The sequence below is a fragment of the Drosophila mojavensis genome, unplaced genomic scaffold (genome assembly GCF_018153725.1).
Source record: "Drosophila mojavensis isolate 15081-1352.22 unplaced genomic scaffold, ASM1815372v1 contig_81, whole genome shotgun sequence".
NCBI lineage: Eukaryota > Metazoa > Arthropoda > Insecta > Diptera > Drosophilidae > Drosophila > Drosophila mojavensis.
The window spans coordinates 5,330,649-5,574,441 of NW_025318907.1; the positions used below are offsets into that span (position 1 = coordinate 5,330,649).

The 243,793-nt window shown below is 38.9% G+C and overlaps 26 protein-coding genes, 3 long non-coding RNA genes and 1 other non-coding gene across 50 annotated transcripts in view; 19 read left to right on the forward strand and 11 right to left on the reverse strand.

Moving 5' to 3' along the window:
- LOC6580796 (putative inorganic phosphate cotransporter) overlaps positions 1-5,657 on the reverse strand; it is a 16,131-nt gene extending 10,474 nt beyond the window's left edge. Inside the window, exons 1-2 of the mRNA XM_015164416.3 lie at positions 5,512-5,657; positions 304-952 (exon numbers count right to left, since the gene is read on the reverse strand). Of these exons, the coding sequence (XP_015019902.1) occupies positions 304-367 (64 nt within the window). The 5' untranslated portion in view covers positions 368-952; positions 5,512-5,657. The remainder of the gene's footprint in view (positions 1-303; positions 953-5,511) is intronic.
- Positions 5,658-6,092: 435 nt separating this feature from the next.
- On the forward strand, positions 6,093-6,958 carry LOC122757768. The gene is made up of 2 exons (XR_006357916.1): positions 6,093-6,438; positions 6,766-6,958. It is a non-coding gene; the product is annotated as an uncharacterized LOC122757768 (long non-coding RNA).
- A 5,187-nt stretch (positions 6,959-12,145) lies between these two features.
- On the forward strand, positions 12,146-13,426 carry LOC6580797 (cilia- and flagella-associated protein 161). The gene is made up of 4 exons (XM_002006564.4): positions 12,146-12,394; positions 12,449-12,964; positions 13,021-13,125; positions 13,183-13,426. The coding sequence occupies exons 1-4, from the start codon at positions 12,299-12,301 to the stop codon at positions 13,375-13,377; spliced, it is 912 nt and encodes a 303-aa protein (XP_002006600.1). The 5' UTR covers positions 12,146-12,298; the 3' UTR covers positions 13,378-13,426.
- Positions 13,427-15,069: 1,643 nt separating this feature from the next.
- Positions 15,070-15,984, forward strand: LOC6580798 (trypsin-1). The gene has a single exon (XM_002006565.3). It carries the CDS (start codon positions 15,085-15,087, stop codon positions 15,853-15,855), a length of 771 nt encoding a protein of 256 aa, XP_002006601.1. The 5' UTR covers positions 15,070-15,084; the 3' UTR covers positions 15,856-15,984.
- A 516-nt stretch (positions 15,985-16,500) lies between these two features.
- On the reverse strand, positions 16,501-97,223 carry LOC6580799 (putative polypeptide N-acetylgalactosaminyltransferase 9). 3 transcript variants are annotated; one of them, XM_015164418.3, is made up of 12 exons: positions 96,705-97,223; positions 73,017-73,095; positions 59,895-60,895; positions 52,110-52,478; positions 51,881-52,045; positions 49,871-50,064; positions 26,861-27,079; positions 24,454-24,596; positions 23,258-23,348; positions 22,436-22,534; positions 18,316-18,423; positions 16,501-18,251 (listed from the first exon to the last, which is right to left on the reverse strand). In XM_015164418.3, exons 3-12 carry the CDS (start codon positions 60,343-60,345, stop codon positions 18,090-18,092), a joined length of 2,001 nt encoding a protein of 666 aa, XP_015019904.1. In that variant the 5' UTR covers positions 60,346-60,895; positions 73,017-73,095; positions 96,705-97,223; the 3' UTR covers positions 16,501-18,089. The 3 variants fall into 3 exon arrangements, with proteins under 3 accessions (XP_015019904.1, XP_015019905.1, XP_002006602.1); XM_015164419.3 differs by lacking the exon at positions 22,436-22,534 and adding an exon at positions 22,946-23,056; XM_002006566.4 differs by lacking the exons at positions 22,436-22,534; positions 73,017-73,095; positions 96,705-97,223 and adding exons at positions 22,946-23,056; positions 62,497-62,654.
- On the forward strand, positions 42,534-44,811 carry LOC6580800 (imaginal disk growth factor 6). The gene is made up of 3 exons (XM_002006567.4): positions 42,534-42,743; positions 43,435-44,010; positions 44,078-44,811. The coding sequence occupies exons 1-3, from the start codon at positions 42,602-42,604 to the stop codon at positions 44,728-44,730; spliced, it is 1,371 nt and encodes a 456-aa protein (XP_002006603.4). The 5' UTR covers positions 42,534-42,601; the 3' UTR covers positions 44,731-44,811.
- A 21,878-nt stretch (positions 97,224-119,101) lies between the features above and the next one.
- LOC6580802 lies at positions 119,102-119,960 on the reverse strand. Its single transcript, XM_002006569.4, has 2 exons — positions 119,536-119,960; positions 119,102-119,474 (listed from the first exon to the last, which is right to left on the reverse strand). The coding sequence occupies exons 1-2, from the start codon at positions 119,868-119,870 to the stop codon at positions 119,141-119,143; spliced, it is 669 nt and encodes a 222-aa protein (XP_002006605.1). The 5' UTR covers positions 119,871-119,960; the 3' UTR covers positions 119,102-119,140.
- A 2,978-nt stretch (positions 119,961-122,938) lies between these two features.
- LOC6580803 (kinesin-like protein unc-104) lies at positions 122,939-145,921 on the reverse strand. 13 transcript variants are annotated; one of them, XM_044011293.1, is made up of 28 exons: positions 137,339-137,429; positions 135,288-135,570; positions 133,685-133,818; positions 133,535-133,617; positions 133,052-133,476; positions 132,732-132,987; positions 132,642-132,644; positions 132,422-132,585; positions 132,227-132,366; positions 131,999-132,040; positions 131,148-131,264; positions 130,310-131,089; positions 130,085-130,251; positions 129,828-130,018; positions 128,913-129,197; positions 128,227-128,636; positions 127,989-128,166; positions 127,831-127,921; positions 127,467-127,763; positions 127,043-127,405; positions 126,800-126,989; positions 126,303-126,695; positions 126,129-126,240; positions 125,456-125,482; positions 125,195-125,384; positions 124,995-125,131; positions 124,760-124,861; positions 122,939-124,695 (listed from the first exon to the last, which is right to left on the reverse strand). In XM_044011293.1, the coding sequence occupies exons 3-28, from the start codon at positions 133,782-133,784 to the stop codon at positions 124,599-124,601; spliced, it is 5,340 nt and encodes a 1,779-aa protein (XP_043867228.1). In that variant the 5' UTR covers positions 133,785-133,818; positions 135,288-135,570; positions 137,339-137,429; the 3' UTR covers positions 122,939-124,598. The 13 variants fall into 13 exon arrangements, with proteins under 13 accessions (XP_043867228.1, XP_043867229.1, XP_043867230.1 ...); XM_044011294.1 differs by having other exon boundaries at positions 137,127-137,412; XM_044011295.1 differs by lacking the exon at positions 137,339-137,429 and adding an exon at positions 136,789-136,860.
- On the forward strand, positions 125,381-126,958 carry LOC122757807. Its single transcript, XR_006357977.1, has 2 exons — positions 125,381-125,570; positions 125,921-126,958. It is a non-coding gene; the product is annotated as an uncharacterized LOC122757807 (long non-coding RNA).
- Positions 145,922-146,029: 108 nt separating the features above from the next.
- Positions 146,030-147,096, reverse strand: LOC6580804 (superoxide dismutase [Mn], mitochondrial). Its single transcript, XM_002006571.4, has 3 exons — positions 147,043-147,096; positions 146,929-146,986; positions 146,030-146,776 (listed from the first exon to the last, which is right to left on the reverse strand). The coding sequence occupies exons 2-3, from the start codon at positions 146,961-146,963 to the stop codon at positions 146,158-146,160; spliced, it is 654 nt and encodes a 217-aa protein (XP_002006607.1). The 5' UTR covers positions 146,964-146,986; positions 147,043-147,096; the 3' UTR covers positions 146,030-146,157.
- A 365-nt stretch (positions 147,097-147,461) lies between these two features.
- Positions 147,462-148,969, forward strand: LOC6580805 (actin-like protein 53D). Its single transcript, XM_002006572.4, has 2 exons — positions 147,462-147,603; positions 147,683-148,969. Exons 1-2 carry the CDS (start codon positions 147,516-147,518, stop codon positions 148,825-148,827), a joined length of 1,233 nt encoding a protein of 410 aa, XP_002006608.1. The 5' UTR covers positions 147,462-147,515; the 3' UTR covers positions 148,828-148,969.
- Positions 148,970-152,731: 3,762 nt separating this feature from the next.
- Positions 152,732-153,792, forward strand: LOC6580806 (vitamin K epoxide reductase complex subunit 1). Its single transcript, XM_032730540.2, has 3 exons — positions 152,732-153,320; positions 153,374-153,486; positions 153,550-153,792. The coding sequence occupies exons 1-3, from the start codon at positions 152,965-152,967 to the stop codon at positions 153,759-153,761; spliced, it is 681 nt and encodes a 226-aa protein (XP_032586431.1). The 5' UTR covers positions 152,732-152,964; the 3' UTR covers positions 153,762-153,792.
- A 4,343-nt stretch (positions 153,793-158,135) lies between these two features.
- LOC6580807 (pro-resilin) lies at positions 158,136-160,796 on the forward strand. 2 transcript variants are annotated; one of them, XM_032730362.2, is made up of 3 exons: positions 158,136-159,117; positions 159,412-159,546; positions 159,648-160,796. In XM_032730362.2, exons 1-3 carry the CDS (start codon positions 158,236-158,238, stop codon positions 160,398-160,400), a joined length of 1,770 nt encoding a protein of 589 aa, XP_032586253.1. In that variant the 5' UTR covers positions 158,136-158,235; the 3' UTR covers positions 160,401-160,796. The 2 variants fall into 2 exon arrangements, with proteins under 2 accessions (XP_032586253.1, XP_032586254.1); XM_032730363.2 differs by lacking the exon at positions 159,412-159,546.
- A 332-nt stretch (positions 160,797-161,128) lies between these two features.
- On the reverse strand, positions 161,129-165,476 carry LOC6580808 (arylsulfatase I). Its single transcript, XM_002006575.4, has 7 exons — positions 164,989-165,476; positions 163,705-163,831; positions 163,455-163,614; positions 163,306-163,393; positions 162,857-163,248; positions 161,362-162,112; positions 161,129-161,308 (listed from the first exon to the last, which is right to left on the reverse strand). The coding sequence occupies exons 2-7, from the start codon at positions 163,819-163,821 to the stop codon at positions 161,146-161,148; spliced, it is 1,671 nt and encodes a 556-aa protein (XP_002006611.3). The 5' UTR covers positions 163,822-163,831; positions 164,989-165,476; the 3' UTR covers positions 161,129-161,145.
- Positions 163,850-164,977, forward strand: LOC116804064. Its single transcript, XR_006357912.1, has 2 exons — positions 163,850-164,437; positions 164,540-164,977. It is a non-coding gene; the product is annotated as an uncharacterized LOC116804064 (long non-coding RNA).
- An 88-nt stretch (positions 165,477-165,564) lies between the features above and the next one.
- Positions 165,565-168,656, reverse strand: LOC6580809 (zinc transporter 9). Of its 2 annotated transcripts, XR_006357911.1 has the most exons (9): positions 168,335-168,656; positions 167,440-168,267; positions 167,253-167,379; positions 166,784-167,190; positions 166,395-166,723; positions 166,259-166,333; positions 166,087-166,200; positions 165,732-166,019; positions 165,565-165,675 (listed from the first exon to the last, which is right to left on the reverse strand). XR_006357911.1 is itself a non-coding variant. In XM_002006576.4 (8 exons), the coding sequence occupies exons 2-8, from the start codon at positions 168,242-168,244 to the stop codon at positions 165,975-165,977; spliced, it is 1,902 nt and encodes a 633-aa protein (XP_002006612.2). In that variant the 5' UTR covers positions 168,245-168,267; positions 168,335-168,656; the 3' UTR covers positions 165,565-165,974. The 2 variants fall into 2 exon arrangements, 1 of the variants encoding a protein (XP_002006612.2); XM_002006576.4 differs by having other exon boundaries at positions 165,565-166,019.
- A 329-nt stretch (positions 168,657-168,985) lies between these two features.
- Positions 168,986-170,301, forward strand: LOC6580810 (methylglutaconyl-CoA hydratase, mitochondrial). The gene is made up of 2 exons (XM_002006577.4): positions 168,986-169,406; positions 169,572-170,301. The coding sequence occupies exons 1-2, from the start codon at positions 169,079-169,081 to the stop codon at positions 170,147-170,149; spliced, it is 906 nt and encodes a 301-aa protein (XP_002006613.1). The 5' UTR covers positions 168,986-169,078; the 3' UTR covers positions 170,150-170,301.
- On the forward strand, positions 169,429-169,500 carry Trnaa-ugc. Its single transcript has one exon. It is a non-coding gene; the product is annotated as a tRNA-Ala (tRNA).
- Positions 170,302-174,916: 4,615 nt separating the features above from the next.
- On the forward strand, positions 174,917-183,897 carry LOC6580812 (proton-coupled amino acid transporter-like protein CG1139). Of its 2 annotated transcripts, none has more exons than XM_015164429.3 (7): positions 174,917-174,937; positions 179,532-179,674; positions 179,741-179,969; positions 181,727-181,848; positions 182,347-182,827; positions 182,892-183,019; positions 183,079-183,897. In XM_015164429.3, the coding sequence occupies exons 2-7, from the start codon at positions 179,532-179,534 to the stop codon at positions 183,422-183,424; spliced, it is 1,449 nt and encodes a 482-aa protein (XP_015019915.1). In that variant the 5' UTR covers positions 174,917-174,937; the 3' UTR covers positions 183,425-183,897. The 2 variants fall into 2 exon arrangements, with proteins under 2 accessions (XP_015019915.1, XP_002006614.1); XM_002006578.4 differs by lacking the exon at positions 174,917-174,937 and adding an exon at positions 177,916-178,018.
- Positions 183,898-184,533: 636 nt separating this feature from the next.
- LOC6580813 (chromatin-remodeling complex ATPase chain Iswi) lies at positions 184,534-188,500 on the reverse strand. The gene is made up of 6 exons (XM_002006579.4): positions 188,321-188,500; positions 187,990-188,204; positions 187,675-187,929; positions 185,485-187,597; positions 185,242-185,402; positions 184,534-185,173 (listed from the first exon to the last, which is right to left on the reverse strand). Exons 1-6 carry the CDS (start codon positions 188,366-188,368, stop codon positions 184,903-184,905), a joined length of 3,063 nt encoding a protein of 1,020 aa, XP_002006615.1. The 5' UTR covers positions 188,369-188,500; the 3' UTR covers positions 184,534-184,902.
- Positions 188,501-188,614: 114 nt separating this feature from the next.
- On the reverse strand, positions 188,615-191,297 carry LOC6580814 (chromatin-remodeling complex ATPase chain Iswi). Its single transcript, XM_002006580.4, is given in 5 exon segments — positions 188,615-189,073; positions 189,075-190,371; positions 190,433-190,684; positions 190,742-190,950; positions 191,013-191,297. Coding segments are annotated over 5 exon segments (2,037 nt in total). The 5' UTR covers positions 191,037-191,297; the 3' UTR covers positions 188,615-188,818.
- A 92-nt stretch (positions 191,298-191,389) lies between these two features.
- On the reverse strand, positions 191,390-193,259 carry LOC6580815 (protein preli-like). Its single transcript, XM_002006581.4, has 4 exons — positions 192,900-193,259; positions 192,629-192,797; positions 192,350-192,563; positions 191,390-192,277 (listed from the first exon to the last, which is right to left on the reverse strand). Exons 2-4 carry the CDS (start codon positions 192,727-192,729, stop codon positions 191,876-191,878), a joined length of 717 nt encoding a protein of 238 aa, XP_002006617.1. The 5' UTR covers positions 192,730-192,797; positions 192,900-193,259; the 3' UTR covers positions 191,390-191,875.
- Positions 193,260-193,335: 76 nt separating this feature from the next.
- On the forward strand, positions 193,336-194,265 carry LOC6580816 (probable elongation factor 1-beta). The gene is made up of 2 exons (XM_002006582.4): positions 193,336-193,518; positions 193,618-194,265. Exons 1-2 carry the CDS (start codon positions 193,439-193,441, stop codon positions 194,204-194,206), a joined length of 669 nt encoding a protein of 222 aa, XP_002006618.1. The 5' UTR covers positions 193,336-193,438; the 3' UTR covers positions 194,207-194,265.
- A 102-nt stretch (positions 194,266-194,367) lies between these two features.
- LOC122756707 (invertebrate-type lysozyme 3-like) lies at positions 194,368-197,702 on the forward strand. Its single transcript, XM_044011302.1, has 3 exons — positions 194,368-194,633; positions 196,793-196,963; positions 197,334-197,702. The coding sequence occupies exons 1-3, from the start codon at positions 194,552-194,554 to the stop codon at positions 197,564-197,566; spliced, it is 486 nt and encodes a 161-aa protein (XP_043867237.1). The 5' UTR covers positions 194,368-194,551; the 3' UTR covers positions 197,567-197,702.
- A 746-nt stretch (positions 197,703-198,448) lies between these two features.
- Positions 198,449-199,317, forward strand: LOC6580817 (lysozyme). The gene is made up of 2 exons (XM_032730327.2): positions 198,449-198,595; positions 198,656-199,317. Exons 1-2 carry the CDS (start codon positions 198,526-198,528, stop codon positions 199,093-199,095), a joined length of 510 nt encoding a protein of 169 aa, XP_032586218.2. The 5' UTR covers positions 198,449-198,525; the 3' UTR covers positions 199,096-199,317.
- Positions 199,318-199,670: 353 nt separating this feature from the next.
- Positions 199,671-200,377, forward strand: LOC6580818 (lysozyme). Its single transcript, XM_002006584.3, has 2 exons — positions 199,671-199,957; positions 200,015-200,377. The coding sequence occupies exons 1-2, from the start codon at positions 199,711-199,713 to the stop codon at positions 200,242-200,244; spliced, it is 477 nt and encodes a 158-aa protein (XP_002006620.1). The 5' UTR covers positions 199,671-199,710; the 3' UTR covers positions 200,245-200,377.
- A 28-nt stretch (positions 200,378-200,405) lies between these two features.
- LOC6580819 (lysozyme 2) lies at positions 200,406-202,651 on the forward strand. The gene is made up of 3 exons (XM_002006585.4): positions 200,406-200,583; positions 201,544-201,708; positions 201,776-202,651. The coding sequence occupies exons 1-3, from the start codon at positions 200,406-200,408 to the stop codon at positions 202,018-202,020; spliced, it is 588 nt and encodes a 195-aa protein (XP_002006621.2). The 3' UTR covers positions 202,021-202,651.
- A 75-nt stretch (positions 202,652-202,726) lies between these two features.
- On the reverse strand, positions 202,727-234,503 carry LOC6580820 (midnolin homolog). 4 transcript variants are annotated; one of them, XM_032729832.2, is made up of 6 exons: positions 234,404-234,503; positions 232,058-232,542; positions 204,670-205,691; positions 204,200-204,612; positions 204,033-204,124; positions 202,727-203,071 (listed from the first exon to the last, which is right to left on the reverse strand). In XM_032729832.2, exons 2-6 carry the CDS (start codon positions 232,205-232,207, stop codon positions 202,946-202,948), a joined length of 1,803 nt encoding a protein of 600 aa, XP_032585723.1. In that variant the 5' UTR covers positions 232,208-232,542; positions 234,404-234,503; the 3' UTR covers positions 202,727-202,945. The 4 variants fall into 4 exon arrangements, with proteins under 4 accessions (XP_032585723.1, XP_015019919.1, XP_015019917.1 ...); XM_015164433.3 differs by having other exon boundaries at positions 204,197-204,612; XM_015164431.3 differs by lacking the exon at positions 234,404-234,503 and adding an exon at positions 233,947-234,328 and having other exon boundaries at positions 204,197-204,612.
- Positions 209,163-216,535, forward strand: LOC6580821 (phospholipase A1 VesT1.02). The gene is made up of 6 exons (XM_032729833.2): positions 209,163-209,582; positions 214,047-214,146; positions 214,217-214,371; positions 214,442-214,915; positions 215,823-215,976; positions 216,044-216,535. Exons 1-6 carry the CDS (start codon positions 209,531-209,533, stop codon positions 216,297-216,299), a joined length of 1,191 nt encoding a protein of 396 aa, XP_032585724.1. The 5' UTR covers positions 209,163-209,530; the 3' UTR covers positions 216,300-216,535.
- Positions 234,504-238,842: 4,339 nt separating the features above from the next.
- LOC6580822 (protein kinase C, eye isozyme) lies at positions 238,843-242,672 on the forward strand. The gene is made up of 11 exons (XM_002006588.4): positions 238,843-239,211; positions 240,242-240,273; positions 240,333-240,527; positions 240,594-240,722; positions 240,780-240,936; positions 240,991-241,219; positions 241,279-241,676; positions 241,736-241,937; positions 241,997-242,185; positions 242,243-242,383; positions 242,435-242,672. Exons 1-11 carry the CDS (start codon positions 238,928-238,930, stop codon positions 242,585-242,587), a joined length of 2,109 nt encoding a protein of 702 aa, XP_002006624.1. The 5' UTR covers positions 238,843-238,927; the 3' UTR covers positions 242,588-242,672.
- Positions 242,673-243,793: the final 1,121 nt, after the last annotated feature.

The following is a 243,793-nucleotide window of genomic DNA, read 5'->3' on the forward strand; positions in this document are numbered from 1 at the left end:
CTCTAAAATATCAACCCATTAAAGTCACAGCAAATTTCACGTATCAAATCAAAAAAACAACGTAGATTCTCTGAAATTTTAGGAACCAGATCGTAACCAACTGCGAACAGAGAGACATATAAAAAGTCTACATACATTGTTTAGTTCATAAAGCTGAACTGCCGACACTTCATACCAGAAATTAAGAAGACAATAATAATTATATTATCTGTGATTATTATATGTCGGAAACAGTTTCACTTAATGGACGTCGCGATAAGATCTTCTCTTAATAATACACTGATCATATAATGTGAAACTTACCCAGCTGTGGCTTCTCCGGATCCTTTTCGGAACTCGAGCAAATAGCTTCCTTCGATGCAGACATTGTGTGTGTTTGTTTTATATATGTTACTTTATATATTTAAATAATTATGTTAATCTAGTACAGTCTTTTGGCGGATTAGACACGAGTTGCACTAAAAATCTCAGTCGAGAGCGTTACAAAAGTCGAAAAGTTTTGTAATTGTGGTCAAGCACGTCGCTTGGCTTGGTTTTTAAGACATTTTCGTCAAGCACTTAATAATATTATTTTATTATTTTTATTATTGTTTTTATTATTCTCTTCTTATTGTTGTTTTTTGCGGTTAGTTTGGCTGGTTCGTTCACTCGCACAGCTTGAAATGTTCTGAACGATTAACGGCAAGACGCGTTGCCTTTAAATGAGCCGCTGTCAGAGCCGTAGCCGGAGACGGAGACAGAGACAGAGATAGAGAAAGAGTCTCATGTAGAGACGGAGATAGAGAGTGAGATGCTCCGACGTCTGTTTGCACGTTTAATTTTTGTTTTGTGCTGTGCTGTGTTGTGTTGTTTGGTTTGGTTATTGAGCTGTTGACTTAATCTCGAGCGGAAAATCTGCGCATGCGTCTCGTCTTCGCCGACTCGGCCGATCCAGAGATCCAGACACGTTAATCTGTAAGTAGCGTAGATAAGAGCAAACATGGCAAATTAGTTCGATAAATTTAGCAAGATGCGATCCGATTGCAAATCATTGGCATTAATTGCTCAAGTAAACGCGAAAAGCAGCAGCACGATTTCAGATCTCCCTACGCACGTTTCCAATAGATATTTCGATGATCTATTCAAATATATTTATCTCTGACAAATATTTGCAATGAGTTGCCAAAAATGATTGCGTGGGGGCCTTTATCATTAATTATATTGCTTAGATGGATGTATAGGCGGCATTGAATACAACCCAGCTAAAGCTTTCTAGATATTCTGGTACAGTACCGTACAAACGCTTTATAGCTAAGTGTCAACTGTCTCAATATTTGCTCGAGTCCAGCTAACGATCTGTAGTTAATTATAGTAAGCTTATATTACTTGATATATATACATTGTTTCATTTGGTATGCCTTTTTGAGTTGCTATACATATATTCTAATGCTATACATATATATGTTAATTTCTAATAATTATAAGTCATTAGCTCAGCTGTTTTTATTTATATGTTTAACCCACAGCTGATGATGTAATTTGTTGATCGCTCCACACTAATTACAACGGATTTCTCTGCAGTCCCAAAAATAAAATAACAAAACCACACAAATTTTAATGATTTAAATGTATAAACAAACGAAAACTGGTTACGATTTTGCACATATATATTTCATTAGGTAAATCAATTACCATTCGCCTTCAGTATGCGCCCAATTCTACCGAAATATCATTAAGTACTTGTGCATGTACATATGTATAGAACGGAATCTCGATTGGAATTTCAATTAGTGCTTTTTCTTCGCGTGTTATTTCACTCCGAACTTCGGTTTTAGAAAGTATCGCAAGTCTACCGAAGCTGAGTTTGGGCCGAGGTTTGAATTCGGCAACAGAAACCTGAACAGTTGTTTGTTTGTGCGTTTTATTATTTGTTTACCTCTTCGTTGAGCTTATTGTTTTTCAGCAAAAAATTTCCGAGAATATTGATTTAAATACAAAGCATTGTCGAATTCGGCTTGTCAACCGCCGATGCATGTATTATATACATATATATGTAGCTTGAAATCAAAATATAAGCAATTTTATGTAAAAACCCCCGATTTTTATCTATCTTCTGGTACTTCTCTAGCAATTCTCAACCAGCAAATTATTTTCCAATATTTTCATTACTTTTGCTTACTGTGCCAATAGCTAAAAGTACCATATATATAAGTTCCTTTGATAACTATTCAAACTGAAAATGTCCATGATATTCATTCTTGTACATAATTTTTATTACATTTTGTAACTACATTTTTTCATTCATAAATCTATTCTCTCTATGAATATTGTATTACCTAAATATTCAATTATTTCTTCAGAATTTGCCTTTCACCATTAGGTTTTAACTTATAAAGATAGCGCTTTCCTTTATACTTTTTAAAGTAAATTGATTAGGTCATTAAAATAATATCAAAATCATTTTCATGAGCAGTATATTTTATATATTAATTTGGAAGGATCCTCTGCTGTTTAAACAGCCCGAGTCAACAGTGTTTGAATTGTGCCGACTTTGTTGTCAACAGAATAGTTATCGGTTAGTGGAATTAGCGCGTTTTGCAGATGATCTCAAATAAATAAGTCAAAATATGATAAGATGCTGAATGATTATGCATATTTCGAAGCTGTTAAGTGATTGTGATGAATATATCACTCCGGCGGTACATAAGTCTATTTGATGCACTGTTAAACAGAGATTGGTAAATCAATTTATTTTTCGGATAAAACAAGGAACATTTTAAGACAATTTTGTTAACTATTTACATTATTCATATATTGATATGATTTCACACCTGTACAATTTACGAGACAATTATCACTTGGGCTGTGGAGGTCAAGTTTTAAGCTATCCTACAGCCCTACAGCTAATTGCAACTGGTTTCTTGAGAAACGATCCAATTATTATATGTTTGAGCTCATAATTGATTTCGAAATTGGCTCAAAAGCCAAGAGCCGAGACTTGTTAATAAATACACTTGCTTTGTAGTCTAGTGTAATTTAGTGAACAAACAACTTGGGTTTTTTGTTAGATGCATTTATTTAATAGGCAGTTTCTATTTCAAGCATAGACGGGCTTAAATATTAATAAATAGCGATGGATAGAAGTGCACGAGATCCTATAATATACATAAATCAGTCAGAAAAGTGTGCATGCCTTTCCAACAAACACATTAATATACATATGTAAAATACAATGCGGATCGTATATTGGCAGGTAATGAAATAAATTATGACTTTAATAAAACATTGAAAGAAATTGTTTAATTCAATTTACAGCCAATTGAACGAAATTTTCAGAGCTATGGAACGTGTGCCTGATGTATCTGAAGTGTTTTTAATTCGTTTCATTGGTTTTCATATTACTTTTTTTTTATTTCTTATAAATAGGCACCATCATAAACATATTTATGAGTGCTATTTACTGATATTGAGTGATAGCTGACCAGTTGCCAGTTACTGGGAACAAATTGCGAACAGCCTTCTGACGGATTTATAGACGCCTTACAATCTGTTCAATAGCTAAAAAAAAAAAAATGCTAGCCTAATCTTAATATTATTATTAATTAAAGTTGTCAACGCGCAGCGCTGCCCTATCAAGAGGTCGTAAATTAAACTCACTTATCTGATTCCAACTATCGTGCTGGTGCCTATGAATTTAACACTAATATTAGCCAACGGATGTACAAACTCCAGGGTTTTCCACATATTTGCCACTTGACAATCGTATAGCACGTGCAACTTTCCCAGAATTCAATTAAATATGATTTTAGTTAAATTATATATTATTACTGTTAATACATGTATATTTAGGCATATACATATATTAAGAATAAAAATTTTAACTATTTTAATTCTTTTTATAAATTTACAATTTTTTCTTAGATCATTTTTTGGTTTGTGGGCTCATTCTCTAAAGACATATATATATATATTAAAGATTTATCTTTTTCTATGATCATTTTTCTCTTTAATCTGAAAATCAAATCCTTGCTCTAACTGAAATTCCGACTAACTTTTGAATATGATAAAACATTTCCCATATTCGACTCATATAACTCAGTAAAGCACAGTAAATTTTATGATCTCAATTACTGTTGTTTCTTTTCTATTATAAACCCATCTAGATTTATCGCGACGTCATAAACGAGCCCTCCAGTTTTACTTTGTTGTTGTTTATTTTTATAGTATTATAAATTTTTGTGCTGTGTCAAGTCGTCATCTAAATACGTCAGACTGTCAATAACCGTTAATGCTTATGGCCCCTGGTAATACTACTTCAAAATTTTCCACATGAGTTTTTTGATATACAATCAAATAAGAATTTCGCATCAAAATGCGCTTCACGTGCACCAATTTGCTGTACCTGTCTCTCCCTCTCTCTCTCTGCGTCGAGTGCCATTGTCGGCTAGTCTTAAATGTAAATGTGTTAAATTTCTAGTTTATTTGAATTCGCGCAACTTATTCGCACGATAATTGCGCGCACTTTTTTCCTCGCTCGTTTTCCATTTCAATATGTGAGGTTATTTGAGATGGCGCCAGTTTTGAAGTTCAAGTGAGAGAGAGAGAGACATAGAGCGAGACAGACATCACATTCGTCTCGACCGAGTGGCTCTCGATGCGGCCCATTGTGCGATAGGATATTGTGGAGTGTTGATTGTGCGAGTACATTTCTTTTGTTATGTAGCATTTTATTATTATTTTTTCTTAGCACAGTGGGAACTTTTTGACTTTGGAGTGTGCGTATTTGATTAGCTTATCGAGCGGAATCAACTTGTTAACATTTTCTGAGCCAATGCGCTTACATTGAAATTCCAGTGTATTGCACTTGACTAGGTGTGTGGCCTAAAACCAGTTGAATTGTTTTTCACTTCAATGAGGCTTACAAATGGCCAGTAATGAATAAGCTGCCAGGAACTAGACAATTAACTGCATACAATTAACATTAATTATCGATAACCATGCAAAGGACTTGATGAGGTCTTTAACATGCACAACATACGAATGCAAGAGCAAGAGCAAGAGCGAGGCGAATATTCGGCTCGAGTGCAGTTCAATGCCATTTAACATTCGCAAATGTTATTTAACAGTTGTCCGGCTGTTCTTGGCATTACGTCTGCTATCTAAAAGTTACGCTAATTTGCATAATGTACTTAATTAGTTAATTGCAAATAACGTGAATTGGAGCTAACAAACTCGCTCACCTTTTACGATACGCGCCAAACAAATTATTTAAAACAGTTCAGCATCAGCTGTTTAATCGTGTTGTTGTTTTTTTTGCTTTGCGTTTCTCATTTACTTTTCATATATTTCTTACACGCTGCGCAGGCGGCGAATTAATGTTGGCCGCAGCGAACGAGCGGACAAAAACAGAGACCGCACTAAAACTTCGTTAAAAACAATGCAAATAGCTGTTGCTACGTTGCAAAAAACTGCATATGTAAATTATGTAGAGCTTTTATTTTTTTAAGTGAACAATTAAAAAGTGACACTCACGAGTTTTGTTTTTCCAATAGCCGGCACAAATTACTTTTTGCAAAATCTTTTCACTTAGCTTACGTTATAACTTTCTTATTTGCCGGATCCGATTGGAAGTTGCTGTTGTCGTCAGAGACGAAGAGAACCGACTTGGCCGAGCACAAGCGCTGTAATGACTTACTACCTGAGCTAATTGAACGTTTTTATAATTCTGTTTCTGTTTGCCTTTCGGTCGCATTAAAACAGAGACGCAGGTGGGAGGTGACTATCAACAAAAAAGACGACGCTGTTTCAGTTTGATTCATCAGCGCAGCCACCCGAACCTGGCCGAACGGCTAACGAAGCCGCTTCGTGTGCGCGAATAGCGGTTATGGTGATAATGACAGCGTTTATTGGCGGTCGCGATATAAACTATTAAATGATGTTTTTAGTGCCTGCGGCAATTGCTGCAAACAAAGCTTTTATCATCATTCACGCTGTGTGTCGCTCACTCTTTGTCTATCTCTGCCTCTGTCGCACGCTCAGACTCCAGCTCGAGGCGAATTGCACGTGAACTTCGCTAACTTTTGTTTTGCTTTTGTTTCGCTTCGCTCGCAAATGCAAGTGCGAAAGCAAAACAACTGAAGCTGAACCGGTCGAATGTGAGCTTCAACTCACTTTACTCTCTCGCTCTCCCTCGAATTCGCTCGACTTCTCTCAACCTTTGCCGATGTCACGTGCTCACACGAGCACATTCTACAGTCGAGAGCAGTCATTGAACGGCTGTTGGCAGCGGGGCAGACAACGCAGCTGCGTGTGCAGCTCGTGTGATAAGAGATTATGGCTAAGCCTTTTGAATGACATCTTTTACAATATTTACAGTTAACTGTAAACACATTTACATAGTAAATTCGCATATTGACGACCAACGCGACCAGCACGCTTCAATTAAAGGCCATGAACCAGGTAGAGCATTCCATACACGTATGTACAGCTAGCTCCTTCGATATTTACAATTATAAACGACTAGCAAGATAAGCCTTGAGGTCAATAAAAGCCACAGCAGACTGACCGTAGATAGCCATTGCCTCGAATCGTGCACCTATTTAAAGTTAATATAAAACGGATTTAGCACCTTTTGGTGCTATAAAAACGCGAAATTGCCAAATAGTAGCAGAACCGTTATTAATTGAACTGCCGATTGAGACTTAATGAATGGACAAGAATAGAGTCACATGATTTTTTATTGGACAACTAAAACAACAAATATTAAGCTACCACTTCTACTTCCAGGCAAAAGCTTTTTGCCAGGCAACAGCAACAAAAGCTATCGGTGGAGCAGTTCGACAATCTCAAGAACTGTTATACAGAAGATGGGAAATATAGCTAAATATGTACATATTTTGTTTGCTTGACACTTAACTAAAGCAATATGCGCTTATCGCTCGGGATAATCGGAGGAAATAAAGTTTTATTGAGTCTCGTATTTTATAGAAGTATGATCGGCACTTGTTTATGTGAGATGGTATTTACCATGATTGATATTTTAAAAGTAGTATTTACATCATGAGTACATTGGAATTACGATTTAAACTTGGAAATAAATGGCAGATTGTTTATTTTTGGAATAGCTGCTGAAGAAAATGTACAGGATATGACGTGGACATCTAAACCAAAAATGAAATTTAGTACGGTCAAGAAAAAGCATAGAAATATTTAAATTTTATGTGCCTTCGTAGAAGTCAGCAGGAAAACAGCTTTAAATTTAATTGACTCTATGATTGTAATATAAACTACAATAACTTCTGATAATCTGTTGCACTTGGAAAAATTCGGAGATATCCCCTTAGAGTAGCATACCTAACGGTACGCAATTAGTTAAGTTGTTTTCGCGTTTGTCGCTTCTATTGAGGCTCGATGAAAACAGCTTTATAATATTTGTGTCAAATACGATAAGTTTAATTGGACACAAGTCGGGGCTAGGGGCTGGCTCCCTCTTGATGACGGCATTGAATTAAAATGAAATCAAGTTATGGCAACTTGTAATCATCTATTGGGCCTATGATTACGCACGTAGAGCTGCGGCGCACTCTTAGATGGTTATAGATATTTTATTTTTGAATAGTCGTAATGACGATTTAATCATCCAATGCGGCCCGTCGCTTGACGTAATTAATTTTGTAGGTGATTGGGCGTCTGCTTCCTACTGATAAAATAAACATGCTTTTATTATATACACGAAGTTAAGTGAGTATATTGGCTTTGTGCAATGTACTTAAGTTACTTAAATCTTAAGACACTTGCATATTATTGAGATCCTCTATAGATCTAGGATTATATTAGATTATCACACTCACTAGAGGCGGAGATCCTCGTCAGATCAAGGAAATTATTGGCAAATAGGATTAAATTATATTATACCAAATTCTATAGATATTCTATAGTTATTATAATTTGTTTGTATAGACTTGACATCTGTCTATCTTTTTATACAGTTAACTATTTTTCGACCGGTTATCTGAATTGTACAGTCGGTCTCGCCTGATTGCAGCAAACTGACTTATTAATTTTGGTACAAAGTGTGCGTTGTGGATAATTTAATTTTTGAAGAGGTCCAGAACATTATCAGCTGAGATTTATATCTCACATTGATTGAGTCCACTTGAAGTGAAGCCTTCCTATTATCAGCTCAATAGCTTTTGTAGAACACGGGGCGACATCAAATTATTTATTTAAAAATGATTTTCGATTAATAATTATGAAAGGCTCTCGTATCAGTCGAGCATGCTTCACGCGGCACCCTGTTGCCAAGATTATCGGCGTATGGTATTACGAAACGTTACAGCACATTAAGAGCTACAGTAAAGCAGCTAACACGCTTAAGCGTGGCCAATCAGCAAACGATTGTGCAATTATATTGCAGCACAGATTAAAGGCGAAGTATATTCCTTTGATATTCCATGTCGAATGGAATTAGCTATCGCTAAACGCCGTCACAGATGATGAATTGCTATTAAAGCGAGAAGGTCAGAGTACAAATATTGTAAAGCCGCAGATCAACCAGAAGAATGCTCTATTGGCTTTAAAAGCAGGGAAACCAGTTAGAAATGGGTAAAGAGAATAGAGCGGATGTTTCCATTGATATAATAGATATGTACACATAATTCGAAGAAATATATCTCAAGCAGAATGTTATTTTGTTTGCAATTGATAAGATACAATGGTATTCCATACGGTGCTGAAGATACCGACTGCCAAGACTTTAACAGAGAATCGTAGCTGCATATATATATAATCTATAACAAATATATAGACTAGACAGAAAAGAGACTAAGACATGTAAGAATGTTGCAGTCTAGCCCTATCGACTGCAGAATACTCCTTACCGAGTAGTACTCAGTCAGATCTAAATGATTGCATGATGTAGATTTTTCCCATGTGCCACACCACTAGTTCTTATATATACATAATTTTTGGCAAATCAATATCTTGGGTTATCAACACGCGCATGTAGCTCGAGTCTCAGACTCTATCTCTATAGATTGCAGCAGAGCACAGTAGTGCACGACTTCTCACTTTCCAAGTGGACATATTGGCCAATTCTTGACACTATCAGGCGAGTCTACTCACAAGTGTGTAATAGTGGAGAAATGGTTTGCATGCAGAAGTAACGGTTTAAGGTTAAAGTTGTATGATCTAGTAGGAAAAGGACGTAGTCAAGCTTTAAGTACGTCTAAAGCACTGTAAGCTTCATTATTTATTTTTCAATCCGTTTTTATTTTTTCTTTATCGGAAAGCTTTATCACTTCCGACATTGCTTATTGTGAAATATATGCAGATACTCAAAAGCTGTTGTTAAGAGGAAATCATTTCATCAGCTTAACTAGCTTAACAAGTTTACTTTTTACTGCAAAAGGAATTCACTATCGATTGCTGTTAATAGTGCTTTGACACTGATCATGATATGATATGATCATAATACATTTAAGGATTATCAAAGATTTATGGGACTGCTTGGCAAATGCAATAATAACTAAACAAACTGCATTCGCCTCGATAGAGTGGGAATTATGAAAGTGTTAAGCGAGAGGCACAGCAGAGCTGAGCTGGAGCTGATAACCGATAATAATAATAATGGCGAATGGGTCCTAATGTTGATATGATGACTGGGCAAATATGTCGCTCCCATAAAGCTGGCAGAGGCAGCAAAGGGGCCATAAATCTCAGCCAGTCTAATTGAGTGACAGCCCATTGTTTCAGTCTGCCGCCTGATAAGGAACGTGTTGCGGATCGGCCGAGTGACTCCATCACGTTCACGTGAAGTGCACGCCGTGGCTATGCAGATAGCAAGCGGGGCAATAGCTGCGCCAGCCCGCGAAACCCGTGAAACCTGTGCTCTTCACACACCGCGCTTATCTCTTGAATTGCCCCACATCCCTGCACTACTTAGTGCCTGTGATATTTATATTTATTGTTGTTTAAGTTATTGCCTGTTTATTGTTACCTATTTATCGCACGGGCCAATGGATTACACCAGTCTCCAGTCACCAGTCACCAGTCGCCAGACGACGTTGCCAAACAGTTCCATCTAGGCTGTTCGTCAGTCACTCAGTCACTCAGCTCGCTAACGCTATCTGAGTCAAATGCTCTCAAATATTTGCTCAGTAAGTGCAAATAACAAGATTTGCTGCTCATGCAAAAACAATAATAGTTTAATCATTCAATATTTATAGCGCTATCTAATATAAGCGAATTACGCATACGCCATGTTGGCCAACGATTTTATTTATATTGAACGGCTTAAAGTATGCAAAAGTTTTTGTTATATAATTTATTGGAAAATCTATTTTTATGTCTGTCTGTGTGTATATGTAAATAATTGATATATCGTATATATATGTATGTATGTGTTTATCTTATCAAAATGCTCTCATAGCTACTAATCTTAGATGCTCAGATGTATCTATAGAATTATTCTATATATTCTCTTTCATATTCTTCTTCTTCTGTTTTGCTTTTGTCATGCAATTAGTCAGCTACTTATCTCAATTTAAATCTTCTTGAGAATTCGCTCAGTAAGTGGAAAGAAATGCTGTCATCATTAAATATTTATAGCTCTGCCTAAAACAATTCACATTGCGCATACGCCATGTAGAGCAATATGCATATTGAAAGATAACGGCTAAAAGTATACAATAGATTATAAAACTGTAGGAAAATGATGACAGAAACTAAGTATATACATAGATTAAATTAAATTGAATTTCAAGTTGGTTTCAATTCCAAACTCTAATTAAAATATATAGTAACTATAAAATATATCTCGCTCTGGCTCATAAAGTATCGGCAATATAATCTAAATGAGAATATCGAACTTTTGTATGGATGTATGGATTTATAAATAACATCTAAACGGAAATAGAAGTTGAAGTAAATGTACAGTAATCTATGCTACACTCAGCTGAGTGAGCTACGACGATCTATGCTGTACTGTTCGTAGCCGGGAAGAGCGATGCCTTTTATTTGAAATTCTTATCTAATAATTCATGTCTATTGCCAAGATTACCTACGGCGCATAATCGGGCTTGCTCTGTTCTTGACGTATGGTCATAATTCCATGATATACTTATTTAAAAAACATAATAATAAATAGTATTTATGCATTTATTTATTTAGCTTATTTTTTATACCCTGAACCCATTGAAAATGGGAAATCAGGGTATAATGGTTTTGTGAAAAAGTATGTAACGGGCAGAAGGAGGCGTGGCAGACCCCACAAAGTATATATATTCTTGATCAGCGCGACGAGCTGAGTCGATATAGCCCTGTCCGTCTGTCCGTCCGTATGAGTGCGTCGATCTCAGAAGTTATAAGAGCTAGAGAGCTGAAATTTGGCATGCATACTCGTGTGTACCATACGCAGTACGAGTTTGCTTTATTTTTTCGATAAATCGTCCGATAACTGTTTTATCGAGAATAATCGAAAAATTTATTTTGTTTTCTTAGCCTAATTTGAACATTTTTAGACCTGGAGTCTTCAAATTTGGGTTGTATATAAAGTTAATGGATATAAGGATTTTGTAATTTACAGATTTTGGATACCACGCCCCCTTTGCCCCCAATTTGAAAAAAACGCATTTCAAGTACTAGAGACTTGTGCTTTAGAATGTACACACATATTTACCATATAATTACGTTCTGAAAGTTTCATTAAGATCGTATGTCTACAAAAGAAATTATTCAACAAATAAATTCTCATAATATTGCACACACTGCAGCGCAGCCCAAGCGCAGTCGCTGCTTACTGCGCAGTTAGCAGAGCGCAGGCTTATGCATGCGTGTGGATGCATGTGTTTGTATGTGTGCATAAAAATGCAGAATGATTAGAATATCAGCTTAGAGGGTTCAGGGTATCTCCTAGTCGAGCAGTCTCGACTAGAGCCTTCTTACTTGTTATTTAATTAATATGTTGTATTTATCTTAAGTTGTTATTATGTTAGGCGAAATATAAACATTGCATAATCTGGGCTTAATTATTCTTATTCTTATTTATTCTATTCTTATTCATTTGTATTTTCATTTCTTTAGATTCTCCCTGATTAGACGTAATCTGACTTCATCTCAATATTCTCAACTTCTTTGCTTTGCTTCAGCTGTCAAGGGGGCTATTATTTCGCTAGCTCCTCAGCCTATTCGTAATAAACAAATTCTCGCAGCAACAACAGCTATCACAATAATTTCCACAATACGTTAAATCTCTGTTTCACTCAAATATATTTTGTTTCATAAATTTCTTACGTAGTTAATTGTTTCTGACAGACACGCGATGCCTTGCTCAGTGTCCATTTTTGAATCAGGCTCAAATCGCTATCGGCCCAATGTGCGCATTGGCAATTGGTTTGAGGACAACTGCTTGGAGCTGGTGAGCTGCAGATGACTAACAAATAGTTTTCATATAGTAATATATCGATTTCAGGACAAGATGGTCAGCTTTCGCAAGATGCGAGATCGCGGCGAGCTGCTGGTGGAGAAGGCCCGCACGCTGTTCGACAACTTCCAGCGGGAGGTGCAGCTGGCGGCGCCGAAGCACGACATAACAATCGGTGCGACGATCCAGCTGATGCCCATCTACATGAACATACAGGACCTGGACACCTCAGATGTGCATCCAGCCCTGTCGGTGGTCATCAACGAGTACGCCATTCGCACCAGCCAGACCATCAACGAGGACTGCGAGCTCACTGTGGCGCCGTCGGAGCGGCCCTGCGTGCGCAATTCGTTTCGCATTGTGAGCGGGGACGACAAGGATCGGTCGGGCGAGAAGCTGAAGTACGGACAGCGCTTCAGGCTGGAGTGTGTCGAGCCGACGAACGATCCCATCCTGCTGTACAGCGCGCCCAAGCTGAGCAACCTCACGCAGGCGATTAAGACGACTTTCAACTCGAGCAAGCACGGCGAAATCAACTTGCCCTTGGGGCTGGTGCATCGCAGCGTATGTACTGCAAACACCCTCTAAATCCATTGTGTCTATATGCTCACTTCCCGCAGAGGATTTTGTGTCCCGATGGCGACATTCCCACGGCATTTACCAACTGGTACTGCATGCACGTCGATCCATACAAACGCTTCGAGAGCGAAGGCGAGACGGTGCCCGTGAGTAGATAATCTATATTCTACAGAGCATACCCCTCTTTCATGCCCTTCTTCCAGAGCAACGCACCCATGATCATTGTCCACAGTGCCACGAATCGCAATCTGGCCGCCGAGAATGTTGTCACACAGACACTTTTCGGACCCGAGTTTTTGGTTTCTGTTCAGAACTATCGCAATGTTTTCAAGCGCGAAATTTGGAAGAACGTCTGGATGATTAGCAATGGCCATCACACGAGCGCTAAACACGCATAAATTATCCAATAAACGCAGAAGGCCATGGCAACAGCATTTGCTATTTATATTTGTTTTGTTCTTGTTTTTGCTTAGTTTGTTTTGTTTTTATCAATTTGGCACTAGAGGAACTAGGCGATTTCAGGTACGCACTACGATAAGGTAGCTGAATCAAACTTTGTTTTGTCCGTATATAAGAGTTCGTCATCTCAAAGTAACTCTGAGCGAGTTATAAAATAGATTAAAGAGTTTAGATAACTGTATTAAAGTAATACATGTAAGACTCAAGAATAATTAAAAAATATGAAATATCTTGTAAATTTTTCAAGCACTATATATTATAATAGAATATTTAATAAATCTTAAGCAACCAGATCTAGAAATTATTGAATATCTATAAATTATTTAATATTTAATAGACCATAAGCATGTTCTAATGGGGAACTCGCCAAGACACGCTGAAAAACCAAGTTTATTTATCGATTTTTTATCGATAACAATAAAATGGGATGTGTTAAAAATTAAAGACTTGTATTTCTACGTATAGTATTTATGAGTATTCACGAATATTCATCTGTGGTTTACGAGTTTGCTATTTTCATGGGAATGAACGGACAGGCGGACATGGTTTAATCGATTTAGCTTATCGTTCTAATTCAGAATTTTTATATCAAAGACTACAGGGTATACAAATATGTATATGTTGACCACTCGAAGTGAAGGAATCCATTAAAATTATCATTATTAATATTTGGATTGGAATGTATTTAAAATAAAGAATCAATTCCTTCGGCCAACTTTTGCTTTGACTTAGGCTTTCAGACGGTAAAGAAATGAAACGCAAGCTGTCCACATATTATGGCCCACTCTCACTTCCACTCCCACTCTTAAGCGTAACGAGACGAATGTCTGCTTTTCAGATCTCAGATGCCTCACTCGAACAAATTGACTAACAAATTTTTAGTGTTTAAGTTTTTGTTCAGAGCAAACCCAATGTGACTTTTCTGCTTGTTATTACGGTTATAAACTGATTATCAGACACTTCACTAAGACTGGCATCCATCCTTTATAACCTTTTTGCGTTTATTTATTCTTCAGAAATTCTTTGACACACTTGCAAATAATACTTGGAATTATCATTATTTTGAATAGACAGCTGCCAAAAGCAGATGTGATAACGATCTTAATATGGTAACTCATCGCGTGTCCAACCTTATATAAAACACAGCTGTAGGATAAGTATGAGCAATGAAGCTTAAGTCTAAACATTTGTATTATGATAAGAGCTAGATAAAGGCATTCTATGAATCGCTTCCTTTTGGTGTGAAAGCAAATTTTAATTCATGTTTTAAAGAGATTTGTTTGTCTGTGCGTAAACGTAGCTAAGATTAAGTTTGACCAAGAACTATATGGCTAGATAAGCGTACCTATGATGTTTAAGAAGATTTTCTGGTCTCTAGTTACTTAACTCTTAAACAGCATTTTTATTTAATCCCTATCGTTTCGACTTCTTTGCAAAATAACTAAAACTATGCTAAATGACAAGGTTGCGTGACCTTGTTTGGGCTGGGTCGCTGCACGATTTCAAATTCGCACACGGAACTGGAACTGGGTCGGCCAAGCTCCCGCTGCTAGCCTGATAAGGGCAAAAAAGAATCCCACCTAGAGTGCTCCGGCAGGTATAAAACCATCGGCTCAGCCACAGCGCCAACACACTCCACCTCTGCAATGTCTTCAAGCCACAAAGAACTTACTACGCTGCTGCTGCTCCTGGTCGCCATCGCTGGCCATCCAGCCAGGTGCGCGGAGGTGACTCGCATCATTGGCGGCCAGTTCGCGTCGCCGGGCCAGTTTCCGCATCAGGTGTCGCTGCAGCTGAGGGGACGCCACCATTGCGGCGGCTCCTTGATATCCGACACGATGATCGTCACGGCGGCCCACTGCACCATTGGCCAGAGCCCCAGCCAGATGAAGGCGGTGGTGGGCACCACGGACCTGGCCGCTGGCAATGGCCAGACGCTGGACATCGCTCAGCTGATCATCCATCCGCAGTACAATCCGCAGACGCAGGACTTTGACATGTCGCTCATACGCCTCAGCAGCCCCGTCAAGCTGGGCGGCGCTGTTCAGACAATTCAGCTGGCCGACGCCGATGCCAACTACGCGGCGGACACCTTGGCCACCATCAGCGGCTTTGGCGCCATCAACCAGAACCTGCAGCTGCCGAATCGCCTCAAGTTCGCCCAGGTGCAGCTGTGGAGTCGTGACTTCTGCAATGCCCAGAACATTCCAGGACTCACGGATCGCATGGTGTGCGCAGGACATCCCAGCGGACAGGTCAGCTCGTGCCAGGGCGACTCCGGCGGCCCACTGACTGTCGATGGCAAGCTGTTCGGTGTCGTCTCCTGGGGATTCGGCTGCGGCGCCAAGGGTCGCCCGGCCATGTACACATACGTCGGCGCCCTGAGGTCCTGGATCAAGCAAATGGCAAATGTTTAGACCAACTGATACGACGAATAGACCCGATGCGAAAACGAATAAACTATTTACTATTATATATTAGATACATAAGTGACACGAATAAATTATATTAAAAACTTGTTAATAATGAAGTAGAAGTTTAAATGAAACAAAAATTAATTTTTTAATTATGCAAAAACTTAAAATTGTTTGTTTTTGATTAGCCCTAAAAGTAGGCAGCACTTTTTATTGTTGGCGTAGCTTATCCAATACTCAAACCTGCTTACTGCGACTGGTTTGAGTCCAATCAATTCGAAAACAAATTTAGTACATGTCTTATCAAATACTCAAACCTTTTATGGAACAGCATTGTTATAAATTGCATTTACTTCACAGAGTCCCTACTTTTCCATTTCGTCAATTTTAGACCAAGAAACCGCATTCTTTAAATTTATGGAATTATTAATTTTAACTGACGTTTGCAATTATATATATTAATAATTTATTTACCAATGATTTAATATTAACACATTTTTACAATTTTCGACGTTCTTCGGATTATCCATATAAATTTCAGTTTACTTCTGAAAAATACTTTTGAGCTCGGCCAAGTTCAGGCTGCTTCCATAACTCCAATCAACTTTAAACATGATCAATCAATCTTTTTTTTATATAAACACAATGTTTTTCTTTATTTGTAACTTTATTTTGTGTGTCCTTGTACAACTTGTGTAATTGCTTAAGTACTAGACATTCACTACGCGCTTAGGGTATTATTGGATCATTATCAAAAATTTCTTAACCACATTTATGGCTTTTGGTTTGTACGCTAAATGTAAACGTTGAACGTTCCTACGATCGCAAATCAAACACGGCATGACAGTAGCTCGATATATAATGCGTGATTATCAAATGTTCGATTATTTACATTTGCGCTATAAAATTGTACAGTTTTCGTATATATAGATATATAAATTTATATATGCACATGCAGGTATTTACAGTCGGCTCTGTTTGTGACTCCAATGATGACCCACTAGGGCTGGGCGCGCAAACGATTCCACAGTTGCTGTTTAGTAGTAGTAGTATGTCAGTTTAAAGTAGAAGGCACTATTGCATATTTGTCTTAAGATTAAGTACCTAGCTCTATACTTTAGTGATATCGATAAGTCTGTCTGAACTGCTGATGATATAATATTCTACACACGAAATGTAGCTACTCTATAAGCTGGCGTTGTCTAACAAACGGGATATGTAGTCCTTGTTGAGTTCATAACAAAATGCAAATGAATATATAAATATAAACATAATTTGGCATAGGTTTCTCCTTGTCTTCTCTCATATTTGCGAAACAGAAATTGAGCTTAAAAAACAAAATAAATATAAGCAGGATAAGAATCTCCTTCTAGGCAATTGGGAATGATGTGGTAAGAGAGGGGCGAGAGGCGCAGGAGAGGGGCAAAATCACCAAATGCTTTCCAAAAAAATCAACTACAACAACAATAGACTTAAAGCAAGACTTACAGGCTACAACATATTTGGAATTCGACTTTAGAAAAGCCATTTAGATGTCTGGAGAATTTCATAAATAGTACAAGATATCTATATCTTATATTAGATATATATATATCTGTATATATATACTTGTGTGCAAGCACTGCGCTGCACAGCTCAGTTATTGGCTTGTCAATTGCACACACGCACACACACACACACACGCACACAAAGTTTGCCTTGAATAAAAAAATTGTGCTAAAAAGTTTTTAACATGTAAATGCAAAAATTGCGCTACGACTTGCCAGTTGAACTCTATTTAGCCTAAGTTGCTAAATAACTATATTATATATGTATATCTAGATATATTTAGTATTTAATGTGCTATGTGCTATGCCTAGAAGACTTAGATCTACTGTACAACAGTCGTTCTCTTTCTTGCTTGTGCGCTTACAAACTAATTTCACTATGTTTATCGCTTCAATTGAAATCAAGACATACAAAATGAATATTCAGATAAATAATTCGTATCGTGTGTGTGTGTGTGTCTGGGTGTGTGTGTGTGTGTTCATGTCGTTGCTTCAGTTAAAAGCCATGGCAAACACTCTGCTAATGCCTATTGCTCAACTCTCGCGGGCCGTGAACTCTGCTTAAAAACTATGAATACGTCTACTGCTGCTGCGGCTGCTGCTGGTGCTGCTTCTGCTGCTTCTGCTGCTGGTGCTGCTTGTGCTGCTTCTGCTGTCCAGCAATACGGTGCCCTTTGCATAAAAGTAGCCTCACAACTTGCTGCTGTCGTAGTTCTCCAGCATCCAATGCTGGCGCAGATGCGACGCATCGCACTCCTCCATGATGAGCTTGTCCTTGCTCTCGTTTATGGCCAGGCACTTGCCCGAGGAGCCGTGGTGCAGCAGCTTCGTGTTCTCATGATATGTCCAGAACTGAAAGGCCAGAGAATGTTCAGTTAATTGTATATGTACTCAATGCGATAGACCATATACTCACCTGGTTGCCCTTGGAGCCGTGGCAGCCGAAGAGTATCACGTCCTTGCCCGCATAGTCCAGGCAGGCCTGATCACGACGTATTTCGCCCGTTTTGCTAAACATCCAGTACTAGATGGGTGGAAGGAGCACAAGTGAAGTAGAAGAAGAAGAAGAAGATGTGGTATTAAAACAAATTGTGACAGCAAGTGCTAGAAATTGTTGCATAACGTTTAAGCCAAGTAGCCGCATTACTTAGTATTATTTAATATTAAATTAAATGCCAAAAAGCTGCTACCAGTCCACAGTCTGTCTGTGTGTTCTTCTCTGTGTATGTGTGTGTGTGTGTTGGTCTGTGTTTTGTCTGTGGCTTTGCCATGATTTTTTATAATTTGAGCCATGTTGCCAGCAGCTGGCCGGGTCTGGCCTCGCCTGCCATGGCCTTTGTTCTGGTCATGGCCTGCACGGCCGCCATTTTGTTGTGTGTTAGCATTTCCGCTTCCGCCGCCGCTGCCGCTGCCGCTGCCTCTGCTAACCACGCTGATGATGTTGGCCACGTGAATGCCGTTTCGGCCTGTTTATTGTGCCTCGGCTGCACACATTTATAATGTTGCAACATTATTTCGTTGCGCCGACATTTGCTCTTGCCGAGCGCCAAACCAAACCAAATCCAGCCCAAATGGCATTTGCGGAAATTGGTGAAAAGCAAAAGTTGAGGCTGCTGCTTGTGGTAAGGTGCCAGATACCCTAACAAAGCCTAGGGCTAACATTGAAAACTATATTTTATATTTAAAATTGTTATTCTATAACTATTCTAAAAATAACTAAGAATTTAAACAATTTCAGTATGATGCAATCTTTTCTATTCAGCTTTAGTTCTCTTCATACTAAATACTCCTAAATAAATATTTAATGCTTGGGTAAGCTGACAGATACCCTAACAAAGCTTTGCTCCAATGAAAAGCATGGAAAATTATTTTATAAGAAAATTAATCAAGTTCTTTAACTATATTTATCTAAGTTTTTTATTTGCATATGCATTTTCTTCTTTCTTCCTCTTTTTTATAGCACTTTAGCTTCCTGTTAATTCAAAATTTCAACTCAAATACTCAATACTCAAATACTACACAAACTAAAATTGTTAAAGTTTTGCGCTGGCTGTTCGCTTAGCCCCAGGCTTCACTGTATATTTACTTTTCACATTTTTACTCTCGTCTTGCCGCATATGTGCCCACCCCCCGCCTTCCCCATGCCACGCCTCTCTTATCGTCTCTTTGTATTTGCCCTTCATTTGCTCAGCTTAAACATGCATTTCCCTCTTAAAAACCCATTCCAAGGATTTTCTTTTGGTAATACTCTTCCTCCTCGTCATCCTCTCCTTTTTATTTTTATTTTTATTTTTTTCCTGCAGCGTGTTACATTTTTAATTATGTGTGTATCTTTTTCATTCACATTTAAACTCTTCTTCATTTTTTTCTTGCCTCTGCAGTTTGTATTTTTTTTCGGTATTTTTAAAAAATGCATTCGCGAACTTTTAGTATTTTATAAGCGCCTCGTTTCAGCAGAAAACGAAAATTAAAATGGAATTTTTTTTCATTATATAGCGCGGGTTTTGCTTTCGTGTTTGTTGGTGTTGTAGTTGTTGTTGTCGCTGCTGGGAGATCCTTTGACTAGTCAAAAGAATTGTGCAATGGCTGCAGCCACTCCCACAACACCCAGCCGCCCTCTTTTTTCGTTCCTTCTTCCTCTTTTTGCATTGCCAGCGAAATTAAAATTTGCCACGCCCACACATTTTAGTGTGTGTCCTCAACGCTGGCAAATGTTGATTATTTTATTCAGTCGCGGGCCAAGCTGAGTTTCATGCCCCTTAATAGTGCGTGATGTGGGGTATATTGGCTGGACTGGAGCTAATCTGGAGCGATACTTGAATTTGCATGCGTGAATGGCTGCGAGTTCAGTTTACAGGGTATTTGGGCAGTCGATAATCCAGGTGCTGAGCGCCTTTGCTACTTGTTTCGTTTCTTTGCAGCGCTTTGTTGCAATGCCACATAGTGCTGCAGCTTGGCGTGGGGCCGGCCTGGGTGGCGGCTGGGCGGTGGCTGCGCTAGGCGTGGCAAAACAGCCGCCTGGCGATTTCTCGTGCGTTTTTTGTGCGCTGCACGACGGCGTGCAACGAGGTCAACACTTTCCATTTAATGTTGAATAAACAACATAGAACCCACCGCAAAATGTATCTGTGTGTTTGAATGCACATATATATATAAGCGTGTCTTCGTGTGTGTATGTGTGTGTTTAGAGTATTTCGTGCGCCTGTCTGTCTGTCTAGCTGTCTCTGTGTGTGTGTAGATATTTGATTCGTGTGCAGTTTTTGTTGTCGAAATGTTTGTTATTAAATGTTCGTGAAATTGTCACAGTTTTTGCTGTTGCATTTGTTGCTGCTGTTGTTGCTGGTTGTGTAAAGTGCTCACACACACAGACAGACAGACAGACAGAGCCAACGTGAAGCTGGCAAGAGCAAAGCCATGGAAATGATTTATCATTTTTGTCATTTTATTTATGATTGCGATTTAATTAATTTTGCAACGTGGCATAAATCTCAATTCCCATTGCATGTGTGACTTTGTGTGTGTATGTGTGTGTGTGTGTGTGTGTGTGCGTGTGTTTGTGTCATTTCCTGTATGATAGTCAATGCAGTTTGTACGCCCTTTTGGCAACGTTTTCTTCCAATTTGTTGGTAAATACTTTCGCTCTGGCTACGGCTAAAAGGCGAATGCGTTAAGTGCCAAAAACTTGAACAGAAAGTTGAGGCAAAAAAGAAAAACAAAACAAAACAAAATAACATTTGCTTGAACCACAAACTCCGTGAAATTAGTGCTCAAAACCGCAGGACTATCAAAATATCTTGTAAATTAGACGAGTACGGGGAGGTTGATACTTTGAGGGGACACAATTTTGACAAGGTCCCACAATCAAGGTCAGAACGCTTTGGGGAGAACCATTTTCAAAATTCAAACGGGTTTTATACATATATAGAATATAGACAGACAATGAATATCAACCTTAAGAAGACTCTGAAAGTGTTTTTAGTTCTTATATACAATAGAATCAGTAAACTTTAGTTTGAAGAAAACATTTACTTAAAGCTGCCGAAAGATAAGTTTGGCATTCAGAGTCGAGAAAGAAAAGTCAAGAGCCCAAAATTATAAACTATACTTATAAGTAACATATAGAAGTATGCAAATGCTAAAAAACTTTAAAAAATTTTTAGTATATTACTAATTTTGGAAAATATATTAAATAAACATAATTTTATATTAGTCAAATGGAAACACAAAGAAATAAAATAAAATCATAGTAAAATATTATGCAAAACAAACAGCAAATATTATTTACATATAAAAATGGATAAATATAAAATAAAATTTTAATGGTATTTTTTTATATTTATGTTAAGTAAAAAAAATAAATAAAAACAGAAATAAGAACAGAACGTAAAATAATTTGTTTTACAATGCACGTCCGCATTTTACGTTAGCTCTAAATCTTGACTGAGTTGTACGAGAAAAAAACGTTTGCTTTTGATGTGTAATAAATATAGATGTTAAATATTTGAATACGTGATTCACTTGAAAAAGAGTATATCTGCCAAGATCTTTCTCAATTAACAAGTTTTCCTTAACTGGTTTCTTCTTTAACCATCTCCCAATAACAACGTAGGAGGGTCTAACAATACCCAACACTGTAGCATTAAAAGTCAGAGAGCCTAGTACAATATATTGTATTAGAGCTGTTTGTAATCCAAATGTTAGGCATTCAAGTCAATAAATATATGTACAAATACCGGTATCAGTATGGTGTTTAGCTAAGTCCAATGGTTAATCAAGCAAGCGCAGGTCTAGCTACTAGATATAACTATAAGCAGAAGGTGGACAAAGCACTCGAGAGAGAAAGAGAGAGAGCGAGGCCAAAACAGTATATATTTAAGATATACAGCCGAAACCAATGCAATAATAGCATATAGTATATATACATATGTAAATATATATATACATATATATATATAGGTGAGTGATAGATCCCAAGCAAAAATGCGTAACGATGTACGGTGGGGGCGAGAGGCAATGATGGATGTTGAATTGGATACCTGATGTCCTCCTTGGCCATGGCACTCGTAGACACCGACAGGGTCTTCTTCCCCGGTCTTTGGGGTATCGATGCACATGTTCGTATTAATGTTTCTTATCTGCAAATGAAGTTTAATTTGTCATATGTGCGAAGGAGATAACGAGAGAAAGAGAGATAGAGAGACGGATACAATAACATTTGATGGCCGACAAACAATATTAGAAAACGGACAGCAGCTGGGTTATCGTTATCGTTATCGTTATTGCAATCTGGCAACGAGATGTTAGAAAGTATCGACCCTTGTGCCATAAATATACATTTTAGTCAAATTAGTAAAGGTTTTGTCTGGGAGAATTCGAGTTACGCAATCTGTACACGGGCTCGACAGAGAGGGGGAGCTATTAATATATAACACATGGATGTATCTTAACGGTTTTGTGCTTCAACGGAGTTTGTGGCGGTCGCAGTGCTCTGTTGCATTGTGCTGTTGCTGTTGCTGTTGCTGTCGCTGTTTCCATTGGTAACAAACCTGATTGCCGCCTTGCCGATGGCAAGGATACAGACCGACGGGCTTCTTCAGGTAGCGCTTGCCCGAGGGCGAGTCCAAGCAGGTGCGACCGCCATAACCTAAGTTCCTCATCTGCGAAATGGGGAAACATAATATGTATGTGTACGTGTGTTTGTGTGTATCCATAAAATTGGCACATTAATGGGTTAGTCGGAAATAACGAACGGGGTAGGTCTGGGGGCCATATCTCAGTTATACAGCCATTCTCCACATGCCACATGCTGAACAATAGCCGCGTGTTTCCCTTCGCGAATCGTAAACTGTGCAACTTACCTCGCCATTGGCCACCGCATCGCCGGGTATGAAGAGCTCCGGATATACGTTGTCCAAATACCACTTGAAGGACTTGCATTGCAGATCCTCACTGTTGATAAAGTGGGGGCAGATTGAAGTTAATTACAGTGTTGTCAGCTATATAAATGGAGGGTATAATCTGCTATCGCTAGATACGTTTTAAGCTGCTGAAACTATTATTAACTCTGTACATACTAAATTTGAGTTTTGATGTGGACTTTGTACACGTGATTATAGAAAATATATATATGAGTAAGTTAGCTCTAGACTGGGAGCGAGTGACTGGGAGATACTCTGAGCCATGCCCTTTGAATGATTGTTTCAAGGCACAACATTCACAATTAAAAACCTATTGTGAAGCAGTTGTATAGAATTTAAATAATCAAATACAAAATAATACAAAATCTAAATATATATAGACATTATTAATCTGAGTATCGATAATATGTTTAATCGATAACATTATAATTGGAATATTTATCAATTATTTTAAGCAAACTTGTTCTGCGAGCTCTAAAGTAAAGCAAGTCTATAGGTTCTGAGATTGAACAGGGCTAAATAAATCGTCGCATTTATATTCAGGTGTCATTCCTACAAAAAATATATGTAATTTAAAATATATGTATTTAACAAAACCATTATCACATGTATAAATTTCTCGGTCCCACTTACACTTACTCTATTTTTTGTCTCTTTCTCTTATTTGTCACTTACATGTCTATTGAATTTTAACTTCCTTTACCTTCGCTGGCTTATATTCTTTCATTTCATTCACCTATATTGAAGATAAACTCCTACAGAAAATATATTAAATAACAAAATAAACTAAAACTCTCTGTATTTCTGCTTCCCCATTCAATTCACAATTAATTTATATCCCATCCTATCTAATTAAATTTACCTTCCTATATTCATTCTTATTGATATATTTAAAATATAAAATATATTTGAGGTCTCTTAATTTGACTTTAATGAGTCAGTTCCACTCCATCTTGTTTCATTCTCAACTTCCTGTATTCCATTCAATTCACAATTAATTTATCTATCATCACATCTATTTAACTGTACTTCCCCTTGCTGTTCTTGACCTAAGCATTAGCTAAAACTTCCACTGATACCATCAATCGGCTGTACAATCTATTAGGGGTCTTTGTTGCATTTTTCACTCTACTTACCGCAGCTTCTTGCGCTCGCTAACGTCACCAAAGTCACCTTTATCCATGCCAATGCGCTGATAGTAGTACTTGGCGTAATCATCCATCCAGACTTCAGCCAGACGAACCGAATTCTTTTTCAGCACATTCACGCCCGTGCGCCACTGAAAGCGAAAGAGATGCAGAGAGCGGAGATAAGGACAGAGGTATTTACATAGCAACAATTGGGCTGCAACTGACAAACGACAGCAAAAAAAACAACAACAACAACACAGGGCACGGCGCCAAAAGCCACAGAAAATATTTGGCAAACAAACAAGCAGCTCTCGTACAATGGAGTCAAATCTGAATCTGGAGCAGGAGCTGGATCTGGAGCTTATAGCAATACCTCTTATATGTGGGGTGGGCGGTGCCAGGCAGCCTAATTACCTGAATGAGCCCGTTTCACTCATGTGTACCAACTTCTGCTGGTTGTCCACTTGCTACTGCTACCGCTGCTGCTGCTGCTGCTGCCGCTGGCTGTTGCGGTGCGTCTCTGTGGTTATCTGTCTTCACCAACCACAGCTTCGCTCCATCTCACTCTCTCTCTCTCTCTCTCTCTCTCTCTCTCTCTATGTATTGTCTGCCTCCTGGCCTATGTTTGCCATTGTGCTTGTGTATTGTTCTTGTTTATGCGCTCGCTGTCTGCACTCTCTGAGTGTGAGTGAGAAAGTCTCTGTCGTGTGTGTGTGTGGGTGTGTGTGTTGCCCTTGCCTGCTCTGTGAGAGGCTTGCGGTTTATATGAAGTAGCTAAGGCCAGAGGCAACTTAAAGACTCGCTTCAAATAGCAATTCACTCTTTAAGAAATCATCGATTATTGTAAATACAGTGATACATTTGAGACTTAATCGATGTAAATCGTGTGAATATTCGAAGCTCTTCATTTCATTTATTATTATAAATAAATCAGATTATAGTATATTTGATTGTCTATTTAATTATTTGTTATTATTTATAAATCGGACTATAATCTGATGTATTTAGTTTCCTATTTAAGCTACATATTTCGAATTTAGGATATCGATTCGTTATTGATTATGATGATAAGATTTATACAAAAGCTTTACCACCCTAATACTCGTGTTAGATTGCTATCGATTAAAGAAAGTTTGATATTATTAAAAAAAAAAAAAAAAAAAAAAAAAACTATTGCCTAGATGAGGATATACACTGCACACATATACTGTGTTCAGTGGGTAATATTTTATTTGGATCCTGCAGCATTTCAGCAAGTATTTTGAAAGAAATTCGTTGAAAAGGCTTCCAAAAATGATTGCTAAATATTGCTAAATCACTGGGATGCCAAATTCAATCAATTATAGCCAAATAGGTATATGTATAACTTGAGAGTATGTTTTGCGGCATGCAATGCATGCAGTTCAATGTAAAATATTTATGAAATGAAATTCGTATCGATTTATAATGCATTTTCAAGCACAACTTGTAAAAAGTTACAAAATTTAAATAGATTTGATTGTCGATATACGCTAAAAGCATATGAATAACTCTACGAAGTTGGACAGCTAGTTTCCCATCTATTTACACAGTTTAACTGCGGAAGTTGGATGGGAGCCTTTGTAGAAAATGTAAATGGATCTGACTGTCGCTATGTGCTTCAAGCATATGCATAACTGTCAAAGTTCGAGCTCCGTTTGCCATACTTCGATACAGTCAAATTGCTGAAGTTCAATTGGAATTTTGGCCACAAAGTTCGAAAACATGGCGAGATGATGGTGCGCCCCAGTCCTAATGGCCCATTTGCCCACAAGCATTAGCATTATCTGCTTTTATGAGATGCTCAATAGGCTGCAGCCCACCACCCAAATTTGATGTCATTTTCGGCAGCTTATTGGCCGTCTCTATTGCGACTGGCATGTGGCATGTGCCATGTGGCGAGCAGCGTGCAGCGTGCAGCGTGTGGCGTGTGGCAGGTATCTATACAGTTCGTTGCAGCTTAATGCATGCCATACACAACAGTTGCCAAACTTTTGTCAAGCGTAAACCGTTGATAATTGAGGCAGCAGCCAAAGACTACGGCACAGCGGCCGCAGTGGCCGGCCCAGGCATGTCCTTGCTGCTAGTTGCAGTCCCTGTCGAGCTTCTGGTTTGCCGTGTTTATGTCCTGCAGCTGGCACAGCCACTCGCTGCGGCTAGCATGTGCGACATGTGCACAGAGGGAGCCACTGTTGGGCCACTGTTGACCAAACACGGACCTTGGGCCACACACAACACAGAGAACACAGCACACAGCACACACTCACAGCAAACAAACAGCAGACACACACACACTCATCGTGGCTGGTTGTGTGTGCATAAGTTTTTAATTCTCAAATGGTTTGCTTTCGCATTCTGCTGTAGCGTTAATGAGAGGCCCGGTCTGGACACTTACCTTGTAGGGGGAGCGCTTGCGGAATATGTGGCCCACATGGGAGCAGGGCACAATTTCGAGAGTGCCGCCGCACATCCAGGTCTTGAAGGACAGCTCCAGATTCTCGCCGCCCCAGATATCAAAGCCCGAGTCGTAGGTGCCCAGCCGTTCGAAGAACTTGCGGTCTATCGAGAACAGACCTCCGGCCATGGTCGGCGAGTAGACGGGCTCCGATGTGCTCTGCAAATAAATGAGGAGAAAGGGAACAAACATTTCAGTATAAACAATTTGCTGACCAAACTAATGAACAAATATTTAACAAGTCTGTTGGCCCAGTGCACTGGCATAAGCACATTTAATTCCCCTAACTGAAAGCCGGACCAACTGAAGCGTTGGCTCGCTCGGCATCTCAAGTGGCCAACACCTAAGCAAACTTATAAAGCCAGCCTGAGCTCCAGCTGCAGCTCCAGCTCCATTTGCAGCCCTTTCGTTGTGCAGCATCTGTGGAATTCTGTTTTTCCGATACTTTCAGCAGCTTGAAAACTCTTGAGGCTACATTTTATTTCGTACATATTTCCCTAAGTTGTTTCGCACCAGCTACATGACTCATTCTCTATCTCTTTGTCGGCACTCTCTTGTTTTGGATTTCCACAAATTTTGCTTGTAATTGAATATTTTGTGCTTTATATTTACTTTGCTTTCACTGCTGCTTCTCCTGCTACTCCTGCTGGTGCTGGTGCTGGTGCTCTTCTCTGACCAGCTGGCGTACCACTTGCTCTGCTCGAGCACATCTTTTGGCACATTTTGCATTTAATTGGAGAATTGCATTTCGTTTTCATTGCAATTTAATTACAATTTTTGCTTGTTTTGCAGCAACCAACCAGCAACCAGCAGCCAGCAACAAGCAACAGCTGCTTGCAGTTTCATGTCGGTCATGCCGAATAATTAAAAATAAATATCAAATTTTCTCTCTTCGTTTGCCGCACACAAATGAGTGGTAAACAAAAACATTACAAACGTCAATAATTTATGAAGACTGAAAACAATTTTAATAAACATGAGCTAATGGCGATTGTATTTCTCTTTCAGCAAATTATTTGAACAATTTTATAACGATTTCATTATGCATAACAGACAGCAGCCCAGAGCGATGCAAATCACACGCAACATTGCGTATACGTAATGTGATATTCAACTGACAGACAGCTGGCATAAAGGAAATGTGAATCAACAAAGGCAACAAGAGAAACTCTCTTGTCAAACAACCCACAAATTCAAACAATTACAAAGCAAATCGAGCACCGTGACAAGAGGCAGAATTTTTAATATTCCACATAAAGCTTGAAAAAATAATGAAAAGATTTAGTTTCTGTTGAAAAGCTTTTTTCTTTTCTTATTTTCGTAAATGGCAAAGGGTTTCCGCTTGTGAAAGCTTACCTAAAAAAATTCGCCTAAAGGTTTTTTCTTTTTTAATTGGTGCAAGACTAGCCGTTTGTGAAAGAAAGTCTTGCTTAAATTACTTTTTGTTCAATTAATATTGACTTAAAGCTTCAGCAATGTTGAATATATATTTTAAGATCCAACTACAAGCAGAACTAAGTTATACTAAGAACTTGTATATTTACGATATACACTGATCATAGGACTCAAATCATCAAAGCCGAGTGTCCAGCTAACTTAAAGCTCTTTTAAAGAATGAGTAATGCTTAATGTTTAAAAAAAGCTGACTTTATGCAAAAGCTTATAAGTTGAAACTTAACTTGTATCCAAAAATACTTCTTTCGAAGATGTTAGGTAATTAAAAATAGAATTTATTTGGTATAATTCATCAATCAATTAAAATTCTGTGCTACAAAGATAACTTAAAGCTCAGTCAAAACAGTTGAATTTACTTTTGTTAACGTATAGCAAGTTCCTTTGTAATCAAGGTTGAGCTGAGAGCACTCCACATGCGGGCGGCATGTGGACAAAGTAAACAAAATTCTAAAAAGTCGACGAAGTTTGATTTTGCTTTTAGAGAGACGAAGACAGAGAGAAGCGCAAAATAAATGAAATTGTCACCGAGTGACTGCCTGGGGAGTTGTCAGCAGTGCCTCGGCTGCTGCGTGGGCATGGGCGTGGTCGAGCTGCGGGCGTGGATGTGGAGCGTGTCGTATCGCTAAGCAACTAAAAATATGTTACTTAAAGGCAGCGACAATAGAAAATGCAGCAGCAACAAGAGACAAAAGCCTGGCACAAGGCACAAGGCGCAAGGGGCAAGGCACGAAGCACGAGGCACAAACAAGCAAACATCAGGCGAATACTGAGTGAAATCTCCAAACGCGACAAGTGCCATTGTGTGAGTGTGTATATGTGTGTGTGTGCGTCGCGTCATGGCCAGGCCGGAATGCCAGACGGATGTCAGATAGTCAAGGCAAGCGACGAGCTGCAGCTAGGGGAGGATAGCGTAGGGGAGAATGCAGCGGCCAGGAGAGCTGGAGCTGGCTAAAGCTATGCCTTTGGCGGCCGTTGGCAAATTCGCAGTGTGACATTTAATAAACGCTGCTGGCACAAGACAACAATAAAAGAAATAGAGAGAAAGAGAGGGAGGCAGGGAGAACGGGGTTGGTATAGAAAGGGGTAAAATAACAACAAAAAACAACAGTTTTGTAGGCAAATATAAGCAGTCGTGAGAGGAAGAGAGAGAGGGGAAGAGGCTATAAGAGACCAACGGAAGCGGACGGCCATTTTGTTGTTGTTTTTCATTTTATAAATATATATATATATATATATATATATATATATATACATATATACGTATAGATATTTTTTTTTGTTGCTGCCGCCGGAAGTGACAGAACAAATGGCAAAAGTGAAAAACAGCAGCAGCAACAACAACAACAAACACAGCCTTCAGCTGAGTGTGAGTGTGTGTTATGTATGCATGTGTATGTAAAAGGATTTTATTGTTATAGTTGCGTTTCTTTTCAGTTTTGTGTGTGTGTGTGTGTGTGCTCAACATCCTTTCATTTTTTGTGGATATTGGGTTTATTCTAGACAGGGTATGCGGGGCAGCTGATATACTCATTTAATGAATGAATTATGTAAATAGCTATATATGACTCTGTTATCATATAAATATTAACTGCGCTCACGCCAGCATAAATTATATGGAAATCAATTTCTGTGCAACTGCAGGGTATTCAATATTCGTTCACATTGCTCGCGGTTGGCCATTTGGTTTTGTTTCATGCGCACAGGAAATTGAAGTAAAAACGAAAATAAGTTTCTTGCGAAAATAAACTGAAATGAAATAAAATTCAGCGCTGAATAAATAAATAAACACCAAAAAGATGGGGAAAATTGCAGTTGCACTCTCAGCGGCACTCACTCTGCCATTCTGCCACTCTGCCACTCTCTGTGGCATGTGGCCATGTGGCATGCTACTGTTGCGCTGCCAGTTGCAGTTGCCGTTTTATTCTTGCTGTGTAAACAAAGTCGCATAACTTTTCGCTTTTGCCATACGTCGTCAACGTTCGCATATAATGCGGCTTAAATGATTCAACAACGGATAAATATGGCTACTTTTTTCTGACATAAGTGTGTGTGTATGTGGAAGCAACAAACAAATCATATAGAGTGCAGCCAGCGGCATGCGGCATATGAAATGAGCTTGTTTGCGGCTGCAAGAAGTGGATGCCCGTCAGGCTCAAGGGCTCAATGGCTCAAAGGCTCAAAGGATTCACAAGGCCCAAGGCCCGAGACTGCCTTTCAGCACTTGTGTTAAAATTCACTTGATTTATAAAACAATCAATCAATTTTTATATAGATTTTCCCCAAACAAAGACCTCAGTCTTAGCATAGGCAATCAGAAGAGAGCTCTAACTGAAGTAGGCAAGTCAAAGACGTCGTGATTTATATAAAGATACCCTGTTAAGGCAATTGATGTCTTTAGATGAAATATACGAAATATCCTTAGGCCAATTGCAACTAAATTATGGCTCGATCTCGGCTCGATGGAGACATATACTTCAATTTAATCTTATGGAAATTATTCTCTTAAACTGAATTTATATTATGCTATTATACTTGAGCATTTTTTCCCTTATATTGTAGGTTCTCTAAATTTCAATATATCAACTTTATATTTCTCTAATCCATAATTGAATTAATGGCTCTGCAGATAAGCCGATAATTTCTTTTACTGCTCTGACGCCCCTACATAATGCAAATGCTCCAGTGAATTTATGGCCTTTGAGATGTCGCAATTGATTTCTTGTGGCAAATCTTAAGCTGCTGGCCAAACTCAAGGCTACCCGTTGGCTCTGCTGTCTGCTGGGTATGTTAAGTGGTGCACATTTCTCACATGGCTTCAATGCGGTGCGTAGCGACAGCCTATTTAGATATCAAATAAATCTAGCGGCATTTATTATGCCACACAGTGACACAATTTTAGCTGAAAAATGACGGGTCCTTTGGCCGCCAAAGCCATTCGTCAAGAGCAGAACGGACAGCGTAGAAAGAGACAGAGAGATATAGGGAGAGGTGGGGAGACCTTGAGATTGGGGAAGTAGCGAGTGGTTTACTAGAAAATCCTTGCGGAATCCGTCGCCGTAGGCAACCGCAAATTAAGCAGGCGAAAACGAAGAAGTGGCCCAGTTGCGTGTGTGTGTGTGTGGATGTGGGTGTGGATGTGGGTGTGTGTGTGTGATGAACAGGCGCCGCAATGAGTGCTATGGAAATAATGTGCTAACCTGCGGGCTGCCAACAACAACAACCACAACCAACAACAACAACAACAGCAGCAGCTACAGCCACAGCCACATTAATATCAAATAAAACAGTCACGAAAAACAGCAGGAGGCGCCAAAAAAAAATATGCCCAGGAATATCGTAAATGTCAGCCTCGCATTATGCGGCAAAGTGGCAAGGAAGCGGGCGGGGGCACAGCCGAACGCAAATAGCTTGCAGGCCACGCCTCTCTTCGGGCCACCATGGGGCAGGGCAAGAGCAGAGAGTGCCTGCAGGCCGAAGCCTCCCAGCAGCAGCCTGCAGCAACAAAAATGTTAGGGAAAATACGTGAAGAAAAGCTCGCAGGAAGGAAAAATGCTGCTTGACATAATGTGAAGTTGACTTTTGACAAGTGCTCCTAGACACGCCCCCTCCACCACTCCACCACTCCACCACCACTGCAGCTAACACAACACACACGCACTCATACAGTTGTATCTCTGCAGCTTAAAGTGTCGCTCGGCGGGCGGGCGATTGCGGCAGGCGCCTACTTGAGAGTTTTCATGCTCCTTTGCATCGCATTTGCATGAGGTACGACGCACGAGCGCTAAAAAGTCGCCGCGCCCAGAAGAAAGTTAACAGTTGTATAAGTTTTAAGTAGAACTTAAGATCCGCTTGGAAGCGGAGAGAAACCAAGGGAAACAAATTCGGCTAAAGGCTGAAGTGGTGCTGCTGCTGCTTAACCCGCTTAGCTACGCTTAAAGACAGGGCTCTTAAAAAGCTTATTAAAATGTTTAATGTGGCACACACACACACACACACACATACACACACTCAAACACCCACACACACATGGAAACACCCACAATCGTTGACCGGCAGGCGACTGTTACATGAAACGCATCAAATTAGCATAAAAAGTTCAGCGCTGCTTTGGTGATTTTGCTTTGATTACCGGTTCAGTGGACCGTTAGCGAGTGCTTAACGTTCGCCAGCAGCAGCTGAAGCTGGAGTTGGAGCCGTTGGGAAGGCAGCAGAGGCATCCCACACGCCCATAACCCTAGCCCGGCGCAGCACAGTCCAGGCAACGGCATACCGACTGTCTGCCATTCAGCCCGAGGCAGGGGCGTAGTCAGGACAACCAACAAGGGGGAACAGCAAAATTAGATGAATGAAATACGATATGCTAGGCCGCACGACGGAATGGAACGTCTGCCTAATTGGGGAACAGTAGTCAAGCATTTGCGTTTTATAAAATACGACTTATGAAACAAATAATGGAATTAAAAATATATGAATGTGTGCAAATAACATTTGTTTATATAACAGTTTAATTTTCAAAGAAGGAACATTTTCATCATAGAATTATTTTGTTTAGAAAGGATTAAAGTTTGTTCTAGTAGAGTTTCAAGTTGGGGAAAGCATCTAATATATGGACTAGCTTTCATAAAAAATAAGAATACTTCATTCACAGCAACCAAGATTTAAGTTTAGATTTAAGATTTAATCTAAGATTTAATCTAGAGCGCTGCCCTACCTTTTCGTCTCATCGCTCAAGTCTCGCAGTAAACTTTATATTACTTGGTAAAATATAATGAAATTTTTAAGATTATTATCCCTTTTCCCTATGCATTTTTAAAGAAGTTTTAAAGTAAAAGTAAACTAAGTTTAGTAGGGTCCCCCTTTAAGGCGGCGTCTCTGCTAAGCCCATAAAACGCAGCAGAGATTCGAGCGCGTGGAAAACTTTGTTCGTTTTTACACGCAGCGCGTCCTGAAAATGCAATAAAAGTAAAGTGCAACGCTGCGTATTAAGCAGTAAAATGCGCGCACGTGCAAAACGCCAAAACACACAAAACTTGCAGAAACAAACAGAGACGGACAATCGAATGGAGAGAGAGAGAGAGAGAGAAAGAGTGGGGAGAGAGAGAGAGAGAGAGAGAGAGAAAGAGTGAGAGAGAGAGAGAGAGTACATGTAGTAAAATTTATGAAAATTAAAAGCAAGACGCTCTCGACCGACGTCTGCCTGGGACAGCAAATACTAAATAACGTCGTCAAAAATGGCGACAACATCACGTGCCGCAGGGCGGAAGTGCGGAGCGAGCTGCCCCAGACCGGAAATGAGCAGGGTCGTGTCAAGTCGCTTATTTAATTTGCCGCGCAGTTATTCAAAGTTAAAGTAAAACAGCAGTTGGAGCTCACGCTTTAAGTAATATAATTACAATTCACTGAGAGGGGGCAGGGGGAGGCGACGCCTCTGCGCACGTGTGCATGAAACATCGTCCATCTGTGGGTCGGTCTAACAATTCGTAAATTCTGGACCCACTCAGCCACATCTTCTGCAAAATTGCTGAAAATGAAGTTTTTGATTATGCGCAGCGCGCACTAAATTTGCATGCGATGGGAATAGCCGCAGCGAGCGGGTGGGCGGAGAGGGGAGAGGGGGCCACCAAACGCAGTGAAGAGTTACGGAAACTGCCTTTAAGTACGTGACTATTACTAGTTTATGGCGCACATGATGATAAGTGAGCATCATTGAACCAGGCCATAAGCAGCACATTAATTACGCAAGTTTCGCCCGAATCGATAAGGGGCATTACTGAAATAGACGAGGACTTTAGAAGTTTGCCCGAACTTGGCTCAACTGATGCCCAATTTCCGAGCTTTAATTCCGCATTAGCCTCTGCTAATTGGAGAAATTTGTACATTATATATATATAGTGTATATATAAGTAGGTATATATACTATATATAGATACCTGCAGTAATATTAATAGTGGTTTGACTGAGTTCTAAATGTTAGACAAGCTCAATGACAAACTCAATATTTTTTCGAAATATTTTAAAATGAATCTTTAACATAATATATATTATTAAATATATATTTTATCGTTATTAATTTATATATTGATATTGAGCTTATTAATAATTTTCTTTTCCACAACAATTCGTGTTCAGTCGCATTAATATATATATATATATATATATATATATATATATATATATATATATATATATAAATAAAATATTGTATATATATATACATATATACATATAAAATATTTTTTTATTTTTTTATTTTATTTTTTTATAGTTGATTTTTTTTACTGTTTTTATTTCTAGTATTCCAAATTATTGGAACTATCACATCTACGTAGCCATTTATTTTATATAGCTAACGCTATTTTATGTTATTTTATTAAATAGCGGCAGATTTATGTGTAGTCCTGGAAATCCATTTTCCTAATCCTGTAAATGTATTTATTTAAACAAAATATGATTCTACAAATGTATTTATTCTGCAGCTATAAAATAATCATCATCATTCATCAAAATTCATTAACTCGGAAATTCTAAATCAATTTTATTGCTTATATGTATGTGAAATTTTCCTAGCCTATGATATTAAAAATAAAAAATAATCAAATGTTATTAATAACATTTGAATACTAAATTAATATTTATCACAATTTAATTTCGTTAAAAAAATTAAAATAAATAACCTAAATTAATATAATCATAATAAACAGTACCATAGCTAAGAAAAAAATCAAAATGAATATAATAGTAGAAAAAATTATTCTATATATACAAATACATATATGTGTAAAGTTATGCATCTATCTATAAACACTACCAAACTCTATTTGAACTCAATTCAATTTAATTGATTGCAACTCAATTCTCAGCTACTTTAAAAGTAAGTCTACACGTAATGCACAAAAATCCAAGGGCTCAAGATTGGAATCAAGCTGAGGCCGACCTATTCGAAATATGCATTTGCTGCCCAATTAATAAAGACAACCTGCAGGCTGAAGCGTTGAGGTGCAGGCAACTCAAACATTTGCTCCACTTTTTGGAAGCCAGGAGACTGACTGAAGAGAGACGGCTAACGTTGATGCTGATGCTGATGATGATGATGATGATGATGATGGGGATGGTAATGCAGCTGCTGATGATGATGATGATGCAGGGGCTAATGTCGTGGGTGAAGTAGAGAGGCGCCGGCCAACTTTGAGCTGCTTTGCCATGCAAAAATGCCAAAGCTATAGCTATATATATATAGTCATCTATCTGCATGTCATGGCTGCTGGGGTGATAAAGGGGCTGCAGATGGAGCTGTGGGTTAGCGCCACAATGTTGTCTGCCATGCACGAAATATCGGTTGCGAAAATTGCTTAAAAATGAACCAACTGCTGGCAGTTGATGGATGGGCTCGCAAAGTGGGGCCACTTGCCGCCCTGGCCATGCCCCCTTTGCCTAAGCAGCAGTCGCTGGAGCAGCCGGGGCTGGGCGGCCACTGGCATTCAGGCTGAACATCAAAATGTGTTTGTTTGAAGTGCAAGCGACGCAGAAAGAATAACGAGACTTTAAAAATTTCATATCTACTTTTAGTAGTTGCTGCTGTTGCTGTTGCTTGTGCTGTTGCTGCTGTTGCTGTTGCTGTTGCTGCTGCTGCTGCTGTTGGTGTTGCTTATTTCCATAGAATTTTCTCATGCATTTTTGCTGAGCACACACATACACACACATACACACACACACTTTTAGTGATATATGTACATACACTATCAGGTTTGTCGTAGTTTATACCCGCACCAAACCATTTCAGACAGACCAGAGATGTGCTTACTGGAGTTGAAATATACACAGATCAGCATACTAATGGTCTAGACAAAAGTTTCTTGAGAGCTGCTGCATGCCTAATATAACATAAGGAAAGTAGCATGGCGTGAAGTGAACAATGATTGGCATTCGGGTTTGGGAATCTATCAAAAAGCATTCTTATGCTCAGATCCATATATGGATCTACATTCATCTATTCAAATATCCAGCTGGCCATCTGACTGTTTCTCTCTCTCTCACTTCATCAGCCTAACTTTAAGCACACATGTACATTTATCTGCCCATTTATCTCTTAGCACAAGCTTCTGGCCAAAGTACTTCGAGTGAAAAAATTAAATTTAAATATTTAAGATAGTTTCGCTTTGCTCGGAGCACATTGTACATGTGGCATGTGGCAAGTAGTTCGGGTATTTGATAGTCACGCATCCACCACACTTAAATGTTTTCTTTTTTTTTTTCTAGTTCCCTTTTTGCTTCTCTTCGAGTGTGTTGTGCATTTTTACGAGCGCTTTTTAATAAATCATGCGCCACGTAAGCAGACTTTCATACACAGCCAAAAACACTGCCAGTCTGATATGTGTGAGCGTGTGTGTGTGTATGTGTGTGGGGCTAGTATTTGTCTACCCTTCTTCTCGCTTGAGTGAGTGATTTGCATATGTTGCTGCTGCTGCTGCTGTTGCTGTTGATGCAGCTGCAAAAAATGTTCCAGCACACAAATCACATTGGGGCAATGGCTTGGACACGCCCACAGCGCCTACTGTTGCGTCCAGCTGCCGTCCAGCATCAGCAGTGAAAATGGTCGTTAGCCACGCTTTTCATGCGAACATGCAACGACGAAAATACGACTACCCTCTCTCTCTCTTTAGCTCTCTCTCGCACACACACAAAGAAAATGCCTGTTCACAGGCTCGTTTCGGGCTCTTTGCCTGGGTGCAAATTAATACACTTGCGAGCGTTATTGGGATTGCAGCGTGATCTTGTTATTGTACGCCCCACCTGCCTACCCACCCAGCCACCCAACCACCAAATCCGCCAACCAGCCCACCAGCCAACCACCACTTACTGCGGTTTTCGGTACTTCAGCACCCGTAATAATAACAGCAGCAACAGCAGCAGTAACGAGCCGAAAAACAATTGCTGCGAGCTGCCAACAATATTTGCGAGTACCTCCACTGCACGGCTTAATATGCAAAGTTATGAGAGACTGAGTCCTGCCTCTAGCTCCAGTTCTCGCTCTCCATATAGGACCTACACAAATTTCGAATAGCCTCCGGCCAGGCAGAACTTCAATAATATTGATGTTCAATTTAGAATTTAGGGCCTGGCACTTCATATATGTTATGTTTGTGTATTTTAATTACATTTGCCAATAATCCGTGTCAATGTCTTGTCAATTATATTTAATATTAAATTACTGCATATTCATATGATATTTTGTTCAACAAATATCTTGAGAAATAATTGCAAATGTTTTTATATTGAATATTACATATAATTACTATTAATGAAATATGTATATTCCTTTAATTAATTGCAATGCGCAATAAAAGGAAATATGTAGTGCACAGTTATTGTGTAAAGAGAACAAATGGAATAAATAAACATTCTGAAGATAATATGTGGAAAATGCAAATTAATATTTCATATATTGTAAATTATAAATAAAGTTCAATTGAAAAGTCTTAAACTTTATTTACATAATGGATTTGCAAGTAAATACAAGGCTCGAGATATAAATTATTAATTCTGTATCTATTTTGCGCACTCAACTATGATATAATAATATGCATATAAATAATGTATAAATTTCCCTTTTGAAATTTATTCAAATGCTGTGATTAACCGCTTGCTTTCTAGTTAATTATTTATATGAGTTTTATTAAATATGATACATACTGTACTTTAAGAATATAAAAATGGAAAATATTTCGAAAATTTGTTATTTATTAATCAATTTATTTTTATAGTATATATTTTCTATAATAATATTTTAAAATATAGAAACTCATATTTAAAAATATTTCATATTCCTAAGAAAATCTCACTCTAAATACAAACGATGCATGCCTATCGCATCATCATGTGACTATCGCATCACGTGACCATCTCAGTGGGCGCCGCGTCAAGTGCCAGTTAAGCGCATTAAATTGGCGGCCATTTTATAATTTGGAATAACATAATTTTGCCATTATTAACGGGCCACACCACAAGCGCCACAAAGGCCCTCAGCAGCGTGGCAGCGCGCACCGTGCAACGTGTTCCGTGCTCCGTGCTCCGTGCTCCACGCCCCGTGCTTCATGCTCCACACTCGGTGCCACTTGTGCCACATTCCAAACAAATGTGCAGCAGACTTTCAGGCGAGTGTAAAATATCGCCACAGATTTTCAGTGTTTGGTTGCACGTTTAATTAAACAAAGCCCGGAAAATGTATACATAACGTGTATATATATATATATATATATATATACACATATATACATATACACATATATATTTATATAGTAAGGGATATAAGCTGAGAGGGAAAAAGGCTAAGCTTTATGCCAGGGCAGCTACTTTTTGTTTTTTCCTTTTTTTTTTTTTTGGTCTGCTCACCGCCCGCTTGTTACAACATTTCAATTAAAAGTTAAACTGCATGTAATTTCCAGGAAATGTGTAAGTAATAACACTGTCCGCTGCGCTCTACTTGAGCCAAATTAATTTGCGAAATAAAAATAAAAACACAAAATCCCACAAGATCAAAAAAAAAAAAGAAAGGTTAGGCAAAAGGGTTTGTAGCGCCAGACCCAAAGCTGGCCTGGTATTAATTAAAACAAAAAAAGGCAGTTGAAAAAAAGTTCTAAAGCCAAAAGCTGAGCGATTTGGATTTGTGGGCCAAAGGAGGCTTTAGGGGTTTTTTTCTGCCGCTAGCATTGGGTTACGTTTTGGGTTTCCCAATTTCCAAACTAAATTCAATTTCAGCTGCTGCGATTGCCGTTAGGCAGTTTAGGCCATGGCACGCTCATTGGAAATGGTTGAACGAGGAGGTCTAATGGCTGTTGGCTGAGATAAAAGGCTAAAGGAAGCTGAAGCTATGTAAGGGATAATTATTGCTTATTAGGGCAACAAGCGGAACGGTCATTAAAGGTGCGATAGCAGAGAATATTTATGTTTAGTCAACATTTTGTAATCGAAGCAGCTTCAGATCTATCGATATATTTGGTAAACAGATATAAATTATGGGCAGGTTAGAGATAATCTCCCTTTAGCCCTGCCTCTTCGTAATATAACAATATGTAAGTCAGCTTGACAGCTTCTAGTAGCAGAGCGGTGCGGGTACCTCCTAGTCGTACCCTACCGTCTTGCTTGGCTTCACTTTGAGTATAAATCTACGCTGGCTGGAGCATAGATTCATTGTGGGTCGCAGACACGAAGAGCATTTAACTCATGCCAAATGTTTGCAGTTTTCATTTATGCAAATGCTCAGAGTGCCAGCCAGTCGCACTTTCAATTAGCCGCCCACGCGCCGCGCCACGCCCGCGAATTGCCTTTAATTTTGCTATGAAACGAGATACGCCATAAATAGGTTATAATTGCCAGACACAAAAACAGCAAACAAAATGCTTTGCAATGAGTGTAGCAAATAGAAAAGCAAATTTTATTCCCAGATGCAAATTTTCAGCGTGACACACAAATAAAAACCAAACAACAATCAACAGAAGCAAATAATAAACAAGCAAAAATAAAAATTGGAGCGTAGGAAGTGTCGGTTCTCTTCACAGAAATCGACAATCGACAAACATTTTATGTAAATACATCGGAAACTGACAACTGACTCTGGAGCGAGTTTTATTTTACCTTCCGGCGTAGGAGATAAGGGCAGAGAGCTAGCTTTAAACTCTAGCCATCTCTCTCTCACACACCCACACATAGTAGACATGCCTATGCATACCTAAACAGCCATCACATGTGTCCGGGGCTATGTAGAGATCAGAGAGGGCAAACGCTAAGAGTAAATAAATGAAACTGATGGCCCAGCCGAATGAAATATGAAACATAATCGAGAGCTGACAGAAGGCAGACAAAGAGAGAGAGAGAGAGAAATAGTGAGCGAAAGTGGATCGAATAACGATTATGTAAAACACTTTCGGTGCTGAACATGTGGAAAACCGAATACCATTTGAGCTGCATCGGCGGGGAGAACTTAACTGTACGACAGGTCAAGCTGCACATCAAGGCATGAAATTTCCAAATAGAAATTAGAATAGTGAAAGGAACGAAAAAGGATAATATTTGGGTACCATTTAGTCTACATGTAGCAGACTAAAAGGGAGCCCAAGTCACAAACAGCCCTCTTATGGGGGCTATGCATGAAAAGTAAATTGGAATTTAAATAAGTAGTGATTAAAAAGGAATCAATTGCTGCACACATATAAGAATATTTGTCTACATCTGAATTTTCCTGCCAAAATTTATAAACACACTTCTCCTCCAAACACAAACCGTCATACCCCGAAATACGCTCCCCAAGAGTATTTAAAGAATTGCTTCAGCGACGCTGTCTGATAACAAAATCCTTTTAGGATTAGGCCCGGCACTAAATGCGAAACTGGAGAGAAAGAAATCAGCATTTAAATGGGATTTTAGACCCAAAGTAAATACATATACACACATATATATATATATGTATGTATGTATTGCTAGAGTGAAAACTATTGTGTCGAAAAAACATGCTCCAAATTCAGCTCAGATTTATTGCCCAAGCTTCGGCAGCTGGCAATGATGGAAAAGTTTTCAGTGTGCACTGCGTGCAACTGTAAACAGAAGAAGAGAGCACAAGGAACGTAGAAAATTAAAAGAGCAGTCTGTGCGATAAGGTGCCAAAAAGTTGGATAATAACAATTGGCATAACAACTTCAATAAATGCTAAGGAAATGCAAAAGAAATCAGAAAAGTGTTAAATAAGAAACAATTTACATAAAAGCATTTCTCTCGGTTTGACTGAGTGTGCGTAGTTTAATAATCAAATTATTGGCTTTACAGATGGCATTGGGTGCTGTGCCTTGCGCGCTGATGGATGCGGAATCCCATTGACTTTGACATAAATGCGTAATCGACTTTAATATTAAAGCGGCGCCACGCCCAAGTCACATTCGCACATTCGCACACACGCACACATACAGACACACAGAACAAATACACTCTCAGTCAGGATGCTTTGTAAATTGACTGCTCAACATTTGTCATTGGGGCGCAAGGCAGAAAATTTCGCATACGCAGCGTATTACAGAGCTCAGAAACCACTCGACGCAACGAGGCAAAAATGCTCTAGCTTCATGTTATGCACGATTTCACAACAACAACATCAACAAAAATGACAACAACAACAAGCACAACAACAACGTAAACGTAAACGTGAAAGTAAAAATGGAAAAAGGCTCTCAAAACGCACGCATAGGCAATCAGAATAGCATAAACCTAAAGCGCAAGAAATGAAATGAAACGTGCACTGCGTGAGTGTGTGTGTGTGCTCCATCTGTGTATGCGTGTGTGTGTGTGTGTAGGGTATTAGAAACCATTTACCTATCCACACAGGCCCATTACACATGCACATAAGGATAAGAGACGACGACAGCCAAAACAATTTTTATAGGTAAACTTTACCTTTGCTTCCCCTTTGCACTGCTCCACTATGGAGCAGACTCGTGAAATGGGCGGCTTGGCGTATCAACAGCACTTTGGGCGTATAAACACAAAGTGCTGCTACTTGGCCGTCTCTCTGTCTCTGTCTCTCTTGCTCTCTATAAGCGTCTTTTCTCTCACTCTCTCTGTTTCTTTCTCTGTGCGTTTGCATTTTGTTTGTGCCTCGCTTCGCTGTTTAGTTTAGGGACTGGCCAACGTGGCGTATGTGCGATTCCATTTCACTATGTAATGCCACGGTGGCATATGCTTCTGTTATTTTTTTTTTTTTTTTTTCCAAATAATTAGATTAGTGTTTTCGCATGAATACGCACATAGTCAAAGCGACCTCTCCAGCTAGCCTTAACTGACAATCAAAAATAAATATGCTAACATAACTATGAAATTCTTGTTTAAGTCTTCAACTTTAATTTATCAAAAACTTTAGTGTGTACATAAATTAGTTAGGCGAACGCTGGCTCATTTAAGATGCTAAATCAAATGCTATAAATATGTAAATACAGATTAAATACAGATTCCGTTCAAGCAAGCGCTCACTGTATTTACTTTGACGAGCTGAGCTTTTTATTGACGATCGCCGTACGCAGCCACTTTATATATTGACTCAGTCGAACATCAGCAACAACAGCAACAATAACAACAACAACCTTCATAGCTTTGATCGTCGCTCCGATCGGCACAAGTTTCAGTTTCAATTCGGCAGCCAAGCAGCAAACACTACTCTACACGGCTTCAGTTCGCTCTTGAGAATTCATGATGAGAGCTCTGGCAATTCTGGTGCTAGGTCTTTGCCTGTGCCTGGCCAGCGTGCGGGCCGGCAAGGTGGGACAGCAGCAGGTGGGACCACAGCGACACCTGGTCTGCTACTATGACTCGTCGAGTTTTGTGAAGGAAGGTGAGTGCAGGCAGGGCAGAGTGAGCGAGGGCTAGACAAAGTGCTTACGTAATCCCTAGAGACACTCGCAGAGCCGAGCGGCACTTGATAATTGGGCATAAATACTTAAGTGACATATATAAAGCAAGAGCAACAGAAACTGAAACTGAAACTGAAACAGAAACTCAAAATGAAATCTGTGCGTTAAGCCAAACTGCTTGGAAACAAAGTGCGGCTTATCAGCGAGTTTTGGAAATTAGGTTTATTTGTTTGTTTTTCTCGTGAGGCGATAACGAGCAGAGGCAACAATTTAATAAATCCCCGCGAATACACTGAGTGAAAAAGGTCGCACTTGTGAAAGAGACGAATACAAAAATAATTGAGTTATAAATTGTGACTGTATATAAAGTGGATTTCGAAATTATGACTAAACAAAATTTAATATTTAATTTTTAAAGTGTACATAATCTTATTTGCATTTGCTTTAGATTATCGCTTACATTAATTATCTGTTTTGTACGTAAATATAATTAGCGCAGAGTATCATAAATAAGAAATTGTTTTCTTCAACTAGGCTTATATCAAATTTCATTTCTCGAATGTTCGCTAACAACTATTCAGTTTCAATCTACGAACTTAGCTTAGAAATAGCCCTTTCATTTCGTTCAGTGCATAACAAAGTTTGTTTTGCTTTGCTTTGTTTTGTATTCAGGTCTGGGCAAACTGGTGATTGATGATCTGGAGCCCGCCTTACAGTTCTGCGATTATCTGATCTACGGCTACGCGGGCATTGAGCGTGACTCGCATAAGGCGGTGAGTCTCAACCAGCAGCTGGACTTGGATCTGGGCAAGGGCCTTTACCGCACCGTGACACGCTTGAAGCGCAAGTATCCCAATCTGCGGGTTCTGCTCAGCGTGGGCGGCGACAAGGACATTGAGACGGGCGACGATGCCAAGGACTTGCCCAACAAGTACTTGGAGCTGCTGGAGAATCCGACAGGCCGTGCTCGGTTCGTGAACACCATCTACGCACTGGTAAAGACCTACGGCTTCGATGGCGTCGACATCGCCTGGCAGTTCCCCAAGAACAAGCCCAAGAAGGTGCACAGCGGCCTGGGCAGCGTCTGGAAGAGTTTCAAGAAGGTCTTCAGCAGCGACTTCATTGTGGATGAGCGCTCCGAGGAGCACAAGGAACAGTTCACAGCGCTGCTGCGCGACGTGAAGAACGCCCTCCGACCGGACAATCTGCTGCTCTCAACGACCGTGTTGCCCAACGTAAACTCCTCGCGTAGGTTCTTCACTGAGATCTTTCTAGAAAGTCTAGTTTAATCGCTTTGCATTTTGAATTTCTGTAGTGTTCTTTGATGTGCCCGCTGTTATCAACTATTTGGACTTTGTGAACCTCGCCGCCTTCGACTTCTACACCCCGCAGCGTAACCCAGAGCTAGCTGATTACACGGCGCCCATCTATGAGCTGAGCGAACGCAATCCCGAGTTCAATGTGGATGCTCAGGTTAAGTTCTGGCTGCGTCACAGTTGCCCCGCCAGCAAGATCAATGTGGGCGTGGCCACCTATGGCCGGCCCTGGAAGATGACTGACGATTCGGGCGACACCGGCCTGCCGCCCGTCTCCAAGGTGGTCGACGAGGCGCCCGTGGGCCCCCACACGCAGCAGCACGGCATCTACAGCTGGCCCGAGACCTGCGCCCTGCTGCCCAACCAGAACAACGCATACTCCAAGGGCGCCAATGCGCCGCTCACCCGGGTCACAGATCCCGCCAAGCGTTTCGGCTCGTATGCCTATCGTCCTGCAGATAAGAAGGGCGACAACGGCATCTGGGTGAGCTTCGAAGATCCGGACACCGCCGCCGACAAGGCCGGCTATGTGCGCAGCAACAATTTGGGCGGAGTGGCTCTCTACGATTTGTCCCTGGACGACTTCCGTGGCCTCTGCACCAACGACAAGTACCCCATACTGAGGGCTGTCAAGTACCGTCTCGCTAACTAGGCTTTGCCCAATCTTAACTTTTCTCATGTAACCATACAATTTAATTTTGAAAGGACGCATTAAAGATGAAAGTCATGTGAACTTGCAGTTGTTGGCTGAGCAGATTAAAGAAGTTGGCGATATGTGAGTACGAATAGAGAGACTCCACTTCTCTCTCCCTGAACTTCTCGCTTCCTATATATCGCTCGCAGTCGGCTCTCACATTGTTTATTTGCATGGTTTTCTCAGAAAATGCCAAAGAAGAATGTTTATGTTTTTAAAAGGCAAAAGAATTTTGAGAGGCATCTCTCTCTCTCTATCTCTGCCTCACTCTCTCTCTCTCTCTGTCTCTCTAACTTACTGTCGCTCTAATTTCCCAACTCAATGTTAGTTTATCGCCTCGCATAAAGTATTTAGTTGTATGGCCTCTATTCTATAGCCCCTCTATGGCGTACAAGGCTTTATTGCGTATACGCCAAGCTGGCTCATGCCTAACTTTTTTTTCTAAATAATTGGATTAGTATTTGTGTGCAGAACACACACAAAGCCACCCACTAGCCGCTACCTGACTCAAACACATGTTTACGTTTCCGGAATTTTTATGAAATTTCGTTGTTTTGTTTGGTTATTTGTGTGTGTGTGCATGTGTGTGTGTGGTTAAGCTTTGGGTTATTTGAGATTTGAGATGTGTATGAGTGTGCTCATGTTGGTGTGCTCTTTTTTGTATATTTGTCTGGATTTCGGGCAACAATAAACTAACAAGCGCGAGCGGATTAGTTTCCTGCTCCAGCAGCAGTTCTAGAATTTCCATTATTTTTAGTTAGTTTGCGCTTCGGCAAATTTGCTGCGGCAAATTTTGTTGCAGCAGTGGAAAATGCAAAGCCTTTGCATATTTTCCCAACTCACAAAATTGTGTAGGCCATTTGTTGCGCCCAGAAATATGCTTCAGCAAAACGAGCAGACGGCAAATAAAAATTAGCAAAGGAATGTGAAGGGGGTAGAAAAACTGCTTTCAACTAATTGAATGAGAAGCTCAATTTCAATCTGCGAAATTAAATATTTTGTAGCAAACTTGTTAGATTGTTAAAGTGAAATTAAATACATATAATTTTTACTTACAAATTCTTGCAATGAAAACAAAGCTTTAGGGCAAGATTGTAATATCTGCCTTATGCATACGAGAGCAGCCCCTTCAAGCGAGTCATGAAAAAGGTAAGTTGGCAAACCACATAAAAAAGGTAAAATAAGGAGGCAACGCATGGCAGGAGGCAGGCAGATGGCAGGTAACTGCGTGTCGAATCGCGCCACCTGGCTAAAATAGCAATAAAATTGTTATAGAAATCTGGGGAAAAAATGTTGGCTGCTGCTGGAAGGGCTTGCCTGGAGATCTTGCACCGGCATTGTTTAAATATTATTTACGAGCCGACATTAAAGTCATCTCAATGCGAAGCTCACAATTTGCCCAGAGCCTGATTTATGCCCCCTAGGACTAGAAACTTAAGCAGCGCAGATTCGATGCTAAAAGTTGAGCATTTTGCCAAAATTTTGCTGATTGAGCGGGAGAGAGGAAGGCAAGAGAGAGGGAGAGAACTCTGCGCTGGGCAGTCAAGCGGATGGCAGCTGCCAACTTTAATGCCAAATCCATTAGCCGTTAGCGCTGGCTGCGTTGGTTGCGTTGGCAGCGCTGCTCACGTGTAATCAGACAGCTGCCGCCTGAGAAACTTGCTCGACAATCATGTCTGGATAGCTCAGCACACACACAGAGACACGCATATATGCACACGCACACAAACACACGTTCACTCGTAAGCTTTTCAAATATATCGATCGTAAACAACAACAAACTCTAAAACACAAACATCAGGCAAGCAATAGTCCAGGCTAAGGAATATATCGTATATTTTTGATACTCCTTGCGATGGTTATTGTTGTTGTTGTTGTTGTTGGTGCTGCTGTTGCTGTCGTTACAAGTTGAGCAACTTTTTGGACACACAGCAAAAGTTAAGAGCAGGGCTTTAAGACTGTCAACAGCTGCCTGAAGGTAGCCCAGCAGCAAGGATCTACGCCGCTGTTTGTTGTGGCTGCTGCTGCTGCTTCTTCTTCTTCCTCAGGTTGTCAAGCTGTAAGAAGTACATGCGAGTATTTTATGTATTTTGAAAATAAACTTCAGTTCACGAGTGCTTGACTTGGACGTTGCCCTATAAAGTTTCATATATGTTTATTTGTAAATGAAACACTATATGTTGAAATCAAGACTGCATCTGGATATTTATCGCATTTATGGATTATCGATAAGTAGTTTCAATAATTTGTTTATGCGATACAAAAATATATACATATGTCAAACTGGGAGCATACAAACAAACTCATATACGTGGTATGATATAAGCCAGCAGACAAACTGTCTTATGATATTTATTAATTTTGAGTATAATACATAGTCAAGAAATAGCAACTTACATATAAGCAACCCATATGCGGGTTGTTCCTTATTTTATTTCTTTACTGTTTAATTACTTTTATTATTTTTATTAAAAAGCAATGCACACAACTTAAATGAAGCGCGACAATCTTTCCTATAGAGAACTTAATAAAACAATAAATTCTTTTTGTAACAAAAACGATAATTATCGATCAAATTTCAATGACCATAATCTACATTAAAAATATCAATTATGATGTTTTATCGTTTTCTATTACTACATATGCTTATGCATGCCAAATCAGTTAGACGTAGCTACAACTTAAGTCTGGTTGTCCAACTGCAATTGACCCGGTTTATTGCCCCGCTGGCTTAGATGGATACAGGGTATAACGGAGCTTTTCAATTTATGTCACGGCAGTGGCGGAAACTTTTCGACTGTCATTTATTGCATTTTGTCGCAGCTGCGTGGCATTTTTCTTGTATTTTCTATGTGCTACATAGATTCTATTCGCCTAGTTCTGGCAGCCATTATCATTGTCTATACACACACACACACACACATATATATATATATACACACTCGCACACAGCCATAGGCAACATTTATGGCTCATTCCCATTTCGTAGCCGGCAAATTGCCAATGTGGAGCTCAGGAAATGCTTTACTTGATTTAGCTGCTAAGTGCAGCTGCAGGCGGCAAGTGGCAGCAGGAGCAGCAGCAACACCAACAGCAGCAACAGCAACAGTAGTGACAACAACAACAAACTCAACAATAGCTGTGTGCAGCCCATACCCCCATCTCCATTTGGCCCATCTCCGTTTGTCCACAAATGTGGCATGGATTTTCGGCAACAATGTTCTCATAAATTCCCTTGGCGCTTGTAAAAACAATTATGCCAGATATTTACGCCGCAGTCGACGTTGACGTCGTTGCAAGTGCAACAACAGTTGCAGCAGTCGTTGAGCATTTTTGCTGTTAACAGTTTTTGGCTTCTCATTGCGCCCTTTGACACCGCGACTCTACGTGCGTATCTGCCCTGCAATTTCCTCATATTATTTCTGTTGGTTTAACGCGTCGTATACGCAATATCGCTTACATGCCGCTGCTCACAATTAAACGACAAATGTTGTAATTAAGAGCGAATGCGTATTGTTTAATTAAAATGTGAAGTAAAAGCTTTCAGCTGACTGCAAATGCAATACGATACTAGCCTTTTGTGCACTTCACTGTGTGCGTGTGTGTGTATGTGTGTGTGTGTCTGTTCTCTTTGTGTGCCTGTTTTGTGGTGTTTGCTTACTACTAGAGTTTCATTCGAGTGTTTGCCAAACTATTCACATTTCATATTCGCATTTATCCACGCCAAATATGTGACACCACCCGCATAATTTCAGCACCTGCCTCAGCTGCAGGTGTCGAGCGTATATAAACAGGTAGTTCAAATTTATGCGAGTTCAGGCCAAGCGGATCTTTTGGCCCACTCTCTGTTGGTGTTGGCAGCTAGCACACACTGCCAGGTAGCTTTTTATGAAGAGCCCGATAGATACTTTGCCAACATTTGTGTTTGCTTTGTAACGTTGGTCGGTCAAACTTGAAAAATCAACAAGTTTTTTACACACACAACATAAAGTTTCACTCCAGAACGAAAGCCATTCAGACGAAATGCATAGGTCAAGTTGATCTGTCAAATAAATATGCACGTGATGCGAGTGGTGCATATGAGAACTAACCAGCTTTTTCTGTAAACTCTATTTGTAAGACGATGCTAAATGGATATTTGGTATACTATAAAAAGGTTCGGATGTATCGAGGGCTTAGTCAAGGCAAAAGTTGATCGTATTTGCCATATGAATTGATTCTGGAATTTTATTATTTTCACAAATTTTGTTCTTTGAAATAAATAAAACTCAGTTTTACGACCTTTCGAGTGTCTAACTCTATTAAATAGTAAAATAAATATTCATTTGAATTTAGCTTGATATAAATATATATTACAATAGAATTCCTTTCTATATTCCACTTTTAGTTTTTCCCGCAGTTACTCGATTTGCACATCAAGTTTTTTTAGCGCTTCGACTGAGCTTCGCATTTCGCTTTATGCTAAATAGAATGAACTTTTAATTACCAAATGCTATAAGCCATTTTTTCGCAACTAAAAGCTGTTACATATTATTTGCATAGGTAATTGGTTCTTCTTTCACTTTGCTTATTTTCAATGCGTAAAAAAGAATGAAAAGAAAGACAAAAGAGAACAGAAAATTCCCAAATGAATCTGCGACCAAACCATATCATAACCAACAGAGTCCTCGCTGATTGTGTGTGTGTGTGTTTTGGTGTTTGCTTTGATGGCCACATTCACTTCATGGCAAACACTCGGATTTCGCAGTCACGTTCGAGCTTTAAGCGGGCTTCGTGTATTCCATGGTGTGCGCGAATTTTGCAAAACGGATTTTTGGTATACCACGCAAAGGTTGGGGTTAGTGCTGCTAACCTAACCATGGCTAAAGCAAACATAATACACACACACACACACACGCAACCAGAGCAGGATAATGGCATGTGCTTAGGCCAACACCCAAAACCAAACAGAGCCAAACCATAGTTGAGCTGTTTGTAAAATTTCAATGTGGTCGCTGCTTGGGGATGTATATATATATATAAATATATATAATAATATCCACATATACATATATATTTTGTAAGGGATGGGGCGTATACTTATTAAGCTTGGACTTACGTTATGGCGCTTTTTCTCACGTTCCGGCACCGCATGCCAGCTGAATTGTAAATTCCAATCGAAGCCGCCAACGTTGACCCCACTGGAGTCGCGATAGTGAAACTCTAAGGTCGTATCATCGATAACATCTATAACGGGACAGACAACTGTGGTCGAGTTGCGGGCAATGCGATCCAACAGCGGCTCCAGCCAACCTGCAAAGGGAAGAGAACAAATGACTTTAGTTGCTGAGCAGAGAGCGAACAGGAGGGATTGGCTTAAGTTTGATTAATAAATGGGTAGGCGGAGGGGGGTGGAGATTTATGGTCAGGGTGTATCACATAACAAAATGGTGGAAAATATAAAGTATGCTCCAGTTGATGAAGAAAAAATTGAGAATTCTTTGTGTATAGTAATTGAATGAATGGCTTATGATTGATCGAATATAGAAAGTAAAGCAAACCTGATAAATATAAAGAAAAAGTCTATATGATAACCAAGAGTGTTTGGTAACAGAACAAACAATCTAGGCTTTAAAAGTATTTATTGAAAAATATTTTATATATATGAGAATTATTTGAGACTATTCATGATCAAAATATAAAATAAATGGATTTATTAAGAATGCCAAACATGAGATTATTTCATACCATAATTCTATAGGTAGCCCAGATTTGTATGCTTAAGTTTAATTAAATTTTTAAAATTATAAATACTACTATATTGAAATAAAGATTTTGTTTTGTTATCAGAAAAGAATTATGCTGTTCAGTCAAATAGGTTTCAGCTACTGCACTTATGTTGCACAACAACTTGAACTTGACATTCATTAGCTAACTTTCTCTCAGTGTAGTGGATCCTTTGTGTAAGTGTATCTGTTTGTAGCTTGATTTAATTGCTTTTGCCAGGCGCTTTCCGTGTCCAGCAAAAATTGTTTTCCTTCACCACACGCACACACACACTGCCACACACACTCACGCGCGTTCTTTGAGTTGCAAGTTTTTCTACATGAAATTTCTTTGATACTCTTTTTTGACTCACTTCCTCTCTCGTTGTCTATATATGTCTCATGTTCTTGGATTCGTCGAATTCATGTGCAATAAACAAAATTGATTGTGTGTTGGCCCTTCCATCACTTGCCCCGGGACAAAATGAAATTTTCGCCAAAAAGAGAGATAGAATAAGGGAGAGAGCGAGAGATGAGTACAAAGCAATCAGCGCTATCAACGCTCGAGTGCGGCCCAAACAAAACTGAAGATTAAGTGATTTACTAGTTGGCTTTGTTTTTTTTTTTTTTTTTTTTTTTTTTTTTTTGTAGCTGTTTTTATTTGTGCTCTTGCTGTTTTCGTCGCCGAATCTCATCTCTGGGCTATCAAATGTAACAACACAATTGATAGCCACGTTTAAAGCACTTTGAGGATTTACAAAATGCGAAATATGCCTGAAGCAAACAGCCGAAGCAGAAATAACAAGAAAATAGTTTAATTTTTCGCTTCTATTTTTCTTTTACGGCTCCCATGTTATTTGGCAGCAAATATTGATTGCATATGGAGACCGAATATAGCGCGAGCAAAGTCTCTGCGCCATTTTTGGCCTAATTAAATAATTAATTTACCGTTAACACGGCTAGACCAATGAAAACAATGCCAGCAATTTGCCAGCCAATTAAAACGTTTTGCCAACAAATCGAAATATTGCATCAAGCATAAGCCAACAATTAAATGGAAACAAAAAGCATTGCATACTTTTAGGCAGTGCAAATAATTGTCGGAATAGAGTGAAGCAGGTGGAACGAAGCGGAAATGCCAGAGAAACAAGACATAGTTACAATTTATGCTGGGACATAAAATGGAATATGTATTTTAGTATATATGGAATATATGGTAGTTATGCTGAAATAATTATACAAGCGTTTCACTTCATTCTACTTGACCCTCTGTGGGCGTACGAGGGAGCACTACATACCAGAAGCTATGCGCAAATATGAGAATGTCTATGATTTATACAGGCTATTGGAACGTCGGCACTTACCCTCCGCACACTCGCAATGCGAGTCCAGGTAGGTAATCACAGGTGATTTGGCATATTCGGCGCCCAGCAGGCGAGCACGTATCAGGCCCTCACGTTGCGGTCCGCGCACAATCTTCACCTTGGGATAGGAAGCGAAATAGTCCTCCAGCTGCTTCTTGAGATGTGCTGCAGGAGTAGAGAGCAGATTATTACAATGGGAATGCGACATTTTGACAGTTTGAGTACTCACGCATGTCGCTGAAGTCATCCACCAGAATAATCTCACCAATCAGCTCTGGCGGCGATCGATCCAGCACGGAGTGAACCGTGCGTATCAGCACGGACCACGCCTCATTGTGGAAGCAAATGATAACATCCGTCTTGGGCAGATTGCTCAGATAGAGCGCGCTGTCCTTGCACCAGGCGTCGCGCGGATCGGGCAGCGAACGGCGCACGGATATTAAGTCGGAAACATATTGATTGAAGGCGTTCTTCGTCCAGCCATCGTCCACGGCCTTCTTCATCTCCGGCGACATGTCCTTGGGCAGAATGACTGGTTTGCCCAGCTCGCCAGGGCTATCTTCCAGGTTAGCAGCGGGCGGATCCAAAAAACTTTTATCTGAATAAGAAAAAGATGCCGGGTGAAAAGTTGTTGCTAAATGTGCCTGAAAATTGCTTGGGTTTATTTTTGGTCGGGTGCATAGAGAGGCTACTCTTTCTGCTCCTGCTGCTGCTGCTGCTTTGTTGTGCATGAAATTTACGACTGGCACAACATGCGACACTCGGCGAAGATAAATCGCAAATGCATTTGACATGAAAAGTTGTCATCATCAGCGTCGTGAATGAAAAATGCTTTTGCTTGCAAATTTGCTAGCCAAGCGACACAGTGAGACAAAAAAAAAAAATGTTTAATTCTGCTTATAAAGAATATTTAATAAAGCTAAGTTTAAGTCGTTACTGAATGAGAGGAGGCTAATGGAATATAATTATACTTTATAAAGAAATACCAAATATAAAGGTAAACGACTTTATGTATGTTTGAGCTGCCAAGAATTACTTCTTTGTATAGTAGAATATTAAGAGAAATCTTGTAGACAGTGAAAGAGTGATTGGGTACAATATATACTTTATGCTGTGCTGTCTCTATCTCTCGTAGTGCGTATCTTTGAAGGATTGCTGAGTGTGAATAGCGATCAAGTCTGCACTCTGAAGAGTGAGCTACAATGATTTATGATGAGCTGTTTGGCGATACGGAGAGCGATTCCTTATATTTAAAGCAAGAAAAAATCGAATTATATAAAAAATAAAATTTGTATATGGCCATGGTTTCCCAACACAACTAATTGGCAAACTAGCTCAAATGTATTCATTTATTAGCTGTTATTGTAGTTGCTTAGATTCACAAGAAATTATAAAAATTACGTAACCGAGGGAATTTTCAATTTTATAAAATCATTTAAAAACATTTTTTTTTCCACAGTAAATTTAATAAATAATCTTAGCATATTTACATTATATTATCAGATTGTATTAGATATGCTATAATATGCAGGCATTGCTCAATGAAAATTGATGGTAATTGCTGATTAAATTGATCAAATATATCACAATTCTGTTTGCTCTTGTACCAGTGTGCGACGGTGCGTATACGTGTTGTCTGTGTCAGCTTGCACAAGCTCAATGAGTTCTTCTGCTTGGCGAGAGCTTTTCTCTCTCTGTGTGCGTTTGTGCATGTGTGTGTGTCTGTGCGGAGCTGCCGTGCTCACTGTGTGTGCATTATATTATCTTGTTATTTGCATTTGCATGGAAATATGATTCTGTTCCGGCTGCCAGTTGCTGCTTTTTATGAGATTTGTCAGCCAGAAGTGACACTTATTGGCGCTCATCGTGTGAGCCATGTGAGTTGAAATATGTGTGTGTGTGTGTATGGGTGTGCGAGTGTGTGTCGCACAATGAAAAACATTTCAATTACCACAATCATTTCAATAAACATAAAAAGCCGTCTGCAAAATAAAAAGCGATAAAGGCAAAGCCCAGTCTAAGTTCCACACTCCCATTCCCAAGACCCGACCACGCCCGCTTCGTGTTAGCCACATAATTGTGTTGTGGCAGTTGGAACGGAGAGGCCAATCAGGCGGCGATAAATTTTTGGTCGCACAACAAAAGCCGTTAAAGAAAAAGAAAAACGAAACTGGGCATAGAGCAGGAAAAAAGGAGAGGGATTCGCACATAAATTTTATGATTTGTCGCAGTTACAACTTCATAGCGGGAAATGCAAGCAAGGCTGGCGGATGGGCGGGGCAGGACAGACAGGGATAGAGCAGGACCTGAGCAAGGACTAAGCTACACACTCGACTGTTTGTTGTAATGAATTTTTTTGCATGCTGTGCGCACACGCATCATAATAAAAAACAATAAAACCGAATCGCAAAAGGAAGCTCTATGCAGGCGTACGGGGCGGCGGCGGCAGGAGGCAACAGGAGGCGGCTGTAGGCCGAGGCAGCAAATGGAGGCCCAGGTCTTTGGATTTTTATGTGTTTTATTGATTCACTTATTTATAGCGCAGCATGGAATATTAAAGCACGAGCTCCGGCAGCGCATTGCTATTCAAATGTAGCCACCTGAGCACAATCCAATTATGGCATATAGAAACTCCTCGAATATGATATGAAAACCATTTCAGAATGTACAGTGAGGGCTTCAACTAAACGAAAAGTAAACCTGAGAGCAAAAGTCATAAAAAAACACAAAGCGAAGAGTCTAGAGTTATAAAAAGTCGTTTATGGCCAGTCTATTAAAGTTGTTTTTCATTATAGGTAGGAGAGAGTTATATTCAAGACTCTAACTGGGAGAATAAAATGGAAATAACTAAAGACAACTCTGCAGAGTCTTCCGTGAAATCCTTTCGCCACAGCTTTAATTTAGCTATTAGAAATTGAGGTTAGGTATTCATTCAATAAATCATATTAAAATTCGTAGGCTAATTTCTCATAGGCTCTAAAGCTCAGCACATATCCAGCTGTCAAATTCATTCTCATTTATATCTTCCTTCCACGAGTCGCATTTAGTGAGCAGCCACTGTATAGGCGTATACTTCAGCCATCTATATAATTTTCATATCTATTGGCAGTTTATGGACATAAGCAGAAGTCGAAGAGGGAGCCGAGAGAGTTGGGTAGGGAAAGGGATGCAGAAGGGGCGCTCCAGGGACACGCCTGAGCGTGACAGGAAGCTATAAAACGACCGTTATGCGAGCTGCAGGAGACAAAAGAGGGAGCGTCCCTGTGTGGAGCAGGTGGATCGGGTGGAGCGGGACCAATGTGTGGCCCAGACAAATGCCTGCGAGGTGCCTACACAAGCCAGCTCCGGCCTGACTCGGCGTGCTCCGACATAAAGCATAAAAGGAACATAATATGCTAAAGTAGCGTTATTTGCGGAATATATAGCAGCTGGGAGATGGGAGATGGGAGCTGGGAGCTAGGGAGTTGGTTTGCCCGGGAATGGCAAACAAGGACAATAGACAGCAGGAAACACACACACACGCACGCACTCAAATCAGCGTTATGCTATTATGAACAGTGCAAGGGGGGATTAGCATTGATTAAAAACGGGGCAACACTGGACGCGCGCAATCCACTCAGTGTGGCAGCAGCTGTTCCCAGAGGCGTTACGCTTGTTTCTCTGCCAGCGGATGGGCGTGGCATTTGCATTGTATGTACAAAATCATTATCGCTGCTAAATTGTAAAAAAAATAACAAGTACAAGCAGCCACCAGCCACCAGCCACATAAGAGACACTAAACAGAGAAGAGAGGAGCGGAGAAGTGCAGAGCAGAGCGAGGCGTAGCAAGGCGAACGTAGACGAGGACCAGCCCAAGATCAAGATAGAGCGCGTATTAAAGACATGGCCAGCAGGCACTTTGACGGCGTCTCGACGAACTGGCTGACTAACTGACTGACTGACTGACTGGGTGACTGACTGACTGGCTGGAGTCTCCTGTGGCTCTGCCTGGTTGATGCGTGCGCGCGATAAACGTCGTGTTGGCCACGTCTTTTGGTGGTAAGCGCCCCAAGGCCAGGCAATAAGTACAACAACACTAATTACCAGCTACGAACACACAGGGCACAAAGCACAGACAGAAGAGACAATGGGGCCGTGGTCGGTTAACAGGAACCAGCTAACCAAAGAGCAGAAGATGCCCTCAACTCTCAGCCTCATATGCGTGGCCGAGTGTTGGTAAACGTTGTAGGCTTGCACACAATTTTGACGCCACGGGGCGACTGCTGCACGACAGGATCAGCAAATAGCAAAGCAACAGCAGCAACAACAACAACAACAACACCAACAGCAGCAGCAACAACAACAACAAACTGCAACAACTTGTAGCTTTGCCACCTCTGTTGCTGATGAGGCTGCGCAAGAAGAGATGCAAACATGATATGCGAAATTGCAAATACGTGCATTGTGTGGATCCGCCAGGCAATAAACCCCAGCCGTAGCTCAGAGATGACAGAGCGCAAAGCTATCTACATGCATACATATATTCGAGAGAGCACGACACGAACTAAATTGCACGATGCAGGTGAGTGCAGGTACCAGGTGAGATTTCTAATTGCCATAGAAAGTGTTTGTATCGCGTACGAATAAGTTAGGGAAGATTTCCAGTTCAGGGAATACTTGTTCTCCTTTTCTTTTTTCTTCAAATAACGTACATACGATTTCTAATAGTAATAGAGAATATTTCTTGTTTTCCTCTTCTCTTAGGCGATTTTCAATTGTCATAGTTAATGCATGTCTTTCTTCTCTTTCAAATACATTTTGTCAGGTCTAAGCTCCCTTTTATCATAGCGAGTACAGTGATAACAATATTCTATTCTATATATATATATATTGAACGTCTTTAATTTATCCTAAAAAATTACCATTTCAAGCATTAAAAATTAAAATCCTAAGCTGTTTAGCCTTAACCAAACGGTGTTACTAACTTTTTTTGAGTCCTCTTTATTAATTTTACTTATTTATATACTATGCTTTATTATGAAGCCTAAGAGATCTGTTAGCAAATTTGCAAATTAAGACGAAAATACATTACGACTTCAGCATCGTTGACCTGATCCATTAATTCATTAATTTAAGCATTCGATATTCTCTTTTTTATGAGACATAAACTTTTAATTATGATGTGTATTCGAATAAATCATTGCAGACATTTTTATGCACATACATACATATTTTGGTTGTATATGACTTATTTGAGCTCAAGTCAATCAATCACTTCATTTGCCATCAAAATGCTGTGTTGACTCGAAAGTGCATACAAACTTGTTTTCTGTAGTATCGCACACACGTCGTGTTTACTTGGCCGCTTTCGTGTCACGATAGTTAAGACAGGCACGCAGCCAACTGCAGTTTATAGCCAAGTCGGAAACAGATGCAATCTTAAATGCGTGTAGCACATGCAAGCGGCGTCTTAGCCACTAGCGCTCTGTCGAGCCACGGCTGACTGCTTCATTGATTTGGCCAACACACAAAGACAGCCGAGCTCCAGTCAGTCATTCAGTCCATTGAGTAAAAGCTAAGGGCTCTCTATTGAGAGTTTTGTGCCTGATTAGTGGCAGAGTTGTATCTGTTCCTGATGTAGTAGTAGTTGTTGTTGTTGTTGTAGTTGTAGTTGCCTTAATATGCTTAATGCGAATGCCTCGCCTGACAGCATGAGGCGTGAGGCATGAGCCATGAGGCTTTGGTCTCTCTATTTACCACTCGAAAAGTCAATTTCATTTTACCTCTCGCCACGCACCCCGATAGCCTGAATGCCATTGAAAATGCTGTTTGGCAACAATTGCAAGTTGTTAAGTGCAGCTTCTCCGCCTCGTTGCAGTTGTCGCCGTTGGCATCTTTAACATTGTTGTAAAACTTGTTAGAAATTTTCTTAAAGGCACGCAACGGCAAAGGGGGATAACAGGAGGCGGAAGCAGAGCTCGAGCGGCCAAAGCCGTATGTGGAATTATCCATAGACTGAGTTCGATTTCGGACTGCTTGACCTAAAATCCAAACTCCAAACAAGAAAGAGACGAGACACAGAGTAGAGGGAAGGCCGAGGGAGAGAGGGAAGGAGATAGAGAGAGAGAGAGACGAGAGCCTGCGATTGCGTGAAAATGAAGTGCGAACCGGCTGAATGGGAACGCAGACAGAGTCGAGATTAGCAAAAACTGATTACAGGAATACGAACTGGGCAAGAGGAGAAAAAAGTCAAGAATCAGGTAAATTATGAAGCAAAAACAAGTTGAAGCCGGTGCGGGTTGCGGCTGCCACTAGCTGTGATGGATGTAGCGAGAAATGTGGTTAATCTGGAACTGATTTCAATATAAATATTAATGTTGCACATTTGTAAGTCGAATGCCATGTCGGCGGAAACGTGACAGCAACAGCAACAGCAACAACAACAGCAGCAGCAACTGCAAATTTATTGGTATCAAAAATATAAACTTGGTAGAGATAGAGCAACAGACAATTCCAGACGTGGGGCTGAGCAATGCCAGTATATAGGGAGGGCATATCTCAAAATTGTGCTCTGATGAGGCTATAAATTATGTCAGAATGGCTCAAGAATTTATAGCAACTCTTAACTTCAGCAGAATTCTCACGGTGCATTCTTTCCTATTATAAATGAATATTTGAAAAGCGGAATATAATTAGGAATATCTAAAGAGCGAACAACAGTTTCTAAATGAACTGACGAAGAGCTTTTGACAGGTTTTCTCCATTTGTCGTTGTATTTAGCTAAACGATTGATTTTATTAAATTCTTTGTGCTCGATTTGAGTTTTAAAAGTCAGTTCATTGTTTATTCAAAAGACAAGAAAAGCAATATAGATAAATTTGTTTGGTAAAGAGCTTTCTAATACTTCACTATATCTATAAATATAACTATATCGGTTCCAACAATTTTAATTTTAAAAAAGTTTTGATTAAACATCTATTAATCAGCTAATTCCAACAAATATCTACAAAAGAATTACGAAAAATAGCCACCTCCGAGTTCTTTTTATCTAGTCTATGCGGTCTAGACGAAGTTAATCAACTTTGCAGATCAAATAAGAAATTTCCCTTTTTTTATTTTATATATTATATATTTATAATAATCACCGATAAGTCTTTGCGAGTTATGATAGATTTTTCCCCAGCTACATTTCAAATTTTATATAAAACCTGCTCATCCCTGGAAAAAAAAAATTAATTAATTCTGAAATATTTTATACCTTAGGTCAAATAAATTTGCTCTATAATAAATTGCAATTTTTTTTTCGAAACCTTCCGTAATTCATAATACAAAGCCAAATTTGTAAGTGAGTAAAGCTACAGTGAGGTTTTTACAGACAAAATGATGTATTTTTTTTTAAATTTTATATTTGTATTATTAATTTAGCAGAGAATTCGCTTTTCTACAAGAAAAAACGTAGCATTATCAATCGCACAAAAACAGAGCATAAAATAAAATCAAATGCATTAAATAATAACTCCATAAACAGTCGTGCGAGTTCTACACAAAAAAAAAAAAAAAAAAAAAAAAAAAAAAAAAAGGGGAAAAAAACCATTTTATCCTGCAAGCATTCATATCTAAAATACAAAATCCGTGTAAATTCCAGGGATTTTTTTTAACACAAGAAAAAACATGACGCTTTGAGTTTCTATTATTAATGAGTTTAACACATACAAGCTATATGTCACTTATCAAGCAGTCAATCAATCAGGTCAAGAGTTCATTTTGTATATCAGTCTAGCAGCAACAAACTTCAGGTATTCAACAGTTGCAGCTGCTCAAGGTGAAAATATTTATCAAAGTCATAGCTCAACTTGAAATGAATTTGAATTTCATATTTAATCAAACCTAATGGGTTGCTAAGCATTACTTTAATTATATATCTGCCATGGCCGGCCCTAAATACCTCATAATATCATCCTGTGCAGAGTTAAATTATGTAATACGAAATGTGGCTGGAACATTAAATATTAATTAATATGGCGGATTAGCTTACCGTCTTCCTTGGATAGCGACAGCTTCTGGGGCGTCTTCTCGTCCGCACGGACAGCCACATTGCGGTGCAAGGACTCGACGTTCTGCTGCCGTGGAATCACCTTGACACGCTTGTGCTTTGCCGTGGGCGGCACGTCCGCCTCCTGTGGTGCGGCGCGATCGGCGACATCCTCTAAATCATTGCGATTGCCACCGAAAGCGTTGAGGGCCGCATTCACCTCCTCCTCGGAAATGGGCCCGTTCTTCAGAGCCAGTGCAACGGGATCTCCGGCCCCGCCGCCAGCATTGAGGCCATTGTTGCCGCTGGCGCCGAAGCCGCTGCTCTCCTGCAGGGTCGCCCGCCGACGCGTATCATCCGTGTAGATGAGGAATGCGATGCAGAACCAAATGGCCAGCATCAGTGCTACCAGCTTAACAATTGTTGTGGAACGACGTCGCCAAATGAATGCCATGATGAAAGTTATTGGTGGAAGCCCCTATCTCTCTCTCTTTGTATATATAGGCTGCAATGGCAATTGTGTGGCTGCAATTCGTGCGCCAGTTGTTGTTAATGGGCTGTGGAAGCTGTGGCGTGGGCACAGTTGAAGGGCGACTGTCGCACGCGGCGTATGCGTAACATTAATCAATGCCCGGATATGTGGCACCAAGAACCAATTCCAGCTGATTTGCTGCACAATTTTTGGGCTAGCTGATATGTTGCTGTTGTTTATCCACTGCAGTTGTCGATGCAGTTATTGTTGTTGTTGTTGCCTTCGCCTCACGTCTGCTGCCCGACACGAATTTCAATTTGTTGCCATTCCACTTGAAATGCCTTTGCTATATTTTCCAAGTTATCTACACACACACACATCCACTCTCTCTCTGTCTTTCTGTCTGTGTGTGTGAATCAGTCTGAATGTTGGATATGACGAGGAAGCAATGGACGAGATGCGACGTCTAGTGTCCTTTCTGCACGCCACACGTTTGGTTAAGTCAATTTAACCGTCTCCTTGTGCACTCAGCCTGCAAATGAACCAAAACAGGAAAAGAGAAAAAGAACGAGAGCATTAGACATAAAGTGAATGAGAAATGGTGAGTGTCTCGGATTGAGAATCGAGTTGAGTCGAGTCCAATTGAATTGGGTTTGGTTTGCTGTTTTAAGTTAGTCTAATCTGCACACGTTTAAGCCAGCTGCACATTAAGCCATTAAATTGAAACGCATATCGGATGATTGGCAATCCGAGCAGAGGCAATATTGATTTTTGCCATTTCTTTCGTTTACAATTTGCTCCGCAATTAAATACACAGCAACACGCAACTAATGTCAATATTATTTAATTGCACAACTTGCAATTGCATCGTGAAGGCCCTCGCCAGTCTCAAAGTCTCTAGACGCTCTCTGGCGGTCGCCAGGTAAATGACACGCCACTTGAGCTCTGCCCCTCAGTGCAATCCCATGCTCAGTGCCAGGTTCTTCGGCAAGTGGATGCCCCACAGCGAGAAGTTGCGTGCCACGCTGTTGCATCAAGTCAAAAGATAATAACAACTGCGATGAGAATCAAGCTGAAGAGCCCTAACGAACTTGAAATACGCTCCAAACATATGACTTGGCATGGAATTTTCGCCAGAAGCGAAATGAAGAGAGTGAGATTGATTTCACAACTCACAAAGCTCGTCTTATGTACTCAGCTATTACTATATCAGTTATATTTGCATTGATTACGTAAGTAATTAATAGATTCAGTCACGATAACTACTCAATCATCTTTAAGACAAGCTCAAGAATACGCAAATCTATTCATTTTTATTAGTTTTAAACTTAATTCTAAGTAATTATAATTAATTGCTTCAATAATTAATGCAAATCACTTTTATATTGGATTTTAATGTGAGACAAATTTATTGTGCCTTATTTTATTTTTAACTTATTTATAAATAAGCAATTCATAAATATTTGAAGCCAACATTTTATTTAAAGCAAATTGAGTTGTGAAAGTAAAAAAATTGAAATTTGAATACTTATCGATTTTTTTTTTTAATTGCTTAAGATTGAGGCTCGAATTTACTGTTAAAAATAATTAATTTATAGCTGTACAAATCTCAAATATTTTATTGCAATAATAAATGTTCATTAATTAAAAATGTTATCAAGTTAATAGAAAAGTTTATTGTGATTAAATTACAAACATTTAAAAATAAAAGATTAAAAATTAAAAAAAAAAAATCAAATATTTATAAATAATATTGAACATTAAATTCCAATTCTTCACCAAAAGATTTTTATAAATTTAAAATGTTTACATAGATGAAAACTTGTTTTTCAAAATTTAATAAAGTTATTCATATTTACTCAAAAATGTAATTTGATAGCGCAATTTAATAAAAATTAATAATAATTAATAATAAACAAATTTTTATAAAATAAAGAAATATGAATAACAAACTAAAAAAAAAAAAAAAAAAAAATACTAAATTCTCTTAAGTTCATCAATAAAATAAAGAAATATGAGTAACAAACTTAAAAAAAAAAAAAAAAAAAATTACTAAATTCTCTTAGGTTTATCAATCAATTTTGATTGAAGAACTCACTAAAATAATATATTTTAAATATTTATTTGCCTTACCACAGATTTATATATTTTGTATATTATATTCTGCGATACTTCTGAAGTTAGCCTTAAAAGCATCTCCTACGTTATCCAGTTAAATGAATTCTTTATTTAATATTATGTATATTGAATGCAATTTGGAAAATGTTTTTGTTGTTTCTGTTTGAAATGTAAATGTGAACAGCAAAAGAAAAGGGTACTTGGTTAGTTTTATGTTTGTGTTCGTTTTTTCCCTGAGGTGCTCTGGGGCTGTCTCTCCTCGTGCTTAAATGGAAAATGTAATAAACATTAAGTACTGGCTGGGCCGCGTAATGCGCACAGCAGAGCTGGCCAAGATCGGTTGCAGTTAGCTGGTCAAATGCAGCCTTGGGTCTAGGCCAAGTAATTGAATGAGCATGCTGAGCTTAGAGCCAGGGCCAGCTTATCAATTAGAAAAGCCAGCCATGCCAGAGACAGACGCACAAACAGAGGAGGAGGACCGAGAGGGAGAGGGAGAGAGAGAGGCGGCGCCCTGCCCCCTTCACTCTGATATGTGTGCATACAATAAATACAAGTTAATTACTTCGTGTGCCTTTTGTTATGGCTCGTTGGGTTCAAGTGGCATCGCCGACCTGGCAGAGCCCTCCAACCAAGCCGGCAACCACAGCACCACCCTGCACCACAGTTGGCAATTTCCGCTGTGTGTGTGTGTGTCTGTAAATAAATTGAAAAGCAGAGCAAAAGAGAGCAGCGCAAAATAGCAGCAAACGAGAGAGAGAGAGAGAGACAGAGAGAGAGAGAGCGAGAGGGAGATGGAGCACATGTCATGTCCTCACTCAGCTGTAAAAGTTGCTGCAAAAAAGTGGAGCGATTAGAGTTGCCCACCACAGCGAAAAATCTATGGCCAGAGCAAGGCAAGGAGGAGGACAAGGAGGAGGAGGAGGAGGGAAGAGTGGCTTACAGTTGAAATACGCATTAGAATAACATGGCAAACTAGCAACAATTGCCGTCAACTTGTGTGTGGAGTGTTTCTGGGGCGGATTTGCAACGAATTTGCTCGACAGTCGTTCACGCGCATAATCAGGGGATTTGAGCTCGTGTCTCTTGCAGCTATTGGTCAAATTTATTGCGCCAACTACTTCAAACGGCAATCACATCCACAATTATCCGGAGCAGGCAATCAATAATTGATGGGTCGCAATGCCATGGAATTCGGGTTCTATTTTATTTGCATATTTGAATTTCTACCCATTTACAGCGACGCATATTCAGGCCTTGCAGCTGTTGGCCATGCAAATGGTCCTTGATGTTGCCTGCGGCACTCGCGACTCTCATTTAAATGGTTTTGTTAATTAAAATTCACGTCTCACTGGGCCACGTGGCGTATGCGCCATGCACGCGCAATCCAGTTCAAATAAAACGTTATACATTTCATACAAGCACGGACAAATACATATACTATATATTTATTTTTCAATAAAAACTTTAATATTGAGTTTGCAGCTCACAAATAATATCCATTTGAAACGGAAAGTAAATTCTGCGTAATCGAGAGATAAGTTATATAACAGACAACAAGTTCGCATCAAACAGTGTCAAGCTCAATTCTTTTTTTTTCTTCTTTTTTTGGGTTTTTAATTATGTCAGAGTTTCCAGTTTAATGCTTAAGATAACAGGAAACGCAGATAGGGAAACTGGCGACAATAAATTAACTTTACGATCCAAAAGCAAATATTCACGCCAAATTCTTAAAGAATGTGTGCAGAGAACACTGAGTGACGGCATTTGTTCTATTATTATGTTATTTGTTAACGTTTCCTTTCCCTATTTGCTAAGATATATAAGTTCTCTTTTCCGTGTCACTCAAGATTAATTTTTTGTGCTTGATTCTTTATCGCTCATTTCGTCACTCTACCTTTCATTGGCTCTTTATAGAGGCTGCAGCATAATACTCTCATAGTTCCATAGGCTGCAGTATTTTAATGTTTCTCTCTTTTGTTCTAGAACGTTTCATTAACAAGTTGTCTCATCAATAATACATATTAGCAATTGCATTTCTGGGCTCTTTTCTGTCCCTCTTCAGAGGGCTCATATGAAAATAAATTATTCTCCGTTTAGCTCTTGGTCTTTAGTATGCAGAATAACACTATCATAATCTTAAAACCCACTCTCAGTTCTCATTTTAAGGCTCACTCCTTGGTAATCTGCAGAGTTATTTAAATGATGCTCCAAAAGATCCAATTCAATTCACAGTCTAACTCATTATAATTGTTCATCAGCTATATATTCCCTTCACAAAGTAGGTTTTATATCATATTGTTTCCATATAGTTTCCCTCTCTCTGCCTATCACTCGCTCTCTGCCTCTCACTCTGCATATTTCTCTTTTTTTTGCATCTCTCTCTCTCTCTCTCTTAAGCCCATTACATACTTGGCCGCCTTCAATTAATAAGTCTGTGATAAATGCTATAAACTCTAATCAAATATGCATATATTTCAACAAAACAAACTCTAATTTAGCGTACATAAACATATTACCAAGATGATGTGTGTAGATCATATATTCAAGGAACTACAGCTACCATTTATAATTGTTTATTTTCGACTAAGCGGCTAGGCGGCTGAATTCTCGTATGACTAAACAAGCCAACAAACACAGCCAGCTCATTTCAAATATTGGGTTAGCTGCAATATGTGACGAAATGAATTTCAGCATCAATTTTAATGCCTCAATCGTATTTACAATTTTGTGTGCTGCTGTTTGGCTAAATGAGCTGCGGTCTCAGGGCCATCAACAGAGCTCGAGCTGGTGTATGTCTTACAGAAATAATATTTGCAGGTAGCAACAGTGGTTTACATTACTCATTTGTTCCACAGCAATTGAATTGTTATTGCTGTGGCGTTAGATCGATGTTAGCTATTTACCTGGGCTTACGGCCCAAGGGGGGCGGGCAGATAGCGGCTGAGAGGGAAAACACTCGAAATTAAAAGATATGCGTTGACAGCGCTACTCGATAAGCGCACGCGGTGGCATTGTTACCCACATTTCGGCCGAGGCCTCGGGGCCTGACATGCTCTGCTGTCAATCCCCATGAGAGAGTCGAGAGCCCAGGTTGGCTACCCTCGGAATTGCGCTATGTTCACGTCGCTTGTTTGCCTTATCTCTCGGCTAATTGACTGATAAGCGAATCAGCAATTTGTGCGTTGTTCTTGGAAGACTCTGAAGACTATTTTCCTCTTCTATTTTTTCATTTGCCTTTCGCCTCGGTGTTCTTCGGCAGATAAGATAAAATTTAATTGAATTGCATGTTAAAACGGGCACGCCGTTGGCATGCAAATGCTAACCAGCTCCAGGATGGATGATCCGCCGTCAATAAAGTTCCTGCTCCGCCTCCTCCTACTCCTGCTCCTGCTCCTCCTGCAAGTTGCTGCTCATTTATCAAAGCTCGCATTTAATTGCTGGCATAATTAGACGCACATTTAGCCGCGATAATAAAACCAAAGAGCCAACTATTTTGCAAGAAATGGCAAAAATGGCGAGCATCGCCTGCCATTTAAGCCCGCTGAAATATTACACAAAAGCGGAGCGAAAGAAAAAGAATCGCAAATTGCGCGCAACAAAGTCCAAGAATTTTTCCAGCCCCAACAAAGGAAAACTTCATTGTCGCGCTTTTCATGGCGGTCCCCTCGCTCACGCTCTCCCCTCCATTATAGCAACTTTTCCTGCTAATACTCGAACCACCCAACACAAGCTCCACTCCGATCATTTGTCATTTTCTTATGCAAAAAGTTTTTGCTCAGTTTCCGGAAGAGCCGCAGACAGAGCGAACTGGGCGTGGCGGCATCTCTGTTACGGCCTGATGCGCGTTTTCATTGCCGGCGCACAGTTTATTACGATTATTATTTATGCAGACCTAATCCGCAGTTATTAAAACGCAGCCTCTGTCTGCGTTTAATATTCATTTGCATTTCAGCTCATCCAACAGAAAAAAAAAAGTAATGGAAAACGAAAACTTTTGCCAGCCAAATTTCTAGTTGCTAATGAGTTACGTGCGACGGCAATAGAACTTTGCCTCGAGCCAATTACAATTTTAGACAGTTTTTAGCTTAGGGGGAAATGGGACTTCCACTCGACTCAAATCGCAGCTGTGCACTTGCCGAAAAAGCGGGGTAAATGTTGCCCAACTCTTGGTTGAAGTTTCCGAAGAACTTATATAAAGTTCTTACCAGGTCTTTTGCTTATTGAATTAGGAATATAGAGGAAGAAAATGTAGAAATTTTAATCTGAGCCAAGCTCAAGACATCAAGCATCAACTAAATTGAATAATTTTAATTGAATTCCCTGGCAACAAAGCAAAAGGCATCAAGAGGTGCTTCAATGCCAGAGACAATCCACCTAAAATCGAAAAGAGAACAAAGTAAACTCTCAAAGAGGCAACTTCATCAATGTCGTACAACTGCCAGGCTTTATTAATGGCAGAACGTAAAAATTGGAAACAATGTTGGCTTTGATTTCGTATTGTGAGCCGTGTCAGCAAAAGGTCAGCGCAACTGGGCGAAGACGTGCATCAGGCCGAAGCTGCAGATAATGATGACGATCATCATATTAATGATGATGAGGCTGATGATGAGGATGAAGAAGCTAAAGCTAAAACGTGTTTTGTGCAGAAGCAGGAAATGTGTTGCTGCAACTAAAAACCGGCAGCTGCAACACACTCACACGCACACACATACACACAAAGAACACAGGAGCTGCCACACATTGGTGTAAAGAAAGTTGCCACGGAGAAAATTTAATCAAAATATTTGCACATCCGCCAAGCGAGCAACGAGACGACGACTAGAATTACCAGAAAGCCTGGCCAGTTAGCCATGAAGGCAACAACAGCAACAGCAGCAACAGCAGCAGCAGCAACAGCAGCAACAGTCACAGCCACAGCAGACAACAGGTCTTCCAGGTCTTCCCAGTCTCAGATTTGAAAATTTCAGCTCCTTTTGGTTATTTGGTGCATGCGCCACAATAGAAACCAGTCAAACCTCATTCAGGGGCAAGAACACATCTACTCAAATGGGGCACGAATAGCAACCACTTGCAACGACTTGCTGTTGCTGCTGCTGTCTTTGACAATTATTTACCGTTGGCGCTTAACTGTTAATTTGCTGAGAGCAACAACAGTTGGATCTCCCCATTTTGGCCAGTTCGATAGCAGACAGCAACTGCATCCTCGGCGTATGCAACATGCCACGCATTTTTTATAGCCTTTAATTTGCTGCACACACGAATAGCACTATCTCCAGCTCACACACTCTCCCTCTCTCTCTATCTCTCTCTGTCTGTTATCCATTATATAGATTCCTGTCAGTCATGACTGTCTATGCTCACAATCGTAATTAAATGTTTTTGCCAGCGCACACGTACGCATCGGCTCCTGGCTGGGGCTTTGCCACAATTCACAATGATTTTACCTAACGCCGCTCTATGCGATTCTCATTATGTGAAGAAAAAAGCAAATTACAGGATGAGCGCGCTATTAAATCGCAATTAAATGATTGCACGAAATTACAGGCAAAACATGTGGCCCCAAGCGCGGTTTTTTCTTATCTTTCTTTTTTGCCACTCTTTCAGCTTTCAACTTGATTAATTGAGACACGCTGTCAATGGATTAGCTAAGCTATGCGCAGACCGAGAGACCGAAAAAAAAAACTTGTGAAAAGTTTCGAGAAAAACTCGTTGAAAGTTTGCAGCAAATTACTTAATTGAATACCGAAAACTGATTAGCGGAAAACTTGTCTTTGGCTGGACTTGGGCATAACCTTGCACTTGACTAAGCGCAAGGTCATCCACAAAAAAAAAAAAAGAAAACAGGCGAACGAAAAGAGACAAAAATATCGCAGAAAAACAGCCAACACAGCCAGCACTGAAATCAATTCTGCATTTGCATATGCATGAAATTTCCAGCCTTTGACTCCAAATGGGCAGCGACAGGGGCAGCTCTCTTGGCCAGGTCAGCTGAGCTGAGTGGAACGTTGTTGGCTGCTATATGGCTGCTATATGGCCTGAACCCCATATTTATTCGTTTGTCTACCACTCGAGCGCTCATTCAACCATTCAGGCATTCATTCGGTTATTCAGGCTTATTGCAAACAGTTGCCCCTAACAGCAACAGCAACAACAACAACAACTTGCAGTTTTTCACGTTTTTCACTTTGCCTTTTTATTCCAGCATTTCGCCTTCGCCGTCCGCGCTTAAAGCTGCTTGGACCTTGGCCAACTGACTGCCCAACTCTTTGTAAATTGAATAAAAGGCAAGTGAAAATAATAGAAAGATGCAAACTAATTCGCCAACTATTTGGCCAACTAGCGCAATAAATCTGCAAAAAGTTATTTGCGTTAATTTTGTTTATGCAGACTTCTTCGGGAAATTATGAAAAAGGCCCGGCGAGAGAAAACTTGGGTTCATAAGCAGACCTAGATTTAATCAAATGATAGGGTCCATGCCCACACGCACACATCCCGGCGGCTCGATAATAAAGTCAATATATTTCAATGTCGCAGTTCGATTAATAGAGTGAGAGAGAGCGAGAGAGGGAGAGTAAGGGATTGAGTGGGAGTGGGCAGGGGAGCCATAGGAAATGCCTAAGGCTTCATGCGAAATGTGCATGGGCTGGAAAAATGCTTTCAGCTCTAGATAAACTATCCACAGATTTTTGCACGCAGCAGTGAGGGGGAGAAGGCAAGGAAGGGTCCACACATTATGGCCAGCAAACATACTGTGGGCGCAACTGACAGAATACACACATAACAAACACACACACACACAGGCACACACATTCTCACACACTCGCACTCTCATATCTCTTTCAGCTGGCTGCGGGTCGAGTAATTTTGTTGTGCGTTGGCACCACAAATTAGAGAGGGGCGGCAGGCGACTCTAGCGGCGGGGGCTACGAAAGAGAATTTTGTTTGTGTGTGTGTGGTTTTTTAAGTGTGTTGTTGTTGTTGATTTGGGGTTTTTGTGGTTAATTGTTTTTTTATTTTTGAGCGGTGGTTGGGGGTTTTTTTAGTTTATGTGTTTGGGTGTGTGAATTTTTTTAAATTGTTTTGTTATTTTGTTTTTTTTTATTAATTTTATAAAATGTTTGTGTTTTTGTTGTTTTGGTGGTGGGTCTATCGAATTAAAATGTAAGCTAATTTAGTAGTTTTAATTTGGAAGTTTGTCGATTGCCTAATGGGCGAGTATCGCCTGCTTGGCGGGTGGGGTACTACAATTAGGCCTAAACATGATGGTTATCGATGCTTTTTTTGCCGCCCGGGCGGATGGGAAAATTTTAACACTTTATAATCGGAGTTAAGAGTATGTTAATTTTATTTGAAAAAGCTCGAAAATTGCCTGTCAAATGACAAAAATGGTTTCATTTCTGTGCCCCTAATGGCAGTTGGTCATTTTTTATGACCGGCACAAAAAATAGTCAAAAAAAAAAAAAAAAACGAAACCAACAGAACAAATAGCTTTGGGTTGCGTGATAGAGACCCGATCGGACTACCCTACTAACGGATACCTACACCCATACATATATATACATATGCATATATATAAGCTTGGATAAACACATTCATTGGTCGGGTTAGACCGCGTGCTGTGGCCGTAATGGTATCGCACGATTGGAGCTTTTGTTTTCTCTGTAAGGGTTAACTAAAAGCCAAACAATTTGTGTGACTCTGCGAAGTCAAGAGGTTAAACCTGTAGTTAAACAAACGCTATGCATGGTAAATATTTCACTCTTCTTTGCTTTTCTTCTGCTTCTTTTTATTTTCTTTCTTTAACCTTGAATTGAACTTGAACTCGTTGCCGGCTTTGATTTCAGGTCAAATGTTGATGGTTCGGCTTAATTAAATCACTGAAAAATGCCATTCGACATGAATGGGTATTCATAAAAAGACCAATAGACCTGAACATTAATCATAAGCTGAAGTCTATGTAGTTAACTTAGGGCTTAAGTGTTATCTAATTATAGAAAATAATTCTCTCATGAACAATTTCATATTGTATAGAACAACAGCATTATAAAGATGGCTTAAATCGTGTGAAACTTTGTTTAGCTCATGATATTATATACATATATAATTTATATATACTTTTTTAGTACGTTGCTCTCCTTCAACAGCTTCTCAAAAATTTCGAATATAAGATAAAAAATATGATGTTTAAGAACTCATAAAATGCCAATTTATTAGCTTTCTCAATTTTTCCCTTCTTCATCGTCTCCCAATTTCCCCCGACAAAGTGTGTAATCTATTTTATCATCTCCTTTTCCGTTCGCTGTTATTCAAGAATTTAAGAGCTTTCGATTCCATTAAAAAGCAACTGAGTTTTTCAGTTGACTGCTCCATAAATATATATTTCAAGGAGCGCCTTCCTTTCACATAGCTTAGAATATGAAATTCTGTGCTCGGTGCACTCGTAAAGTTTCCCAAGTAAAGCCAAATAAATGTGTTGCCATATTCTCGATTTTTACACATCTTCAGGTTTTCTTTATAGTTTTTATTTTTCGCTGTCCACTTGGCTAGCGAAATGTTGCAATTGCAGTGGCTGTAAAGGGTCTCAAGTAGTTGGCACCCATAAATCGCTTCCGCGCAATTGCATTGATTGAGGCGGATAACGAGGTCCTTAGCCACTGAAATATAAACATTGCCTGGCTATTTAATGAAGCATAAAGCAAGCAGGCTGCAGTTGGTCTAGCCTCTTCCCCCTTGCTCATCCTCTTATTCAACTTGTTGTTGTTTTTATAGGTTTTCAGCTCGTTATCCTCAATCTGCACCTTGAAGGCAGCCCAGTGGACAGCGAGAGACATAAAACTGTCAAAAAGTCGCCTATATAAATCGCTAAACTAAATGCCTTTCATAGTTTAATGTCACCTCCGGGGATTTGAGTCAACACAAGCACACACATACACACACACACGCACACAAACACTGGGGATCTATAGCAGACAACGTGTCTCTATCGTACGGCTGCTGTTGCTGCTGCAACAACAACAGCAACAACAGCGGAAAGTAGAAGAACAAGCACAGCCAACATCAAAGTGGCAACAACTGCGAACTAAGCAATTACACTAAGAGAAAAAGGGATGCTTCTATGAAAAACTTGATAAATATTTTTTAAAAAAGGTGTAAATTATCACTGGATTTAATTATATGAAATATACATTTATAGCCAAGTTATTTTCAGTCCATTTTTAGTTCTGCTAACGAAAATTTCGTACAGAATGTGAATTTTATTTTAAATCCTCGGAGAGTACAAAATCTGTATTGGTCTATTCAACTATTTCATCGATTTAGTATCATAATTAATATCCCAAATTTATGTTAAGATTTTTTTTAAAACAATATCGATATACTCGTGATATTCTCTAGATTTTTAAAATATTTATATATTACATACGAATACTTAAACAACCTTTTTAAAGTTTTTCCATACTTTTAATATTAAATTTAAATATTTATTAACCTCATTTAGAGAAGAATCATAAATAATATTCTAAAATGATAATAATATATAAATTAATTATAAAAGAGACTTCACTTAACCAAAAATTAGTTGAATTAAAAAACCAAACATCTCAAACGAACACACATTGATTTTCTACAAGGAAAAAGTCGAGCTCTTCCGCTGACTACAAGCTGAGGAATTTTGGCACTGCCTCAATTTCATTGGATGTCTAACATATTTCGACTGGAACAACATTTGTACTTAATTTGAGCAGAGAATTCCGTAAATTTTCTCGTTGTGTAGCTACAACATCGGGTTAGACTCTGTCTTTGACTTTGGTGTCCTGCTCGACTTGCGGTTGTCATTAAAGGCGCATGAATTATGCAGTAGCCCAACTGAACTAGTTGCAGTGGACGCCGTCTGGATCTGAGGCTCGAACTGGCCTTTGTTTGTTGTTTTAATTAACTAATTAAGATTTTTCTATGTTGCAGCCACAGCAAGGGCAGAGCAGCGCAGAGTAGTAAACACATCCATAGCAACAGGGACAGCGGCAGTGGGAGGGAGGGGCAGAGGCGGTGGCAGTGGCAGTGGCAGTGGCTGAGGTAAGCAGCGTGGAATGTTGGCATCATTTGTTTTTGTTGCCGGCCAAGTTGCTAAGGACCCAATTAACCTTTTATGGCCATTTGGCACAATAACGAGAAGCGAGCAGCCAACAGCAAAGACAATGCCATACAATGTTAAGCTACTTGGGCGCATCTCGAGAGCCAGACAGACAACTGGCAGCTGCAACTGCAACTGCAACTGCAACAGCAACTGCAACGGCAACTGCTGCCGAGAGTTGGCTAAATTGTTGGCCATATTCGGCACTTATTAGTTTGAGCCCAAAACAATGAACTTGTTTTCGTTTTTGTTTTTTTATTATTATTATTTTTATTATATTTATATTTTTCCCTGCAACAAATTGACATTGGCAAACATTTGTTGTGCGCCCAAATGGGGCGAATGGCAATTTCCTGTTTGGCTCGTTTTCATTTGATTTTGATTTTTCTTTTTTCTGGGAACTCACCTCAACGCTCAACGCTCCATCAATTATTTATTTATTTATTTATAAATAATGTACTTTCAATGACTTCAGCAATTCTTATCTGCAAAATAAGAAAGAAATGCGTGAACACCATAAATTATCAGACACGTAGTTAAATATAGTCCATAGTCTATGTAAAAGTTAGATAAGCTTTTATTATCAACTGATAGTGCAGCCGCTCGATAATGCCTTTTTTCTATTTAATTAACTTTGGCCATAATTTATGGGCAAGCAATGCAATACGTTTCAGCCCAAACGCATAATAAATCCTCTGCTGCATATTAAATGTTGTAAATATTTCGCAGTTTTTTACGCCGTTTTGTTATGCAAATGCGTGGCTAAAACTTAATTCATTATAATTAAAATGCAATTGTTTCCTGTTCTTTCGGCCGGTCGGAAAGGTTAGCTTTCGCAGCATATTTTGCATAATTATTTATGACGTGTGCACAAAAACATAAATATTTATTGTAATTGTATGCTTTGGCGTTAAATAAGTGCAAATTATTTTGCCATAAATTAGATTACGTAAATTTATTTTTAAAGCCTAATCGATCGCTACCTATCGGCGCCGCATATATACATATATATATATACAAATTTATAATTGCTATAGTCTAATTGTATTAAAAATATTTCATAGCATTAAATACTATTGCTATGTAGGTCAGCAAACAAGTCACAAACAAACAAACAAACAAGTTACAATAGATTCGATTCTGAATGTACGAAAATTTTAACAAAATAATTATTATTTTATTACATTGAAATTATATAAAAGTGAAAAATGTGTTAATGCAAAACTTTTATTTTTTTTAGGCGAAAATGTGTTGACAGATTGTCAAGTTGCGTATAAATTCAACATTTAAATTATTTACTTTTGCTTTTTTACTGAATAGATGTTGGGTCTTAGAACTATATACAAAGTGAGTCATAAACCATTATTAATGTCTAGAAATAGAGAATATATGCTCATATTCATAGGATGTCCTGAAAGAACTTTGAACCTACTACCTGACTACTAAAAGTAGCTGTAATCTTTGACGTCTCGGATTATCTCTCTGCTGCAATATATTTTAGTTTTAGCATAAGAAATCTTTAAGAAGTCTTCCGCTTTTCAAGAATTACATTCTTCATATATCAAATGTTTTTATCTGCAACTTTTCTTTTTTATTTTTGTTCCCACTTTAAACTCCTTTATTTTCACCCATACAGTCAATCAGCTTATCAGTTTCAACACCTTGGCGACTGCCCCCAACCGGTTACGTGCTGGCTGTAATGTGCAACGGCTTCAAGGTGTTATGCCTTGACAACAGCAACAACAGCAACTTCTACTTTGCTTTAATACTTGTCTCTGTAGCGAGTGGTAGATAAAATCGCATGACGATAGCAACTACAAGAGGCCAGCGACAGCGTGTGGGTGTTGTAGCTGCTGAGGTGCGTGCGTGTGTGTCGCCTGGATACGTTTACTTGCTGACCAACACACACACACACGCAGACACGCACACACACTCGCATACGAGTCTATACATGTTTTTTACAATAACTAATCAGGTTAGACTAATTAGAAACGCATGAGGTGGCATGAGGCATGAGGTGGTAGACGAGGGCGTGGCAGTAGGCTACCTGGCTAGCAACTATAACTGGCATCGACATTCAAGCAGCGTATAATTTAATTAATACACGCCTGGACCCAAACCAAATTAATGAATTTGATTAGATCTCTGCATTTCTCTCTCTTCGATCCATCTAACTGAAGCACAAAGCTCCAACTAATTAATGTTTGTCACTAAATTCAGCAGGCCATAATTAATTTAATTGTAGTTCAATTGACAAATTTAGCTGGCACCAAAAACAGCTTCTGTTTTCAAGTGCTCTGAGCTGCTGTTGCCTTTAAGAGGCTTTAAAACAAATTTCGCACGCTCTGCGGCGCCCACCAACAGCGACAACAACAACAACAACAACAAGAGCGACAACGAGAGCAACAACATCAAAAACATTGTTGGAAGATTTGCGCCTTGGCAGTTCATTAAATGTATGTTGGGCCCAATAAGCAAAAGCCGCTTACATGGGCAGATCCACACAAAAAAGGGTGCGCGCCTCATCATTGCAAAATACTCCTAAAAGATACCCTATAAATATGAGGGGTATACGTCTGCTCAACACATTCAGCAGACAAGAATTTAAGCAATTTAATTAACAGAGAATGAATCAACTCATATAAAACTCATACAAATTCAATTAGTTATATACATATTTATGCATGTGAATTCAGAGAAACTTCTCTATGTTCTATAGCTAAACAATATACATTAATTATGAATTTATAGTCAAGCGCATTTTGGTGCACTCTCCACTTATGCACTCTCATTATTACTAAGGACAGCAAATTAATACAGATGACTCTGCAGCTGTGTGTTAGATAATTATGGCCATAACTTAATCTTGGATCATTCGAATCTTAACATTAGCACATAGAATACAATATGTATGCGTTCATTTAACAATATTTAAAGCTTTACGTTAGTTAAATTTTTATTATATTTTATTTATTTATTTATTTTTTATTCATAATATAATCATTAATTATTCATTATATATGATTGAATTTGAAACAAAACAGAGATTTTTGTACAAATAAAAAAATTGGTAGTGATATATGTGAAGTAAAGATTGAATAAAAAAGAGATTTGATAATAAAAAAAAAATAAATAAATAAATCGATTTTAATTTATTTCCAAACACATTATGTTATATAAGCAAAAAATTTGCATTGTAAAAAATGAATAAAAATCGAAATAAATAAATTGAATAATATAAAATTTATACACATGTAACATTCACAACTCTACTTTCAACATTTTCATAAAATTCGTTTCCGTACAAAGTATTTGTAGTGTAGCTGACTGTTCCATAATACCCAAAAATCAATATTTCTCAACTTCATATTATTTTTCTCCTCTTAGCCTGTAAATGGCGTAAATTATTTGCTAATGATCACAAAATGTTGCTGATCGTAAACACTCTTAAACGTACATAAACAGAATGCCTCTGGCCATTTTTTCGTTTGGCTTAAATTCAGTTCTTTTCGCTTTTTTCTGTCTCTGTATATTTTTTTTGTTTGTATATATTATTTTGGCTCGAGGCATTTAATTCTGTTCTTTTGGGTCTTCGCACAATGATGGTCATAAAAATAGCTTCGATAGGCCCATAATATTATTTACTTCTCTTTCGATGACTCTCTCTCTCTCTCTTCTCTCTCCTCTCTCTCTCTCTCTCTCTCTCTCTCTCTCTCTCTGTCTGTTTCTGTCGCTCTCAAATAGTTCTACTTGCTGCTGCCCCATCGCTCGTCATATTCAACGTCTTGATTAAGCGCAATTAATTGCTGATTTTAATTCCAATTTATGACCCTTGCAACTGATTGGAGGACGCACACTCGACACGGGACCAATAACTCAATAAAACACAATTTACATACATATAGTACATATATACCTTATACCCTTTGCTCTCGCTACGTTCGGCTGTCCATCATCCGAGACGAAGGTCGTATGCATATTTACACGAGTTGTTGTTGTTGCTATTGTACACGCAATCGCTTCTTTTGAATATTAATACAAATTTACATAGCCGGCTAACCTGTTTCGGATTGTGACTGTCCCACACTCTTTCACTCAACCTATCAAGCTGCGCTCTTTCCGCTCTCTCCCTCTCTCTCCCTCTCTCTCCCTCTCTCTCCCTCTCTCTCTTTCTCTCTCTCTCTCTCTCTCTCTTTCTGTCTCGCTTTCTCGGCAATCGTATAATTTGCCAGGCCTTTATGTTTATTGATTTTGGCTAGCGCCATGTACTTTTGGCCTGGCTTATGGACTTGGATTTAACGACTGTCCGGCTAACTAAGGCCCATTGCCACGCCAAAGTCCCTGGAGTGCATAAAGATTTGGCATTTGGATGAAAACATCTGTTAAGACTGTTAAGAATGACGCATAGAATAGGAATTGAACAACTTAATGCTGTCTAGAACAAAGCTATAAAAAATAACGAGAGAGAGAAAGGGAGAGAGATAGCCATGAGAACAAGTCAAATTAGCTTTGGGCTTTTCATAAAATATTTAAGTAACGATAGCAAAAGAAAAACAACCAATAATTTCAAAAAGTTAGGCACAACAAAGAATGAAAGAAAAGGACACTTTGATATCAAAGGACAATTTGATATCATGAAAAGTAAAAAGAGAGAGAAAGAGAGAGAGAGAGAGAGAAAGGCCACTCAGGCCTATTGAATAAGTTTGGATGAGCATGAGATCAGCAGCGCAGAAGATCAACGAATTTTAAATTATGCATAACACTCTCTATGTATTTGCATATTTGTATATATAAAATATTCCCCTTTATTATGATAGTTGTATATAAATATGTATTCCTAACATCAATGCAGATGCCCATACCATACCCATATACATATAGGCAGCAGAACGTGTATCTGGCTCAATTTATTGGCCATAATTTTGTTTTGGGCCATTTCGTAGCTGGTTTTTGCAAAGCTCAAACAAAAGTTACACCGAATCCAGTGATTTGTCTTGGGTTTAGACGGCACTCAAAGGAAATGAAGATTTAGTGGGTTCAGCAAGGGGTCTGCCACATGTTGGGGCATGCCACGGCGCTGTTGTTGGCTTAACCGACAAATTTAATTACAAAACAATAAACGCTGTCCGCCAGGACAATGGACGGCCGACAATAAAGAGGCAAATAAAAATGCCAGGCAATAATTTCATGTGCAGTCGCAAAGAGTCGCGACTTGCAGCAAAAATGCGAATTATTTGCGCAACGTAAATACAACGTGAGGTCCGCAGCCAAGTGCAACACACGAAGTACGGACAAGTCGTGTCAGCATCCGGGGAATGCTGCAACTCAAGTCCCTTTCAGATGCTGGTGCTGGTGCTGGTGCTGCCGTCGCTGTTGCAGCACAGAAATTGCAAATCATGCAATTTGTGAGCACTTCGAATGCAATCAGCCAACTGTTTGATTTATGTTCATTTGCAGTTGCCAATTCCTGCGCTCCTCTTTTATTCCACGATTTTTTTTTTTTTTTTTGTATTACTTTTTTTTTCGATGCACTAATTTTTCAAATCAAAAGCCAAGCCAAAAGCCTGACTCAACGTTAAATTAATCATAGCATAGAGGAGTCAACGTCGTCGTCGTCGTTACAATCAATAACTCAAATCGATTGCAGGAGCTGCAGCGGACCAAAAGCTAAATACAAGCGCAATTGCCCAGCCTCGACCTCTGGCTGCAGCTGCATAAGACTAGTAATTATACCAGGGCTACCAACATATTAAGAGGGGCACGGGAGGGGAGACCCTGATGTGATAAACGAGCGCAGAACGGCCTTTTGTGAGCCATCCTTTTGTTCGGGGCGTTTGCTCCACAACAACTTCATTATGAAATACGCGAATGGCCTTATTTATACACTTGCCAAAGCAGTTGCCTAACTAGTATGGAAATAAACGACCAGATCCAATAAAATTTCTGACGCAAAGAACTATGCTTATAGGCATATAAATGTTGGTTTGCTGCTGCGCAAACAAAGGCAAAGCTGTTTCGCACCGGAATTGGACTTTCTTTCCACCCATACCAAGCTGGCAAGGCAAACTGTGATATTCCAACTCTCGTAAGGTACAGTCAATCGACTCTCACTTCAGATAACATCAAGGTAACATTTAACTATGTCGTATGCATAACAGAGCTATCTCACATGATCGCGCATACAAACTCAATGCAAATTTGCTTCGGCAAACATATTTTCTGCAAGTGTATTTCAGCCCGGGCAGACCGTAGATAACAGCGTTTTCTGCCTTTCTGTTGTTAACATATGTCAGTTGCAGCTAATTGCATAAAGCGATACGTGCATCAGTCTGTAATTCTATTGGTTACAGCTGAAAACAGGAAATTAGCATACATTTGCTAATTAGTTGCGATTGTAAAAACTTTCAGCGATACGTGAGCGACGTCTTCAACGCCCGAGCAACCCAACAAGGAACCGGAGCCAGATACATACAGGTCTGGCAGTTCACAAAGTCACTGCCCACTCGTTTCAAACTCGTATCTCAAGAATGCGTGTGCCTTGTTCTGTGTATTCGTTAGATACTTTTCTTAAAAGGGCCCCGGACCAGAAAGCATTTGCAGACGCCAGCTGCTATTGGTGAGAGTCGGATGTACTTTGAGTTGTCAGCCAGACAAGTTTATGCAAATGAATTACATATCGAGGAAAGCCAAGTTAAGAGCCCTTGTACGGCATTCTTAACAGTTGCACAAATTTCCGACATAAATTAGCATACACTTGAAACTATTTACTCCAACATTTTTTATACGAATCTATTTAATCTCTTTGACCAGAGGTGAAATTACATGTTTGTGCGCTGAGCCGAGAGTAAATTTGTTTTATAGAAAACCAAATAAACCGTCATAGCCCAGATATTGCCCTAGAGACTTGACAAAACTGTACATTTATTATCAATTTAAAAATATGTATGTAAAAAACATCTGGTTCTTTTTTGTTTCAAATGCCACGCATTAAGAGTGACTAAACCTTGTTGGCGAGTGTTAACAGCAGTCAGCAGCTAAATAGCCACAAGCCCAACTGTCATCAATAATTCAGGCAAATATTTATATAAATAATGTGTGTTTTTAAGCTCAATACATGAATAATCAACAAATGGATGTTTAATAATGAATGCATTCGCTTGCAAATAAAAGGTATCTGACAGGGTGTGAGGCTGATTGACTAGGTTACGCCCTGTAATGACTAGCAATTAATTACATTTTATCCAGCAATCAATTTATTACCCATTGGACAATGTGGGACAAATATTCAGTCAGTCAATCAATCAACTATTCAGGGACAGCTAAGCAGTTATATGCAGCTTTTATTTGAATGGGATAGCTCAATACATGTGCGAGTCAATCACACAGTCTATCCATTCATTATTAGCTTAATGAATCAATCAATAGTTAAATAATAGTTAGCCTAATGAATCTATCAATAGTTAAAACCAATGACAGATTAATGGTCAATGGAAAATTTGTTATGAGATTTAATAGACATTAGCAGTTATTACTCAATCGTAATTAAGTAACGAATGAGGTTGATACACACAAAATAATATCTAGCTGGCAATCAATCAATGATCAGTCCATCAATAGACACTTGTAATAAGATTCAAATTAAGAAACCAAAAATATAATATTTAGTCAGTCAATCAATCACTAATAAATACAACCGATCTGCCAATGAATCAATCAGTTTTAATATTTTAAGAGAAAGATGAATCAATCAATCAAGCAATCAGTTAGTCAATCAATCAACATACCAATAAATACATCAGTATTATATTCGCTGCACTAAATGACGTCAATCAATCTTAATCAATCAGTCCTATTATGCGGGCTAAACTAAAAGCTTATTGAAAACTGCACATTTAACTCAGTATACCCAATATGCTAGTTTAAAATGTGTACAGGGTATTTTGAAAAATGTAAACGAGTCTATTTAAATACATTTCATATGGCATGCGATTGTGCAAGTTGTGCTTGCATTATTATTTATACACTTTGTTTACAAATATTTGCCCTTTCGGTGCTAAAATTGTGACTGATATTACTGTTGTCGTTGATGTTGTTGTCGTTGCTGTTTCTGTTTCTGTTTCTGTTGCATTTACTTGCTGTGACATGACAAATATTTTGCAGAATTTTTCATTATTTGTATTTGAATTTTTATTACAGTTTTGGAATTGTTTGCATTTCATACGCTCAAAAGCAAAGCAAATGAATCTCTGAAACCTATGGGCAATATGAACTAAATAATAATTCACACACACAAACCCGTATACAGACATACAATGAATGGATATTTCCGCTTTGAAGCTAGATAACAAACTATTTAAATAAAAAATAAATCAAATATATATATGGATATAAATGTTATATATATATATATATATGTATATACATTGTAATCGCTATGGGCGAACACAGCCGTATGTAAACATTTATTATTTTTGTGCATTGATGATATCAGCTGGTATTTAATATGTTTGTGGTCAGCATAATGCATATAAAGTTTCTTTCAAAGCATATTACACAACAACAAAAACAGCAACAAAGACAAAAACAACAACAAAAACAACAGCTATAACAACAATCATAATCAAGCCAAAGTCCCGATAGAGCGGACCGGAGGGCAAGCGAAGCAGTTAGTGAAAGTGCTTTTAGATGCTCCAGCTAATTAAGAAGAAGCAGCAGCAGATGATGATAATGATGATGACGATGACTAAGGCAAACATTTGTACAAATCACACGAAGCATTCAGTTTCATTGATGAAGACATTGGCATTGCATAACCCAACAAATTGCCAGGTCAAAACTTATATTTATTTTATTTATTATTTTAGCAAAACTTTTATATTTTATCTTTTCGTTTTTCGCTTTTGACCCTCTCCTAGAGTGATGATGTTTTGCGTACAAATGTGGTTTTCAATATTAACTTAGGGCTATTTAGCTGGGGGGAAACCATCTGTTTCGCTTTTTGGACAGCATAATGAAAATGGAATGCTGGCCTCTACGAGGTCTAAGATAAAAAGTGCGAGATTTGAGTAAAGCTCAAATTGGGCGAGCCAAAATAATAATACATAATTATAGATCAATTATAAATTCGTATTTTTAGCTACATGCTAATATAGAGCCTAAATATTTGAAGGCTTTTGTTTCAAAGCATAATATGGATATGAATATCGAAAGCTATTGAGTTTCAATGTCAACAAACACAATAAAACTTTGGGCTTACTGCTTTGTCTAAGTATTTGTTGAGACAGAGGCACAATTTAAAGGCATTCTCTGTTATTCAATAGAAATATCTTAAAAATATCATATGACTGTATGAAACATTTTTGTCTCAAATACAAAATACGTAAAAGTTAGTCATATTTAATTTATTGCAATTTTTTTTGTATTATTTTCTCATTTTCTTTGCTTTGAAATAAATAATAATAATTTTGCAAACAGAACATATGGCGTTCTACATAGATAACACTACGAGTGGCGAGCCTTTGTATTCTTAGCATTCTACAGAGATTTCTTTCTGTAGGTTTCTTAATGTACTTTCTGACATTCAAAGTTTTTTTATAATCTCTGTTAAAAATAGAAATAAATGTATTTAATATTTATTTATATTATATTTATATATCTATATCTATATCATAAGGAAAGTATGCATATGTATGTTAATATTATAATTCTAGCTCTAGTTGAATAATACGAAAGGCTCCAGACTTCTACAGCATCATGAATTTAATTCTTTGGGTTGGTTTTAAATTAAAGATTATATTAAATAATTCTTTAAATATTATTATATATATATTCATTAACAGAAATTATTTGATATTTAAAATATCCTTTTTTTATACTTTATAACAAAAAAGTTTCGTTTCTCTTTTCTTCATTTAAAGTTCGTTTCCCTAATACTTCACATTTTTCTCAGTCGCAAATTTAGCCATTTTCATTTCGTAAATGGATTTTGTGCTTTTCCTTATGCTTCCACATTTTTTTTTGCTTTTGTTGTGTTTCAGTATTTCTTCGTTTCTTTCGCATTTGTTTATAAACAAATGGTCAAATATAATAAGAGCGCTCAGTCAACAGAAGCTTGCAAAACAAACCAGGTGTCAGCAGCAAGCAGTTAACAAACAAACGTGAGAGAAACAAAGAGAGCAGAGGGAGAAGGAGAGAGGGAAAGTGAGAGAAAGAGGTACTATGGGGCCAGTGTAAATAAATAGCTGTAAAAATCTTCAAAAGGCAATCAGACGGTTGTTCACCTGCGACTCGGACGACGCGCTTCACGTCGTTTCTTGGTCAACCTTTTGGGCCGTGCCCAGTTCGAGCTGTTGTTGTTGTTGTTGTTGTAGCTGTCATTCACTTTAGTTTTTTCTTTCTTTCTTTCTACTTTTTCACTTTTTGGTTAATTTTTAACGTGCCAAGAATTTCCAGCCGCCCATTTCCATGCCAATTGACTGCGCACGTTGCGTTCTGATTTGCCAGCTACTTTTTCGTTTATTTAGCATACATACACATATATACATACATATATGTATATGGGCTTTTTATTTTTATTTTTATTTTGTCGTTACATTTTCGGGGCATTAATTTACAGCGACGACCCACATAGCTGGCCAAGCTGTTGGCCCGAAGCTCACCCGGCAGCCGGCAGCCAGCAGCTCGTTGCGATCTGCCTAATTACGGCTCAATCAACCGACTGTGGCAGACAACATCTCTCGACAGCAGCGCTGCTCCCATGCACCCGGCTGCAGGGATTGTTGCCTGCGCGGTTACCTAACTGCAAGTTAATGACTTACTGAAAGTAAAGCCAACACTGCCAAACCACCAACAGCAGCAGCAGCAGCAGCGGCAGCAGCAGCAGATGCACAGGCTAGCTGCAACTGCGCGGCATGCCTCAAATATTTGGCGGCACCTGAATGCATTTTACAAATTTTTATGCGGCCGACTGTTGCAGCAACATGTGATAAATTGCAGGCATCAACAGCTACAACAACAATGACAAGTGAGAGTGCACAGTGTTGGGCGAGCCGCACCCAAGAGTTACCCTATAAAATTGTTTATAAGTAGCTTTCTCTACTTAATAAACTTGTTTCCTGTTATAAACGTAACTAATTAAAAGCAGAATTAATTAACATTTTATGCACATATTAAAAACCCAGATTATACCCTGTACAGTAAGTAAAGTAAACATGCTGCAGGCTGTTGCATCTCACTAACTGCTGCTTGCTGATCATCAATCATTATCACAATTTACAGGGTATGCCAACACAGTAAACCATATTGCCCGCGGCCCATTTTAACAGCTCGCTGCAAACGCTAACGTTTTGTCGCTGACATTTTTGGTTAGCTGACTCATGGCCTGCACCCTGGCTCAGAGACAAGCCTGTGGCCCCATCTGCAGAGGGCTCGTTGCAGTGTATTAACCATTAACCATTAACATTTGTAAATGAGAAAAATGCCAAAGCCAAAAAGGTGAGTCGAAGCAAAACACGAAGAAGAAGATGAAGAAGCTGGAGCAGCAGCAGCAGCAGCAATGGTTGATGACTTTGCATTTGATGCGTTTTCTATTGAATGCAGTAACAAATTGAACAATTGAGCGTGCGTGTGTGTGTGTGTTAATGATGATGCAACATTTGCCACAATCGTTGAAAAAAAAAAAAACCATCGCCCGTGGCGCACAGCGGCAAAGTTTAATGCCCGAAGGCCGCAAATGCGTCAATACGTCAATACGGTTTGCTTCTAAAGTGTTGCAATGCCCGGCTCTTCTCCAGCCCCCACGCACTGATACACACACACAGCGTAGGGTATAATGAATTCGTCATGAACGCCTAGCTTGGCATTTACATTATGCTGCTCAAATGTAGACTTTAAGACTTAGCGTCAGAGCGTGAACTACATCAAGAGCAATCTTCAGCTTTTATTTATTTATTTTTTTTTTTTTTTTTTTTTTTTTTGGTGAATCACTTTCAGATATTTTTTATAAAAATAATATTTGGTTCAGTTATTTATTAGACTAACAAACAATAATAGATTTAGGCACAAAAGAATGTTGCTGTTTTGTGAAAAATTCATCAGCTAGACTCCGTTAACCTATATATGCATAGATACAAAATTTTAAATTTCTTTTAAAATTTTTGCTTTTAGCATGTTTCATTCAGCTCTAAAGTTTTGTTGAAAATGAAAGAGTTCATTTTATATACTAATACATGAGTGAATAATATTTGCATTAGTTATTTATTCAGCTAACAAAACATAATAGTTTCAGTCAATGAATATTAATAATTTGTGAAAAATTCAATAGTTAGACTATTTTGCTATATGTATTTTAGATTGAAATTCTTTTCTATATTTTTATACTATATTAATATACTATTAGTATCTAGTAATAGAGTGTTATACTATGTTTTAGTCTAATATTACAGTATATTTTACTTAAGTAGGTTAGTATAAAGATTTTAATATTTTTGTTTAATTTATATTGTTACTCCAACAATATTGCTTTAGTCTACATGTTCAAATCATAATTGAAAACAATAAATTAAGACTAGGGATTAAGTTTAGTTTATTTTAATTAATATCTCTTTTAAATTTAAATCATATTCTTATATACTCGAATCATTTATAATGGCATAAGGGCAGCAATTCGAAATAGCTTATGAAAAATAATCCAAGGTTCGCCTATTGCATTCATGCACTCGTATCGCTAATCTTTTTTTTTTTTTTACGACATATATTTACGGCTGAATATTATTTCGATTGCAAATTTCATTTTGGTATATACCTTTTTATTGTCTTAGCCGAAGGCCATCGTATTCACTGTCATTAAAAAGTATCAGCCTGATAGCTCTTAACTATATTCCATCATTATAATAATAATAATTGCCATCAGCTGCTCATCTCGGGCTCATTGTGTTGGCAGTTCGCATTTTTTATCAGCTCATCAAAATGTCGTTGGCCAAATAGTGAAAAACAAGAGAAATAAATAGCACAAACCACACTCGACTCACAGTTGGCTATAACCATATTCGCATTGGCATTTTCCTGGCCAAGTTGTTGCTATTGGCGCTGCTGCGGTTACGGTTTAATAAGCATTCATTGCTAATGCCAGCACAGAAAAAAGACAACTACAAGCTGAGCTATAGAGCCGCAGAGCCATGTTCAGAGTCATAGAGTTAGCTGTATGCATGGACATTATGAATATAATAAATATATATAGAGAGAGACTAAAAACTAGTCAAGCGGGCGCATACAGTGAGCACCAAAAACATTGCAACAGGTTTGCTTGGCTGGCCTTTTGCCTTATTAAATCATCTGCTTGATTGTTGTTGCTGTTCATGTTTTTGTTGTTGTTGTCGTTGTTAGCTGTCTCTTTGTGCGACCAACTTGATTTGTTACTGAAGGTTAGTTTGCGTCATTAGAAACGTTCATCTTTATGTTTCTATTTTATGTATTGGTATTTTCTTCATAAAATCCAATTGCTTTTTATGGGAAAAACTATTTAAAAGCAAATACTAAAATATTTTTCGCAAAGTGCGCAACTGTTACATCTACAACAACTGAAACTTTGTTTGACTATCGCACAATGCTGTCGACTTAGCACATAATAACTAACAACCCACAGCAACAACAACAGCAGCAACAACAATGAAGAACAACCGACAACAACAATTGAGAACAAGCACGTCGACCTTTTGTCAAAACTTGCCTTAGAATTATGTTCTATACTCCCAACTAGCTACAGCTTCCTCTATGCTCATCCTGATAATAACAACTAATTCGCATACAATACAACAAAACTTTTCGAGAGCTCTTTCTTTCTTTCATGCACTGCACGAAAGCTTGTGGTGAGAATGAAATACATTTATATATGAAATACATTTACATTTACTAAATGTAGAATAATTTATATTCTACATTTAGTATCCAATTGGGGTTTTGTTCATTTATTTAACAAATTTATACATATTTTACTCTAACTTTTACTGAGTACTTTTAGACTGAATAATCTTTGCCTCTCTTTGTACTTTTATCTATGTCATTATCTCTACATGATATGTGCACCTATGCAACTTTTTATCTTTTATATTCTATGTTTTATGTATGTCTTATATCTATTTATGTCTATACATTTAGGAAGATATATACATACATATGGGTAAATATATAATATATTATCTAAATTACTCATGTATATCTATATCTTTAGAGAGATATGAGAGATAGAGACGTAGAAATAGATATAGATAGAGCAAGTAGGAAAAGATATAGTCTCTAGTATCTCTATTTATATCTCTATCTCTCATATCTGCACATTTGCATCTCTTTAATTAATTATTCTCTATTAATCTATTAATTATTCTCTCTCTCTCTCTGTCTCTCTCTTTCTCTCTCTCTCTCTCTCTCTCTCTCTCTCTCTCTCTCTCTCTCTCTCTCTCTCTCTCTCTCTCTCTCTCTCTCTCTCTCTGTATCTTCTTCCTCGCTTACAAACTTTTTCTGTCATTCCACATCTTTCTTTTTCTTCTTCTGTCTCTTCTCTCTCTCTCTCTCTCTCTCTCTCTCTCCATATCTCATGATTACTTAATATTAGCCAACTTTTTCTTATTGTGTATTTCAGATATCCACTCTCCAGGGAACACATGCATATATAATATGTATACTTATATTTTTTTCGGGATAAGTTCCTTCTCGCGTAATTCATTACTTGTTAAGATTCTTCTTATTTCTGCTGCCGCCCATTGTATGCTCAAACCCATCCCAACACACGAAAAAAGCAAATAAAGAAAGGAAGAACATGAAATAAAACAATAAGCGAGCTAGAAACAACGAGGAAGTCGCTGCCTGTGTGTGTATCCGTCAGATATCGCGCCAACTATTTGTATTTGCCGAGTTGATGTTGCTGCTGCTGTTGCTGTTGTTGTTGTTGTTGTCATTGCTGTTGCTGGTCATATTTTATGAGCCCCCGCCGCGTAAACAATACAACAAAATATTCAGCGCGATAAGCGTTTTTATGCAGCACTCGAAACGAAACTCTCCACTGCGAGCCAACCACCGGCAAGTACTCAAGACTGACCCAAGGCACATCACGACCAGAAGGGGCTGCCACATGTGGCAGCCGAGCAGCGTGTGCAACAAGTGGCAGTGCGAGGCACTCGTGAACGTAGCCAGGGAATGCACCGCTCGAAGGCGCATTAATTTGACAGCAGAGGACGACACGTGGACTTTGGACGTGAGTGAAATAAAGTGAGAAGCGAGATAAGATGTAACGCCAGCTGCAATTAATCACATTAACAAATTCGCTCTGACGGCGGAAAATTCAGAAGGGGCGAGTGGAAATCGTAATTAAAGTGACCACGGAGGCTAGGACAAGCAAACAAAACTCATTAAATTAGTTGCCAGCTAATAAAATGACTTGCTTTTCACACAAATCACAGCAGAGTGTGTGAGAGCAGGTGCGGACTTGGCCAAGAAGTTTTCGGTTAAAGTGACCCAGCTGTCTAAGTTGGTAAGGAATAAAATGACAACAATTTGGGGACAGCTAATAAAATGACTTTTTGGTAGCTAAAAAAAACCTCAAAATGCGTGAAGACGCGAAAATTATCATGGCTTTTGCAGTGGATCATGAATTAAATTAGTACAACTAAATGAGAGCTGAGTTAAGATGAGGAAATGGCTTAGTTAGACGCATTAATGACTGTCAAATTAACCCAAAAAGTCTAAAATGTAGAGATTACCCAACACGATATAAGCATGGACAACAACTGGGAAATAAATGAAGCTAGGCATAGAGTCATATTATGCCATTAGTTTGCCCAAGTAAAGGAAGTTGAAATGCTAGATGAAGTACTCCATAACCTTTATATATGAGTATGTACAATTCTAAAGAAATGGAGATAAGAAGTGTTAATCCGAAAAAAAAAATTTGAAAAGCATATATTAATTTCCTTCATTCTTTTCTTATATAAATACTTGTTCAGCCAATGCAATTTATGAGATATTTATAGTTTATAGAAATTATAAAGAAATTAGTTCATTAATTCTGAGTTTTATATAATTAAATATGGATTTTGACTGAACAGAATAATGGATGAAAAGTGTAACATAAATCTCCAAATAATTAATCTCCACTCATTCGTGAAATAAATGGAGTATATTGGTTTTTTTGCAAAATCTAGATAGATAAATAATCAACTTGAAGCCAGAGTCTTGAAATTTGATATTCATAAACGTCAGCCTGATTCAGTGTCAACATTTTATCGACATGTCTACTAGAATTTTACTTCCTGTAACTTTCTAGTTAATATACATACTTATGTATATTCAAATGCTACTGCTGAAATATTTAATCGTATGACCATGCGATGTCTAGCGAATATAGCAAAGAAAGACTTATACAGTTTGACAGAGTAAAATTTAAAAAGCTGTTGGCCTCTCCTATTAATTTGTCAGCAAATAAAACGAACCTATTAAACGCCCACATCAAAACTCGAACTTGTTTTAATTTTTAATTAAATATTCGTAAGCAATTTTATGGTCAGTAAATGCTCATGGTAAAAAGCCTAAGATTTTATTATTTTATTTAAAAGCTAGCTTCCCAACTAGTTTAAGCCTTTGAGCACTTTCATTCAATCAACTCTTCATCTTCTTCTTATGCAAAACTTAAGCGAATCCATGTCGAGTGAGCTGCCCAAAGAATTGCCGTCAGAAACAACAATAAATGGATTTTATATTGTTTTTACTTTTTATTGTATTTTTCTGTTGTTTGATCCTTGCTTATGGAGCGATGGCTTTTGCCCCATTTGGTCAACATTCTTGTGGGCTGTCTTTGGGCTGCCTTTTGACTGCGTGACATGTGCCAGGCGCTCCAATTTATGGCCAAAGATACGACAACTATAAATTGTGGCTAGGTATTGATTGTTGTTGTTGCTCTTACTGCTGCTGCTACGGTTATTGTTGTTGTTGTTGTTGCTGCGTGTGTTGACAGTTGACAGTTGAGTAACAAGGTCATTATGCGGCTATTTGTGGGCATTTGCCTCCGCTGCCGCTGCCGCTGTCGCTGTCGCTGCCCCTGTCGCTGCATATAACAAGTTTGTGCGTCATGAGATATAAATGTATCTGCAGATATAGCTGCGTATCTATTGTATCCGTGTATCCGTCTATCTGCGTGCGTAATTACAGTTAACGTTGAGCGGTCAAAGCTCAGCTTCATTTCCGCTGCTAACTCACAATTCTTATTGGCCTCAGATCTTCAAATTTATGATTGATGTCTAACCAGAGCAAACGAGCCATTTGAGCAATAAGGCTTACACAGCAAGAAATACTTGAAGTTTAAATAAAGTTAATATCAAAATCAAAAGTGAATTGAAATGAAGTGAACTAACAATAGTTACTGATAAAATCTATTTATACATATTTTAATATAATATATATAATTTGATACACCGACTTTTGACATATTATATTCACTTTTTGTACAGTGTATATATCTTTTGCTTGACAGGTAGGCAGCGCAATGCTGATCCCTAGCCACAATTGAGCCGTCTTTTGTTCAGTTTGGTCCAGTAGCCACAGCCGCAGACACACAGGCTGAACTACGGATACAGATGCGTATCTTTCGTTTCATTTAATTCTACTTTTTTTTTTTTGTTTTTTGGTTTGGCATTGTTTGGGCCTGCCCCACGTTAGAGTCTCGTATCGTCTTAATGTCTGAGCAGCTAGCTGTGTGTGTGTATGTATGTGTGTGTTGGCTGCGTGTTTGTTAGATTTCCATATTTGTTTTGTGCCCAACAGCGATTAGACACAGGTCTCCGGCTGATGGGCCCAATTAGTGTACGAAATTGTCTAAATATTTGAGCTACTTAGTTTTCGGCTCTTAATTCTGGACACTTTTGTTTGCGCATTGCTAGTGTAGTGTGTGTGTGTGAGTCGGCACTTGACATTGATATGATCTCTGATAAGATGCAGCTGGTTCTTCGGCACCCAAAACTGGATATGGATGTGGGTCGATCGCATCGAGTCGAGTCGGGTTTATGGTCAGGCAACAAGCCGAATGCGTTGCGCTTTCACCACAAAAGCTGCACTCGAACAGAGCCGCCGAAGCACCAAAAACAGCTTCACATAAACACCCAGATGCACACACACACACACACACAGGCAGTTGCCCGGCGACAAATGCAGATAGAAATGCGGACAGCTACTCAATCGAAGTAGCCGCAGCGAATCCATCCGAAAGCAAAGTAAAATGCAATGCTAAAAGAGCAAATGATGATAAGGATGACTTGGCCAACATTTTCTTTAAGCCAGTCAAAGGAGTCAACTACTAGAAAATACCCTGTAAAAAAACTGGCACTGCTAATGAATTTATCATGTGATTTACAACAGAGGATATACAGTTCTGATCGCCTTCAAAGTCGATTTGATGTGATAGTAACTTATCGATAATAATCGTTAATATATTTAATACTTACTAACAAATATTCTATACTATCTTAAACTCCTATGTCATCAGTTGATTTAAACAGTTTTTAGTGTTAATAACAATGTTAATAAACATAATTATCGATTATAAGTTATCGTGAATAATTAATATATTTAATGAATTTATTATAAAATATTTTATAGCCTACAGAAGAAGTTTAAAGAATTCTATAAACAATACCAAGTAATCACTCGATTTTAAAATATGTTTTAAGATTATCGAAAAGATTTATCGATTACTATTTATTTATCAATTAAATGTATCGCAAAGAAGAATATGGGTACACTCATAAAGCTAGATCGAATCACATGCAGATACATATACATATATTAGTCGGCAATACCTTTCTGCTATGCCACTACAGGGTATGTAAAGCAAAAGATGAGGTTTCAGTTGCATTTGCAGTTGCAGAGCTGCGACTGAAGATGACTGCCGCATTCCGAAAGATGCAGGCCCCGAAAAAAAAAATAACCAAAAACAAAAACAAAAAACCTTTAAAAAAAAACGAGACCCAAAGACTTTGGTCTGGTATAAATCGCTGTTAATGCTCTTGTTGTTGTTGTTGTTGTTGTTGTTGTTGTTATTGTGGTTTGTAGTTGTGCTGCAGGAACCAGTTTGGTTTGAATTTTATGTGTATTTGGTTGAAAATTTACGAGTTTGGCGAATAAAGCAGCAAAGAATTCAATGAACTCGTCTTCACTTGGACTTCTAAGCCAGCTCAGCAGCGACTCCAGCAAACACATGTAGTTTAAGCGTTTACACAAACACACACACACGCATATATGTATATATATATATATATATATCTAAAGGTATATAGCACAAAGACAGTTAAAGTGGAGGCCTATCTACCTCCTAGTTATGCAAATGCCTGCCTGTCCGCCTGCCCACCCGCTGCAGTAGGCTCTAAGGCCAGGAAATTGCTTTCGAATTGGTTTACCTACGAATTTTTATGCCAGCCAAGAACAACAACAGCAGCGATTGTTGTTGTTGTTGCTGTTGCTGCTGTTGCTGTTGCAGTTGTTCACTTGTAGCTGCAGGTTGTCGTAACATTTGTCTTGTCATTGCAGTTTGTAGATCCTGCTGCGGCACAGCCTCAAATTCGCAACATCCACTTCACAGCCGCAGCCCCAGCCCCAGCCACAGCCCCAGCCCCCTGATTATGCCCTTTCAGACTTTGGGCAATTAGCTGCGAGCTCCGACTCGACTGCAGCCAGTTTCGGTCAGTTTGTCATTTGTTAGCCGCTGCTTCGCTCGGCTCGTCTCTAACGCATTCTTGCCTCTCTTGCCTAAATCGTGGCCAAGTTATAATTAAAATGCAGACGGAGAGCAGCAATTTATGGCCAAAAGAGCTGGCCATTTAAGTATTAATAGCCATCATTTAGGGTCTTTAAAATCTGTTGGCATCTTAATAAAGATGCACCACAATTAAATCACTGAAAGCTTCTCTGGCGATGTTAGGAGAGATCATGAGAAAGCTCAACATGTATTTAAGTAATTACGTGTTTGTCAATATATTTAACTTTTAATTGTTTAACAACTTTTGATCATAAGGCATCGATAGCACATTATAGATAATCAAAGAAATGGTTAAAAATTATAAATATTTCTGCTATAACGTATCAATAGCAAATTATCGATCGTCATAAAATTAAATTCAAATACTATTTTGGATCGGATCATTATTGAATAGCCCAAATCGTTTTTTAGAGGAATGAATTATCTTTCAAACGATAACAAAGTGAAATATCGATTAATCAAATACATTGTAAGATGAATTTTGAATGGTTATTTATATAATTTATAACAATTTGACTACTTAACACTACTTAACGGAACATTTAGCAAAACAGTTTGAGCTATCTCTAATTATTATCGATAACATATATCTAATTAAAAGAATGTACATAAATGTCATGATATCATAGTCCAAGTTTTGCTCTCTATATTCTCATATTTATTCCTCAATACATACCAATACAATTTATATACCCCAAAAGTTATCGAAAACTTAGGTCCTGAATAATTAAACTTATTTAAAGCACATTTTAAAAGCACTTACTTCAACAATTATACATTTATTAATTAATTGATACAAATCGATACATTTTAAATTCGCAAAAACCGGTCAGAAAGCTTGAAAAGGTAAACTAAGGTCCTTGAAAAACTGTTCTTATGAGTAAACTGTTATCGGTAGCATATAAAGTCAGTTAAATTTAACTGGCCATATGCATAAATTCACTTAACACTAGCTGGACAAGCATGGACGCGCGTTCACATACTTATGCTGGCAACTGTGCCAAGTTAGAAAGAGACTCTTCTTGAGTTACACAAAGTTCTTTCGCAACTAGAGACACGAGTTGAGGTTAAGTCTTGCATAAACAAACTTGGTTCGCAATCGGACACTACGTGAGCTGAACTGAACTGAACTGAACTGAACACTAACCAAGCTGAGATGCAGCTCCCCGCACGGCTTGCAGCTTCCCTGGTCCAAGTGCAGTTTCCGCTTTCAGCTGCCTTTCGAAGTGCTACAGTTATCCAGTGGCAAATACAGTTATACACACAAGCACGCTCACACATACTCGCACAATTCACATACGTGCCTTCAGTCTTTTGGGACGACATTAGATTACAGCAGCCACTGAAAAGAGATCTACAAAGCGTCGTAGCTATCTATGCAAATTCCTCTCGATCGTCTCGCGAAACGTGTCCAAGAAAGAAGAAGCTGAAACACAAGACAGAATAAAACACTGCGAGCAAATGTATATTCCTACCTATATACTTGTACATATTGTAATATAAGTGCTTTTGTTCAGTTGTTCATTCGATAAAATGCAGTTGTTCTCTATTTCGAAGAGAACGTGTCGAACGTGCGAAATGTTCAGCAGATTAGCATCCAATTAAACTAATTTTTTTTTTTTTGGCTTGTTTTTCATCTCTGTGTGTTTTGCTATCTCACACCTGGGCGCCTCATAAATCAAGAGAGTGGCCTGGCCATGATGTAAGAGCCGTAATATCATTGTGATTAATTTATTGAAATTAACATAAATGGCAACAGCTTTAACTTGTACGCAGGCCCGGGTCCCGACACAGCCAACTTTTTCGGCCAACATTTATAATTAAATTTAATTACCTCTGCTGCTTCTTAATGATGCACTCCACAAGCAACGAAAATAAAAGGTGTCCCGACTAGAGAGCGGAGGGAATGAAACCCGTTTTCAGCGTAAATGAATGTGGCATTTTATTAAATAAATAATTATGAATGAAAGAGTAAATAACTATGTGTGTGTGTGTGTGTGTGTCAGTGAGAGAGACAAACACATTAACTCTTACTTGTAGCCAAAATGCGAGCTGGCAAAAAGGTTTCATCGACGAAATTTGAGAATTTGCGAACAGGCGAAGGGTAAATGTATATATGTATGTATGTATATAAAATTATGAGATCCTACGAATGCCATAAACAACAAAAATTGTCAGAGGAAGGGCAGTAATTGAGGGAGAGCTTTCAAACCACATTTTAAAATACCACAAAGGGGAGCAAGAGCAAAAAGAAGTAAATGAAATGAAAACATTTACAATAAAAATGCAAAAATACAATGTTTAAGGGCAGAGTTACTAAGGGGGAGTATATAAAAAATATTTTTATAGGGAATTTTATTTATAGAACATTTTATTTACTACGACAGCTACTAAGCAATTGGATTTATTAGCATTTAAATTTTTTTTATTTTACTAAATACTTGAATCTATTTTTATTACTTTGAAAAGATTATAAAATTTCATTTGAAGAAGCTTCAGCTAAATCATAGTTAGAGAAAGACTTATTCATAATTCTAAAAAATATAAGAGGAGATAGGAAGTGAAAGAGTCCCAAAAGGAAAGTCAACAAACACAAGAAAATAACAGAAAAATAACACGCATAAAACATAATTGAAGGAAACTTCTTGAAAACAAAAGCAAAAAATGTTTGCTAGAAAAATACCAAATGTTATGACGGAAAAAGAAGGAAAGACAATAATTCCACCGAGTATTTCATAATTACTCAGTTAATTCTGCAGAAGTTTTCTGCTGAAATTAAAACACATGTCCTCTGCGTCTCCTTCCTCTACACACAAATAAATTATCTATCTTCAAAGAACACGCTAAGAAAAATGGCATAGAAACACTGAACAAGCGACATTTTCGCATCTTTACTCAAACCAACTCTTTTTGCCAGTTCCAAGAAGGAGGTGCTAAAAATTTCATAAATATGTTAGAAAAACACACTCCCAAATAGATTGCAAAAAAAGTATTATAAAAAGTAGATTTAGCAAATACAGAATTTAGAACACCTTGCGGCTGATGGGAAAAGCAAATAAAAACTAAAAAGGGGAACACAAGCGCAACTCAGATTTGTTTCTGATAACGTTAACAACCCATAAAAACTGGAAACAAAGAAATAAAGAGAATGTTGGTTTCTTCTCTTCAGATGTAGAAAGATTCTAAATTCTGCTTTAATTATGCAGATTAATAAAAATTTCGTCTAATTGGCGTATTCAGAAAGACAAGAGGCTCTATCAGGCATCTCATCTACATGCGTCCCGGTTGCCCTCAGATTTCGCTCGTTCCTCCTGGCCAAAAGTGTGTCAGCTAACGGTTTGTCGGCCCTTCGTCTCTCATGAAATGCCTTCAATGATAATTAATAAAAATTTTGGCCCGTTTCTAGGCCAATAGAAAATTGTATACAGCACGAACCCAAACAAACCGGCTAAACGCAACCAGACAGGGGCCGAGGGGCGGGCCGCGCCAGGGGGGTGGGCAGACACAGGGTTGCATTTCGAAAGGGTGGCAACGAGCCAGCGCCAAGCAAAACGAAACAAAACAAAACAAAACCAAGCAACACAAAACAGAAGAAAAGCCAGCAATGGGCCACAGCTGGCTTCGGTTGGGCATGAAAATCAAATAAGAATTTATTGATTTTTCTTATTTGCCAGCGCGCAAAAACAAAGTCAAGGAAGTGGCCAATAAAAATAATTTGCAAACAAACAAAAACAAAGCAAAACACAACTGAAAAGCGAAACGAAGCGAGGCGAACCAGCGCCAAAAACAAAACTGGCAAAAACAATGTCAATGCACGCCAAAATAAAAGCAATGAACAAGACGAAGAAGAAGAAGAGGCGAAAAAGAAGCCGCCGCACGCAAAGACAAGAACAAGCAAAGCAGACAGCAACAACAACAGCAACAATGCGCGTAGCTAAGCACGCAAAGGGTGGAGTAGAAGGAGATGAGAATGGGCCAAGGGGGTGCACGGGGGGCAGTGTTGTAAATGTCAGCTCAAGTTAACGGAGCCACGCGGAACACCACACACGCAAGCAACAACAACAACAACAATGACAAAAGAAATGGTTTGTTGTGCAGCGCCAGGCAAACAACAACAGACAGACAACAACAAACAGACAGCGGCACCTGCTGCCGCCGCCGAGGTTCTATGCGAACCATTCCGTTGCGCTCCGACATGTCTGTCCGTCAGTTCGTTAAATTGTGTTGTTGTTGTTGTTGTTGTTGCTTAGCTCCTGGTCGCGTGGCAGCGACACTTGACGTTCAATTCGACTGACTTACCAGCGCTCCTCGCTACTGCTGAGCCGCTGCCTCTGCTTGGGCCTCTGCCTGTGCCTCTGGCTCTGCTGTTACTTTGATTTGGCTGTCAAAACGTTGGCTGCGCTGCTTTTAAAGCAACAGCAACGAACGCCTCTGCGGCTTTACGGTAAAAAAAAAGAATAAGAAACGCACACACACTGCACTGCACTGAACTATGTTGTAATTTAACCTTTTTTTCTCAATTTTTTTATTTATTTAATTATTTATACAACTTTTAAAAATATTCACGGTAATAATTTTTTTATGCTTATTACATTTAATTTTCACTCATTTGATACGGCCAACAGCTGACTGTGTTTGCTTTGCTGCCGATTTTAGTGGGACTTTTCACGCGCCCTCACACACACACATTCACGTACGCACGCTGATACACGGACACAGAACGCCTGCACCTGTGTGCGAGAGTTGTCGAAGAATTTGGTGAAATGCAACGTTTGACTTCGCGCGCGTCCCACTTCCAGCTGCTTCAACGTTCGAAAATCGACTGACTCTGAGTGAAGCGAGAGTCCAATGCAAACGACTCAAACTTGTGTGTGTAGCGAATCGGTTTGGCCTGCGCCGGCTAACCGTTGGTTCGCCTCGCAACATGTTCGATGTGGGAGTGCGTGCGTGCATGGGTGTGGGTGTGTGTGTGCCTGGGTCAGTCTGGGATAAGCCTCGAGTGATAAAAGGTTGCCATGCTCTACAGGCAACATTTTTGCTTATTTTCTTGTTTCTTAGCTATGCGGGTGCCCCAATCTCAATATGTGTTATCTATAAATAGTACGTACAGCGAAAACTGTAGCATAGGCCCATTTTAGCTGCATGACTGAATATTTTAAGATTCAAGCTAAATTTTATTTATTGTTCGCCAATACAGGTCTCAGTTCTGGGTTACTCAGAATATGTCTAAGGCCCTTCTTCCACTCTTTGTTTTTTTCCGTTCCTCCCTTTGTTTAAGGGTAAGTACTTAAGTTATTCCTAGAGCTACAGCATTGCGATTTATGGCATTTACCTTTCGACTCAAGACTACAGAAAGATATTTGACTTTTCTTTTTTTTATTAAAGAAAATTGTTTATTTATTAAAGTAGACTAAATATTTTTATTTGTTATCATTTATTTTATTTTTAATTGTAATATAATATTTACTTTTTTTAAAATTAGTTTCTATTTGTTTTATTATATTTTCATCTTCTTTTCTCCTTTTTTATTATAAATCAGAGTTTCATATTATATTCCTTTCAAAGGAAACTTAATTTTCTTTTCGATTTGCAGTCAATAACATGTTGACTCAAAGGAAATGCAATTATCGCATGAATGACCACTTACAAATATCTTCCAAAAGTCACAAACAGTTTCAATGGGCCATAAATCTTATTTGGAACTTTTACTTATCATTCTACTAAAAAAGTTGCACAAATTGTTTGATTGTGGCCTAAGTGAGGTATTCATTCTCTTTGTGACTAATAATAATAGATAAGGCGACGTTTCAAGGTATACAAATGGGTGCGCTGAAACCAATTTAACATTACTTAAAAAACTGGCAATTACAGATTAAATGAAACGATACTACAAAATTAGCTTTAATCAGAAGAAGATTTCGATTAATTTTTTAAGGTCTTTTTTATTGATGTTCGTTTTGACTTAAATTAGCTTTGCACTAAAAATCAATTCTCTGATATCTTAGCATAAGTAGTATTTCATTAGTATGTGGCTTAGAATAATTTGTATCTCATTATACTTACAGCCTGTAAATTAGATGTTCACAAAAAATGAACAGCTTTCTGTAACAATTAGTATACATTACTAAATATTTTTGTAGTACGATAAAACTATATATTTACGATCCGCTCAGCGCTGCCAACTTGTAGCATTGACTTCCAACCTGTTGTCAAGTTCTAGCAGCAGCCTCGAACATGTTGGCTCCGGTCAGCGCATCTCTGATGCAACAGCAGGCAACACACGATGTTCGCAGCCGGCATTCAAGGCGCGTCGAACATGTTGCGAGTGAAGCACTTGACGCTGCGTCGCATGCACGTGGCTCATTTGCATTTGCGGTTGTGTTTTGTTGTGCATTAGCCGAGGGGGTTGACGGTTGGGCGGGGGGCGGGGAGCGGGCTTGTAAAAGTTGGAAATTGCGGCAAATTTATGGTTTAGAGCTGAAAATATTTCTGCAGGTGATTGAATATTAAAAATTGATAAAGCGCATGGATTGACAACCTTATATATAGGAATTTGGAGTTTATAATTATAATTTTATAATATTATTGCCAGTCCATCAACTGGTGTTAATGGTAAAAAATAATTAATAATTAAAACTTGGAATTTGTAGTTGTACAAGAGTTTGAAGTAAAAATAGAGAACTGTTTTCAAAGTGCATGAAAAGCTCGAAAAACTCTCCCTCTCTCTCTCTCTCTCTCTTACCAGCTTACTCAGCTATTTAAATTGAATAAAATTTGTCATCTAATTAACTAAACAAGTTTAAGGCTTCGCTCATAAACAGCTTTCAAAGTGACTTTAAACTGATATTATTTTGTGTTCATTCAGCACTTAATTGATTCAGACACAAGCTGACTTTCGCCTTAAGATGCAAACACGTTTCGAGGCACTTTAAAAAGCTTTTAGTTGGACTTTATGCGACTTGAGTCTCTTTAGAGTTTGTCACTTTTATGCAAAAGTTAATTAATTAGTGTTAGAAAACAGCTTTAAAAGCTCATTAAAAACTAGATGCACTTGCAGCCAATTAGAACTTGTCACCCTGCATAGCTGCGCTTCTAAACTTTGATTTTTGCACAGCAAACGAAACGAATTAATCTTTATTAAATAATAGATGGAAGTCCCGCAGCTTTTATTTGATTGAACAGCTGCTGCTGCTGCTGCTTCTGTGGTCAATAGCCAGGGGCCAATTGCAAATTGCAGGTGGCAGATGCACTTTTTCAGATAATATACAAATCGATTTTTAGCACTTGGCAATTGGCTCGACTGGGCCACAAATTGACAATTTTGGATGGCGACGAAACTGCACTTGGATTGCAGCAATTTCCGACGCTTTCCCGGATCGCTTTCCCAGTTGACGGCCGTTGCACTTTTCATTTTTGTTTGCGTTTTCATTTGAAAAGGACAAGAATCGCAATCAACTTTGCTCACTTTTTCTTTTTTTTTTTTTTTTTACTTGAAGTTTTACGTTTTGCTTTTTCTTTTTTCGCAAAACTGAAACAGAAGTTGGCCCGAAACGAGCTCACAAAGTTTTCCACTGTTTGCCCTGCTGTCTATTGATAAACTTGACGTCGTATGCACAAGTGCATTTTATTTGGCAAACATCTTCTCCTCTCCCTTCCTCTCTCGCTTGCTCACTCTCTTGTGACAATTGAAGCCTTTGTTTAGAAATTGTGCTAACTCGCGGCCAGAGTCGACTTGAAATATGCATATAAAGATGTTCCCTGGCTGCCAACTAACCAAGTGAAACCTCGCTCGACTCGAGTTTCACCAGGCTTCAATTCTATCCAAGCCAAAAACTTTGTGACTGAACTCAATTTGAGGTTTTCAATTAAGGGTAAAGTCTGGGGATTTCAAAATGGATTTCCCATATTTACTTTTCGGGCAAAAGACTTTCAGTTCAGAATTTAGATTCTATTTCGTTGACAGAATTTTTTATAAGCGTAGTACTTCCTTCAATCTAAAACGTTGAATGATTTATTATACATCTATGATCTTCTGTCGTCATCAGCATATGTTATATATAAGTATACTGCATCTAAGCTTTCATTATATTTTTATTTTAAAAAATTATTATTTTTATAATTCTATTATACATGTATTTAAAATAAGTATTAATTTATTATTATTAATTATATATTTTTTATTTAAGTTGTTCTTTCTTTATATATATCAATAAATGACTTTATTAACTGGACTGTTTTAAACCAAATTAAGCAAATGACCTCAGAACGCAGCGCTTAATTATACTGTGGACCCATTGCAAATGGAAAATCAGGGTTTTATGTTTCTGTTTTTAGTTAGTTTTAATTTTACATTAACCATTATTTCTAATAAATGAATAAATCATAATTGTTCATTTAGGAACAACGCTCTATATGCACTTATCCCATATTACATTCACTCTTATTTTTTCTCCCATCCACCATAATTTGCCAAGTTAATTAAATAATCTGTAGAATACATAGAATTTTTTAAGACCGGAAAAAAAATTTTAAAAAATGTGATCTTTTAGGGTTTCACGACCTTCCAGAGCTTCTATTGCAATTTAAATCTAAAGTATTTTCAAAATTAACTTTTTTATTTTATATATTTAATTCCCTTAAAATTTAATTTTTATTTAATATCATCATATCTTCAAATTTTATAAATAAATAAATTTATTAATTTACATACATACAATACATACATATATACATGTATACATACATCTATATATTTATAGATTTTCCTCTATCGAAAAACTGTCGACATACAACTTCTTTGGTTTCATTTTATCAACATAAACATATTTTCATTTTGATTTTCGATTTAAACAGTTCATGCATATTAAGTTCAATTTTTTCTTTATTTTCGCCTTTGTCCAGCTGCACTGGACGGCTGGTTGCCCTACCTGATTTGGGGCTCTGCCAATTTGCTGGCCAATTGAAAATGCAATGCACGCCCCGGACCAAAAACTCATTTGCAACACTTCACGCAATGCAGGCGATTTCGATTTAGCCAAGATCAAGGGCGATAATAAAGAGCGCGGCGCATTGCAGCGCGTTGCGTGCCACAGCAGCGGCTATAAATAGCAGCAGGCAGCAGGCAACAAACAACAACCAACTGCAGCAGCAGCAGCAGGAGCAACAACAACTTGGTCTTATCCCAGCTGGCTGATCTTTACGCAACAACAGCAGCAGCAGCAACAGCAACAGTAACAAGCAACAACAGCAACAACAACATTCCTTTCGACATTTAATTAACGATCGCGATTGCAATCAATGCAACGCGTCTTGCCACGCCTTCCCGCCCCCGCTCCCGCTGCTCGCTCTGCTCGGCCCTGCTCTGCCCCGCCTGTGGTGGCCAGTTAGGCCAGAAAGCTGACAAATACTGTAATTAATTTTAATTGCAGCGATTGGCGCCCGCTTTTTCCGTCTCATTAAAGTTTGCTGCCTGCGGGCCTCAATTTAGGCCAACAGATGAAGGAGGCGAGCGGGATTGAGCGAGCTTTGAGGTCCTGTGAGCCTACAGGATTGTCTATCATAAACGGAAAGCAGCAACTATAAGCAGCAACAACAGCAACAGCAACAACAATGACAACCACGTTTTGGTACGTGTTTTTGCACCTAATTGCAGGCGTGTCGCCTACAAATGTTGCACGTAGAAGAGGCAGACGCAGAGGGTCGGCATGTCAGAGGATGGGCGTGCCAGGAAGTCGTGGCATTAGCAGCGCTTAATGCAGCATCAGTTCTTTGTTGATGGCCATCGATGTAGTTGCTGTTGCTGTTGTTGTTGCTGCTGTTGCTCTTTGCATAGCTTTTAGAACTGTGAGAATCAAGTGTAGCAAAAGCAATAAAGTGTTCAACAGCAGCAGCAGCAGCGCATTAAAAGTGCAAGTGTTAGACTAGCAAATGCCCTGTGAGCACTGAGAGTCGTTTCAGTCATGCTCATTTCGAATACTGTGTGTGCATACTGAAATGAGACTAGCAAATACTCTGCATGCATTGAGAGAGAATTCTGTCTATGCATACTAAATTTCTGGAATACAGATATATAAAGGGAAATGGGAAGTAGACTAGAAAATAACCTGGGAGCATTGAGTCATTTCTTTTCATGAATATAAAGTTGTAATACTATGCATGTGCATAGAGGAGTGCGACTAGCCAATACCCTGCAATAATAGACGATTACTGATATCTATATGTGCAGGCGTAAAGGTATGGTATGAAGTGGAGAAAGATAAGGATAAGGAGAAAGATCAGAAGAAAAATGAAGAAATGTTAACTTTTGTTGCTAAAAATATTGAATTAAATATGTAATTATTGCACTTTATGAATGAATGAACTCTTTTTTTTATATTGCTGAATATTTTATTATATCTGTTATCTTTCTTAATTTACTTATTTTTATTTTCTTAATTAACTAAAAAATGTTGTAATTTTATTATTTTAGTCAAGAAAATTAACTAAAAAAGTGTCGATATTATATAAACGTAAATAATTATAAGACCTAATTGACAGACCATTACAATTAGCTTAACCATTGGGTATTACAAATACAAGCAACAAAAAATTAACCCAAATTATATATTTATTGCGGTCGAAATTTGGAAAATTGAGCTGAAAATAGAAAGGGACAGTTCTCCTATTCCTCCCATTCCTATTCAGAAACAGCCTGCTCAATATGAGCGAATTAAATTTCATTAATTATTGATATCAAATCAACAATCAATAATAATTAAACCTATGTCTAGTGATTTGAATTTGATTTATAAATAATCATTTTTTGTAAGAGTAGCACTTACAGTTGGATCGCTAGGAGCGGAAATTTGATTCCCTCTACACTCACTCCCTCTATGTGCTTATATAATGAATGAAGGCATTTTTAAATTTTTGAAAGGGCAACCGGACGAGGCTGTGTTATTTTTGAATCCCTATATCAAAGGAAGAGCGCCGGAAGTAGCTCGACTAACTTGCAAAAATAAAGCGTAAAAGAGACTTTGTAAATTTAAACCGAATTTGCATATAAAATAAAATAATTTATATAAATCAGAATCATGTAGAAATAAAAAGAAATGATAGTTAATGTGAAAAGAGATTACAAACATATAATATAAACACAGCTTCAATCTGATCGAATTTAAATTTGACTCTGCATTATTGCATATACATTTTACATTCTCCCTCTCAATCAACATCGCATATCACATACAGCTTCAGCATATCCAACTTGTTATTTCATACAGGGTATTCCACTCACTGCGCGTCGCTTCTTGCTACGTTTTTGGCATTGCTCAAGTGCAATAACAATATAAAATACTTGAAGTGTTCAGTTCATTGAACGTGCACAAATCCAATTAGATTTTCACATACAATCACTCACACGCACACTCACACACACAGGCGGACATAACTAATACAGACACACACACAGGAAGAATTTCGTAGCATACTTTTGTGAGCAGCGAAATTTCACTAGTCAATTTGCCAACTTCAGACTATGCGTGTGTGTGTGTGTGTGTGTGTGACTATTATGTGCGAGTATTAAAAGTTTGACTGGCAAATTACTGCACAGTTAATACTGCACTGCACGAATATTGATTTTAACAATTACATTCATCTTCATATTTCATTAGTTGTTGATTCTGCATTTATTGCCTCAGCAGAGGAAAGCCCTCGTACACAGTCAAGATGTTTGCAACAGTCCATTGGAAATGTTGTTAAGGATTTCACATTATAAATAATACCATGCCAGGGCGTAAGACTAAAGCTAGGAATAAGTTTGACTAAGTTAAATTTTTAGTTTTAATATATGATAAATAGTGATGTCGAAAAATTATTTTAATGTGTACTAAGGGTACTGTAACTCATCATTAAAAGTAGTTTTACTTCTGTAAACATATTCTGAAAAATTTTTGAAAATTTGTTTAACATTGTTATAATCAAGATGTAATTGCTCATAATATTTGCACTTACATAAATACTACTATTTATTTTAAGTAATTGAAATTAAATTTTAACAATTATTATTATTATAATAGGTAATGTGAATTAACATATTATAGACTACTTTTAAATATAAAAATAAATTATGCTTAAGTATAAGTTATGTTTCTTTTTCAGGGTATAATTCATAATTCATTTTATTTTCTTCTGCAAAATCTAACATTTCGAATTTCAAGAATATATCATATATTAGCAAATTAAGTTTATAATTTAATATTCTTTTTCTTTCAGTAGTATTATAACCTAATTTACATAATTTGCTTCAATTCGATTTAAATTTCCTTATGCTTTGCTAGAGTATAAAGAAATCTCATTTAAATTTTTTCTTGACTGCGCAACAATTTATCAATGCACACGACCGAGTGCATAATCAATTAAGCGGCTTAATTATGCAGCACATTTTGTGTGCATAAATCATTAAAAAAATTAAATAACAGCAGCCATTGAAGTGCTTTTGAGATGAAAGAACTTCAGATTAATTCGATTAAATTAACAAGTAAAAATAACAAAAGCTATAAAATATGTTCAGCGATATCAATAATATGCCATCAATATAAACTATTAGCAAACAAAATATTTTATATATATATTATGTATATGTATATACGTATATGTATATATAAGCCGCAAAGCAGCCGCAACGAGCTGGCAATTCCATAAAAAAAAAGGAAAAAGTTGTCAGATTTCCATAGAAGACAAAAAAAAAAGTTTTGCAGACAATTAAGAAACCATAAACACATGCTGCCATGGATAACGGAAGCGGAAACGTTCGCTGAGCACACACACACATATCTCACATATATATAAATAGTAAATGCCCACACACACTGAGACACACACACACACGCAGCCAGACAAGCCAAAACTGGCAGCCAAAAAGTTGCAAAGCGCAATTTGAAAAACAGTAAATAAGTCGCGACGGATGCGAATGCGAATGCGAAAGCGGATGAGGAGCAAACGCAAGGATATACGCTGCCAGGACACGTAGCTGGCGCAGAGTCACGAAAGGATTTGCATATGAGCAGCTGCCATTGAGTGAGTGTGAGCAAGCGGGACAGACAGACAGAGCTAAAGAGTGAGGGAGAAAGATGCAGGCACTGACATAGCTTGGCAGCAAATTCTATTTCTATTTATGTGTTTGCTACACCCTAACCTAATGTGCATCAGGGTGGCCCAAATGGATTGTGACAAATGTGGCAGTCGAGACTATGCGAGGGGCGTCGCCGGACAGGTGTTTTGCGGTAAATGCGGATATGGTTAGGTGCCAGGCAAGCAGCTAGCAAAAAAAGAAGAAAAGGAACAGAAACAAACGCTGAACGTCAATTGCAGCTGGAGACGATGCAAATTTATGGCAATCGAGTTTGTGTTCGTCTCTTCATCTTTTTGGTGGTGATTGGCAACGGAAAGTCCAGTAGAGTCTTAAGATTATCGGCTAGGTTATTTTAGCAAATTTTAGAATGTAACAAAAAGTATATTCGAAAATGAAAAAAAAAAAAAATTAATTTGAAAATAAACAATGCAACAAAAAAAAAAAAAATAAAAAATATGAAAGCTAAAAATATTTCGAAACAAACGCATTAAATATTGTGTTATTTTGTATTTAAAATTTAAATATTAAATTTGATTTTAAGAAATATTATTAATATTAGGAATACACTTAAAATAAACAAGTAAGAACGTTGCAGTCGGGCGTTACCGACTGCGGAATACTCATTCACATCCCATCAACAATTTAGTAGTTAAGTTTCGTTCTAATACTGTAGAATATACAGGTTTTTCCGATTTGCCACGCCCCAACTGGGCGTAGACACCTCATTTTTGGTCAGTTTTTAGAAAGAGATAATGTTACCCTAACAGCAAAGTTTGAATGCTTACCCTAAAAAAATGTGAAAATTACAGGGTATTTTTCGATATGCCACGCCCCTAAAGAGGCGTAAAAATTATTTTTGGGGAATCGATAGAGGAGGCTACCAGTAACTCAACTATCCAAATTTGAAGCTTCTAGCTATTATACTTTAGGAGATATAAACTTTTGCGGTTTGCCACGCCCCCTGTGGGCGGACATATATCCGACAAAACTTTTTGGTCTTGGGTGATCAGTCCGAGTATATATACAAAATTTGAGGTCTCTGCCATCAATAGTGTCCAAAATATAGGAGAATTTTAAAAATCACTATATCTTCAGGTCCGATTTGCCACGCCCCCAACGGGCGTAGACTTATAATTTATCTTCAGACTTTATAGAATCATACCATTAGCTGACGTGCAAAATTTCAGCATTCTAGGTTTACAACTTTAGGAGATACAGTTTTATCCGATTTGCCACGCCCCCCAATGGGCGTAGATATATCCGCCATAGCTCGTGATCTTGGGTGGTCAACGCGGACCTACATACCAAGTTTCAGCTTTCTAGCTCTTCAACAAACATGATTTCTGGTATATCGGAAAATGCATTTTCTGATTTGCCACGCCCCTAGTGGGCGGATCGGGAAAATTTTAACACTTTATAAATCGGAGATATACACGAGTATGTGTTCCAAATTTCAAGTCTCTAGCTTCAATAGCGCCGAAATAGATTGCGTTCATACGGACAGACGGACAGACGGACGGACGGACAGACGGACAGACGGACGGACAGCAAGACGGACATTGCACAAAACCAATATACTGATTCACTTTCGTGAATGAGTATAACAACAGCAACAACAACAAGAACAATGATAGAGCTTTTGGTAATGATGATGATGGCCATAAAACACCTTGGCTAATTTGCGCAAATTGTTTCCAGTTGCAGCTGACGTAACGATAAGTGAGAAACAAATGCTTGCCGAGTGGGGGTACGGAGGGGGTGGGGCGATATAAGAGCAGAGGAGATTTGAAAAAGTAAAAGGGAAAGTGAAAGGGAGAGGGACAGGGAGAGACTGGGACACTGCAATTATAACTTTTAAAATGACAGTAAAGACGAGTGGAGTGGAGAGCTCAGAGTCCAATGGCATTAAAGTCGATGAGTAGTTTGTCCACTATATAGGGAATTGCGATTCTCACTCGGTGAGAGACTGAAATAGTTTTACCTAGTACAAAATGTGTGGATGATAAGAGAAATAGAAAGAGGGAGATGGATAAATTAGTTATAGCTAGAGTTATGGTAGTTATATTGAGTGTATTTAAAGCGAACGGAATCGAATGGCATTGAGCATATGAAAAAAAAAAATGTATGAACCTTATATAATAATTAAAGGAATTAATGCCGGAGTTATGACAATCAGATAGAATAAAATAGAATAGAACAGAGTCTTATATCTAACTGGGTAAAAGAAAATGAATTGAAAAACCGGAATTAAACTATACAACACAATATTCAATAATAAGTGAAGAGTTGACCGGAAATAAATAAAACTAATTAATGTAAAGAGAGACTGGGAGTGAATTGGATTGGAAAAGGAATTAAGTGAAAAGGAATCGAATAAAATTATATAAATATAATGAAGTTCTCTACGTTTATTTCTCTCATAATATTCTAATATATATAAAAGTTGTTTATATGTACCTTTTTTATATATTCATTAAGTCATCAAGTCATACATTCCATTTAAATTTCTTCATTGTAATACACTGTATATGCAACGACACAGATTTCAAATTCTTTTATGGAGCGAACCTATATTTTTAATTTTTTTTTTAATATTCTTATTGTTTATATAAATTTGTACTATATCCAATATATAATCAGCAATAAATGTCACAGTGCCTTAATTCTAAGCATTGTACTTTGCAGTCATAAGCAATACAATTTTGTGAAGTTTTGGGCGTCTTATCTGTAGCTAGCTCTCGCCTTCATAGTGCGTTGATCCATTTAGGGCATTTCCCACGCATCGCGAGACACGTAATCGAACGAAAAAAACCGAAACACCGAGTCATACACAGCTGCTAGCAGCTGGCCGTGGGATAAGGCAGACTGTGGACCTGGAGGGGGCGACAGGGCGACTGGAAGGATTTACAGCGAAGCTGCTAGCAGTCGCCAACACATGACGCTAATGGAACCAACAAGCTGCCGGCATGGGTTCACGCTATCCACTATTTTACACACAGAGCATCTGCCCCAACACCGCCTCGGTGTAGGTCCCCTGCGGCCCTCGGAAGGCTGTCGCAATAAATTTGCAGCGCCAAAGTGATAATGAAAGTGTTTCCTTCCGTTTTGGGCGAAGCTCAGCGCCAAGGCACAACAAATGTCAAAGAGAGAGAGAGAGAGAGAGAGAGCGAGAGAAAGGGCACCAGAGTAAGGAAGAATGAATGGGAAAAACAAAAGAATTGGGTTTAAATTATCAACGTACATTGTATACGCTTAATTTGAATAGCATTTACAACAGTGAGAAGCGCAGAGAAAGGCAATGTGGAAAAAGATATAAGTTATGCGAAAGCAGAAGAATAATAAATAGAAGATGGATTTAAAGAGAATAGTAAAAAAGAGTAAGCGAAGTATTAAGTAAAATTAAATGAACAATCTAAGAGTGAGAGGGAAATGTTCTGATGATCGATCTGATAGACAGAGGGCGAGTGAAGAGCACACAGAACAAAATTTCAAACTCATAGAAATAAGTTAACAACAGGTATAGATAAGGCAAGGTAGAGAGTAATGGGATATGCATATATAGAATATATAGAAATATATAACAGAGAGAGATATCGAACAAACAAATAGGTGGAGAAATAATTAAATGGATGGTAAGGTAAGGAATCAGGTATGGAACAAAAATAAGTGGAACTGACGTATTATAAGATAAACAGAGAGAAAAAAGAGAAAGATAGTGCTGAGCAATAACATTTATATATGTAGGGAAAATTGAGAAATTCAGATTCAAATTGAAAAAAAAAAAAAAGATGGTCATAAAAATGCAGAGATATATATTTAAAGATTGTTACAGAAAATAGAAGACATATTAAACTTTTAATGAAAAACTCTTCAGTTTTGTTAATACCAATATAACAGTTCATTCCCTCAACTCCAACCGGCTGCTGCAGTTAGGGTGCTCCGAATTGGAGCAGTGTGAAAGTTGGAAGCTGGCGACTGGCTACTGGCGGCAACGAGGCGTATGCGCAACGCGAAACGCGCCATGTGCCACCTGCCCACACGTCACTTGCCAAGTCGCCACGCCAGCGCCCCCTCCCTGGAGCCCTCCTTAGCTGCTGCTGCTGCTGCAGCTGCAGCACGCTTCGTTCCGTTCGCTTGGCTTGTTTATTGTTTTCCGCTCAGCAGAAATTCAATTTCGGAGGCAAACAAACACACGGCGCAAATAACAAATGAAACGCAGCAAATGCGCCAATTGCATTCTATGTAAATCTTGCCAAAGTGTTTCGCCCATTTATGTCAGAGAAAGAGAACGACTAAGAAAGTAAAGTAAGCCAAAGAGACAGAGAGGGGTAGAGTTTGAAAGAGAAAGAGAGCGAGATCAAGCAAAGCAGTCATCTAATTGTGCGCTTAAACTAAACGTTGTCCAGTGCAAAACAGTTGGCAACAATTACAGTGTGCCCCCACTTGAATAGTCTTTCGGGAGCACGTCGCGTAGTAAAACAAAAATGCACGTAAAAAACATGCCGTAAAGCGCAATTTTACGTCGGAAGCAAGTGCAAATGTTGCTCTGGACGCAGTCTAGGGACGGACAGATACACAGTTCATTTTTATTTTTGGTTTTTATTCTTCCGTTAAAAATAATTCAGAGAAAGATATTAAAACACAATAAAGCTTGTAAAAATAATAACGATACCATTTTTAAGTTAAAAAAATTTAAAATAGAGGAAAATAAAAATAAATAATTGAAATTGTTTCATTTCATAATAAATAAATGTTTGAAAGGAATATTTATATATATATATAAAAAAAAAAACATAATATAATAATTAAACATTTAAATGTAATTTTCTTATTATCAATTTGCAGAATACATTCTAAAATTCATTCTATAATAAAAAAAAAATAAAAATTTGGTATTGATGTAAACAATGTGTAATAATAATTATTTCTTACAAATATATAAAACTCTTTAAGTTATTTATTATTATAATTACAGTAAATTATTTTAGAAAAGTATTTAATATGTTATACAATTTTATTTATAATAACGTAGTAGTTAAATATACAATAAAATAGGGATTGTAATTTATTTTTAAGCAAATAAATATTTATATAATTCTACACAAATCTACTTCGAAATTTTTAATGATAGCCTTTATTACGTTTTTAAATAAATCTTCTATCCACCCTAAATTTATTATATAAATAATAAAATATGATATATATTTCCGTAATAAAAAAATGAATTTTCTACATGTCTTCCCTTTTCTTCAAGCCGAAAGCTGTCTCTTTTCCACATCATTTAACATCACAAATTTTACAGGCCAGAGGCTTAAGACGTAATTCGCTTAATACGAAGGCGTTTACCTGTAAGTAAAAAAAAAAAAAATACATAATTTAATCTCAAGCTCATACAAAATTAAACTTTCACTCAACAAAAATCAAAAATTTAAATTATGAAGCATTAAGTTCGGGCTACTTTTTGTTGATTATTTTAAAGATTGCAAATTTATACGAAATTATTTTATCAGTTTCCTCTTCACATTGTTAACATCAATCAAATTTTTATTTGTTTTCCTTATACACAGTCGAAGTTTTTTTTTGCCGTGCAGCCTCCAAGCCTCAAGCAGGCAAGCTAAAGGCAGCTCCCTGGGCGCAAAATGGCAGTCAGCTAGTTTTAAGTTTCTTTCTTTCCATTCTGCTCCCACTATCTCTTCCTGTATATCTCTCTCACTCTTTGCCCGTCTGTTTGTCTCTCTCAAACTTTTTCTTAGCCCAATTCGTTTCGTTTCTTTGTTGCTTTGTTTGCGGAACATTTTCCGCCGGTTCCCATAAACTTGGATTGTACAGCCTGGGGAGCGTTCCGCTAGCCAAGGACCTAGCCTGGTCCATTGAGGGGCGTGGCACGCCGACTTGCAACTATGACAAAAGATTGCAGTGGCAAAAGTTTGGCGCTACGTTAATTAATTTTGCATGAGCTGAAGCTTGAACTGCTGCCACTCCAGCGAAGGCCAGAGCCAAGTGCTAGGAGAATGCAATCAAGGGTCGTGAAGCCAGGGAGAAGTTCGATGTGAGGAAAGATCTGGGAATATACCTACCAAAATTTATATGGGGTTAAATTGTAATTACTATAAATTCAAGTTGAGGCCACTCGGGTTCAAGTGTTGCGTTTAGCTTTTTAAACGTTCATAAATAAAGTCTAAAGCGAAATGATTTATTATCACAGTCCAGTGGAAGATTTTCCAATTTCTAGATACTCTGTTTAATAACCGTTATAAAATATTTGTACGGTATTATTAAGAACCAATTATGCACATTCATACATCATTTGGTTAAACATTTCGTTGTCCGCTTTAGCTGCAGCTGTTTAAACTTGAACACAAATTACTTATTTGACAGCAGCATTAAATATTTGAACTTATGCTCTCCGCACTCACCGCTGACCCAAAACAGGGTCGAGTCCCAATTTGAGTACAACAAATATTCTGTCAGCGCATGCGGCACACTGATTAAATGCAACTCGAAACAACAAATTTAAATGCATGTCGCAGAGCCAGGACACAAGCCGGAAAAGTGAAGATAAACAAACAAGCAGAGCTGGGCACTGGCTGGAAATGAACGACTGGCGAAAACTCTCTAATGTTTGAATCAGTCGAGAAGATTGTATGGCATCATAAAATATGTTAGTTCTCTTTGGAGAAGCTGATTAGCAGATTGCATAGCAAATGAAACGGGTATACACGCACTTTTAAAATTATAAATATACATATCTATACTTGATTAATACTAATCGACTAATATATATACCATACATATGTTTTAGTTAAATATTTAACATTAGCTGTATTATTTTATAAAATGTTGCTTAAACCTATATAACTTTTATTTTCAACTTTGCTTACTGGGTATTTAAATGCCACAGCTTATGAAAGTGAAATACATTTTTGTGTTATGATGCTAGCTGATATGCCTTTTGCAAACATTGTCAACAGGGTATTCAAATTGAACAACTTGTTAAACTGGGATACATTTACACGTTGTGCGGCTCTGTTTTATACCGTATTTAAAGCATCGTTAAACCGCGTCGATAGTCCCGACATCCGACGCCCGCCCTTTGCTCCCCGACTGCCTTGGCCTGAGCCGAGCTTAACCCGGAGCAGGATAATGATGGCCATTAGGAATGTGTTGGTAATTAAGAGGGACATCTCTATTGCACTGTCCCCCCACTCGAAATACTCCCTGCTGTTTTCCACTGCCCGAGTGCTCTCCGTTGTGTCCTTATGCTAATGAGCAAAGTGAATTGTTTGCCGTTTGTTGTTTTTGTTTGCAGCTCGCTGTTACTTTGGTCGGGCAACTGGGCAGCGATAAAAGTGTTTTGCCTTTGCCGCTTTATGACATGTTTAGCCAGCCAGCAGGACACTCCAATGTCCAGTTGTCGACATCGTCTTCCATTGATTGATGCAGCAGCAGCAGCGGCAGCAGCAGCAGCAAAAACTGCCAGCAAACAACTTTATTTAAAGCGGCGTTCATGAAATATTCATGTTGCATGTTGAGCAGCAAACAAACAACAGCAACAACAACAACAACAACAACAATGACAATGACAACCGCTGCCTGACAGGACAATGGCTAGAAGCTGTGCACAGCGTGGTCATAAATTGTTGTTGAAACTTTTGGCTGCAATTCAGAGTTGATGAAAATGCAATAGATCTGTCTCTATACATACATACATATATGTTTTTATACATTGTATATGCATGTGTACGGCTGCGTATCTATATATATAAGTAGACAATTATAATTACCATAATTTATGCATGCGTTTGCGGGAGTCAACCGCAAATGAAATGTTTATTGGAGTGCCTGAGAGAGGTGAACACAGGTAAACAGAGAGAAAGAGAGAGGGAGATAGAGAGAGAGAGAGAGAGATAGAGTGACTGAGCAGACACAGAAAAACATAGTGATAGAAAAAGAAACAAAGAACAAGGAGATTAGGCATATCCATTGCAAGAGAGAGAGAGAGAGAGAGATAATCAAGCTGTGTAAACTTTTGCAACTAGGACTTATTGTTAAAAGTTTAAGATATTACACATAAGAGAAATTGAGAAAAGAAGAGTTATATAAACATAAAATAAGATAATCAAGACACCACAGTTGTATGTAAATAAGCAACGCTTAAGGATATCGAATAAATACCAATTACAATTTGGAAATTCCCAATTTTCGAATGAGCTAAAAAGTTAAGCTTTAGACGCATCTTAATTTAATATAATAAATGGGTTTCGCTTTCCTCTGTTAAGGCATGTTTAGGATGTCTTACTTAGAGATAGTCAACATTGAAAAGCACTCAAAAAAAAAAACCAAGAAAAAAAAAGTGATATACAACCACATACATCAACCGTAAGTAAGCTGGTTTTTCTGCCTCGGCCCCTTCGCAAACTGACAGATTTCAGATTTTACAGCTCTATCTGTGCATTTCAAGCACTTGGCGAAGGTGCAAGGATTAAGTTATACAAAATGCTGGTCATCAATCTTCTGGGGTCATCTTAACATCTTAGCCACGGCTGTGCGACGACGAGGCGAGTCGCCTTTAACATATTTTCTGCACCACTTGTTTGCCTATTCAGCTTTTCTTCAATATGCTACATGAGAACCCTTTTCAAGTGTTTGCCTGACTGCTTTGGCTGATCCAGTTCATCCGTTTTGGCCATTTATTTGGCCAGCTTAAGATTGACCCACATTTTGGCAGAGCTTAGGTTACCAAATTTTAAGATGCCTTGTTTGCCCAACTCACAGTCCACAGCATTCGACCCGTTAGCCAGTTTAATGGCCGACCACGTAGCGACCTTGTGGTCTTGAGCTTAAAGCATTCGGTTTTAGCTGAGAGTGCATTGGAAAATATTATCGTCGCACACAAACTGTAAATTGGCTTTAGCCAGCCAGCTGAGAAACTTGCCCAGCATCCGAGTCTCATGTGAGTAGAGCAGGAGGCGGCGCTGCAGTTGGAGGGGTTGGAGCAGCGGTTGGCTAGAGACCGAAAGACGAGCAGCATTTGACATTTCTGAACTTTTGAAACACTTCTGACTGCAGTTTGTTTGGGGAGTTTCTAAAGCTGAGAATTTGGTAGCTATAAGAAAATCGGTGTAAACGAATTAATATTAGAGAAGGATAAGATATTGAGATAAGTAATATTAGATATGAATTGCTATATATTTATACCTATATATAGCAATTCATATCTAATAAAAACGTATATATATAAAAGATGATGTCATATATGAGCTATCAATTTTGAGAGCGATAAATATTATCTTCTTAATATGTGTGTATATCCTCCAGTAATATAGAGTCTAAAGCATACACCCAATTTTCCTTAAATAAGAATCTGGTATATATGAATGGCAGCCGCTTGAAACGCATTACAGGGTAGCCGCTAGTCACAGACCGCCTGGTTGCTCTAGTTAGCCATTTACAGGGTATCTTTTATGTGCAACAAAAGAGCCTTATTGCCAGTCATCATGTTTTGCATTTGATTTACAAAAATTTTCCTTTTTGGTTAATTTTCAGTGGGTTTTCTCGTAGCTGTTACATGGCATTCACTTTGTCAAGTGCAAGTTTTCCCAATGACTCAACTTGACTTTTACCCGAAGCCGAAAGCCAAATGACAACTAGTTTTTTTCTTTTGTCTTTTTCTTTTGTGTTTGGTTTTTTAAGCTTTTTGTGGCCAACGTAAATTGCAATTGGCATGGCTCAGTGTTTAAACTGTTTTTGGTGTTTTGTTTTTCATCTTTTTCGCTTGGCCATCAAACGTAGATTATTATCTGGCAAAAACTAAGAAAACTTTTACTCCAAATGGCAGCTGATGCGGACTCATCAGGTTACATATATGTATATGATATACATTTATATGTAAGTATTTACAGTGAGCAATAAGTTTAATAATTTAAATCTTGTATTAAGTAAATTTAATTAGTTACTAGCCCAAATCTGATATATGTATGTATCTGTAGGCTTTGTGGTTGAAGCAATCAAGAAAAAGACTTATTTTAATTTAATTTAATTTTATTTAATTTTATTTTATTGTCTAACCGACTGCCGACCAAAAACGTCACAAATATACACAAACACATATACACATATATATTTTTTCTATGATATTTTATGATATACTTAGCCATATTCTCAACTTACAAATTTGTGATAGGATCTGCATAATCAATGGCATAGGAATTACAACTCACAAATGCCAGCTTCAGCATTGAGCAAGCAGCAATCCAATAATTATCAGCCACCTGCACATGTCAACTGTCCAATTGGAAATGAATGCCGCTGATTGGGATGCCATGGCAATTGATTCGTTATCTGAATTTGATTTAGACCGTGACTAATTATTTTCAACTGCTACACATGTGACAGAGACAGGCGCGTGAGACGTGCTAATAAATATTAAATGTAGATATGCTAAAAATAAATAATTTAAATAAAATATATTTTACATATGCAAATTGCATAGCCTATAAATGCTCTTTAATGGATCATAAAGCCAGAAGCAGCTCGCCTAATAACCGAATATTATACAACTGAATTCATTCCACTTTCATTTCCGAGTTAACAAAAGAAAACTTTAACGAGAAATCTGCGCTTTATTTTCGTTTAATTTCTATTTCGTTTTAAAATGAACATTGTGAATTTAAAGTTTGCATTTAACTTGAAATCAAAGAGTTCAAATTTAGTTGAGGCAAATTTGATTTCATGCGAATTTCATTATAGTAAAATGATTTCTTGATCAAGCCACAACTCTTAACTAAATAAATGCATAGCAAATGTGTAGGCATTCAATTAAATGTTGGATTTGCTATGGTTTTAATTAAAGGCAAATCCAATGAAATCTTCAAGTTTTCAATTTGATTAAAAGTTGTTTCGTTCACAGCTTCCACAATTTGCGCATTAATCAAAACTCGGCACAGAGCATGCAAAACACATTCAACTTCATTAGACAGAGACAGAAGAAGAAAGAGACGCCGTGAGAGGGGGTGAAAGCACATCAAATATAGAGAGCGAGAGCTCGTGTATGTGTGTGTGAGTGTCTGTATTTGTGTGCAAATTCCTTGCATATTAAAATATCATTAATGAAATTTTTACTTTGTTTGCTTTTGCTTTCATTTCTTTTCAGTTTTCTTGTTTCTTGTCTACATTTCTGTACATTAATATTAATGCGCATTGCATTGTCATTTGGCATGAGCATGAACGACTAATCGATGCCCTATCCACATTTTCCAGCTAATCTGCAAATGGCCTCCAGATGGCGACAGCTGCTTCAAGCATGGCTACACACTCCGTTTTCTGATTGGATTTGAGGGTCAACTAGAACAGCCAGCATACACACGAACGTATGTGTGTGTGTGTTTGCGTCATTTGCATATTGTCGACTAAATTTAAGCGTCACAGCGGAAGCGGCAGCAGCAACAACAAAGACAACAATAATGAAAATTGAATTATATGCTTAATGAGAGCCTGAAAGTTCCTTCTCGCAGCCCAAGTGGAGTTCTCGACTCCTCCATTTACGCCATTTGCATTTTGCTGTCTTTGTTTGCCTCTATGTAATACATTAATTTCAGCTGATGTGCTTTTGTTTATGATTTCACAATTTACATTTTATTAGCGTGCAGCACTTCTGGCCTTGGTCCGCATCCTCTCCCTGCTGCGTCCAGGCATTGACAAATTAAGAGCTTTGCCAGCAGCACATGCTGCATTTGTCCTGCTAATTGGGCCGAAATTCCAAATTCATGACACAAATCCCAATTGGCAAATAAATCAAATGTTTGATTTCATTTAACTAAGACAGTTAAGGGAATACAAACAAACTGCTGCCAAGGACAGGCAAAAAGAGAGAGAGAGAGAGAGAGAGAGAGAGAGAGAGAGAAAGCGAAAGCTTAAGAGATTGCATAGTATCAATAATTGCAGCCTGTATGCACAAATACTTGTATTATAGTAGTAGTAGTAGTATAGTATTGACGTATTGATGTAGTGAAGTATTGATGTATTTATGTAGTTTTGTGTTGATGCATTAATGGAGCTATATATAGGCATATTGATATATTGATGTACAGTAGAATCCGGTTATAACGACTCTCAATGCACCGTCGTTATACCTGGAGGACACTATAGCCATATACGTATACTCATACAAATTTGTCTAGGGACTAGAATTTTCATCTCAATAACCATACGGACTCAATAAGCGGAATCGTTAAAAATATATTCTAAATATCGGGCTAGGTAAATTTTAATTTGGATTATATTTGGTGTAGTACAGCCTATTATTATTATGCCTACAACTGTATATTTATATATATAAGTATGTATATGTACATTAACATTATCCTTGCATTGTCTATCTATCATCGCGATGCATCGCTTGCTCAAGAGTGAACTGCTCCATTAGGATCACAATTTCTTGTCTTCAGCACACACACTGAAAAGCAAATACCAACTACTCGCTTGCTTTAGCACTCACATTACTTATATACAACGTTCAGTTCCAGACTGTGGAGAGCAGATACGGTCGCAAGTAGTAAACAAGTTAAAAGCTCAAACTGATTTCATGCACCAATTAGCTAACTTCGACTGGAAATTCGATATATTTGTTGCTTTTTTTTTATGGGAGCCATCGCGAGAAGAGCCTCACTTTATATCCCTGGAACTTAACACTTTCCGATGGGAAGAAACTAGACGTAAGTCATTAAATCTGCATTGCCTTAGTTTTCTGTATAGATTTTATTATTCAAAACGATTGAACGGCACAAATGGTAACAGATTGAGACCATCATCGTCATTGCCTTCCGTAACATCTTCGGCAACTTCACCACAAGGTTGGGGCGATGTGTCCACGTCCTCGGTGCTCAGCTCTATGAATTGGCATTTTCTTATTTTCCGACAGCCGCCATTGTTGCGCACCACATATGCCTCAAGGCAGCCACAGCCATTTTGACAGTTATATAGGCATTCGGTGGGATCGTCTATGCAGTTCACTTCACAAAAGTCCTGGCAGTCCCTGTAGACCGGATCCAGACAAGTCACGGCCCGCTGCGCCCAGCTCGCGTGCAAGACGAGTAGCAGCAAGTTGACAGAGATCAGCCACTTCCACATGTCAGTTGTCCAATTGGAAATGGATGCCACTGATTGGGACGCATTTCCGTTAGCTACCATAACCAATTCATTCGCTATCAGAATCTGGCTTGAACTTCGTGCAAATTAGCCGTTACGCTTATACAACGGAATTTGAGATGGGTGCGTGACTTAAACTTGAATAGAGCACTTGATATATTTCTCAATACTCCCCTTTCTTTTTACATTTAATATTAATATTTATTTATATTGAGATTTTTTTACACATTTATTTAGAATTTGTATACAATAAAATTATTAAGTTCAACGTGACTTGCGTGTCCTACTCGACACGGACTCATCTCTAAGCAGAACGCCTCTTCTTGTGACACTTCAACTGTCGCAGTTGCCTGTCAAAGCGCTTCGCTGCGGGACGCACTGCAGCACAAGTTCCGCTGCCTGCTGCCCATAAATATATATATTCATATTTATATACATATACATTTTCCATGCTATACAGCTATATTTGATCTCCGAGCTAATCCCTGGGTGGGGGTCCACGCGGCCGCAGCACACTCTCTAGGAGATTGGGTCCGGGCTGATTCTTGGGCCGAGGTGTGGGCGTCAGGGAGCGCGTGTGCGGCGCTGCTTCCTCCTTCTTGTGGACAGCCGAGGTGGCAGCACGCCGTGCCCTAATCTTCTCCTCCATCTTGCTGGGCACCATGAAGCAATTGGATTCCTTGTAGACGGGCTTGCGACGGTCGTTCCACGGGAAGGTCCACTGAATGGGCGTAAAGTCGCGCCTCCAGGGCTTGCGGGGCTTGAACCAGCAATCGCACGTCCAATCCTCCTCGCCAGGCTCATCGTCATCGCTGTAAGGATTAGGATTGTGCTATCAACTGATTGCGTGACTCCAGCTATTGTTTCACTTACCCCCTGACATAGACGCGCACATATCGCGAGGATCTGCGAAAGAGCTGCAACGCCTCGTTGAAGGTCAGCTCCAGGGCCGGCACATCGTTGATCTGTGTGATCTCGTCCCCGATGCGCATGCCCCCGCGCTTGGCCAGACCCGTCGGCGAGACGTTCACAATGGTCAGCGGCTCGAATTGATCGATGCCCCCGGTGACCTCCATGCCCCACATGGCATCGTAGAAGCTCATGACGCGACGATCCGTCTCCAGGGTGTAGCTCATCTGCAGCTCGTACTCAACATTGTCGAATGCGTCCGAGTCGTACTTGGGCACCTTAATCTTCGAGTCGAACATGCTGCTACTACTATTCTACAACTAATGCGGGATCCGTGTGGACACTGACGGAACTGACTGAACGTCCTCTTCACACGTTTTTGCGCCTTTGCCGCTGCTGGGCGTTCGCTTTTATAGTCGCCGCCGCATCGGCACTTGGCACACGACGAACTGCGAACGGCGCCCCCCGACCGCCAGCTCGCAGCCTCCCCCTGCCCATCTATCGCTGACAATGTCAATGTCTGTGTCGCCGCCTGTGCCGCTTGCCAAGTTAATCGATCCGCCTTCGATTTGCATTTAATTGTGTCTATTTTTACGTGTCTTACACACACGGAAAGCGGAAGCCCATTGTGTTGTTGTTGCTGCTCCTCTTTCTAGGGTCTTCCACTGCGCCTTATGCAGCGAAGCCGATTCCAATGGGGGATTCAGTCCAGCCACTAGCTCCATTTAAGCCAAGTCCACTTGCAACTGCATCTGCAGCCAGTTGCCAGTTGGCAGTTCTTAAAGTGCGAACAAGTCAAAAGAGCGAGTGGTCAAGCGCTTGGATTTCACTGACCTCAATCAGACTCCAGTGACAATGCAACTAGCAACAACAACTGCAACATGTCTAGCTCAGTGCTACAGCGTGCGTGAACGACTAGCAGACACCCTGTAACTGATTGTACTCAGATACATCTCGCTAAACTTAGACGTCAATACAGTCATTCCGCTATACTATCTAGGTGATACAATCGTAAAGGAAAGTCGACTATGAGATACTCTGCTATATTATTCAAAAGCCCAGTCATTCTAACAAATACCTATTTATATACTATACTTACTACCTATACATATATATCTATTTAGACTTAGATGTTTTAACCAAACTATACTAAAGGTTGAATTCACAGTTGATCAGACTTGAATCGAAACAAAACAAAAATTATGAACGATGTTCTACGTCTTTTGTAGAGCTCAGCTGATAAGCATAAAGTCCCCATTGGAGCTCCTAGACACAATTACCCGGCTACTACATACACATCATAAAACTCAATATACCCCATTGGAAAGTAGATTACAGGGTATTCACTAGCGAGACCACAACTAAAGCCCACAACGGCAACTGTGCGCCTTAAATGCGGATTTTACTGCCCGTCGACTTTTGAATTATTCATTTAAGCGAGCAGACAGAGAAAAAACCAACAAAAGGCCCATAAAAACGGAGATGGTCAACAGGCAGGTTAACTGAAAAGAAGAAGAAGAAGAAAAAGGCAGCAAACTACCAGGCACCAGCTACCAAATGGCAAATGCCAAACGGTCAACTGACCAAATGGCCAAAAGGCAATGACAAGTTGCCTAATTACCACTGCTTCTCTTCGCTCGAACGAATGTTCAGTAAATTTGTCCCCAGCTCGGCCCGGCCCATGGCCAAGCTAATGCGCATACCTTAAGCCACGCCTCGATCTCCTACAGGCCCTCATTCCCTCTCTCTGTGGGCTTGCCCTTGTGGCACGTCCTGTAAAGTCGACGATTTGCATCGCCGACAATTGCTTTGGCCTTATTCGGCAATTCAGCGCGCAATTGTGTCGAAGATTTAGTGCGCACTCTGAATGGATTTACATAACGCATACGCAGTGTGGTCTGTGTGTGTGGAACTATTGTGACTTTCAAGTGACTTATTAGCCGCGCTAAAGCCCAAAGGTCTTTAGTCGCAAATGTTAGCTGAAAAGTACTTAAAGTGAGTCCTAGAACAATAGCAGAGTCCCTGGCGAATCTACCTTCAACTTACGAAATTGATTTAAATGAATAAACAGAGTCAAGAAACGCTATATAATAGAAGACAATGAATGATGAATAGAATTTGAAAAATATTATAATAATAATAAATTAATTATTATATAAGTTCGTTTTTTTAAGAAACTTAAATGATTATAAACTTAATATATTTCCCAAAATCATAATTTGTCGTTATTTTTAATGTCAAAATTGTTTTCACTATTATTCGCATTATAATCATAATCTTATGATTGAGAAAGGATGTTGTAAGTTAAAGTATATACTAACAGACGAACAGAACTACATCTATAAATAAATTAAAAATATATACGAATATTATCGGAAATACACATACTATATTGGAATAATTGACTTCGGTGGAATAAACATCTCTTAAAACGTCATTTAAGGACTATTCGTTTATATTCTTGATTTTGTTATATCTATAAGATGTTGTTGCTATATCAAAGATGACTTTAAAACTAGTAAATCAAATCAAATCAGATATAAGATATATTGTAAATATAATATATAATACTTCTTATGATAAATCAGACCCCTCAATCCTTGATTAAATTCTTTAAATTAACGTAATCTTTTTGACTCTTGAATAGCTGAACTGGTTGGAAAATATATTAATAGTACTTACCCATTCTTATAGGCATAATTTTTTCATTTAAAATGTAAAATATCTAAATAGATTTCTCCAATTGTGTTTTTTACAGTTTTTATTTAAAGCCGTTTTAATTTATAGTTCTTTAGTAGTGATACGCCCAATTGCATATATATATCATTTGGATTATACATACATACAGTTAGCATACGGTTGGAATTATTGTTGCTGATAAAATCGAATCCGACTGAAGAATACTCTACCGCATTTTCTCTGCTCAGATAACCGAGTTATCAATTTTGTTTAACTATATAGTGTTTTATATATTTATATATATATATATATATATATATTGAATTTCAAATGTATTTGCATGTACCATATACTCATATATGTATATGCACTATAAGTGGAGTTTGCTCAACAATATATAGATCGTCTAATACTTGGATTTAGCTTCGGTTCAGCTTCATTTGCCTTGACTGTGTGCAATTCTTTGTTCTTGTTTCTTTTGTTTTTTGATAAATCAGCGCATTATTGTGAGTAAATATATATATATATTTTTTTTTTTTTTTTTTTTTTTTTTTTATAGTTATATATGATTATTGTTATTACAATTCTCTAATATTTTACAATTCCAAATTAATATTACATAATAGTTTAACAAATGTTTACATTTCGCTACAAACTCAAACTTGATCGCTTAACGTTTCATGTTCTGCACGTTTTCTAACACCGAAAACATACGAAAGCGAACGCCTACCAACACTTTAGGGGGATATTCGACACTTGTCTCCAGGTACAAGCCATTCCCCATGCTGGGACCCACCGACTTCGGCAAACACTCTTTGCCCGCCGCTCTTCCCGGCTTAAGCTCGTGCCTCCAAGCAAATGCAAATGCAAATGAGAAAAATTGTTTTACAAATTTTGAGTTTTTCTTTTCTGCCAAGGGGATTACATCAATAATTTTTAATTGGGGATATTACTGCATATAATTTGCATTGTAAGCGCTATTTGTATTTTTCTTTTCGTTTTTAAAGTTCCTTAGAAATGTACAGGTGGCCATTGCATTATATATTTCGATAAAGTTTTTAGACTACGCTAAATATTTTGTTCGCTTTAAGCATTTTGCAGGTGGTTCATGTGAAATTGAAAAATATTAGAAGAGTTACATCTATATAGACAGAAAGTTGGATCTGGGTTTAAGGCATGAACAAAACGATAAGCTTGTAAGCTGTCAACTCTATGCATTGAAGCGTGTTTTTTTTTTCTTTCTTAAATAACTTTTTTTTTTCCTTGGTATATTGCCGTGCCATTTACATTGTTCATAACTTTTGTGGCTTTCCTTATAATTTCATTTTGTTTTTCATATTTATATATCGAACATATAGAGAATAGAATTTGTATTTCTAGAGATTTGTATTACTGAGCGTACGCTTACTTTTTAAGTCCCACACTACGTTCTATATACTGTACGGTCTTTCGTTAACATACACACATACATAATATGTAGGTATATATATTTGTTGCATATGTATATGTAATTGCATTTAGTTTTTGTTTTCATATGTCTTGCTTGACTTTGCGTTAATTAAACAAATATATATATATATATTGAAAATTTGTGTATAAACAGCAAATATATATACGTTTTATACAATATTGTTTTATATATATAGAAATATATATATGATTTAATATATGTTTGCTTTAGTTGCTCCTTTAAAATGCATATATATGTTTGTTTGTTTGTTTGTTTGTTTTGTGTGTGGAGTGTGCTGTACTTGTTCTTGTTCTTGTTTTCGTTCAAACAAAGGCTCTCTAATTCGAACATAATATCACTTGGAAAATTGAAAGGTTGTTCGGCAATTAAATAATAAATTAACTAATATGTTATCATACAATTCGGTAACATAAAAACTATTTACAAAACATATGTTTACATACATATACATATTGTATATATGTGGATATATCAAAGGTATTGCCAAATATTGCGAGCGCCCGCTAAGTATGCCACAATAGCTGTGCCACGCTCACTGCTGCCTAATTTTGGCCGTTAGCACAAAATAATAATTATAATTAAATACAATTACAATACTCAATAAACATGTTTTTGTCTCTACTTAATTATTACGTACGCTTTGCATTTCGGGTTTTCATTTTCTTGAATTTTTGTTTTTTGTTTTCTTTGTGTTTGGTTTTCTTATATTCTTATATTGTGTGTCGTAACATTAGCGATGGAATCTTTGGCTATGTAACGCTCATTTGCCAGCTGCCTGTGGCGCTTGTTCCTTGTGGCGCCTGCTCATGCCCAGCCGCTGCAGCCAGCCATAGCTTGCGTCTCAGTAAACCAAAACGGATTCCATCGTAATTGTATCTCATTTATTCGCACTGGCTGCATTCACCGCGTTGCTGGCCTGGATCTGCGATGCCGTCTGCGAGGCGGGCTCCAGAGTGCGGCGCGCCAGGCGAGATCTGTGCGGTAATAATATGTGGTAAATTTCCTATATTATATATATTACAGCAATGGATGACTCACTTGATTTGGCCAGCCAGCAGCGGATTGATGGCATAGAGCCAGTCGTGCACTTCCTTATCGCCCAGTGTTTGCAGCAAATAGCCGCGATGTTTAGTCACCACACTGCAAGAGAAGAAATTAATAATTAATCAATATTATATCTACCCAGATAGGCCCCCATCTATATCATTATATACCACAGAAATGGCCTTTTATTATTGCAATATATTCTTTCAATTCCCTGTGCTCAACTCACCTAAAGGTGTTGGGTATCTTGACCATAGCTGCCTGATCCTCGCTGCATTCAACCTGTGCCGTGGCCAGATTCAAGACAGCGCGCTCCACCGGATCCTTCTCAGAGCGATAGATAAAGACATAAGGACGTCGTACAATCTGATTGGAATAAAGATTTCGATTAATCAATTAGAATGACTTAGCTACTCTTTGTGTACTGACCACCCAGCGCTTCTTCCAGCCGGAACCACCATGCTCGAGCACATTCAACAGGCCCTTGCGTGCCACAACGGGACTAACCCGGATCTCCTCCAGCTCGGGCACATACAGACGCAAAGGTAGAGCCGGCTGTGTAGCCGGTGCAGGTGCTTCCCATCCATTCGGCGCATCGGAGCGATCCGGTGAGCACAATCTGTGAATGGTCAAACATATGTGAGATTAGTCACAGTTCAAGGAACTAAAGTGATTCAAAAACAAAGTTACCTGCGTCGAATTACAAATTTGTTGTTTCTAATTTGTGTTCAAAATAAAAAAGAAACATAAACGGAAACAAATAACGAAATTGTTTTTTGAGTTTGATAGTTTAGCTGAAGAGTAGGTGAGTATATATTGATTCGGCGGATGAGTGTTATTTGGTGAGTGCATTTAGCTAGCGGAACCAAAAATCAGCTATCTATGCAAAGCAAACCCCATTCCCTGACAAGTTTCATGCTCAACTTGAATCTAGAAAACTATTGTTGAGACCCAATCTCATATCGTATGATATTTTATACTATCACTGTTAAGATCTACAACGTATATCTTTCAACGTTTCCAATATTCGTCTATATAATTTATTCTATGTAGTTTTCAGTCTGTTTTTAAGTCCTCTATACTTGATTGTCCTTGTTCCGTGCTAAGCCTACATTTTATGGTAAACTCAAGTTAAGCCTTCTTTAATAACTCCAGATCAGATGAACTGATGTCAAGTCGTACTCAAGCACTCCCACGTAATTAAATATCTCAGCTCGACTATATCGTTCAAATATAATCACAAACTAAGCCGCAATGAACATGTTGCCAGGTGGGTAAATTGTGTAGCCAATTGTTTGTGTTTAACGAACGAAAGCAAAGATGGGAATGGATAAAGCATGCGTTAAATACTTATTGAACGTACTCCATGGAATTGCTGGAGATGCAACTGACGGTCATATCTGCGCAGCCCTCATCGCTGGGCGAAACATCTGACTGGGTCTGCGTATCGTTCGTTTCGGACTTGATATAACGACCTAGGATCAAAGATACTCATTAATCTATGGTCACGGAGTTGCTTCCACGATTTTCGACTTACCTTGCACAAGTTTCAAGCACTTTAGCATGAGTTCCTGCTCGCGTTGATTGTACTCACGCTCTGGCAGCATCTGCTGCGCGTCCTTGACTGGCGTTTGGGGCGACTGTGGGATAACCATGTGCACGGGCGAAGTGGCCGCACGGGCAGCCAGATTGCAAACGTCCTTTTCGGTCTTGGTTGTCGGATTGGGATTGGTGTCCATGCCCAGGCGCTCACGCAGCAGCAGCAAATGACGCATGCGTCCCACTTCCTCCAGACGAGTCAGCTTCTCCAGTTCCCACTGATGATCGAAGATCAGCGAATCGCCGCGTGGCCGCCAGCCATGCAGATTCTCCTCGCCACGCACATACGTGGAGCTGGTGTCCAGGACACGGCGCTGTCGGCGCTGAACACCTATAAAGCGGATCGTGGAGATAAAAGAGATAAGCATAGTGAATGAGATATTCAAGACTTGAGCGAAAACAAAGGACGAGTACAACTACAATGAGAATTGCTACCTGGACTACCTGCTTCGGATGCTCTGCGCAGCGACAGCTCGTAGACGCCAGAGAGCCGATTGGCCTCCGGATTGCGGTACTGGCCGGAGAATAGATGCTTTAGTGAGCGCGGACCGATGCGTGCATCGCGTCCATAGATGACCATGCTGAGATCCTTGGTAATAATGGCTGGGCGAGCGCAGTTCTCCAGCTAAAGGAAAAGTTAATACGGCTCTCTTTAGTGGGTAAATCATTGGGACTCACTTCCAGATAGGCGCTGAGCGTAATGTAGATGGTTTCGCCACCCTGCGAGACGCGATTGAGTAGAGCTGAATTGTGCAGACTGGAGTCCCAGGCTGCCTCGAAGCGATAGAAGGAGCGATCGTCGCCGGGCACCTCGACAACCTCGCCCGGGAACAAGCCCAGCGAGAGCACACAGGCATCCTCGTCCTGCTCCTCCGAAGACTCGGGCGTATTGCGAATGCGCCCAACCACCAGCTCATTAATGTCCTTCCACTTCACCTCTGGCGTGGGCTCGTGCACAATGGTAATGCGGATGCGTCGCTGTATGCCCTGATGTAGCAAAAAGAGTCCGCGACAGGGAAGATCATCGCTGTGCTCAACCACCTAGGAGAGGGAAGTCATTAATCTAACAGCGAGCAGGCAGACGTGGCAGAGAGTCGCTTACCGATGGCACATACTCGCCATTGGGGGCCAGCTCACAGATCTCGAACCACACCAGAACATCATGCTTCGCCAAGACCGTGGAGGATGGCGGACAGGGCAGCGGTCCGAATTTGGGACTGCGCACTGGCTGACTAATGGGTATGCTTGGTGGCAGCATGCGTCTTGGTGGTGGACGAGAAACGAACTCCTGCTTGGCGTCCTTATGCAGAGGATGTGTCTGATAGTGCCCAAAGATCTTAAACATGATGGGCTGCGTCTTCAGATACTCGATAAAAGACTTGGTGACGGGCACAGTTATCTAAAGAGAAACATAACAAGCATGAGATATATATATATAACTTAAGGGAATTCGAGTGATTACGCACATTCTGCACATGATAGAAACCGAGTGGAGCGCCTGAAGCAGAGTTTTTGACCGGCTCTGTGGAGAAGGCTTCCTCATGGCGGTGCAAGAAGCTGTGAAGTCGTATAGCAATTCAAGTTAAGGATTAATCAAATTTAATTTATGGCCACTTAAACCCACTTGAACTGACAGAAGATGTCGGCATACTCGGCGCCAATGCCCGTGGCCTGCAGCACGGTCACACGGAAGGTGAACTCCTTGCCGATCTGCAAGTGCTCGCCAGGCTCCTCGGCCTGCTCGTGATACTCCGAGGCCGAGTTGGAGTCAATGCCGCGACCAGAGTCTGCATCCTCAAGTTCTATAAAAATGATGTGTTAATAAATGAAAAGCTTTTGAATCAAATCTTCTGCTAACTCACCTTCCAGTTTGCTATCTAGTCCACCGTTATCTATGTAACGCTGCACATCGTCCTTTTCGTTGAGCGCACGGTACTTGGGCTTGGCATCGTCCTCATTGAAGACCAGGCGAGCCGACTGCTTCACGCCATTGTTGAAGTCGATGGACTCCTCATCCAGCACCGGCTGCACAGCAATGCGGAGATAGCCACGCACATCGCCTCGCTCATTGACAATGGCCACCTTGTGGACCAGGGGCACCGGATAGAGCAGATTGCTCAAGTAGATGAAGGAGCGACCAACCATGCGGAACCACGGGAAGCGATCGTAGAATGGGTCGCCCCCAGTCAAACTCTCCACATTGTAGTCCGGCGAGGTGGGACTCAACTCAGCCTCGTTGTGATACATTTCGCGCATTAGCTCCAAGCGTTGTCTAAAACGAATAGCAAGTATGAAAAGATAAAGTTATAGAACGTCCGTAATGCCAAGCTATTTACAGCAAACAGTGCGCATTGCTAAAGGCCGAGCAAAGAAAGCCAAGTGAAAGGGCAAATGATAAAGAAATACGAGCATACATATATACGAGAATAAAGCCTAGAGGACTACATCGAAAGCCACATTAAGATTTGCTAAAGGATAAGGATCATGCAGACATTAAGAAAGCAGCTACAATACATACAAATGATAAACCTCGAAAGGGAAAGCAAACCTAGAAGGTATCAGATTGGCCAATGTCAAACGCGTGGGATACGCCTGACGCAGCTGAGGCTTCAACTCGGGCTGCTCCATGTGCTGCTGAGACTGGAGCTGACTCTGAGGCGGCGACTGCGGCTGAGGATGAGCCTGGTACTGAGTCGAGGGAGCCGAAGGCTTCGCCAGCTCCCTTGCTATTGCTCCTCCACTGCCGCTCGCCTCAATGCTGGACGTATCGAAGAGCATGGACGAGGGCGGACTCTCGACATTGTACACTTGGCGCATCAATTCGAGGCGATAGCTTTTAGGGGGATTCGGGGGATAAGTGGATGGGTTGAACGAGAGGTGGGGTTTCAACATGATTGAGTTTTGGAATGTCAGGAGAACCAACAGAAAAGAAAACAGAGTACAAATCAGCATTGGTTAAAGCCTAAACTAGCTTTGTGCTCAGTGTATGGCAATGGCAATGGCGATGAGTATCGAAGGGCGTAAATGGTGGCGGTGAAGATATTTGCCAGCGTCTTGGACCGGCTTTTCATTTAGTTGAATTCTCAAATATTACGTTAAGCAAATGTAAAGAACTACAACCACCATGCACGTACCAGAAAAAAAATGATCAAGTGAAATAATAAATTCAAAACTATACCAGAAATCAACTCTAAAACCAAGAAGTCCACTTCGGGCTTGCCGAAGTTTTTATATCCTTGCAGATAAATGGATTGGTATTATACAAAGAGAACTCTCTATACTATGTTTACTATGAGCAAATATTAACTCCTTAAAGTATTTATATTTAATCAGTGTTTACTGTTCATGACTTTTAATTTATAAATACACCTTCTAGCCTATTCTCTGCAAGAATATAACAAAACAGTGCAAAGAGAAGAATGAATGTGAGCAGCAAAAAGTGCCTGGGGTCTAATTTGCTCACCGTAGCTTCTCCAGTGACCAATAATGGGTAGCTCCATTCTTGGTATCTGTGACCTCAACGGCGACTAGAGTCTTCGAGACTGGCGGTGCGCCGTACTCATCCTCCGGTTGCATGGGTGTCACGCTCGAGGCCAGCTCCGGTGGCAGCGGCAAGTACAAGGTGTCGGTCAACAAGGTAAACTGGAATTGTACCTGAAAGAAACAGAAGAAGGGAACTGTCTAATAGGCGCACCTCATTGAAATTTGCCAGATAGCGACCTTTTTCTTGAGCTCCACTGAAATGGCATTAGCTTCCTTGAGGAATATAGCATTGCCCCAGAGATCATCGCGCAGCGATGTAAACTGATGATAGCGCCACTTACGGAAGGCCCAGGCAGCGAGCCCTGCTTCGCGTGCGGTCCAGCACGACTCGTACATGGGATTGGCTGTGGAACGGAGCAGAACAATGATATACTTATCCATTACTCGTCAGCCTCTACTCACTATAAACATCCTCCTCCTGGTGGAAATCCTCGGGCGAGTAGCTGCTGTACATGGACATGGTCATGGACTGCTCTTCCACTTGCTTCTGCAAGGCATCGATGCGCGCCTCGTAGTTCTTGCGCTGTTCCTCGAACTGCTGATCGGCTTGGAGCTTTTCGCGCTTGTACTGCTCCTCCAGGTTGTCGAGGCGCTTCTTCATCTCGGCCTTCAGGTCGATGCCCTGCTTCTCCAGCAGCTCGCACTGAGCGAAGTTCCAATCGACTTGCTGTGTGTCCGCCTTCTCGACCTCATTCTCTGCCTCGTTCTCGGTGATTTTTTCGCGCAGCTCACGCGCCTGTTCAGGATTGGTGAAGCGGAACACGTGATTCTTGCCCAGAATCACGCGCGAGCCTGTCTTCAAGACCTCGGGCTCAACAAGCTTTCGGCCATTAATGAATATGATGGCATCCTTGTGGGGCAACAGGGTCACGGTGCTGTTGCGATTCTCAAAGGTGCAGTGCTCCTTGAGGATATGAGAGCCGGACAGCTGAATGTCTTGCGGAACATTAGCTTCATGTGTGCCCAGACGTGTGAGTCCGTCCTTGATGTAGTAGAGCAGGCACTCCGACAAATTGGGATCTTCGTTCAAGTTAACCAAATGTGGTGTCTTTTTGGGTGAGAATACGCCCACTGTGATACCATCCTCCTTTACGGCCACGCCCATCTCCGCAAAGACCGCCTCACGCTGCAAGCGGATCTCCTCGGTGCGCTTGAGTTTCTCCTCCCAGGTCTCATTGAGTTCTAATGGGAATCAAGCGATAAGCGAGTGGGTCTAGGACCTCCCTCTGCCGGATCTTACCTGCAATAAGCTTCTCGCTGGCCTGCAGCTGATCCACAGCCATTTCTGTGGTAGAACCATTGCGATTGCGCCCTTTGGCCGGCGACTTAATCACCGACGACTTGCTTAGCTCATCCTCTGCAAGGGGGAGTAGTAAAATAAGTGGAAGTTGATGGATTGATCAGTTGCCGCAAGCGCAGTGATATAAGCGTGCATAGATAAGATAGGGTTTCGGTTAAATATCATAAAAAATATGTGGTAAGAAAGCGATTGCCGATTAAGTATTTGTTGTGAGACTTGGATGATAAACTCTGGCGTGTCCACGTCTAGCCCTGGAGCAGTGCGGACTGCAAGGAGTATGTGCCGAATCTTTTGACTTGGCAACACAAACAAAAACTGCAGTGGGAGACGGGAGTCGATCGATTGACAAAGATCAAGCCAAGATATATGGGAACTTGTCCAATCTTCCACTGAGTCAACTTTTGGTTACAATAAGACGCAACATAAATAGGACTTTAACATTGATTATCATAAGTATATATGAATATATAGGTTATATATAGTTTTAGATATATATGTGGTATATATGGTATACGTCCTGAAGCGAATTAATGTTTACAAAAGCGCTGGAGTTACAAACAGTTTACACACACACACACACAAGATTTAGGGGTATATGGGCATGTGGGCACATCCAGGAAGAAGGTGATTTTGCTTTCAGTTGGTGCCATCAAATTTGTGGCTCTGGACATGCCCCCATGCTCCATACATATGATTATATAATTGAGTAAGTGACATATTGTCATATTGCATATATTGTGTAAGCCTTTTTAATTGATTTTGATTAGCTCAGTGTAGTGGACTCTACTTACTATTCGCATCGCGCTTCTCACACACCACTTTGCCATCGGGTCCTAAATGAAATAGGTTTGTTTTTGGGGTTTATGAACTCAGGCATAACTCTAAACTAGGACTAGAACTACGACTAACTTAAGAGTTGGCATTTGTGTTTTGTTTTCAAGTGTTCAGTTTCTTCTTTGGCTTACGTTTAGGCTTAGTAATGGTAGAGAAATATAATATATATATCAACATCCACTTACCCTCTTGCACCTCAATGCCCTCGGCCTTGAGCAGATCGCGCAACTTTTGAATCTCCTCCTTGAGCTCGCGTATAAGTTTGGCATTGGCATCCTCATTGACGACAGCCTTGCAAACAATTTGCTTGGCACGATCCGCATAACTGAAGGAATTCATGACATGCATTACAAGTACGGCTTGGGTACAGTAAAACTTACCGTAGGGTGCTCAAAGTTTCATCGTAGTTAATATCGGCCGGCGATATGGCAGCTATCATGGCTGTCTTAGAATTGCCGCCCAGATTCTCGCGCAGCAACCAGGTCAGAGCTGAGTCGCGATAAGGTATGAAGTCTGCCTTCTTCGAGTTCTTCTTCTTGGATACCTAATTTAAGTAACAATTAGAGCAGTTCGGGAATAAAGGCTTACAGAGATACTTACAGACTGTCCATTGAACAAGGCAAGGAAAAATACAAGCAATTAGAAAATTTCCTTTAAGGAGGATTGGATTGTCATAATCAGAATGCTTACCACCTCCGCCAATGCGGATATGACTTTGCCTAGGGTTGTCAAGGACTTGTTGATGTTGGCGCCCTCCTTCAAGCGGGTGCCCTTAGCACCTGTGGAATCAGCACGCTCCGAGCCAGCCAAGTCCACCAAACTTATCTTGGAGACTTTCTCAGTGACCAAGTCGGTCATGGTGTCATGGCGACGCTGTGTAAAGAAAATGGTAAACACTGCATGCGAGCGGGAGCTCGTCTCGTTCATGTTGGTAGCGGCCACAGTGCTAAGGATTGAAAAGAGAACCAATTAAGCAAACTAGCTAAGCAAACCCACTTGTCAACGCCTACCGCGCCTTGTTGCCCTCATCGATGAGATCGTGTATGTCCTGGTAGTCGGTGACAGCTAACTTGGATAGGTCCTCCACATAGGGACCCAACAGCGGATGCTCTCGAACACGCAAATTGCCTTTGTTTTTCGGGTTTAGCAAGTCCCGCACGCGCTCGCAATAGATTTCCATGTAGGAGACCTCTACGGAATATTTGAGGTCATCGGTTTCGGTCTCCTGGATGCGACCGAAGAGATCCTTGCATATCATTGGTATAATGCCCTCCTGCTGCTCCTCCTGCCGACCCATCATGGTGTAGGATTTACCAGCACCTGTCTGTCCGTAGGCAAAGATGCAGACGTTATAGCCGTCAAAGGAGTGCTGCAGCATCTCCTCTCCAATGTCCTTGTAGACCATCGCTTGTGTGGAGAAGTCCGCATCGCGTGGCTAGAAATGGAGTGAAATTAGTAATGCGTAAGTGAGGAAAGCCTATGGCTAGTCTTACATCATGCGACCAGTAGGAGTAGTCAAAGTTGAAGCGCTTGACGGACTCGCTCGTGTTTGGTGGCACCTTCGGATTGGTAATGGCTGTAAGAAAAGTATAGGATAGGTTTATGATTCGATTTATCTCTTAATTCTACCCTAGCTGCCTTACCCGTTGTAGCCCCACTCATCTCAATGATGCACTTGGACTCCCGTGCGATCTCTCGCGAGTTGAACGGGCGCACTCGCACCGCCACCTTAACCGACGACATCTTGGCTGCTTGTCTTGTCTTAGGTTGCGGTTAACTGGAGTGGAAGAAGTATCCAAAGGAATGGGGTTAGTTCTCGGCAAACGTTACGTTATGCGAGCCCGGCAATTGGCCCATAAATAAAGCACAAGCCGCAGCGTCATTTTATAATTGACCCAACTGTGTTGGTGGGTGTGCCTTTCTGTGTGTATGTGTGTGCGTCTGTGTAGTGTGTATGTGTGTATTGTACATTGTGTCTGTGTGAGCTGTGACTCATGCAAATCGCTGGGGGCTTGAATCAAATTTATATGATTGCAGAGGGGCAAAGCAGTTGATACCCAACAAGCAGCATGTGGCATGTTGCAGAGGCGAACGGTAATCGCACTCCAGGACCTACTATTTGATGACATATAATTACAAAAGCTTTTTATTTGGAACTATAAAAATTATTCCACGCTTAGAGCTAGAATGTAGGCAAATAAATGTTTGTGGACTTTTAATGGAAATTTAGTTAACTGTTTTCTGTCTGGACGGAAGATTCATTTGAAAATGTTCATTATCTATATCCAAATTGAAAGACATGCATAAGGAATACATGGTACGGTCACCCTAAATACCATATATTTTTACAAGAATGTTAGTATTTGCACGACTCTTAGTTTTATAAATGTGGCTATGAAATTAATTTTTTTTCACCTTACTACTTTTTATTCAACTCCAATGGCGACTTATGCATGACCGCGTTTACTATGGGTAAAATTAACAACATATTTAGATTATTTATATTTATTTAACCTTTGTCCAAAATAATCTGACCAAAATAAAATGAATTGTTGAAGGAAAGTATATTAATTAATGTATTAACTATATATAGTTATCGCTCAAGAGATTTGAAAATAATAATTGTTAAATCTCAAAAATAGATTTTGAATAAAATTCTGAAAGAAACTAACAAGCGATTATTCCTGATCTTTTTGTAATCCCTACAAATTATATATATTTCGTTCAAGAAAGTTCTTTAAATGGTGAATATTAATTTTAAATATTGATATAATTGACTGTGAAATGGTCACCTTAAAAAAACTTTGTTTTTTAAACTCGGTGTAAAATATTTAAGATGTACATTTTCTTTTGCGATTTAATTGCATTTGCGTATTTTCAATTTCTTGTGCTCAGGCAATTTCCCATTTTCTTCCATTTCCTGCTTTTACGAATTTATGTAAATAGTTTTGTCTAACCTGCTACCCTGCTGACGTATAGTTATGCTGCCTCGCACCCCGCACATACACATACACACACACACACACACACGAGTACATACTAGAAAAAATTCCACAATCCACACTTCCAATAAAAGCGCAGCCGAGTATTGGACACTCGAATGAGTCATCAGCGAAAAGAAAGAAAAGACGCGCTCACACCCCAAGTTAAAAAATTCAGTTGCAAAACAAACTTGTCATAAAAATATATATAAAGCTAAATATATGTCAATACTATTAATAAAATTGTTAATCTAGTAGTGTTTACCTTTACTCTGGATTAGAGCCAAACTAAAAGCTGGCTTGCACTTGAATTTTGTCTTAGGCAAAGTCCTTTGACTTGATCATATTATGACCAATTTTGTTGGTTTAATTAACTTGTTTATTACAATTTGTATTATTGAGAATTATTGTAATAATTATTGATGTATTTTAACTTTTTTTCTTTTATTATTTTTTAACAGTTTTATTTAGCGCACATTTTCAATGCTGAGTGCCGCACAGTTTTTCTCACGACCAACGAAATTCTTTAACTCGCGCACAGTGGAGTCCTAGAATATTGTGACACAGGATACGAAGGGAAAACATTAAACATTTCCAATGAGTTAGCCTAGAAGCGCGTACGAGACTCTCTGCGCAGCTGCGATAATTTTACTGCTCAAAGTCGCTCTCGCTCTCTCTGAATCTCTGCCTCTCACTTTCTCTCTTTCTCTTGGGCTTCTCTCTGTTTACCTGGCGCCAAGACTTTTGTTTATATTTTTGTTCAAATAAAAATGCAACAGCCTGCGCTTCAAGTCTGGAAAAAGTCTACAAAGAGAGCATTGCGCAGACGCGAGAAACAGAAAGCAAGACAGCGAGAGAGCGTGAGTGAGTGAAAGTCAGTGTGAGTGAGAGCGAGAGCAAGAGCGAGAGCGAGTGCATTGGCAAAATATTTGTGGAATGTTTATAATTCTTTATGCTGTTATGTTGACGCGATTTGAATGTGCTGCATAGAATAAATCATAATAATAAAATCAAAGAAAATGCGAAACAAATCTTAAAACCTCAAAAAGCCCTATCCAATGTTTCAACTCTCTAGCTATATTAAATAAATGTATATATTTAATATATATTTAATCATATGCAGGGTTTTTTCAGCAAAAATAACATAGAATATAAATTTCTTGAAGTTTTTTTTTTTTTTTTTTAATTTTAGTTAGCTCTTGGTTTATCCTTCACATTTAAATAAATATAGATATTTTATTTTATTATTTGCATAGCTATTTTCAGCAAAATATATAGATTATATTTTTCTTCAAGTTTCTTTTTTTAACTTTAGCTATCTCCTGGTTTATCCTTCACATCTGACGGTGCGTCATGTTTTAATTTTTTTTATGGTTTCAAGCACCATGGTCGCACACACACATATATACATACACAATCAGACACACCGCCACACACTTGAAGTTCTGCTCGAGCATATCCTTCGCCTGGGTCGTCTTGACCTTTATTAATAAATTTTCATGTTGCCTTCGCCATGGCGAACAGCCACAACTCTACACAACATAAAACTCTACACGAAACTAATGTCAGGCATATTCAAGTCGGGGCTAGTGTAGAAAAATAAATGCGCAAAATATGAGAACAAAAATCTTAAGTAAAATCATCAATATTATATAAAAGCAAATAATGTCAAATGATTTTGGTAGAAGTTCGATTTTGAAATGTTTTTTTGGCGAATCGATGGGAATTTTGCAAAATATTTTCGTAGATATTTTTGAAGCAATTACCAATTATAACGGGAATAGAAAAAACAGGACATAAAACTCAAAATAATTTCGGCTTGTAGATAAATTGCTGCTGTTGATGTTGTTGTTGTTGTTGTAAGTCCTCCTCCTGATGTAGTTGTTGTTGTTGTTGCTGCTGCTGCTGCTGCTGCTGCTCATCTTGTGTGTAATTGAAAACTAATATAAAACTATCCATCATAGAACGCTTCGAGGACGTGGCAAATATGATCGATAGCACCAAAATTGTTGTTAGCAATAAAGCAAAAAACAATAAATAACCAAATGCGCACATTCGCGTATCAATTTTCGTAACTTTCGTACATATGTATGTGAATATATACCCATATGTATATAGGTGTATTATATATGTATGTGCGGGGCTTTCTTCTGTATAACAGCGAAAATTTTCACACAGCTCAAGAGCTCGGTTTTATTTCATTTGCCAAGAAGCAGTCAAAACTTTCAAGTATTTTATTGGAATTTTAATCAGTTGTATTTTGTTATTTATATTTTGTTGTTTAAACTTTTAACACAATTTGTTGCCACGAACAACCTTTTGTGGTTTGCTTTTGCACAAAATCGATGGCCAATCGAGGCGTGGGCCAATAAACGCGCGCCGCGAACTTCGGACCAAATGTGAACTGCAACCGTTGGGGTTAGACGACGCAGTGAGCTGACGAGCTGACGAGCTGCCAGGCAAACGAGCTCTGCCGAATTCAGCTTCTACAGCCCTTGGCCAAGGCGCAGGCGCCAACCGAGGGTATACAGCAGAGCAGAGCAGCGCAGAGCAGTGTCGTATAGTTCACCAAAGTTCATTTGAACGGCGAAACTTGTTTACTGATAAGCGAAACATATGGGTTAATCGCATTATATACCAATTATATCTCATCGAATCGTACTACCAGTAACTAACAAAATTACTATATTTGTAAACTGTAGCAGCCAGGCTAAAAATAGTTTACAACTTTTCAATGAGCTGAACTGGTTCACTAAATTGAACTAGAGCGAGCAGCTCTATGGCCCAGTCCTCGTTTCGCTCTGGCCCTGACTATGTTGGCAATGTTAAGAATTTCATCAAGTGCGACAGCGCAATAATAACAAAACGCATTGCCTGTCACAAAAGTGGCGCATAATGAATTTCACTTAGGCTTTAAGCTGTTAAGCATGGGGGCCACACAGCCTCCATCAGACATCAGGACACAGAGACACCTTTAATGGCCGCCACTGTTTGCAGTTAATGGACAAGCAGCTGAAATCTTGTGACGTAAAATAGAAAATTTCTATTGATTTCTCAGCACGAGTCGCCGATGAACTTTTTATGCTAGTCTCCCATTGTTTCTCTAGTAATAGCTTTGACATTGAATTTGTGGCCAATAAAGATAAAGATTGAATTAATGGTTAATGCCGACATAAAAGTCTACTACAGCAGCCACTGTGTACAGTGGACTGGGGCTAAAAGGAAGCGTGAACAGCTGGTTAGCAGAGCAGTTGGGATATTTCGCATATTCAAATGTTTGTTAAACACTTTCGGTCTATGACTTTTATTATATTCGAATATCATATTAAGGTATATTGAGGTTGAGAATCATATGTACTAAACAACTATCAAATACAGATATTTAAATGAAGTTTACTTATACCTAAAAAGAAAACAAATAATAAATAAGCTTTTGTCATATAGAAAAGCCTGGAAAAATCTTTTTGAGATATAGCCAATTGTTCATAATCAATCACCAATTTTCAAAACATGGTTTAAAATCTAAATATATAGATACCTAAGTAATTGTTCAAGAAGAATGAACAATATTATTAATAAATATGTTTAAGCATAGAGGCACCTAAGCATATGTAATATTTGATAATCCTAAAAACAATTCATTCAATTTATTAAAGTGGATTTTTAAACTGAAGTTTTCAGATAAGATGAGCTTCAATTACCAAAATCAAAAACATATATTTAATTTGTCTATATTATTCCTGCTCCAGATGAGAATACACTATAAGTTATCATATATATTCCTCAAGAACTTGTTTTGTTAAAATCTTCCCTATTTGCATAATTAACTTATTTTTATTATATAAAATATTTTAATTAATAAAATAGGGAGATTAAACTTTATAATATTTCGTTAAAAATACTATTTTAATTATTTGTTTAATATTAAAATTTGAATCATCAATTTTATTTGAAAAGTTTTGCTTCAAGCCTATTTAAAATTTAAACAATTTGTCCACTAGACTGAAAAGAAGTATTCTTTTCCCCATTATTTGTAGGTTTTTCTTTATTCAGGTAACCTTTTTATTTAAAATGTTCTCATGATACATCCAGTACAAATGAGAACTTTCAATGAATCTAGAAACAAAGACAAGTCGCCGCAGATAATGTTTTAAAAATGCTTTGCATTTTTTACGCCGCAAAATGTCCGCCACAACGCAGTGGAAAATTCGCGACGCCTACGCACTGAAAAACTGAGCTCCGTACATCCCAGGATTATGCGTGCGTGAGCGTGGCGAGCATGTGGAGCGGGATAAGTTGACGGCAAGGTGGAAATTCTATTTGCTGCGCAGTAAAAACTGCAGCACGCGAACAAACCCAAATAATATCGAACGAAATTTCATAGCAGTCGGGTTGGGTTACGCACGTGGGTGGGTCGTTGACGTATATAACATTCTTTTTCGGAGTTCGCGGCTGTGGACTTGGAAGCACATTCGCAATGCTCGACCGGGAGCACACTAAAGGGGGTACGTCCTGTGCGTCAATGTCAATGACAGTTCATGGACTGGATGAATGGGTATGCAGGGCATGCGACAGATTCATTTTTGTGGCATCATCCTGACTGACAGTTCGCAGACTTTAAACCAGCCATACGGCGCACTTGAAGAGCTTGGAAGCGGGGGAGTAGATGATTGGAAGCGATACCCTGTACAAGGTTGGAGCTGATGAGCTTAGAAGTTAACGCACTTTTCATAAAATGATTTTGCGTTTTACTGGGATGAGATGAGAAACCAAAATTATGCAAATTTGCTGAATAAATTTCATATAGCGAGCTGCTAGAATACACGAGTAAGAAATAAATTTATATAAATATAACTTCAGCAACTATAGAAAACAATGGGAAATAAGAAAATATGTGAAGTAATTAAGATTTCATGTCTCTAAAGACACTCAGACTGAATTTTATTTAACTTGATGGGATCAGCAGAAATTTTAGCTGATATACAAATGGCATAAATATACGTATATCCAAGTAACCTTCCAGAGACTTCCATATTTTGCTCAGCTGTACATTGCTTCAATATACCCTGCCAATTTTCCATGGGCATCGTTTATAACGAGTCTGGCAAATTATGAAGTACAGCTGAAGGCGTTTTCACAATTGAATTTCGTTTTTAATTTGAGGCTCACAGGCCATTCACTTAATGTGAAGTGTGTGCAGGCAGCACTTAATTAAGCTAAAATCAAAATTATAAATACAAATATACAGAGACCGGATATATATACATATATATGTAAAAGAGTATATATAGACGCAGCAAGAGGCAATGGCGACGTCTGTGTCGTCCATTAAGTCTGCTACATAAAACAAATGCGATTTTCTTATTTAAATTAACGAAAGCCCACGCAAAAGAAATATATACACACACAGACACATACACACACACACACATACATACTGTGAGACACACACAAACACTTGGCACAGCACAGTTCACAGTTCGAAGTTCGTATAGCAAAAAGCGGATGACTCATGCTAAGAGTCCTCCAAGCACAGACACACACACACACACACACACACACACACACACACACACACACACACACACACACACACACACACACACACACAACAAAACACAGCGCATGTTCGTGCCAAGTTTGTTGGGCAAGTATATATTGCTTTATTTGCGCGTGTGTGTGTGTGTGTGTGTGTATTTGTGTGTGTGTGTGGTCGTTGTTGTTACAATTGCTGCTTGAACTGGCACCTACCAAGTCAGCAGGAGCAGCAGTCAAACTTGGTGAATCATCCTTTTCGACGGCACGCGCTCGTTTCCTGCCCCACCAATGGAACCAACCAAACAACTAGCCAGCCTGCCCCACTGCCCCACCCGGCCATCCACTCTTCAGTCCTCACCACTCGCCTTTTATGTGGCAAACAAGCCACTGTAGTCTAGCGAATACACAAAGTAAAACCCATTTACAGCTTCAAATTCAACTATAGAAAAAAAATACATTTTAGACAGATTCTCAATATACAAACTTGCAGAAATTATAGAAAAAGATTAAAAATATTTATGTAATAAATAAATTGATAAAAATAGGCTTCATTTGTCGCTGTGTAGCTTGTAGAGTTATTTCCTATTTTAGTTTTTAAAGAAGTTACATGTATAAGATATATCATATACTTTATAATTTCGGAATGTTGCTGAATAATTAAAATGAATTGTGGGTTGTAAAACAAATATATATATATACCTAAATATTCATTTCCTATCATCTTTATTTTTTCTTGATTTTCCTGGCTTGAAATCTTGTATTATTGATTCAACGGAATACAATTGAAATGATATTAATTTTCGTTTTCTACACATGTTACAAATTACGAATGTCATGCTAAAACTTTCATTGTTTTTCTTTTCATAATCAGCTAACAATTTCAAGGTCTGTTAAAGAATTTTGTTTCTTGCATTCAACACGGATACCCCTAATGTCTGATTTGCCTGGAATGTTGTAACTTTCGGTGCCGCATTGTCGCCGCTGATATACATACATACATATACATATACACATGTATTGGTGCGTGTCGCTAGTTGCTGCTATCCGCATAGTTCTCTGTAGGTGACTAAGAGCCGACCACGCCCCTACGTTCAATTGCCACGAACTGCACTTGTGGCAACACTTGGCTTGCGGCTGCTGCTGCATTGGCAACTGCAATTTCAGTGCAACACCAACCAAAATTCGCCAACTTCGGAAAGGTGGGAACACTTAAAAGTGCGCCCATATAAATCATGCGACAAGAAAGCCGAAAAAAAGAGGGAAGAATTGGGAACGACTATAGCAGACTGCCAAATACTCATTTAATATTGAAAGTTATTTGATCTTAGGAATTATTATATTTCCTGAGTTCATTGTGGAAAAAGTTTGGATATAGATTTAATAGCATTTCTTGCGCTCTATGAATATATCATTTAAGTAGATGAAGGAATATTTCTAGTAGGTTATTGTACTACTGAAATAGCAAACTTTAACATTTGCTTAAATTGCTAATGTTAATGTTGTAATGTTGTGCGTTTTTTTTTTTTAATCTTGAACTTTATTTGATAACAATAAATAATAAATAGATAGTCATATTACGCAATAGAACAGAATAAAGCGTCTTATAAAACAAATAGTTTATGACTAGTTTACTTTAGTTTATGATAAGCTCGAAACTAAGAATTGCACTATCAAAAGTTCTTTAAGTTTTTCTTAGTCACTAAACTATATCTCTGATAAGTGAAGAAGTTACTTAGTAAACTTTAATGACGTGTTTACTTGTAAGCTGTTTGCAGTCAACCTTATTATACTCGACTATTGAATCAAAAATTGTCCCCATCAAATGGTAGTCAAAGCTAATATACCCCTTTCAGTGTGTGAACAGTCATAATAGTTGTGTGTACTTAAAGAACCACCCTGTGGTCGTGGGGGCTAATACAATTGTGCAATATTTAAAGCAAAGAGTGGAGCAAAAAATTTCCGCCAGGAAGCCATTTTACGGTCCTGCGGCTGCAAAAATTGCCAGGTAAAGCAGGTGAGCCACCGACTCCCCAGTGCAACTGCGTGCGGTCGCGACTTCTCACTTTATGCTTCCTTTTTTTTTTTTTTTTTTTTTTTTTTTTTTTTTCTCTTGTTGCAGCCCCAACTTTTTTATTATATTTTTAGCGGAAATTTATGTTTATTGCTTGCCAGCTATAATTTTACCCTATACCGAAAGTGTGGCGTGGACTAGCACAAGCTACTCATTAAGCTTGACAATTTAAGGCAACAAAAAATGGGGATATAAAGGAACGTAAACACATGAATTTTGCCTTGCCAACTGATGTTGGAAAAGAAGTACTTGAATTATTAACATCATTACGGCAAACACAGTTCGGTGTGTTATAAAACGCTTTGCATTCCTTTGTGATTTTTTTCCTGCTTGTTTTAAGTGAGTTTTTATTTATTCATGCGTTTGGAAAAGCACTTTATGCTGTGCCTGTGGAAAGCAAAAGGGAAACATGTGACAAGGCTTAACTACCTCCAGTAAGGGCCATTAAAAAAAGCCAAAATTTAGTATATGAATAAGTTAAAAATTAAAAAAAAAATGTAAGAGAAACGAGTGCAAAAGTCAGAATAAACTAGAAATACTGATCGAATTGTCTATTTTTTGCGTTACTATATACATAATTAAATGTTTTGTAAACTTAATGAAAATAATAGTTTCTATTAAATTACATAAGTTGGAGCATTCGAAAGTTTTTTTAAAAATATTTTTCATGAAAAACAAACTTTCGAGTACTTCATGAAAGAAAAACATTCAAATACTGAAAATTGTATAAAGTATTAGCAAATAAAATATATAGATGTTGTGTACAAGCGAATATTATAAAACATACCGAGACGCCTGAACTAGCTAAACAAGTGAATAAAATAAAGCAAATTCCTTAATTCGAATTTAATTTATTATTAATTAAGCACTGAGCTCGTTAATCCAATCCAACAAGAATTATTTACTCAATTGCACACATAATTCCGAGAAAAATATAGCAAATACCCATCAATTCAATGTTTAATCTCCCTTACAATCTTCTCGAACTTACTGAACCGCTCTCAACTATGCTTAAAGCTCGAGGCAAGTATTTAAATTATTTTCCATAGTTTCGCCCACGTTCAGGAACTGCCTTCATGACGCACACAGAGAATTGTTTGCACTGGCAGCTGATGCGCATATGGAAACACGGAACGCCCACTCATCATGTGGACAACAGGACAGGGGAACGGAAACATGGTTGTGGACATCGCTAGGACTTGAGCATTAACATGGACAAACACACACAGAAACGCAAGTGGGCCAATAGCAACTTGAGAGCTGAAAAGGTCAGAGGTTCTGCGCAATCAGGGCTTTCACAATATCAACCAAATACTAATAAGCAATATTAGTTTTAATTATTATTATTTGTTATTAATATGAGGGTGTCGGTATGTGCATAATCATAGGGTTTATGGCTTATTAGATAGCTGCGAAACTAGTTGTTGATTACGTTTTAATAAAAGGGTATTGGGGTCAAGCTACTTTGTTAAAACCTAAAAATTGCCGAATTCATAAGAAAGGTCTTTGGAGGGAGAATAAATATAATAATACGAAAAAATACTCCTTAATTTTTTGGGAACCTGAATGCATTGGTGTACAAGTTTCCTAAAACTCATTGTGAATTTTGCTTTTGGGGACAATACTTAAAACTTTCGTCGCTTAAAAGATTTTTAATATAAATATATAGATTAATTTAAATATAGTTGAAATTCTTTTATATTTATAAGTATCAGCAATTGAAACTTAAAAGTAAATAAAGGTGAAACTTTATAAGATATTTACTTTTGCAAATTAAACAATAGCCAACCTTATCTAAATTTGGTAGTTCATTCTCAAATTTAGACAGCCTAACGATTTTGGAACATCTGAGTATTTACCGAATTCTATATGAAGAACATTGTGTGGTCTATCCTATATTTTCTACACATAGAATTGTGGTATATAGAATTATAATTAATCTTCGAATTGCTTGGCCTGTAACTGACCTATGATAATACAAAATCCATAGGAAAAATTCAAATTAAATTTACATATAAAATAAATAAAAGAGAATAAAATTCGAATTACTTTTGATTAAAAGTGTTTTTAATATTTTAGCAAGTAATGCTAATCAATATTATATTGTATTATTATTTAGTTCAAAATGTTATCAAATATTTATAAAGAATTTGATAGGTCGTTAATTATTATATATGTGAATTATTTAATATAATAAATATATGGAAGTTTTTTATTTATAATTTTTAAAGAATAATAATAATAAGAAATTTAAAAAAAAATCAGAAAATTCAAATTAAATTGGAATATATAGCGCTTATACGAGAAAAGATAATCTGAAATAAATAAAATGCATGAGAGTTATAAATATTAATTTCTAACAAACAGATAGAACTCATGAAGAGCGAAGCAACCAGACAACAAGCCATTAAAACTCAATTGCGTTGACGTCAGTTAACGGGACTCGCGGTCAATTTGCAATCTGATAACGCAAATAACAACAACAATAAAACCTACATTAACAGCAACAACAACTGTTAAGCGTGGGCAGCGCCTGGCGGCAGGCAACGAGAAATATGAAATTGCAGAAACGCCTGTTAGCCGCTGTCTGTGGCTGATGACAGGTTGCACCATATGCTCTAATGTGGTTTATTTTTAGCAGGGTTTCAGAGACAAGACAGGAAGGCCAACAGCTGGCAACAACAGCAACAGGATAACAGTAGACTCTAACAGTGCGTATGTGTGTGTGCGTGTGTATGTGTGCATTCGCGCATGACAGGACGCTGTTACTGTCCTGGGCTGGAATATTGATTTTTCAAGCGAAATGCGTTGGATACATTTTTACATTAGTCACCGCTAACACACACCAGAAAAATAACAGCAAAGCACACCAAAAAGCCACACATCGAGACTTAATTTAAATACAATTTACGCGCTACTCACATTGCAACGCCCAAATGTGAAGACAGATGCAATTGCAATCCTACAGCAATTGTTATGTTTTTCTCACAATTTTATTGCACTGAAGACGTTTTGCACAGTTTTTCGTATCGCTTATAGTCTTTGCATGATTAAAAATTAATATTTTTTTTTTTTTTTTTTTTTTTGTCTTTGTTTTACTTGCACTGCATTTGCATTGCAGTTTTCCGCTGTAGCCGTACCGAACCCGTACGCACGCCAAATGGATCTGTCGCTTGGCGATTTGTGTTACGCGTGCTGGAAAATTGTTTGCACTTGCGCAGGCAAGCGTGGGAAAACCGTGGAAAAGCCGCGCTAGATGACTTTTTCCGCCCACCCAGGCGATGGACAGCCCGAGTTTGTTTTTGTTGTGCCCAGAGTGAACAGCTGAGAAATTGCCATTTCAGTGTTGGCAAGCGACTACGCACAACAGCTGATACAGGGTGATACAAGTCTATCGATTTATGTTTTGATTTCTGACTTCGGCGTTGGTTATCAATTTATTAGCCGACAGATTTGACTACATTCAAGAAAGCCTATGACTTTCATTTGATTACATTTAACATATAGACATTTGAGAATTATTCATCTAGGATAGTTTCTTCGCCTCCTGGTAGCGGCAAGAGATGTCTTCCCAGTTTGCAATGTCCCAAATGGCCTCCACATACGAGGGACGCACATTTTTGTACTGCAAGTAATATGCATGCTCCCATACATCGATGCCGAACAGAGGTATTAATCCAGTAGAGGCCTCCAACGGATCCTGATTGGGCAACGCAGCCAGCTGCAGCTTGCCCGTCTTCTTGTTGTAGCCCAGCCAGCCCCAGCCAGAGCCCTGCACAGCAACTGTCAACGCGCTGAGCTCCTTCTTGAACTCATCGAAGCTCTTCCATTGCGATTCGATGGCTTTCTTCAGATCGTCGCTGGGCGACGTTTTGCTGGGCGAAAGGTTCTGCCAGAAGATCGTGTGATTGATGTGGCCACCGCCATTGAAGCGAAGAGCAGGAGCTAATTGAATAATCTTCGTGGTGTCGCTCTTGCTCTTGGCATCCTCCAGCTGTTCCTCGGCAGCATTTAGATTATTCACATAGGTCTGATGATGTTTCTGATGATGCAGCTCCATGATCTCACGGCAAATAATTGGCTCCAGTGCGGCATAGTCATAAGGCAGCTTTGGCAGTGTATGTTTGCCTCGAGAGCTGACAGATCTGTGATAATAATTAGAAATACATATGTATATATTATATGTTTTATCTGTATAGGTCGCCATTGTTATTCGTTGTTGTTGCAATACAATTTATGTAATCGCATTTTGGCGTCAACGCCGGCTTAATTAATAAATCGATTTGTGAACACTTACCGTGCTGCCTTGGTGAAGTTGCGTGCCAGAAACATACTTGATTGATTTGTTATATTAACTGGGGAATATATTTTACAAATTTTCTATAATAAACCCCTTATTTAATTTGCTTACCGGGATAAAGTGTGACAGTGTGCGGCACACACTCGAAATACAGACAAAAACTCAACAGAAAAACTCCTAAAAAATACCATAACTGTTTCTGGTGTGCATGCTCACGAATCGATCTCAATTAACTTACCGCGATGCAGTTGAAATGCACTGAAACCACTGGAAATACACACCAAAATTGTAAACTTTAATCACATAATGGGAATATGAAGTACTCACTGCTAATTAAACTTAATTTTCTTACCGCAACGAAGTGTGATAACAAGCACTGAAAATACACAAAATATTAACATACCAAAAATACAAAATACCGCAATTGAGTCTGTTCAAAGTATTCAGCAACGGTTAACAGAATGCTATTGAAGCAGTGATTCCGTTTGCAGTGCTGCACAATGTAGTAATATTTGGAGCGGTTTAATTTGAAATTCATATGCCATACACAAGGGAAACTCGTGCGAAGGCACACACAGGAAAATATGTCTGAGTTTTGTATGCCTACGAAAATTGAAATCGATATTTCTGATGAACGGGCACAACAAATTCTGTTCAAATCTTTAAAACATCGTAAGTTTTTCGGCACTGGTCTTCTCTTCTTTCAGGGCTTGCGTCTTTAAATCTTTAAATCATTTGATCGCATCTGCAGGCAGTCCCAATATGCAATCGGATGACCTCTCATCTGCTATCGTCATCGACAATGGCTCTGGCATATGCAAGGCGGGCTTCTCCAGCGAATCCGCCCCCCGTGTCGTCTTCCCCTCGATTGTGGGACGACCCCGTCATATGAACGTCATCGTCGATTCAGCTATCGACGATTGCATCATCGGAGACGATGCCGTGCGAAAGCGTGGCATACTCACACTCAAGTACCCCATCGAGCACGGCGTCGTAACCAATTGGGCAGACATGGAGAAGATCTGGAAGCACACCTTCGAACAGCTGCGCGTCGACTCGGATGGGCATCCGGTGCTGCTGACCGAACCGCCGTTGAATCCAAAAAAGAATCGCGAAAAGATGACCGAAATTATGTTTGAGACTTTCCGTGTGCCCGCTCTCTATGTGGCCATCCAGGCGGTGTTGTCTCTGTATGCCACGGGACGCACCATTGGCATAGTCGTGGACTCTGGCGACGGAGTCACCCACACGGTGCCCATCTACGAAGGCTACGCCCTACCCCATGCCTGCATGCGCCTAGATCTGGCCGGGCGAGACCTCACCGACTACCTGGGCAAGCTGCTGATGGAGCGCGGGCACACAATGAGCACCAGTGCAGAGCGCGAAATCGTTCGAGAGATCAAGGAGAAGCTCTGCTACGTGGCCAGCAATTTCGACGAGGAGCTGATTCAGTGCGCTCAGAATAAGTCGGATTTCGATGAGTTCTACGAGCTGCCTGATGGCACAACCATCAACATTGGCAGCGAGCGCTTCCGCTGCCCGGAGGCACTGTTCAAGCCGAACATGCTGGGCCTGGAAGTGCCCGGCCTGCACGAGGCGGTCTACAATTCGATACAGAAATGCGACATGGATCTGCGACGGGATATGTATGCGAACATTGTGCTATCGGGCGGCACGACCATGTTCCGGAACATCGAGGTGCGTCTGCAGGAGGATATTGCAGTCATGGCCCCCTCAACGATGCGCATCAAAATTACCGCCAATCCGGAACGTTGCTTTGCCGTCTGGTCGGGCGGTTCCGTTTTGGCCTCGCTCTCCAGCTTTCAAAATATGTGGATTGATTCGTCCGAATACGATGATATGGGACCCAGCATAATACACCGCAAGTGTTTCTAATTTTATCGGGAACCCATGAAAGCAGCGGAGAGCAAACAAAAGACAGAAGACAGAAGATAAGAGAGAACAGAACAGACTTAGTTAAATTATATTTCTATATTTTATACGTGTTATCAAATCTAATAAAAATGCCGAAGACGAAGACTGCTGCAGTAATCTTTGACAAACTGATTTATAGGAAATCCATTCTAAATTTAGTTGGATACATGGGATGGCAACTTGACATTTATTAGAGAACTACGTTACTAGTAACCTGCTATAATCGATCAAATTCACCAACTGGATCAAATTGCATCTTTGTTGTCTTTTGCCCATAAAATTTTGTGTCTACCTGGAGAATTTTAACCAATAAAACTAGATTACCAAAATTTGACAAAAATGTAATATCATTTCAACATAGGCTTATACTTTTCTCTCTTTGATTAGGGTATATTAAATATTTTACAGGCATTGAATCTAGTCATTCCGAAACTTAAATAATATACAGTTAGTGCATAGAGAGATTAACAAGCATTAAGAGTATAAATATGTACGTATACTAAATAAATGAATAGTAAAAATAATTGTGAACATCAAATAAATAAATAAACTTTATAGCGAATGGATATAGTTAACGGTATAAATACTTATTTATATTGAATAAACGAAGCAAACTTTAATATGTCCTCTCTCTTTGAGCCCAGAAACGTTTTGAGTCACAATCACCAAATTGGGGTATATTTATTTAGTGTATATCCATATATTGATAATTCCACAACTTCTGCTCCATTGTGCGGCGCTTCATTAGCATTATATAACGATGAAGATTTTGATTCTAATTAATTGGGAATTTATTAAGCCAGTGACGCATACAAATGAGGCGCTTGCCACATTACAACACAGTTGCCGCTGTTGTTGTTGTTGTTGTTGTGGTTGTTGCAACCTTAACTTCCTTTTTTTTTTTTGGGCACACGTGCAGCGGGCGACAAACTGAAATGCGAATGCGAATCTTGAGACAACGCATTTACCTTCAACATCCACACAATCAGCGACTGCAGCATCTAATATTGAAATATGCCCATTGAAAGGGAGTGAAACGGGTATATTGGTTTTATATACAGGTGGTCGCCTTGCATGGGTTCTTAGTGAGACTTTTGTTACAATCAAAATCTTCCTTAAAAGGATTCATCAGCGATAGGTTTACTTATTTTCTCTACTCGTAGCTTTTAAAATTCTTGTCAATAAAATGGCAAATCTTCGTTTTTAAAGCAGAATTCACAGACTTTAAGAGCTAGTACAAATATCTCACTACTTGTATATTTTCTCCATTATAAATATTATCAACTGCAGCCAGCTACATGAATAGATATGATGGATAGATACTTATGTATATAGTTTACAAATACCAGAATCAAAGCCGATATTATTTCACTCATTTTATTAAGCACCTATGTAAATTCCAAATTCAATTCAAAATGTTATCTATTTAGTTTAAATTAGTAGGAAAAAATCCACTTTTGAAACAATGACTAAGTGAATATAGAGTAATGAATTAAAGCTTTATCGGTTCAATAAATAGGTTTAAAAGTTCATTAAACATTCAGTTGAACTTATTATGAATGGTTAAGTGCTCTCGTTTATATGGAAGCGTTAGGAGCTCAAAGAAGACTTCACTCATGGCCAAGTGCCCATATAGTCTATCATACCCTATAGAAGCTCTCCTACTTGTTACTGTCGCTGCTGCTGCTGTCGTCAGCTGCACTTGAGGCGCTTTTGTTTGTGCACTTCAAAGATTCATAACAACAACAGCAACAACAACAATGACAGTTGCAGCACCAACAATAACAACAACAACAAAAACAACTTTTTGAATGCGGATCTGCGCAGAAGAGCTTGACAGTTCGCAGCATCGCACGTGGCGCACTTCTTTGCAGCTGCAGAAACCGCATCAGCATCAGCATTAGCATTAGCATTAGCATTAGCATCGGCATTAGCCCTTCTAAACGCAATTCTCGATTTGAAGTGTAAAGTTGAATAAACTGGCAAACTTTAAGCACTTTTGCTCCATATTTGGGCCACATTTCATTTGGCCAACCAACTGTGGCCTAAATCTAACTGACAGCTGTCAAAGGGTGCTACGTGCCGTGTTGTTGTTGCTGTTGTTGCTGTTGTTGCCTGCTTTGTTTTGTTGTCGGTGACTGTTGTGTTTGTGTCACTCGCCCGCGCCAAGGTTGCGCACAAATTGAACACTTCACTTTGCCAGCGGGCGCTACACTTGGCCCTGCTCAAAGCGAGCGGCAAGGTAGCATCAGCATCATTTGTTGGCATCCCACTTTGAAAAATAGCAAAGCATGATTATATGCAATTATAACATATGCTAAGGTTCTGGCTTGCATACAGCAGCGATTCTCTGAGTTCTGTCAACAGCTTGGATTGAAAGTCGGCGATCGAAGTTCAAACCACTTTGTGCAGAGATCTAGATCTAGATTTGCATTTGCTGGGGGTAGAATTTTAGTAAGCATTTATTTAAATACTATGATATACTAAAGGGCATTTGGAGGTTTAAGAAATAAATCAAAGTCTCATAAAATAGATAAACTACAGCTGCAATTTTCTTTTGTCAATAAATTACTGTTTACGTAAATTGAAATTCTGGGTTTGAATCTCAATGATTTAGCAGAGTCTTTTTTTAGGATTCGTTCCATTTTCCCTTTTAGTGACTTGATTTCAATTTAAAATTGTTGCATTCCTACCTAAAATTACTACTTATAATTATGCATATATATTATTACAATTGTGTGTATATTAAAGAATTGTAATTATAAGTTTCCGTTCCATGTTAAAAGCTAATTGTTGTCTGTTACAAAATTAAAATTTAATAAATAAATTGTGTTCTGGTTCGAATGAATTTGTATCAGGTATTATTTATATTATTTTACTTGGCTAGGGAGGTACTTTTGTTCAAAACCTGCTTAGGTTTTTAATTATTTATTTATTTATTTATATATTTATTTATTTATTTATTTTTTGTTTGTTTACTTATTTACTTATTTATTTATATTATATTATATTATCAAGTATTCATCTATTTGAAAAGAATTGGAGTTCAAGCCACTGGAAATTAGCTGCCAGTTCTTCTTCTCCTTCTACAACCTCAATAGTACTGCTTGCTAAATTATTTAAGCTATTGCCTAAACTGACTTGGCTTCAACTTCAATTTAAACATCATCTTGTGCAGTTGGCATCTCCCCTGCACATAAATTCAAACTCGTGAGGCTATAAATTAAAAAGGGACATGCGCGACTTGGACAAGATTTTGTCGTGAAAAGCACATGGAAAATAAAATGAAAAATATATAAAACAAACTACAAGATGAGCTCATGTCTAATGCATTTTGTCTTCAGCTGTTTGCAAGCGGTTTTTTTCTTTTTCTCTTAAGTCTGGGATATGTCGCCTTGATGCTAATTTGATATGCATGCAATGGAGCGTTACGGAAAGTCGAGTGTCGGCATCAAACGACTAAGTATTACAGTTAGTCTTAGAGCAGTCTAAAGAGATACAAAAAGAGAGAGAGAGGGAGAGGGAAAGTCTACAAACCTAATCGCATGGGAAAACTTTGATGCAGTTTTAATAATTTCTGGGTTAATGAAGGGCTTAGGAAACTAATGATTATTTAACTATTATTAGTTGTTTGTTGCTGGAATTTAAACTGGAAAAAATGAAAATGAAGATTGAAATTTTGATTGAAAATATAGCTATCTTATTGAATATGATTTCCAATCATTATATTATACTTTATATAATATATATACATGTTTGTAGCACTCGACGTCCTAATTTTTGAATTTTGAATCTTCTACCTTAGGTAGGTTAGCTCCTACAATTTTCTTTACTCAATTTCAATTTCATATACAGCCATCTGTTTCTCTAATGTCAACTTCTGTGAAATTCTTGCACGAGCTCATCTTAAATCTTAAATTGGTTTACTTCAATCACTTTTACCACCTGTTGTCTCTCAGTCAGCACCTGTTACCTTTGCAGTTGGGGTTGAAAATCTAATTTATGCAGCTATAAATAGTAAAGCTAAGTTAATTTGCGTCTTGGTCCAGCTCAGGTCGAACTGCGCAGCTGCCAACAGAGTTGTCAGGCCTTCAGTTCATGCTGAGATTCCCTTCATATTTTCCTAACTGTTTCAGTCGATGCCTACCCTCCGTCTCTCTCGCAGAGCTTGGCAACTCTGTGCAGCAACAGTTTTCCCTGGCTTGTTTGCTGTTAGGAGTTGCATTCATTGTCCTTGCCTGCCTGAGCATGTCCGCCAACAAATCGAGCTCCACGTCGCAGTTATTATCAACTGCCACGCCCACCAAGTTCCGCCTGCGTGTTCTGTGCCTGTGCGGTCTGCTCATCTCAATATATACGCTATATGTGAAGATCCAGCTGGACCACGATGCCAACTACAAGGCCATGTGCGACTTGGCCGAGCAAGTGAGCTGCACAGCGGTCTTCAAGTCCGAGTGAGTGTCCTTAAAGGAAGCTTCTGGTTAGTTCTGACTTCATCCTCTTCCAGCTTTGGTCGTGGCTTCGGCTTGACGCGGCTTGTATTTGATGCCAACTCAACTCACTTGCATCCCTCCAATGGCTCTATTGGCATTGCCTTCTACACGCTGCTCCTTGCGTCCTGTGAGTGCCTGCAAATGCGAGCTACATTCCGTTATTATTCTTGTATTCTATTTCCCACTTTAGCCTTCTTTGAGAGGCGTTGGCTCTGCCAATTGCAGCTGCTCTTTGCAGTTCTGACTCTGGTTCTCTGCGTCTACCTAGGTGGACTGCTGCTGCTCGTGCTCAACGACTGCTGTGTGGTCTGTGTGCTCATCTACGGCATTCACATGCTGCTCCTCACGGAAGTCTACGGACGCTATAAACGCCTTTATCTAATTAAAAGATCTGTTGAATAAATATATTTAAATTTTTAATTTACAGTTTATAATTTAAAATGTTTTCCATTTTTGCACAGCATTTATGTTGTTTTAAAAAATATATTTTCAAGAATATTTACGATATTTTGATTTACAAAAAAAAAAAAAAAAAAAAAAAAAAATCAGAATTATATTGGGTAGTCTAAAAAGTCTTTTCGTATTTGTAATGAAACTTCAAATCATATTTTTAAATATTTATAATAAACTTTATTAAATCAAATATGCACCATTTTGGTCGACCACCTTTTGCCATTTTTCCACTAGAGACATAATTCCATTCGTGTAAAACTTTCGTGGTTTTCTTTGAAAACTGCTTCAAGTGTTTTCAGGCTTCTCTTGAAGCCAACTTTACTCCGTTAAGGGAGTTCTGCATTGACCGAAATAAATGGTAGTCCGAAGGTGCAAGGTCAGGGCTATATGGTGGATGCATTAAAACTTCCCAGCCAGCTCTCTCAGTGTTTGCCGGGTCATCAAAGATGTGTGTGGTCTGGCGTTGTCCTGATGGAATACGATGCCCTTTCTGTTGATCAGTTCTGGCCGTTTTTTCGATTGCTTGCTTCAATCTCATCAGTTGTCCCAGTAAAGTGTCGAATCAATCGTTTGACCAGGCTGAAGCAGCTCATAGTGGATTATTCTTTCCAATCCCCAACACACAGCATTACCTTTCGAGCCGTAATCCTGGCTTTGCGACCATTTGTTGAGCTTCACCACTCTTGCACCATGATCTTTTGCACATTATTGTCGTATTTGTCCATTTTCGTTCTGTTACCATTCTCTTCAGAAATGGTTCGATTTCATTCGTTTCAGAAAGAATCGCAAATGTTAATTCTGTCAATAAATTTTCAGACAATTCATGTGGTATCCATACATCGGGCTTTTTTGTAGCAGCCTTTTCTAAATGGTTCAGAACCGTTTGATGATGAATGTTTAGTTCATTTGCGATGTATGGCTGCTTATGTGACGGTCTTGGTCAATCCTTTCCATAATTTCATCGTTTTTCAAAGATTGGTCGACCAGGCGGGTGCATCTTTCCATCGAAATTTCCTGAACGGAAGCGTGCGAACCATTGTTGTGCTACACGAACTGATGAGCATCGTACCGTAAACATCACAAATTTCATTAGTGGCTTGCGTGGCATTCTTCCCTTTTTATAAAAATTTCAAAATATAGGATTTTTCTTTATTTTCCTCTTTTTGAACAGCTGTAACTTTTTCAAATTTTTGAATTACATTTTTTTTTGGCAATCGAGCTTAAAGTGCTACCATCGAACACCACAATGTGTACACAATGTGATTGGTAGCACTGGAGATATACGACGCCAACGACATCTATTGGCAAAATACGAAAAAACTTTTTAGACTACCCAATATATTGATTTTGATAAACTTGTAATTTCAACGTATTATATTTATTATTCAAGTATTGACAAAACATTTTAAAGATAATTTGATTAAATTTATCTGGAAACGGCGAAACTTAACAAAAGCCTTTTTCAAGCATATTTTCCAGCTTAGTAAATACTTTCTAAACCGTTGGGAATATTTTTGTATAATTTTTTATACAGTGCCTAGCCTTTGATAAAGAAGCCAAAATATTGTTAATAGCAAAATGTAGAAAAAATATATTTAAATAAAAACAAAAAGTCTCTTTAGCCATTCAATATTTAAGTGTGGAGGAATTTGGCTTCCCTCACTTTACAACACTGCTTGCAATCTGCGCAACTGTTAAACATTCAATTTGTGCAGTCGCTAACTTATGTGGGTCACTGGGGGGTTAAGCTGCCGACAGGGACGTGCTACTACAGGCCAACAAGTACGAGGTCCGAATTGGCGACTGCTGCCTTCTGTTTTAGTAGCTCTTTGGCTGGTCTTTGTCTACAAATCGCTCACTTTTGACCCAAACTCCACCCGGCACGTCTGCACATTTGCGACTCGACGCGGAGGTGGATCTCTCCCAGCACGTAGTTGAGCAATTAATTTTGCAGTTGGCCTCTGTCTCGTTGCCTTTCTGCCTCTCTGCCTGTGGGTGTGTGTGTGTGTGTGTATGTGTGTGTGGGTAGATGCAGCTCGAATCCGGCTCAGTTAAAAATGATTTTCTTGGTAGTAGGTGAGAATTGAACACAATTAATTTGACATAAATTGAAAAGTCTGGATGGGCCGCAATGAATGGATCAATTAAGGCATCGTTTGTTCATGCACTATGGTTGAGTTACGTTAACTTGCTATAATTTATAGATAGATCATATAGTACAGTATAAGTACTATAGGTAAGCACTTCATGATTTTATCCCATTGATATCAATGTACATATCTAACGATTAATTTTAAGATTAATGCATAATATTACATTCACGATTTGAAGTAGTAGAAGTATATCTATTACAAGATTCCATGTCTTTTATCTTATTATATAGTTAATGTAATAAAGTGTTTTCATTTACCGATAATAAATCGTTCGTTTTAGTGGTATTTGAATTATTACTTTAGTTATTAATTAATTTACTCTATTATTATCGCCTTCACAGTACTTCAATTGGATTTATCTAAAAACTCAGAAAATTTTATGGAACTTAAAAAATTCCCAATCATTTGAATGACACAGAAATTATCATCAATGAATCCACCGTCCTTCGCAATAGCTTTAACTAACTTATTTTCAATTCCTTTACACCTTAATGTGCGATGAAGTTAAATTACATATATTGCCAATTGATCGATTTTAATATTCTTGTGCCTTAACTTGCTCAAGTATTTGAACATTTCTATTAGCAAAATCTCTTTATACAGATTGATTGATTTGAAGTATCGTCATCAATAGATATTAAATTCACGGATATCTGCATTGGATCTTTGATCTAGTTTCGACATTTGATACCTTTCAGGTACACTGCCTATTGCAATTTTTATCCCTAGCAATCAATCAGTTGTAACCTCCAAAATATTCATATATGTATATTATACTCAAGCTATATCACATGCATTCGCTTGACAGCTCGAATAAATCGTTTCGTATCGAGACGATCTTTTATTTTGTCGGCCAGGCGTTAACAAATTGTTGCCTAGACTTATGCTAAAAGCCCATCAAACGCATTTCAATTGCGCCTTCATAAACGATCCGTCGTTTGTGATCGGTGCACACCATGTGTGCAGCCCTCTCCAGATCTCCTCATACTCCCAATTGGGGTCGCATGTGGCACGATCTTCTTCAATTTTGACAAGGCAAACAAAAACAGACTGAGCTGAGCCAAACAGAGAGAGAGAGAGAGAGAGACAGATTGGGAGAGACAGAGATGGGGTAGTCTGGCTGTGTGGCAAACATGGCTGAAAGAAACATTCACCAAAGCGACGGAGTAGACTACTTTGCGCCAACAACAGCAGCAGCAGCAACAGCAACAGCAACAACAACAACAATAACAATAAACACAATCACCCGCCAAATGATGTGCAGCTTGACGAAGAAGAAGAAGGCAAATCAGCCGCGTGGCAAACGAGGTGAAGCCCATCCGACAAACAATCGCAAGTTGGCAAACCAAACCATCTAAGCCAGAGCAGAGCGCGCTGATTGAGATTGAGATTTTTCTGGCAGGCGACGATAGAACAACAATAGAAACGACCAGTTAGACTGATCGACTAGCAAATGCCCTGTATACATGGGAAAATAAAATAAAGTACCAATATATTAATGCATCAATGGATCATAAATATATCAATATATCACATAGCCATATCTATGGCAATACATTAATCAATTTATCAATACAACAATATATCAATATGCCCTGTACACAATAGTATAGTTGTATCAATATATGTATTAATATAGCAGTTTATCAATATATCAATATATGTATTAATATATTTATATATCAATAAATCAACATATCAGTATATCAATTTATCAGTATATCACTATATTAATATATCAATATATCGATATATCAGTATATCAATACAGTAATATATCAATAGAGATATCTTGTAATGCAGCTGACTGAATACCTATTTCTTCAACTTACATAGTCAGACCTCTTTAGTAAGCCCCTAAGCTTAGGCCATTTTAAAGGGGCACAGGGTATGCTGCAACTGCAACAATGCAGATCGGAAAATGTGACTGCAGCTGAGTTGGCGCTTTGAAGATGATCGTATGTGGCAGCTGTTGCGGTTGCCACACGTAGCAGCAAGCCAGCAACCAGATGAGCTGAGCGACATCAGCTCATAAACGACTTTGTCCCTGCCTCAGTCTTTGTGTGTGCGTGCATATATGTGTGTGTGTGTGTGTGTGTGCATCCTCGACTTTCAGTTTCGTTTGCTGCGATTGGAGAGCAGCGTTTCATATAAATACGTGCACTGGCTGCACATCGAGATCAGTCAGAATTCGGCGCTGCTTCGTGGCGCAGAGAAGTCAACCACCAAGCTCCCAGCAGCAACCGCAAGCACAAGCACTCAGTCGGAATATGTTCAAGTTATTTGGTATAATGCTGTTGACAGCAACTGTGCTGGCACGCCCCGAGCCACCAGTGAACTCTTACTTGCCTCCCTCGCCCGGCGATAGCTACGGCGCACCGGGTCAGGGGCAGGGCCAGGGACAGGGTGGCTTCGGCGGAAGACCGTCGGACAGCTATGGTGCTCCAGGCGCAGGCAATGGCAATGGAGGCGGACGGCCATCGAGCAGCTATGGTGCACCGGGTCAGGGACAGGGCAGGCCCTCGGATTCTTATGGCGCTCCTGGCGCAGGCAACGGCAATGGAGGCGGACGTCCTTCGAGCAGCTACGGCGCACCTGGTCAGGGACAGGGCGGCTTAGGCGGACGCCCGTCGAGCAGTTATGGAGCACCGGGTTCTGGAAATGGCAACGGCAATGGACGCCCGTCAAGCAGCTATGGTGCTCCTGGCCAGGGACAAGGTGGCAAGCCATCTGATTCCTATGGTGCTCCTGGATTGGGCAACGGCAACGGTAATGGTAATGGACGTCCTTCAAGCAGCTACGGCGCTCCTGGTCAGGGTCAGGGTAGTTTCGGTGGCAAACCCTCTGATACATACGGCGCTCCTGGCGCAGGCAATGCCAATGGTAACGGACGGCCCTCAAGCAGCTATGGCGCTCCTGGTCAAGGCCAAGGCGGATTCGGTGGCAAACCCTCGGACTCGTACGGTGCTCCAGGTGCTGGCAATGGCAATGGTGGTGGTCGTCCATCGAGCAGCTACGGCGCACCAGGCCAGGGTCAAGGACAGGGCGGTTTCGGTGGCAGACCCTCCGATTCATATGGTCCGCCGGCATCGGGAGCTGGCTCAGCCGGTGCTGGTGGTCCCGGTGGTGCAGGTGGTGACTACGACAACGATGTAAGTAGCACTATGTTTGGCTCTGGGTTCTTACTTGGCTCCTTCCAAGCACACACGCATACACGAACAATGCGAAGCTCGCCTTCAATTGAACGCTTCCTTGTCCTCGCTGCACGCCCTGAAAACTTGCACCGATCCGATCTGCTTGCTCTCTTTCTCTCTCTCTATCTCTCGCTCTCTCTCATTTTCTGTCTCCCTTCTATTTCTCACTGATCTCTGTCTTGAACTATTCTCTGTCTCTCTCTCTCTTTCTCTCTCCACACGCTCTGTCACTATCTCGCGCTACCCCCATAGGAGCCCGCTAAATACGAATTTAATTACCAAGTTGAGGACCCTCCAAGTGGTCTCTCCTTTGGTCACTCAGAGATGCGCGACGGTGACTTCACCACCGGCCAGTACAATGTTCTGTTGCCCGATGGAAGGAAGCAAGTAAGCAAGAGCTGCCAATCTGAGCTGAATCAATGCTGGGGAAACAGGACAAACTGTCACTTCGAGCGTAGCTAATATGACTTTCTCTTATTCGATTACAGATCGTTGAATACGAGGCGGACCAGCAGGGCTATCGTCCACAGATTCGGTATGAAGGTGATGCCAATGGTGGTGCTGGCGGTGCTGGCGGTCCAGGTGGTCAGGACTTGGGTCAAAATGGTTACTCTAGCGGTCGTCCAGGTGGCCAGGATCTTGGACAGGGTGGTTACTCCGGCGGTCGTCCCGGCGGCCAGGATTTGGGCCAGAATGGTTATTCCGGTGGTCGTCCCGGCGGTCAGGATTTGGGTCAGAATGGCTACTCCGGTGGTCGTCCCGGTGGCCAGGATTTGGGCCAGAATGGTTACTCCGGTGGCCGTCCCGGTGGCCAAGACTTGGGCCAGAATGGCTATTCCAGCGGTCGTCCCGGTGGTCAGGATTTGGGTCAAAATGGTTATTCTGGCGGTCGTCCCGGCGGCCAAGACTTGGGCCAGAATGGCTACTCCGGTGGTCGCCCAGGCGGTCAGGATTTGGGTCAGAATGGTTATTCGAGCGGACGTCCAGGCGGTAATGGTGGCTCCGACGGCGGCCGCGTAATAATCGGCGGACGTGTGATTGGTCAAGACGCTGGCGATGGCCAGGGATACTCGAGTGGTCGGCCCAATGGTCAGGATGGCGGCTTCGGGCAGGACAACGTCGATGGTCGGGGTTACTCTAGTGGCAAGCCAGGCCAGGGACGCAATGGCAATGGCAATGGCAGCAGTTTCGGACCCGGTGGTCAAAACGGCGACAACGATGGCAGCGGCTACAGATACTAGACGAGACAAGTGAACACCGAACCAGACAAGACACACACTAGCTAGCTATTTCAGACGAGTTATGGAAAGACGTAGATCAATATCTAGAACTTAAGCGACACCTTAGAACTATGAACTAGTTACCATTACCATTACCAATAGCCGTCAAACGGACACATCCGATCTATCGCCCCGCACTCTGCTCTATACAAATCTCACGCTATCTCAGACTATCTTTCTCGTCCCATCTTCAATTTCACTTAGGCTAAGTTCAACTTGTAGTTGCATATGAGAAAAAATATTTCGCTTAAGCGAATGAGAACAAAAAAATAGGAGGAGGAAGATGATATATAAATCAAGTTTAGCATAAGCATTGTTTGTCAATAAGTATGTGACGTAATAAAGACATATTTTTATAAAAAAGAACAAGCTTGATTAATCGATATGGATGCTAAGGATAACCATAGAGTTATCTGGATGAGCGAACACATTAGAATTCCTCAGAAAGGTAATGCCATGCTTTAATGATTTAGGTATTTCAATAAGTGCACAGAAATTCTCTCAAAATGTATAAAAGATAAAGAGAATGAGCTTTTCGACTATTATATAAATAACAAATTATAGATTATAAATAACTGTAAGTCCTAGACCTATAGATCAGAACTTTATATCATGTTTGGTTCTAGGAAGCAAACCTACTCAAGGATATAATATTAACAAGAATTAAACACCATCGATTTTTTCTAAAACTTTTAATCAATTTTATCTAGATACAATCGTTTGTGTCCACGTAGTCACCAAAGTTCGTCCACGTGTAGTTCCAGAAGCGTGGATAGCCAAGCGGGTCATCGGGTTTATTTGCAGGAGGCACTGCAGTTGAGTTTATGAGCTGCAGCTCCTTCAGCATGAGTTCCAGCACTTTAGGATAGCTGAGGGAAAGAGTTGAGAGTTAATGTATATATGAAATGATATAAATACTTACACATCCGCTTGGTTACGCTGCTCGCAGGGATCTTCCCGTATATTGAAGAGACAGGGCGCCTTTAGTGGGTTGCAGGGGATGTTCGGCGCATCCTTCAGCCTGGCATCCTTGCAGATGACATTGGCTGCTTCGCGGGCTCGCATCATATCCGCAGTTTTGGGCAACACCTTCAGCTGCTGCAGGGCTTGGCCTGCTGGACTCTTGGCGACCAGGTACCAGTCGTAGTCGCGGAGATTGCGCGTGCCCGCCGGCCCATACCAGCCATCCCATGAGCCATTGTAGTTGGTGCCCTTCACCAGCTTCCAGTCGCCCACGCTCAACGCTGCGCTGCCCCAGATGTCGTCTATGTTATGCAACACGCTCTTGCGCGGCGACACCTCGTTCTTGAGCAGCGCTTGCCACACACTCATCCCATCCAGCTGAGCGTTGTTCAGCTGGGCAAGTGCCGCCTCACCGCCAGCCGCTTCCAGCAGCGTGGGCAGCCAATCCGCAATGTGCATGGTCTGATCTGCGACGCGTGGACGTTTGCTCAGCTGTGCGGACCACACCAGACCAGCACCTCGCACTCCGCCCTCCCACAGCGTATTCTTCACACCCCTCAGTGGATAGTTGGAGGCGAAATTCGAGTTGAAACCCTCCGCCGGACCGCCATTGTCAGTGGAGAAGATTATTATGGAGTTGTCGAGCATGTGCGACTTGCGCAGCTGCTCCACAATGCGCCCCACAGAGTCGTCCATGGCGGTGACCAATGCTGCAATGCAGAGAGATTGAGAGTTAGCATATGGTTATATATAGTTTCATTGCAAAATGTATTGTTTTAAATTTGTTATTATATAGGAATTCTACTTTCTCACAGCATCAAAGTTGAGTTAGCAATGTGTCCCATTAGTTAGGATATCTTAAATCAATTTTGAAGTTATGTTTCTTAATTGTTTTTAATATCCTAATAAATAAAACATATTTTAATAATAATAAAATTTTGTATATGTGTTCGAAAAAATATCTTTAAAAGTCTTTCATATTTGAATCAATTATACATTGTAAAATAAATAGTTGGATAAAATTAATTAACTGCAAAAAATTAAACAAAATTAAATAAAAAGTAAAACTGTTGGCATTAAAATAATACACATATACATATATGCATATATACACATATATATACTAAGCCTAATCCAAAGAGTAAGACTTGAACAAGTTTTTCATTTCAGTCAAAGCAGAGCAAATGTTCATTTAGGAGCAATGAATGGCTCAATTAATTTGCTGGTTCAGTTCAGCAGTTTATGAGTGAATCATATTGTCAAGTCAGTTATTCAGTTGTTTGTTCATTAACGATCGCAGCTGAATCGCATAATAGAGTCCATCATTCATAAACAGCTGGAAAGCTCATTTAAATTAGCTCGCTCACATCAGATAGAATGACAGGGTAAATAATACCTTTTAAACAGTCGCTCTCTCTCTCTCTCTCTCCCTGTGTCAATGGGACTCCACTCACCCGCATACTTGCGCCTCTTGTAGTCCTGAATCGTGCCCAATCGGCGTACTATATCATCCTTGGCAGGCAATGGATTATAGGGATTACCGGAATGCACTGCCGCATGGGCCACATAGAGAAACAGCGGACCCTTAGTCGAATTATGCTTGGCTATCACGTTGAGCGAATGCTGCGTGATCACGTCTGTGGTATATTGGCCATGCAGATCGTAGGCCAGCTCGGTGCCATTGCGCATGTCCAGGCCCCACTGGCCGTGCTCCACGGCCGAGTGATCATTGTAGTCCTGGTGGCCCGACCAGTAGCCCACATGGCTGCTAAAGCCACGATAAAGCGGCGTATAGACGCGTTTCCAGTGACCCAAATGCCACTTGCCTGCTATGTGGGAGGTGTAGCTGTAATTGGGAAGGTATTTGATTAACTAATCCAAAATGAGACAAGTTTGAGCTCACCCCAAATCGTTCAGATATTGCGGCAATATTTTCAAATTCAAAGGCAGGCCACGCGGCTCAGCCGCATAGAGCACAGTGTGTTGCATGCCTGAACGAGAGAATTGGGCTAAAATGAAATCTGTTTCAGCCGCCGCAGACAAAAAGGTCACCTGTGTGTATGGGATATTTGGCAGTCATGAGCGCCGAGCGTGAAGGCGTGCAAATGGGGTTGACATAGTAGCGATTCAGTATGAGACCCGAATAGGCCAGCGCATCGATATTGGGCGTGGGAATTTGCGCCGAGCCACGGAAGCCCACATCGTTGAAGCCCTGCAAAAAAGAGAGCGGCAGATCAAACAGCAGCTTAACCAATATCGCATAGCTCTCCAGCTACTGCAGCGACTTCAGCTACTCACTTACCAGATCATCGGCCAATATGAAAATGATGTGGGGCTGCGCAATGGCATACCCGATGAGCAGAAGGCAGAGATGGAGCTGAAGCTGGAGCTGCATTGCAAATGATTGCCTCATTTGCATTGTATATACGCTGCATAAAAGAGGGTATGTAAGAGTTTTGATCAGTTAGGTGGGAGGCGGGAAAAGCGCAGCTGCTTGAATAGTACTTATTCAGAAACAGAGATAGAGATTTGTTTACATCGAATCAGAGGCAACTTAGGAAATTAATGAAATCATTAACAAAATATTTAATCTCGTTTATAGTGACATTTATATATATAAGATCTTGTCAAACTTAAACAAAACTTTTGAGAACCTTCTGAAAATTCTAATAGATCTTTGGTCTAACAATGGACGAAATTGTTCCTAATAAATAAATATATGTATAAATAATATGCATACATATTATTCAAGACGCGTAAATTATTGAAAATTTCAGAAGAACCAATGGACCAATCACTAAAAGACATTTATGAATTTAAGCTATTTTTCTCCTATACAATAAAACAGACTTATTTTATTTAAATTTATTTCTAGGGTATTCCCAGTCGTGCATACCCAACCAGAACACTACAGCATTGAGTGGTATAGGGGCAGGTATTTATGTGCTTGCAACGATTAGAGCTGATTAGTGGGCCTAATTGTAAAATTCGAGATTCGGATGCGAGCACATAGTAAAGCGGATATATGTATGTATGTATGTGTCAGATACACTATGCTATGTGTATGCTAATTTAAGCATCATCTTAAGGCTAAGTGCAATTTATTGATACCAACTGACATTGACTTTCCATTACAGTAGAACGTGCATAAATTAAAAAACAAAATGCCAATTCATATTTGTTGAATGGGGCCATAAAAACGGAAACTAGAAATAGAACTGAAACTGCAACTGAATCAGCAGAATGCCAAACCAAAGAAATGGAACAGCTGAAAGAGTTGCATAATAGATTTGTTTATACTATGAAATGTCAAACGCGACGAATTTCTTTTTATGCAGAATATAAACTGAGCCCAGGCAACAGCTTATTAGCATGTGAATTGAATGAATTGAATTGAGCCCATTAATGGGTCAACTAACTGACCAACAAATAAACAATCCAAATATGAATCCCACCAGACATACAGTGAAAGCTCTGCTGACGGACATCACCCTAGACCCCGGAATTTTAGCGTATGCTAAGAAGGGGGCAGCATTATTATGATAATTATTTAAATAATAAATGTATAAAAAATATTCATACTCACCCCTATATTTTGTTCTGCTTTTACTCAGTCACCTTTGTATTTATGAACACAATGCCTTTGTTCAAGCACTTTCCATAATTTTATCTTTTGTAAGCAAAATATAATGAGGCGCTAATGGGCAAGCGTGCAAACAATTGATTTAATTTATGAGCACTGCACGCACTTAAAACACTTGCTTTTACTTTTGTTTGTTTTTATTTTATTGCGCCAAAAACATTAGTTCAATAATTGACACAGCTCCATTAAACCGCTTCTTAGCACGCGTCAATTGCGACTGACCAAAGCTTTGGCCGCTCTTTAAACTCAGCCCGCTTAACCGTGTACGCCGGCGTCTCTGGCTCTACCATTCTCTTTCTCGCTCACACTGCAAAGCGAGCAGTAGCGAAAGTCGCGTGCTCAATGAAATGCTCAGTTGACAGCGACGTCGACAGCGCCGCGACTGCGGGTGTTTCAAGTTCGATATGTAAACAGAGAGCCAACACAACACAAAGCCAAAGAGAAAACGCGCAATAGCGGCGTTGCCAGACTAGTTCAAAAACGTTGTTGATTTTGTTCTGCTACTTCTTAAAAATTGCATTTAAACATATTAATTTTTATTTTTTACAATATATAGTAGAATTTTAGGCAAACGTGTGAACCGATCAATTTTGATAAGATACCATACAATGTTGCATCTTTGCACTAAAACTGAAAAATTGAACAATGTAATTTTTTCTTTTCACTTAAGTCTCTATCGAACCTACCCGAGAACAATAATATTAATAAAATAAGCCAGCCAGACATATACCAAACATCTAACTACGGTAGTCCACTCAAATACAGAACCGAAATTACTGTATATATATATGCACGTACGAATAGATATATATCATTTACATATATATATCCTAATATATATATATATATATGTTAAACAGGAAATTTTGATTGAGAGCCGTCAGGTCCAAACTAATATATTCTTCAGTTAACAGCCAACAAGGAGGGCTTTAGAGTATTTCAAGATCGACATGTCGAATTTCTGGAAAATGCGTCTGCACAAACGAAAATAAATATTTTATCAATCAGAAATAAATGCATATAAATAAATGTCGAACTCACGCGCAGATTCATTTCAATGCGATCAATCTCGCCACCCATTAGGTCTACAATACTCTCGCCCTGATCCAGCAAGAATCCCTCCAAATCGTCCACATTACGAAATCCGCGCACAATCTGAATATTAGAGCAGATATAGCATTTGAAACATAACTGTATTTGAACTTTTACCCACCGCCAGTAGCTTATTTAAATCCTGCTTATCCAAATACGAGCGTGTTAGCTCTCGTCCATCAAAATCCAGCTCAGCCTGCAAATAAGCGAATGCCATTAGAAGTCTAGTTGTTATAGTATCCATACAATAAACCCACCTTATAACGCACTCGTCCATTGCCGATGTCTATTCCCTTGACATCGTATATAGCGCGTATCATCACATCAGCTTCAAGTGCCGCATTGATCTTTTCCAGGCGATCCATCGAGATGGAAACACCAACCAACGCATTGGCATTCGTATAAATAATGAAGGAAGCAACAGCAGCCAGTAATCCTCCGATCACCAAAGAACCAATCGCATCGAAGATTGGTGAGCCAGTTAAACTGCTCAGGCCCATGCAGCCGGCGGCGACGACTACGCCAGTGACAGCAGCTGCGTCCTCACACAGTACCACATTCACACAAGGATCCTTTCCGGTAAGAACTACAATGGAAAATTATTAGATAGGCATGACATATCACAGTTAATATTGAGATTGCTTACCATACTCCTTAAAGCTTAGTTTATTCTCTTTGGCGGCGCGCTTCAATTCATTGATGGCCACCACGAGGGTCGCACCCTCACTGACAAGGGAGCCGGCCAGAATACAATACACCCAAAACAGATCAGTGATGACTTCCGGATTGAGCAGTCCCTCGATGCCATGGTAAATGGATAAGCCGCTGCCCACACAAAATATGCCCACACCAGAGATGAGGGAAGAGACGTAACGCATGTTCATATAGCCATACGGATGAACCGTATCGGGCAACTGTGACGACTTGTAGATGCCAAAGGCCAATATAAGTTGATTGACCAGATCTGCAAGTGAGTGAATGACCTCTGCAAACATGCTGTGCGAGCCGCAGTATAACCAGCCGCCTGTCTTAAACAGTAGATTAGCTGCATTGCTAATGTAATGGATAGGTAAACCATTATTTAAGAAGTGAAGAACTACGTGTAATGTACTCACATGGCAATGGCTGTAGCAACTACCTGTCCGGACTTCTCCGAATTTATATCCGTGTCCAGCATGGTCGTGGTTCGTGAGCCCACTTCTCGTCGATAGTCACGTAGGCGACGCTTCACAGTGAATACATCTGAAATCGTTTATGCATTAGCAACACAATGAAAGCTGATCAACTGAGAGATTCACTTACTCTGTTGATACTGTTTGCGCTCTAGGTCACGTCTAAGTCGCTCCCGCACAATACCCTCCTTTGAGCCCCACACTTCAAGCGCCTTGGCCTCTACATCGCGTCGCCAATAGACCGTCATCGGTGGCTCCTGTTCGTAGGGCGATCTGCGCTTTATCTTGGGCAGTTTCTCCAAGTCTTTGAGGGTTAGCATGAAGTCGGATAGGGCACGCGCAGGCGTTACAAAATTACGCTCGAGCGACATGCGGTAATCGAAGCGCGGTCGTTTCACTGCAGGCGTTGCTGGTGCTGGAGCATCTCCTCCGTCCTTTCGTTGAGGCGGCGCTGGAACTAACTCAGGCGAACTTGTTGTTGATTTGACTTCAATGCCTGGCATAACATGTAACGCGGGTTTGGCCACCGGTGGGAGGTCCGCCTTTTCGAACACAATCTCATTGATCTTCGAGTCCTCAATGGTGGTGGTTATTGAGAGGATGCCCTTCGAGGTTTTTATTTCAAAGTTCTTCGTCTGCACGTTGGGCAATTTGTTCACTGCTTCATCTATTTTTTGGCGGACATTTGAATCGACAGGAGCCTTATCATTTATACCGCCCCCCTTGTCACTGGAGCTCGAGCGCATCAGCAGCAAGGAGGACGCATTACAGGTTTTGCCTCCACCCAGACGACTGCGAGCCTGTAACCGAAGCGTCACATGTTCACTGCGTTGCAGGCCATGACACCAGGAGAAGTGTTGCCGATTCCATAGGAGAGCGGCTCGTGTGTAAAGTGGTTGTCGGCGCTGCAGCAGCCACACACTGCGCATCAACATATTGAAGCTGCAGGTCAAGTGCTCTGAAAGAAACAACAGCTTGATGAATCAGTGAAATTATTTAGCAACCCATTCTAGTTTGGCACTTACACAGCGCGCACCTCACAGATTTCAGTCTGTGTTGACGTCGCTGTTGCTGTTGTTGTTGTTTTGTTTTTGTATTTTCTTGCCGTTTCACTTTTTAGGCGGACTACGTCATGCGAAGGCACAGAGTGTATATATTTTTGTCACTGCTTTGCTTTCGCTTGCGGCTGCTTGGAATGGTATGGTACCTAGTCAAATTGTGCATCCCTTGAATTTCAAAGCCATGCAGTGTTTTTGTGTTTTATTTTAAAAAATTTTATAAGGAAAATATAATTTAGAAGTGCCCGGCTGTAAATTTAGCTTAAGAAAAAGATTTAATCGATTATCGATAACTGCTAATGTGTTTTGGATGTTGATGTTTGCCAACACTGACGCAACAGCTGTTTTATATACCCTAATCTTGCTGTCTAGATTGATTCAGTTCAGCAATGTATCGCCATATGTGTATATATGTTTTAATAACAGTTAAAATGTCTCATTTAAAATATAGATTTTATTTAAATTATTTATTATTAAAATTATACATTTCAAATTGTTGCTGCTTAATTTTCGAAAATGGATACAACTTATATATTTATATTTTTTTAAGTGAAACAACTGAAAGGGTATTTACACTCCGCTCACAGTTTTTCTTTTATTTATGTTTTCGCTTCTTCTTCATCAGCGTTCTTCACTACCGCTGCCGGTTTTATAACCATTTGTAATTTTTTTGCTACAATTGATTGTTTTGTTTTTTTTTTATATTAAATAATGTCGCTGTTATTGCAACATGCTGCAAAGCTAATTACGCGTAGAGCACTGCCTCTAAAAACTGCAAGCAGATGTTGCTACTCCATTGATGCGGAGTTAGGAGATGGCACCGAAGTTCTAGTGGAACGTCTGCAAGGCAAACAGCAGGGCATAACAGTGCTGGGTCTGAACAGACCAGCTGCGAAAAACGCCTTTAGTCGCGGAATGGTCAACACTTTCACTGATATACTGCAGGATATTAAGCGGGATAACGGTTCACGTGTTGTTGTGTTGCGCAGTCTGACACCTGGCATATTTTGTGCCGGCGCCGATTTGAAAGAGCGTAAAGGTAGGGGACGCGGTTTTCGTAAGGGGATGTAGCTCAGTGGTAGAGCGTTCGCTTTGCATGTGAAAGGCCCCGGGTTCAATCCCCGGCATCTCCAATCGTCCTAATATATTTTTTTATTATTATTTTTCATAAATATTTTGTTAATTTATTTATTTTCTATTTTAGGCATGACTGCGGAGGAGACTAAAGAATTTGTGACTCAGTTACGTAGCCTGCTTATTAGCATTGAGCAGCTACCCATGCCCGTGATTGCAGCCCTCGATGGCGCCGCGTTAGGAGGTGGCTTAGAAATGGCTCTGGCCTGCGATATACGCACAGCTGCCTCGAATGCCAAGATGGGCTTGGTAGAGACACGCCTGGCGATAATACCCGGCGCTGGTGGCACCCAGCGTTTGCCTCGTATACTCTCACCCGCACTAGCCAAGGAACTGATATTCACGGCTCGCGTGCTGGATGGTGCCGAAGCCAAACAACTGGGTTTGGTCAATCATGTGGTGCAGCAAAACGACACCAAAGATGCAGCCTATCAACAGGCGGTGAAGTTGGCGGAAGAAATATTGCCCAATGGGCCGGTGGGCGTGCGCATGGCCAAGCTAGCCATAGACAAGGGCATGCAGGTGGACCTCAGCACGGGCTACTCCATCGAGGAGGTTTGTTATGCTCAAGTCATACCCACCAAGGACCGTCTGGAGGGACTGGCGGCATTCGCCGAGAAGCGCAAGCCTGTGTATAAAGGCGAATAGACGAAACGTCGAAAGAAATTGAGTTTAATTTTCGGCCTTAAGCGGTGCATTTATTAGTTTTGTTAAACATTTTTTATTGTTATTCTCAATTTGAATAAGGAATTCAATTGAATAGTTTTTATTTCTATAAAGCTGTCAGGCAGATGTGCGTAGTTCGCTTTGTTTTTAATTGTGGGGAGTATCTATCAAGTAGAACATCTACTCTGTTTGTAATACTATAAAATTATAGAAAGATAAAATTAGACATTTGGAATTAGTTTCAAATGTTTCAAAACACTGTCTGTGTGCTTGTTCTCTATAAAGCAGTTTCCTCTACATAGTATATATACATACTATATATTTGTACGCATATGAATTGATTCTGCTATTCAATTGCTAAAGTATCTAATCCTCTAGCAAACAATGGTTACTATTTTGGTTTGGTTTGTGCTATATTGTTAGCCCAGATGACGCAGCTCCAAACAGTTTATGCAGTTAGTCATGTTGAATAGCTAATTGCTGTAATTAAATCTCAGCTTGAATACTCATGTCATGATATTTTGTTCTCACTAAAAATCTATCCACCTCCACCCCTATGCGGAAATTGTAATTTCCATAGAAATGGAAATTCAGTGAAGCATTGTTTAGAAAGCAGCTGCATTCCTGAACCTCAGCTATTGGATATACATATATTATGCATGTACATATAGATGACCTTATGATATATGGAACCATTAACATTTCAGTTGTCATTTTATTACTCGTTGCGAGTATGTTGCGCCAACAAAGAGCTTTTGTTTTCGGCTTTATTGAAATTTGTATACGCAAAATGTACTCAATGAAAGGCGTTAACTGCTTATTAAAACAAATAGATATTGTGGGTGCTTGGCTGTCTCAAGGAGGCAGACTTCTTTTGACTGATTGCAGCTGCTTGTCTCCTACAGCGGCTGACCCACTTGCCACGCCCTTAAGGCTGGCGGGCAGGCACTGTCTCGGTGTAGACATCAAACGCCCATTCAATTAACATGCGCCACCTTGCTTGACATCATGCAAGGTCAGTAGCCGCATGCTCAACTGACTGAGAGCTGTGCGGGTGCGCGACGTCTGGGTTTTTAAGCATTTCAGACCTGACACGGACTGCTGACTCAGACTCAGAGTCAGAGTCAGACTCGGTTAGTATCGGTCATTTGGCAAATCGGATGCGACAATCTAGAGAGAACTAATGCCAGGCGCACTTTGCATACTAATCAATTAATTAATTAATTAATTGCTTAGATGATGAGCTCGGCCTGGCTGCAATACGATCTCGAAAATACAAGCAAAACAAAATATAGATATCGTACAACTCGAAGGCTACTTGATCCGGAACCAATTGCGGAAGTATATTTGATTCAGCATTATTATTTTATTATTTTTATCATTTGTTGTTTCAATCCAAAAACGAAAAAAAAAGTTATTACGTACTACGGAATTCGCGCTAAAACGAGTTTCATGCATTTTAAATGATCTTCGTACATTATTTGCCTGAACAAAATATATATGTAGATATTTGCATTGGCACGTGATATGTTGGGTTCACAATTTGCATTGCGTACACCCTGCACAAAATAAAGGAAAAAATCGCTCACAATACAAATGATAATATGTTTTCCAGGTATTTTTTGTACTTTTAAAGTGAGACATGTTGAGTGTTAACAATTATTGAGATTGCGAACACGTCAAGTCGAACAACAGCAAACGTAACATGACTTAAGCTGGCATACAATGGATACCCTGTATTATCGTAAAATGCTGTCAAAATACAAAGTCCTACCTCAATACTGTCGAAATATTCAACAGGTAGCTTGACATATATAGATGGGATTTAAAATTATATATTATATTATATTTTTTAAGAAGATCGCTTTACAATAACTGCTTTTAGGTCCCTGATTGTTCTTTTAACTTATAGCTCTATGATCCTAAGCCTATCTTTAAAATAATTATCTCTCAAAGATTTGTTAAAGATATATATTTAAAAGTCCCTGCAAATATATATTTTCCAAAATTATCTTTATAGAGATCCCTTTGAAGATGGCCTTTTAAATATTTTCTCAAAAATATAATTTTTAATTCCCAAAAAAATTTTGGTTGGAAAAACCCTGATGCTATTCACAAATACCTCTAGGGTAGGCCAATGTTTTGCTTAAATTTAAGTAGAGAGTATCTGCTGATAAGGCACTCTCGACCGGTTATTTGTTTTGCTTTCTACTCATTTGTGCATTCCCTGACATCAATTATAATCGAAGAATATATACATATATCATCATTATTTATAATCAAAGTAATCATTGTATAACATCCATATCAGATTTTTAGCAATTAATGATGCACTTGACCTTCGACTTATGTTGCACTGATAAAGCATAGCTCTGCTCTGCATCAGCACTCCTATTATTTATCTACACCTTTATCTTAACATAATCTCAACCTCGAACGTTGCGTATACGTCACGTATTGCGTATATCCAGTCTAGCCAGCTTATCTATATTGCTGTTTGTAGCACAAATTAAAGATACACCAGGGCCAACGAATTAAGAGCCAATCAATTGTGACAATTACGTCAAGTGAGTTTTGCTTGTTTTTGATTTTATTTTTAAAATCACAAATTGCTTTCAGCCAATTAGATTTGCCGTTAAATGTAAATATATGCTTAAAGTTTTAGTTTTGCTTTTTCAATATCTTGGTGCCTTAATTAAGTCACTCAAACTGAAGTCGAAAGAGACATTTTAAAATGCGTCACGCGTGAAAATTGTGATTCAAAAATTTTCCACTGGCCCACTGAATGGAACAAGCGACAGCAATTTTATGGCCAGACAACAAAATCGAGTGCAAGAGCAACGCAACACACAAAAGCACAAGCAAACGACAGCAAACAAACAACAACAACATCCACTTGAAACAAGTTAATCACTAAACTCCATGATCGGACTTAAAGAGACGCCTCAAGGCGACAACAGCAACAACAACAACAAACACCAACAACTGCAACAGCCTCTAAGTAATTGCCTTATTGCTGAAGTACTTTTAGCTATCGCCTGGGCCGTGCAAAGCGCTCTTTAAGGCGCCTCTCAAATTCTTAGCTTGGCAATGTTCATTGCACTCCACTTCGGCCAGGTCTCCGCCAAGCCTCTCTGCACATCTCTTCTCGCCAAACGGCAAGCAAAATTAATTGCTGCTGGCAGACACTGTGTCTCTTGCAATATACAGGGTGCTTCGAGTCTTGGTTGAGTTAAATATTTGAGTTTGTTTGAAGAGTGTCAGTTGACAGTTGAGTGAAGTTATTCGACTTCGACTAAAACTTAAAGCTATATTATTTACATAAATCAATTTACATTATTAAAATTAATAACAAAATATTAAGATCAGAAAAGAAATGAAAATGAACATTAATTAACTAAACAAATTTCCCGTTTTTCCATACTATTCAAATATTACTAGGATTTAAATATGTTTAGGAATTAACTTGCCAATTAGCTTTGGAGTTTTTTCTATAGGTTGCAGTCACACATTCGTCAAATGACAAATTGCAATCGGATATAACTGATATCTTTATTTGTAGAGCCATGAACCATAGATGGCGTATCATATACAAGCATTTGGTATACATAGAGTTAAACATTAAATGCATAATTCATAATCTGATGATAATATGATATATATATGATGATGATGATGTAGCGTAGATAAAGCCAGAGTATTTCATGAGTCACAATCAATTTAGATATGTATGTATGTGTTATCTATAAAGTCATCTGATACAAATATGAACATAGTATATATGTTACACTGACCTAGATATGCGCATATGTTTTCAAGTTTTCGTGAATAAATAAATGTCATAAATAAATAAAAGTTCTTAAACTTCAAGAACAGTTTAAAAGGTCTGGTTTCTTAACTAGTTTTGCATTTTAATTTGTGGCAAGATTTTGTTGACAGGTCTAATATAAGTGCAGGCAAAAGCGAAAAAGCTGCTCATTTTCAGCTGCAGCTGCTGTTGGCCGTGGATGAACTTTTTGATTCATGTGCCACCCTGTGCGAGCGGACAAACGCTGCGTATGAGCGATGCAACGCAATGCTCAACTTGTCTTGCTATACAATGTCCAAAACGATCCAATTGGTATAGAAAGCATGCACACACTCACACAGACACACACGCACTGAGTGAGAGAGAGGACGGCGTCACAGTTTCGTTTATTGTCCGCTGCGCTAATTGCTGGCTGCCCCCTCTCACCCATAAATAGTTCATCCAACAGGTGTAGCTGTGTGCGTTGCGCTGTGTTGTGTTGTGTGTACTTTGTAGCCGGCAGCAGCAGCAACAAATTCAGGCACAATCATTGGCTTAATATCAGTCACTAACTGATCGCCAGCCCGTTAACAACAAAGCGCACGCAGTCGCAGCTCGGAAGTTACAAAAACGCGCGCGACTTTAAAAACGGATTTAGTGACTACTTAAAAGGAATCCGTTATTTACGCGTATGCTACATAGCCTTTTTTAACGATTGGCATTGTGTAGAACAAAATAAATAAATTTAATTAGACTCAACTTCCAGTGAAGCAAACCACACGCGACTTTCACGCGACTTTCGGCCAGGCGATTTGCGTGGGCGTTGATTAACGCCAAGCTAAGCAAATAAAGGAATATAAAGAGCTTAACAATTCGTGTCAATGTTAGACTCAGTCAAATTGCCAAAAACAATAAACAAATAACAGATTCTCAAAAATATATCTTTCCGAATATATAATACAATTAATAACGCTTGGGAGAAGGTAACTATTAAATTCACATACAAAATGAAATGAAAATGTAAATGTTAATAGAATACTAAGTTTACTATTTAACCAGACAAATTATTAATAAATATTTTAGTTCAGAAATACACAAAAATTAAACTGCTGAATAATAAAGCTCGAGAGAACGAGTTTTAAATTGCTCTTCTTTGGAGAGAAAATATAAGAGAAACTGTATAAAACACATAATTTGTACATTATATAAATATTCCATACAAATATTTTTAAACTCTTATTTATTTAGTTTTTCTCTACTGCTAAGCAATTTATATAAATCAAAAACAAAAACTGTTTTATAACTTGTACTCCTTTGTTATTATCGAATATTCATATATAAATCATCTAAGTTATGAGCTCGACTGAAAATGAAATGATATATTAGCTAACCTTGACATTTATGAGCTATAAATAAAATCTTAACTATGTTGAACTAGCTCTCAAGCAATAAGGTGAAATTTACGGACATAAGCTTTATCCACAAAATTTTTGCGGCTTCTTTTTTAGCAATCAAGATTTGACTTAACTAATGAAACATTTAACTATAACAAATCGAGTAAAAATATATTACATAGAATCAATTGGTCACACATACATATAACCGATGTGCTACAGAAAGATCATTATATTTATAATTGTTTACAACTGATTTGCAATAAATCTTAAGTTAACAAAGCTTTAAAAGTTGAATTTAGTGAACTGAAAAACTTTGGCATTTGTATTATATATATTCATACATATATATATTGTATTTATATAAATATTTTTTCTTTACGTTGCTCTTACAAATTGATCGTATTCATTAGATTAATTTATATTCTATGGTTTGCTTAGATTTCTAACAGCTGATCATCTACTATTTTACTTTTTTTTTCTGCCAGCCGTTTAGGATTTAAATAGGCTTCCATAAGCTCGAGCTAATTTATGAGCCGTTCTCAGCGAACTTACATAATATCTGGGCAAGGCTTTGTAATTTGCGCACGCGATTGCAATATACAAGTTCAGCATGAAGAATTCGCCAGCGACCTCATTAATTATGCGACGCATGTTTAATTTTTCATTATTTTTCGTTTTTGCATATCGAAAGCGAACTCACTTACCTAGACGCGAATTTGATTTTTGACACTGAGCAGCTCCATTGAAAAAGCATTAACCCTCAATTGCGAATTGATGAATTGCGTTATTGATAATTCTGCTTGTCGGACAACAGCTCTCGCAGCACGTGAATCAAACTTAAAAAAAAAAAGTACAAATAAGAAAACAAAATAAGATATGCAATACTATAACCAACATGTATAAAAAACTGATTCATACGTTGATTTTATATACATAAATAATTGTTTAAATATTATGTACAGAAAAGAAAAAAGAAATTATGGGAATGCAAGCCAAATTAATTTTTTAGACATTGTGGTATAATGTATTCAGTTCCTAAGGGCTTGGAGTGCTTCAATCTCAAGTTGAAGAATCGAGCTTATCGAAATGAAACGATTTAAATTCTTACATTACATTAAATATTTTATATTATTATTTGCCATAAAAAAAAAAAAAAAAAGTTTTTTGCACTTTTAAGTTGCAAAACCACATTCTTAATTATTCCAATTTTTGGCTATTAAGTTGCATGTATTTGGGTTACCTGAGTAATTTAAAGAAATTTTAATGTTATTTGAAATGCAATCAAAATAAGTCTGATTCCATATTAAGAAATTTAAAATCATATTTGACCTAAATTGGAATTACTTCCTTACACAATTATAATTTCATGAAATGAAAAAAAAATATTAAAACAATATAAATGAAAATAAAAATAATATGATTTAAGTTAAATTAAATGGTATACATTTCTGCTATAATATTAAATATATTTTTTTTCTCAAATATTTATTAAAAAGTTAATTTCTGAAATATAGTAACAGAAATTATGAACTAATAAACTTTTGAGATTAGGACAGATATTAAACTCTACGCCGACAGCTGATGTCATTGCCAGTTTAGCATAATCATAAACAATTGAGTGACGCAGTTGTTGCTCAATTATTATGATTATTAATTAAATCATGGCTGGGAGGTGGCAGTCGAGCGTCGATTATAATGCCAACGGCAATCGGGCGCCAATAAACATAAATAATTCGTCTAAATTCGCGGACAGTGATATGACATCGAGAGCTAATCAAATGTCCGCTATGATTCACGATCCTATCGATCGTCCGCGTGACATAGTAAAAAACCAAAGCAGTTCTAGTGCCAGCAATATAAATAATAATAATTACAATCGGCCAGTGCTCATATAAAATACGGGCTCAACATTTCTAATCGAAGCTCGTAAACTTTTATTCAATCAATTTCCCATGAACCCTTTCATAACTATGTAGATATAACTAAACTCACTAACTATATGGGCTATTGCATCTGTCGTAACTGTAAAACATGTCAATGTCGCAGATAAAGATACAGATATATATATATATATATAAATTCTATAATGCATTATATATATTGTTCCTAATTGCTTGACTAATCTTATCAATAATGTTTTTGATAAATAATGCTCGTACAATTTCTTAAGCGTATCTTTTTCTTGATACGTCCACAACATTTAATGTCAATTATGTTATTACAAAATTAACTTTCGCTTTTTCCAGGTAAGCCGCAACTAGCATACAAATTGCAAAGTTGCAAAGTCTCAGATAGATAGCATACGAGTATAGCAGAGTCCTCTTTGGACTGCTTTAAATCTAGGCAGGCGACGTTAACAGCAATAACAATTGCTTATCAGCCTTATCGGTTATTGGGTACAGCTTTATAATTGATTTTAAAAGTAGCTTTGAGTATTTATGACGAGCATTTCGCCGTGTTACTGTATCAACTGCCGCTGCTCGCCGGTTCAGCCATATCGAGGTGTTATCTTTCGGACACCTTCCTTGGCAGCCATTTTCAACGTTGTAGCCGGCCCGAGCATTCAGTTGCATTTGGGCCGAGGGCGCGTTCGGTTCTAAGCCCTAGCTAGTTCTCGATTCGATTCCATATAGAGAATAAGAATAATTATTGTTAAGGAAAAGAAACGTAAGTTTAATCAATTAACCTTTTAACTGCCTCTTGACAAACAGGAAATGGAGGGACTCCATTGAGTTGAATGAGGGCAATTAGGCTCGTGAAAACTTATCTCAAAAATTTCCATATTATGAATGAATTATTCATTTGAAAATATGAATGAAAACGATTATACGGTTTGTTGTTTAGAAACAACTTTTCTGCGGTAATTGTTTTGAATCTTTAACAAACAGTTTTTCATTTAATTATTCAAATAAATCGAAGCAGTAACTGTCATATTAATTTCGGATTTTATCAGTTTTCAAATAAATTGAAGTAATGTTTTATCTAGAAAATTTATTTAAAATCTAAAGGAATTTTATAATAATATGAAATTTATACTTCATATTTTATTCAATCTATATCTAAATAAAAACTGACATCTGTTAAATATAAACAAGATCTGAACTAGTGATCAGTGACATCAGGTATATTGCAATTCCGATTCGTTTCCTCTCCTATCAATCCTTTTAAATGCCTTCTTCACGGCTTTAACAAGAGAATTATAACTCTTAAAACAAACCAAATTTAGTTATGCAGCCTGCAGCTTGTTACTCTTCGGATTTTTGTTGATCCTAATTTTATTTTATGAAAATTAAAATAATTTTTTTTTAAATAAAATTAATATAGTTGGACTTATGAAAAAATAATTGCTTATATATACAAATTTTTAATTTTTCTGTGCACATGATTTAAATCCATAAAGAATATATGTTTATATATATAGAATGCATACTATACATACATAAATACTCAAGTCTATCCTTTTCCAGTTTATTTTTATAAAATGGCTCCCTATTAGTGAATAATAATTTATTAAACGGAATGCTCAATTAATATTACAATTTTTTCAAAGGAGTCCTATACCACGGGCTCCTTTAATCTAATCGACCAATAAAAGTATATGCTAAGAGTGTGACTAGCACCAAAGCCAGTTGGCAACGAGCACACTCATCCAGCTCTTGAGAAAAGCCATAAATAACATTAACAAGTGATTAGAACCTAATCTAATTTGACTATTTTGCGAGTATAAACACTTGTAAAAGGAGTGGGAGAATGATAGAGATAGAGAGAGAGAAAGAGAGAAAAGGGGAGTATGCGTGTTTGGTCAGGTGACCATGAAAGTTATCATTATGCATTATGGCCGAGAGTTTTGAGGGGAATTTGGAATGGGCTTTTATGGGCTCTATATCGGAATTATGAGCCCGGAATTATAGCCCTGACGGAAAACACTGAATAAAATTTATGAATTCAGTTCACTGCCGTCTATATTTGGACGGTCCGAGAAATTCAGATAACGATCGTATTTGCGATTCGCATAGTTTTATAGATGTCCGACCTGTGTTGCGATATAAAGTACTTGAAATTGTCAACGATAAGATATCGATCGGCATGCGCCTAGGAAGTCTCTCAAGTGGATTAGCCCTACCCTACACTGAACCAAACCGACATTGAACCTAAAAGCAAACATTTTGATCGTCCACAGATGACGGACAATAAGGCATTTACGCCGGATACGGCCGCCGCTGAACCGAATTCGGCGCGGCCTTCGAATGCGAGCTCAAAGCAAGAAGCCTTGCCGCCCGCCTACAGCAGCACAGTCGACAGTCTGAAGGACTTCAACTCCAAGTAAGTGGTAGCCTCTTTTTGGTGGATTTGCATCCTCTCATACTCGGAATCTCTCGCTCATTACAGAGCCAACTTGACGGAAAAGGATCAACTGGAGGAGGGCGACTACCATCCGTTCGATCATCGCGATCCAAATGGCGCCAGCTCTGGCGGCGCGTTGGCCCATCTCCTCAAGAGTTCCCTGGGTACTGGCATCCTGGCCATGCCCATGGCTTTTCACAATTCCGGTTTGCTCTTTGGCGGCATCATGACTCTCGTCGTCGGCTTTCTCTGCACGCACTGTGTGCATATTCTGGTAAGTAAATGCTCTCGAATGCAAACAGAAATTAATTCTGAAAGTGAATTGAAATTAAAGTTAAATAAAATATGTAGCAGTTAAAGAAGATCTAAATTAACTTCTCTGTTTTCAAAATGTTTATGAAACGCCCTTAAAAACAATAAAAAGTGAACAATTTTAAAATGCAAAACTTGAAGAAACTCGATCGATATTAAGGGTAGGATAAATAGTAGAATAGATTTTTCATAAATACTAATATGAACCTAACTTAGATAAAGGATATTTTTCTGTATAGTAGGAAATATCAAGATTAAAAAGGCATCTATTGAATTATTAAAAAAATAAAATGTATACAAAATTTTAGATAAAAAGTTAATTCTGGTAGAAAAGTAGTAATAATATATATAGTAATAGTAGAAATAAATTAATCCCCAAATTAATCAGTAAAATCTTACAAACAAAAAATTGATCAAAAAATGTAAAAAAAAAGCTGACGGAAAGAAATATTATTAAATTAAATAATCTACCAATCGGCTTACCTGAAGTACCTGATCAAATAAAAGAAAATAGGACGAGCTCGTGGGAAAGTAGTTTACCAATAATATTTATTCAGGAATTAATAAATAATCAGCTCCAAGTCAATGCAACTCAATTCAACTTTCTTGTTAAGTCAAATTTAATGTTATTAAATGGTATATAAAGTAAAGCCCATGCTAGATGATAAGCAAACTGGCTTGCCAACGCCTTCCAATCAGGCAATCGATAAAGAAATTTGCGTATCCGGCTGAAAGCTTTTTAGCACCTATTTTCGCAATTGACGCATTTGCTAAATGCCGGGGATTTTCTTGCACTTTGCTTTGCGGAAAGAGCAACTAGTTCAAGGGCCGTTCAAGCCCGAGCGCATGTGCAAACAATTGGCAAAGACCTCGATAAAAACGCGTGCGAGTCGCCTTCACTATCAGCGGCAGACAGCCTGACGTTTATAATGATCAGTTACTATAGCAGATCAGTGCCTATAATATATGTGCTCCAATTCCTAGAAATTACAAGTGCTATAAATGACACACGCCCAATAATGAAGCACGCTATAAATAATTTCTTCTAGTTGGACTTTCCGACAATCAACTCACAAATCTCCAGGCAATTCACACTTCCACATATCTTGAGCCACTCGAGTTGCAGATTTATGGCTTGAGATTTAATTAGAATTAACGAAAAAAACGCAAGTAACGCGTGGGTTCTAAATAAACATACAGGTCTTATCTAGTGCTGAGCGTATACCTTCCTAGTGTAGGCTTGAGTATTACGTATGTAGTTGCTGGACAATGCCAGACAGTTGTCGATTGCCCAACAAGTGCTATCAGCCGGCGATAATCGGTTACCATGGCTAATACAAACTGATGGCTTGTTTATGGAGTCGTCATTAGTTAACACTATGAAAATAGGGTCAACAAAAGAGTAATTTACAGCCCTAGCTTAGGTATAAAATTGAAGAACTTTGAAAAAAATTAGAAATTGTTCGATGTAATATTATAAGTAAATATAATTAGGAATTTTTGTTGAAATACTGAATAGCTCATAAATACTAAACATGTAAACAAATATTTTATGTCTACAAATTTATATAAATAATATTTCATAGGCAATATTATTTATTTAATAATAATTATTATTTTATTCAATTTTAATTTAATTTCCCAACTAATTATGGAGCAATTCGATGCGTATTCGATTTTCATAATTTATCTTTATCTATTTTATCTCAACCTTTCTAGGTAGCAACTTCTCACAAGATTTGTCGCGATGCCAAGGTTCCAGCTCTGGGCTTTGCAGAGACTGCTGAAAAGGTGTTCGAATATGGACCTAAAGCTCTAAGACCCTATTCCAATTTCGCCAAGTAAGTGTCGATATTGGACATCATTATTTTTCTTTCCTATTTTTTATCAGTTTAATTAAATATTAATTGATAAATTAATTAGTAAATTTTGGCAAATAATGCTTTACTTCGTTAAGCTTATATTCGCATCAAAATCCTATTATAAGTATATAGATAAGATAACTGAAAATCAGTTGAAATACTCTTAACAATATCTGTAGGAAATTTAGGTATATACATAAATAATTATTATAATTTTCTTATTGAAATGGAAATTGGGGAATTTTGCATATATTCTATATAATTGATATATAATCTGTAGAGTTCAACAACACTTCCATCAATTACTTTCACGCATCGTGACCACATTTTGAATCAAAAATATTCCCCGCAAACTTTTATCGATTCCTGATAATTCGTATAATTAATGAGTGTTTTTTTTTTTTTTTTGTATTGATAAATAACTGGGACTTGGGATAAGTATTTCCGTTAAAGATAACTGATAAATGATCTTTGCAGGCAATTTGTGGATATTGGCCTGATGGCTACCTATTATGCCGCCGCCTGTGTCTACATGGTCTTCATAGCGACCTCGTTTCATGACGTCATCAACTATGATGTGGGCCTCAACTGGGACGTGCGCATCTACATAGCCATGACGGTGATACCCTGCCTGCTGATTGGCCAGATCCGAAACCTGAAGTGGCTGGTGCCCTTCTCCCTGATGGCGAACGTGTTCATTGTTGTCACCTTTGTCATTACACTGTACTACATGTTCGACCAGGAGCTCGACTTGAGTGATAAGCCGCTGATTGCGCCAGCTGCCCATATTCCCCTCTTCTTTGCCACTGTCATCTTTGCCATGGAAGGCATCGGCGTCGTGATGCCCGTGGAGAACTCGATGAGAAAGCCACAGCAGTTCCTTGGCTGTCCCGGCGTGCTCAACACGGCCATGATTACGGTCGTGGTGCTCTACGCCATCATTGGCTTCTTCGGCTATGTGAGTGGAGGTCAGCTCATCGAGTTGCAAGCGTTTTACTCATGCTTCTTTGCTCACTTTACAGGTCAGATTTGGAGACGAAGTGCGAGGCAGCATCACGCTGAATCTGCCCGATGGCAGCTGGCTGGGTGACACGGCCAAGCTGCTCATGGCCGTGGCTATACTCTTCACCTATGGCCTGCAGTTCTACGTGTAAGTAAAGCATTTCTCCACTCCAGACATCCTTTTCCTTACTCTCCCTCCTATTGCAGGCCCAATGAAGTTCTCTGGCGCAAGATCCAGCACAAGTTCCGACCGGAGAAGCACAACATAACGCAAATTCTGCTGCGCACTGGCATCATCCTGGTCAGCGGAGGCATTGCAGCAGGCATTCCCAATCTGGAGCCATTCATCAGTCTCGTGGGCGCCGTCTTCTTTTCGCTGCTGGGCATCTTTGTGCCCAGCTTCGTGGAGACCGTGTACCTGTGGCCCGATCGTCTGGGCTGGTGCAAATGGAAGCTTATCAAGAACATATTGTTGGGAGTTTTCTCGATCCTGGCGCTTGTCGCCGGCGCAGCAGCCTCCATCGATGAGATAATCAATCCCAAGCAGGAGTAGTGGCATGTGCTGTCACAGCACCTGAGTAGTATTAAAGAGATGCAGGTGCATCCAGTGACGGGCGAGTGTATATGACTAAGAGCAGCAGTCACACACACACACACACACACACACACACACACACACAGACACACACACACACACAACAAGAGACACGTAGACCCAACCCCCAATGGCCATGTTGAACATGGCTAAGCAGCTGCCGGACTGCTGGACTGCATTGTAAAGTTGATATTAATTGTTAAGCCCTAACACAGATTTCGCACATATATGTTTGTCTTATGTGTGCCTAGTAAGTACCTGTATCTAACTGTTATGCATCCTTATACACATATAAACAGATATACCTACATGTGTATGTATATTTGTATCTTAAGTAATGCCCAATCCATAGAATTTATAATCGTATTCAATAAGTTTAAAAGTCTTCTTTTATACGCGTTAAATAAAATGAAATTGTTGAAATGTATAAATTTTATGTGGATGTTTGTGGGTGTGGTTCTTAACGGGCAGACCAATTTATTTCTATTCTCGAGAATCTAAATAGGTTCTGCTTAACAACATTTAGAGTCAAGGGTATAGTTATATTCACTAAATTACAGAGCAAAAACAATTTATTTTGTTTCGATAAGGATTTCGTTATATTGAAGTTTTGAAGCACTGAATAACACTAGGGAATCGTATAAATCAATGGAAACCTTCGTGTGGAAAAGCGGCTTCATATATGATATAAATTATGATTAATTAATTGTTTACTGCAGAGCTTTTATAAAACCAATTAAGTTTTATAATTATGTTTATGACCCCAATTTTCATAAAAACATTTTGATAAGAAATCAAACGCTTTGTTGAATATGATAAGAGAAAATGTTTACATTCGCAAGATATATGTAAATAGAAGCATATGTAGATGTGTAGATAAATGGCCAAGTTTAAGAATCTTGGCCAGGCTATCCAGTTATTCCTGTTTTCCAAATTTGTAAAATTCATTATTAATATTCCTTCTAACAGATAAATCTCCTTATCTTGAATAAGTTCACGATTCCACCCATTATCCACGAATGTTTTCAGTGGATTAGAAAACTCCAGCTCAACACAAAATGCATGTGTGGATGTATAAGTTTGTTTAATTTTGCTCCATGACAATAATTTGCATATATTTAAAAGTATAAATAATTGAACTTATAACGAAATACAATTAAGTGGAATAGAATACAACGGCGCACGTACATAATTATTAATTACTTATTCGTTAATCTTTAAGTAGGTAATAAAATGTTCCTTTTGTTGTTTGAATTAAGAAACTACAAACTCAAGCTTAAAATGTTTTTGTGGATGGTCTTTAAAATAATGTTGTGTGGAGCTGAATCTCATATAAATCGGATGTGTGTATTGTTATTGTTATCAGTATCATGTATTATGTGTATAGCTATATTATAAACTGTCTCTTCGGTTGCGACGTCATGGCGGCTGGCTCTTTACTTCTTCTTCTTCTTAGCATTGGAGCTGGTGGCGACCACCTCGCTTTTGCGCTTCTGATTTGCCTTTTGCTGCGGCGGCGGTGCAGGTGTGCTTGTGCTGCTGCCGCCCGGTGTCTTGGGAGCCTTCTTCTTCTTCTCGGCGCGCTCCTTTTCCTCAAGTTCGAGATTCTCGCGTTCAATTAGTGTGATTAGTGTATTGCAGCGTCGTTGAAGCTCCAGAGCTGTGCGGGATTTGATAAACCAGTCAAAGCGAAACTGCGGCGAGGCGCTACAAACCGTAAATCAAATTGCATTAGTTGGTTTCTTTGTCAAAAATTATACTTTTCGAATTCTTACCGTATAGCCGCGCGCAGTTCCTCGTAAACGTTTTCTTTGTCAAAGCCCAGCTTGTGCAGCATGCAGACCAAGAAACGATCTTCGATTTCTGTGTAATTCTTGCCCTTGTTGTTGCCATACTGCAGACGCAGCTGATGAAAAGGCGCGCGATAACGAGACATCTACAAAAAGGACACAGAATATAAATATTGAAATAAAATACTATTTAAAGGGGGATAAAAACATTCATATAGCTAAGCCCACCTTCTGATCGAGCGCCTTTTTGATGGACAGGCGTCGTTGAATCTTGCCCTCGCCACGTTCGATTTGTCCCATGATGCGTTCAATGTCCTGCAGCTCAGTGCATCGCTCCCAGAATACAGCATTATATTCGATCACCTCTTCTGGCGTTTTGCCTTCCACGTCCTTGGCAATGTTTTCGATATCATCGCGTCCATATTTCTCGTTCGCTTTGATGAACTGATTGAAGTCTCGCTTTGTCCAAGCTGTGAAGCCCTGAGACAGCAGATTTTCTTTCTCAAGAATCTCATCCTCGGTGAGGGGTTCAGCTTCATCAATTTTACGCTGTTCCTCGCGTTGCACTTTGGTGGCCTCCGAGCCGAGTTCCGGATTCTTGGGTACTTTGTAGCCAACAGTTTTGCGGAAGTAGTAAATCTCCTGATCGAGCAGCTCGAACAGGCGCGGCGGAAAGAATTGAAAGTCTTGAACAATTGGTTGTTTGGGTGGGCGTGGCGCCTTCGGTGCCTTTGGTTCAGAGACACGCAACGCCTCACGGAAATAAGCATCCACAGCGTAGTTGGCCTTACGCTCACGCTTCGGTGGCTCAATCCAGTTGCCCAAAGCATTTAGCTTTTGCTTTTCGCGCCAATCCTCACCCTCAAATTGATAAACAGATGAGGTGCCCGCTTCGCCGTTTGTGTCCATGGTAAAAGTGCGCAACGAGCTCTCTCCCAAGCTGTCCAAATGAGCTTTCTGCTCTGCCGTCTTTGCCTCGCCGCGCTCCAAAATGACGTCGATGTCCTCGTCGGTGATGTCAGTCTCCTTGGAGCTAAATACCTGATTGGCACCAAAGCGTATAATGTTCAGCATCTCGTCTTTATTCAGCTGGGCACGATTGTCGACGAGTCGGCCGCCCTGAATAACCATTTTGTCCAGTCGCAGCTTCACCTCGGCACGTTCCACAATCTTTTCCTCGACGGTGCTTTCGGTAATTAGACGAAACACGCGCACTTGTTTCTTTTGACCGATACGATGAGCTCGATCCATGGCTTGTAGATCCATCTGTGGGTTCCAATCCGAGTCATATATAATGACCACATCGGCAGTGGCCAAATTGATGCCCAAGCCGCCGGCTCGAGTGGACAACATGAATATAAATTTGGTGCTGTTCTCCATATTGTATTCTTGGATCTGACGGTTACGATCCTCATGCGGTGTCTGGCCATCCAAGCGGCAATAGTTGTAGTTACGCCAATGGCAATAATCTTCCAGAATATCCAACATGCGAGTCATTTGTGAGAAGATTAGCACTCGAGAGCCCTGTTCCTGTAGCTTGGGTAGGAGCTTGTCCAGAATAGCCATTTTGCCCGAGTTATAGACGAGATGAGTGTCCGTTGTGTATGGAGGTCCAGGCTCAGCGCCATCAAACAAATATGGATGATTGGTACACTTACGGAGCTGCATCAAAATGTTCTGAAGACGCATTTTCTCGACTTTGCCAGCGCCGTTGACAATGTCGATGTCCTTGAGGAGCACCTTGGTATACCAGTCACGCTGCATTTTCGATAGACCAACAAAGATTTTCATCTCTTTTTTGGGCTTTAATCGTTTCTCCACCTCTGCCTTTAGACGACGCAGCAGGAATGGCTTCAGTACAGCATGTAGACGCGTAACAAGAGCATCATCGCCCAGGCAAGTGTTCGTGTTGAACCACTCGTCAAAGTCCTCCGAAGAATTGAATACATCGGGAAGCAGAAAATTGAGCAGCGCCCACAACTCATGCAAATTATTCTGTAGGGGCGTGCCGGTAATGAGCAGACGATTTGCGGTCTTGAACTCGCGCAAGATCTCCGAGAGCTTTGACTTTTCGTTCTTAATGCGATGCGCCTCATCGATGACCATGTAGCGCCAGTTGAACTTCTTAAACACCGACTTTTCGCGAATACACATCTCGTAGGAGGTGACACAAACATCCCATTCTCCAGGTAACAGTACATCACGAATGAAGGTGTTGCGAGTGTCCTGATCGCCAATGAGACAAACAGCGCGCAACGACGGACACCACTTCTTAAACTCGTTGACCCAATTTTGAAGAGTTGACTTGGGGACGATTACAATGTGCGGCCCAGCTTGATTCCTGTTTAGGGAAGAGATATATATATGTTAACAAGTCTATTAAGGTGATAAAGGTGTGCATAGGTAACTGCTACTCACTTGAAATGCTTTAGATAGCCCAGCAAAGAGATAGTCTGCAGTGTTTTACCCAAACCCATTTCATCAGCCAGGATGCCATTAATGCCGTTCTCATAGAGCGATATCATCCAATTGAGACCACGCACTTGATAGTCACGCATTTCGCCTCCTTTAATATAGGCTGGCGAAGCATCAAAGCGAAATAGTTCCTTACTAGTCGAGTCCTCAGCAAGTAGCTCCTCATCCTCTTCCTGTTCTGTCTTGCGATGTCGATGGCTGAGAATGAAAAGATCACTTTAGTTATGTAGCTTAACGAGCATTTCATGAATCACTAACTCTGCCACATCCTTATCCTTGTCTTTGTCCTTGTTCTTCTTGGGGCGCCCCTTGGGTTTGGTCGGGCTCTTTGTGCTATTTGTCATAAAATGCGTGAAAATCTCCGTTTGCTTTAACAAATAATCGAAGCGTCTGCTGCGATCTACTTCGATTTTATTGTCAAACTCGGCCTCCTTTTCGCCAGAGGAGCTGGTCGCCTCCGAGGTAGTCTCGTTCTGCATGAGCAAATTATTAACAAACATCTGTAAAATTTTTATCGAAGCGGCATGCGGCGTCTGCGTTTGGCGAAAATTTTGCGAACGCTGCTTTTGCTGAAGTCAATAGCTCTTACCGAGTTTTCCTCGTTGGTTTCCATTGCGGCGGCATCTGTTTTCGACATTTTGATAATGCCGTTTGTTTGGGTTTTTACGATAAAATTGTTTAATTATTGAGTTTTCCAAATTATTTTGGAGAAGCGAGAGCGTTTTGCGCGTTGCTGCGTCTGTATGTGTGAGCGACAGCGGGAAAAAGTGGCGTTTTCGGGGTTGCCTTGAAGTCAATTAATCGATAACAGTCGATAACAATAGCCAGGGCTGCCGAAATAAGATTACTTTTTAAATTTTACAGCGCTAGGCTGCGCGCCATGTTTCAAATTTTACATTTTATTGTTGGCAATTTTCTTTTCTTTTGTGTGTTACATGGTTGTTATGAATGATAACAAAAGAACAAACTCTTAATATAACAAAAACATAAAAAAAATAAATGATTTCACTGGATTGTGGTCTTAAACTTACATTAATTCATAAAGATTAATTATTTTCCTTTACTTGTGCATCAGCTTGTAGCCCTATTAAAATTTACGGTGCCTCTTGGTAGGTTTAACATTGGGCTCTACGCTTGTACCGCCTTGTTTCTTGCGCCAATCTTCGCCTTCAAATTGATAAACAGAGGATATGCTAGCTACGCTGTTTGTATCCATGGTGAATGCGGGCATAGAGCTTTGGCACAGCCTGTCTAGTCTCTCCTTCTGTTCAGCTGTCTTCGCTTCCCCGCGCTCCAATATGACATCGATGTCCTCGTCTGCGATATCCAGATCATTGCTGTTTCAATATGTCATTTTCAGTTAAGCGAATGATATTCAAAAGAGCTTGTTTATCAGGCTGATTATTAACACCATTTTGGATCACTTTTCTATCCAGACGCAGCTTGATATTAGCGTGCTCTAAAATCTTCTCATCGACGGTTTTCTCTGCAATCAGCCGGAATACGCGCACCTGTTTTTTCTGACCAATACGATGGGCGCGATCCATGGCCTGTAGATCCATCTGTGGATTCCAATCCGAATCATATATAATGACCACATCGGCAGTGGCCAAATTGATGCCCAAGCCACCGGCTCGAGTCGACAACATAAATATAAACTTGGGGCTATTCTCCATATTGTACTCCCGGATGAGTTTATCGCGGTCCTCGTGTGGCGTCTGCCCATCCAAGCGGCAATAGTCGAACTTGCGCCAGTTGCAATAATCCTCTAGAATGTCGAGCATGCGCGTCATCTGCGAGAAGATGAGCACACGAGAGCCCTGCTCTTGAAGTTTCATCAGCAACTTGTCTAGGATCAACATTTTGCCAGAGTTTTTTAGCAGATTCGAGTCCGTGGTGTAGGGGAGCTCCTCGACACCTTCGAACAAATAGGGGTGATTTACGCACTTTCGTAGCTGCATTATAATGTTCATAACTCGCATTTTCGAAATGGTGCCATAGCATGTCATTACGTCGATATCATTGAGCAACAGCTTTCTATACCACTCCCGTTGCATTCTTGAGAGGCCCACATAGATGTTGACCTCTTTCTTGGGCAGCAAATTCGCCTCCACCTCAGATTTGAGACGACGCAGCAGAAAAGGCTTTATCACGGCATGCAGGCGGCCAACTAATACGTCGTCGCCCAGGCAAGAGTTCGTGTTGAACCACTCATCAAAGTCCTCTGAGGAATTGAATACATCAGGTAGTAAGAAATTGAGCAGCGCCCACAGTTCGTGCAAGTTATTTTGCAAGGGTGTGCCAGTAAGGAGTAGACGATTAGTGGAATGGAACTCGCGGACCTTCCCCGAGATCAGGGCGTTTTCGTTCTTTATGCGATGTCCCTCGTCGATTACCAGGTACTGCCAGCTAAAGCTTTTCAAGAAGCTGCGCTCCCGCAAGCACATGTCATACGAAGTGACGCATACATCCCATTTAACTTTCTCATTCTTAGGCATTTTAGCTTTGATCGTCTTGCGAGTCTTTTTGTCGCCAATGAAACAAATCACTTTCAATGAGGGACACCAATGCTCAAACTCATTCATCCAATTCGCCAAAGTCGACTTGGGCGCCACAACCAAGTGAGGGCCAGCTTGGTGTCTGTGAACAAGGTTTGTATAAAGTTATCTGGATAATATTTGCTCAAGTTCATTTCACTCACTTTACATTCCGAATGTAGCCCAGCAGCGAGATCGTTTGCAGCGTCTTGCCCAGACCCATTTCATCGGCCAGAATACCGTTGATTCCATTCTCGTAGAGCAAAATCAGCCAGTTCAAACCACGTAGCTGATAGTCCCGCAGCTTCCCGTTTACAATAAAAGTAGGTGAGGCATCGAAGTATCCTGCATTGTTGTTATTAGCATCTCCTTCAAGAGCTACCCCGTTCTCATCATTTGATGCATCACGTTGTTTTCTAAACATTATCAATATATGATGCATTGTTTTTATTTAGTTGTCCATTTTTGCCTACCTGGTCAGTGGACGAGCCCTGGCTCCGGTTGTGGGCTTACCGCCGCGATCTTTGACGTTTTTTGCCTCTGAAAACGTGTTTCCAATGAAATGGGTATAGGATTCGGTTTGTTTTAGCAAACACTCAAAACGGCTTTCGCGCGTGGATTCAAAGTAATCCTTCTTACTATTGACTGGGCAATCGTCTTCATTCTTAGCCAAGTTAACGCTCTAAGTATTTGTCCCATTAGCAACAACAAAAGAACAATTTCTTTGTAAAAAGTTCAGCTTACCAAATTTTCTTTTTCGTCGCCCATATTGTAGACATTTACTTTACAAATTTCAGCTTTGTTGACTATTTATCTTTATTATTTATTTCTTAAGATCAGCTAAAAGATTTCACAATGGCATCGCGGGAAAAATGCACGAATGCTCTATTTTCCTTTGAAGTTAGATAATTATCGATAAATACTTATCATAAAACATTAATTACCAAACACTGCTCTGTATAATTTCTTCTAGGAAATTGCATATTCAACAACACTAAGACATATTGTTTCTAGGCGGTAACTGTTAATTATTGCTGTTATATTTCATGCAAAATTAAACTAAGTTTCTGTTACTATTTGTAATGGTATCATTCGAAATTCGTTATAAAAGCATTGTCATATGATTTGAAAATTTTAAAAGTTGTTTTATTGGCCACATCTGTGAATAATCGTGAATACTAATAAATATGGTAGTTAGCAGCACTAAATATTAAATTTCGCGCTTGGTTGCAGTTTGAATTTGTTGAATAAATTACATTTATAGTTTTTGGTTTGTATCTTAAATTATACAAATGTTGTTTGTTTTAACCTAGGCATGTATTTTCTACAAAATATATTTACAGTACATAAAAATCCAATTTTTACATGAGTGTTTCTAGCGAAATATACAGAACAAATGTGAACTATCTAAAGTCCCATTTAATATGTGAAAAGACTCGCTGTTCATGCATTGTTATTGTGGTGAGCATATGATTGATGATCGAACTCCGTTCAGCTCAACACACGGAATGAAATGCAGCAAATGTTGTTTGTTATATTTTGGAATACATGTATGCATGCATACATCTGTCTATATATATATCTATATATATATTGTTCTAGTTAAATTAGTTCTTGACGGAAAAGAGTTGAGCAATTTTACTGGCGTGGCCCTTACAAAACTCATAACTAATTTTCGCTGTCCTCTTCAGAGCCTCTGTTGTGCTGCTGGTGCTGCTGTGATTCGCAGATGCAACGGCCATGTCGCTGTATGTCACATTAGCTACTGCGCTCTGTGAATTGACTGACGTTGTAGGCGACGACGCTGCCAGTTGATTCTGCGGGAACATGCGTCGCAGCACGTAGTTAAAGCCATTTGAGGCTTTGTGGCCGTTAGATTTGAAGCGTTCAATGCCAAAGGCGCGTATTGCACGGGAGAAGCCAAATACTTGAGAGCTAATGTATGCTCTCCGGACCGCCAAAGTGCGTCCGTCCTTTTGTTCGCTGTACACTACAATTTCATCCACTTTCTGGAATGTTCGGTATGTTAGCTTGTGTCACCCTGTGCACGAGCAAGCGCGTGCGGTACAAAGTCTACTTACCATTATCTTTTTCATGCCCAGATTGCGGGTAAATGTTGTAAATGTCTTTTTAACGGGGTCCAGCACCGAGTCTTCAACAATCTTCACCGGCAAATTGTTGTAAAATCGTGCCCCCCACTTGGGCACGGGATTCGTCTTCGATAACAAACGGCGAGAATATAATTTTCCATCACGCACTTCACGCCTAATAGTGTCCTCGGTAAGGACATGAGTGCTGAAATGGAGGGAAATGCGATGGTTAGATATGTTAAGGACCATTAATTGATAGAGATATCGTACCTTGACGGATTGGGATAACGATTCCAATAGGCAGAAACTACATGGATCCAGCTGTAATCGAAAACCGTTTCCGTGCAGCAAGTGGACGCAGTGACTACCATGTCGGGAATACTCTACAACGGACTGCTAGAAGCTTTGCCAAGTAAAGAAAGTGAAAATCGTTGCGGCCCTGAACCGCATTGAAAAAAATGACAATGGAGAGAGCCGAACACAAAAATCAATTAGATGCATATTGGCATGCTATAAATAGAGCCGATTATTCGATCGTTACCTGCTGAACGATTGTCGCAGAGCTCTAATTGTGTGCTTATTGTTGTTGTATCCGTGCCCCTATCGTTGGCCCTGAGGCCTACTACTCGTCCAGACTGAGAATTTTGAGAATTTCTCTTGACGTTGTGTAACTGCGTCACGTACAGGGTGTTTCAAAACATCAACCAGATATGAGTGTGTGCTGCCAATGGAAGCGCTTTGTTGAATTACCTATTGCTAATGTTGCTTTGTTTTGGACTTTAACACCAGCGCTCATTAGTTTTGATTTATATTCAACAAATTTTGCTTAACACAATTTTAACAATTAAGCCAATTACATAGACGACTAGCAGAGCTAACAGGAAGCAGCTGAGTGGCTATGTTGCAGTGCTGCACAGTGTGTCATACATATCGATATACTGTATTCGATATCTGTGCAAAAGTATTGCCGCCCTTGCACATCACCAGCTCTTTCGCTCAGACTTTTCCAGCGTAGACGCAGCTCAGCGCACGACACATTTAATTTAAACGTGAATTACACTAAAAATAATCGCATTTAAAATGGCATTCGGTGATGTTAAGACCCCACAAGGCCTCAAGGAGTTGAACGACTTCCTGGCCAACAACAGCTACATCAGCGGGTAAGTAATGAGCCGCATGTGCCTGCCAAATGTGAGGTTAGGCACGACAAACACGTCGGCATATTTTTAATTGAAATGAATTTGTGTTTTTTGTTGCAGTTACACCGCTACCAAAGCCGATGTATCTGTGTTTGATGCCCTGGGCAAGGCACCAGCTGCCAGCTATGCTAATATTGCTCGCTGGTACCGTCACATTGCCTCCTATGAGGCAAGTGAGCGTTCTGCCTGGGCGGGTGCTCCGCTGCCCCAATTGGCTGGAGGCAAGCCTACAGTTGATGCTCCCGCTAAGCCAGCTGCCGATGACGATGACGATGTTGATCTATTCGGCTCTGATGATGAGGACGATGCCGAGGCTGAGCGCATTAAGGCCGAACGTGTTGCCGCCTATGCTGCCAAGAAGTCAAAGAAACCTGCTCTGATTGCCAAGTCGTCTGTACTGCTCGACGTGAAGCCATGGGATGATGAGACCGACATGAAGGAGATGGAAAACAAAGTCCGCACCATCGAAATGGACGGTCTTTTGTGGGGCGCATCCAAATTGGTGCCCGTTGGCTATGGCATCAACAAGTTGCAGATTATGTGCGTCATCGAAGACGACAAGGTCTCCATTGATTTGCTGCAGGAGAAGATTGAGGAGTTTGAGGACTACGTGCAGTCCGTCGATATTGCTGCCTTCAACAAGATCTAAGCAACTATATACTCTTTAACTGATGCATAAATAATAAAACTACAGCAGAGCTAAACGAATTGATGTCTATTGCTATCTGTCTCTCCCTCTCACTCTCTCTCCCATACACATAAAAGCTGTTTTTCAGCTACGATTTCAAGTTCGTTTTTAAAGTCTTTTGTTCAGAGCAAAAGCTTTTTCAAGTAGCTGAACAAAAGAGTGCAGCTCGAACGTTTGGCAGCTCAGTTATACGAAAAACGCTAAAGCGTGCGGTTCCAGTCGTAGAGCAAAGTTTACGAATTTGTTTATAATTTAAATACACTAATAGTATACTTTTTTCGGGCAATAAAAATATACATATATACGATGGCTGCAAACAAATTGTGCTGCACATTGGCTATTGGAGCTCTGTTGTGTCTCGGCTTCGCTGCTCTAATACAAGCACAGGGTAAGCGATACAGAGTTCGATATATTTTATATTCAGTTTGATGTTTTTTTTTTTTTTATTTGTTTACAAATTCCGTCACATATATTTCAAATGCGAGTTGGAAATACCTGTCCGCGGGTATCGTGCATTTCATTAACATTAATTAGCAATAATATACATACAAAATTCTTTTTGTTTGGGATAATGCTTAAAAAGTAAACGCATATATTCATCCATATCCGTTGTATTCTAATGCGTTTGTAGCTATGTACAGAGATGCACATCAGAATGCAACTGTCATTCGGGGCATTGACAGAGGAGGTTTTCAATTACATTGGCATCGCTAACTACTTCCGACATTAACATATTATTTAAATTGAGCTAATGAAACGGAATTAATTTGAATTACAATTCCACAACTATAGTGATTGATTGCTGAAAGAGCTAAGTGATAAATTGTGATTTATCAATATAAAATGTTTTTGGGTTAATGTCAGATTATGCAAATACTTTTGATGTAGCATACACAAAATTGGTGTATAGTATATTTATATAGTAAACAAATTTATAGAAATGATATGCTCACATTTGTAGAATTTCCCCGCGTTATCACGCATCTATACATCCATTGTTTTTGTCGAATCCGGGAAAAAGTTCTCCCCTCTGCTGTGACATTTATTCATGTACTCGTTATTGTTTATATCTTTGCTTTTTCCAGTTAATATCAAAATAATTATATGATAATTATAAACGTGTTCAGTTAATGAAGCCATTTAATTATAACAAATAAAATTAACGACATGAATAATAATTGAGAACAGTTTATAAAAAAAAGAAAACACACACACATAAATATAGATGCGGCAAAATATATTCAAATTTTGACCTAATTCAAAGGGTTATTGAAGTCCGTTGAACCCGAAAGACACCACAAATGAATGAAAGTTAAACTTACATTATATATAATAGTATTTAGTTATTTCATTTGAATATTTTTCATTCAATTATCATTAAATTTAATTTTGAGGAACTGTACAATTGTAAGAAATATTATAATCGATTTAAATTAATTGAATAATGTATTTAATTATAATTTAATGACAACTAAAATGTATTTAAGAAAAACTAATGAGTTTCCGTGGCATTAACAGAAATTGAGGAACAGTTCAATTATGTATAATTTCAAGCATTTAATTTCTAGAAGCAGGCGTAAAATATTTTAAGGTAGTATTAAAAGAATATCACAACGATAAATTTATTTAATTTCAATATATGTATATATTCTATATCAATTTAATTTTTGTTTGATATTAACTTGAGAAGCTATTTTTTTACAATATGATGTTGTGAAGAGATTTAAAAGTCGAAGTAAATTCCTTCAAGGCTTTAAATCATTTTTTATGAAAACAAAATACATTTTCATATTAACAATAAGCGACGATAACGCATGCATACAGAATCACTGGAAAAAATAAAGATCAATTTTCGCACTTGACAAGCAACATCTGCCGGCTTGAAAACCTTGGACAGCATACAAAAAAGTACAAAGAAAAAAAAAAAACCCACAGAAATAAAAGAATATTGCTTGACTCGTGCTTCTTGATAAGGTAAATTGACTCATACGCCCGATTCGAAATCTGTAGTTAAAAAGAACAAAAAAAAAAAAAAAAAAAAAGAAGAAGAAGAAGAAGAAGATAATGTAGTTTTGAAGTCTTGATGCTGCCATTGAAAGTTGCAAAACTAGTTCGGCAATGGCAGGCAGATAGGTATATACAGCATCCAACGGAACGTGAGGTTCATGGGCGTACAATTTGTATTATTATTATTATTATTATTTTGTCTGACATATTATACAGCTACATAGGTATATAAATTGGATACACATTTTATTGACTTGACTTACAGTTTACATATATTTATTTCATTAATGAATCCCAGAATATATAACGATGACATCTTTAAGCAAATATGTGTAAAAAAAAAAAAAAAAAAAAAAAAAACAAACAAAATCAAAATAAAATTTCCAGTTTTTTTATTGAGTCTCGAAAGCTTGTTACGTTGATCGCAAATACTGAATTTATAGATCATTTAATGCTTATCAGCTGAGCGTCGAATAATCATATACCCTTTGCACTTTTGCTCTATTAATGTGCTATTTGTTTATACTTATACTATTTTAGATAAGCCCGTTACTGATGTGTGCCTGGGCTGCATCTGCGAGGCCATCAGCGGCTGCAATCAGACCCGTTATTGCGGCGGCGGCGTCTGCGGGCTGTTTCGCATCACCTGGGCCTACTGGGCGGATGGCGGCAAACTGACCTTGAACAACGAAAGTCCCCAGTCTGAGGATGGTAAGTGCATGCACGCTCTCTCACACAAACATGTGTACACAGTCTAGTGTATGATTTGTTCTACCTCAATATAATATTTTATTTGTCTGTCGAAAGTTGCTGTAAATTGGAAACTATCTGCATGTAGATTCATTTAAATTGATTGCACTATACATCAAATTTAAGATATTGTGCTTTCTTGATACTTTTTGTTTTCAAAATTTCCTAAATTTTTATATTTAATAACCTAGTATTTCTTTGAACTGTAAGAAAATTTAAACTTACTACGCTAGCTTAATTTATAACAATTAAGTTAAAGTAAATGAACAGTTTTATTTTATGAACCATGTTAACAAAATGCTAAAACCATCTCTCCCATCTTTCCTTATAGCCTATGCCAACTGCGTGAACGATCCGTACTGTGCAGCCAATACCATTCAGAACTATATGTCAAAGTTTGGACAAGATTGCAACGGAGACGGAGGCGTTGATTGCTACGATTATGCGGCTATCCACAAGCTGGGCGGCTATGGCTGCAAGGGCGAACTGAGCTATCAATACCAGAGTGCGCTGGACAAATGCTTGACTACCTTCTCGCCTCTCGATGTGCGCACATCGGGCTGAGTTCTATATCTAAAAATATGATCTACGGCACTATGTTTTAATTATTTATATGCGGAGCTACAAATTGGAATTTGTTTATCTAATCATTTTGAATTGTGCAAAACCCTTTGAGAATTATATATTTTGTATAAATAAATAAAAAAAAAAAAAATAAAATAAAATATATTTTATTAATTCAAGTGGGGCTAATATTGGAGAACAAGAACAGTATATTTTTAATTTAATTTATTTTTTATTTATTTAACGATATCGAGAAAGCTAGAGAATTTAATTATTTATTTTTTATTTATTATTATTAATTAATTTATTTTTTATTTATTTAACGATATTGAGAAAGCTAGAGAAAAAGAATAATTCACAAACAATAAGCCAGATAATAAGTTTACATCTGAAGAAAGTTACATGAGCGATTCCCAGACAAGGCGTCGATGAAACAGTTGAAAATATATATAAATATTTAAGGGAATATATGTAAGATATTTAAATCTTATGATTTGGCAGATTCTCCCTATAACAAACTATGTAGATAATAGAGTATATCTGAGTGGAAGCTTTTAGCTATAATAGGTAACGGTTCAAGCAAAAGCTCTTGTTTGGTTCGAAACCTTACTTACATCTTTCTTATCTGCGAGGCACGTGTGATTTTCCATGAACAGCTTTTATGGAAATACGACTATATACGACTATGAGATACCTATGATATGTTTTGAGCAGCGTAAGTCTAAGGCATTCAAGTAGCATCTACAGAAAAAGCTTCCAGTGTGACAGTCTATTGGAGCTTCACATAGCTATCTGATTTGTTCTACTAACGTAAATGAGCCCTACAAACCGGTATTCTTGACTGTTTACCGGCTCTATACGAACAAGTATTTCAAGCTAGATGCATTGACTGATCAGATGCGGAAGTGCTTGAACGTGCTTCGATCCGGCTTATCACATAAAATTTTGCATACTATATAATGCGAATGCTTTGGAGCTTGGGCCTGTGCTTTGCCTGCTTGGTGTGGCTTAGCCTGGTGCGTGGGCAGGGTAAGTTCCGATTGCTATAGCGTATGTAGTCTATTTTATCATTTGCCCTTACCATGTTAGGTCACGTGCTGGATAAGCCCGTTACGGAAAAGTGTCTTACTTGCCTTTGCGAGGCGATGTCGGGCTGCAATGCAACTGCAGTGTGCATCAGCAATGAGAAGGGCATCTGCGGTCTCTTCCGCATCACTTGGGCCTACTGGGTGGATGCGGGCAAATTGACCATAAAGGATGATGAGCCCGATTCGGAGAACGCCTTCATCAACTGTGCGAATGATGCACACTGCGCCGCCGACAGCGTGCAGAACTACATGAAAAAATTCAATCAGGACTGCAACGACGATGGGGAAATGGACTGTCTCGATTATGCGAGAATACACAGATTGGGGGCTTACGGCTGCCATGGCGAGATGCCCTATAAGTTTCAGAGCACCTTCGATGATTGTATTGAAAACTTCGCGCAACAAGAAGCAGAAGAAGAGTTAACAAAGAATGACCCCTAAGAGAAGTTTGATGAAAGATTTATTATTTAAATATAATTAGTGGTTTATAGGGAACTTAACAGGATTAGATCTTAGCTATGATCTGGGCTTTACAAGCAAAAATCCATTATTAATGAGGAATTTTTGTATAGAATTGTGAAATCCAAGTTGTGCAATAATGATTTGTTATGCTAAGATATATAATTATATTTTTGGAGAATCTTTTATTATATAGTAGCTGAAGATTATCTGAAGATATACAGATATGTAAAATGTTTTTAATGAACTTAAAGTAGCAAATTGTGAAAATATAATATATTAAAAAAAAAAAAAGAAAAAAAAATTTTTTAATTCCTTAAAATAAAATATAAATAAATAAAATTAAAATATAAATATGGAAAAGGAGTGGATTCCCCTTCAATTTAGCACTCATTGAGCTCAATGAGTTTGTAGACTTGTCATTTAGTGTATGCTAACTGTTTTCGATTGCCTTCCCATTTCCTGAACTACAGTATTTAAATTCTATATAGTATAATAGCAGCGACAAATGACTAACTACGTATAAATATCAACAACAAATAGTCGACACATTTCAGTAGCTCGACAACGTTTGAGCCAATCGAAACGGAAACGAAAATGACTACGGCTAAAAACTTGGTGTGTTTGTCTATAATACTGGCTGTGGGCGTGGCTGGTGCCAAGGCAGAGCAGAAGCGGCCCATCACCGAGACGTGTCTAGTGTGCATGTGCGAGGCATTAAGCGGATGCAATGCAACAGCTGTGTGCGTCAATGGGGCATGTGGCATCTTTCGCCTTACGTGGGATCAGTGGGTCGACTCGGGTCGGTTGACAGTCGGTGAGGAGCCGCCGCAATCGGAGAATTGTAAGTAGTAGTATATACTATATAGACAGTGAAGGAAAATCTTATCCATTTGTTAAGCCTTCACGAACTGCGCCAATGATCCGTACTGCTCGGCGGATACACTGCAAAACTATATGGTCAAATATGGGCAGGATTGCAATGGGGATGAGCAGGTGGATTGCTACGACTACGGCGCCATACACTATATGGGTCCATTCAATTGTCAAGCGGATATGCCATACAACTATGAGAGCATATTTAAAAACTGTCTTAAGCGTGCCAAGAAACAACAGCAACAACAGCAGTAATCAAGAAGTGTCTGGATTGATGAATTTTTAATATATTCTATTTATTATAGTAAAGTACACTCAATGATTAGATGGCATATAGTATAAGGGTTTTCCAGCTAATAAAATCACAATTGCTATAGGAAAATGTCAATCAGCATTGCAATGCTTGATCTTATTTTATGACTTGGCAGTTAAACCTACTACTCAGTCGTGCGCCAAGCGTGGCAAAGGCAACAGCTCGAATAGAAATTGTCCAAATAATTTTTCAGGAATTAAAAATGTTTAACAATCAAATTTTTTTGTTGTTCAGTGTATTTTCTATGTTTTTTATGTGGCACATTGATGCCCATATTGAAGGTAAGGCATCGAAAAAGAAAATATAAAATTGTTTAAGTAGTGGAAACGAAGTTGGTGTTGCAACTCAGAATGGAATAAAAAAATGAATTAAAAAGTTTAAGTACTTTCAGCTAAAAAATATAATTTTATTTGTTTTATTATTGTTTTATTTATTTATTTCTTTATTTGTGTGTTAAGCTGTTTTACTTCAGTCAAGTCGTCACTCTAACAGGTATATCGGACGACTCGTCGTGACTTTTTACCAACAAAAAACCTTCGATTTCCTTGGCTGCTTTTCATTAGCATTCAATGTGCTCTAAGATAGTTTCATTTCTTCAGGCTCTGCGTTCCAGGTTCTGATTTTTCTAGCACAAAGAGTAATAATTATGATGATCATACTACAACGAGATCAAATAATAATTATTTCATTATCATGATAAATATTTTAATTTCAAATAATAGATAAGCACACTTCAGCTAAAATTCTAAATTCTTTTTATGAATCCCACATATTAGTATATAGTACCGGAGGTCCTGGCTCGTGCTGCTGAAAAAATCAAATACGTGGATAAACTTTAACTATATACCTGAACTGATATACGTACATACGTCGTAAGACCAAGTTTGATAAATATATAGAATCAACTTGAATATTCTTAGGAACTATCTGCATAACTATCTTATAATTGCTCGGTAATAAGGATTACTAAATGTTTTCCAGCTAGTTAATTTAAAATTGTGAAATAATTACATGTGCTAAATATTTTCAAATTCAATTAATTTTCAAAACTAATTTTAATGCATCTTGCACCACTGTGCTGCTGAAGTGTTAGATAATTATTTTCTAGAATAAATGAATACGAGTAATAATGTAAACCGGCTTTGCCGGTACAAATACTGGATGTATTTCCATTGAATGCAAGCGACTAATATGCTAAGCAGCTCTTACTAAATATCCCTCCCCCACTTACCCCGTCACAGTTGAAAATAAGCCCGTCACGGAAGACTGCCTGGAGTGCCTATGCGAGGCGATGAGCGGCTGCAATGCAACGAAGATCTGTGTGAATGGAGCGTGCGGCATCTTTCGCATCACCTGGACCTTCTGGCAGGACGGCGGGTCATTACTAGGACCTGGGGAGGGCGACGGTGTGCACTCACGTGCATATGAATGAATGAAATTAGTTAACTGAAACAACGTCTTCTCTTCGGCCAGCATTCACAAACTGCGTCAATGATCCACACTGCGCGGCAGACACCATCCAAAACTATATGTATAAGAACGGCGAGGACTGCAACGGAGATGGGAAGGTCAACTGCAAGGACTATGGATCCATACACAAGCTGGGCAATCTGAAGTGCCGGGACGAGCTGCCAGCCACCTTCGGGACCATCTTCTTCAAGTGCCTGGCTAGAAAAGAGCGAGAGGCCGCAGAAGCCCAGAAGAACAACTCGACTTAAATAACTTTTGTCTTTATTTGGGTTTGTTTTTCGAAAACAGTTAGTAATATACATTGCTTATGTTTTTCCATTTGAACAGTTTCCAATACATGGGGCATAGAATCTATAGAACTATAGTCATAGTACACAGTATATATATAACATATGTATGTATATATATGTATTTATATATATTTATATATATATATATTACTTGGTAGTATATAGTATATGCAAAACTACTATAGAATTCTTTTCAACACGTTCGAATTTGGTTAACGTTCGCTAAATACTTGTTTGTTTTTCTTAACGGATTCAAAAGAGTTCTTAAGTTAATTTCATAATTTTTTTATTCTTTTGTTATTGTTGTTTACTTTTGCTTTAGCTACGCTTCTGCATTCGGTATTAAAATCTATTAGGCGTAGAATTGAAGTTGAAAATTTTCTTTTGTTTTTCATACATAGTATATATTTTTAATTGTTTAAATTGTTTGGAACAACCTTTTCAACTTATGAGACAGATGAGTTTGTTAGGCTTGACTGGAAAAAGAGGAAATCTAAAAGAAGAGTTCTAGAAAATAGATCTATTTCCATAACTTTATCGTATGCTCTGTAGCTAAGGCAGAGTTACAAAAGTTGTTTCTTTTTTTTTTTTAATATAAAGTAAAAGCTAAAAAAATATAAATAAATATAACTACAACAACAAAATTATTCTGCCCTAAGAAACAATTTTTTGTGTGAAGGGTTTTGTTGGTTGCTTTTTTTTTGGTAATAAAATAACTTCGGTTTTGTATATAAATAAATATCCTATAAATTCAATCAAGCTCGTTTTTATGGAATGTGTGGGTGTATGTGTGTGTGTGTGTCATGTCATTATCATGTCTGATATAATACAGTTTCCATTTATCGTTTGTAACTTCAACATTAGCTTTGCAAGTTAATTAACTTTATTTCTTATTATTGCCATCGTTTGCCAATAATAGCTCCTTGGCCTCCTTTTTGCCACGTTTCTTCTCCTCCTTGGCATGCAGCTTGGCCAGGCGCTCTTCCTCCTTGGCCAGTCGCTTCTCCTCCTGCCATGAAATTAAATGCATAAAAATGAGTTATAATAACCCGTTACATAAGCAGGAAACTTTATAACATTATGCTTCTAATTAGGGCTGTGGACATGTTGCTACTGGGTAGGGTATATGCACACCATCATATTATAAAATCACTTTTATTCATTATTAATTATTTTTCAATCAGAATATAAATATTAATGTTTATTTCCAATATGATTCTGAAAATGGTTATTTATAGGGTATTAGCTAGTCTTGTATTTGAACATCATTTTACTGTATACTTTTGAATGACAACTAGGGTATTTTCTAGTAAGGACGATAAATGGAAGTATCTCATTACATTTCATCATTAATTTAACATTGTTTAGCAAAAAAAAAAAATGATGACATTAGGAAATAAACTATAAGCATATATATTTTTACTGGGTAATCAATCATGCCAATCATATCATGCCTGTGCTCAATAATATATGTACAAATGAACACATGGTAGCCCCGATCTGGAAAATTTCCTATTTCTTCATATAAGTAACTCACTGCTTACAGGGTATTTGCTAGTGCATCAGCTATGCTTTCAAACTCTTCGCTTGTTCAACATGCAATAAATAGAAAGCTTAAAAAGTGCATCAACTGCTCAAAAAACTACCCAGCGCGCATTATGTGCTACTTTTTTGTTGGCAACCGCCGCCCCTTCGCCCACTACACCTCATTCAGCAACGTGCTGTAGGAGGGGAGTCGGAGGTGATGGTGGGATTGGTGAAATGCACAAAAGACGCGCTCGTCCCGCGTTTAATGAAAAAGTTTGCAGCGGAAGCAAACGAGGCCAATTACAAACAATGGCGCCCCCTGGCGGCGAAACAATAAAGACGCCTGCTCCACAATGAGCAAGCGAACGACTGAGCGAATCAGAGCGGGAGAGAGAGAAAAAGAGAGAGGGAGAGGTTTGGTTGTGAGGGTATGGGGCGCTCACCTTTCTGGCTTCCTTTTCAGCCTTCATCTTGAGCTTCTCCTCCTTCTTCTTGCGCTCCATGGATTCGTTTTTCTTGTTATCCGCTTTCTCTTCTGCAAAATTGTCGAGCGGAACTTAATTAATTTCAATCGCCACACTGGCGCCATCTATCGCGATCAACTTACTGCTGCTGCTGCTGCTGGAGAAGAGCGGAAAACTGCGATTGGAATCGTTTGAGTGGGGCTTGCTGCAGTTGTTTCCCGACTTCGAGGAAGAGGAGGAGCAGGAGGAGGCACCGGCGCCGGCTCCTGCTGTGCCTGCTGCTGTGGCCTTGGTGACCTGACTCTTGCTGCTGGCGGGTGGCGGTGGAGCATTCGCTAGCTTCTTGTCCTTGGGCATCACGTAGGCATTCTTGGGCAGCGAGTTTTTGGCATTGAGCGGGCTAATCTTGGCGCCGCCTGCCTTAAGCGGGGGCGGCGCTAGAGCCGTGCAGCTGAGCTGTATATTCATGGGACTCGGTCGACGCGGCGGTGGCGGTGACGTCGATTCACGCAGCAGCGGCGCCAACTCATGGCCGCTGGACTTCGTATACGAAGCATACCTGCGAGAGGGAGAGGCAGAAATCAGTTAAAGTTTTAATCAAAGCAACGGGACGCACCGAAAGCGCGGATTGCTGACGTGCACCGGCGAGGGATGTGGCACTTTGGCTGGACTGCGAAACTCCTTGATGGGTGGCAGTCGATTCTGCAGATCCAGCATGCGGCTCTTAACGTGCCGCCTCCCCGGATAGGTGTGTGTGGGCGTGGGTGTCATACAGCCGCTGCCACTGCCACTGCCGCTGCCACAGCCGCTGCTGCTGCTGGATGAGGAAGTGGAGGCAGAGTTGCTGAGCGTGTGCAGAGGCTTGCGCGGCACAGCGCCCGAGCAGCCGCTGGGACAGCCTCCGTGGTGCGATAACGAGCCCACGCTCGAGCAAGAGGATGAGCCAGACGGTGAGATCACCTGATGCTGATGATGATGCTGCTGATGATGATGGTGTGTATTGGGCGATGGCGGCGCCAAGTGATGGGCACTGTGCGCCAACGCCGCCGGCGAGGCTGGCGAGCAGGCGCCGCTGCTCGATATGGAAGACGTCTTGGAGTAGTGCGAGTAGCCCGACAGTGTGGAACCTGCCGAGCCCGTGGAGCTCATTGAGTACAAGCTATCCGATTGCGAGACCCGTCCATGAGCGCCACGTGCCGCTCCATACTGATGATGATGGTTGCGTCCCCCAGCGGCCGTGTGCAGCGTGGGCTGATGGAACGCATGATGCTCGCTGTGCGCATCGTTCATCGAATAGGAGCTGGCCGAGGCGACAACGCCGCCCGCATGCACGCCCGCCGAGGCCCAGCTCTTGGCACCCATGGAATAGCTGCTGGCCGACTCCTGTATGCGCCAGCTGCCCGACGACGAGGTCAGCCGATTCACCCGCGCCCGACAGATCACGCAGCGCAGCGGCAGCAAACGCTGCGCCACGGCACTCTGTATGGTCTTCACGAAGCAGCGCCGGCAGACGACGCGATGGCCGCAGGGCGAGGTCTGCATTGTGGCGCGAGCATTGATGCAGATCACGCATTCATCTTCCTGCGAGGTTGGAGGATCCGGCTCGCTCTCTTCTTCCAACTTGCTCAGCAGTTTGTCCTACAAAAAGAGCGGAGATTTAGTAAAAATCGCTTAGTTGAATATTTTTGGCCTGCCTAAAAGTATGCTACAGCTTTGTTATCGAAATGGTCAGAGAACAGCAAGAGATGTGAGAATATTTCATTAACACAATAGAAGGTTAAAAACTGTTCGATTTCAGAAGAGACATAAATCAAGAGCAATAAAAGCATTTGGTCAGTCTTATTTAAGATAGACTTATAAATTGGCTATATTAAGCTGCAATAAACAAATAAGAAAATAAAAATTAAACTTAAATTAGTACATGTTTAATAAGATAAGTTAAGATTTTAAATAGCTATTAATAAAGATAGTTTAAAGATAATAATAAAGATATAAAGATTTTTAATGGATCAGAACAAGTGGAATTCAATTTGACATATATAATCCATAAAAAATGTATAATCTTCAAATATAATAATTGAAATTAATATAATAATAAAAATATATTAGAAATAAATTGGTAATTATAAAAATATAAATATGTAATATAATTAGATTTAAATTCATAGTGTTATTAGTATATACATCAGTTCTACTCTTATCTTTATGTTTATGTTATGCTAAAAAAAAATCTGCGCACTTTAATTGATTTACGCAATAATATTTAATTTATTCAAAGAGGAGTTCAGACATAAATTTTGCTTTCAATACAAGATGTTTGTTTCATTTATGCTAATTTATTACTTATTAATTAACCAAGCTAATAATTAATTGCTCAATGCTGTGCAACTAGTTTTAATTGCGGCTAACGTTTTGCTTTCTTATATCTTTTAAGTATAAATAAATAAAACTAACTGAGATTTTTATAGATCTCCCAATATATTACAATCAACAGTTTCACTCTCAATTATATCGCCGGCTGGTCAAGGCTGCAGCCGGAAGCCACTTGACACGCCTGTTAAAAAATAACAGCATCCACTAATGGCAATAAATATGAAACTCGAATTTTTGTATTGTTGAAACTACGCATTGGCTAACTGTATTTATATGATATGCAAATGACAGCGATTCGGATTAATAATTAAATTAACTAAATTGGCCAATGACGCTGTTCGATTTTTGCTATTGTTGTCTTCAATCTGTCAGCTTTTATATTATATCTTTGGGGTGGGAGTCCGACCTCAGGCTGGTTTATTGTGCATAAAACATATAATAAACATATGATATATATATATAGACTTAATGCATATATATACTTATTTAAACTTTAAAGAATTGTTTAATTTCGCATTGTTAATTTTCATGTTTTTTTTATTGCTTTTTGAATGCATTTTTTCTTACTGTTTATTGTCATTAATTTTGTGAGTCAGCAAATATTTTGATATGTTGAGTGTGATGTGGGGTATAATGGTTAAGTGGAGTTGGACGCCCCATGAGGATTTATACTAAGATAAATGTTATATATTTATGTTTTTCTGTCGTCAATTTTATACACTTTTAATACATGACAAATGTATATTAGTAGACTATGTTATTATTTGAAGCACGTACAATAAGTACATAAGTAAATTTTATGGACGTGGTGGATATATATTCATTTTTTTATATTTTTTTTATAAGCATCAAATGCTTTTATATTATATATTTATTATTCAGGGGGCTAACTAGCTCCAATCAATATATATCGTTTATAGTAAAAATTATATACGCATTGTGAACAAATGTAATTGGTTTAAGCATTATATAATTCTTCTTTTCACGCTTCACTCTTCTATAAAAAAATGTATAAATCAAATTTAATAATTATTCAAAAGAGTATTGCTGCTTCGTTTATCAATTCTCATATCAATTTGATATTTGAATTGATTGTTGACAATCACGGGTTTATAGCTTTCGGCGGCTTCTCAACTAGACATAACTGTTGCTTATTTTTAGCGTGCTTGTTGTGTGCTTACTGTAAATTTAAATAAACAATTGTAATTATCGGCGTGCAATGTACCTTTAAGCTTCTCACCTTTCAAGGCACGAGGAAGTCGTAAAAGAATACGCATTGAGTCGAATCGGAGTTGCTGGACGGGTTTTGCAATGGACCAGAACGTGACTAGGCCTTGCACTTGGGCCGCTTTCACGGCCAAGAGAGCCAAACAAAGCACTGCAATGGCCAATAAGCCATTGAATTACAACCGACAATCAATGTAAAACCTCGAGCCGCCAAATGCCAATTAGCTAATAAGCTGGTGTTAGCTGTCATAACGCAGAGTCACAACTATTTATTTCGAGACTCCGACCCTGATTACCGGTCTTCGCGGGCAGAGTCAAGCTCAGTTTCAGCTTCAATCTATGCATAAATCAAAGTCAGAGCCGCCCGCAACTTGAGCAAAATTTTGAGCAAATTGATTAATGCAAAACGCGGCGCCTCGCTAATTGACCCGCCACAAAAGCAATCCAAGCCGAGCAGCAGCCAAAGAAGAGGGTAAAGCAGCTAGAGGTTGCTCAGAACCGCTTTCAGTATTGCTGTCGTAGTTTGGCTACGGTCAACGAAAGGCGATATGCATCATCAGCCGCGTAGACTGAGAGCATCTTATTGGCATAATGGAATCCAAAAGTCAGCATTCGGTCAAGGTGAGCCGGCCGATTGCGATACACTGACAAAGAGACTCTAGCCAGAAGAGCAAACATTTTCATTTAAATAATACAAATAAAAAAAAAAAAATAAATAAATCAAATTTACTTTGAGAATATGTAAGAGTGTGCAAAAATTTGAGAATATTTCATAAAACTTTTCAGCCTTCTTCTTTTTCAATGACCCAAATCTTTATCTATTTTGCGAGTGTAATCAGATTAAATCTCAGCACTATTAATAATATCTTGTCTAACTAAAATGTTCCCATATAAGAAAAAAAAAATAATAAAATAATTTAAATTTAATACTAAAATATATATATTATTATTACTAACATTTCATAGAGATGTAATCAGTTCTATCTAGTGTATGGAAGTTACATTAAATTTTTTTAGTTATAATATTTCAAAATTTCCACTGCAATACACAACTTGTTAGGTATTTTTCTCAGTGTAATCACAGCCAGATGCAGTCCCAGCATCAATGACAGTTAAATTAAAGCCTGCTCAATTTACTGCTGAGCTTTGGCTGGATTCTTGAAAGTTTCGTAGTTCGTACACAGAGTGAGAAAAAGAAGAAAAAGAAAAAAAAAAAACAATCACGTTAACGATCTACCCCATCGATGCTTCATTTCGTATGCTGGGCGCAAGCGGCTGGCGTGCGACATCAGGAAATTAAAATTAAAATACAGAAAATAAGGCGACTAGCAACCACAATTTTACGACTTTTCCAACGTGTGTGCGGGCGCGATTGCCTAATCTAAATATTTGGCACAGACGAAGGCGGAACAGGCATGAAAATTGCGACGATCAAGTTCGTTGCCTCAGTCTTTTGTTTGGATTGTTTTGCTTTTCGCATAGGGGGCATTGATTTATCAGCCAGTCAGCATGGCCCAGCCCCAACCCAACAAGCAATCGAGCATAGCTCGTCTACAGCTCAACAGCTTCTAGACAACGAGCGTCGCCATCCACATTCAGTGCGACTACGAAACTTGGGCAGAACGGAACGTTGTTCGCGCTGACTGAAATTAAATAAAACCTGTATGCCTTTGTGTGTGCGTAATTTTTGTATCGGGCCTGTCAATGCGGAAGCGATTATTGATTATAACAAATTCAAATAGTTCATAGTGTGATATTTGGTGGATGGGCATGTGCCAAGTTCATTGATCGCCCACAATTCAATTGGCCCCGCTGACAAACTAAATATTTGATTATAAATCGACGAAAACACATAAAATATAAGCCAATTTTTCGGGATGGTGCTGCCGACTACTTCAACATTGTGCAATGTCTTTACATTTCTGCTGGGTAAGTTCTCCAATGTATTCTCAACGAATTAGCACAGCCAAAAACTAGATGCGTAAATATAGATATCGGCTCTCCGATATCGTATAACTCCCTCCATTTGCTGTTCTTTGTGTGGCATTGTTTGTTCTTGCTTTTAGACACAACATTTGCTGTATTTAAGTTCAAGGTGGCATAGATTGTAAATGCTATGTACATAATAAATAGCATGTGGTTAGTGTGTGTGTGTGTGTTCATTGATATGTGTTGCTTACATTTGTTTGGGCCTATTTGAGGGTTTACTCAGCTGTGAAAGAAGGCCGCCTTGCCACCGGGCAGTCCATAAACAACAATGGCTCATCGGATCCGCACTAGCTTGTAAATAAAGTCAAGGCTTCTAATAGCTCAATTGTGGGGGAGACATGTGTAATATAAAGATGTGCCGCAATGTGACCAAAAATTACTTATATTTGGCTAAAGTTGATTGAACAGAGCTTGGTTGTTAACTGAGTGGAAGAGTATATTATTTTGCTAAATGAATGGAAGAGTAAATTTAAAGCGGCCAAGGTATCTGCTGTATTCCTCAAATTTTTATAATGGTACCATACTTGAGCTAAATGTATTGTATATGTGTATTGTATTTGTCTACATAATATTTCCGACTATTTTGGTTTGATTAATTGACTGAATGATTAGCAAATTCTCAGAACTTAAGCTGTCACAAAAATTATTTATAGTATAATTAATCCAAGATAAAAGTTTGCAAAATACAACGCAGAGCCGTGATAAATATGTCATTTATTTACACTATATTTTGTTGCTAATATGATCTACACTGAGGTGGCTTTCAATACTATGTGAGTTCATGCTTAGACGAATTGAAAAAGTAAAAGACTTTGATTGTAATCTCAATGAAATTTAGATTTGAATATAGAGTGTGGACGATTATTATTTATATCAGGTGAACTATGTGATATATCACATAATTTTAAAGTTATTATCCTAATTAAGTCATTTTAAACTGTGGGCAAAATGTAAATAAAATTGATAATAATATTAAATAATATATAATAATATATCATATATATTTGTATAGCATTTGCAAAGTTAAATATTATAAAAATTTACTGAATAACTTATTAATAACTTTAAAGTGCAATCTATGCCAAATATTATTTTTCGTGTATTTTTAAAGCAAAAAGAAATGACTAAGGTATTCCGCTAAATATATCTTTCATTCTTGCTTAATGCGCTTTTTGACGTAGATATTCATAAAAAATGTTTGCTCTCAAAACAACTTTATCACTTTGCCCTATATACAAAGTACTTCACCCAATAGCTCGTTGCGCTAGAAACAGGAAAAAAATCACCTGGTTGCTGATTTATATGCTTCTTAAATGAAAAACTCCCCAATTAGACAGAGTTTTATGGCAGTTGGGCATCCCTTGGGCCATTATGTAGACGTTTTAATAGCTGTCGAAAGGCAATGTCCGCCAAGAATATTTGAAACCAAATCTAGAACCTAAGCATAACACAGCTGTGATAATTCATCCCACAGCAACAATGTGAAACGCAAGTGAGCCATAAGGTTGATAATTAGCTGACAGACAACATGAGCAAAGCAAATAAAAAAGATTTAAACGAGCCACAAAATGTTTGTAATATTTAAATATGAAATTAAATAAAATGCACGCCGTAACGTGGAAGCAAATGTGAATGCGAAGCAAAACAAAATCAAGATAATTTATATATAGTATATATACATATAAATAATATATTATATTATATAGGTATATAAAAAGACTTCCGCTTATAACAGAGAGGTGGGAGAGGGAGAGAGAAAGAGAGAAAAAACTGTTTATTAATTTACATAAATACAAGTTTTCTAAACTATATACATAAAATCAAGTCTACGACTTCGAATCGCTTAGCCAAGTCTGCTAACTCAATTGACCTTGTCGAAGGTCACGATTATAACGTTTCATTATTGGCACTCAATCGAATGCATTCAATGCACAAATAACGATAAATTTGTGGATCAAAACAAAAGCGAAGAAATATGCGAATACGATGCCATTGACATTGCGATTGGCTGCGCTTCTTGTTGTCGTTGTTGTTGGTGACCCACTGCCACGCCCACATTACAGTGTCTTAGTGAACATTGAGTTTTTGATAAAAAATACTCGATAAAAAACTAGTTTGACAGCGTTTTATATGGGTATGCTGACTATTGTAGGAGGCTGGTAATGGGAGACAATTTACTTGTAATAGAAAATATTTGGATTTTGTTATAGAAGTTTTATCTGGGCATTATTAGTTTGACGGGATTTTAGTATTGAAGAGATTTTATTTTGTATTTGCTTCTGTAATCCTTTATTACCTATAATTTTTTTATTATTGGTTTTTATATCTATATTTTTTTTGTTGATTTTGGTATATATATATATATATATATATATATAATTTTTTTTTCCAAATTAGAAACTAAATCAAATAAATATAACAAGTAAGAAGGCTCCAGTCGAGACTGCTCGACTGGGAGATACCCTGAACCCTCCAAGCTGATATTCTAATCATTCTGCACTTCTTCTATGCACACATACATACACATGCACTTATAAGCACGCGCTCTGCTAACTGCGCAGTAAGCAGCGGCTACGCTTGGGCTGCGCTGCAATGAGGGCAATATTATGAGAATTTATTAGTTGAATAATTTCTCTTGTAGTAAGAGTATCTTTATGAAACTTTCAGAATGTATTCATATAGTTAAAATGTGTGTACATTCCAAAGCACAAGTCTCTAGTACTTGAAATGCGATTTTTACAAATTGGAGGCGAAGGGGGCGTGGTATCAAAAATCTGTAAATTACAAATTGTATCCATTAACTCTATATACAACGCAAATTTGAAGTCTCCAGGTTTAAAAGCGTTCAAACTAGGCTGAAAAAACCAAGTCGATTTTTCGATTATTCTCGATAAAAAAGTTATCGGATGAGTTATCGAAAAAATAAAGCAAACTCGTACTGCCTATGATATACACAGTATGCATGCCAATTTCAGCTCTAGCTCTTATAACTTCTGAGATCCTTTTGCTCTACGGACGGACGGACGGCGGACGGACGGACGGACGGACGGACGGACGGACGGACGGACAGACGGACAGGGCTATATCGACTCAGCTCGTCGTCCTGATCAAGAATATATATACTTTATGGGGTCTGCGATGATTCCTTCTGCCTGTTACATACTTTTCACAAAACCATTATACCCTGATTTCCCATTTTCAATGGGTTCAGGGTATAAAAATAATAAATAAATATTATTAAGCTAAAAACTATAAATAGAATCTTTAAAATTTGTTAGCTTTACACTAAACATATTTTAGGGTTGATGGCTGTTAATTTCGCATATGTTAATACCCAGGTAGTCTTGTAAATTTGCCTCGTTAGGTATGCGTCACGTGCTGTTGAAGTCTTGTTATCGTTGTTCGTCGTCGTTGTTGTTGTGGTTGTTACTCGTTGTCGTTCCAGCTATCAATGTTGTGGTTGTTGTTGCTGCTGTGATTTTTGCTGTCGTTTTTATTATGGCAGTTCGTAGTAATATAAGATTCAAGTTCATGGTTAGCTTGGGTAGCGCGTCGCTTGGCTGGTTTCGTTTTGGCCAGGTTTTATGTTGTTGCGGCTATTGTCTGTTGTTGTTGCTATAACTGCTGCGGCAGTTGTTGTTGCTGCTGTTGGTTTTGCTGTCTTATTAGCTACTTAACAATTCAATTAGTTGGCTCCAAATAATTTCTTGCATTTTTCACATGCCAAATTACAAATTTGAAATCGAGACTTTGCCGTTCATTAGTATCGTAATATGCTGCACATTTTTACAGAACGGGTATATAAGTTTGTTTGATTTTGAATCGATTTTCAATTAACTGAAGACATAAAAGTGTGTGAATCGACAAATTGTGTGTGGGCGGGAATAGATTCTGACTGAAATTGCTCTAACTCGAGCTAAATCTGCTCTCAAATACTTTAACTTTATATAAACAATAATCGATTTAAGAATTTGAGAACATGAAATACTAAGAGTACATAAACTTTGAATTCATGTTCACTATAAATTTATTTATTTTAAAATAATAAAAGTTTGTCTATGAATAGTTTTCTTCAAGTTGTTATTTTGATTGATAGACTAAAAATCATGAACATTGTTCCGCCAGAGTATCGAGCCATCAGATTGTCTCACTAGATTTTTCTTCTCAATTTTTCTGTCTCAAGATCTCTCCCTCTCCCTCTGCATTTGCAGCTGGCTTTCACATCTTCAGGGCTATCTTCTAGTTAATTAATCTTGACCTAATCAATTTATACACTTGTTGCAATTATATATAGAGCCTTGGTATTGATCAAATAGCCGCAGATTATTTTTAATTGCAGCATTACATTTATGAGATTCTCATCTCTCTCTCTCTCTTTATCTATCTGTCTTCTTCGCACCACAGCTGGCTCTCCCATTTTCTATAGTGCAGCACCGCGTGGCAGTTGCAGCAGCTGTTGTGCGATACGCGAACGCGAGGACATCAAGTTTCTGCTCTACACCAGGTGAGTTTTTGGGGTTGGGCCGCACTCGCTTGGCTCATGCATATTGAAAGGTCATTTGGGCAACTTTCAGGAAAAACCGCAACGCAGCCCAGCAGCTGCAGCTGAGCGACGATGTGCGACTGGCGCGAAGCAATTTCAATTTCAATTACCCGCTGGCCATCTATCTGCACGGCTTCTCGGAGTCTGCCAGTGGGGAGAAGCAGAGCAGCCAGGAGCTGAAGGATGGTAACTCAATCTCTCCAGGCTCTGTCCACTTAGTAATTCTCGCCTTTTTCACCTTTTTCTTGCTCCTTAGCTTTTTTGCGACGCGGTAATTACAATGTGATACTCGTTGACTGGAGCGCCATGGTGGCCGTGCCCTGGTACTCCAGCGCCGTTGAGAATCTGCCCATAGCCGCGCGCTATCTGGCCCGATTCCTGCGCTATCTCGTCAGCAGCGGATATGCTGTAAAGCATATACATCTAATCGGCTTTAGTTTGGGCGCCGAGGTGGCCGGCTTTGCCGGCAAGCAGCTGCAGGAGTGGGGCATCAAGCTCTCCAGAATCACGGCCCTGGATCCAGCTCTGCCGCTGTTCGAGGGCAACAGCTCCAATCGACGCCTCAGCTCGAGCGATGCACGCTTCGTGGATGTCATACACACGGATGGCGGAATATTGGGCAATCCCACGGCCATGGGGCACGCGGACTTCTATCCGAATGGCGGACGTCCTCTGCAGCCGGGCTGTGCCAAGCAGGAAATCGCCAATAATCGCTGGCTGAACATCATTAGTAAGCTGCCTGAATTTCAGCCTGAATTTCCGCGAAATACTCTGTTTACAAGTTGTACTATGGGGTATATTCACTGATAGATATGTAGTTGAAGCTTAATTATTGAATCGCTTAACGAGTAATAGTTTGAAAATGATTAGACTTATAATATGAAAACTGTGGGATATTGCTTTACTACAAACTTGTCAGACAGGATGAGAAAATCTTGAAGATTTTTTATTTAATGTTAATTCTCAGCTTTTATAATCTAAAGTAGTCATGATAGTTAGTATATAGACTTAGACTATAGACTTATAATATAGAGCTAGACTTTAGACCTACTCTATAGACTTAGACTATAGACCTAGACTATAAGATCTGATGTAAAGCACGAGCTCATTAGAGGAATTGGGTAGTCAATTATTTGCTGAAAATGGGATATAACAGGCAGTAAAATGTGTGTATCAGGCAGAAAGAGAGCTACCTATACTTTGATATCTTGATTCTTGATCAGGATGGCGTAAAGAGAAGAGAAGGGATCCGGTTTGCTTCTATTCAGTAGTCGACGGCTAGGGCAATTACTTGTTAATATATTAAGCATTAGCCATCTAGACTGAGATCTATTATTCAGACTCTCTTTGGAAGGTTATTAAAATTGCCATAATTGCAGGAAAGTCGTTGCAAATTTTCCTGAACAGAGTGTAGTTACATTTCATGAATTTCTTTAAGATTCCATATGTTGTTTCAAAAATACAGGATCAAATTTACTTCTTTTTGGCTATCTAAGCGATTGAAATAGACTTTATTTAAGACCGTTAAACTTATGCATATATCAAATATCTCAATCATAAGTCAAGCGTTAGTTTGTAAACAGAGTATCTAGCAGTTGGGTATACCCACAATGCTTAAATGCTTCACTTCGTTGCAGTTGGCTGCAGCCATCAACGCGCCTGGGAGTACTTTGTGGAGAGCATCCGTCAGCCGTTGGCCTTCCCCGTCGAGCGCTGCGAGCCCTCGCAACACTTTGGCAGCTGTCGAGATGGCAACGGACGTGCCTACATGGGCTATGGTGCCGATCCAAGGTGAGCAATCGATATAAATTATGGTGCAGGCAGCACAGCACACAGCTAACCATATCATCTCTGACAGACTGCGCGGCAATTTCTATTTGGAGACGAACGATGCCAAGCCATTCGGACGGCTGAGTCAGCCGTCGTCGTCTATGCCTCAGCTGCCCATCACCTACAAAATGCCAAATGCCTCAAGGGAGTCTGCACAACTGCAGCAGCAGCCACAGCAACAGCAACAGCAGCAACAACAACGACGACAGCAACAGCAACAGGAACTGGAGCAGCAGCTGGAGGATGATAACAATATGCTGAGCAACAACATCGCATTGACGTGACAAAATGTTGAATGTGCCCCCAGTCTCCATTAACATGAGATTTGTGTGAGGGCGCGTGATTTGCTCGCTCGGGCGAAACAGTTGAAGGTTTCTTCCTGCTTCCACGTCCGCTCCTCTTTAGTTTATCTAAGTAGATGTAAGATGTCTTGTGATCTGTCTGATAAGTATTGTTAGCACGTAAGCTATTGTTATTTCTACTTTGAAAAGAAAATACGCAGCAATTGAATGACATTTGATATGAGCTTTTTATTATTATCGCCGCCCTCAGCGATTCTCGGTGATTGCACTTTAGCAGCCAAGCAAACTTAACATTTATGTTGATGGAAATGGAGTTGATATAAATGGAAATGAAATGCTGAGGATAATGGAAGAAAACTGAAAAATAAATACGAAATATAAAAATCAAATACATCGATTTGTTTATCTATCTCTCTCCCTCTCTCTTAGTTGCTGAATAAATATGTGAGTACATATTTTTTAATCATTCGTACGTGTGAGCGTGTGCATGAGCTGATTCTTGTGTAAACTGAGAAAAAGTGATAAATTATTGAATCCTTCCAAGGGTTCAAGAAATCGAGCAGTCTCAACTAGAGCATTTCTACTTGTTATGATATATCAGAGTGCATATTATAAATATAATTAAATTAAAACAAAAAGTGAGTACATATATTTACCTCACACTCCCTCTTTTTCTGTCTACCTTGCTGAGCAAATATTATATCGTAATATTGACATATTTTTCTACTTTACACTGTTTGATATATGCGAGTATGTATGCCATCAGGATGAATGTTATTTTGAGCATGTTTCGCCTAAAGCCGTGAGAACGTGAGAGTTTACTTGAGCTTGATTTATATACATTTACGAATATATATGTATATTTGTATTATCGATTTTCAAGATTATTTACATCTTTCATCAGCAGTTTTACAGCCTTGGCAGCCGTAAAATATAAATTCGATGAGGCATTACGCCCAGGCGCTCAGCTGGAGCTCTGCGTGAGGGCCTGACCTAGTAAAATTCTGAACCAACGTAAATTCACAAATCATTGAGCGTCGTAACGTTTAAATGGATAGCATGTTATTTACCTAAGCAAAGATTGCAAATGCTGCATATGCAGCAGCCAACAGCTTTTCACTTGCTACTTGCGACTTGGAACTTGCCACAGCTGCCGCTGGCTAAGTGGCACTGCAGTAAAGCTGTCACTTGCTGGCTGCGTCGTTCGATGTTTGCAAATCTGCCAAGGCGGCATTTGTAAGGCAAAAAGTTCTCATTAATAATGCAGCGCACACCACACAAACACACACACACACACTCACAAATGCACATACACACCTGAGTTGCCACAACTTCCGCTCGTTAAGCGTTCGCCTATGAAATGAGTTGAAAATCGGTCGCCGCCGCAGCTCATTGCACATTATGGCGCACATCCTGCCGGCTGCTAGACTTTTTTATGGCTTTTTATTTTACCATATTTATAGGCTGCATTTTAAAGCGATCTCTGGCTGGCTAATAAGCAATTTACAGCCATTATAGCGCGACCTCAGCTTGGCTTAAATATATATATATTATTAATTACTTTTTAATTACTCTAATAACTTGGCTTCGAGTTTTTCTGTTGCCACCCATTTCTGCAACTAAATAAAAAATTTCTTGTTGTTGTTTTGTTTATTGCTATTGCGATTTTTGCTGGTGCTAAAACAAATATTTTTGTTGACTGCCCTTGAGGGCGTATACTTAATATTTTTTTTAACTTTTTTTTTTTTTTTTTTTTCTTCCTTCTCATTTCGGTCTGCCTGCCGGCCCAATTTCTAAGGTTTCCCGTTACGTCATTGCCATTGCCCAAAGCACTTTGCATGTCGAATTTTGTTTTTGTCGATACCCTAAGTGAGAACATGTTCACAGAGCCCGGGAGTGAATCACTTAAGTGGGTAATTCCGTAACTCTGTAAGTTTTGAGCTAACATGAAGTCATTGATACTTTAAGTTAGATGTTGCGTATATGCTTAGCTGTAGTTGATACATAATTTGAATCAATAAAGAGGCAAAGAATGTGAAAGTTTAAGGGAATAATAATAATTTAGAAACTAAAATAACGATAAAGATAACGGAATTAATGAGTGAATGAATAATATCTCCATTTTGATTTTAGTAAAATATTAAAAATATGTAAAGTGTATGAAAATACAAATAATAACAACTAATATATAACAATATTAATATATTTAAAAAAATAATATTTGTAAAATTCAGTTTATTATTATATATAATATTGATGAAAGCCATAAATTCAAAAATGTAAATAATTTCATATTGGTTGCACCATTTAAATTTAAATTAAAAATGATTATTTTAATTATACTTTTATAGATTCATAATATGAATGTTAATAATCATAATGATAATGTATGTTTCTCATGAATCTGATAATTAACTTTATGCTAGTAATATTAAAATTAAAATAAATAAAATTCTTATTAATTAGATGAAAATTAAAAAAATTCTCCAATAAAAAAATGAATAAAATGGAATAATAGAAATAAGAACATTTATATTTATTAATAATATTTCTCTGATATTCAACAAAATGAAAAGGTATCTCAACTTCGACTTTCTCTCGCTGAACAAACCCACTAGTTTTTTAGTTGTTTTTTCCGGACATTTTGAGCAACTAAATTAAATTACTTGGGCTTGCGTTTTGTCATGAGTCACGCCTAATACTAAGACTCCAACCTGCTGTCTGTGACGAGGGTCATGCGAAAAACGGAGAATAACGCAGTCTGGCCTAAATGAAAGTGAAACGCATAAAAAAACACCAAGAGCGGTTGTCCGCCTTGAGGTGGACTATAAAAAATGCATTAGAGCGAGAGCAGTGATTGTCGAGCCTCAATATAGACTGAGAAATCAAATTAGTTTACCTAAGTCACAACAAGTTTCAATGTTTTCGTATTTGTCAATGCCCCGGGGAATCGTTCCAGGGGCCTTGACTGTGCTGTTTGTATAACTCGTATAGTTACTAACATACAGTTAGCATATCAATTATACCTTGCCGGCCAGTTGGGCCGGTGTGTGGGCCAATTAAATATGAGTTGTGCTTATGATGAACGCTTTAGGGGTTGCTCAGCTCGATATGGCGGCCTGGCATGCCATGACCATGTCGCACACATGACAATGGGCCACTGAACAAGGTGCAGACACGTGCAAAACGAGCCGCATACTGGCCTGATAAACGAGTCGGCCCACGCAGGAGACACACACAGGCGGCACAGGAGACGGCGCTGAGTCATGGGCGTTGTCTAATGAGCTGTTGGCTGGAAATGGGCCTGCCACTATAGAGCTCCATCTGGCTGGCAGGCTGACTGACTGAATGATTGATTGATGGCTGTTCAAATTGATTGCTGTCGTATTTGGCCTATATCCATGTCATATTTATAGTTAAACTCATATGTAATTTAATACATTTCGTATATGTTTTCATATTTGGAGAGTGCCAGACAGCTTGACACCTCGAAGTAGGCTACTCAGCATAACACGAACTTGCATGTACTCAATCAGTCAATCGTTGTCAGTCAGGCAGTCCACCCGTCCGCCAGTCACTCAGTTAGCTTGACAACACCTGCTTCTCTTGCATTGCACTTTAAATTTGAAGGCACTCAAATCCAATAAGGGCACCCGAAAAAATTAATTAAATCGATAAGGTTTTCCCTTTGTGCTTTCATCGTCGCTTTTATGTGCGCTGTGCATGCCAGGGCAGAGGCGGAGCTAAGTCAGCCTCTGTGCTTGCTATACCCTGTACGAAAGCAGTGGTAAGGTGTGTTCATGTGGGAGTGGGTGCGCTGATCTAGTTTATTATTGGAAAGCCATAAAAATATCCTTGGCTCCAACTGGTATAGATTGGAGTGATAATAATTCCGTAATATATTTTCTTATGTTTGAGATTCGAGTAAATATTTGTTTTGCCCTTTCTTGTGGTTGACTTGTATTTATATAAATCCGATTGAAAGCAAACGTAATTATATTTGGTTAATTAGTGATATTTAATCTATAAGGAAAATTAGGCTGAACTGTTAATAACATTATGTTAATGTAAGGTACTTCATAAATTACTGTAAGTGTTGTGTATTTACGTAGGTTGACAGAACTGTTTTTATTTTTGTTGTTTATTTTATTGAACAAGCTGTCACTTCACTAAATTTAGTTCATAAATACTCCGAATAAGAAGTCAAAGAACTTCAGCTAAAATCTGAAATTAGCATTGGTAACAGCGCGACAATTACTTTAATTGAATAATATTTACAGAGCAGCTTCTGGTCTAATAACCTGTATTTGACCCCAACATTGATAACTGGGTGCTGTATAGTTTTTCATAGCGCTCTGTTAGCTGCTGTTATTGTCTAGGTTTTTCTATGAGAGACAGGAGATAGAGAGAGGGAGTGAGAGAGAGGTATATAGTGGCACAATAGAGTGAGCAAGACAATACACATTCCTATTAAGTTATACAACAGGGCGACTCTACTATCCATACACAGTGTTTGTGGCTCTGGCTCTGGTTCTGGCCTGTGTGGGAGTCTGTTTATTTGTTGTATTCCTGCCAGCGCAACAATGTCATGAAAATTGCATTAATATCAGCGACGTTTACGTGCCAGCGAGAGGCAGAGAGGCAGAGAGAATGATAGGCAGAGAGAGGGAGGGAGTATCTGTGTGTTGTGTGTTTATTCATGTTGCCGCTAAGTGAATTTATTGCATTTAATATGGTTTTCATGTCAGCTGGAACATGGCTCAATATTTTATACATTTTTACAGTGAGCAGCCACGGCAAACAAGCTCATTAAAGCGAACAAGATGTTTAAAGAGAGCGAGGCAGGGGTAGAGGTGGAAGAGAGCTGAAATACGATATGTTAGTTTGTGCCATCTACACAGGATGTTCTAATTGCCATACACATTAAAATCCAATTAAAGGCCAGCGAACAGCAAGCACTAAAGGCATTGTCGTGTTGGCTTCCAATTGAAGCCTGCAAAGGACTCTACGCAATATTCACTATGATAATTAGCTGCAAAAATTGCCAAATAATCAATAAACGTATGATGGACAGTGCAAACGAATTGATTGACGGACTGACTGTTGCATAATTGACGCACAGTAAAAGCCTTCACAACTCAATGTCCTCCATGCGGTTTAATAATTGCATTGAAAATATAAAAGTCAAAAGTAATAGATTAATTGAGTGCAGAACCGACAGGGTGTCAATCTAGCAGAACTTTAGCGCTTTATTCAAAAGAGCCTAAGCAACTAACTTGTACAGTTATTAATAATTTGACAGTATTATTAAGTGCATCGATCGATCGAATCAGTTCAAGATGTAGCAGAAGATAAGGAAAGACTGATGAAATCATTTCATTAATTGATTGATTGACGGCTTGATTTTTAGTCAATCTTCTAACAATGAAGATTGAAGATATTGATTGATTAAATTTCACCTAGAGATCTTTACATATATATATCTATCTTTATATCTTTCATTTCACTCAAGTATTCAATAATTATATTTTGGAGCTTTTGAAAAACACACGATGTAATAAAATCTGAGACTTACTTAATAGATTTGTAGACTAAATATAACACTAGATATCTGATGCAGCAAATTGATTTATTGATTATTGATTTATTGAGGGCAATGCAGTCTGTTAGCCATGCATTGGGCTCTCTACAATTATCAATAGATAGTTAACAGTCAGACTGATAACATTTCTGCTAACGAGCTAAAAATACATATATTTAGATAATACCAGTCAGGCAGCTGGATACCATATGAGGCCAAAAATTGTTATGTTGGTTGAAATAATACTGGCAAAATATTGTGATCTTTTTTTTTGTTTTCAATTTATTTATTTTACTAATATTTTAGTTTTATTTATTTTTATCAAAAAATAAGTTTATTTTCAAAAATATAAATAATAATATTTTTCTTATAATAAAATATTTAAAATGTCATGAGAATGTCAATTGCATTCTATTTTAAAGCAATTTTTATTTAAAACAAGCTTTATTTATTTTTATCAAAAAAGTTTATTTTCAAAAATATAAAAATTCATATTTTTCTTATAATAAAATATTTAAAATGTCATGAGAAAGTCAATTGCATTATATTTTAAAGCAATTTTTATTTAAAACAAGAAAGGCATATAAATCTTGAATAAAATGCCCAGTATGCTCCTAAACAGCAGCAAAATGCTAATAGCTATAAAAAACTGTTCCTTGTTTGCTGTCGCTCACTCTTGCTGATATTTATCAATAGATGCGCTGGCTAATTGTAAGGCTTGGGCAGACAGATAGGCAATAAGCAGAACAACAAACAATGACAACAAACCATGCACAACGATGACAATGAGCTATACCCACACATACACACGCACACACACACATACACACTTACATGCAGTGCCTACTAAAGTGCAGACAAAAGTGTCAAATTTGCCAACTAAACAGCGCGCACACACATTCACACACACACACATACACACACTGAGAGTGCAGCCTCATCAAGCGTAATTATGGCTTTTAACACATACAACGGGGCAAAAAGTGAAAAGTGGAAATTGCTGCTGCGATGCCATTTTGGTTTATTCATTGAAAGTCAGTTGACAGGAGTTGAAAAGCTCAGTGCGGTGGAAGAGGGGGAAGGGGAAGGTGTTAGGCGTACAAGCGTAAATGATATACTAGTTAACTTAGTTAGCCGTTAGTAGCGAAATGAGTCAGCGAAATTGCATATTTAAAAGCTGCAATACGTGAGTTGACATTATGTGGGAAAAAGAGAGAGAGAGAGAGAGAGAGAGAGAGTGAGAGAGGGAGGGGAAGAGGGAGAGAGCAGGCGACAGAGGTAGGGTAGCTAAAGAGTATGATGCTATATTTTTGCTAAAAGCATATAAGCTATATAGAACTGCTCACATGTGTGAAGGTGTGAGTGCTCTTTTTTTGTGCATGTGCAGTTGCCGTGTAGCAAGTGTGCGGATGGCGAAGGCGTGGCACGCCAATGGCATCGACTCAATTTTAACAAGAACGCAAGTGCGCTTTTGTGTGATGAGTGCTGCAATAAGAACAGTTACACTTAACTCACAAAAATGGCTCTTCAATGAACTGTGAAAGAAAAATAAGCGGAAGTGCAAAAAGCGTTGCCTACTTTTCAGCGCAGTATAAATTTCAAGCGATACGCGAGGGCGTGTGACATGGAGAGCATTTAAAACAATTGTCGTAGCGCCTAATGGAAACTCCATTGAAAGCATTTGGCAGAGAAAACAATAAATTTAATTGAAATGTGGCCTTGACTCAGAATGCGGGAAGGGCGAAGCAGCAGAAGAGATTGAGGATTGAGGAAGCGATAAACGGACAAAGCAAACTCGGTTCTTTGTTATTACAACTAAAAGTGTTGTGCGTGTATGTGTCTATGTCTCTGTCTGTGTTTGTGTGATGGTTGGTCTTTGTGGGCGCTTTTCCAATTTCGCGTCTTCCATTTCCTGCCAAGCGGCGGCGTGCAATGCAAATTTATGACATTGTCCTGTTATATATTTTTTACAGCAAGCTAAGTTATACGCAAAACTGAAAGCGTATAACTTTCATTTTGCTATTTTTGCCGTCATTTTACATACCCAGTTGAGGCAAAGAAGCGTAAAAAATGAGCTGAAAACTGAAGGGAGCCTCTTACACCCTGATCTGGTTATGCACCACTCCAGGGTATCTATCAGTTGTGAGTGGTTGCAGAGTCCAAAAGTTTTTGTTGCTCGCTTTGAGCTACGCGGCGATATGGTCAATGTTGCCCTAAATGAAAGCTGCAACTTTTTGTGGCTTTAACTTTGAGCGCATAATGAAATGACAAGCCACAGGGACGCACTATACATCAGATTGTCGTTTTAAAACAAAGCCGGGCAAAACAGAAAGAAGCGTAAAGTAAATTAGAAGGGGCGCCAGTGGGGGCGGAGACAGTTTGCTGCATTGCAATGCATTGGAAGCTGCATCGATTTGTATTTAAAAGTTTGCATAACACAATCGAGTCATTGGGGAAATGCAGGCATACAATTTGTGTGGCTTCGGATTGGAACTTATCTCTGAAAAGTTTCTCTCTGTGGCGCATATTATTGTATGGAAAGCTTAGAAAAACATATGAAATAGAGATTGTCAAGGCGAGGCAGGGGAATAGCTTGAATTGATATTAAAACTTGCTTTAGTTTTGTTTATGGCATATCGAAGTTTTTTCTAGGAAAGTTTTTGCTGACTGGTTCAGGTGGAATAAAATTCATTATTAAATCTATTTTTATGAGCAGAAAAGAACTAGAAATATATAAATAGAAATAAATGGTAGAACAGAGTTGACAAGCAAATACTGATAAGACATTGATTCTAATAAGTTAAGTAAATTATACAAATATTTATAAAAGAAATCAATTCAGCAATAAAATTTGCCATAAGATCTATCTGTAAAGTTTTTCGCCCATGATATTGCATTTACCTAAAATGATTATATTTATGCTCACAACATTTAAAATGACAGTCTCTATAGTATTTCCCGCAATATTTGCTATTATCACCTGCTGTGCTATCATAGTTTATGTGCTGGACAATCTTTACTGCTCTCCAAGCGCCATTCAATGCTGCTCAGCTTAAGAGGACTCAGCAGAACCCACGCGAAACTCAAAATGCTTCAATCAATGCAATTATACAAAATAAAAGAGAATAAAAGAGAATAAAAGAAAGCAACAACAGACGTGTCCATATAGCTGTCTGTGTGTACGTGCTATACTTACTATACATTTATAGTTTAGTGTATACATATATACGCTTTAATAGCGCAGACATCGCGTGAGCTGCGCTAATGCATTGCCACACCCTGGCGTGGCGCGCTGAATGGGAACGTTGCGAGGGGCAACCCTTTTTAGCCAGGCACGTCGAGTGCAGCACGTGAGGCGAACGCAGTGCTGATTGTAAAATTCAGCGAACCATGGCAACAACAGAAACAACAGCAACAACAGCAACAACGACAAGGACAACAATGGCAGCGACTTGAACTCAATGCGTAAACACTAAAGTTTAATGCACTCTAATTGCTGGGGCTGAGACATCAGGAGCTGCTGTCGAGCCGTGCGCTTGGAATCCTGGCGGAAGCGGCCGAGACGACAAAGAAACTTTCAAGGCGTCATCAATGCAGATGCTAAACTACTCTGCGCGAAAAGATAAAGCCAAGGCGGAAGTTGTAAATGAGCATTGGAAAGTATTTTAGTAGACATCTAGTTTTCAAGGGGTCATAAAAAAGACATTAAGCTGTCGAGCTCTAAGTGAGTCGGAAAGAAGGAATAGCTTAAAAGCAGATTTCGAAATGAAGAATGACGTTCAAGCTGATATACTTAAGCTTACTCTAACAACACTAAACTAATGCAAATAATACACAAATGTTTGAGGAGCATATAATGACTTATATTTAAAGGAATAATAGTGATTGATATATGATATTCCTATATATGAAATGAAACAAAATATAGATTTTCTGAGGTCCTACAGCAAATGAGACTTACATCTGAATCTCTTGGCTACATTTAGGGCACAGCTGTTGCTACTTAAAAAACCCATTATAACTCTATTTATTTACATATTTTTATTCGTAGCCGCCTTTAAGCTGTACAAAATGCTTATTTCATGACAAGATCACAAATATTGGGAGGTTAATTCTTTGTGATGAATTCGATTTCACTGTTACAATAAATTACTTTACTGTATATAAAAGAAATGAGAGAGAGAGAGAGAGAGAGGAGAAAGGGGGAGGTAGAGGTAGAGAGAGCATTAAAAAATATAAAATATGCTACAGCTCTTGAATTATTTATTTGATTGAGTTATTTTTTTTTTTTTAATAGTTGCCAAATATAGAAACTTATTAACTATTATAAAAAGCTTTTGCTACAATTTTATTTAATTTACTTATTTTACTTTATTGCTTATTGAATTTTTTTTTTGGGATTTTTTATTTGATTTGATTTTAATTTTTTAAACTAAATATTTACTAAGTTTTTACTAACTGCTTAAATACAAAATACAATTTTCATTATTCATTATTATTTTGACTAAAATAGCTGAGCATCTTAAAGTCGTGCTCGATTTCCACTAGAAACTGAAGTAGTTTTCTGTCATTGCGTATTATTTGCTGTTTCATCTATTTAAACTGCTTTGAACTATCTCAAATTCCACCGACACGCCTCTAGCTGTCGACTGTTTAATGAAATTGTGTGATTTACATGTCACTGTTGCTTTGCTCGCAGTGTAGCGGTATTTAATAAAGCTAAATAGCGGACTGGCGACGTTTGGCGACGGGATTGCGTGCAGTCTGGCTACCGAAGCGCTGACACAAAGGTTCAACCACTTGGCGCTTGGCGAGGCAACAAAGCAATGGCTGCCATGCGGATATCCGGTTTAGTTGACCGCGTGTGTGAGTGACCCTGTGTGTGCTTGGGTGGGTGTATGTTAAGGGAGCAGCGAACGTGTTTAACGGTCATCAAGTTGATTAATGTTTGATTTTAATGATTTATTTAGTCGAGTCTGCAGCAGCAGCAGCAGCAGCAACAACGATGGGCAGTCAGAATTTGCTCTTACGTAAACAGGTAGAAACTATGAGGCCCAGAGCTCTATATCAAAAGCACATTTATAACGTTGTAGTACACGAAAAAGGGGGGCTTGGGCAGCAGAAACACTAAAAACGAAATTATTTTCAAACGGTTTTGTGTGATTTATTTGGCTGTCTGTGACCACAAAAACCTAACGAAACGAAACGAAAACGAATCGAAAGCCAAGGCCCAGTCCAGGGCATTTTTTTGGCATTGGACAAAGTCCTGCTGCAATCGAATGACTAAGCCAATTTTCTGTTGCCTTTTATTCTCTTGTTGGCCAAGTCAAATTTGGTGTGGTCAGAGCGGCATCTGCAATTGTTCGGCCAAGCTGCAAATTGCATTGGAAGCTAATAATAATCGGCAGGAATGCCCAGGCGAAGGTAAAGCCCATTAATTTAAGCCCCTTTCAATGCCAGGGCCTTGTCGCTGCGACTTCCGCCCAACTAAATTATAAATTTTACTGCCGAAGACATAATAAAAGCAACAACGGCGCAAATATTGGTCAAATATTTGTACGGCGTGTTTTGTGTGTCTTTATCTCTATTTTGTTTATGTTGCAGAGTCACGCGAGTTGTCAGCATAGAAATTCTTGGCTGCTTGTTAACATTTGACAGCGTTTTGCTTTTAAATGGAGAGACAGCTAGCAGCCCGCTGCCATTCGCTAATCAACATTTAATGGCCAGGGAGTAGGCGTGCGTATGCGTCATATCTTATGCCAGTTTGCATGAATAACATATCGCGCATACGCCGCGTACTACAGCACTCTCTCTCTCTTTCTCATAATTAGACGCCATCAGCGCCATCGCAATCAGCTGTGGCCAATTCTCTAGTCAGGCTGATGGCATTTGGGAAATGTAGATGCGTGCGAGCGTACAGCGCGTCGTATACGCAATGTCAGGCACTTTGGGGGATTAGCCAGCGAAGTGCTGAAGACACTTACAAGATTCCAGCTTGATGTTGAACATCCTGATGGTTATTATGAAAACTTAATAGAAACTGCGTAAAGTAATTACTTTCTAAAACTTATCATAGTTATCTTTGGGTGTTTATAAAACACAATTGTAATGGAAGTTGCTGTTGAGGGCAGAGTTCTTCACTTACTAAGTAAACTAGTTTAAGTGTGGCTTAAGAGTTAGTGCGTCTGATAAACTATAAATAAAAAGCAATAATGACTTACAAGCTTAACATAATAGTTAAAAAATTGCGAAACACCTTTACCATACGCCTTAAACTTTTATTCTTCAATTTCTCACAATAGCGATGAAATATGCTTTTCAGTTTAAATATAAAGTTAACATTTATTTTATAGTTATTGTGAGAAATCGAAGCTTAAAAGCTAAATATATTGTAAATTTATAAAGAAAGGCAAATCTGACAGAAGTTTTTCAGGAATAGCTAAACTGTTATCTTATTATAAAATATATATCGATTGCATCTATAGTATAAAAATGATAACGCTCTTTCGATTAGGTTTGGAATGCAAGTCTGTCTGTAAATAAAATATCGAGCATATTTGTCACTTCAATTTTGCAGCGAATTTCATCGAGAAAAATAAACCTCCTTCCATATTGAATATTTTTTGGTAAATAGTATATTAGGATATGCAACTCTCCATCTACAGTGTTGGTAGCTGACCAACCGAAACATACAAAACCATCGATTATTGGGATATGAGAATATAATAATAACAAAAATAATAAAACAAATTACATTGAACTATTAAATTGCTGCCTTAATGTGAAGAGCTGTTAATTTATGATTTTAAACAAACATTAATTTTTAATTTAATTTAACGTAGTGACATAAAACAGTATTCTAAATAAATGGCATATAATTAAAAAGTAATAATAGTCGACCAGCTCTGTAGTTAGGCAGGTCTAATAGCCAAATATACCTGCCCACTTTCAATTCCCTCTCTCTCTCACTCTCTTTCGCTCTCTGAAGCATTAGCGTAATACGAGTCGCTTGTGAAATGCCATGACAAATACCATAATGAGCTCATTGCCTAGCATTTCCTGTACTCCACTGTGCCTCGACTCTCTGTCTTCTTCTCCACTTTGTCAGCTAATTAAAATGCCAGTTAGCTGTAGGACAAAATTGCTTAGATAGAGGCCTACCTGAGCCTCGCTTCCCATTCGCTTCATTGCCTGACTTTGCTCGTTGCCTTATTTGCGTTCGCTTTGAGGCGTTGCGCATAAATTTTGGGGCCATCCATTTGCAGGCCGTCCTCTTCTAGCTCTAGACTCTCGCACATGGCCCTTGGCATTAGCCTAATTGTTGGCCCAGACACACACACACACACATATATATATACACACACAGACACACATTTGGGCGCTGGTAAAAAGGTAATTTTAGTTTTCGCATTTCGCATTTTGCTGGGCATTTAATTGTAAAAGCATTTTAATACGCAGCTCACTTTTTTTCTGTAAGTTTTTGCTCTAATGTTGCATAAAAGCATTTTCGTGTGCCAACCCTCTGTGTATGTATGTGTGTGTGTGTCTCGGCTGTGTGTATTTGCTGTGCCTTTTCAAGGTCGCGTGCTGAAATTACAGTCACGCGTCAGATTTTATGCAAAGCAGGCAGCGTGGGACTCAGCCAGTTTTTAAGTATTTTGTGCATTTACAATTGCCCAGTTCGCAGTCCTTATATAAGTGTGTGTGTATGTATATATGTATGTATGTATATATGTATAAAAATATGTATGTGTTGTGGCTGGCTGCTTTTTTTTCTTTTAGTTCCCTGCCTACGCCTTTTGAGCAAGTCATAAATTTTCAACAAGTCTTGTAAAATCTCAAGTGAGCCTCACATTTTCTCGCAGTGCTCGCGCTGTTCATTTCGTCGTCGTTGTTGCTGGTGTTGCTGCCGTTGTTGTTGGTGTTGCTAGCATGTAAATGAACAAAGTGAAATACTTGTGTTTACCTTGTACTACGATGTGCATATGGTTTATGTCTATGATAACGAGTGGCAGGCGATAGCTCATTCTACTTGACAAGCAATAAGAAGTTCGGCAGAATAAGAACAGTTTGCGAGATATTTAAGTTGAAGTTGGAATTTATATAGAAATAGTGAACGGATGATGAGGTGAGTTATCAAATGAAGAGGCAGCGTGAAAATTTACATATATTAGCTGTAATATTGATGTATTTATATTATAGTCCATTTATATGTCCCTAGTTTTTGACTAGTTTCTTACTTCTATACATCTTATGTTTCCTGTGAAAATATCCTTCTATACAGTATGAGCAAACATATACAAATATACATTAAGGTATCCTTATAAATGCGCTATAGAGTTTAAGACAAAAGCTGCAATAAAACTATATTAAAAAAAAAAAAAAAAAAAATTAGATCAGCACTATACAATTTTCTATAATAAAACATGCTGTTTATAAAGAGTTAAATATGTAGCTTAAAATAATTTATTGCTTATACATTTGTTTACATATCAAAAAGTTAGATCATTTATGATGCATTGAATATTGACATCATTTCAGTTTGATGGAATCAGTATATACAATTATATCATCATCGATCAATGATGCTTTTATAATACCTTCAATTGAATTTTATTTTATTTCCATTTATTTAATTCTAACCTAAAAAAAAAAAAACTCAAATATATATTCTCAATTTTATTTCCACACCTAATTTTGCATATTACAAATTTTCTATTATATTTTGCTGCCCAGGCGCCATTCGATTTACCTCAACTATCCGCATTGGTGTCAACTGTTCAAGTGTTTTCTTATGGTTTCAATTCCCCTTGGGGCTCGCTTCTTATATTTTTGCATATTATTTTAGTTCTTGTTTGTTTATGTCTTCCCCCTAGAGCAAAAGCCAACATTTTGAATGTTGGCCTAAAATGCAAATAATTTCACACTTTCACACATACACACACACACATACACACGTACACAAACACACTCACACTTTTATTCTCTTTTATATGAAATGTCACATAAATTTACGTCACTTTTTATAGTTTCCCTGGGTTATTTTTTTTAATTTTTTTTTTTACCTTTGACAAAAACTAAGCTAAACCTCACCTTTGGCGATTTATATAGAACGTTTCTTTTTTTTTATATTACGAACTATTTGCTAAAGTTAAACGTGAGACCAAAACAAACGAATATTGTACATAAAAAACAAGAAGACAACAGCAGCAACAACAACAGGAAGCACTTTAAAATGTCAAAGGGATGTCAGCAGCAGCAGCGCAGTGGCTGAGGCAGCAGCAGCGGCAGCTCAGTCGCAGCGCAGTCAACGCTTTTTGTAGGCACTTAAAAGTCGGACTGCCTCCTGTTGTTGTTGCTGTTGTAGCTAATGATGCCTGCAGCTTTGATAAAGGCTCCGGCATCATTCAACGGTTTTATTGCACGTTTTATGTGCCGAGCATAAAAGGCGAAATACACCGTAAGAAATACATATAAATATGTATATATTTGTATACATGCTGCTTTAATATGCTGTTTAATCTTGTGCTATGGGAAAATCTCAGAATGAAAGGCGTAAATAGAGAGAGAAATAAAGATACATATATGAATATTCCTAATGTTTAATCTATATATTTTGTATAATATGGAAACTAATTATCTGTAGATAGACTGTGAAGCTTTAAGTCGAGACATATCTGTAGAACTAATAGATTAGTAAGAATTCGTAATATAATATAATACTAGTATTATAATGATTGTTAAGAAATAGTGGCAGCTAACTCAAGTTAGCTGACGCGCCGAAGGGGGAAGAATTAGTGGATAATAAGTTCACAAAGGGGTTACTTGAGTACCCCGTATAGTTTTAATAAACATTATATAGTTAGAAGTAACACATAACACAAATTTGCTTTGCGAGTAAGTAGCTCAAAATATATAATATACATACTGGCATTTATTTATCACATTTTTCAAGCATTTCGCTCAGTGTATATTTGCAACATTAACAATCTTCTATTTATATTGTTAACAACGATTTCAAGTTTTATGACATGAATACTTTTATGAGCCATATGCATACATGTTACATAACATAAATTTTTCTTAGTGTAGATTTTGCTACGTAGCATACTTTTTGGGGCGCAGCTTAGCATACTTTTTGGATCGTTTTGTTACTTACGATTTTATGATGCAGGGCTGAGAGCTCCCGTTCGGTGACCCTTCGACTGGCCGCCTCGCGTCGTCTCTGTCTGAACTGGCTGTACTTGTAGGCCAGCATAACGCCGGGCAGGGCGAGCGCCTCCAGTGGGGATTTACGTCCAAAGGGCATCCTTGTCTGAGAGGGAGTAGTCCTTGTCTTCTCGGTGTTGAATTATTGCTTGCTGGTTATTGACAATTGCTTCCTGTGTGTCTGTCTCTCTCTCTCTCTCTCTCTCTGACTGTCTGTCTATCTCACGCGCTCTTTCTCTTTCTCGCTTTTTGCTCCGGCTAGTGTCTCATTATAAAGAATTTGTAAGCAGAACAGAAGCTAGCGCATTATGTTCCTTTGTTGTCTGGCAGTACTCAGTCCACTTGCCTAACGACTCGCACAATTTTTCAATTCAATTTGTTTTTCCGTTTCCTTCGCATGCTGCAATTCACTTTGCATTCGATTTTGCAAATCGCCTGTGAAAACAATTTATCATGTGGGGCTCAACACGTTGATTGCATCCACACTTGAATCTGAGTGCGTTGTAAGTGCTTTCTGATATTCCCTCAAGGCGTGGTCGGGGAGGGGCGAGTGGAGGAGGTCGGAAGGCTGCCACAACTACGAAATGTCATGTTTTGAGTATTTACAGATGCTCGAGACATAAATTGTGTTTCACAAACGAATTTCGCCCCGAAATCGTCATGGATTTCTTTCCCTATTGCAATTTATATTTTTTTATGGAGGGCACACGAAAGCAAGAAAAAGGATATTTAAGAAAGACTATTAAAGGAACCCAAATTTAGAGGTCCACGTGAAAAACACCTACATAAAAATATATAATATTATATAGAGCTTTTTCCGGAAAAGAGAAAAATAATTACTCAAAGATTGGAATGGAGTCGACTGAATTTAATTTAAAATTAAAGTCAGAGAAATTTTAATGAGACTCTTTATAACATTTTCTTATTTGGAAAATTTCTATGATAGATCTAAATTCAAGTCTCAGCTAAAAGAGGGATGATTTGCCGAAATCAAAGGCTTAATTAAGGTTACCGAAATATGAAGAGACTCTAATGAAAGTATCAAATTATTTGCCTAATGAAAGCGAAAACGAATCTAAAGAGATTCAATTCCAGGCAATCAATATCTCCATGTTTACTACTGATACAACATATACATTTGATATGTTTCAATTTTGATATACGTCCAAACAAAATTCATATCTGCTAATATACATTTTAAATATATTAAATACTCTTTTATGCTTGGCAGGCAGCAATGAAAAGAATCTACATTCCTATTTACCAATATACAATATTAAATATAAATTTTAATTTTAATAATTCAGCATTGCAAAATGATTTCTATTAAATATTTATCAAAGAGCAACTGAAACAGAAATTCACAATCCAATTAACATTCATATGACATTCTCTTATGGCTAGCAATTTAGTTGCGAACAATTGGAGCAATTTGAAAAGGTCCATTCCAAATGGTCATTTGTTTGGCTTAATTTGCTCTAGGAGTGTGGCACAGGGTGTTCCTGGAGCTAGGGACGCTTGTCATTATTTGCCAGAGTCCTGGCATTAGAAAGTCTAATAAATTTATGCTTTGGCTTTAGACAGTATCAAATTACAAGGCGAAGATGAACATTAATTTCAATTAGAAATCGCACGCGAGCGAGACACATGCACGCACACTCTCTATCTCCCTCACACACACATGCATACGCACATATATACGCTGTAAATCACAGCAAAGGCTGCGCAGCGGGCGGGCTGAGCGGGGGCGTGGCAAAAGAAACTGTCACTGATTACACGCTGCGTTTAGTTTGACTTTTATTTTTATTTTAGTTAAGCTACTCAAACAGAGACACATACACGCACACACACACACAGCGTAAGGCGCGCGCGAGATATGGCGTGTGCGAGCGGGACAGCGTTAGTTTTTGCGCACTTTTCGCTTTTCACTTCGCTTTCACGTGCCACGTGCGTCGGCGACGAACGCAGAACGTTGAATGTCGCACAGAAGCTTCGCCGTTTCCCACGCAACCAGCGCTGGAAGCTGCGTAACTGTCACTCTGTACGTGTGCGTGTGTCTGTTTGTGTGTGCCTGTGTATGTGTGCACGTGTGTGAGGGACGCAGTTCCAGCGCTACTGTAGCTAAAGTTGCTAGCCGTCACTTCCAGTGCGGATTGTTTATGCTAGCAGCACGCGGCTCGCTGCTTTGCATTGCTTTTACAGTTACTTTTTATGCTTTGCTTTTCGCTTGTATTTTGTTATTGCACTTTCAGTTTTATTTACTGCAAGCTTAGTTTATTCTGCCTGCGGAACTCACGAATTTGGTGTTAGCGGTTGGCCTTTCGCACGTTACGTATACGCCGCGTGCGCCGCGGTCGTGCAACATGCAGCGTGGCGCCTTCGCAGACGACTGCGGGCAACGTTCACGCTTCCAGCGGGCCAGAGCAAAAGCAAAGCAGCGCAAAGCAAATGCGCAGAAGCTACTCACATACCGTTAGCCGGCAAAAGTTGCTTTTCTGCGTATAACAGTTTGGCAATTTTGTTGTAAACAAAACGTCATCAATTTATCTATGTGTGAGTGTGAGTGTGTGTGTGGGTAAACAAATCACAGACTGGGGGCACATTTACAGTTGTCGCAGTTCTCAACATTTGCGACACTTTACAACTGTTTTTTCATCCTTTTTGTTTGCTTTTGCGGTCACTTTGCAACAATTCAATTTTATGAGCCCCTGTTAATTATCGCTAGGGCCTTGTTCTGCTAATTGCTGTGGCTTTTTATTAGCCCTTCTGTGGAATGCCACCCTAAATTTGTGGGACCAATAATAATTCTAAATAAATGGCCAAGAGGTAAAGGTTAAATTAAACTGACGATTGTCATTAACAAAATTCTTGAAATATTAAAATATTAATATTAAAATAAAAAGAATTATATTACTTAACTAAGCAAAGCTAAGCTACATGTTGCTAGAATAGTTCTATCATTTCATGTTTCTTAAACTTTTGAATCTAAAATTGCCTTATAGCATATATACAATGTTGCCGCAACATATTCTCATTAATGTGTAAACAACAATTAGTGCAGTCTTAGAGAACTTGCTCTGATATAAATTAGCAAGACAACGCAACTAGCTCAGGTGTTCAGCTTATGCTTAAAATGTTACTGCAAAATAAGAGCATGTTTTTGTTGCCAGAGCAAGAAACATATAAAATGTGCCAAGCTAAGCAACATGTTGCAAAATGTTAAGGCTATATTAGGTAGCTACAGAATTACTGAGTCCACTGTTAAAGAAAACTGTAATAAATGCACAAAGTAAATTTGAAATAACTATTAATCTCTTTCATGCTTTATCTCCTTCATAATTCAACATTAATAATACATAGTAACATGTTGCCAACGAGCAAAGATGATCTGCTCGCTGCAGAAACATGCTGAAAAACATTTACATACATATATAGTTGCTCTATTTTCATGTTAACTAACAGGCAATGTTAGTTAACAGCAAATACAAGCATTCACGGAAATACACACACACAGCTACTGCAGATCAATAGGTTTTAAGAGCGCAGGTCAACAAACCAGCAACAACAACAACAAATTGCCAAATACCGAAACAGAATGGCAAGGAAAAGAAAAGGCAAACTAACGTTAGCAAAGTCACTGGAAAGCAAAGCCACACTAAACTGTGCTACAATTGCTCAAACTGTTCTATGCTCGCTGAGCGCAACCTCTCTCACTCTCTCTTGAAAGTGAGAACAAATGTGAGCGACACTCTCGCGTGGCCTGCTTTGCTAAATGCAAAAATGAAAAAAAAAGTCCAACCAATGCGAAGACAACAACAAGGCGACGCTATGGAAATGATGACGTAAATTGAAAGGCAACTACAACAACAGCAGCAAGAAATTCTATTTGCATTGTTCTTGTGTCTGTCCATTTGTTCGCTTCCAACATTTGTCTGTCTGCCACGCAATGTGCTCAGGTGTTTCAAGGAGGAGGGGATGGGAGAGGAGGGGAAGGCATGGGCTGTCGCTTGTTTGTCGAGCATTTGTCGATGCGAGCAAGTGCACTCCACAGATACATAGATAGATACGCACACACATGGATACACATGCACACATATACACTTTTACAGATAGACGGGCATTCGACCAGTTGCCAGCCCATTTCTAATGGCATTTGCTTCGTTGTTTCGCGGGCGCTTTTAACGACTCACTGACAACGCTTCTATTTCCGCTTAGCTGCGCTAGCTGCGACTCTATTCGAGATGGGCGCGTGTCGTGACACGAGCAATTAGTGTTTGCATATTAAGTAACACGCTAATCAAGGCCGAAGCTAATAAATCGTCATAGCAAATTTCTAAAAATACCTCAAAGCATTCGTGGCTGACTTTTTGTTATTCCAAATTGAAAATATGCACGAGATTAACGTGTCCATTATTCAGCAATTTTTTAAATTAGATAACATTTTTGAATATAAATTGTAATAGACATATAAAATATAAGTTTGATATATTTTTAATTTTTTTTATATAATATTTCATTATTACTATTTGCCTTATATTTCTATTTTTATTTTATTTTTATTTTTTAAAATATTTACTTCAACATTAAAAGATCTGTAATTTGATCTAATATAAACTTCTTTTTCATACTGAAAATATTCTAGTAATATCAAATCTTTGTAAACACGTTACATCAGTAACTATTTCAATCACGCTCCCATCTCTAAAGCTTAACGGCGTTTGTTTTGGTCCACATCACAAGTTCTGCTGGTCGCTCAGTTTATTTATTTTTTTCAATCTTCTTTCGGTTCACTATGCAGCAGCCCGCAACCTGCAGTTGGTTTATTTGTTTCGCCTGTTTGTTTGCTGTATGTGTCCTTCGTAGCAAATCCACTCACTCATACAAACACACATACACACACTTACAGAGATAGACACACACATGTATACTCTAGCGCGTGTCTCATATTTCGTGGTGTGCGTCCTTAAAAACTTTTGCACTTTGTGCTCAATTTGGCTTTTTGTTGCGTTTTGCTTTTCTATTTCTATTTTTAGGCCGCACAGCTCGTTGCACACATAAATACACACACACACATACAAGCATTTACACATGCTAAGGTTAATGGTTTTTCTTGGCCAACTCACGTTGGAACTGGAGAAACTGCGATATCAATCATACGCCATGTGTTCGCTGGGTCCTACTAAACACATAAATTAATGAAGAATAGCATAAAATACACGAAAGAGGTGTATCAAGCGAAAGACAGCAAAGAAGAGAGATCGACTTTTAGAGACAGAGAGAGAGAGATAGAGAGAAAGAGAGAGAGAGGGAGCGGGCAGATAGTGAAGCTCTGCTTCGTCTATCATTGGCATTGTCCAAGTTTGTTGACGTCCCCGTTCACAGACAGCCATTGACGTCACAGACTGCACATGCATATCACACATACGCCCTGTGGGTGGGTGTGTGTGGAAGGCAGCAGCTGCTACAGCTGCATGCCACCGATTGTCGCATTGCCATGCTGCCACAGCCAAGTAGCCAGCACCCAGCTTATTCCCCTGACCTTACTCAAAATTGTTTACACTTATCTTTGGCAAATGTTTGCCGAAAACTTTTGCCCAATCGCCAATTTGAACAAAGGGCAAAAACTTTTTCATAAATAAAGCTCTTGTGAAGCCATAAATTGCTTTTGGAATATTAATTAAAATTCGCAAAAGATTTAGGTAAATATACAAATCAAATATTTACCTAGCAATAAATGGAAAAATATAAAACACTGAAGCAATTTAAAATTGATTCCACAATTTTCTATGATTTCAAAGTTGAAAACTATTTATTATTTATTATTTATTAAAAATTTACGTATCAAATCAGCTGATGGGGCTTATTTGTATTAAACAATGAATACTATTTTTGAGCCAATTATTTTTGATCAAATAGTAAAAGTATGCGCGGATTGTGTTTGGTAGTCACATCAATATCGCACGTGAATTAAGTGTTTGTGCATATGTATGAGTGTGTGCATGCGTATGCATGTATATGTGATGTGCGAGTGTCAATCGTATCGCCTTCTAGAGTTCAACTCAAGGCGACCAACAGAAATAAAAACGCTCTGAGCGGGAGCGATTGGATGTGATTTTTCGATTAACCTCAGGAAAATAGCGCAAAGAATAAAGCGAATAACAGTTATTGGCGAGCTTTTATTTTAAAGTGCTTCTCCTCAGTTAAGCAATCTGATAAACTGTGAAAAAAAAAAACTTTTTTCAGGTTTTTAGTTTAACAGAAAAAACTAAATAATACAAATGCATATCAAACTAAGTAAAACATTAGATATTTAGTTTTATTTAAAGCAAAAAACCCATTTATATTATTGCTAAAAAGCGAATAAAATACATTTTAGCAAATTTATCCATATAATGTTTTACTAATTTTTTTCTGACATTATAAAATTTTAATGTTTTGTGCAAAAAAAAAATTTAAACTTTTCTTACCTCTAATTTTAGTTAATATATATGCAAAACTAACCAAAGAGTCCATTGAGTCACGCTCAAAAATATTGCAAAAGGGCATTTCAAGTGGAGAGCGCAAAATCTTTTTTCTTTGATGTTGAATGCCTAAAAATAGCACAGAATAAAAAGGGATTATTTCTCTTTATATATGTACATATATGTAGTGGTGTGTCTTTAGGGAAGCTCTTCAACTACGGCACTTGATGGGTTTCTTCTGTTCCGCTGCTAATGTGAGGCCAACTGCTGCGCGTCAGTTGGCTTTAGTGCTTGGCACAGCACAGTTTGGCATACGGAAAGCAGTTTTTTGATCCTCTCTCGTCGCAATCCTTTAAGCTATGGCTGCTGCAGCTGTGGCCACGCCCGGTGCTACGGTGCTGCCCTCGAGCGCTGCCGCAGCGGGTCCTGCACCACTGAAGGTGCCCGGGGCAGCAGGTGCGGGCAAGGTGCCGGTGAATCTGGTGGAAATCGCCGGCGAAGCCAACATCGTCAACTATATGAAGAATCGCTTGCGCAAGGGCGCAATGAAGCGCAAAGGCCTGGAGGTTGTGAACGGACATCACTTTGCGGTGCGCTTCTTCAAGCAGCCCACTTACTGTGGCCACTGCAAGGACTTCATCTGGTAAGTGAGCCGCCGACCACGCAACCACAGTCCCCGCCACAGCAGCGACAAGCACCAGCACAATCGGAGCAACCACAACGACAGCCACGACCCATTTACTCCTGACTCTGAGATTGTGCAAGGTTTTGCGTCGGTTGTATACCCTATGAAAATGCATGGCAGAGGGTCTCATGAAATCCTTGCATTAAACTGTGCTTGCCTTTTAGCGGGTCTTGGCTATTAATCTAGGAAATAATTGACGACTTTGAATTAAAAATATTTAGATGTTCTTATATTTATATATTCCTTCATTCCGAAATGATCGATTATTGAAATCCGATTTGAGACCTTCGACAAGAAATCGAAAAATTATCAATGCTATTTAAGCCAATTTGCTATGAAAATTCTACTCGCACTTCTATGTGGATAAAAAATTTCTGCTGGAATTCATTTTTATGTCAAAGTATACTAAAAAAATATATATTTATATATTTATTTTATATTAGATAAATATAATTTAAATAAAAATGAAATTTACATTAATATAATGAACGAAATATTTCAAGTGCCAATTTTACATATTAAATGCATTTTCTATAATGGAAAGAATATTTTGGTTAGCCAATTAAAGATAAAAGATTATTTTCATGTGAAAATCAGATTGATGTCAGATTTGATATGGTTTAACTGAGAACAGAAATTATAAGTAGCAGGTCTACTGTCATTAAAATGTTTTTTTTTTTTGGTTTTTAATGTAATTATATCTATTTTCCGTGGAAAAATGTATATAAAAAACCAAATCGTTAAAATTATATGAAGAGCTGAGTGAATTTAAATTAGATTAAAATATTTGACAATAATTTCTCAAGGGCAGGGTATCAGTTAGTCTCTGATGTCCGATTAGAACACTTTAACATTCCGTTGCTGTTGTTGCTTTTGTTGTTGTTGCTGGCGATGCATCGCCTAATTAAATTAGCGCTCTGTAAGTTGACACGTTTTGTTGCTTTCTTTGCATTGTTGCATGCACCGCAAAATCGGCGCCGGATTTCAGGGGCTTTGGCAAGCAAGGCTTTCAGTGCGAGGGTAGGTTGAAACGTTGATCCATGAATATGGCAGCCTAATCAGTTGCAATTGCCACACAGAATGTCGCTTTAATATACATCAGAAATGCTGCAAGTTTGTGGTGTTCAAGTGTCCTGGCAAGGACACCGACTTCGATGCTGACTGCGCGAAGGTGAAGCACGGCTGGATCTCCACCACCTACACCACGCCCACGTTTTGCGATGAGTGCGGCATGCTGCTGCACGGCGTTGCCCATCAGGGCGTCAAGTGCGAGAGTGAGTACGAAGTGGATCAGGATAATTAGTGCGACGTTCACGTCTTCTTAATTGTTGCCTGTGCAGACTGCAATCTGAATGTGCATCACCAGTGCCAGGCGCAAGTGCCGCCCATGTGCGGAGCGGACATTAGCGAAGTGCGCGGCAAGCTGCTGCTCTACGTGGAGCTCAAGGGCAACAATCTGAAAGTAGAGAGTGAGTAGATAATAGAAGAGGAATCATATATACACTACTCACGTATCCGCACTCTAGTCAAGGAGGCAGCGAACCTCATACCCATGGACACCAACGGCTTTAGCGATCCCTACATTGCCGTGCAGATGCATCCGGATCGCTCCGGACGCACCAAGAAGAAGACCAAGACCATACAGAAGAATCTCAATCCGGTGTTCAATGAGACATTCACTTTGTAAGCAACTCGAAATTACTCCAGCCACAAGTCCTATAGCTCCTTTTCTCCCAGTGATCTTCAGCCGCAGGACAAGGACAAACGTCTGCTGATTGAGGTTTGGGATTGGGATCGCACATCCCGCAACGATTTCATGGGATCGTTCTCATTCAGTCTGGAGGAGCTGCAGAAGGAGCCCATCGATGGCTGGTACAAATTCCTCTCCCAGGTTGAGGGCGAGCACTACAACATCCCCTGCGTGGATGTCATCAACGACATGGCGCGTCTGCGTGATGAAGTGCAGGTGAGTTAAGCCCGCATTCCAGTCTTCCCCTCTACTAAACAAAGCCCCCTCAACTCCAGCACGAGCGTAGACCCAATGAGAAGCGGCGCATGGACAACAAGGATATGCCTCACAACATGAGCAAGCGGGACATGATACGCGCTGCCGACTTCAACTTTGTCAAGGTCATTGGCAAGGGCTCCTTTGGCAAGGTGCTGCTCGCCGAGCGTCGCGGCACGGATGAGCTGTACGCAGTGAAGGTGCTGCGCAAGGATGTCATCATACAAACGGACGACATGGAGCTGCCCATGAATGAGAAGCGCATCCTGGCCCTATCGGGCAGGCCACCCTTCCTGGTGGCCATGCACTCCTGCTTCCAGACCATGGACCGCCTCTTCTTTGTCATGGAGTACTGCAAAGGCGGCGACCTCATGTACCACATGCAGCAATATGGCCGCTTCAAGGAGTCGGTGGCAACGTAAATATAATTGTCGCCCTTGCTCTACCCTGGATTAATCACTTTTCTGCCTCACTTAGTTTTTATGCAGTGGAAATTGCCATCGCTCTGTTTTTCCTCCATGATCATGATATCATCTATCGCGATCTGAAGCTCGATAATGTGCTGCTGGATGCGGAGGGCCATGTGAAGCTAGTCGACTTCGGTCTCAGCAAGGAAGGCGTCAGCGATCGCAACACCACGCGCACCTTCTGCGGCACACCCAACTACATGGCACCAGAGGTCTGACTAATCCATCCTCACCGAAAGAGCCTCGACTAACCCAATTATCCCCCATTTAGATTGTTAGCTATGATCCTTATTCAATGAGTGCTGATTGGTGGTCCTATGGTGTGCTGCTCTTCGAGATGATGGCGGGACAGGCACCGTTCGAGGGCGACGATGAGGCCACTGTCTTCCGCAACATCAAGGACAAGAAAGCCATTTTCCCCAAGCACTTCTCGCAGGAGGCCATGGATATCATTACAAGCGTAAGACTTAACAGTAATTATGTTGAATTGCTTATTAACTTTATCCTTCTGCAACAGTTCCTGGCCAAGAAGCCCAACAATCGCTTGGGTGCGGGTCGCTATGCTAGGCAGGAGATTACAACGCATCCATTCTTTCGCCTCATCGACTGGGACAAGGCGGAAGCATGCGAAATGGAGCCACCCATTGTGCCCAGAATTGTTGGTATTTGATATTTTATTCTAGCTCACAACTAAGTGAAATATTTTTAGAAACATCGCAAGGACATCAGCAACTTTGATGAAGCTTTCACCAAGGAGAAAACGGATTTAACTCCTACCGACAAGCTCTTCATGATGAATTTGGATCAAAATGATTTTATGGGGTTTTCGTTTATGAATCCCGAGTTTATAACCATTATCTAAAAGCTTAAAAGCTCTTGTGAGTGGCTGCAAGCTCAGTCAATAAAGCTTATGGAATAAAAGCAAAAGCTCGCAGTAAACTGCATAACAGCTGTGTATAACACTTTGGGAGAGCTTAAAGCTGGAATGGGTTGCCTAACATTGGGCTAACATTTAAGAGAGAGCTTCGCTCTCTTCGTTGACTTGCCTAATTAGGTTTGCACGGACCCAGATAGTAAACGAAAACAAACCCGCACTCCCAGACGAGCTGCCTCTGGATAGAGTCGTCGTCGCCGTCGCCCAGTCAAGCTGGCTCAGGTGAAAGCTAACCGTGGACACGCGCCTCCCCTGAACTTTAACCTTCAAAAGGGGAAGTTGAGGCGCATGAAATTTGTCTGGGGAATTGCCGCTGGCCACGAGAAACTCACCGCGCATCTTTCAAGATGTTCAACCGACTGGCAGGCAGACCTCGGCGTATACGTAATGTTGTGTTAACTTACGTTACGCATTCGCCGCGTTGACAATCGCAAGCACTTGGCTAATTGACTGAGCTGCTGTTAAGTGATGAACTGCCTGCCTGCCTGCCTGGCTGCCTACCTGCCTGCCCGCTTGACTGACTGCCTGGCTGTACACGCCAATTTGACAGCAGCTGTCAAATCTCATTTCATTTCAGGTCTAACTTGTTGCTGTTGGCCCCTTCGGTCAGGCCACGTTCGCAGCGCTCGACAATTAGCCGAGCCATAGTGAATTCATTTCGCACTCGCCTATTTGGGCCCCCTCGAAATTGCTAGCCGCGCGCTCAGCTGTAAAATTTCTCGCAAATTGTTTTCGGCTACCCCCAACGCTCTCACACTCTCACACGCACACACGCACACATGCCTTCAGCTTTATTGTGGGTTTTTTACTTGTAAACTATGGCAGCTGCGTGGTTTTCTATGGCATAGGCGGCCCTACTGCAAATTTTGTTTATGGGTCGTGCCCGCAAATAGTTTTCGGGCATGGCCAAATATTTTCTCTCTTTCTCAGACATTTTAATACAAATTCCATAACACAAACGATCCTGCACAAGGCAGGCCAAGCATTTGAAATTGCACCAAAAGCCAATAAACGTGGCATGACCTCCACTCATCCAGCCCTGCCGCTAGCTTGGCAGTCATTTGACAGGCAGTTAGCTCTCTACAGCTTGATTGAAGGTCCTTTAGTTTTATTAATGAGTTCGTAACGTTCAGG

Coding starts and splice junctions, on each gene's coding strand:
- LOC6580797 (XM_002006564.4), top strand. CDS start 12,299: ATGCCTTGCTCAGTGTCCATTTTTGAATCAGGCTCAAATCGCTATCGG. Junction 12,395..12,448: donor AGGACAACTGCTTGGAGCTG/GTGAGCTGCAGA, acceptor TATCGATTTCAG/GACAAGATGGTCAGCTTTCG. Junction 13,126..13,182: donor GCGAAGGCGAGACGGTGCCC/GTGAGTAGATAA, acceptor CCCTTCTTCCAG/AGCAACGCACCCATGATCAT.
- LOC6580798 (XM_002006565.3), top strand. CDS start 15,085: ATGTCTTCAAGCCACAAAGAACTTACTACGCTGCTGCTGCTCCTGGTC.
- LOC6580800 (XM_002006567.4), top strand. CDS start 42,602: ATGATGAGAGCTCTGGCAATTCTGGTGCTAGGTCTTTGCCTGTGCCTG. Junction 42,744..43,434: donor GTCGAGTTTTGTGAAGGAAG/GTGAGTGCAGGC, acceptor TTTTGTATTCAG/GTCTGGGCAAACTGGTGATT. Junction 44,011..44,077: donor GCCCAACGTAAACTCCTCGC/GTAGGTTCTTCA, acceptor GAATTTCTGTAG/TGTTCTTTGATGTGCCCGCT.
- LOC6580799 (XM_015164419.3), bottom strand. CDS start 60,345: ATGGCATTCATTTGGCGACGTCGTTCCACAACAATTGTTAAGCTGGTA. Junction 50,065..51,880: donor GCATTGCGAGTGTGCGGAGG/GTAAGTGCCGAC, acceptor TTCCCTTTGCAG/GTTGGCTGGAGCCGCTGTTG. Junction 23,057..23,257: donor ATGCGGTGGCCAATGGCGAG/GTAAGTTGCACA, acceptor CCCATTTCGCAG/ATGAGGAACTTAGGTTATGG.
- LOC6580802 (XM_002006569.4), bottom strand. CDS start 119,870: ATGTTCGACTCGAAGATTAAGGTGCCCAAGTACGACTCGGACGCATTC. Junction 119,475..119,535: donor GTGCGCGTCTATGTCAGGGG/GTAAGTGAAACA, acceptor TAATCCTTACAG/CGATGACGATGAGCCTGGCG.
- LOC6580803 (XM_044011292.1), bottom strand. CDS start 133,784: ATGTCGTCGGTTAAGGTGGCGGTGCGAGTGCGCCCGTTCAACTCGCGA. Junction 132,367..132,421: donor GAAACTTTGAGCACCCTACG/GTAAGTTTTACT, acceptor GAATTCCTTCAG/TTATGCGGATCGTGCCAAGC. Junction 124,696..124,759: donor CTGCTGGCTGGCCAAATCAA/GTGAGTCATCCA, acceptor ATTACCGCACAG/ATCTCGCCTGGCGCGCCGCA.
- LOC6580804 (XM_002006571.4), bottom strand. CDS start 146,963: ATGTTTCTGGCACGCAACTTCACCAAGGCAGCACG. Junction 146,777..146,928: donor AACTTCACCAAGGCAGCACG/GTAAGTGTTCAC, acceptor TTATTATCACAG/ATCTGTCAGCTCTCGAGGCA.
- LOC6580805 (XM_002006572.4), top strand. CDS start 147,516: ATGTCTGAGTTTTGTATGCCTACGAAAATTGAAATCGATATTTCTGAT. Junction 147,604..147,682: donor GTTCAAATCTTTAAAACATC/GTAAGTTTTTCG, acceptor TCGCATCTGCAG/GCAGTCCCAATATGCAATCG.
- LOC6580806 (XM_032730540.2), top strand. CDS start 152,965: ATGCTGAGATTCCCTTCATATTTTCCTAACTGTTTCAGTCGATGCCTA. Junction 153,321..153,373: donor ACAGCGGTCTTCAAGTCCGA/GTGAGTGTCCTT, acceptor ATCCTCTTCCAG/CTTTGGTCGTGGCTTCGGCT. Junction 153,487..153,549: donor CACGCTGCTCCTTGCGTCCT/GTGAGTGCCTGC, acceptor TTCCCACTTTAG/CCTTCTTTGAGAGGCGTTGG.
- LOC6580807 (XM_032730362.2), top strand. CDS start 158,236: ATGTTCAAGTTATTTGGTATAATGCTGTTGACAGCAACTGTGCTGGCA. Junction 159,118..159,411: donor GTGGTGACTACGACAACGAT/GTAAGTAGCACT, acceptor CTACCCCCATAG/GAGCCCGCTAAATACGAATT. Junction 159,547..159,647: donor TGCCCGATGGAAGGAAGCAA/GTAAGCAAGAGC, acceptor ATTCGATTACAG/ATCGTTGAATACGAGGCGGA.
- LOC6580808 (XM_002006575.4), bottom strand. CDS start 163,821: ATGCAAATGAGGCAATCATTTGCAATGCAGCTCCAGCTTCAGCTCCAT. Junction 163,394..163,454: donor CAAATATCCCATACACACAG/GTGACCTTTTTG, acceptor TCTCTCGTTCAG/GCATGCAACACACTGTGCTC. Junction 161,309..161,361: donor CAGCGTAACCAAGCGGATGT/GTAAGTATTTAT, acceptor TCTTTCCCTCAG/CTATCCTAAAGTGCTGGAAC.
- LOC6580809 (XM_002006576.4), bottom strand. CDS start 168,244: ATGTTGATGCGCAGTGTGTGGCTGCTGCAGCGCCGACAACCACTTTAC. Junction 167,380..167,439: donor GCGCAAACAGTATCAACAGA/GTAAGTGAATCT, acceptor AAACGATTTCAG/ATGTATTCACTGTGAAGCGT. Junction 167,191..167,252: donor GTTGCTACAGCCATTGCCAT/GTGAGTACATTA, acceptor CCATTACATTAG/CAATGCAGCTAATCTACTGT.
- LOC6580810 (XM_002006577.4), top strand. CDS start 169,079: ATGTCGCTGTTATTGCAACATGCTGCAAAGCTAATTACGCGTAGAGCA. Junction 169,407..169,571: donor CGATTTGAAAGAGCGTAAAG/GTAGGGGACGCG, acceptor TTTCTATTTTAG/GCATGACTGCGGAGGAGACT.
- LOC6580812 (XM_015164429.3), top strand. CDS start 179,532: ATGACGGACAATAAGGCATTTACGCCGGATACGGCCGCCGCTGAACCG. Junction 179,675..179,740: donor CTGAAGGACTTCAACTCCAA/GTAAGTGGTAGC, acceptor CGCTCATTACAG/AGCCAACTTGACGGAAAAGG. Junction 182,828..182,891: donor TCATTGGCTTCTTCGGCTAT/GTGAGTGGAGGT, acceptor CTCACTTTACAG/GTCAGATTTGGAGACGAAGT.
- LOC6580813 (XM_002006579.4), bottom strand. CDS start 188,368: ATGTCGAAAACAGATGCCGCCGCAATGGAAACCAACGAGGAAAACTCG. Junction 187,598..187,674: donor GGCTATCTAAAGCATTTCAA/GTGAGTAGCAGT, acceptor TTCCCTAAACAG/GAATCAAGCTGGGCCGCACA. Junction 185,403..185,484: donor AAAAGGCGCTCGATCAGAAG/GTGGGCTTAGCT, acceptor TCCTTTTTGTAG/ATGTCTCGTTATCGCGCGCC.
- LOC6580815 (XM_002006581.4), bottom strand. CDS start 192,729: ATGGTAGTCACTGCGTCCACTTGCTGCACGGAAACGGTTTTCGATTAC. Junction 192,564..192,628: donor CGTTATCCCAATCCGTCAAG/GTACGATATCTC, acceptor CCTCCATTTCAG/CACTCATGTCCTTACCGAGG. Junction 192,278..192,349: donor TGGGCATGAAAAAGATAATG/GTAAGTAGACTT, acceptor CGAACATTCCAG/AAAGTGGATGAAATTGTAGT.
- LOC6580816 (XM_002006582.4), top strand. CDS start 193,439: ATGGCATTCGGTGATGTTAAGACCCCACAAGGCCTCAAGGAGTTGAAC. Junction 193,519..193,617: donor AACAACAGCTACATCAGCGG/GTAAGTAATGAG, acceptor TTTTTGTTGCAG/TTACACCGCTACCAAAGCCG.
- LOC122756707 (XM_044011302.1), top strand. CDS start 194,552: ATGGCTGCAAACAAATTGTGCTGCACATTGGCTATTGGAGCTCTGTTG. Junction 194,634..196,792: donor TGCTCTAATACAAGCACAGG/GTAAGCGATACA, acceptor ATACTATTTTAG/ATAAGCCCGTTACTGATGTG. Junction 196,964..197,333: donor AAGTCCCCAGTCTGAGGATG/GTAAGTGCATGC, acceptor CTTTCCTTATAG/CCTATGCCAACTGCGTGAAC.
- LOC6580817 (XM_032730327.2), top strand. CDS start 198,526: ATGCGAATGCTTTGGAGCTTGGGCCTGTGCTTTGCCTGCTTGGTGTGG. Junction 198,596..198,655: donor TAGCCTGGTGCGTGGGCAGG/GTAAGTTCCGAT, acceptor TTACCATGTTAG/GTCACGTGCTGGATAAGCCC.
- LOC6580818 (XM_002006584.3), top strand. CDS start 199,711: ATGACTACGGCTAAAAACTTGGTGTGTTTGTCTATAATACTGGCTGTG. Junction 199,958..200,014: donor GCCGCCGCAATCGGAGAATT/GTAAGTAGTAGT, acceptor CCATTTGTTAAG/CCTTCACGAACTGCGCCAAT.
- LOC6580819 (XM_002006585.4), top strand. CDS start 200,406: ATGACTTGGCAGTTAAACCTACTACTCAGTCGTGCGCCAAGCGTGGCA. Junction 200,584..201,543: donor CATTGATGCCCATATTGAAG/GTAAGGCATCGA, acceptor ACCCCGTCACAG/TTGAAAATAAGCCCGTCACG. Junction 201,709..201,775: donor AGGACCTGGGGAGGGCGACG/GTGTGCACTCAC, acceptor CTCTTCGGCCAG/CATTCACAAACTGCGTCAAT.
- LOC6580821 (XM_032729833.2), top strand. CDS start 209,531: ATGGTGCTGCCGACTACTTCAACATTGTGCAATGTCTTTACATTTCTG. Junction 214,916..215,822: donor TCGCTGGCTGAACATCATTA/GTAAGCTGCCTG, acceptor ACTTCGTTGCAG/TTGGCTGCAGCCATCAACGC. Junction 215,977..216,043: donor GGCTATGGTGCCGATCCAAG/GTGAGCAATCGA, acceptor CATCTCTGACAG/ACTGCGCGGCAATTTCTATT.
- LOC6580820 (XM_015164433.3), bottom strand. CDS start 232,207: ATGCCCTTTGGACGTAAATCCCCACTGGAGGCGCTCGCCCTGCCCGGC. Junction 205,692..232,057: donor CAGCCCTGCATCATAAAATC/GTAAGTAACAAA, acceptor CTCTTTTTGTAG/GACAAACTGCTGAGCAAGTT. Junction 203,072..204,032: donor CTGAAAAGGAAGCCAGAAAG/GTGAGCGCCCCA, acceptor ATTTCATGGCAG/GAGGAGAAGCGACTGGCCAA.
- LOC6580822 (XM_002006588.4), top strand. CDS start 238,928: ATGGCTGCTGCAGCTGTGGCCACGCCCGGTGCTACGGTGCTGCCCTCG. Junction 240,937..240,990: donor TTCAATGAGACATTCACTTT/GTAAGCAACTCG, acceptor CTTTTCTCCCAG/TGATCTTCAGCCGCAGGACA. Junction 241,677..241,735: donor TTCAAGGAGTCGGTGGCAAC/GTAAATATAATT, acceptor TGCCTCACTTAG/TTTTTATGCAGTGGAAATTG.